This window comes from Amblyraja radiata, chromosome 5, assembly GCF_010909765.2.
Source record: "Amblyraja radiata isolate CabotCenter1 chromosome 5, sAmbRad1.1.pri, whole genome shotgun sequence".
Lineage (NCBI taxonomy): Eukaryota > Metazoa > Chordata > Chondrichthyes > Rajiformes > Rajidae > Amblyraja > Amblyraja radiata.
This window is the reverse complement of record NC_045960.1, coordinates 74,322,464-74,561,259: the sequence shown is the minus strand read 5'-3', so window position 1 is coordinate 74,561,259 and position 238,796 is coordinate 74,322,464. Positions and strand designations below refer to the sequence as shown.

General features: G+C 41.4%; 2 protein-coding genes across 10 annotated transcripts in view; one reads left to right on the top strand and one right to left on the bottom strand.

Moving 5' to 3' along the window:
* Positions 1-53,264: 53,264 nt before the first annotated feature.
* Positions 53,265-192,466, top strand: atad2b (ATPase family AAA domain containing 2B). Of its 4 annotated transcripts, none has more exons than XM_033021540.1 (28): positions 53,265-53,708; positions 94,817-94,983; positions 99,288-99,337; positions 100,974-101,127; positions 103,395-103,503; positions 107,722-107,863; positions 113,770-113,883; positions 114,177-114,252; positions 114,455-114,556; positions 118,785-118,896; positions 120,215-120,330; positions 121,975-122,149; positions 122,253-122,341; positions 124,591-124,750; positions 126,549-126,639; positions 129,548-129,859; positions 132,308-132,446; positions 141,810-141,996; positions 142,188-142,373; positions 143,664-143,799; positions 152,918-153,114; positions 155,458-155,617; positions 159,344-159,466; positions 169,678-169,794; positions 180,079-180,849; positions 183,758-183,876; positions 184,717-184,845; positions 190,539-192,466. In XM_033021540.1, exons 1-28 carry the CDS (start codon positions 53,601-53,603, stop codon positions 190,578-190,580), a joined length of 4,383 nt encoding a protein of 1,460 aa, XP_032877431.1. In that variant the 5' UTR covers positions 53,265-53,600; the 3' UTR covers positions 190,581-192,466. The 4 variants fall into 4 exon arrangements, with proteins under 4 accessions (XP_032877431.1, XP_032877432.1, XP_032877433.1 ...); XM_033021541.1 differs by having other exon boundaries at positions 53,322-53,708; positions 114,458-114,556; XM_033021542.1 differs by lacking the exons at positions 152,918-153,114; positions 155,458-155,617 and having other exon boundaries at positions 53,322-53,708.
* Positions 192,467-214,879: 22,413 nt separating this feature from the next.
* klhl29 (kelch like family member 29) overlaps positions 214,880-238,796 on the bottom strand; it is a 416,936-nt gene continuing 393,019 nt past the window's right edge. For all 6 annotated transcript variants that reach the window (XM_033021536.1, XM_033021537.1, XM_033021534.1 and 3 more), the window contains 2 exons: positions 236,322-236,466; positions 214,880-216,878 (listed from right to left, as the gene is read on the bottom strand). In XM_033021536.1, the coding sequence (XP_032877427.1) occupies positions 216,695-216,878; positions 236,322-236,466 (329 nt within the window). In that variant the 3' untranslated portion in view covers positions 214,880-216,694. The remainder of the gene's footprint in view (positions 216,879-236,321; positions 236,467-238,796) is intronic.

Here is a 238,796-nt window from a genome sequence, read left to right as displayed (position 1 = left end):
TAAAGGCCTTTGTAAACTTCTAATAATGTAATTTGTACATGGAGTGGGCATCGAATGAACTGTGCTCATTCATTTTCCTTTTCACCTTCGTGCCAAATCTCTAGGTGTTTTCAACCGAGAAATACAGCTAATTACAATTAAACTTATTGATACTTCCTCTTGGAATAATCTTCTTCAGGAACTTATTCTAATGTCCTTTAGATGGAAGTATGTGTGTGAGAGAAACAGATAGAGAGAGAGAGAGAGACAGACAGAAACAGACAGAGAGTGAGAGACAAGGAGTGACAGAGAGAGACAGAGATAGACAGAGAGAGAGAGAGAGTGAGAGAGACAGAGACAAAGAGAGAGAGAGACAGAGAATCAGCTCCAGAAGTCTGACTGACTTGCACATCATATTTGTTTGAATCCACTCCACATGTATTTGTCGCACTTCAAGCACACAAACCAGATAGTACTATTTAGCATGCAGGTGGCAATAATTCTGTTGATATTCCTTTGTGTTTACAAATGAATTAGTATTTTAGCATGCTGAGTTTGCAAGCGTGTCCCAGTCAAAATCAGCATCTTAGCCTTATTGGTTTTATGTGCAAGGTTGTGCCAATTTAACAAAGGTAAGGAATCCAGCAGGTATTCTTGCCTTTGACCGTTGGACAGTCTTGCGGGAATTCTTGGATTTGGTGATGGATTAATCATAGTTATGGAGCTATAGAGTCTGGAAACAGGCCCTTCGGCTCAACTCATCGATAACAACCAAGTTGCTTACCAAAGCTAGTCCCAATTGCCTGTGCCTTGCTCAAATCCTTCCAAACTTTGGTATCCATGCATATCCGTGTCTAAATGTATTTTAAATGTTATAATTGTACTGGCTTCCATCACTTCCTCTATACATACAACTCTTTGTGTGAAAAAGTTGCTCCTCAGGTCCCCCTTAAATCTTCCCTCCCATCTTACAAATATGCCTTTTGCTTTCCGAATCCCCTACCCCAGGGAAAATACTGGCCCCACCTGGCATCATTGCTGTTCCTCACCTACAGCAATGATTTGGACAAGAATGCACAAATTATGATTCGTAAGTTACAGCTGGGGTAAAGGAAAGAGCGTTCACATCGCTGCCCTGTTTTCACTAATCTTTCTACCACCACGCACAAGAAGCACAACAAGTGCATGACAGACAGCTCTGGCTAAACAACTTCTAATCTTGAGTGTGGACTTGATAAGAAGAAGAAGTTGCAGTTGACTCTACAATAGGTGGCATCGTAGAATTTAAGGTGAAGAGAACAACTCTGTTCTGCAAATCTTGCATTTGAGGTTTATGTAAATATCAAGAATGGTGTTAGGAAGTCGCACACCCCTGATGTAATACTTAAAATGAAATAAAGCATGGAGCAATTTTGAATGCCCTGAGTATGTTGTATTTTCAACAAGATAAATCCACAAACCAGAAAATGATAGTTAAACACACAATTTTCTGATTCAAAGATGGGAATTAATCTTTTTTTATTCAATGTGTCATTTGTTATTTGAACTTAGAAGAAACATAGAAAATAGGTGCAGGAGGAGGCCATTCGGCCCTTCGAGCCAACACCGCTCGAAGGGCCGAATAAATAAATACGGAGTGCTAAATTAAAGCGGTTTCATTGGACCAGCAACATGGTGATGTGGATAGCATTACATGTACCCTGGGCACCATCCTGAACTAACATTGGACAGGAAATTCTCAAAACTCTTAGTAGGCCAGGCATCATCTGTGGAAAAAGAAAGAAACCCCTATCAGGTTGAAGATCAATTGTCAGAACTTGATGTATTTCTCTCCTAACCAGCTCATTCACAGAGCACATTTACTACGCCAGACTCAGTTTGTACAGAATTTTGGATTATTTAAACAAAATTGGAGTAGGCCATTAGGCGCCCAAGCCTGCTCTACCATTCAGTAAGATTATGACTTTAGACTTTAGAGATACAGCATTGAAATAGGCCCTTTGGACCACTGGATCCATGCCGACCAGCGATGTTTCCATTCACCCTAGAGACAATTCACAATCCTACCAAAGTCAATTAACTTACAAACCTGTATGTCTTTGGAGTGTGGGAGGAAACCAGAGCATCCAGAGAAAACCCATGTGGACACGATGAGAACATAGTCAGTAGCCAGTACTCATAGTCAGGATAGAACCCAGGTCTCTGCTGCTGTAATGTACTAATCTAATACTGACTACTTCTCTGCTCAAACCCTATTGGCACTTTTTCATCGTGTTCAAAAATCTATCAATTTAAACCAATAACTGGGTATCCTCAGTTCTCCTAGATAGATTTCCAAAGATATACAAATCCTTCCATGAACAAATTTCTCCTCATCTCAGGCCAAAATAGGTGTTCCTTTATCCTGAGGAATTGGTACTGGTTATATATCTATCAGCATCAACAAATATATACCCTTCCACTCAATCAGAGAAACTTGAAAATAAATATAGAACATTTCATCCTCAACTTGAAAATATTAAGTCTGCTTCACTTTCTACAAATGCTGTCTGGCCCAGCATTTTATGTTTTAATCTCAGAAACTTCAAGAGTGTTTAAATTTCATATGTACCAGCAACAGAACTATTAAATTCTTACAAATAAAAATGTAATTAACTAGAATAAGTGGGACCCCATTGGGTCCCATGTTCACACAGGAGGGCTGGTCCCCCAACGCAATATTCCACCTCTCCACCAAATACCAGTATTGGTGGCCAGTGGGGGGGAGGGGGGGGGGGGTCGTCTTTCTGGAGCGCTAGTATGGGTGTTGTGGGCTGAAGGGACTAGTTTCCAGAGGGCTAGTATAGGCATTGTGGGACAAATGGATTCTTGGGGTGGCAGCTCAGTCATTCAAGCCTGATGTGTTGGCAGCTCACTCACGGCTGGTGGGCTGGCAGTTGTCTCACGGCTATTCCTTGAAATTCCATTTCAAGCAGGGTGTAAGTCCACCAAATTCAAATGCAGTTTCCTACCATTTCAAGTAGAGTGCAAGGCCACCAAATTCAAGTGCAGTTTCTTACCACTTCAAGCAGGGTGCAAGGCCACCAAATTCAGGTGCAGTTTCCTACCACTTCAAGCAGAGTGCAAGGCCACCAAATTCAAGTGCAGTTTCCTACCACTTCAAGCAGGGTGCAAGGCCACCAAATTCAAGTGCAATTTCATACCACAATTTCATACCACTTCAAGCAGGCTCAAGGCCACAAAATTCAAGTGCAGTTTCATACCACTTCAAGCAGGATGCAAGGCCACCAAATGCAAGTGCAGTTTCATACCACTTGATGCAGGGTGCAAGGCCACCAAATTCAAGTGCAGTTTCATACTACTTGAAGCAGGGTGCAAGGCCACCAAATTCAAGTGCAGTTTCATACCATTTCAAGCAGGGTGCAAGGCCACCAAATTCAAGTGCAGTTTCATACCGTTTCAAGCAGGGTGCAAGGACTCCAAATTCAAATGTAGTTTCATACCATTTCATGCACGGTGCATGGCCACCAAATTCAAATGCAGTTTCGTACCGTTCCATGCAGGGTGCAAGGCCAACACTTTCAAATGCAGTTTCATACCATTTCAAGCAGGGTGAAACCACCATAAAACCACCATAAAACCACCACAAAAACACCACACTCACAATTCAGTAGACTTTCAGTGTGTTCAGTTGATTCACAGCTCAGACAGAGTCGTAACCTCTCCCTCCCCCATCTTGCAGAGACTGAGCCACACCCACATTTCCGGGTTTATAATCCCTCCCTCTCCCACCAGAAGGGGCGTGGCCTTTGTGGCGTGATTGACAGGAGAGAGATTCTCAACACTTTTTAAACACTAATAACACTTATTTTTTCATTGATGGGAAGAATCCTCTGCACCTGATGAGCGGAGGGGGACTGAGTAAGATGGCCAAAAATCACAGCCGTAAGTGGTGGTGTTTTATCTAAAATCAATATACAGTGCAAACAGGAAGTTGTCAAATTTAGACTTTTAACCATTTGCCGTGCTTTATTTCAAACCAACCACCACCAACCATTTGCTGTGCTTTATTTCAAACCAACCATTTGCTGTGCTTTATTTCAAACCAATCACATTTTCATTTTCAAACCACATTAAGGGCACTCAAGGTCAGTAACACCATACTCACAGTTTAGTAGACATGTGTTAAGTGTTATTCACAGCTCAGGCTGAGAGATGTGACCCTCTCACTACCCCATCTTGTAGAGACTGACTGAGGCACTCAACACTTCCGGGTTTTATAGTCCCTGCAGAAGCAGCGTGGCCTTCAGGAGAGAGAATCTCAACATTTTTTAAACACTAATAATTCTTTTATTTTTAATCGATGGGAAATATCCTCTTGTCCTGCACAGCGGAGGGGGACTCTGAGTAAGATGGCCAAAAATCACAGCCGTAAGTGGCAGCATTTTTTCTAAAATCAATACACAGAACACCAGGAAGTGGTCAAGATCAAACTTTTAGTAATATAGATAACATAATAAATTAATAATCAGTAATACTAACTAGACCACTGTAGACAATAGACAATAAGTACAGGAGTAGGCCATTCGGCCCTTCGAGCCAGCACCGCCATTCACTGTGATCATGGCTGATCATCCACAATCAGTTCCCCGTTCCTGCCTTCTCCCCATATCCCTTGACTCCGCTATCTTTAAGAGCTCTATCTAACTCTCTCTTGAAAGCATCCAGAGAATTGGCCTCCACTGCCTTCTGAGGCAGATAATTCTACTGACTCACAACTCTCTGTGTGAAAATGTTTTTCCTCATCTCCGTTCTAAATGGCTTATCCCTTATTCTTAAACTGTGGCCCCTGATTCTGGACTCCCCCAACATCGGGAACATGTTTCCTGTCTCTAGTGTGTCCAAACACTTAATAATCTTATATGTTTCAATATGATATCCTCTCATCCTTCTAAATTCCAGAGTATACAAGCCCAGCCGCTCCATTCTATCAACATATGACAGTCCCGCCATCCCGGGAACTAACCTTGTGAACCTACGCTGCACTCCCTCAATAGCAAGAATGTCCTTTCTCAAATTTGGAGAGCAAAACTGCACACAATACTGCTGGTGTGGACTCACTAAGGCCCTGTGCAACTGCAGAAGGACCACTTTGCTCCTATACTCAACTCCTCTTGTTATGAAGGCCAACATACCATTCGCTTTCTTCACTGCCTGCTGCACCTGCATGCTTACTTTTAGTGACTGATGAACAAGGACCCCCAAATCTCATTGTACTTCCCCATTTCCCAACTTGACACCATTCAGATAATAATCTGCCTTCCTGTTTTTGCCACCAAAATGGATAACCTGACATTTATCCACATTAAACTGCATCTTCCCACTCACTCAAGCTGTCCAAGTCACCCTGCATCCTCGTAGCATCCTCCTCACAGTTCTCACTGTAACCCAGCTTTGTGTCATCTGCAAATTTGCTAATGTTACTTTTAATCCCTTCATCTAAATCATTAATGCATATTGTAAATAGCTGTGGTTCCAGCACCGAGCCTTGCGGTACCCCACTAGTCACTGCCTGCCATTCTGAAAGGGACCCGTTAATCCCCACTCTTTGTTTCCTGTCTGCCAACTAATTTTCTATCCATGCCAGTACCCTACCCCCAAAACCATGTGCTCTAATTATGCCCACTAATCTCCTATGTGGGACCTTATCAAATGATTTCTGAAAGTCCAGGTACACTATATCCACTGGTTCCATTTTCCTAGTTACATCCTCAAAAAATTCCAGAAGATTAGTCAAGCATGATTTCCCCTTCGTAAGTCCATGCTGACTCGGACCGATCTTGCTACTGATATCCAAATGTGCTGCTATTTCATCTTTTATAATTGACTCCAGCGTCTTCTCCACCACCGATGTCAGGCTAACTGGTCTACAATTCCCTGTTTTCTCTCTCCCGCCTTTCTCAAAAAGTGGGATACCCTCCAATCCACAGGAACTGATCCTGAATCTATAGAACATTGGAAAATGATCACCAATGCGTCCACAATTTCTAGAACCATTTCCTTAAGTACCCTAGGTTGCAGACCATCAGGCCCTGGGGATTTAAGCCCCTGTCCCACTTTCATGACCTAATTAGCGACCTCTGCTGAGTTTGCCCTTGACTCATACTTTCAGCATGGTCGCCATGAGGTTGTAGGAGGTCGAGAGGGGTCGTAGGAGGTCATAGACATAGTCGTAGGAGGTCGTAGGAGATCTTTTACTTTGGCGAGTCAACACGACTTTGACATTTTTTTCAACTCGTCTAGGGTCTTCTAAACTCGTGGATTAGTCGTCCAAGTGGACCAGGCCCTTTATCAGCCTTCCGGCCCATCAGTCTACCCAACACCATTTCCTGCCTAATGGGAATTTACTTCAGTTCCTCCGTCCCCCTAGATCCTTTGGCCTAATACATCATGGAGATTGTTTGTGTCTTCCCTAGTGAAGACGGATCCAAAGTGCCTGTTCAACTCGACTGACGTATGTCATTTTTCTCCCCATTTTGCCCTTTTAGTTATCTTCTGTTGCTCTTTAAAAGTTTCCCAATCCTCAAAGTCCCGCTCATCTTTGCTAGGTTATACTTCTTCTCTTTTATTTTTATTCTGTCCCTGACTTCCCTTGTCAGCCACGATCTACCCCTTACTCCCCTTGGAATCTTTCTTCCTCTTTGGAATAAACTGATCCTGCACCTTCTGTATTATTCCCAGAAATACCTGCCATTGTTGTTCCTCTGTCATCCCTGCTAGGGTATCTTTCCAGTCAACTTTGGTCACCTCCTCTCTCATGGCTCCATGGCCCTCTTTGTTCAACTGTAATACTGACACTTCTGATTTTCCCTTCTCCCTCTAAAATTGTGGATTAAAACTTATCATATTATGGTCTCTACCTAATGGCTCCTTTACCTCGAGTTCCCCTATCAAATCCAGTTCATTACACAACACTAAATCCAGTTCATTACACAACACTAAATCCAGAATTGCCTTCTTCCTGGTCAGCTCCAGTACAAGCTGATCATAAGAATCCATCACGGATGGACTCCACAAACTCCCTTTCTTGGGGAATATTATAAAACTGAATTCCATAATGCAACCAAAGCATGGTCATAGTTGCTGAGGTTGTGGTTAGTGTTTGTGCCCTATAGTTGCTTGGAAAAACCCATTCTTTAAACTGGAACTCATCTTTTGTAGGTTCTTTACCTTCTTACCAATGGAAGTATCAAGATGAGTGTGTGGCCAGGGTTGCCTGGGTTTTTGATGATAATAGCTGTCTTTTTGAGGTAGTGTCTAGTGTACATGTCTTCGATGGTTAGGTGGTCAGAAGCCACGATGGACCGGGCGGTGTCTACCACTTTCTGCAGCCTACTTCCTGGGCATTCAAGTTACCAAACTGTGCTGTGATGCAACCTGTCAATATGCTCTCTAGCATGCACCTGTAGAAGTTCGATAGAGTATTTGGCAACATTCCAAATCTCCTCTTCATTGCGGAGAACTTCATCTTCATTGGATACCCTTGGACTATCTTTGATTGGACTTTACCTTAATGCTTACCTTTACCTTGTTTAATGTATCTGTACACAGTGGATGGCACGATAGTAATCATGTATTGACTTTCCACTGACTGGTTAACACGCAACAAAACATTTCACTGTACCTCAGTACGTGACAATAAACTAAACTCCTCAATCTTCTCAGCAAGTTGATTAGTTTACACTGTATTACATCAATTTGCTGTGTCCAAAAACAGATCTTCACGTCCAGAAACTTAAAGCTGTTCACTCTCTCCTCCGCCATCCCGTTGATAAAGACAGGTCCATGAATCCCCAGCTTTCCCCTTCTGAAGTTGACAATCAGCTCCATGGACTTGCTAATGTTGAGAACAAGATTGTTGTTGTGGCACCATTCAGTCAGATTGTTAATCTCCCTCCTACACTCAGACTCATCATTGCCCCATTATTCACCCAACAACAGTGGTATGGCTCACAAATCTAAAGATGGCATTGGAGCTGTGAAAGTCTTGGGTATAGAGAAAGCAGAGCAGGGGACTGAGCACACTGAACTTTTGAGGGGTTAATGGTGTTGATCTTTGAGCTGTCGCCGATGAACAACAGCCTGACATACTTAACTAAGTGGTCCAGTGCAGAATGGAGAGTCAGTGAGATCAAACCCTCATGTTAATCTGTAGTGGGTCCAGATCCTTTCTAATTTCCAGGAGTTGATTTGCATCCTCCTCTGATATGCACCACAACCAACCTCTCAAAATCACCATGGACACATGTTTCAATGCCTCTGGTCAGTAGTTATTGAAAAATGTAATTTTGCTCTTCCTGCTCCATTATGGATGCCCTTTTAAAACCATATCTAACTCAATTACACCTTTCAAAAAGTAGCCGGTGGGGTTATGGTAAGCATCAACAGAAATGCTTACATAATCTTGATGGAAAATTGGTATTAAATTGAGTTGTGTTAAAATAGAGACCCCGACGATTTATTGTGATGCATTTGGAGCAGCATCTCTATGAACAGAATTGAGCCAGAAAAGGTAAGTATCTCTGTTCCAATAATAATAAGCATCATGTTGGGACTGAATGTTAAAATGAAAAAAACCCATGTTTTATCCAGAAGAATTGTAAGCGATAAATCAACTTTAATTCATTCTGACATAAAGACATTACTTCACTTTTCTAGATGTAAAATTGTTTGTTAATATCAGAAGGTCAACACAACAGTGCAGCCTGAAAGATTCTATAATTATATAGAAACATAGATTGCAATGGATGTCTTTTCTATTGACAGAATTAATATTACAAAATATTTTACTTTGGCATTAATAACCCAGGATACTGGTTTTATTACCCTTTCCCCCCCATAACCATTTGTTTAGCATGTCGGTAGCATCCAAATGTGTATTGTAAAACCATCCTCTCATAATTTCACAATGAAGTTTACCTTTGAAAATCAACTGCAAAAAAATGACTAACAAAAATTTAATAGTAATCTCTCTTGAGAAATGGTTCCAGAAGACACTGCAATATTATGAGTTTTCCCTGAGACAAATTACTTAAGAATTGATAATATTTGTCATCTCACTTATTTTAGCATTTAAAGATCTGTAAATGTAGGTAGAATTTTAAAGTTTATTCTTTCTTCTTAGCAACAATCATATATCAGAATAATCCGATAGGTCTTTAATTCTTCAGGAACTAAAACACACTCCACAATCCTTCCAGTCATAAATCTGTCTGCAGAATTTGTGCCATAGTACACCAAATGACCAATATAGTGCGTGGTTAACTACAGAATTGTTATCACTGAATTTTAAGTTAGCAGCTGGATATCATTAGTATCTTTCTGCAGAAATCTTATGGCAAGTCTGGCAAGAGTTTAGTGATTATATTTATTTTATACACAATTCAGCATAAGGAACATTTAGGAATGACATTCATGTAACATTTTAGAAAATGTGTGATTCCTGGATTGGATTACAAATATAACCGTCTCTTCCCTCAAATATTAATCGTACAGGCAGATGAGATCAGTTTAACTTGGCATCATGTTCGGCATGAACATTGTGGGCCGAAGGGGCATTACTGCTATGTATTCTTTGCCCAGAGAGAAAAAAAAATACATTGGTATTTCAACATTCATAGATTTTAAAAATTATTTTACAATCAATGGCATGCTTCTGAAATGTACTCATGTTTGGAAGCACGGCAGTAATTGCATAGAGCAAGGTCCCATAAATTGCAATGAAAAAAAATGAGGTAAACATTGTCTAGAATACAAAACTCCAATTTCCTTCCCCAGATAAGAGCTATGATTTTTGTTACATGCAACTAACAAGCTTCAATGTAACATGTACCCCAAGAGATAGAATGTTCCTCAATACTAAATCATAAGATCATAAATTAACCCCTTGTGTCTCAGAATGTGTTTGAATACACAACATTCTGACACACAGGCAAATATATTGCCAAGGCTGAAAACACATTGTAGGGTGTGCATTTTATTTTAGGAATAGAGGTTGAAAGGATCTGTGATTTGAAACTGAAGAATTTTGAGCAGCTGGATGCTTCCTCATTCACTTTCAGTTAGTTACTAGCTGTTATACATAGCTTCACTTGCACCATTATGCTGGCAATTATGATGTTTGCATTTATTTCCATGTAATAATAATAATAATAATAATAATTTGTTTATAGGGACAGTGCATATTAATGAACATTTGCATGTAAATATGCGAGATTGTAGCCAATCAGTAGCTAATTTCCGTCTCTAGTCCCAGGGAAAGGTAGGTGAAGTGTCTTGCCCAAGGACACAATGACAGTACACACTCCAAGCAGGATTCGAACCGGCCACCTTCAGGTTGCCAGCCGAACACTTAGCCCATTGTGCCATCTGTCGTCCAATGTAGTCAGGGTTTTGTAAACATTCCTTGTAAATTAAATAAAATCTAACCTAAATATATATTTACTCCATCATTAATAATTTTGGAGGGCTAAAATTCTATCATTTAACTCAAGTTACCCGTAAAAATACACAGAAAATAAAAAAATGTACACAGAAATTACATTTAATATAGTTCTCCTTCAGTAGGTCCAAAATTTCAATGTTGAACTAATTCAGAATTTACTACATATTTCAGATACATTTCTTACTTTTGTATCGTATAAAATGTATAGATTAAGTATCTTGAAATCAGGGAAAGCATTGAATTTTGAGATCAACGCCTATAGCCTTTAATGATTGTCTTTTTACCTTGTTTAATGCAAAATAAATTAAAGTTGATAAGTTGCTAAAATTGAAAAAGTAGATCGTATGTGATTGGTATCCAAGGGATAAAGACAATTTTCCAAAAAGCAATACCAGTCTTGTGGTCTCAATTATCTGTGATAGTAATGTTCTGAATGATATTGGTGGATTCAAAATCCTGAAGTTCCATCTTTTAGTTCAAGACTATGTGGTTGTACCTCAAATGGTGACGGAGAGTTTAAAAATTCAAAAGGAAAAAATGTATAGCCTCATCCATGTCTGCAACACTCTCAATAGATTTATATTAGAAACATAGAAAATAGTGCAGGAGGAGGCCATTCAGCCCTTCGAGCCGGCACCGCCATTCATTGTGATCATGGCTGATCGTCCCCAATCAATAACCCGTGCCTGCCTTCTCCCAACATCCCTTGATTCCACTAGCTCCTAGAGCTCTATCTAACTCTCTCTTAAATCCACCCAGTGACTTGGCCTCCACTGACGTCTGTGGCAGGGAATTCCACAAATTCACAACTCTCTGGGTGATGGCATTAGGTCCTTATTTATAGCCTGTATTGTGTCATATTTTTGGTGTTAAAGTTGCTCTTTCATGCAACCAATGATAATTCAATGGAGTCGAGTGACATTTGGGAAAACAGCATGCATCGGATTACAAAGTGATATACAATTTGACCCAAGTTTTCCATCTAAATCATTCCTCCTGATTCTTCGTGTTTCATTTCCTCATTTCTTAATTTGAGTAATTTCGAAACGAATGCTCTCGTGAATGGATCGCATATAATATCTGCCCACATATTGGCTTCAGTGCTATAATTTTGTTCGGCACGGACTTGAAGGGCCGAGATGGCCTGTTTTCAGTGCTGTAATTGTTATATGGTTATATGGTTATAATTTAACCTTTTTCCAAAACAGAGATGCTTTAATACAGCAATCAATTGAGTACCTTGAGAAATTACTGGAAGTGTTTGACGAAAATCTACAGCTAGTATTAATGTAACACCACCATTAATTTATTGTGTTCAAGATCTTGCTGGGAAAGAGATTGAACTTTTTTTTCACCTTCCATCACAGTGAGGAATGGGGAGGAGTCGCTGTGGTGGATGTTTATGTTAAAATGTATTAACCAATGTTACATGTTGGAGTCCCCACGGTTCTGAACTTTAACGCGAGTTTAAAAGCCAAATGTGCAGTACTCCCTTGTGTCAAGAGAGTTGAAGCACTGCTTGATTATGCCACAGTCAAGCCAATCAAGCTCTATCTAATTTTACCCAGAAGTAGATTAATAAGGAAGGTTTTTCATATTCCAGCAGATAAATTAAAAAATGATTTATTGGTCACTCGTAAGACATTTAGAACATAGAACAGTACAGAATACGAATAGACCCTTTAGCCCAGAATGACTGCGCCAAACATGATGCCAAGTTAAACTAATCTCTTTTGTCTACACTTGACAAAATCAAGTGTAGACAAATATCCTCCCATCTCTCCATACCCACATGCCTATCCAAAAGCCTCTTAAATGCTGCCAACGGCATAACCTAGGAGTGTCCTTAGGATGGAAATATCCCAGAAAAATGAGTCTGAATGTCTACCCTTATCTGTGCCTCTCATAATTTTAAATATCTCTATGAGGCTCCCATTAATCTGACATTCCAGAGAAAGCAATCCAAGTTTGTCCAACCTCTCCTTATAGCCAAAACCCACTAAACCAGGCAGCATCCTGGTAATCCTCTTCTGCACTCTTTCCAAATACTATGTGACTTTTTGATTCTTCAGCGTAATGCCACAGCTAATGAAGGGAAGTGTACCATATGCGTTCTTTATCACTCTATCCACCTGTGTTGCCCTTTGCAGGAAGCTATGGACTTGGAACCCAAGATCCCTCTGTATATTATTGCTGTTAATGTGCTGGACATTGATTGTATACCTTGTCCTCCCAAAATTGACCTCCCAAAGTATAACACCTCACATTTGCTCAGATTACACCACACCTGCCATTTCTTTGGTAAACCTGGTTCTTTGGATACATTTGTCCAACTGGTTTGAATTGCGGCTGGTCTCCTGCAGAAACAGTGCATACATTTTCAATTTCTCTTTGTGGTTTGGGGAGAGCAAAAGTACTTAGTCAGGTCCAACCAAATATATAGTACCTCAAAAATAGATCCGAAAACAATATCATAAATTTTTGATGGAAAAATTAAAATTAGCCCCTCTTTGGGGTGTTAGAAAAAAAAAGTGTAGTGCACATCCTTATGCCAAATCTAACTTCCATGCAAATGTTCAGATTTCTAGTTTGTTTTGTTACTGACCTATGCCCAGAATACTTGGGCATTGTATTTAGATTAGGTATTTAGAAACACAGTTTGGTTTTTGTTTCCATCGAGAATAAACAAATTGTCAAACAGCAAAATGAAAAGGCTTTAACAAAAGTTCTTTGCAAAATAAATCAGCATTTAAAATGAAAACCTCTTTATTTTATATTAACATTGTATTCTTGTGGTCTGTCCATGAATTCCAGAGTAAAGAACTATAATGCTTATGGGTCATTCATCTCTTTTCTTTTATCCGGGTGTTTGGAAAAGTATTCATTTTCTCAATTCCCAACAACATTGAGTTGCTTAAAGAATTTCTCCATTCAAACTATATCGAAATGTGAGCCACAATCCAGGACTTTAGTTGTGGACAAATATAGTCAGCATTTATAGTTCATTTATTTATATCCTTTGTTTTATTAAACTTATGAATAAATTAAACTAGAAAGAACACTGGATGAGACAAGTACATCCCCAAGCTTACAATGTGAAACTACAAAATTATTAATGTATGAAAATGCACAAGAGATAATTACCCCGACTGGAATATTCAAAGTCACTGGAGGAACTGAACTCCTCATCAAAAACCATTAGAACTGTAGACAATTGACAGCCACAGGCTAATAATTCTTAAACACCACATCAATGGAAATGACGTGGCAGATTCTGCAACAGAGCAGATCATATTCCTTACATTCTCTAATTCATTTATTTTCGAGATGTGATTTTGAACTCCACGACATCTCGAATGTCCTCATTTTTCAGGAAACGTTGCTTCTCCGCACCATCTTTGTCCAAGACCTCACCCACATCTCCTCTATATCTTACACTCTACTCTCAATGTAGTCACAGAGCAAATGGTCCATGCAGAAAGCAGAAAGGGGTGGGGAGAGAAAGTAAGTAATTAATTTATTAGCCAAGTATGTAAAAACATACTAGTAATTTGATTTGCCATGCAGTCATACCAAAAAAGCAACAAGACACACAACTACATACAAAATTACATAAACATCCACCACAGTGCACTGTGATGGAGGGCAACAGCGTATTATCTTCTTTCCTCCTTTTCATCCGCGTTCGGGGCACTCGAACCATCCGCAGTTAGGGCGATCAAAGCTCCCGCAGCCACTGATCGAAGCTCCTGCGATCGGGGCAGTCGAAGCTCCTGAGGTTGGAGCTCCCGACGTTGATCCCTAACCAAGGGACTGCGAGCTCCACGATGTTAAGTCCACAGGCTCCTGCGGTTGGAGCTCCCAAAGTTAATTCCTGACAAAGTGATAATCTTGGGGTATCTAAATCTAAATTTTATTAGTTATGACATCGGATGGAAGCTGCAAACCCAAATCTCGTTGCACTTATGTACAATGACAATAAAAGATATTATTATTATTATTATTAAGTGATCGCAAGCTCCACGATGTTAGGCCGCAGTGCGGACGGAGATACGATATAGAAAAAGTCGCATCTCTGTCGAGGAAAGAGATTAAAAAGTTTCTCCCACCCCCCACATAATACAAAACTAAAGATAAAGACATAAAACTAAAACATACATTTAACAACAGACTAAAAACAAAAGAAGAAAAGGAAGAGACAGACTGTTGGCGAGACTACCATCGTATGGCGCCACCCAGTGGAATTATGAAAGAATGATGGGTGTTGAATCACATCGCAGCTGTCAGAACTCTATCCCTTCCCTCTCTCTATTGTTTCAATTCCACTTGTCACTATCCCAGCCCCCCCCCCCCCCCACCCAGTGAGAATAAGGGTAGAGTTCTCTTAGTCTTTACCTTTCACCCCACCGATCCAGCACATCATTCTTCAACATTTCTCCCAACTACAACGAGATTCTAGCAACAGTCACATCTTCTCCTGCCCACGCCTTTCTGCTTTGCACAGGGACCACTCCCTCTACAACCCCCTGGCTTTCCCCTCCTTCAGCAGCTCTCTATTTTTGCACCAGATTCTAGTATCAAGTTTCTAATGCCTCCAGATTCTGTAACCTGCCACCCTTTTGTATATGTGTAAGAAGGAACTGCAGATGTTGATTTAAACCGAAGATAGACTCAAAAAGCTGGAGCAACTCAGCGGGACAGGCAGCATCTCTGGAGAGAAGGAATGGGTAACGTTTCGGGTCGAGTTCGGGTCTGAAGGATCAAAACCCGAAACGTCACCCATTCATTCTCTCCAGAGATGCTGCCTGTCCCACAGTTACTCCAGCTTTTTGTGTCTATCTACCCTTTTGTATATGTGCCTTTTTACAATACTGCACACAAAAATGTGACAAAGGGAGTCAAATTTCAAATTCCTTCAAAAATGTTGACAAGCACTTTCAAGCACATAGTATCAACAAAAAATATAAGAAAAGGTAGCATATTGATGGTGTTTCCAAAAATGGCATCAGAATACACAAATACATTTTGTGTAACGGTTTTCACATGGTGTCCACCAGTGACCTGGTTGGCACAGTAAGTGCATGTATTTCTTATTCTTTTCCATGTTTATGAATACCACATGGAACAATAAAATTGCAAACATTGTTTCCACTTCATTCACCTGATCATGTAGTAGAATATTGCATCCATCTGAGTGGACATCGCAATGCGCGTTACACATCATACACACAAAAGTACGTTGCAATGGGAACTCAAAGGTTTGGTGTCCCAGAAAACCAACGTTACATTATTAGTGAAAACCAAACATTTTCACCAATGTGATCTAAACGGTATATCACCTTATGGATTTGAGCTATATCGATGGCCGATGATTCATCAGGTTTGATTTGGGATGATTTTTTAGTACGTAAAATGTCTCCGTAACGGTCGTTGTGGAGCTTCCGGAAGCTGACACGAAGGAATGAAGTTAGCGACTTGGTCCGTACGAAAGGTAAACAAGAGACAGCGTGTTGCCAAATTGAAGATTGGCTCAGTTTCTTAGTTTTGATGACCAATTTATGTCCAAATTTTTTTTTTAATTGATTTAAAAAAGTCTGAAAATATATCATAAACGGCTGTTGTGTTTTTGACACCACGATATTTTTGATATATTAAATTGGAAAATAAGAAAAAATAATTAACTCGCCCAAAAATCGTTACTACCATAGGATACCTAGTTGGGTTTTTGAAAAGCATTAGAGGTTTGGAGCCTCCGTGGTTTAACTTACAGAGGTACTGTCCCCGATAATGGTCATTGTGACAATGGACACCTAGCACAACGACCGTTACGGGATCTTTGCTAGGCGGAAAACCAGACATGTTACTGTATTTTTCTCCTGGTGTTGAAGAAGATATTTCCCTAGATCATTATCAAAACGTATAAGGGGCCATATGAAGTTTATTTATGAATTAAATATTCAGTTTTTAGTTTTTTATGTCACATTTTTGGTGTCCAAAATGGTAGTAAAACGGTGAAGATTTGTCTGCTATGAAAAACGCTTTTGACTTTCGGTCTTGAAGTTATCCAAATTATATTTGTTATTTGAAAGGATTCACATGATGGGTAGATTTTTGTTAAGGACAGTGTAATTGTGTAAAAACTGAATAATAATCTTGTTCCTCAAAATCTCTCCGGTATTGTAAAAATACTCATATCTTCCACAATGCCTCAATATGTCTTAAGTGTGAAGGCCTTATCATTAATGCTTTGAATAAAATGCAATTTGTTTGTTTGCCAGTGATTTTATCAATGCAATCTACAACCACATTGTCTTTCCCCAACCAACTTGTGCACTCTCTATTATTCTTTCTAGATCTAGACAATAAGAAAAACCTTTGGATTTTCATCCATAGGTTCGGTAATTGCAGTGAACTCAGTGGAGAAGGCGGCAAGAGGTTTCTTGCTTATTATTATCATTTAAATCAAAGGTAACAAAGACGATTGAAGAAAGTAGGGCGGTGGATGTTGTATACATAGATCTTTGTAAGGCTCTTGATAAGGTACCTCATGGTAGGCTGAACCAGAAGATTAAAATGTAGGGCATTCATAATGACTTGGTCGTATGGATTCAGAGCTGGCTTATTCATAGAAGACATAGGTTGTTGTGTAATGTAGATATTCTGGCTGGAATAACCCATGGAGTTCTGCAGGGATCTGTGCTGGGACATCTGCTGTTGGGAATATATATTAATGGCTTCAGGGGCAGAAATCCTGGGGGGGGGGGGGGGACGGACCCTTCCATGTTTTCAGAGGTGGGGACGATCTCCCCCCACGTTTTGTGAAACATGTATTTTGCAATCAGTTCCCATCCGACCGCGCGCTGCGGAGTCGCGGCCGCATGCATGGTCAGCTAGCTCAGACTCTGAAAAGGATTAGACCACTATGCTGCCCACTTACATTTGCCTTTCCTTACAATCTTCGTAGACTCCACTTGTTCAATGGCCTCATTCAGTGTAACAACCTTTATATGATTCTACGAGTGTGCCGGAAGGAACTGCAGATGCTGGTATATACCAAAGAGAGACACAAAGTGCTACAGTAACTCAGATGGTGAGACAGCTTCTCTGGAGTTAAAGGATGGGTGATGTTTCGGGTCAGGACCCTTGTTTGAACAGGAGGAAACCTACATGTTCAGAGGGAGAATGGGCAAACTCCACACAGATGGCACCCAAAGTCAGGATTGAACACGGGTCTCTGGCGCTGTGAGGCAGCAGCTCTAGTGGTTGAAGTCTGAAGGAGGGTCCCGACCAGAAACTTCACCCATGATTTTTCTCCATATGATCCCATGACACTGGTGGCAAACTAACTTTCCAGAACCGGAATGGTACGTATATAATAATGTAGCAATTCGCGCTTTATAAAAGCTGTTCTCGATTGTTAGTAATCACATTCAATTTAACAGGTAATTTCCTTCAGCGATCCACAAGACAACAACACACCTGTTCACAACTAAACCAGAGGACAAACAGGTGATGAGTGCTACTGAAAATTATACCAACAATGATGGTTTCTTCATTGGTTTGTTAGCTTTCTTTCATATGTGCCATTTATTATATTTGCCATTATGTTTTAACTCTTGAAATGAAATAGCCATCTGGAGTCAATCACGATCAATAGTTTGCTACATTTGAGAAGGAAATCCACCTTAGGAAAAAGCTTCAATGCTTTTATCACAAAGCACCTGCATCTCGACTAGTGGGAGCTAAAGACTCGATGGGAAATTAAAGGGCCTGTCCCACTTACGCGATATTTTCGTCGACTGTCGGCACCCGTCACTGATTACCGTCCACAGGGCCCACGGCTGAAGCTACCGAAGCCTCGCGTGTGTGTGAGTGTGCGCATGCATGCGCGGCCACCAAGAAATTGTGTCCCCCGGTCCCCCCCATGTTTTGATAACGATTTCCGTGCCTGAATGACTTAGACGTAAATGTAGATGGGTTGGTGAGTAAGTTTGTTGATGGCACCAAAATTGGAGGTGTTGCAGACAGTGGGGAATGTTGTCAGAAGATACAACAGCTAGGTGTGAGGTGTTGCACTTTGGGAGGCTGAATGCAAGGAGTATACAGTTAATAGGAAGATCGTTAACAGCATTGACTGTATAGTCTTCCCATTAACTGTATAGTGGCAGCACAAGTGTCAGCACAAGTTGATAGAGTTCTTAGGAAGGCATATGGTATGCTTGCCTTTATTGCAAGGGGCACAAAATATAAGAGTCAGGAAATCATGATGGAGTTCTACAAGAGTTTGGTTAGGCCACATTTGGAGTATTGCATGCAGTTCTAGTCGCCCAATTACAGGAAAGATGTGGCACCTAGAACTGGGTTTGGTGAAGGTGCAGACGAGGGTTATCAGATGCTGTCTGGATTAGAGGGTTTCAGCTACAGGGAGAGGTTGGATAGATTTGGAATATTTTCTCTGGAGCGTTAGAAGTTGAGGGGAGACGATAAAAATATATAAAATTATGAGAGGCATAGATAGAATAGGCTGTCAGAACCATTTTCATAGAGCAGATTTGTATAATATTAGAGAGCATAGCTATAAAGCGAGAGGGGGAACGTTTAATAGAGATGTGTGGGGGACGTTTTTTTTACAGTGGGGGAGAGTAGTGGGGGCCTGAAATACACTACCAGGGATGGTGGTGGAGGGTGATACGACAGTGGCATTTTAGAGGTTTTTGAATTGGTACATGGAAATGCAAGGTATGCAGGAACATGGCTCATGTACTGTCAGATGAGATCAGTTTAACATGGCATCATGTTCAGCACAAACATTGTGGGCCAAAGGACCCGTTCCTGTGCTGTATTGTTAGATGTTCTATTCTCCATAAAGCATAAGATTCTGCAAAGTAGATATCATAGAAATTCAGCTCTGTGAAAGGCAAGCAACTGAGAAGATGCTCTTTGGAGTACAGATTGTTTACGGTTCAAAACCATGGAGGGTCTCAATAAGGAGAAACAGTTTCCAGCAGAACGAATATCAGTAACTGGAGAAGGCAGATTTACCCACATGTCCGAGGGATTTCTTGGCAACATGGGAGAAAAATATTTGCAAGGATTTTAATCGGCTCTGGCAAGCTATGCCTGAAAGGATGAAATCCTACTTCTGTTATAACTTTCATGGGGAATTGGACAAATTCTTCAAGGGGGCAAACAGTGCAGGGCTATGGAGGATGAGCAATTAAGTAGGACTAATTGGCTGGCTCTTTAAAATTACTGCTAGAGGCAAGGTCTCCCTACTGTGCTCTTTCTTCTCATTAATTTACTGATGAGCTTTGATGTACTTGATTACTCAAATACTGTAGGATTTGAGCAGTTTGTTCATGCAAAAAGTTATTATTTTACATTGGTAACACCAATATTCCTCAATAAGTGAATCTAAAAGCAAATGGTAGCCAGATTCTGAGAAAATTCTTTACAAACCTAAACAAATCATGGTGAGTTATAAGGGGTAAAAGGAGAAATCAGTTAAATTCCTAATCGTTCACTTCAGAGTGCCTACACATTTTTAAAATATAGCAGGGCTCGAAATTATTTTATTTATTATTTTAAAAAAATAATTATTTTTATTAGAAGCAATTGTACAAGAATAAAACATTCGGCATGTAAAATTATACAGTTATTGTCTGTCACTCTCCATCTCCGCCCATCATCCTTATCCGTGTCCGGGCCGCCGGTTTTCCGCTCGCTCCTCATCTGCCGGCACGGCCGGCCGCCTTGCACATGCTCACTTCCACGGCCTGCGCATCATCAGCCGTGGTTGTGCGCATGTGCCACCCTGCACATGCGCACTGCCACGGCAACTGGTCGGCGCCGGGCACCTTCTCCCTCCATTTGCATTGTGGGAGATCTGCCCGCCATTGCTGTCCGGTCGCTGCCTCACCGCGACATCTGAAAACCAACACAGAATCACTCCCTGGAGCTGGAGTAACTCTTACTTCTTGGTTTCCTGGTCCTCCAAAAATATTCCAATTGGAATTTAAACTGGAGTGGACCCACCACCACCAAACTTCAACTATGAAAAATAACAGCCTATTGCACTTTATCTGTTTATTTATTGTGTATATATATGTGGTCTATGGTATATAGACACACTGAACTTTTATCTCCTGTTCTGTATTATGTTTACATATTCTGTTGTGCTGCTGCAAACAAGAATTTAATTGTCCTATCTGGGACACATGACAATAAAACTCTCTTGACTTGGACTTAAGCAAAAAAGGCTTCTTGGAATTTAGTTTGCATTTAGTTTAAATTTAATTGCGTCTGGTCGGGTAACTATGGTAGGGTGAAGACTATTCCAAGCTTTAATTGTGCAGGGGAACTCCATGGAGCAGCCAGCAACTCTGGATAGAAGAAATTGGGTGACGTTTCGGGTAGAGACCCGTCTTTAGATTTCTTCTGGTTTTAAGCGTTTTTAGTTTAATTTAAAGATACAGCATGGAAACAGGCCCTTCGGCCCACTGAGTCCACGCCGACCGCCGATCACCCGTACACTAGTTCTATCCCACACATTAGTGACATAAGTCAAGAGGGTTTTATTCTCTCACGTCCCAGTTAGAACAATGAAATCCTTACTTGCAGCAGCACAACAGAATATGTAAACATTGTACTCTGTAAACAATGTTATAAGCGAGAAAACAACACAATGTATATTTATATATGAATATATAACAATATAAATATACATATATATGTGTGTGTGTATATATATACAATATATATACCCACACACTCACACACACACAATTTCCCTCCTAGGATTGATAAAGTTCTATCGTATAATATTGTTTGTGTAGGAAGGAACTGCAGATGCTGGTTTAAACTGAAGATAGACACAAAAAGCTGGAGTAACTCAACAGGTCAGACAGGATCTCTGGACAAAAGGAAAATATTACATTTTGGGTTGAGTCTGAAAAAAGTTCCTGCACACCTTTGGAATTTGGAAGAAAACAAGAGCACCCGGAGAAAACCCATGCGATCAATGGGAAAAGGAGCAAACTCCATACAGACAGCACCCATATTCAGGATCAATTCCGGGTCTCTACCACTTCCAGGCAGCAACTTTATGGCCAATGTACTGCCCCATAGTCTTGTACTGAATTAAAACATGCAGTAGCTGTAAAGGGGGACAAAGCGTCACTTAGAGATTTAAGACTGAAAATGGATAGTTTCTTTTTTTTTTGGTAACCAAAGTTATCAACGTATAATTTTTTGTGTGTTGGAAAACAAAATATAGTGGCACAGCTGGTGGACTTGCTGCCTCACACGCCAGAGATCTGTGTTCGATCCTGTCCTCGGGCACTGTCTGTGTTGAATTTGCACATTCTCCCTGCAAGCGTGTGGGCTTCCTCCCACATCCCAAAGATGCATTGGCTTTGTAGGTTAACTTGTCTCTGTAAAATTGCCCCTAAAGTGTAGGGAGTGGGTGAGGAAAGTGGGATAACAGAACTTGTGTGGATGGGTAGACAAAAATGTTGGAGAAACTCAGCGGGTGAGGCAGCATCTATGGAGCTAAGGAAATAGGCGACGTTTCAGGTCGAGACCCTTCTTCAGACTACAGTGGGCCTCACTCTGGCCATGGAGGAGGCCCAGGACAGAAAGGTCGGATTCGGAATGGGAGGGGGAGTTGAAGTGCTGAGCCACCGGGATATCAGGTTGGTTATTGCGAACCAAGCGGAGGTGTTGGGCGAAGCGATTGTCAAGCCTACGCTTGGTCTCACCAATGTAGAGCAGCTGACATCTCGAGCAGCGGATGCAATAGATGAGGTTGGAGGAGGTGCAGGTGAACCTCTGCCGCACCTGGAAAGACTGCTTGGGTCCCTGAATGGAGTCAAGGGGGGGGGGGAGGTAAAGCGACAAGTGTAGCATTTCCTGTGGTTGCAAGGGAAAGTGCCAGGAGAGGGGGGTGGTTTGGGTGGGAAGGGACGAATTGACCAGGGAGTTAAGGAGGTAGCGGAAAGCCGACAGGGGAGGAGATGGGAAGATGTGGCCAGTGGTGGGATCCCGTTGGTAGACAAAAAAGCTGGAGAAAATCAGCGGGTGAGGCCGCATCTAAAGGAATAGGTGACGTTTCTGGTCGAGACCCTTCTTCAGACCGATGTCGGGGGCGGGAAAAAGAAAGGAAGAGATGGAGACAGGAGGCTGTGGGAGAGCTGTGAATGAGAGGGGAAGGAGGGAGAAAGTAGGGACTACCTGAAATTGGAGAAGCAGATGTTCATACCGCTGGGGCGTTAACTACCCAAGCGAAATATGAGGCGCTGTTCCTCCAGTTTGCGGTAGGCCTCACTCTGGCCATGGAGGAGGCCCAGGACAGAAAGGTCGGATTTGGAATGGGAGGGGAAGTTGAAGTACTGAGCCACTGGGAGATCAGGTTGGTTATTGCGAACTGAGTGGAGCTGTTGTGCGAAGCGATCGCCAAGCCTGCGCTTGGTCTCTCCGAGGTTGATCATACGCTGAATAATCCACATTTTTGTTTGAAAGTGGAAAGAAATAAGAGAAATTGCATTAATTGCAATGTGTAATAATAGTTGAGATACTGTATATACTGTATGTCATTGTGGTATATATCATGTCTTGATTGGTGAATATATTTAGTTTGTGACTTGATTTGAAGCAGAAATAATATGTGAATGCTTCATTGAGCATAATTCCGACGTAACTATGCACTTCGTCCGAGCACATTATCGCACGCGTCATGCAAGCCGTCTTAAATGACCATCTAAAGTGTCATTTGGCAACCTAAAAATATGCCTCGGTTGCCCTGCTGGAAACAAAGAAAAAAAGGTAAGTGAGAGCCCTGTATCATGTCCTGTAATTCTTTCCACCTGTTACAGACAAAGCAAGGAGGCAGGTGTTCTATATTCTCCAGAACTTGTCGAGCGCTTATTAAATGACTATTTAAGGAACATTTTAAGATCTCTGAAAAGGTAACCACTCAAAAGATGTTGAGAAAAAAGGCAACTTTGATCTCTATTATTGTCGATTAAGTTTATGCAAGAACATCTACCTTTCATAAACTTTGTTTTCAAGAATGCAAGTACCTGTATATACATGTGGAGTCACGAACAGCTTTCCAAGAGTCATTTACTATTAGTTCACTTGTCAGGAACGTACTTCCAGTAAATTGGCATGTTAGAATTCCCTTCAGAAATTACCACAGCAAGGAAAATTCCCCTCCTTGCATCTTCAAGGAAAGTGAAAAAAAATTCTTACCAACTATTTAAGATTCCCTACACTGCATCCAACGGCTTCACATCAAACTGAAACAAAATACTTTTAGGCATTTTCCTTCTGGGACTGAGGTCTGGAGCCAGTCGACTTGACAATGTCATTAAGGATATGCTAACTGAAGTGGTACCAGTGTCATTCTTATGGCCAAGCATTGGAAGAGTTAGTTCCCAGAATAAGTGTTGCATGGAGGTTGTTGACCACATCACCCAGAGGTCGATGCATGAACAAACTGCTCAAATTCTATTAGAGTAATCATGAAAGACATTTAGGAGATCTTCCAAGCTTGTAGCTCTGTGATACCATTCAGAAGATGAGGAACAACAAGGCTGTGGGCTCAGCCAAGATTCTAAAGGAATGTGGAATCAACCTCCTGCACCACATCCATGCCCTAATATTAAAAATCTGGCAGAATGAAATTTTACCAATGGATCTCCCTGATTCTCTGAATATCACCATCCTTAAAACGAGGACAGGGCAGATTGAGGGAATTATAGGACATCTCAAGATTCAAGATTCAAGAGAGTTTATTGTCATGTGTCCCTGATAGGACAATGAAATTCTTGCTTTGCTTCAGCACAACAGAAAATAGTAGGCATGACTACAGAACAGATCAGTGTGTCCATATACCATTATATAAATATATACACATATGAATAAATAAACTGATAAAGTGCAAATAAACAGATAATGGGCTATTAATGTTCAGAGTTTTGTCCGAGCCAAGTTTAATAGCCTGATGGCTGTGGGGAAGTAAGTATTCCTGAACCTGGATGTTGCAGTCTTCAGGCTCCTGTACCTTCTACCTGAAGGTAGCGGGGAGATGAGTGTGTGGCCAGGATGGTGTGGGTCCTTGATGATACTGCCAGCCTTTTTGAGACAGCGACTGCGATAGATCCCCTCGATGGAAGGGAGGTCAGAGCCAATGATGGACTGGGCAGTGTTTACTACTTTTTGTAGTCTTTTCCGCTCCAGGGCGCTCGTTGCCGAACCAAGCCACGATGCAACCGGTCAGCATGCTCTCTACTGTGCACCTGTAGAAGTTAGAGAGAGTCCTCCTTGACAAACCGACTCTCCGTAATCTTCTCAGGAAGTAGAGGCGCTGATGTGCTTTCTTAATAATTGCATCAGTGTTCTCAGACCAGGAAAGATCTTCAGAGATGTGCACACCCAGGAATTTGAAGCTCTTGACCCTTTCAACCATTGACCCGTTGATATAAACGGGACTGTGGGATCCCATCTTACTCCTTCCAAAGTCCACAATCAGTTCCTTAGTTTTGCTGGTGTTGAGGGCCAGGTTATTGTGCTGGCACCATATGGACAGTTGCTCGATCTCTCTTCTATACTCTGACTCATCCCCATCAGAGCGATAGCCATCAGTGATATGTCCCACAACAGTGGTGTCATCAGGGAACTTGATGATGGAGTTCGCACTATGACTGGCTATGCAGTCATGAGTATAGAGTGAGTACAGCAGGGGGCTGAGCACGCAGCCTTGAGGTGCTCCCGTGCTGATTGTTATCGAGGCTGACACATTTCCACCAATACAAAAAGACTGTGGTCTATTTTTTTTTTTTTTTTAATATTTTATTTATTAAAAGTGAGTACAATGCATTGGTACAAAAACGATATTAACATATTACATTCTCTGTACAATTTCCCTTTTTTTTTTAAAGAGAGAAGTGAGAAAGGAGAGAAGAAAAAGAGGTTGTGAAAAGTGAAGAATAGATTAGTGAGCGTGGGTGAAAAACCAATAAAGAAAAAGTGAAAGAGAAGGAATAAGTGAAGAAGGAAAGCAGGAGGGAGATTATTCCATTGCCACAGTGAGATGATTTTTAAAAAAATATTCTAAATCATCTTTCACCCATACCTGAAACTGTTGGTTTTCATGATACTATGTCACCACATGAATCCAAGAAATCAATAAATGGGGACCAACTCCTTAAGAATAGGTCTTGTTTGTCTATTAGGAGGAGTCTCATTTCTTCCAAATGTGCTGTGTCCAGCATATTACTGATCCACATTTTAAATGTTGGTATATTAGCATTTTTCCAAAATTTAAGTATAAGTTTTTTTGCTATTATTAACCCATAATTGAAAAATGAGTTTTGGTGTGTATTTAATTTGTTCCCATCTCCACTTACTCCAAATATAATCATTTCAGTGTTAGGTTCCATTTTTGTCTTAAATAGCTTTGAGAATATATCAAATATATCACACCAAAATTTATAAAGTTTTGTACAAGAGACAAATGAGTGCGTAATATTGGCATTTTGAGAAAGACATTTATCACAAATGGGAGATATATTTGGATAAAATTTATTCAACCTAGTTTTGGAATAATATAATCTATGTAATATTTTAAATTGAATTAAGTTATGTCTAGCGTTGATCGAACATTTATGTATATGTATCAAATATTTTTCCCATGTTTCTTTTGAGATTTTTTATCATTAATTTTTTTCCCCAGTCTTCTCTAATTGCCTCTGTTGATGGTAATTCTATATTTAAAATACTGTTATACAAGTATGATATTAATTTTGTTGACTCCGCATTGATATTCATTACTTCTTCCAGTGGGTCTAAAATTATACTTTGGAATCTTGGTATATATTTCTTCATAAAGTCACATACCTGTAGGTATTTAAAATATTGATTGTTATTCAATTTAAATTTTGATTTTAGTTGTTGAAATGATAATAAATTTCCCAATTCATACAAATCACCTACCTATGGTCGACGAATGAGGAAGTCGAAGATCCAATTGCCGAGGGATGCGCAGAGACCCTGTTCTGCGAGTTTGGTATCCAGCTTGGAGGGGATGATTGTATTAAATGCCGAGCCGTAATCAATGAATAACAGCCTGACATATGAGTTTTTGTTGTCCAAGTGATCCAGAGCGGAGTGGAGAGCCAGCGAGATCGCATCCACCTTTGATCTGTTTTGGCGGTAAGCGAACTGCAGTGGGTCCAGGTTTTTGTCGAGGTGGGAGTTGATTTACGCCATGATCAACCTCTCAAAGCACTTCATCACTACAGTAGTTAGTGCCTCTGGTCGATAGTCATTGAGGCACGTCACCTTGCTCTTCTTGGGCACTGGTATAATTGATGCCCTTTTAAAGCAGTTGGGAACGTCAGACCTCAGAAGTGAGAGGTTGAAAATGTCCGTAAAAATTCCAGCCAGTTGGTCAGCACAATTGTTTAGAACACGACCGGGTATACCATCAGGTCCAGGCGCTTTTCGAGGGTTCACCCCTCTGAAGGATTTCCTGACGTCGGCCTCTGTGACTGAGACTGAAATACCATCACAGCGAATGGGGGCTCGGGAAGGCACATCAGTATTCTCCGTATCAAAACGTGCGTAAAACGCATTAAGCTCGTCAGGGAGTGATGTTTTGCTGACATTCGAGCTGCCTCCTGATTTCGCCTTGTAGGAGGTGATTGCATTCAGGCCCCGCCACAGCTGCCAAACATCTGTCTCATCCTCGTTTGGAGCAGAAGTCCCTTTTGGCCTTTTTGATGGCCTTACCAAGGTCGTATCTGGTCTTCATGTAGGCCACTGTATCATCAGACATGAATGCCCGGTGTCTGGTCTTCAGAAGAGTGAGGATCTCAAAGTTCATCCAAGGTTTCTGATTGGGAAAGACTCGGAAGGGTTTTGTAGGGATGCAGTCCTCCACACATTTCTTTATGAAGTCTATAACGATTGTGGCGTATTCGTTCAAGTCCATTGCTGAGTCCTTGAACATTGCCCAGTCTACAGACTCCAAACAGTCCTGGAGTTGTTCCTCTGTCCCCCCCCCCCCCCCCCCCCCCCCCCCCCCCGCCCGACCAGCTCTGTACTGTCCTCACCTCTGGGGGGTGCGTTCTTTAATTGCTGCCTGTAGGCAGGAAGAAGCAGCACCGCGGTATGGTCGGATTTACCGAAGTGAGGGCGAGGGATAGAACGATAGGCATTCTTGATGGAGGTGTAGCAGTGGTCGAGGGTGTTTGGTCCTCTGGTGCAGCAGGACGCATGTTGGTGGAAGTTAGGGAGTGATTTATTGAGGTTTGCCTTATTGAAGTCCCCAGCAATGGTGGTAAATGCCTCGGGGTAAGACGTCTGGTGTTTGTTGACCACCGCATGCAGCTCCTCCAGTGCCAGACGGACGTCTGCCTAGGGTGGGATGTAGACCGCGGTCAGGATGATGGAGGTGAATTCCCTTGGGATGTAGAAGAGACGGCACTTCACCGCCAGATGTTCGAGGTGTGGAGAGCAGGAGTTGGACAGGACTGCCACGTCTGAGCACCACGCAGAGTTGACCATAAGGCAAACGCCCCCTCCGCTCCATTTCCCAGATGCCATCTCTCTCCTGTCCGGAAAGATAATCGTTTGTGTTCTCTCCAACTGACTTCTACAATAGACAATAGACAATAGATAATAGGTGCAGGAGTAGGCCATTTGGCCCTTCGAGCCAGCACCGCCATTCAATGTGATCCTGGCTGATCATCCCCAATCAGTACCCCGTTCCTGCCTTCTCCCCATATACCCTGACTCCGCTATTTTTAAGAGCCCTATCTAGCTCTCTCTTGAAATTATCCAGAGAACCGGCCACCACCGCCCTCTGAGGCAGAGAATTCCACACACTCACCACTCTCCGTGAGAAAAAGTGTTTCCTCGTCTCCATTCTAAATGGCTTACTCCTTATTCCTAAACACGTTGTGTAGCCCCTGGTTCTGGACTCCCCCAACATCGGGAACATGTTTCATGCCTCTAGCGTGTCTAAGCCCTTAACAATCTTATATGTTTCAATGAGATAGCCTCTCATCCTTCTAAACTCCAGAGTGTACAAGCCCAGCCGTTCCATTCTCTCAGCATATGACAGTCCCGCCATCCCGGGAATTAACCTTGTAAACCTACGCTGCACTCCCTCAATAGCAAGAATGTCCTTCCTCAAATTAGGGGACCAAAACTGCACACAATACTCCAGGTTAAAATAAGCGATGCCTGTCTTTATGAATCTCTTCCTTTAACCAAACAGGATCTGACTGACGACCACTTCATCATTCAAAGCTACAAAGTGAAGTCCATCATTACGTCCCGCTTTGCTGAAACGATCTTTAGCACAAAGGTTCGCAACAGGGAAGCTACAGCGCAGAACGTGGAATTCAACCTAAGGATTCCCAAGGGAGCATACATCACCAATTTCACAATGTGAGTCTGGGCTGCAGGGTGGCTCAGCGGTAGAATTGCTGCCTCACAGCTCCAGTGACCCGGGTTCCATCCCGACTACGGGTGTTGTCTGCACGGAGTTTTTTACCTTCTTCCCCCGCGACCTGCGTGGGTTTCCTCCGGGCGCTCCGGCTTCCTCCCACGCTCCAAAGAGGTGCACGTTTGCAGGTTGTGCAATGAGGAACTGCAGATGAGGAAATGTTTAAGAAGGAACTGCAGATGCTGAACAAATCGAAAGTTGTCAAAAAAATGCTGGAGAACAGGCATAATATCCATGGCCTGACAGCTGTAATGGAAAGAGCAAGTCACTGTATATGGCCTTGATAGACCTCACCAAAACAAAGGTTGTCTCCAAACTTGCAAGCTCTCTGGCCGATTGTCAAAATTGGATGCCCTGCGAAATACATCAATGTGCTATGTTGGCTTCACAATCACATATCAGCTACCATTCTTGCAAACAATGGCAGCAAAGCAAGACCATTTAAGGTCGGAACTAGTGCCAAGCAAGGGTGCATTATAGCTTCCACTCTATTTGCCATCTTCATTGCAGGCATCCTTGATCTCACCAGGTAAAACTTGTACTCTGTGTCCAGATTACTTGCAGGGCACAAGGCAGCCTCTCCAACCTCAACAGATTCAAGGGCATCAGTAGGGTCTCCACCACTTCCATCATTGAGCTTTAATATATAGATGACAATGCCATTTTCCCCTCACCTGCAATGCATCCTTGATGCAGTTGCAAATACAAGCCTCTTGTTAACCCCTGAACCTGAAAAAGATCCTCCACCAACCAGCATCTGACAGCTTACCATCACCTTCAACAATATATATCAACAATTGCCACCTGGAAAATGTGGATCACTTTCCAAATCCTAGTAGCCATCCCTCCTCTAATGCAGACCTCAACGATGAAATACATTATCAACACAGCAGTACAAGCGGGGTTTTTGCTAGGCTTAGGATACTATGACTTCCAAGTGAGGACACAGCCACTGGTCAACAAAGCCATTCCTTTTCCCACCATGTTATATGGAGTAGTACTTCTGAACCATCAAAAGTATTCGAATTCTACGAGAGGCTCTTCCAGGCTATCCTGTGAATCATCGGGGAAGACTAATTAATATTTCAGTTCGGCATTCTAATCCATTTTTAAGGTTGATTCTGATGTTACCCTTGTAGTGTAATACATCATTATGCAAGAAGAGGCTAATATTGACTCTATCATTATCATCAAACATCAGCTCAGATGGACTGGCCATGTTGTCAAGGTGCCTGACTTCCACTTCTCAAAACAAATCCTCTACCCCCACCGACTGGCAAGGCAGTGGGCCCACGAAGGTCATAAAACACTACAAGGGTAACATCAGAATCAACCTTAAAAAGTGTTGCATCAGCCCCACCAACTGGGAAGACTTATTAGCACAGCACAGAGCAATTTGCATAATCAGTGTTCACAAAGTAGCTGCATTCCATTAAGGAGACTTCCGAGGCAAAAGCTACAAAACACAAGCAGCATCAACGAAAGGCGAGGCTTACCACCATGGTGGGTCAATCACATCCTACCAACAACACCACACATCCATAACCACACAGCAATAATGTCTGTGGCTCCAGCATCGGTCTATTCAGCCATGTGAAGACCCACAAAAAGGACCCACCAGGAGGACAATCATTCTCAGTGTTTAAGAAAGAACTGCAGATGCTGGAAAATCGAAGGTAGACAAAAGTGCTGGAGAAGTTGGACTGCCAAAACAGAGCCAGGAAACAGTAACGGTGCAGGAGAAACAGGCACAATGGGTGCAAGGGAGACTGGCACAACAGGTGCCACCGGAACAGCCAGCGGACGGCCCCTATGCCGGGGTTGAGACACCAACCATTGACATCCAGGTGGGCGGGCTTGAGGCGAGCGACCGAGACGATCTCCTCCTTGCCCCCGACATCCAACAGGAAAGTCGCGACGCCAGGGCGCAACACCCGGAAAGGACCCTCGTAAATCCACTGCGGAGGAATATGAACAGACAGTTCTTAAGGTCCGGCGGCACATACACTGGATTTGTCCCATGCCGCGAGATGGGAACAAGAGCCAGGCCACTCACTTTCTCCCAAAGACTCGTCAAAACGGCCAAGGCAGGCTCCGGCTACCCCCGAGCCGCAGGAAGGAAATCGCCAGGTACCCGCAACGGAGAGCCGTACACCAGCTCAGCGAACGACGTGTCCAGGTCTGCTTTAGGGGCCATACATATGCTGGTCGACCCAGTCCAGACCAGTGAGCCGCGCCTTCAGCGCCGATTTCACATGCCGGTGGAAATGTTCCACTAACCCGTTGGCCTGAGGTTGATAGGTGTGGTGCAACTGCGCTCTGTACAGCTGCGCCAGAGCCGCCCACAAAGCGGAAGTGAACTGGGCCCACCGGTCGGCGGAAATGTCCGTGGGCACCCCAAAACGAGCAATTCAATGGGCCGCGAGAGCCCAAGAACAAGACACGGTGGAGGTGTCAGTCAGCGGAATAGCCTCAGGCCACCTTGTAAAACGATCCACGACGGTGAGTAGATGTGTGGCACAGCAAGACGGCGGCAGTGGACCTACCAAATCCACGTGGATGTGCCGGAAACGGCCAGAGGGACCCACAAAATATTGTACCGGTGCCCGCACACGACGCTGGACCTTCGACGTCTGGCAGGGAATGCAGGGTCTGGTCCAAGCTGCGACCTGCTTACGGAGGCCCTGCCAGACGAATTTGTCCGCCACCAGCGCAGAAGTCGCCCAGATGGAAGGGTGGGCCAGGCCATGGATTGCGTCAAAGATCTGATGCCGCCAACCCATGGGGGCAAAAGGGCATGGTCTCCCGGTGGACACATCACAAAGGACCGACGCTCCTGTTGAGCCGAAAGGGACGTCGGCCAACCGCAACCTGGATTTGACCATCCTGTAACTGTCCATCTCGTCACCCATGCGCTGTGCCTTGGCAAGCCCCACATAATCCATGCCAGGGTCCACGGCCGCCTCAGCTGGGACAGAGCGTCGACAACCAGGTTGAGCTTACCGGCCACATGCTGAATGTCCGTGGTGAATTCAGAAACGAACGGCAGGTGCCGCTGCTGCCGGGCAGACCAGGGGTCGGACACCTTGGCCAAGGCAAACGTCAGGGGCTTGTGGTCAGTGAGAGCCGTGAAAGGCCTGCCCTCCAGAAAATACCAGAATTGCCAGACAGCCAGGTAAAGGGCGAGGAGCTCCCGGTCGAAGGCGCTGTAGCTGCGCTCTGGGGGTAGCAGATGATGGCTGAAAAAGGCCAGCAGCTGCCAGCGGTCGTTGATGAGCTGCTCGAGCACCCCTCCAACACCCACACCATGCGGGCAGTCGAGGGGGCGGCCCGCGGGTGCACCAGCATGGTGGCTTTGGCCAATGCTTCCTTTGCACCATTGAACGCAGCCACAGCCTCGGCGGTCCACATGAGGTCCCGTGGTTTACCGGCGAGGCACTGAAACAGAGGCGGCATGATCCTGGCAGTTGCCGGTATGAAGCGATGGTAAAGGTTCACCAATGCCGACAAACTCCTGCAGCCCCTTGACGGTGAGCGGCCGAGGGAACTGCCGAATGGCCTCCACATTGGTGGGTAGCGGTGTGGTGCCCTGCGAGGTGACATGATGCCCCAGGAAGGAAATGGAGGCCGAACTGGCACTTAGCGGGGTTGATTACCAGGCCATGGTCCTGGAGCCACTGGAACAGCGCGCGTAGGTGTGTGTAGCGTTCCTGTTGGGAGCGGCTGGCGACCAGGATATTGTGTAGGTAGATGAATATGAACTCTAACCCCCGACCCACCATGTCCATGAGCCATTGGAAAGTCTGCGCGGCATTCCTTAATCCAAACGGCATGCGCAGCCACTCGAAAAAGCCAAACGGGGTGATGGTGGCGGTCTTAGGCACATCATCAGGATGAACGGGAATCTGGTGGTAGCCGCGTGCCAGGTCCACCTTGGGGAAAAATGTGGCGCCTTCCAGATGGGCCGTGAAATCCTGGATATGTGGGACCGGGTAGCGGTCTGCGGTCGTAACGGCGTTCAAGCGCCAATAATCCCCGCACGGTCTCCACCCCCCAGATGCTTTAGGGACCATGTGCAATGGGGATGACCAGGGGCTATCAAAGTGCCGCACGATTCCCATGTCCTCCATCTGTCTGAACTCCTCTTTAGCAATCCGCAGCTTGTCAGGCGGGAGCCTGCGCTCCCGTGCATGCAATGGCGGGCCCGTGGTGGGAATATGGTGCACCAACCCGTGCTTAAGGGCGGTCGCAAGAAAACGGGGGTGAGAAGCCCCGGGAACTCGGCGAGCAGGGAGGCGTACGGGCCATCTCCATCAGCTACCGTGCTGAGCTGCGGGCTGGGAGGTGCTGCGGGGGTCGCGGGCCTGGGGCACACCGGCGAAACGGGGCGCCTGCCCCACACGTCCACCAGTAGCGAAAAGGCCCAGAGGAAATCAGCGGCCAGCAACGGATGTGCCGCGTCCACGACGCGACAGGAATATGGGCGGGAGTCAAAGATGAGGGAAAGAGTCCGCGTGCTGTACGTGCGTATGATGCTACTGTTGACGGCGGTCAGGACGGGGCCTCGCTTACCGGCATGGGTGTCCAGTCCAGTCGGGGGGAGGATGCTTATGACGGCCCCGTAGTCCTGCTGCTTGGCGAGCCACAGTTCATCTGCCCGTTCAGCGAGCTGCAGGGGGTCGGTGAAGTCCGACCTAGCGTGGACCAGGCGGATGTCATCGGGCATCTGCTCCAGGAAGGCCTGCTCGAACAGCAGGCAGCATCGGTGGCCGTCCATCAGAGCGAGTATGGCAGGCGGCACAATCGCAGCGGCTGAGCCCAAAAGTGCGGAGCAGCAGGCCTCGTACTTGCCAATTGCTGGAGGATCCTGCAGGTAGGGCAGCAATCGGGTGGCCATCTCTTGGCTGAGCACCCTGGCCACATAGAAATATCGGGTGGCGTCCGCGACGATATTTCGGAGGTGGAATTGGGCCTCAGTGGGTGAACCACACTTGAGGTTGCTTCACACAGAAAATGGGCAGTTTCAGTCCCACGGCGTTTTGCTGGGAAAGTTGGGCGTCGGGGTTAGCGGCGGCGGCTTGCATGATCGAAGTCCGAATAAACGATCGGACTGACGGGGTCACCACTTTGGCGAGTTGAGTCGATTAAGGTAAGATTCTTCATTTTGAACGACAATAAAGCGATTTACTCAAACGCGTTTAGAACAGCTAAAAATACGAAGCTCCTTCTAACATCACGGAGCTTGAATGAATGCTATACAAAAGCCCGCGAAAACACTTCCGCGATCACGTGACCACGCCAGCCAATAGCGAGGGTTTGTGATTCCCCAGGCCACCACTAGGGACCACTACAGTAGGCCATTTTGGACTGAGATGAGGAAAACGTTTTCAGTCAGAGTTGGGAATCTGTGGAATTCTCTGCCACAGAAGTCAGTGGAGGCTAATTCACTGGATGTATTCAAGAGAGAGTTAGATATAGCTCTTGGAGCTAACAGAATCAAGGGATATGGGGAAAAAGCAGGAACAAGGGTACTGATTCTGGATGATCAGCCATGATCATATTGAACGGTGGTGCTGGCTCGAATGGTCCAATGACCTACTCCTACACCTATTTTCTATGTATGTCTTTGTGCCTAAAGGGTAATATTTGACCTCTATGTAAAAGGGATTTCCTGTACAAAATTGACAGGAATTGCTGTTTAAAAAGTGATGGATAGTTTTCTATGGATATTTGGGTTTCAGGAAAATATTGATTTTGTTATATGAACAATGTTCTAGAATACAGTGTAATAAAAACTCATAATCCAAGTTTCTTGCAAGTCCTCTCAAACAAATTCCTGCCCCATTTCTCCAAACAACTTGTAGTAACTAAAGGTTCTTACCTGGCTATTTATTGTTTTCTCAATATTTTTTCTCTCTATCCCAGTCCTGTAAAAGGACCATCTGAATCTGAATACTACACCCAATTTTCTAAATGAGAGTTGAAGAAAAACTAATGTCGAGAAAGAATAGAATGTATTTTCCATTGTTAACATGTCTTAACATTACAGCTTAATCTTTATTTACTTTTGCAGTAGGTTTACAACACTGAGTTGTCGATGGTTAATGACTTGTCCTAAATAACATGAATGCCCAGTTAGCAACCTCGCCACTAACTTGATTTCCTTTCTGAAATGAGATGACTTGTTTTTTCTTGTCCACATGCTGACAAGCACAAGTCTAATAACAATAATTATGGGAGGAAAAAGTCCAATCCATTCGGTCATTAAATGCTGTTTAACTTTTTGTTTTGGGAAAATTCAGGGTACACAGTGTACTTTCTGCAGTTAATCTTTGCAAATTGCCGTTGATATTACTTTATTGTTGCCTCATGCTGGTTTGTAACAATAATTAAATCTTGCACAACTTCTCATTGCATTGTGAAATGCACATATTGAAATGACAAGAGAATGAGCTTTCTTTACATAGATCTGGTGAAACTTCATTTGGTGTCAAATGCTCATTGGGCAATGAACATGTATTCTTCCCTTAGCACTTATTTATTTTGCTCTTTCACTAGAATTCTAAAATAATTTTGTTGCTCTCAGAACTCAGTCACTCTTTTACACCCCCACCCCCTCTCTTATTTTCCTCTTAACCTGAGATATGCTCCTTTACCATTTCCCTCTCCTGCTACTATCCCCATGCTTCTCCCATCTTGAACCCCTTGCTCCTCACTCCCTCCTGCTCCCCCCCCCCTTCCCACACCCCAGTCCCACTTTTTCTCTGATTTCTCCATCTCTCCTGGCAAGTCCCACTCTGACATGTAGTCTGAACATTTTGCTCCTCAAATGCCGCCTAGCCAGCAGAGTTTCTCCAGCACTTTGTTCTCTGCTCAATTCATGGCAGATCTATGCAAAAACAACAGAAACGATTCTATAATTACTTCGTGGTTTGGCAATCAACAGTGTGCAACTCATTTTATTATATTTCAGGGTGGATTACTCAGCACTCATCACAGCTAAGAACTGCACACGCCCAGATGTTGCAAAGCCATCACTTATGAATGTGTTTTCTGATGCCTGCACCTGTTGTTGGAGAAACGCCTTTTCTGGTCAATACTGAAGAAGCTAATGCTAATGTAGATGAATGGATGAAAATTACAACTCCCCCAAAGATGGAGTTAAAAAAAAAAAAGAGCTATGATGAAAGCAATGCTTACACTAATATTTTGGCCTTAATAGTTTTGACAACCAAATGGGGAACCAACTCTTCCAATAATTGATCACGCGTAAGTACACTGGTACTCATCATCAGCAATGCTGAGTATGATTGTAGACAAAAGTGCTGGAGAAACTCAGCGGGTGCAGCAGCATCTATGGAGCGAAGGAAATAGGCAACATTTCGGGCCAAAACCCTTCTTCAGACTGATGTAGGGTGGGGGGGGAGGAAGAAAGGAGAAAGGAAGAGGAGGAGCCCGAGGGCTGAGGGAGAGCCGAGAAGGGGAGGAGACAGCAAGGGCTACCGGAAATTGGAGGTCAATGTTTATGCCGCTAGGGTGCAAACTGCCCAAGAGGTGCCCATATGATGTGCTGCTCCTCCAATTTCCGGTGGTGCTCACTCTGGCCATGGAGGAGGCCCAGTACAGAAAGGTCGGAATCGGAATGGCAGGGGGAGTTGAAGTGCTGAGCCACAGGGAGATCAGGTTGGCCAATGCGGACCGAGCGGAGGTGTTCGGCGAAACGATCGCCAAGCCTATGCTTGGTCTCACCGATGTAGATCAGCTGACATTTAGAGCAGCGGATGCAATAGATGAGGTTGGAGGAGATGCAGGTGAACCTCTGTCGCACCTGGAACGACTGCTTGGGTCCTTGAATCGACTCCATTCAAGGACCCAAGGGGTGGAGACACTTTTAAGAAGCCAGACAACTTTTAATAAAGTTTAGCGGGCATTTAACATTACTGGTTGGTTTTCCTTGGTTCTGAAAATTCCAATGAGCCAATTGAAATGCCCTGTCAGCAAAGGAGATTGCCTAAGGCTACCTCGACTGTCTATAACTATATGGCGACCCCACTACCACTGCACTACGAGTTCAAAAGAACCACGCCGACCAATTTTTACTTGCGGAAATTTTTTCAGGATGCTGAAAAATATTCCTCGACCAAACTGAGGCCACGAGTATGCGGGAACTTCTCTCGAGCATGAAGGAGAGTTACAGTGACCTCCTAGGACCACGTATTGATCATGCTGCGAGTTTGTGGTGAGTGCAAACTCTTCTAAACTCGCAAATTAGGTCGCCATAGTGGGACAGGCCCTTAAGGCCTGCAATGAACCGTGTATATATATATATTGTCAGTGTAGCAATACCGATGGCCCATTTCTTTTGCACTTTTGAGGACATAACTTTGATGTAGCATTTGGTGGTAAATGCTTCAGTTACAACTGTGAAAGTTCAGATATTCTCGAAAAACTGGGGAAAAATTGGTTCCTTGAAACAGGAATTTATTTTTCTCTTTCAGGACAACAGGATTGCCTTTCATGCTCCAATAGTGCCCTTGATTCTTGGCCCTTGGCCTGTAAGCCCACGTCCAGATGGTGCTTTCTAAAGGCACAGCTTCATGCCCTGAGCTGCTGGAAGTTGGCCTCATCAGCTATCTGCTGTCTCCCCCACTGAAAATCACAGCCTTCCATTGGATGCTGCAGATACTGAGGTAGCATTGTGTAGGAGGATCAGCATAGGCCAGGACTCCTGGTAGTTTGACATCAAAACAATCTGCAGGACATTTAATCTATTTTTGCATGCAATATGACATGATTTAATCTATTGACTTGACGTAAAATGTTTATATTGTGGAGCTTACTGCTGAATAGTGGCCAGATAAATAGGAAAATATGAAAAGAAATGTTGCAGCATTCAATAATAACGAGAGGAAGCTGTGGTTACAGATATTACACTTGATGAGCTTTTCACTAAGAATGTGAGCCTGGCTGAATTAGATTCTGTTTTCCCCTTCCTCATTCTCCTCTTCCCCCCACCTCTTGTACACTCACTTCTCAGTTGTTCACCATAGAGCTTGAAGCACGTGCTGTCATGTATCAGACCTACTTGGTTTACCAAATACTGCCGTGTTCCTTGGGAGCAATTTAGGCAGTAAAAGCATTGGTTCAGCATGCCTATAACATGGGAGCATGTGTATAATTTTGTAGATCAGCACATCTTTCATTACATGCTACCTGTGTCCTTTTGCGTATGTTGTGTGCTAGAGTATGGTCAATAGATAGCACCTCATCACCCAGTGAGCTCCCTTAGGTTTAGACCAAATGCAACTTCAGTACTTCAGGCTTTGTCATGCTGTAAAATATCATTGATTGCACACATCACTGCTGACAAGATATTTGCATTAATCATGATCTGATGCTTGTGGTCACACAAAATATAATCAGGACAGTCAGACGGGTCAGAGAACTAGGATGGGGGAGGCATGGAGAGAGGGGGAAAGAAAGGGTTACTTGAAGTTAGAGAAGTCACTATTCATACTGCTGGGTTGTAAGCTGCCCAAGCGAAATATGAGGAGCTGTTCCTCCAATTTGAGCTAGGCCTCACTCTGACAGTGGAGGAGGCCCAGGGCAGAAAGGTCAGTTTGGAAATGGGAGGGGAAGTTAAAATGTTTAGCAACTGGGAGATCATGTAGGTCTAGGTGGACAGAGCAGAGGTGTTCATCAAAACAATCGCAGAGCCTGCGCTTGGTCTCGCCGATATATAGAAGTCCACACCCAGAACAGCGGATACAGTAGAGAAGTTTCATGTGAATATCAGCCTCACCTGAAAGGACTGTCGAGGACTTTGGACGGAGTTGAGGGAGGAGGTATAGGGACAGGTGTTGCATCTACTGCTGTTGCATGGGGAAAGTACCAGGGGAGGGGGTGGTTTGGGTGGGAAGAGACAAGTCAACCAGGGGTTGCGGACGGAACGGTCTCTGCGGAAAGGGGAAGATATGACGTTGTGGAATCCCATTGGAGGTGGCAAAGATGTTGGGAGGATTATGTGCTGTATGTGATGGCTGATGGGGTGAAAGGTGAGGACTCGGGGGATTCCAAGAGTGGAGCAAGGAGACCTGTCTGAGGGCCTCATCTATGATGGCAGAGGGGAAACCCCGTTCCCTAAAGAATGAGGACATCTCTGATGTCCAGGTATGGAACACCTCATCTTGGGCACAGATGCGGCGTAGATGGAGGAATTTGGAATACGGGATAGAGTCTTTGCTGGAGGCAGGGTGGGAAGAAGTGTAGTCTAAAAAGCTGTGAGAGACAGTAGGTTTATAATAGATATCAGTCGTTAGTCTACCTCCTGTGAAGGTGACGAAGAGATCAAGAAAAGGTAGAGAAATGTCAGAGATGGTCCAAGTGATTTTGAGTGCAGGATGGAAATTAGTAGTGAAAATGAAAGCTGTGAGTTCGTCATGGGTGCAGGTGGTAGCCCCAATGCAATCGTCAATATAACAGAGTTCGGGGATAGGGCCAGTGTACGCCTTCTCCCTTCTCTCCCCCTCTCCCTCCCTCTCTCTCCCCCTTTCTCCCTCTCTCCCCCCTTTCCCCTCCTCTCCCCTCTCCCCACCCCGTCTCCCTCTCACCCCCTGTGTGTGTGGGGGTGGTTAGTGTGCGTGTGACGTTGGGGGAACCCGTTTTTTCCAGCTGTTGATGCCCGCTCTTCCAGCTGTTGACGCCCGTTATTTCCAGCTGTTGACGCCTGTTATTCCAGCTGTTGACACACGTTCACCGCCACATCTGCAGCCGATCCCCTCTCCCGCAAAATGACCATCCTCAAGCTCCACCGGCCGGTGCGTCGACATTTTATAACCTTGTGACTATAAACACATGTCATGTATATATAACAAACACCTCTAATTATTTCCCTGTACGAAATACAAGATGTGCCTTTTATTTTATAATTCTATTCTCTTTTAAAAAATATATATTTATTTTTATTGGAAGCAATTGTACAAAGATAAAACATTCGGCATCTAAAATTATACAATTATTGTACAGCTTCATTTTTAACCTTATAACCTAAACTATAAAAATGGGAAAAGAAAACAAAAAGTAAAAAGATAGATCGAAAAAGAACAAAAGATCCCTAAACTACCAAAGTAGTGAGGTAGAAAGATATAGAAATAAGAAAAAGGAAAAAGAAAGGTAGAGATATACCTTGCCCCTCCTCCCCCCCACCTCACCCAACCCAGCATCGAATTTAAATTTAAATTTGTATTGCACCATGCTATTGTTGTAAGAATTCGGTGAAGGGTGACCATGTCTTGAGAAATTGATCTGTTTTTTCCGCCAAGACAAGCCTGATGTTTTCCAAATGTAGTGTCTCGGACATGTTTGTGATCCACATCTTCACTGTAGGGACTGTTGTCTGTTTCCAAAATTTAAGAATTAATTTTTTCGCCGTTATTAGGCATTGTTAAAGAAACGTCTTTGAAACATCGTTAGCTCAGAACAGGCCTCTGACATACCTAGTGAGATCAATTTTATGTAGGGATTCAATTTTGTTTTAAGTATTTTGGTAAAGATATCAAAGATTCCCCTCCAGAAGTTTTGTAATTTTGTACAGGAAACAAAAGAATGAGTTATGGTTGTTTCTTGGAGGAGACATTTATCACAAATAGGAGAGACATTTGGGAAGATCTTATTCAAATTGTATTAGTGAGTGCATAACATTAAGAGAACAGTAATGTATATATAGAAGACTTTCCTCCCAACTATCCTTTGAAATTGTTAAACCCAATTCGTCTTCCCAAGCTCACCTAATTATTTCCGATGGTGGGATATGTAAATTTAAAAGGGTATTATAGAGGTACGATATTAACTTAATTGAATCCGACTTTCTATTCATGCATTCATCTAGTATATCTGGACCCATGGAGTGACAATCTTGCGTGTGTATTTTCAAGTCTCGTATTTGAAGATATCTGAAGTATTGACTACCTTACAAGTGAAATTTCAACTGTAATTCTTGAAACGAGAGAAAGGTCCCCATCTCATAAAGGTCTCCCAGCTTTTTAATTCCTAAGCTTTCCCATTGTACAAACGCCTTGTCTAAAGTAGACGGTTTAAATGAGGGATTATAGGTGATTGGTAAGAGGAGAGATGAATTTCTCACTTTAAGGGTTGGTTTCAACTGTTTCCAGATTCATAAGGTGTTATGGATTGTCGGATTTTTCTCATACGTTGATTTCTTCAGATGTATTGGAGAGAGAAGAATCGCGCCTATATTGAAAGGCAAACAATCTTCCCTCTCCATTTTTACCCAGTTTATTTGTTGGCATGTATCGTCCATCCAATAGATTAAATTTTTAATATTAGTTGCCCAGTAACAAAGAAGAAAATTAGGGAGAGCCAGTCCACCGATTTCTTTAGGTTTGCATAAATGTCATTTGTGAATTCTGTGAGTTTTATAATTCCAGATAAAGTTTGTAATCACAGTCGAGTTTTAAAAAAAAAGTTTTTAGGGAGGAAAATCGGTATTGATTGAAATGGGTACAGGAGCTGTGGAAGGAAAATCATCTTTATGGCATTTACTCTATAAGGGAAATCGGAAGTGCTTTCCAAAATTGAATAAGGGCACTTAATTTGGTGATTAATGGTGGGAAATTTGCTTGAAATAAGGAAGGATATTTTCTAGTCACGTAGACTCCAAGATATTTAAATTTTTCCGTAGCAATTCTAAACGGAAATTTTAGGAGGTGACGGGTCTTGAGGTTTTACAGGCATAATTTCACTGATCTTTCAATTTATTCTATAACCTGAAATTTAGTATATTTGGGATACTGACTTGGGAGTTGGTAATATATAATAGTACATCGTCTGCATATAACAAAATCTTATTCTTAGTCTATTTAGTATTATAGCCATGAATGCTCGGATCTACTCTTATACTTTCAGCTAAGGGTTCTATGGCAAAGGCAAATAACATTGGTGATAATGCACACCCTTGTCTATTGCCCCTGAATAATTAAAATTTAGGTGAGAGAGTTTGATTCGTCAGTATTCTGGCAGTCGGATTGTTATATAACAACTTTATCCATGAAATAAAATTTTCTCCTAGTTGGAATTTTTGCAATATTGTGAAGAGATATTCACATTCTACTTGGTCAAATGCTTTTTCTGCATCTAAGCAAATAATTGATAAGTCTTTGTTTATTGTTCTGTGTGAGTACATTATATTAAACAAGCGTCTCAAGTTATTGAACGAATATCTCTTGGGTATAAATCCAGTTGGATCAGTGTATTAATTTATTAACGTACTTACTTAGTCTTCTTGCCAGGGTTTTAGCTAATATTTTCTGATTTTTATTTAAACGAGCTATTGCTCTATATGATCCTGGCTCTTCAAGATTATTTTTTTTGGGTATCAGTGTAATAGTTGATTCGGCTAGTTTGTGGTAACATCTGTTCTTTAAGTGCGTGTATATAAAGGGCTTGTAAACGAGGAGAGATTATTTCATGAAATGTTTTATAAAATTCATTACTGAACCCATCTGAGCCTGGCGTTTTACCATTATTCAGTGATTTAATAGTCTCTTCAATTTCTTTTATTGTAATCTGCGCTCCTAGTTCTTCACGTTCCGCCGTATTGCGTGACGGAAGATTGCAATTGTCAAGGAAGTTTTTAATCTTTATAGTTTCTACTGAAGTTTTAGATGTGTATACATTTTGATACAATTGTAAAAAACTTTCATTGATATCTTTAGGGAGTGTAAGCAGCTCACCTTTTTCTGATTTAACTTTTTGAATGGTATGATCTTTTTCCATTTTTCTCAGCTGGCGAATAGAATTTTATAATTCTATTCTCAATGCACCTGTTAACCTTATTGCTAAATTCAAGTGTATTGGTTATAGACATTAGGTGCAGGGAGCCAGCACCGCCATTCAATGTGATCATGGCTGATCATCCCCAATCAGTACCAATCTCTATACTTATAAAACTCTGATCTTGTATGTGTATTTATGCAATGTTCGTGTGCGTTTCACATCTCCTCGAAAACACGACGCGCTAACGGTGACATTTTTACATATTCCGATAGAGGTTTACGCCGTGATGTCCTCGAGATTGGGCGGGGGTGGGGTAAAAGGAGCCAATGAATAATATTAATATATCAAGGGGGGTGGTTAGTGTGTGTGTGTGTGGGGGAGTGGTTAGTTTGTGTGTGGTCGCAGCCCCCCCCCGCAACCTCTCCACTCCCCTCCACCACCCTCCCCCCCTTCCCCATCCCTCCCTCCCCACTCTCTCCCCCCCTCTCTTTCCCCCTCCCCTTCCCCTCTGCCTGTCTCTCCCACTCTCATTCCCCCTCACCACCACCCCTGTGTGTGTGTGGGGGGGGGGGGGGGGTTTGTGTGTGTGTGTGGAGCCGCAGCATCCCCTCACAAACACGCGTTGGAGGAACAGACCCAACGGGTCTGCACTCGGTCTAGTAACTATTAAAACTCTGGTTGGTTTGTAACAGGTTCTATTTCGCGAAAATTCGTTTAAGGCACTTGTGGATTTACTCCTCCACCCTTTACCGTAACAGAGAAATTTTTACATATTCCTGTAGAGTTTTTCCTCCTCCACGTTTTGTTGTGAAAATTAGAAAAATTGGTTATTAATTTCCCCACTTTAAGTAAAAAACATCAAAAACAATTAAAATCAAACTGCTGCATGAGTCACAGTGCCATCTCACAGATGTCCAATCACAATGGATCTCATTTACATATGATATGACATGGAAACATAGAAAATAGATGCAGGAGTAGGCCATTCGGCCCTTCGAGCCTGCACCGCCATTCAATATAATGTTTTTTACCGCTGAACGAGTCAGTGTCATCTCACAGATGTCCAATCGCAATAGATCTCCATATAACCATATAACAATTACAGCACGGAAACAGGCCATCACGGCCCTACAAGTCCATGCTGAACACTTATTTTCCCCTAGTCCCATCTACCTGCACTCAGACCATAACCCTCCATTCCTTTCCCATCCATATACCTATCCAATTTATTTTTAAATGATAAAATCGAACCTGCCTCCACCACTTCCACTGGAAGCTCATTCCACACAGCTACCACTCTCTGAGTAAACAGGTTCCCCATCATGTTACCCCTAAACTTCTGACCCTTAATTCTGAAGTCATGTCCTCTTTTTTGAATCTTCCCTACTCTCAATGGGAAAAGCTTATCCACGTCAACTCTGTCTATTCCTCTCATCATTTTAAAGACCTATATCAAGTTCCCCCTTAACCTTCTGCGCTCGAAAGAATAAAGACCTAACTTATTCAACCTTTTGTCTGTAACTTAGTTGCTGAAACCCAGGCAACATTCTAGTAAATCTCCTCTGTACTCTCTCTCTATTTTGTTGACATCCTTCCTATAATTGGGCGACCAAAATTGTACACCATACTCCAGAATTGGTCTCACCAATGCCTTGTACAATTTTAACATTATATCCCAACTTCTATACTCAATGCTCTGATTTATAAAGGCTAGCACACCAAAAGCTTTCTTTACCACCCTATCTACATGAGATTCCACCTTCAGGGAACTATGCACAGTTATTCCTAGATCCCTCTGTTCTACTGCATTCCTCAATTCGCTACCATTTACCATGTACGTCCTATTTTGATTTGTCCTGCCAAGATGTAGCATCTCACACTTATCAGCATTAAACTCCATCTGCCATCTTTCAGCCCATTCTTCCAAATGGCCTAAATCTCTCTGTAGACTTTGGAAATCTACTTCATTATCATCTATCTCATTTACATATGACATCACAATGGGACAGCAGTGGGAGATTGCAACCCTCACGTGGTCTGGCGTGCACAATCAAATAAGATCAAATAGAGCAATTTGTCCTACCCCCCCCCCGTCTACCCCTCCCCCCTCTACCATCCTCCCTCTCTATCTGCCCCTCCCACTCCCCGCTCTATTCCCCCTCCCCCCCTCACCACTCTCTCCCCCTTGCCTCTCATCCCCCTCCCCGTCTCCTCTCTCTCTCCCCTGCTCCCACCCCTCCCATCCCTCACCCCCTCTCCCCCCTCTCTCCCCATCCATCTCCCCCTCCCTCTATTCCCCCTCTCTCCCAACCCCCTGCCCTCCCTCTGTCCTCCTCTCCCCTCTCCATCCTCCTCTACCCCCTTCCCTTCCCTCCCCTCTCTCCTCCTCCCCATCCCCCTCCTCATTCTCTCCCCCCATTTCCCTCACCACCCCTCTCCTCCTCTCCATTTCCCCCTCGACATTACCCACTCTCCTCACCCTCTCCCATCTATTCCCCCTCTCCCCTGTTCATCTCCACCCCCTCTCCCCTTTCATCCCATCTCCCCCCCCTCCCTCCCTCCACCCCTACTCACCCCCCCTCATCTCCCTTCCCCCTCTCTCCCCTCATGGTGGTTAGCGTGTGTGTGTTTTGGGGGGGTGGGGTGGTTAGTGTGTGTGTTTGGGGGTAGTGGTTAGTGTGTGTGTGTGTGTGTGTGTGTGTCCCTTCCCCCTCTCCCCTCCTCTCCTCCTCTCCTCCCTCCTGTCCATCTCCCCCTCTCCACCTCCCCTTCTCCATTTCCCCCTCCCTCCACCCCCATGGTCCCTGAATCAATTGTAGATTCATTCTTGGCAGCATAAGGAATCAATGTACTATTCTGCTTATCTACCTTTTCGGTGATTTGTTCTGTTTTAATTTAGTAGGTCTTGATATTGTTGCTAGTTAGGTGAGCTTGTAGGTTAATAGACCTCTGTAAATTGCCCCTAATGTATAGGAAGTGGATTACAATGTGGGATAGCATAGAGTTAGTGTGGATGTATGATCTTGGTTTCTTGATCTTCCAAAATATTCCAAATGGAATTTAAACTGGAGGTGGTGAAGGGAGGGCTTAAGCCAGAAAGGGTTTTTTTTTTATTAGAAGTACGGTAAATTACAATAACACACAACACATATATCTTAATACATTTTTTGTACCGCTTCATTTTTTTTTTTTTTTTAAAACTTTAAGAAAAAGATAGAAGTAAGGAAAGTAAAGAAGGTGCGCAAGAGTTGTGAAGTGCAAGAGAGTGTTGGGAAAAGAAAGCCCCTTAGAAAAGAAGTTAGAGAAGGAAGTAAAGTAAGAAAGTAGACCCTAGAAAAGAAAGAAAAAGAAAGTAAGGACAATCGCTCTATTATAACATTAAACTCCGCAGAAAGACTACCAACCAAGTCTGTTTTTGTTGTTTTATCTCCCAATGCCAGGTCCTGATACCATTTATTTATTTATTTATTTTTTAAATTACTATTGCACCTCATGCTTGTAATAGGTCCATAAACGTAGACCACGTCTTTTGGAATTGGTTTGCTTTATCTGCTAAGAGGAATCTCATCTCTTCCAGATGTAATGTTTCAAACATATTTGATATCCACATTTTTATTGTTGGTGTGGGCGCATTTTTCCAGAATTTAAGTATGAGCTTTTTTCCCATTATTAGCCCGTAATTGAGTAAATTCTTCTGATACACGTTTAATTCAGGGATACCTTCCGATATCCCAAAAATGATCCATTCTGGTTTTGGTACCAGTTTTATTTTAATTAATTTTGAAAAAATATCAAATATTCCATGCCAGAATTTTTGGATTTTTGTACAAAAAACAAAAGAGTGCGCTATGGTAGCTTCTTGACACAGACATTTATCACAGATTGGTGAAACATTAGGAAAGATTTTATTTAATTTAGTTTTTGAATAGTATAGTCTATGTAATGTTTTGAATTGGATAAGCGTATGTCGTACATTGATCGAGCATTTATGCACCTGTAGTAAATGTTTATCCCAGCTCTCTTTTGAAATTTTTATAGCTAATTCTTGTTCCCAATCTCTTCTAATTCCATCTGTTGTGGGTATTTCTATGTTTAAAATGATATTATATAAGTACGATATTAAGTTAGCTGATTCCGCCTTTGTCTTCATTGCTTCATCCAGTAAGTCGGAAGGCATATTATGATAGTCTTTTGTGTATTTTTTCAAATAATCACAAATTTGAAGATATTTAAAATATTGGTTATTTTTCAAATTATATTTCAGTTGTAGTTGTTGAAATGATAGTAATTTTCCCACTTCATACAGATCTTCGAGCATTTTGATTCCCATTCTTTCCCAATGTATAAATGATTTGTCTATGATTGATGGTTTAAACGATGGGTTATTGGCTATTGGTATTGAGAGATAGCCAGAAAGGGTTATTGGGAAGAAAGAGCTACTTTAAATTTAGTTGCATCTGGTTGGGTAACTATAGTTGGGTGGAGATTATTCCATGCTTTAACTGTGCGGGGGAAGAACAAATTGCTGTATACATCTGTCTTTGTAGCTGGGATCACAAATTAGATCGAATGCCCTAGTCTGCTCCAAATTGGTTTGGGTTTGGTGTAGGTCTTGTAGTCTATGTCGAGCTGACCATTTAACATTTTGTAAAAACAGGTCAAACGGTGAGCTTCACGTCTGTCTTGGAGAGGGTTCCACCCAAGAGAATTCAGAAGTTTGGTGACACTCGCTTCTCTCTCATAGGTGTTAGTAACAAAACGAGCTGCCTGTCTTTGGACACGTTCGATGGAAGAAATGTTTTTATTTGTGTATGGGTCCCATGCTGCCACTGCGTAGTCCAAATGAGGTCTAACGAGGGTGAAGTATAGCTTCTCCTTGACAGAAGTTGAACAATGATGAAAGTTGCGCCTCAGAAAGTTTAGGACACCTGTTGCTTTCACCGTTGCATGAGTCTGACCATTCCAACGCAGATCATTCTGCAATTTGATGCCAAGATACTTGGTTTGTTTGGATTCTTCAAGGGTGACACCAAGTATATTGTAAGATGTTTCGCCTGGATTCCTCTTTCTGGTGACATGCATAGTTTCACATTTGGAAGGGTTGAACTGCATGCCCCATTGTTGTGACCACTCAACCATAGTATCGAGATCCTTTTGGAGAGCATCTTCATCATCAGCTGACTTAATTGGACGGTACAGCAAACAATCATCAGCGAAAAGTCTGGTCGTACTTGCGACTTTTTCATGGATGTCATTTATGTAAAGCAAAAATAGGTGTGGGCCAAGTACTGTGCCCTGAGGTGTACCACTCAACACTGGATGCCAATTGGAGCTCTTTCCGTTCACACACACACACGCTGAAGACGTTTTGTCAGGAAACTGGAAATCCATCATTTCGTGTTGGAACGAATACCATAGAAGTCAAGCTTCCGAAGCAGTCTCTGGTGTGGGACGACATCAAATGCTTTAGAAAAGTCCAGCACAACTAAATCCGTGATGACGTTACTATCAAGGTGCTTGGCCAGGTCATTTGTCGTCAGAATAAGCTGAGACCCGCATGATCTATGCTTCCTAAATGCATGTTGGTTGTCAGCAAGAATGTTATGTTTGCTCACGTGTCGCATCAGATTACTATCAATTAAATGCTCCAGCAATTTGCAGCAAGTACTTGTTAATGAAACAGGACAATAATTCGCTGGGTTGGTGGTTGAACCCTTCTTAAAGAGAGGAGTGATGTTAGCCTTCCTCCAATCCAGTGGAACATCACCTGAGTCAAGCGATTGTTGGAAAATGAACTGCAAAACTGGAGCCAGTTCTTCGGCTGCGATCTTGAGGGCTTGATTCTGTATCTGATCTGGTCCAATTGCTTTTATGGTATTGATGTTGAGCAATAACTTCTTGACACCTTCAACCTCAATTTTAATTAACCTCGATGGTTAATGCTGTCTCAGTGGGACAAAGCACCTGTTTGAATGGATGCATAGTCCAGGTGACCATTTTGCAGATCACTGCACTCCTTGTGCAACAACCATCTCGAGATTCCAGTTGCATTTCATTTTAACTTTCCATCACATGCTCACACCGGCCTTTTGCTTTTTCCATTACTACAGAGAAGCAAAATGTAAATTGAAAGAATAACATCTTACATTATGTTGGGGTAGCTTACAACCCCAAAAGCTTTTGTCAGATTGTCCTTCTGTTTAGTTTAGTTTATTATTGTCACGTGAACCGAGGTCCTGCCCATGTTAGACTTCCCATGACACAATTACAATTGAGCCATTTACGGTATATAGATACATGATAAAGGAATAACGTTCAGTGCAAGGTAAAGCCAGCAGTCCGATCAAGGATAATCCAAGGGTCACCAAAGGGGTTAATAGTAGTTCAGCTCTGCTCTATGGTTGTGGTTGGATGATTCAGTTGCCCGATAACATTTGGGAAGAAACTGTCCCTGAATCTGGAGGAGTGCGTTTTCATGCTTCTATACCTTTTGCCTGATGGGAGAGGGGAAAGAGATAATCGCCAGGGTGTGACTCGTCCTCGATTATGCTGCTGGCCATGCCGAGGCAGTGTGAGGTATAAATAGAGTCAATAGATGGGAGGTTGGTTTGTGTAGGAAAGAACTGCAGATGCTGGTTTAAATCGAAGGTAGACACAAAATGCTGGATATTTAGCCCATTTAGATGGGATTTATATAGCGCCTTTCTAATACTCAAGGCGCTTAATAATATAAGACAATGGTGAGATTGCATTTAGAGTATTGTGTCCAGTACAGGGTACCATGTTATAGGAAAGATGTTGTCAAGCTGGAAAGGGTGCAGAGAGGATTTACAAGGATGTTGCCAGGACTCGAGGGCCTGAGCTGTAGGGAGAGATTGAGCAGGCTAGGACTATATTCCTTGGAGTGCAGTAGGATGAGGGGTGATCTTAGAGGTGTACAAAATCATGTGAGGAATAGATCAGGTAAACTTACAAAGTCTTTTGCCCAGAGTAGGGGAATAGAGAACCCTAAAGTTAAAGACTCTGAAGACCAAAACATTATACAAGACCCTGTACGTGTTTACTGGTGCTGCTAAACTCACTTTGTGTGTTTGTTTCCCCATCCTTAGTCAAAACAATCACATTCTCTTTTACCTCATACTTCATTACCATCTCTCTGCTTTTCAGCAGTAATACCCAAGCTTTTCCCCAATGTAACATTTAGAGATCTTCCATATTGCTGTTCTGTGAGGCAAGGATAAAGTTTCTAACCAAACATTCTTTATGGAATGCGAGTAATATTCAACTAATTGTAGCAGCTAATACAACAATGTATCTGAAGTTATACCATATGGTACACATAGTTATTTAAAAGTATGCATTCACACCCAGCGACAATCCCTTTTGATTACACAGCAATTAGCACTGGCTTTCCTGTACTCAATGTGCTACATAAACACAAGTCGTTATCTTGGGAATTTCAATTCAGAAGCAACTAGGTTCCCTGAAAGCACACATGGCTTGAAATAGTGCAGAAATAAATCAATGTGCCATCTTCAGATTCCTTCTAATAGCTGCCAACCACACCACCCAACCAATGTGATGGAGCTAAACAGGTTTGAATCAAAATGATTTTATTTTCAAAGCTGATATAGGGCCTGAAGAAGGGTCTCGACCCAAAACGTCACCTATTCCTTCTCTCCATAGATGCTGCCTCACCCGCTGAGTTTCTCCAGCATTTTTTGTCTACCTTCAATTTTTCCAGCACCTGCAGTTTTTTCTTAAATAGATTGAAAGCTGATGGGTGATTCCAAATCTCAAGAAATCTACCTTGATTGTGTTATTCATTTTTTTTAGTTTAGTTTGGAGATACAGCATGGAAACAGGCTCGTCAGCCCACAGACCATTGATCGCCTGTTCACACTGGTTCTTTGTTATCCCACTTTCTCATTCACTTCCTATGCACAAGGGACAATTTACAGAGGCCAACCTGCACGTCTTTGTTTAAGTCTCCGTTCAAGGATCCCTGTGATGGAGGCAGAGAAGCTCAAATCGTACTGAAACAAGTCAATTTCAATCAAATATCCAGTGGATACACCCACCCACAACTCTCACATGCACCCAGAAATGTTATTACAATTTCCCTCCATGTGTGATTGTAACAATTTGTTTTTCTAATACCTTCCAAAACACCTGATGCTCTCTTCACATCTTGTTCTAATTGTTGCCACCATTACAGATAAGTGTTTTGTCCGATCCACAGGGGCTATATTAGCATCAGTAATACAATTCTGCATGCTTTTAATATTACTTTCTCATCTAGTAGTGGTATTTCCTTTCTCTCTTTTTATAATGCTCTCTCTGTTCCATGTTATCTCCTGGGAAGGCAACAATGTTGTTTGTTTTCAAGAACATCTCTGTTTGTTGACATACGGAGTAAACAACTGCAATCTCTCACATGTTTTAATTTATCAATCTACCAAGTCCAATCCCTGTCATCATTTTTGCTTTATCTCTTGTACCTGGTTACTACATCCCGACACCAATATACAAAAGCAATGTTCACATGTTTTTCTAATTTGCTCTTTGATAAACCAAGTAACAAGGTTGGCATTTCTAACCAGATAGCTTGGACTGAAGGCAAACACCAATGAACCAACTGTAATGGTTGATATATCAAAGGATCAAAAGCCGTATCATATGGTCTACATTATCTTAATCAATCAATCAATATACCTGAATGGAGACTTCAGATGCTGGTTTCCAAAAGAAAAACAAAGTGCTGGAGTAACTCAGTGGGTCGGACAGAATTACTGGAGGCGACGTTTTGGGTCAGGACCCTTGTTCATACTGATTGTAAGAGGGAGGGTGAAGGAAAGAGGTAGCAGCAGGATTGGGCTAATTGGAAAGATTCTGCCGATAACACACCAGAGAATTAAAGTCTATGTAAAATCCTCCACATTCACTGGAAGAAGTGTTGATATCTTCTCATATATCAACCTATTGAGGCCTGTAAGAGACAAGAAGCACAAAGTGCTAGAAACTTGAGAAAAACACAACACGTGTGAGGAACTCAAACGCACAACTTCTAACAATGATTTCTCTGCAATGATTGTTTATTATTGGAACATAATCTCACTCAGTGCCGAGGGTTACCATCAGAGCAGAATTCACTCGACACACCTCTCAATCTGAAGAGGGACTTGACTAGAAAAGTAATCTGTCCATTCCCTCCACAGATGTTGCCTGGCCTGCTAAACTCTACCAGCACTTGTGTGTTTTGAAATTGAACCTGATTTACACTCAATTTGGCAAGCGATATAATTCTAAAATGAGACAAAAATGCTGGAGAAACAGCGGGTGAGGCAGCATCTATAGAGCGAAGGAATAGGTGACATTTCGGGTCGAGGCCCTTCTTCAGACTGAAGAAGGGTATCGACCCGAAACGTCCCCTATTCCTTCGCTTCATAGATGTTGCCTCACCCGCTGACTTTCTCCAGCATTTTTGTCTATTATTTCCAGCATCTGCAGTTCTTTCTTAAATAATTCTAAATTAGATACCCCCAAACAAGCACTTAGGCCTGGGCTCCGTCATGAGAAGAGATTAACACACAAACCACATAAAAATCTGAAGAAGGGTCTCAACCCAAAATGGCACCTATTCCTTTTCTCCAGAGATGCTGTCTAACCCACAGAGTTACTCCAGCTTTTTGTGTCTATCTTTGGTTTAAACCAGCATCTGCAGTTCCTTGCAAAAATATTTAAAGATGTGTTCAAAACATCATTGCAGAAATGCAACATCTCCATACTCTTCTGAGAATCTCCAGCCCATGTCTGTTTACGAGTGATATATTCGGGATGCTATTGGGAATCTCTGGGCCACACAGAATGGTTGCATAAGCTGCACATCACCTCATCAACCAACCACCACCTGCGCTCCCCACCTGCTCCATCTGTGTTAGAGTCTGCCGGTCCACATTGGCCTCATTAACCACTTCAAAACCTACAGACCAGAGTGAAAGCAAGTCATCCTTGATTCGAAGTTATCACATAACACAAATAAAGGAAGTGCCTTAATCAGCTCTATTCAAAACATTACGTAAATACAACAAAACAGAAAAAAAAACCTCACCAAGTTCTGTGGAAAGGGAAATGTTTCCCATCGAAAACCCTTCGTCAAAACTACGTGACCACAACTTGTAAATCAATTCCATCAAATTATTTCAGAAATGATTTACTTTTTCTGCCGAAAATATTATATTGTTATTTTCAATAAATAAATAATAAGCGAAGCGCCTCGTTGTTTCGTCAACGCGTCTCATCCGGTGTTTTAAATATGTAAACGGTTTTCCTCAAGCACGCAACTTAAATACAAGGATAATACTTTCACAGCTGGAATCTTTATTATTGGCACACAATCTTACTCAGTGTCGACAGTTACCGAGTTCACTCGCCTCTCCGTGCCGATGGTTGCCGATCGGAGCCGAGTTCACTCCTTCGTCGCTCAGTGACGAGCGCTGCCGATCTGACCACCCCCTTCCTCTCCCTCCCCCACAGCCGAAGATTGCCGACAGGAGCCGAGTTCATTCGATCACCTTCTCGGTCGGTGCCGAGTTTCGTCTCCGCTCACCATCTCCAGACTGAGGGTTCCCCCACCGGAGCCGATCTGGCTGTCCCTTTCCCCCTCCCCCCCAGAGCCGAGGGCTTCCGATCGGAGGGAGGGAGCCGCTCACCGCCCTGTGACTGACACAAGAGGAGAAATGGCGCCCAACGAGCCGTAGAGCCAGAGCGGCCGGGAGATAAGGGGGGTGGAGGAGGAGGAGGAAAATGGTGCGGACTCGGCGTAACTCGGTGCTCGATCCCGAGCTAATCGGTGGCCGAATCTCGTCCAGGACCCGTTCGACTCGCTCCTCGTCTCAACACGACGACAAGCGGGTAAGTTCGGGCTACCGGCGCTCGATGCCCCCTCCCTTCCTAGCAACCCCCGGCTCGGTGCCGCCTGGGGTTGAGGCGAGCCGGGGGCCGGAGACTGGGCCCGACGCCGACGCTCCTTTTGTTTGGTTTGAGCGAGCGCCGGCTGAGCGGCCGGTATTGCGGGACCGAGTGTGCTGGCGGAGACTGTATCTAACAGCTCCGTCTGCCCGTCTCTCTCCCTGTTTCTGTCGGTCTTGTGGGGAAAGTCTTTGTGTGTTTTGCTGTAAGTGGATTAGAGTCTGTCTGTAAGGGAGGGGGAAGGGACAGGCAGGCGCCATCACCGACCAGCTGCAGAATTACAAGCAATAATAAAACTTTAAAAAAATCCACTGCTTCACAGCCCAATCTTTTCCGATTTGTTAGAGACGTGTTTGTCAAATAAATGGCACGCGATCCCTTGTCAACACGGTGAACTCTCGAAATGATATTACTGTCTGTCATAGACTCATGAAACTAAAACGTGTCACCTCTCTTAAAGTTTGAATTAAGATCTGATGGTCTGGTCTAAAATTTGTGTAGGCTTTCGGTCCAAACGTTTCATCCAGATTCTTGGAAGATACATTTTACTACCGGGTCTCGAATGTGTATATCGTTCTAAATGAGAATATTTTAATAGATAAATAATTTTTCAATTTGGAAGCTCTAAAACGAACCTGGTGTTTTTAGGCTGAAACGGAACTGCATTAAGTTTATTTTTGGAAAGACAACCAGTACTATTTGAAGTGGGGGGGGGGGGAGTGGGGTGAAAAAGGACACAAAGTACCAAAGAATGCTTCCAATTCGAAACGTCACCAATCTTTGTTCTCCAGAGACGCTGCCTGACCCGCTGAGTTTCTCCAGCATTTTTGTGTACCTTCGATCTTCCAGCATCTGCAGTTCCTTCTTGAACACGAGTTTCTCTAGTACTTCATTTCCTTTGTTTGTAAACTACATTGGTAGTTCTTTGTTTCTATTATTTTGAAGTTATGTTGCTGGCTGGAGAGTGGATTATCTCAAAACATCTTGATATTATGAAGAATTATTTTACTAATGGCACGCAATCAATTTAATATTGTTTGGACTCCTTAAAATATAGTTCAGTGACAATGTCCTTAACATTCTCTACTAAAACGTTATCTTGTCCTTGGTTAAAAATACATGCTAAAATTTGATTCCTGTAAATATACAAAATTAATATTTTGTAATGCGTCTTAAATCCTGACTAATCACAATTAGATACTAGGAAGTCAAAAAATGTCATTACGAAAATTGGGAAGACAAAGGAAATAGTACCAGAAATTTAGGAAATAAGTAATGTAATAAAGTGGAGTCAATTGGCTTTATGAAAGAGGAATACAAATTTGAAAAATGTATTAAGATATCTGAGAATGTCTGAGAGTGGATATTTATTTGGATTTCAAGGTGACTCTTTGAAGTGTCATTTACAAAGTTACTGTACAAGCTAAGAGGTCTGGGCATTGGGGCTAATATTTTATTTTAGTTTTTCGGCCATAAGGTAAGTACGCCATATGGCCGATTGTGTCTGCACAGCTATTCACATCTTAGCTTTTCAAGAACATGTAAAGAAGATTTACTGACGAAAATATAGCAAGAGTTTGAGTAAATGGCTCATTTTATGGTTGGCCAATTGTAACCAGCGGGGTGTCATGGGGATCAATATTGGGGGCGCAACAGTTTACAACTTGTTTTAATGAATAGATGAAGGGGGTCAGTGTAATGTAGCCAAATTTGCTGCTGATCAAAGATAAGTGGAAAGGCAAGTCCTGAAGGTGATACATGAGGTCTATGAGGTCAGTGATTGGGCAAAAAATACAGCTGGAATAAAAATACAGCTGGAATATGATGTGACAATAAACTATAGGTGTAGGTATAGGCTATTCGGTCCTTCAAGCCTATACCGCCATTCAATGTGATCATGGCTGATCATCCACGATCAGTACCCTGTTCCTGCCTTTTCCCAATATCCCCTGACTCCGCTATCTTCAAGAGCCCTATCTAGCTCTCTCTTGAAAGTATCCAGAGAACCACCCTCTGAGGCAGAGAATTCCGCAGACTCACAACTCTCTGTGTGAAAAAGTGTTTCCTCGTCTCTGTTCTAAATGGCTTACCACTTATTCTTAAACTGTGGCCCCTGGTTCTGGACTCCCCCAACGTCGGCAACATGTTTCCTGCCTCTAGCGTGTCCAAACCCTTAATAATCTTACATGTTTCAATAAGAATCCCTCTCATCCTTCTAAATTCCAGAGTATACTAGCCCAGCCGCTCCATTCTCTCAGCATATGACAGTCCCTCCATTCCGGGAATTAACTTTGTGAACCTACGCTGCACTCCCTCAATAGCAAGAATATGTGGAGAAATGTGCCGTTATCTCACTTTGAGAGGAAGAATAGAAATGCAGAATATGGTTTAATTTGAGAGGCACTACAGAATGCTGTGATGTGGAGGGATCTTGGGCATCTCATATGTGAAAACCAGAATATTGGCCTGCCGTACGAACAAGCAATTGAGGATAGACACAAAATGCTGGAGTAACTCAGTGGGACAGACAGCATCTCTGGAGAGAATGAATGGGTGATGTTTTGGTTTGAGACCTTTCTTCAGACTGAGATCAGGGGAGAGGAATACTGGAGATATGGAAGGGTACAAAGAGAATGTAAAGTGTGAATTGAGGATGTTAGACTTGTTTGTTTGTTGCTCTTAAAGGGGAAGGAGTTCAGAAATAGGGAATGAAAATCAAAAGAATACAGATGCTGGAAATCTGAAATAAAACCAGATCAGGCACATCTGTGGGAAGAGAAACAGAGTTAACATTTCGGGTTGAAAATTATGGGTTTGGTTTCATACTAGGGGATCATCTATTAAGTGGGGAGATGAAGAAAGATTTCTCTTGAGAGTTGTGACTATGGATTCATCAGAGAGTTGTGGAGGGTAAATCAATGATTATATTCAAGGCTTAGATGAACATATTTTGATCTTTAGACAGTCAAAGTTTATGAAGAACATGGAGAAAGTGGAGCTGAGGCTAAAATTAGATTAAACGCAGTCTTATAAAAGACTAAGTGGTCATACAGCCTACTTGTATAGTTGCTAAAATTCTGAAATAAAATCAGAAAATGCAGGCAGCATCAATGGAGAGGGAAGCAGAGAATGCCAGATTGATGATCTCTTAATATGTAAGAAAGTTTCCTCTGATATCAATTTGATTTCTTGCTTATGTTTATTCCTTTTTTGTTTTTTTTCTCCCACATGATAGCTTTTTTGTAACCTTGAAAATGTTTGATAACTCCTCTTATTTTGTTTTTGAGATTGCAGAAACTCTGTCTATTCATTCTTTCATCACGGGTACATTTTCACAGTTCTAATTTTACTCTTGCAATTATCTTTTTCTTTCTAGTGTCTTGTAAAAAAAAATATTAAAATCAGAATCGACTCTAACCAGGGTGCATTTCAAGTTCCATCAGCCCCAGGTGTCTTCTTTTAATAATACAGTAAAACTCCCAAAATCTGCTACCCTTGAGACATTGGTAGCTCAGGACTGGCAGATTTTCTGGAATATTGGACGTCACCTCAATATTAACACCCAAACACGCACCTTTATTTGACTTTTCACATGTTCTGCAGCAGAAATAATTTTCAGCCCATTGAGTTTAAAGGGAACAGGAAATGTACAACTGCTCTGGACTATGGCTTTGGCTGCACACTGTGCTTGTACACTGGACCCTGGCTCACATTCTGGGTTAATCAGTGAGTCAGATGCTGGAGCATCAGGATATCGAAACAATTGGTTGCAGGATAATTGTAGTTTAACTATATTTTTAAGTTAATGAGCTCACTACTTACATTCCACATGGCATTTGAAGAGTCAATATAGTTTTAAACTATGTATTCCTCTTAGCCTCTTCTGCTTCAGTGAAAATTATCTCTTGACTTTCATCTTTTCTTCTAACTATAGATTACCATCCCTTGATCTTGTGACATAATGGTGTTTCTACAATGTGTACACAGCACTGACTGGCATAGCCAGTGTTCTGCAAATCACCATCAATACTTTAATGCATCCTCTAATTATAAAACCCCTTCTATGGCTTTATTTATCTGCCTGTGCATTTAAGGAATTATGTACAAGGACATAAAGTGCTAGAGTATGTCTAGTGGGTCGGGCAGCATCTTGGGAGAACACGGATAGGTTGGGACTGATTCAGTCTGAAGAAGGATCCCGACCAGAAAATGGCCAATCCATGTTCTCCAGAGATGTTGGCCGACCCGCTGAGTAACTCCAGTACATTGTGTCCTTTTACATAATTTTCTAAATTGGTTAGAATGTGTAAACCAACATCTGCAGTTCCTTGTTTCTACTATGGAATTGCATAGTTCATTTCCCAATTCTTTCACTTTCTTGAATAAGCGAGTTTGGTATTCCGACTATGCATGCCCAGGTCATAGGTCACTCGCTATAAACGTTCTCAGTAGCTGTGAATCTGCATGGGTGCAGACTTGCGTCTCGTCCGTTGTCGGGGTCAGGCCCAGGTCTCCGGCGCTGTGGGCGCTGTTGAGTTGCTGCTGGGTCGACGGTCCCTGTCCGGGGTGGCCCTGGGCTGGCGGCCCCGTTCTTGCAAGTGGCGTGGGGGGGGGGGGGGGGGGGGGGGGGGGGGCGCTGGCTCTGCTCCGGCTCCGGGGGGCCCGTTCCCTGGCGGGCCGGGGACCGTCGGCTGCGCCTCTGGCCTTGTCCAGTGGCTGTCGGTTGGCTCCCTCAGTGCTGGCGGAGGCCGAGCACCAGTCATCAGCCGCTGTCCTGTCGGTCTGGGGTTGACGGTTGGCCCGGCGGGGCAGGCGGAGTTGAGCTGGGGTTGCCGCTTTTCCGCGCTGGCTGTGAGCCTGTAGGCTGCCGCGCCTGGGGGCCCGGAGCAGCGGCCCCCACGCCCACAGCCAGCGCGGAAAAGCGGCAACCCCAGCTCAACTCCGCCTGCCCCGCCGGTCCGGGGCTGTCGGTTGGCCCGGCGGGACAGGCAGAGTTGAGCTGCGGTTGGCGCTTCTCCACGCTGGCAGCCCAATCTCGTTCCAACTCCCAAGGAATCCGCTCCCTGACGGGCATGGGACTGCCACCCGCATCCCCTGCCCCATCGAGTGGCCACTGGCCACCCTCCCCCCTGGTGCAGGCTGCAAGTCCGGGGCCGCCACCGCTACTGGCCTGCGCCCCAGCTGGGCATGCAGAGCGGAGTTTGAGCCAGCGCCTCCCCCCGTGCCGGCTGTGAATCCGTGGCCGCCACCGCTCCAGGCCTGCGCCCCGGCTGTCGGGCAACCCGACTGGACAGGCAGAGCTGAGCTGGAGCGAGCGCCTCCTCCCGCGCCGCCTGTAAGCCCAGGACCACCCCAGACTGGGACAGGGACGGCCCCGCAGCAACAACTCAGCAGCGCCGGAGACCCTGGCCCGACTCCGACCACGGATAAAGCGCAAGCCTGTACACAACGCAGCACCACAGCTGCCGAGAATGTTTATGGCGAGTGACCTATGAGCTGGGCATGCGCATTCGGAATATCAAACTCGCTCATTAATATCTAAGAGCAATGCAGCTAATAGCAATCTGACCTCTTCCCACAGCTCTGTATTTTTTTCCCCTTCAAATATTTACTCAGTTTCTTTAGGATGGCTGTAATTGAACCTGGCTGCACTATTCCCCTTGGCAGTGCATTTACGATTCTAACCATTAGATGTATTTTGTGAGGGGAATAAAGTTTTTCTCATATGTCACTTCTGGGTTATGTTTTTGCCATTCACTTTCTTTCATACTGTGTCTTTTGTTAACATTGACAGACGGGTCGAAAACCAGTTTCTCTTTATCTACACTGCGTAGACCTTGCACGATTTAAAATTTGTCCATCAGGTCCCCTTGCAATCTGCTCCAGCCTCTCTGCTCCAAGGAGTACAATTTACATTTTTTATATTTCAAGTTGCCCATATGCTTCTGCTAAGTGCTTATATCTTTTATGAAGCCCTTTTGGGAATTCTTCCCATCTAGTTTACATTGCATCTTCTTGGACATGAATGATTGGTAACGTATAATGAACGGTGATTGGTGACAGGGCCTCAATTTTACGATGTGTATCAATGATCAAATTACTGCAGATATTCTTACATGTAAAAATAAAGTCAAGTAGGTAAGTACTTAGGTTTACTAATAACAGTTCATAGACATTACTGGAGTGAATATATAGGTTATGTGTGTAGGCAAAGATTTGTTTCTTTATTTTTTTCATTTTAGCAGAATAAAGAAGCAAAGCTGACGGGATCTTATAGTTTATAGCCTGGGTGAATTCAATACAAAATTGGGGAAGATAGACACAAAATGCTAGAGTAACCCAGCAAGATAGGCAGCATCTCTGGAGAGCAGGAATTGGTGATGTTTTGGGTCGAGATCCTTCTTCAGGCTGAAAGTCACTGGGGAAGGGAAATGAGAGATATAAACGATGATGTAGAGAAATATAGAACAATAAATTAAAGATATGCAAAAAAGTAGCAATGATAAAAGAAACAGGGCAGTGTTTGCTAGGTAAGAACAAAAAGCGGGTGTGACTTGGGTTGGGGAGAGATGGAGAGAGAGGGAATGCAGGGGTTACTTGAAGTTAGAGAAATCAATATTCATACCCCTGGGTTGTAAGCTTCCCAAGCGAAATATGAGATGCTGTTCCTCCAATTTGCATTTAGCCTCACTGACAATGGAGGAGGCTTAGGACAGAAAGGTCAGTGTGGGAATGGGAAGGGGAATTCAAGTGTTTAGCAACCAGGACCAGGTAGGTCCAGGCGGATTGAGCGAAGGTGTTCAGCGAAACGATTGCCCAGCTTACTTTTGGTCTCGCCGATGTATGTCCACATCTTGAACAATGGATACAATAGATGAGGTTGGAGGAAGTGCAAGTGAACCTCTGCCTAACCTGAAATAAGTAACCCCTGCATCCCCTCTCTCTCCATCCTTCACCCACCCAAGTCACACAAGCTTTTCATTCTCACCTAGCGAACAGCCAACAATGCCCTGTTTCCTTTATCACTGTTACTTTTTGCATATCTTGCGAACACAAATACCCAGATTATTGATAGATAGATAAATATGCTTACAACCTTGCTTGAGTGCCAGGTGACAAAATACGTCCGGTCTGGAAATCGTTCATCTCTATCGCCATGGTATGAAATAACTTAAACTGAAGATTTCTGGTTTGACATAGGCCAATTAGCACGACCCATTGTCTTACATTCAGCTGATGCATAAGAGAACAGACATTACAGGGCAGTGTTTATATGCATATTACATTTGTTGGTTTGCATAACTGTCCGTTTAATTTCAAACAGATTACTGTTTTTGATGTATATTAGAACAGATATTCTGAAGACCGGTTCTTGTTTTGAATTAATGGCAGTTATATCGACACAATTATATAACTCCAAAATAATCCCAAACTACATTAAATACACGTGTTGCTTCGGTTCGGCTATTGCAAACCGTTTTTGTCAGCACATTCCAGGAAGGATGTAATTGCATTGGAGAGGATCTCATGAGGATGTTGTTAAGGCTGGTAAATTTTGGCAATGAGAAAGGATTGGTTTGCTTAGTTAGTTTAATTTGGCAGTCGGAAAACATAATTGCGTATATAATTGAGATGGCAAACTAACAAGAGTCTTGCTGTCTGACTATGCGCCCAATGAGATCTGACAAATTTGGGTCTGGTATATTTGATAAATAGGTTGGGGTCAGGTTATACAGTGTTTTGCCTTATTCAATATTTTATCCAGAGTGGTTTTCTGTTGTTACATATGTCCTATGTTGTTAATTGATTAAGGAATCATAGAAATTTGAATTGCAGAGGAAGGCTATTTGACTCCCCATGTATGTGCTGATTGGGAAGGAGCCCCCAATTTAATCCATATTCTGGGTGTTACTATTGACCAGAAACTCAACTGGATCAACCATAAACATATGATTCAGATTTTCAGATCTTCAGATTTTTATGTGCAAAACACCTCTGGATTGTAATATAGTACTCTTTGCTTGCCCAGAAATGCAACTTTAATGCAACTCAATATGGTCTACACTGTCCTGAAGAAAGCACTGTTTGATTGCCATATAATCCTCTACATTAAGACATTCTCCAGCATCAGTGCCTTGGTGGGGGAATGGGGCTGTTTTAACGTGATAACCTTGCAATTTTTATGATTTAACTGGACGAGGATAAAATAAGCATTGCACTTGTAAGTCTCGCATTATCTTAAATCACTGTTATGATGTCTGCGGATCAAATTCCTGGAACTGCCTATTTTATTGTGTGATTCTTAGTTTTGTTTTGTGTAACTTCACCACATTGACTACTGTATTTAAAGTGGAGGGCTGCAGTCTTTCAAGTTGAGGTGCACTTGCCCCAACCTAGTTGCACAATTGGGGATTGTCAGTAAATGCTAGTGTTGCCAATGCCACCTACACCAGTATATATTTAAAGTCTTTTGAGAAGAGAAGTAATTTCTACTTTGTGATGTTTTTTTAATTCTGTGAAGCTACTTGCATTTAATCTTGTTTACTTTTCTATGTTAAGGGCACTAATTAATTTTTTTTGCTGAAAGCAATTATCCTCTGGTTGTTGCTTTTTCCATGTCTGACCGCACCCAGTTTGCACTGCCTTGAAATTGATGAAACCTCCTGGTTATCTGCCCAAGACTTCATGTGAATGTGTTCAAAATGTACTGTGGGTTCCACTTGGCACTTTCTGGAGTGCTGTGTTATGCAGTACTTTTTAAAATATTTCAAAAAATAAACTTATTTCATAGTATAAATATGGATGAAAAAACTGTAATACACTCTAACTGTTCATAGTGTTTATACATTCAATATTGCCAGTCTTGTACCCAGTACCATTAGCACCTTTGTGTTTACACATCCCCACTGGACTCAGCCGCTCAATGTCAACAACAGAAGGACCCTGGACAGTAGTGTTCCCCCATGGAGCCTTCAAGTTGCCGGCATTGAGCTTTAGCATCTGTCAGCATATCCTTCTGCGGTCTGGAATGGGACAGTTTGCAGTAGTCCCCTACAGACATCTCGCTGTGCTGGAAGACCAACATGTTTCGGCTAGACCAAAGAGCGCCTTTCACCAAATCCTTCCAGCAGCATTTGATGTTCTCCTCTGAGTGTATCCTTCGGAATAGTCAGTAAATCAGAGAGTCAGCTGCTTGCATTTTTCTGTGGACCATCTTGGTAAATCCACAATCTGCAGAGAGGTGAGCAACCGTCTTCTCCATAGCAGCCATCTCGAGGGCAGTGTGTATTGAGAGTAAGACTCTCAGCTAGGATCTGATTGGGATGGAGCCCATCATTGCCATTCATGTGAGGTCTTGGTGATTTCTGGAGATGAAGTTTGACAATCTGGGCAATCTGCTGAGGGAGCCAGCCCACAGGATCCATGTTCTGCAGTGCCAGTAAGATTTTCCATTCTGACCACTGCTTAATGGGCTTGTGATCTAAGATGCCGGTCTGAATGACATTTTCCACAAAGAACAGTGTGGCAATGTCCAGCTAACTAGAGCATTGCACAACAGCAGTGTCAGTCCTATCCTTTGCAACACCAGAGACAGGTAGTATCTCAGTAGGTTGTGACACTTAGTGCCCACATACTTTGGATCCAAGCACATCCTGATGGAGCCACACACCATGGTGTCCATCACTTTTGCTTCTGTTGTCTATGGAGTTTTACATTGTGACCCGTTGGACCTGCTGCATTTTTGACTCCCAGGTGAACTGGAAGGCAGCCTGGTGATTACTTGTGAATGGGCCACATCTGTGGCAAGTACAGCAGCTTTGAGATGTCTCAAACCTGATGACCAATTTATTAACCAGTTATTGAGCGCTGCTCCCAATGAACCAATGTTCGTTTGACCCTGGCTATCCTTTCCATTCAATTTTTGTTGCATGCCTCTATTTCCCCCGAACAAGATCCCCAGCACCTTGGGTAGTCAGATCTGATGACAATGGAGATGGAGGATCGGTTAGGCCAGTTGCTGATGAGTATGATCTCGCTCTTCTTGCAGTTTACTCTGGCTCCTTAGTAATTTACTCTGGCTTACTAGTTGCAGGTGCTGATCAATCTGTGGATGTAACCTTAGATATGAGCAGAAGATAATGACGTTTTTCGTGTACTTTGATTGGAGTGCCCCCATTGCCTGGTAATGTCAACCCTCTTACTCTTGTGTCCTTCCCGATGGATTTAGCAAAAGGTTCTAAACAGCAGATAAACAAGACAGGGGAGACTGGGCAACCCAACCCTGTCTGACCCTAGACTTGATGGGGGAACCTATCCGTTCCCTACCCATTGATTTGGGCTGCACTACAGATATCTATGTAGAGTAATTGGATCCGGTACCTTTTTGTCTTTCCGATGCGCATTTTGGAGAGTGCATCCATCATGCACAGGTGTGATATCCTGTGGATGGCCACCTCCAAGCTGACTGGGCAGGTATCCACCCTTCTGCCCTGCATGTAGGTGATGGTATCTGAGCATGTCCCAAACCGGGATGGTGTTGGATCCTCAGACTATTAACTCTACATACATTGGTTCCTCTCCATATAGTGGAATGTTTATTTGTTTCTGTGACTTCACAACCCAAAGAACTGTTAGTTTAATCCAGGTAAGCAGTCCTTCTCAAGGAGCAGGTACAGGTGTGGGAAACAAATCAGTGAACAAGTCATAGCATGACTTCTCGGACTTGGTATACTTACTGAGAATATAAGGGAACTCGCATACAGTTGCTTTATATTATTTGCATTATATGGGCAGAATTGGTTATAATGCTATTTCTATCAGGAACTGGAAAACCACTTAAAGGTTACTTTGAAAACTGACAAGCAGAAAAACAGTTGAGGGAAAAGAAACTGTCTCCATGTAACCTCCCTGGACTAATCATACATAATCTCGTACGTTTCACCACAGTTGGCCAAGATATCTGTGCAATTATACTATTAAACTATGTAACATACAGCTTTTAGTATTTTTACCAGTAACAAAAATAAATTTGTAGTTATTGAGAGGACCTTTATTTTTGAAAATACTGCAGAGAAAGAACCTTGTTATAGAGAGGCTGAAACTCTAGCTCCTAACCCCTAACCCCTAGCTCCTAACCCCTTCTCCCCATTGACACAATTGTTTTTATAACACGATGCTTCTTAGGAATGCAACTGTTATACCTGTACTTTCATGATCCTCCTTGTCATTAATCCCTGAATTCAAAGCTGACCTGTCAACTGTCTATTTGTCATTTGCTGCTGTATGTGCAGATTTTTTTGATTTTTTTTGTGAATATTCTTAAAATGTTTAGAATTTAGAGTCAATGATGATGATCAGCGATTATGTTGCTTCGTCAAGATGGTGTAGAACATAGTGGTGAATCTGCAAGTAATGTCCTGGATAGCTTCTGACTGACCTGAGAGTTGTTGAATTTTGTCATACTTCTAATGTGCCTTGTAAATAATAAAAAGGCTTGGGGAGTGAGAGGATGGAAGTGACTTAATGCAGGATACCCAGCCTTCGACATGCTCTTGTAACAGTGATATTTAGATGCAAAATGCTGGACAGGACAGGCAGCATCTCTGGAGAGAAGGAATGGGTGATGTTTTGGGTCGAGACCTCTCTTCAGACTGATGTCAGGGGAGTGGGCGGGACAGAGAATGTAGTCGGAGGTGGCATTTAGATGATTGATTCAGTTGAGGTTTTGGCCAAATGACATTGACAGTGGTAGGACCATGGGATGATAATGCCATTGAATGTCAAGGATAGGCTGGAGATATTCATTGCATCTTTTTTGTGGGCCAATGTGACTAGGCACATTTCAACACCTGCCTGAATGGTCTGTGTGCGTGCTGGTAAAGAATTCTTCATTTATTGCGGAGGTGAGAATGACTTGAACATTGTGAACATTTCCACTTATGATGAAGTGTTTGTCATTGAAGTATTCATGATGGCCTAAGCCAAAACCAGAGGATAGAGACGTAGAAAAATACAGCACGGAAACAAGTTATTTCACGCACTGGGCCAATGCTGATAATCATCCATCCATTGACACTAATACTACATTAACCACATTTCTATTCTCCCCATATTCTCATCAATTTCCCTGGGATTATACCGCTCACCTGCACACCAGGGACAATTTATATCGTCCAATCACGTAACAACCTGCGTGTCTTTGAGATGTTGGAGGGAATCTGAGCACTTGGGGGAACTTCACACAATCACAGACGGAATGTGCAAAGTCTACATGGTATCTGAGGTCAGGGTGGAACTTGTGTCCCTGGCACTGTGAGCTAGCATTCTAGCAGCTGTGCCATTGTTTCATCCTGATAATTTGGGGCTGGCTCCCATTTGGCTCCCCATTAATCAGGACCATCTTGCTTTGTGTGAAATTTGAATGTTTCCCCGTTTTGGCAGGATTTCTTGATGGCATTTCAGTCAAATGCTGCTTGCAACGTCAAGTACAATTAGTTAATCTCTTCTTGAGATGTGAGACGATGAAGAAGGGAAATGAGGCTTGGGGAAAGTGGAGGAATCCTGGACATAAAAAAAACACAGATTTGATATGACAGGATGCATGGCAGTGGATGTAACCTTTTATTATGGGGAATGGATGATTTTTAGTTCTCCAAAATTTAACTAAACGTATGCAAATGCCCTTTGAAAAGTAGTAGGTTGGTGTGTTGGGGGTAATAGTAATGGGATGATGACAAAAATAATGTAACAATAAACAACGTTAAGTGTACAACATCCTAGTGAAGATATCTTTAATGTGCTGACATGAGGAATAGTTCTGTACTATTTTGATATCTTATGGGCAAGCTGGCTGCAATTGTGAATGAAAAATATCAGCTGCATTTACTGATATCAATTAACAGTTAAGCTTTGAGAACACAAATGCAAAATACTGTCACAAAAGCTTAAACATAGCTGCAGCAGCAACCCACTATTCAATTATTTAAAATCCCCACAAAGAGGCATTCTTCAATGAAGTCATTCATTTTCACTTAAAAATGTTGAGGCTTTCAGAAAAATGTTAATAGCATCAACAAAGGTTTTAATGAAAACTTTGCTATTTGCAATCAGAATTCTGTTTGGTTATTTCTTGTTTGTGGACTGTTCAACAGATTTTGGGTCCATTTGTTCCCATTATTTTGTTTTTCCATGAAAATGTATAGAAAAAATGGTAGGACCAGAAAAGTTTTCGAACTTCTTCTTACTCCTTTTGAACATGAACGATATTAATTGTATTATTTGAGTTACTTATTTGTTTGTTTTCCTTTGTGTTTTATTTTCTTTTTTTATTGCTTACAAGTTTATTTGTGTTTGTATTTTTTAACATGTTCAATAAATTAATAAAGTAAAAGTAAGTAAAAGAATCACCTGTGAGAATAGGACATTAGAGATCAGTCTTGTTGCAAAATACAGCAGTTATAATGATGACAAATAAACCTGTCATGGATATTTTTAGGGTGGAGATGGACAGATTCTTGATTAGTATGGGTATCACAGGTTATGGGGAGAAGACGAAAATGGGTTTGAGAGGGAAAGATGGATCAGCCGTGATTGAATGGTGAAATAGACTTGATGGGCTGAATGCCCTACAGGGCTCGTACAGTCCTTGAAAGTCCTTAAGTCCTGGAATTTGAAAAGGCCATGAAAATCTTTGGATTTATCATACGTCCTTGATAATTCACTTTTTATGATAAGTATTAATTCATGCAGAGTAATGTGGCATTTCAAGATTCAAGAAACATTTATTGTCACATGCACCAATTGGTATAGTGAAATTTGGGGTCACGATACAGCCATACGAATTAAAAAAAACCCACAGAACATGATAGTCTTTAACATAAACATCCCCACACAGCGGAATCAAAGTTTCCCATTGTGAGGGAAGGCACCAAAGTTCAGTCAACCTCCCCTTTGATGTTCTTTGATGTTCCGTGGTCGAGGCCTCCTGAGCCCCCCGCAGTCCCGTAACGGTGGCCTGATGTTCAGGCCCTCTCGCCGGGATGATGGAACTCCTACGTCGGAACGGAAAAACACCCTCAGCGGCTTGGACTTCCGAATCGGCCACTTCTTACCGGAGACTGCGGCTCCCGAAGTCCACAGGCCGAGCTGGGCCGAGATTCACGCTGGCGGCCCTCGGCAAAGGGATCCCAGGACTCCGCGATGTTGAAGCAGCAGGCTTAACACTCTGGAGCTTCAAAAGGCTGCCATCATGCGGGATCGTTATAATGTGTATTTTTATTAAAAGGCGGGAAGCATTGTTAGATATGTTTGCTAACAATGTTCCCTATAGGAGGGGAGGAGCATTAGCACCCAGCATAGTCAGGGCACGTGCTTTCTGCATCATGCAGGTTGTGGGCCTGGTGCCTGGAACTCTGGCCAGGGTCGGCGGAGTTACTGGTGGAGGCCTGTGGGGGGCTGGAGTAGAGGTACAGGTCGGCGACAGCAGCATCAGTATTTGTGGAGACAGTGAAGGTCAGCGACAGCGGCGGTGGCCCTGCCCGGGGAGATGGTGAGAGTCGGTGAAGGTCTCTCGAGGAGTGTTGGTGTCCGGTTTCCGGCAGGAAAGGCCGCGGCAGTTTTGGTGGTCCGCACCCGGGTTTGGCCAGGAAGATGGTGAAGGTCGGAGAGGCGGTGGATGGTGTTGCTGCTCCTCGTGGTGGTCGGGCAGGCTGCGCCGCGGTTCAGTGGTGGAGCTCGGGGCCTGCGAGCGGGCGGTCGACTCGAGGAGTGTCGGTGAAAGGACCAGTCTGGAGTAGGTGGGTATGTGAGTGGGTGGGGGAGTGAGTGTGTGTGAGCGTGAAGGCCCATAGTTGCGGGAGAGTCAGGGCGAGTTGGTGCCGGGCCACCTCCATAAAAAACATGATTACTGTCTTTTTCTTTACTTGCTTGATAATTATATTTCATGATAATAATTAGTGAGTGCAACCATGCAATATTTTGTCATATTATTAAATTAAATATTATGCTTTATTGTCCTAGCTATACACTGGGATGTAGTGATAGGCTATAAACTTGTTTGACCCTCTTGGGAGACTAGCTTGCCCCCCCCCTCCCCCAAGCAAAACTTGAAATTACACCCCTGGTTGACAGCTCCGGCACCTAAAAAATTAGCACTGCAACACTGCTCACAGACTCACCATGTATCATACAATAATGAAGAGTAAAATCTAAGCTTCAAGATCATGTAGGCGCTTCCAATAAATAGGGGGTGTGGCTTCAACTGTGGAGTTTTCTGGGGCACGTCTGTGTAGCTAGGTAGGACCACATGGCTAGCGTAACCATGATCACCATGTCCAACAGCTTGCGCAGATCTGCCAGTGAAAAGAGTGTTGAGCTGAAAAATGTGCAACAAAACATAGACGTCAAACTCACTGAAATAAAAATGTCTAAATAAGAAGAGCTTAAAAAATGAAATAAGTTTATTGGCCAAGTATGTACACATTCAAGGAATTTGCCTTGGTGCTCCGCTCGCAAGTAACAACACAACATACATTAACAATTAAGAATGACACATAAAACATTAAACATTAATAGTAAAACATTATAGTTTAAGCATGTGAATGAAATTTAAAAAAAAAACAGAGCACAAGGAGGTTACAGATTTGAGTAGAGCTACTGCTCATGGAAAAAAAACTGTTTTTATGTCTGGCTGTGGCAGCTTTGACAGTCCGGAGTCGTCTTCCAGAGGGAAGTGATTCAAAGAGTTGTGGCCAGGGTGAGAGAGGTCAGAGATGATATTGCCTGCTCGCTTCCTGGCCCTTGCAGTGAACAGTTCGTCAATGGAGGGAAGGTTTCAGCCAACAACCTTCTCAGCTGATTGAACGATTAGCTGCAGCCACCGGATGTTGTGCTTGGTGGCTGAGCCAAACCAGACCATGATGGAGAAGGTGAGGACAGACTCTACGATGGCAGTATAGAATTGGACCATCATTGCCTGTGGCAGATTGTGTTTCCTCAGCTGCCACAGGAAGTACATCCTCTGTTGGGCCTTTTTGTCTGTGGAGTCGATGATGGCCCCCCATTTCAGGTCCTTGGAGATGATGGCTCCAAGGAACTTAAAAGACTCCACAGATGTGACTGTGGTGTGGTTGATGGTGAGTGGGCTGAGGGGAGGGGGAGCCCTCCTAAAGTCTATTATCAATTCCATTGTCTTAAGAGCATTGAGCTCCAGGTTGTTACGAAGGCACCAGGAAGGCATCTGTGTCGCTTCCTGTCTAGGCAGATTCCTCCCCATCCTAATCAGGCTTGTGTCATCTGCAAACTTGAGAAGCTTGACAGAGGGGTCAGCGGAGGTGCAGTCGTTGGTGTAGAGAGAGTAAAGGAGAGGGGAGATTACGCAGTCTTGCGGTTTCCCAGCCTCTCATGCTGCTTCCTGTCTGTCAGGATGTTGGTGATCCACTGACAGAGGGGTTCAGGCACAGTCAACTTGGAGAGTTGGAGAGTTTGGAGTGTACTAGCTCTGGCACAATGGTGTTGAATACAGAGCTAAAATCAACAAACAAAATCCTTGCATAGGTCCCCTAGTTGCTGGAGGATGAATGGCAGGCCTAGGTTGACTGCGTCATCCACTGATCTATTGGCCCGGTATGCAGGCTGCAGAGGGTCCAGCCGGGGGATTGTGATATTTTTCAGCTGGGACAGCACAAGTCTTTCAAGGGTCTTCATGACAACAGAGGTCTGTGCGACAGACCTGTCGTCATTAAGACCAGTAATCCTTGTCCTTTTGGGTACAGGGACAATAGTGACTTTGAAGCAGGCAGGGACAGTACAGGTTTGTAGGGACTGATTGGAAACCAAAGGTTTCATGGTTTCAGATTGAATAACTAAGACTGGGGTCGGCAACTACGGGCCCACCCAAAATCATCCGGCCTGCAGGCATATTTTGTTTCAATTAGTTTTCGCGACCTGGGAACTGTCGCCAGTCCGGGGGACGCGAACAGATATGGGAACTGCAGCTAGTCCCAGGGACGCAAGCTGATCTGGGAACTGCAGCTCATCCCGGGGCACGCAGGCGACCTGGGCGCTACAGCCAGTCCCGGGGCAGGCGAGCCAACCTGGGAACTGTAGCCAGTCCCGGAGCACGCGAGGGACCTGGGAAATGCAGAAAACTAATTGAAAAACGTGAAAACTAATGCGAAAAACAACACCAAGTGTCACACCATGACGATGGATGTGGCCCGTCATCCGCTCACAAACATAGGTTCTGGCCCCTATGCAGAACAAGGTTGTGGACTCCTGAACTAAGAGATGAGAAAATTGTCCGTCAGTGCTCTATTGAAGTTCAAATATAGCTGTTAACCATCATGTGTGTTATTATTATGTAGTTTAGTGTCGTTCTGGGCAACCTGGATTGACTGATCACCTTCTCAGATTTCCCTGAAAAGCACTGTCTGTACATCAGAGCGCACATGTAACATAACAGAAAACATGGTCTCAACTCGAAATTCCAATGGGCATTTGGCAGTAATTCGAGCTATATCAATGGTTCATAACTTCGAAGGAACTTTGAGTTGAAAGTTGATTTTTCTGCTGTGTTCTTTGTACCAGAGGTCTGCAAAACATGATTTTCAATCAAATCTGGTGAACAGTCAACCTTCTTACTTACTTTTATTTGGTACAGAATCAAATCATTCAATACCAAACAATTTATATACGTCTCCGATAAACCATCAATGTTTGCTGGATTTTGGTCCTTGAAAACGGGATTTTTGGACCTTGAAAGTCGTAGAAAAGTCCTTCAAGTTCCAAGTGTAAGAACCCTGTTTTAAGCTTTGAGAACACAAATGCAAAATGCTGTCACAAAAGCTTAAACGTAGCTGCAGCAGCATTAATAATGGAATAGTGCAACCCACTTTTCAATTTTTTAAAATCCCCACAAAGAAGCATTCTTCGATGAAGCCATTCATTTTCACTTCAAAAATGTTGAGGTTTTCAGAAAAATATTAATGGCATTAACATTAACAAAGGTTTTAGTGAAAACTTTGTTATTAGCAATCAGAATCACCTGTGAGGAGGATAGGACATTAGAGATCAGTCTTGTCGCAAAATGCAGCAGTTTTAATGCTGACAAATAAACCTGTCATTGATATTTTTAGGAGATTGACAGATTCTTAATTAGTATGGGTGTCATGGGTTATGGGGAGAAGACAAGAGAATGGGATTGAGAGGGAAAGATGGATCAACCGTGATTGAACGGCGGAATAGACTTCATGGGCTGAATGGTCCAAAACTGCTTCTATAACTTGTGAACATATTTATTCATTGCATATTCACTGCTGTATTTGTGGTGAATCAAATCCAAATTTGAAATAATTTGTGAATGCTTCATTGAGCATAATTCTGACTGGTAACTACGCACTTCGTCCGAGCACATTATCGCACGCATCATGCAAGCCATCCTGAATGTCCACCTAAACTGTCATTTGGCAACCTAAAAAGCTGCCAAGGTTGCCCGGCTGGCAACAGGGAAAAAAAGTTAAGCGAGAGCCCTGTATTCCCCATAATAATTTCACCTTTTTCGGTCTTCAAGGGTCCAACTTTGGTCTTAACTAATTTTTTCCTCTTCACATACCTAAAGAAGCTTTTACTATCCTGCTTTATATTCTTGGCTAGCTTACCTTCGTACCTCATTTTTTTCTCCCCGTAATGTATTTTTGGTTATCTTCTGTTGTTCTTTAAACATTACCCAATCCTCTTGCTTCCCGCTCATCTTTGCTACGTTGTACTTCTTCGCTTTAATTTTTATACTGTCCCTGACGTCCCTTGTCAGCCATGGTCGTCCCTTTCTCCCCTTGGAATCTTTCTTCCTCATAGGAATGAACTGATCCTGCACCTTCTGTATTATTCCTAGAAACACCTGCCATTTTTGTTCCACTGTCATCCCTGCTAGTGTATCTTTCCAGTCAACTTTGGCCAGCTCCTCCCTCATGGCCCCATAGTCCCCTTTATTCAACTGCAACACTGACACCTCCGATCTACTTTTCTCCCTCTCCAATTGTAGATTAAACCCGACCATGTTATGGTCATTGCCTCCTAATGGCTCATTAACCTCGAGGTCCTTTATCAAATCCGGTTCATTGCATAACACTAAATCCAGAATTTCTTAGGGTCCAGTACCAACCTGATTTTCCCAGTCTACCTACATGTTGAAATCTCCCATAACAGACACGGCATTACTTTTACTACATGCCAATTTTAACTCCTGATTCAACTTGCGCCCTATGTCTAGGCGACTGTAACAATAAAGAACCATTGAAATGACTTGGATTGCTTGTTGCTCACCTGCCGCATGGAAAAGGTCAACAAGTACAAGCTTGATGGACATAAAGGGAAGGAAGTATGACCAATCGTTTTTGAGCTTGCTGAATATTATTTATTAATATAATTCCAGGCAATTGTCTTCCCCTGATTCATTTGTCAGTATGCACATGGATATTAACTGTTGATGAGAAGATTTTGTACTCAGCCTGACTATACCTTTCTTACTTGTTTGCAATTTCTAGGACAAATTGCTATGGTAATCCAGAGAGGCAGCCCTGAATATTTTTTTCGTTTTTCTTTTCTCTTCGTCCCTCCTCAATAGACGGTCCTGAAATTAGGTCCAGACTTTGAGTCCTTTTGTACAAACCAGCATCTGCAGCTCCTTCTAATTTTAAAGGAAACTAGACCAAGTGCAGACCTGTTGGGTCTGCTCCCCCAACACAATATTCTTGCACTCACCCGTTCTCCCAACGCAATGCGGGGGGCAGATGGGTGTGTGGGGATTGGGGAGTGTGGGCAGGGGCGGGGGGAAGGGGGGGGGGGGAGGAGGGGGAGGTGGAAGGGATAACTTCATGGCTTTGCAATTTTGGTCCTTCACTTGCTCAGAGCAAATTTCAGAACTATGTGCATTGAAGTCTCTATGGTTTCTGAGCTGTTGTCAGGAATGTGAAGTTGTAGAATGACCTTGAATAACTTTAGAAGCTGGTCTGTAAGTGGGATTGAATTCCTTTACCACGGTGTTGAGAGTTGGCTGTATTATTTTTAAAACATATTTGGTCTGCGATGGGAAGTGTGTGGGAGGGAGGGGTGTTGAGGAGGGAGCAAGGCGCTGTGCTGAGGCCGCAGGCGGTCGAGGACATGAGCGAGGCTGCGTGTGGGCGTGGACCCGAGCGAGGCGGCGGGCTGTGGGACTTCAGTGCGAATGGGCCAGACTGGCCAGGCAAGGGGGAGGATTTCCAGAACATTCCAGCGTGGCGGACATCCCCATTGCGAAAAATCAGTGGTTTATGAAGTTAAAACCGTTGGGAAGATGGAGAGGGCGGCGACCCCCTCCCCTTGCGGGGGCATTGTGACGTCACTCGAAGCTGTTTGAAGAATCTGTGAGTTGTTTGAAAGGCCGTATTTTTAAAAACTTTAATGACGAACAACTTAAAAAATTTAGCATGAAATGTGAAGTGAAGCAGTTTATTTGGGGTTAATGTGATTAATAATCGGTCCAAATTTCTGCGCTAATGCGTAGAATTTTGACGAAGGTAGAGAGACACATAGGCATAAACGCACACACATGTGCACATACATACAAGATGAGACTTTTAAAAAGTATACAGATATGGGAAACAGGGCCCCAGTTATTTTGAAGATGAAGTGCAGGAGACAGACCCCTGGTGAAATTAAAAGCAGCACTGGAGACGTCTTTGGTGCGTGGCCTAATCATTGCTCTGTTTTATGAGTGACCTTGCTGTTTCTTTATTCTGGAATTATTCTATAAAACCTGTTATTCCAGTCCTAAGCACCTATAACAGCTGGCTCTAAATAGATTGTGACATTTGGTTTGTTATTCACTGGTTCTATAGACGTACAGTGAAATTCTATTTTCACTGGCTTGACCATTTTCCACGGAAAGATGTGTATTTGTTTATTTGATGTGTATTTTTATCCTGTGGGTTCACAAAGCCTTAAGAGTTTTTTGATTTGCTTGATTACAGTACACATAAATAATCAAAGATCTATACAACAAAATAATTTATTTCACCTTCTTTGGCCTTGTTACTTTATTCAACCAAGGTTTTCTGACTGGTACTTCAAGGGAAGGAACTGAGGAACTGCATGCATTCATAGACATGGATATGGACACAGATAGTAAACGTTTAGAGGGATATGGGCCAAACGTGGGCAGGTGCGACCATGTAGACGGGGCATCTTGGCCGGCATGAGCAGGTTTGTCGGAAGGGCCTGTTTCTATGCTATATGACTCGATGACTCAACTCATGACAACCCTTGCTCAGATATCTGGCAGAGTTACTCCACCATTTTTTGCCTATCTCGAAAGCACCATTGAACCATTAGCTGCAATATCCCTGGATGATATATTTACCTCCCCTGCTGCCACCCACACCGCCTTTTTTTCTGTAGGTATTGTTGTTCATCAGCCTGTTTACCAACCTCTGAACAACATCTTGATACCCCCCTCATTCCCTCCCTCGCCCCTGAATACTCACCAACCTACCCTCCCATTATTGGAACATTACTTTGCAGCTGAAGAATGCCTGCAATGCACATCCCTTTAAAAACTGGCCTCGGATATCACGCCTATTAAACTAACTGCTAGTAATTGTAAGAACTTGTAAATTGCCAATGAGAAATGTTGTTGGCGCCGGAAATGTGGCACCACTTTGTGTACTGCCTCAGTGAAGTCTACTATTGCACTACCGTTGTTACATTTTGTACTTATCTATGATTGTGCGTATCTATAATCTATAATAATGAGCGCCTTGAGTATTAGAAAGGCGCTATATAAATCCCATCCATTATTATTATTATAATATGATTTTACTGGATTGTGTGCAAAACAAAGATTTTCACTGTACCTAGGTTCATGTGACAATAAATATCATCATCAGCAGCATTATCAACAGAAATCTTGGGCTGAAAGCAACAGTCAGCATCAGCATGACTTTCATGGAAAGCCTGCAATGTTCCTGGAGAAAAGGAATGGGTGACATTTCGGGTCGAGTCCCTTCTTCAGACAGTAAATATCTGAAGAATATATCTTGACCTGAAACGTCCCTTATTCCTTTTCTCCAGAGATGCTGCCCGAACCACTGAGTTACTTCAACATTTTGTGTCTTATCAACCAACATCTGCAGTTTCTTCCTAATTAAGCCTGCAATGTTGTTCTGTGAAACTTACGAATGAAAATCTTGTTCTTCATTCATGTTTCTTAAGTGATATTAGGATGACACACTACATTGTTTTAATTCCATTGAAAGGTAGAGAAGTAATATCGAGCCCAGCATTTGAAAGATAATATATTTTTAAATTGGAAACATAAATGTTTAAGAATATAGTCACATCTATTTTTTATTTAATTATTGCCAGTTAACTGTCCTGTTTTGAATTGTGACTGATGAATGATTTTGTGCTATTTAGTAATTATTCATATGGCATTTGTTATCTTTTTCTTCATTTCAATGATATTCTTGACAAATAATTACAGTAGTCACTTGAGCGTTGATCCTGAGGTTGTTGCGTCTGCTGATCTGCATTAACAAATATTCAGAGGGAATATTGCTTTCCATAGAAGTGATGGAACCCACGAGCTGGCAAGTGATAGGTTGATCTAGGTAAGGAGGGGTTGTTTGGCATATGAATCAGGTGGGGGAGATAAAGTTGGTGATAGTAACAAAAGTTGGAGTTTATAAGTGGAGAAGAGAAAAGATTGCCATTGCTGGAATCGGTTAAGAAAGAAATGTGGGGACTGAAATCTCGAACCAGAGGGTGGGATAGTCAGTAGAAGGAAACGGGGGTGGGCTGAGCAGAACTGCAGGAAATGGAGGAGACATAGGTGAGGGATCCATTCACAACAGTGTGAGGAGTCGGGTGGGGACCATGTTTCCTGAAGAAAGAGGACATCTCAAATGTTTCAAACTTGAGAGCAGATGCTGCAGAGTCGGAGAAACTGCGAGAAAGATTCCCCACCTCCCCTTGGTATTGTGCAGTTCTGTTCTTGACCCTCCCACCCACCACCCCTCTCTCCCGACAGAAGATGTATAGAGTTCCTCAGGTTCTAGCCTCTTGCCCCACCAGGTTATGAATGCAATAAATCATCAACAACAATATTTCTGCCAGCTTTAATGCGACCTCAGCACCAGTCACATCTTCCGTTCTCCACCTATTTCTGCTTTCTGCAAAGACCACTCTCTCTCTCTCTCTCTCTCTATCTCTCTCCCTATGACTCCTTGGTTCACTCAGCCCTCGCCTGGCACTTTCTCCTGCAACTGCAGGAGTTACAACACCTGTCCCCACACCTCCTTCCTTGCCTCCCTTTCAGGAACCATAATAGCCCTTCCAGGTGTGAGAAAATTACATGCACTTCCTCTAACCTCATCTATTGCATGTGGTTGTAGTAATATATTCTAGGTAAAATGTTTAGTGCACAGAAATTTGATTGGATATAACACTGAGGTAACACTGGTATTTAACCACGGGTTACAGTGTTGCAAAAGACTTCAATATGTTTTTATAAATTTAAAACTTATGCTCGTAGATCTGTAGATTAAAAAAAAACATTGTGCTTTTACTTGTTATCAATGAAGCAACATTTTGTCCTCCCCGATATTGTGCAACTCTGCAAAATATCACTTCAAGGGAACAACTTGAGCTCATAAACAAACAATACAAGGGTCTTGCATTTGAACAGCATCAACACTTTTTTCAAATGTCCAGCTGAGCATTTTACTAGTTTAGGCTTTCCTGGATATCTTCTTGATGTCAATAAGTATTTGAGCTGTGGAGCATAATAACCTAGATTTCAAAGTGTTGCCATTCTTTCATTATTTGATAGTCTTGCTCCTTGCTTAACTCAAGCCATCTATTCTGTTATTTGCAACTGCCAATATTATCCTTGTAATTATCTCATTTCCTTCCCTTTCATGTCTAGATGTGTTGTACATCATACTAGCTAGTTGCCAGCCCTGTTCCTTATTTCCATGTTTCAGAATTGCTGAACAGATCTTTTCAAATTTTCTAGAGTTTATCTCTTTTGATATAGTACATAGTGTACATTGCTGTGTCAACAGTTTATATTTATTTTTATCCAATGCCTCTCGCTGTATTTATGAGGCACTTTACCTTTTAACTTTACCTTTTAACAACAGACTTTTATTCTCCGAAGATAGACACAAAATGCTGGAGTAACTCAACGGGACAGGCAGCATCTCTGGATACTAGAAATGGATGGCGTTTCGGGTCGCGAACCTTCTTTGGGTCTCGACCCGAAACGTCACCCATTCCCTCAATCCAGAGATGCTGCCAGTCCCACTGAGTTACTCCAGCATTTTGTGTCTATCTTTGGTTTAAACCAGCATCTGCAATTCTTTCCGACGACTTTTATTCTCCAGCCTTTTCACTTTATGTACATTCCTTCCTTACTTTGCCTTTTGATTCCATAATGTCTAGTGATTATGTCTTGCATCCCTCCTCTTTATGATATTTTGAAGTCAAACTAATATTCTACTTGACCAGATCAGTATAATTGCAGCCTAATGGGCCTGTCCCACTTAGGCGATTTTTCAGGCGACTGTCAAGTTGTCGGCAGTCGCTTGAAAAATCGGCAACTAGAACGGCGACTGTCAGAGTGGAACACGCACACACAAACACATCGCAGGCGGGGGACAGGACATGCGGGGGAGCGCTGCCTGAATTTCACACTGTGCAAAGCCAAGGTGATACAGCCACACACCGCGATGAACAGGAAGGTGGGCGCTGTAATTAAGACAGCTAAAGCACAGTGTACGGTAAGTCCTTTAAAAGAAGGGGGGAGAGGGGGGAGAAGGTGTGGAGACAACAAGAAGTCAGACAACCTTTAAAAAGCCAGAGATATATGGCTGTGAAGTTCGGCGGACATTTAACATTTAACGGTTATCCTTGGTTCTGAAAACTACTACTTACGTTTTCTTTCCCCAATGAACGAATGAAATTCACCGGTCAGCACCGTCTACAACCGACAAGAACCTACGAGAACCTTCGTCCTCCTGTCAACCCACTAGGACCTCCTGGCAACCCACCTACTGCATGAGAATTCTCGCTACTCACCATGGCGGCTTCATTCTAGTCACCGCTAATTTTTCAACATGTTGAGAAATTCGCGGCGACCATAATGAGGCCGCGAGTGGTTCCCAGAGTGCGGGAACTCCTCACGACCATGAAGACGACTCACCGGCAACCACCCGCGAACATGTGGTGACTACATAGTCTCCTGCAATCGTCTAAAAAGTCACCTAAGTGGGACGTCTCCCGAAATTGAATTTTGAACATAACTCAATGAAGATTCCTTCTTGTCTAATACAGATACTTGTGCCACAGCAAACAGAACTCCTCTTCCTCTTATCACACTTAACTGCAGTGACTTGCACATTTTGCTTGTCTTGCAGTCAGAATGCACATGATTTGCACAATAATATTGGGATTATTAACCTTGATACCTGCATCTCATGCAGAATTACCCCAGTCAGGTAACAAATTATTTCAATTAATTGAGCAATAGTACTTTGAACATACAAAAGAAACCGAAGTATGCCACAAAAATGTTCTACTCAACGCTTCCGGTTATCCTGCGTAATATTCTTTTCCCTTTTGATAATCGAATTCTGCCGTAAAATATTCAAAGTTTCTGCTTCCATGGCTCTATGAGGAAGAAAGTTTGAAAGATTCACGATTCCCAAGCGTAAATTTTGTCTCGACGATGGTGACTTTATTTTTACATAGAAACCCCTGGTTCTAGATTCTTCTATTGGAGAAAATATCCTCCTCACATTTATCTTGTAAGGACTCCTCAGGATCTTGTATGTTTTGGTCTCTTGCTCTATTAAGCCCCAATGTATCTAAGCCAAGTCTGATGAACCTTTCTTCCTGAGAAGGCCTTCCCATTCAGGTTTCAGACTTGTAAACCTTCCTGATCTGATTCCAACACATTAACATCCTTTAAGCAAAGAGACTGATGGTACATCAGATGTTGACTCACCAATGCCTTATGTGATCTGCCCAACAATATAGCTCCTACTTTTATCAATATTGGTATTCGTGCTGCGTGACCAAATTGGCCTTGGCAATCTTTCAGCTGTGCATTCATTTAAACACTAATTTGCATATACATCTTTGTATCAGCAGTGTCATTACTTCATTTAGTATCTAGCTCTGCATTAACACTGCAGAACCTCTTTGCTGCTTGTACCATTGGTACCTACAGTGTACATGTGCCATATCAATTGGAGTTTTGTAATCATAAGAGTCTTTCATGCACTGTGACTGCCTCCTGGTATGATACAAAATTCAGCATTCCTTCACCCTGATTCAATGCAGCTTTGTCTCTAGTTCAATTAATCTGAGTCAAAACTTCTTGGGCTGCAAATATTTACTGTAGAAGTGTTTGCCCTGGATCTCACAGTGGAATGGCACAGAGGTACAGCTAGCAGGTGCAGTAATATTTAGTTCTTATAGAGTCATAGAGTGATACAGCGTAGAAACGGGCCCAACTTGCCCACACCGGCCAACATGTCCCAGCTACGGTAGTCCTAACTGCCTGCGTTTGGTCCATATCCCTCCAAACCTGTCCTATCCATGTACCTGTCTAACTTGCTTAAACTTTGGGATAGCCTTAACTATCTCCTCTGGCAGCTTGTTCCATACACCAGTCACACTATGTGTGAAAAAGTTCCTCAGATTCCAATGAAATATTTTCCCCTTCACCTTAAACCTATGTCCTCTGGTCTTTGATTCCCCTACTCTGGGCAAGAGATTCTGTGCATCTACCCGATCTATTCTTCTCATGATTATATACACCTCTATAAGATCACCCCTCATCCTCATGCGCTCCAAGGAATAGAGTCCCAGCCTACTCAACCTCTCTCTATAGATCAAACCCTCTAGTCCTGGCAACATCCTCGTATATCGTCTCTGTACCCTTTCCAGCTTGACAACATCTTTCCTATAATGTTACACAATAATTTTTGCCTATTTCCAAATCTTTTAAGTAACTCCCTAAACTGGTTTGCATGAATAGGTTTAATGACAGTAATTACATGACTGCCTGGTCTGGAATTAAAATTTAAACAAACAAGAATTAATTGAGTGTAGACAAAATTGCTGGAGAAATTCAGCGGGTGCGGCAGCAGCTATGGAGCGAAGGAAATAGGCAACGTTTCGGCACAAAACGCTTCTTCAGACTGATGTAGGGTGGGGGGGCGGGAAGAAGAAAGGAAGAGGAGTAGCCGGAGGGCTGAGGGAGAGCTGAGAAGGGGAGGAGACAGCAAGGGCTACCGGAAATTGGAGAAGCCAATGTTCAGGCCACCGGGATGCAGACTGCCCAAGTGAGGTGCTGCTCCTCCAGTTTCCGGTGGTGCTCACTCTGGCAATGGAGGAGGCCCAGGACAGAAAGGTCGGATTAGGAATGGGAGGGGTAGTTGAAGTGCTGAGCCACAGGGAGATCAGGTTGGTTAATGCGGACCGAGCGGAGGTGTTCGGCAAAACGATCGCCAAGCCTCTCGGATACCTCCTCCTACTTACCCCTGGACCACGACCCCACTGACGAGCACTTGGCCACTATCTCTAGCACCATCACTGACTTCTTCAACTCGGGCTCCCTGCCACCCCGAGCCTCCAACCTCATGGTTCCCCAGCCCCCGCACGACCCGATTTTACCTTCTCCCCAAAATCCACAAACCTAACTGTCCTGGTCGACCCATTGTCTCTGCCTGTTCGTGCCCTACCGAACTTATTTCCACGTACCTCGACTCTATCCTATGCTATAGTTAAATCCCTCCCGACCTATGTTCAAGACAACTCAGACACTCTCCGTCGTCTCTGGGCATTCCATTCTCTAGGCCCCCATCCCCTCATCTTCACCATGGACATTCAGTCACTCTACACCTCCATCCCCCACCAGGATGGTCTCAAAGCCCTCCGGTTCTTCCTCGACCAGAGAACCAACCAATACCCGTCCACTGATACTCTCCTCCGCCTAGCGGAACTGGTCCTTACCCTCAATAACTTTTCGTTTGACTCCTCCCATTTCCTCCAAACACAAGGCGTAGCTATGGGCACGCGCATGGGCCCCAGCCATGCCTGCCTCTATGTCGGGTACGTCGAACAATCCTTGTTCGAGACGTACCAGGGCCCCATCCCCGGCCTCTACCTCCGCTACATTGACGATTGCATTGGTGCTGCCCCCTGCACCCACATACAACTTACTAACTTCATCAACCGCCACTAACTTCCATCCGGCACTCAAATACACCTGGACCATTTCCGACACTTCCCTACCATTTCTTGACCTCACTATCCCCATCGCAGGTGATATAGATTTTTGACCGACTTCCACTATAAACCTACTGACTCCCATGGCTATCTAGACTACACTTCTTCCCACCCTGCTTCCTGTAAGGACGCCATCCCCTACTACCAATTCCTCCGTCAACGCCGCATCTGGTCCCAGGATGAGGTGTTCCACACCAGGGCATCGGAAATGTCCTCATTCTTCAGAGAACGGGGATTCCCTCCTCTACCATAGATGAGGCTCTCACCAGGGTCTCTTCAATACCCCGCAACACTGCTCTCTCTCCCCATCCCCCCACTCGGAACAAGGGCAGAGTCCCCCTAGTCCTCATCTTCCTCCTCACTAGTCGCCACATACAACAAATAGTCCTCCGTCATTTTCGCCACCTCCAACATGACCCCACCACTCGCCACATCTTCCCATCTCCCCCCCTGTCTTCTTTCCGCAAAGACCGCTCCCTCCGTAACTCCCTGGTCAATTCTTCCCTTCCCACCTGCACCACCCCTTCCCCGTGCACTTTCCCTTGCAACTGCAAGAGATGCTACACGTGTTGCTTTACCTCCCCCCTCGACTCCATTCAAGGACCCAAGCAGTCGTTCCAGGTGCGACAGAGGTTTATCTGCACCTCCTCCAACCTCATCTATTGCATCCGTTGCTCTAGATGTCAGCTGATCTACATCGGTGAGACCAAGCTTAGGCTTGGCGATCGTTTCGCTGAACACCTCTGCTCGGTCTGCATTAACCAACCTGATCTCCCTGTAGCTCAGCACTTCAACTCCCCCTCCCATTCCGAATCCGACCTTTCTGCCTCCTCCATTGCCAGAGTGAGCACCACTGGAAACTGGAGGAGCACCTCATGTTCCGCTTGGGCAGTCTGCATCCCAGTGGCCTGAACATTTACTTCTCCAATTTCCGGTAGCCCTTGCTGTCTCCTCCCCGCCTCAGCTCTCCCTCAGTCCTTTGGCTCCTCCTCTTCCTTTCTTCTTCCCGCCCCCAACCCACCCTACATCAGTCTGAAGAAGGGTTTTGGCCCGAAACGTTGCCTATTTCCTTCGCTCCAGAGATGCTGCCACACCCGCTGAGTCTCTCCAGCAATTTTGTCTACCGTCGATTTTCCAGCATCTGCAGTTCCTTCTCGAAGAATTAATTGAGTGCCTGATTGTTCCAACACATGCCACCCCACAAAACAAACAAAAGTTATTCCACAACTTCATCTAATTGGCACAGCCCAACAAAGCTATGACGCTCTCAGAGAAACTGTTAGCTCAAAAGAGGCTTGTCATATTAAACCTAAAGACAAGGTGGAAATAAACTTGCCATTTATAAAACAAATCTGTGTATATGGATAGAATGTGCTTATTTTACTTTATCATGAAAGCACTGTAAATTGTGCACAAAGGCATTTTCCCACAAAGTTATTTTGCCACAATGGTATGTTTGTGGATTTTTGTATCCTTCTGCAACTTTGTATTTGATTCTTGATATTATTGTACTTTGTACTCTCAGTATTAAGGAATTTGTTAAAGTTTTCAAACTTTTTTTGGTCTTGGAAAAGTTGAGACATTTATAGATATGGTGGAAATAAATGTAGTTGGATATATTTTTTAACTTATTTTATAATGTTATCACCTAGCACACAGCCATCAATGAACCAGTGTGGGCGTCACTTTTCCTTGATCATCGTTACCATATCTTTCATTTATAGACAATAGGCGCAGGAGTAGGCCATTCGGCCCTTCGAGCCAGCAATATAATCATGGCTGATCATCCCCAATCAGTACCCACGTTCCTGCCTTCTCCCCATATCCCCTGACTCCGCTATCTTAAGAGACCTATATAGCTCTCTCTTGAAAGTATCCAGAGAACCGACCTCCACCACCCTCTGAGGCAGAGAATTCCACAGACTCACAACTCTCTGTGTGAAAAAGTGTTTCCTCGTCTCCGTTCTAAACGGCTTACCCCTTATTCTTAAACTGTGGCCCCTGGTTCTGGACTCCCCCAACATCGGGAACATGTTTCCTGCCTCTCGTGTGTCCAAACCCTTAATAATCTTATATGTTTCAATAAGATTCCCTCTCATCCTTCTAAACTCCAGAGTATACAAGCCCAGCCGCTCCATTCTCTCAGCATATGACAGTCCCGCCATCCCAGGAATTAACCTTGTAAACCTACGCTGCACTCCCTCAATAGCAAAAATGTCCTTCCTCAAATTAGGGGACTAAAACTGCACACAATACTCCAGGTGTTGTCTCACTAGGGCCCTATACAACTGCAGAAGGAGCTCTTTGCTCCTATACTCAACTTCTCTTGTTATGAAGGCCAACATGCCATTCGTTTTCTTCACAGCCTGCTGTACCTGCGTGCTTACTTTCACTTTGTTCTATATCTCGTTTCCCTTTCCCCTGACTCTTGGACTGAAGAAGGGTCTCGATCCGAAACCTAATTCCTCTTTTCTCCTGAGATCCTGTGTTACTCCAGCTTTTTATGTCTATCTTTGGTTTAAACCAGCATCTGCAGTTCGTTGTTACCCAAATTCGTTGTGCTTAGGAATAAAACGGGGGCAGTCATTTTGGGGCTATACAGGGCTCCTAGCAGTCAGATAGAGGAGCAGAGATATAGATAAATTACAGAAATGCAATGAAAGGTAGGGTTATGGTAGTAGGGGATTTCAACTTCCCTAATATTAACTGGAATTGTGTCAATATAAAAGGCAAACAGACATTGAATTTATGAATTGTATAAGGGAGCTTTATATACGGTAGAGAGAGTACAGAACCTGATCTTGGGGAATGTAGCTGTGAAAGTGTTTGATGTGCAGTTTGGTGACAGTGACCATTAAGTTTCAAAGTAGCTAATGAAAATTGTTCTGTAAAATAAAATAGCGAATAGGTGTGTTTTCAATATCTGAACTTGGCACAGTAGTCTGGGAATACTTAAATGCAGGAGCATCTGTATCAGACAAGTGGAAATGATTTGGAAGTGAAATAATGAAAGTTCAGGGCCTACATGTTTCTGTGAGAGTGAAAGGTACAGAATGTAAGTTCAAAGAGCTCTAGGCATCACGGCATACAAAAGCTGCAAAAAGAAAAATAAAGAAACAGATAGCAGACGTAGAAAATTGAAAACAATGGCCCTTCAGGAATATAGTAAATTTAGGGACATAGTTGAAGAAGAAAATAGAGGGCAAAAAGTGTGGTATGAAATACCACAGGCAGACAAGATTAAGGAAAATCTGAAAGTATTTTCTAAGTATACCAGGGGAAGATGGTTACCAGAAAAGTAGTACGGCCTATTAGTGACCAAAATGGCAATCTCTGCATGGAGCCAGGAGACAGAGGTGAGGTCTTAAAATGAATACTTTTCATCACTGTACACTAAAGAGTAGGGCATTGCCATTAGGGAATGCAAGAAGCTGGTTACATTCCAGAGCATGTCAGTGGGCTGCAAGATGTATAAATGCCCAGGGATTCATGAGATGCATCCCAGTCTGCTATGGAAGGCAAGGGAGGCCCTAACAAAAAAAATATATAACCTAAAGAAGGGCATCTAGCTTGTGAGTCTAATATATGTGATAGGAAAGTTATTGGAAGAATTTTTGAGAGCTAGGAGTAATCTATGTATGGAAAGGCAGAGATTAATCAAATATATCAACGTGGAGTTTGTTATGGGGATATCAAGTTTGACCAATTTATTTGAGTTTTTGAAGAAGTAGCAACATTTATTGATTGGGGCAGTGCGGTTAATGTAATCTATATGGACTTCAGAAAGGCATGTGACAAGGGGTCCTACATCGGAAACTGGTCCAAAGGGTTGCTGCCCTGGTGATTCAAGGTGGTTGGCAAATTGAATCCATAAAGTTTGTGACAAGAGGAGGCAGATAGTGATGGTGGTTGTACTTGTTATGAGAAGCTTTTAATTAGGGCTTGGTTCAGGGGGATTAATTGTTCTGTGCATTAACAATGTTGATATGAATGCACAAGGTATGATTACAATCATACCAATGATACAGAAATTGGTGTTGATAATGAGGAAGATCATCTTTGGGTAAAGAATAATATTGGTCAGTAAATGAAAACCATAGAAACTACAGATACTGGGAATCTGTAACTAAAAAGCAGAAAATGCTAGAACAACTCAGCAGGTCATGTACTATTTGTGGAAAGAGATTCAGCATTTTAGGTCTGATCGTTTTCAGAACTGGGAAATGGAGGAAATAAAAACTAGTTTTAGGATGCATTGATGAGGGAGTGATGAATAGAATGAAGGGAAAACTTCTGATAGGATGAGATCAGATTGAATTCAGAGTCACATACAGTGGCTTGCAAAAGTATTCATACCCCTTGAACTTTTCCACATTTTGTCACGTTACAACCACAAACGTAAATGTATTTTATTGGGATTTTATGTGATAGACCAACACAAAGTGGTGCATAATTGTGAAGTGGAAGGAAAATGATACATGGTTTTCAAATTTTTTTACAAATAAAAAAAATTGAAAAGTGTGGCGTGCAAAAGTATTCAGCCCCCCTGAGTCAATACTTTGTAGAACCACCTTTCGCTGCAATTACAGCTGCAAGTCTTTTGGGGTATGTCTCTACCAGCTTTGCACATCTAGAGACTGAAATTTTTGCCCATTCTTCTTTGCAAAATAGCTCAAGCTCAGTCAGATTGGATGGAGATCGTCTGTGAACAGCAATTTTCAAGTCTTGCCAGAGATTCTCAATTGGATTTAGGTCTGGACTTTGACTGAGCCATTCTAACACATGAATATGCTTTGATCTAAACCATTCCATTGTAGCTCTGGCTGTATGTTTAGGGTCGTTGTCCTGCTGGAAGGTGAACCTCCGCCCCAGTATCAAGTATTTTGCAGACTCTTAACAGGTTTTCTTCCAAGATTGCTCTGTATTTGGCTCCATCCATCTTCCCATCAACTCTGACCAGCTTCCCTGTCCCTGCTGAAGAAAAGCATCCCCACAGCATGATGCTGCCACCACCATGTTTCACAGTGGGGATGGTGTGTTCAGGGTGATGTGCAGTGTTAGTTTTCCGCCATACATAGCGCTTTGCATTTAGGCCAAAAACTTCAATTTTGGTCTCATCTGACCAGAGCACCTTCCTCCACATGTTTGCTGTATCCCCCACATGGCTTGTGGCAAACTGCAAACGGGACTTCTTATGGCTTTTTTTCAACAATGGCTTTCTTCTTGCCACTCTTCCATAAAGGCCCGATTTGTGGAGTGCACGACTAATAGTTGTCCTGTGGACAGATTCTCCCACCTGAGCTGTGGATCTCTGCAGCTCCTCCAGAGTTACCATGGGCCTCTTGGCTGCTTCTCTCATCAATGCTCTCCTTGCCTGGCCTGTCAGTTTAGGTGGACGGCCATGTCTTGGTAGGTTTGCAGTTGCGCCATACTCTTTCCATTTTCGGATGATGGATTGAACAGTGCTCCGTGAGATGTTCAAAGCTTGGGATATTTTTTTATAACCTAACCCTTCTTTAAACTTCTCCACAACTTTATCCCTGACCTGTCTGGCGTGTTCCTTGGGCTTCATGATGCTGTTTGTTCACTAATGTTCTCTAACAAACCTCTGAAGCCTTCACAGAACAGCTGTATTTATACTGAGATTAGATTACACACAAGTGGACTCTATTTACTAATTAGGTGACTTCTGAAGGCAATTGGTTGCACTGGATTTTATTTAGGGGTATCAGAGTAAAGGGGGCTGATTACTTTTGCACGCCACACTTTTCAGTTTTTTATTTGTAAAAAAATTTGAAAACCATGTATCATTTTCCTTCCACTTCACAATTATGCGCCACTTTGTGTTGGTCTATCACATAAAATCCCAATAAAATACATTTACGTTTGTGGTTGTAACGTGACAAAATGTGGAAAAGTTCAAGGGGCATGAAAACTTTTGCAAGCCACTGTATGTGGAATGTCCCACCATTGAAGCAAATGCAATGGAGATTGAAAGACTGAGGACATGGAAGGGGGCTTAGTTACACCAGTACTTTTGTCCTTTTGCCTAGTTCATCACTGGTATTATATCCAATTTGTCCACAGATCCACACATCATAGCAGAACTAACTATTCTGGAGTGCAGTAAACATTGGTATGTGTTCATTTCTCATGACCAGGCAGATCATAGAATTATCATGGCACAGGAGTAGGTTATTTGCCATTTTGAATTTATGCCAGCTCATTCCACAGTAATATAGTCAATACCTATTCCTCGTTCTTTCCTCATGGCCATGCAAATTATTTTCTCTGAAGATTTGTCCAGTTCCTTTTGAAAGCTCTGATTGATTCTGACAGCAGTGAGTTCCAATTCTTAACCACTCTGCATTTAAAAAAAAGTACTCCATGATACCCATGGTAAACCATTCATGGAGGTAAGAGCCAGTAATAACAACTATAGATGTGAAGATAGACTGTGCAGCAAAAGGAAGTGGGTATTAGTTTGAATGTGTGTCTTCCTTCTGTTTAAATAAGTCACTTGGTAGGAGAGAGTAACGTTATTTTAAAAACTATAGTATAATGAAGTTATTAACTATAGTATAATGAAATATTGTCCATTTTTTATTTATTTATGAAAAAGCATAAAAACAATGTACGGGTGTCATTTCAAGCCCAAAAGCACACGAAGGCAACTTAGGAAATGGCAACATTTTTTGGTAGGTTACGATATTACACCAGAAATAATTAGTCATAGGTTAATACAGTGTGGAAACAGGCCCTTCGGCCCAACTCGCCCATCCCGGCCAACAATGTCCCAACTACCCTGGTCCCACTTGCCTGTGCTTGGTCCATAACCCTCCAAACCTGTCCAATCCATGTATTTGTCCAACTGATAGGATAGTCCCAGCCTCAACTTCCTTCTCTGGCAGCTTGTTCCATACACCCACCACCCTCTGTATGGAAAAAGTTACCTCTCGGATTCCTATTAAATCTTTTCCCCTTCACCTTGAACCTATGACCTCTGGTTCTCGATTTCCCTGCTCTGGGTAAAAGACTCTGTGCACCTACCCGATCTATTCCTCTCATGATTTTGTATACCTCTATAAGATCTCCCCTCATCCTCCTACGCTCCATGGAATAGAGACTCGGCCTACTCAACCTCTCCCTATAGCTCACACCCTCTTGCCCTGGCAACATCCTCGTAAATCTTTTCTGAATCCTTTCAAGCTTGACCATATCTTTCCTATAACATGGTGCCTAGAACTGAACACAATATTCTAAATGCGCTCTCACCAACGTCTTATACAACTGCAACATGACCTCCCAACTTCTATATTCAATACACTGATTGATGAAGGCCAAAGTGCCAAAAGCCTTTTTGACCACCTTATCTACCTGTGACTTGAGCTTCATGGAACCATGCACCTGTACTCCTAGATCCCTGTGCTCTTCAAAGCTACCCAGAGGCCTACTGTGTATGTCCTGCCCTTGTTCGACGTCCCAAAATGCAACACCTCACACGTCTCTGTATTCCATCAACCATTCCTCCGCCCACCTGGCCAATTGATCCAGATCCTGCTGCAATCCTTCACAACCATCTTCACTATCTGCAAAACCACTAACTTTTGTGTCATCAGAAAACTTGCTAATCTTGCCCTGTATGTTCTCATCCTATTTATTGATGTAGGTGACAAACAGTAACGGGCCCAGCACTCAACTCTGTGGCACACCACAAGTCACAGGCCTCCATTCTGAGAAGCAACCTTCTACCACCTTCTGTTTCCATCCATGGAGCCAATTTGCTATCCATTCAGCTATCTCTCCATGGATCCCATGAGATCTAACCTTCCAGAGCAGCTTACCATGCGGCACCTTGTCGAACACCTTACTAAAGTCCATGTACACAACTTCTACAGCTCTGCCATCATCAACCTTTTTGCTTATGTTTAAAAAAAAAAAATCAATCAGATTTGTGAGACATGACCTCCCACGTACAAAACCATGCTGACTGTCCCTAATCAGCCCTTGCCCATCCAAATGCCTGTATATCCTATCCCTTAGAATACTCTCCAGTAACTTGCCAACTACAGATGTTAAGCTCACTGGCCTATAGTTCCCAACATTTTTCCTGCAGGCCTTCTTGAAATTAGGCACAACATTTGCCACCCTCCAATCCTCTGGCACCTCTCCTGTATTTAAGGAGGACTCATAAATTTCAACCAGGGCTCCCGAAATTTCCTCTCTAGTTTCCCGCCATGTCCTCGGATATATCTGAACAGGTCCATTGGATATTTGTCTATCTTCAAACCCGACAGTACTTTTAGTACTTCCTCGTCGGTAACCCTGGCTGCTCTCATGACACTTCCAGTGATTGCTCCAATTTCCTCCGTCCTACTGTCTTTCTCCTCGGTAAATACAGAGGAGAAATACTCATCGAGGACCTTGCCCATCTCCTGTGGCTCCACACAGAGGTGACAATAAAAGCTTATTCCTGAGAGGTCCCACTCTCTCTCTCTCTCTCTCTCTCTAGTTACCCTTTTCCGCCTAATGTATTTACAATATCTTTTGGGATTGTCTTTTATGCTACCCGTCAGAGCTATCTCCTGCCCCTTTTTGCCCTTCTGATCTCCTTTATTAGTTTGCTTCTGAGTTCCCGAAACTCCTCCAGGGATGCACTTGATCCCAGCTGTCTATACTTGTCCCATGCATCCTTTTTATTCTTAACCAATGCCTCAATATCCCTTGTCAGCCAAGTTTCCTCACCTTTGCCTGCTTTGCCTTTCACTTAAATGGGGACGTACACATCCTGAGCTCTCTTTAGAACACTTTTAAAAACATCCAACTTGACCGATGTTCCTTTCCCCTCAAATAACCTGCTCCAGTCAACTTGAGCGATACCTTCTCTCATACCCTCATAGTTGGCCTTACCCCAGTTGAACAAGTGGATCCTCTCCATCCCTATCCATAACTATCTTAAACCTAATTGAACTATGGTCACGTTCCAAAACGCTCCTCCGCACATTTCATTAACTTGCCCTTCCCAATTTTCCAATATTAGATCCAGCGTTGCCCTTTCACGTGTGGGGGCCTCCACATACTGCTTAAGAAAACTCTCCTGAACACTTTTGAGTAATTGCTCCCCATCCAAGCCCTTCACGCTATGATTTTCCCAGTCTATATTAGGAAAGTTAATCCCCTACTACTACAACAACCTTAATTGACCTGTAATCTCCCGGCACATTTGCTCTTCTAATTCCCGTTGACTATACGGGGATCCGTAGTACATCCCCAACAAGGTGATCATCCCTATCTTGTTCCTCGGCTCCACCTCAGATACCCAGTTTGTACGCACCAGATTAAAAATAAAATATTGATAAACGCTGTTTCCATCATTCCCACTTCAGAATTAACGTTAAAATTTCAACTGCAATATCTCCTGACCAAATTTGTGATGTATATGACCGACTGTAGAAGTAAAACCTGGATAAATCCAACGTATAGTTGTGAATGTTGCTCATTAAATAACTACAGTACTGATACTCCATATTAAGAGCATTGATTTGCCGTTAAAATGAATTCTGTAATAAGATGTCAACTGTTGATTTGAGAATTAAGGGACAAAAATTTAGGGGCAACATGAGGGGGAACTTCTTTACTCAGAGAGTGGTAGCTGTGTGGAATGAGCTTACAGTGGAATGGTGAAGGCTGGTTCGTTTTTATCATTTAAAAATAAATTGGATAGGTATATCGACGGGAAAGAAATGGAGGGTTATGATCTGAGTGCAGGTAATAATAATAATAATAATGGATGGGATTTATATAGCGCCTTTCTAATACTCAAGGCGCTTTACATCGCATTATTCATTCACTCCTCAGTCACACTCGGTGGTGGTAAGCTACTTCTGTAGCCACAGCTGCCCTGGGGCAGACTGACGGAAGCGTGGCTGCCAATCTGCGCCTACGGCCCCTCCGACCACCACCAATCACTCACACACATTCACACACAGGCAAAGGTGGGTGAAGTGTGTTGCCCAAGGACACAACGACAGTATGCACTCCAAGCGGGATTCGAACCGGCTACCTTCCGGTTGCCAGCCGAATACCTAGCCCATTGTGCCATCTGGTAGATGGGACTAGGTGAGAGTAAGTGTTCGGCACGGACTAGAAGGGCCGAGATGGCCTGTTTCCGTGCTGTAATTGTTATATGGTTATATGTAGCAGTAACAATCGAACACTGCGGTTTTAATGTTTCACATGTTCACAATTTAATTAATCCATCTTTATGGACTAAAACAAATAATAACATTGAGAATTAAAATGCATTTGATTGCATTCCGTTATCAAACATAGTTAATGTTCGCTCTGAAGACATTTCCAGCACAATAGGGTCAGGGAGGGGGGGTGTGTGAATCAGTGCGGGGTGTATAGATGGCGGGGGGTTAAAAAGGCAACGGTGTGGAATGAATGGATTGAGGCAGGTGAATTAGTACGTTTTGGTTGGAGTAGGTAAAATTGTGAGGGGAGAGCACAGGGGATGTCAGTGATGTTGAATGGGGGGATCAGTCCGGGATGGATGGGGGGGGATCAGAACAGTTTGGATCGGAGGGTCTGTGCAGGATGAATGGGGGATCACTACAGGATGAATGAGGGGATCAGTATAGGGTGAATGGGGGATCAGTACGGGATGAATGAGGGGATCAGAACAGGATGAATGAGGGGATCAGTACAGGATGAATGAGGGGACAGCAAAAGATGAATAGGGAGATCACTACAGGATGGATGGGAGGATCGGTGCAGGGTAAATGGAGGGTGTGTCAGTACGGGATGAATTGGGGGATCAGTGCAGTATGAATGGGGAGAGGTGCAGGATGGATGGGAAGGGGGGTCAGTATAGGATGAATTGGGGGACCAGTGTAGGATGGATGGGGGGTGGGGTGGGGGGGGTGGAAGGAGAATCAATGCGAGGTGGGTAGGGTGATAAATAGATTTGGGGGGGGGGGGGGGATGTCCGTGAGGACTGAATAGAGGCGGGAATGGGGATCAGTGCGGGATGGAGAGGAGGGGTCTCAGGATAAGGGGGGGGTGGAGGGGGGCGTACAAGAGAGAGAGGGGGGGAAGTGGCAGAGGAGGTGGGGAAGAAGGAAGGTCAGCGCTCCTCGCACAACATTGCCCCGCTGCCTTGGCTGTTCCTGTCCAACGCCAAATGCCGCCGCCAAAGGGGGAGGCGGTTTGGATTCCTCGCCACCGCCTCCCCTCCTCCGCCAGACAACAGCAAGGTGTGGGGCCGAGCGGTGCAGCTCAAAGATCCAAGAGCTAAAGGAACTTTGGTGCAGCTGCTTCAGATGGCGGAAGGAGGCCTCCCCCTCCCTCCTCCCGGCCTCGGCGTGCAGAGGGATTGTTTTGAAAGCACCGTTAGCGGATTTGCAAGCAGCGGCCACTATCAGGACGGGCGGGTGCGGGAGGAGGAGGAGATGGAGCCGCTGTCGCGGCTGCTGCTGCCGCTGTTCGGGGCCCGTCATTCGCTCCGACCATTAGGCTTAACAGGCCTGTATTTACAGTTCTCCATTGTCTGAAGAAGGGTTTCGGCCCGAAACTTTGCCTATCTCCTTCGCTCCATATATGCTGCTGCACCCGCTGAGTTTCTCCAGCATTTTTGTCTACCTTTACAGTTCTCAAGCCTATTTTTCTGTTTGGTCATCATCGTGCACAAACCTGTTTTTCCTGAATCTTGGTTTGCTCCTGCAGTAATACTATTTACTTCAGTGGCTTTAATTGATGATGTGTATTTTTCATTTTTTAATTGTAATCTTTGCACCACAGCTCTGTATAACTTCTCCAAAGTTCTAACATTTCAAAATCTACTTATTGATGCCACCAGTGTTTGAAAAGTTTGATTTAAAACTGCTTGGATATTTCTGCTAAATTAAAAGTGTTAAAAAGATTGATAATATGCATGGTATTCTTATCAACGTTATTTCTTAATAATTTGAAATTTCCCACTTTTACAACTTCAATATTTGGACCTGTTGCTTCTGTGTGTCCAATATGAAACCAATGGAATAATACTTAAACAAAAGTAATAACAGAAAATACTCAAATATTCAGCAATTGTGAAACATTTCTGCAAGTGAAATAGGTAACCTTTAAGTTGGATGGCCTTTCATCAGAACTAGATATAAGTTGACATCTAAAATGAGCAAATAGATGGTTGGAACAATTAAAAGGAGAGGTACGTCAATTTTTGTGATGTGATCAATACTGGCACACAGTTGTCTGGAATTTAATTAGCTCCTGTAATATGTACACTATTTGAATTCCACTGCTATTTTGTTTAATTTCTGTTTTGTACTTGATCATTTAAATTACTTATTGTAATAATTAACTAATCATTTTACTTGATGTTCTTTTCAACAAACATTTCATATTTTGACCTTGCTTATTGATCATTGTACCTTCACAGCAAATTAATTTTACTTTCAATTAACAAATGCTGAATAGTAAGATTGGAAAGGAAATTTTAACTATGGAAAATGACAGGATCATTGCTGAGAGAAGATTTATGACGATTTTAATTTAAACTGTATTTGTACTGAAAGCATTCTCATTCCCTGCTATTTAATTTAAATATGTTGGCTGGGAGAGAGAAAAGCTTTGTTCAATATATAGCACAAAATTTGTTGTTAAATGTGTGGTCACTTTTTTAATAACAAAGTAAAATATATATTTTTTTTTTACAGCAAGATCCCGGTAATGATGAAACTAGTTTAAGTGATTGTCAGGCAGAACCACCAGCAAAGCTAAGGCGAAGGAATGCTGATCCAGTTTCTAGTGATATTTCAACTGAACGTAATTCCCTTAACAGTGGTCCAGCAGAAGAATGGTGCGGCACAACAAGGCAATCCAGGTGAGCTAAATTAGCAGCATCTTTGTACCCGTGCGTTTGTATGAAAGCGTTGTGTGACAAAGCTAATGTTGGTACATTACTATCTGCATTATGTTTATTGCCATTTTATAACACTGTAAAGGGAATAACATGAATAATGTTTAATGCAAAATAAAGCCAGTCCGATCAAATATAGACCGAGGGTCTCCAATGCGGTAGATGGTAGTTCAGCACTGCTTTCTAGTTGTTGGTAGGATGGTTCAGTTGCCTGCTAACAGCTGGGAAGAAGTGGGAACAGCTGTGTGAGGCGTTTTCCTTTCTCCGAGTAATGCTTTTCCTTGATTCATCAACCGGGTGCAAGACCATTTCACTTTTTGCCCCCTAAAAACTTGCATGATATTGAGTACTGAACTGGGAACGGATTTTCTCTCTTTGTCCCACAAAACTCAAATCCTATAGCAATTTTTTCCACTGTAATCATCCCTGGTATCTTGTTTATTAACTGTTTCATCAGAACCTTGAAATGCATGTATGTATCTGTTGTGTAGGAAACAGTCATGATTAAACATTTCATGTTTCTAATTCCTCGTATTCTTTTTATATTGCATTGCACGATAACTGTATATATTACTTCAAATTTTATGGAAACATCCAAACCAGAGTTTACATTTTACTTCACAAATTCTTTTTTTAAATTTAATTTATCTAGTAATAAGAAATTACTACTTTCTCAAACGCATTCTGTATGTATTTTCTTTTGCAAGCTTGAATCAGCCTCTCCACTAATTTGTTTGCATGATTTCAATTAAAAATAAACGCAGCTGTTAAAGTCTTGTCAGCACTTTGTCTCAGTTATAACCATAGCAACTGCACCTGAGACTTCTGTGATGTTGGTACAGGTGCACAACCTTTTATCCGAAAGCCTTGGGACCAGACACTTTTCGTAATTCAGAATTTGTCGGTCTTCGGAATGGAAATTTTTTAGCGTAGATTTTAAAGGCTGGCTCAGTGGTAGAGTGCTCGGCTCATATCCGCAAGGTCGCGAGTTTGTGCCTTGATCCCGGCAGTAAACTCGGTCGCGAGTTTGAGTCTTCAATGTAGTTTTTTCTTGCAGAATAAATGTTTGTATGAAATGCAGTATAGGAGAGGTTTACTGACTGGGTGGGCAGAACTTTGGAAGTGATTGCCCACCAGTCTAAAAAGCCGCTGTGTCTCCCTGTCCCTGGGGTAGCAGGGGGCGATCAAATAGCACAATACCCCCTCCCCCTCCAACTCCAGAGGAATCCGCTCCCCGATGGGCCGCTACGGCGACAAGTGGCAGTTTGCCCACAGCCCGAGCTGCGCCCCCTCATCCGCCACCCCAAGAACAAGACGTACCTTGCACACCATCAGCTTCTGCCCCTACGTGTTCCTCTGGAGTTGGAGCGGGGCTGGGCTGGAGTTGCTGCTGGCTGTAGGTCTCTGGGATCTCCGTGCTTGCAGTGGGCCTGGGGGTCGGTGTCCCGTTGGTCCTGACTTCTCCGGCCACCCCCATGGACAGGAGCTGAGACTGGGAACTGTACTGCCCTTGCCCCCTCCCTCTGCAACTGCAAACAACCCCACTCTCCTGCAAGGGCGGTACAGTTCCCGGAGGATGGCAGGTGGCCGGAGACGTCAGGACCAACAGGAACCCGCTCCCCGATGGGCCTCTACGACGCCCCGAGCTGCGCCCCGTCATCCGCAACCCAGGTTCCTCTGTAGTTGGAGCGGGGCTGGGCTGGGCTGCGGGTCTCTGGGATCTCCGTGCTTGCAGTGGGCCTGGGGGTCGGTGTCCCGATGAGGTGGCGCAGCTCGGGGAACGGCTTCTGGTGGTCCTGACGTCTCCGGCCAGTTTGCAGTTTTCCTCTGGAGTTGGAACGGGGCTGGGCTGCTGCTGGCTGTGGGTCTCTGGGATCTCCATGCTTGCGGTGGGCCTGGGGGTCGGTGTCCCGTTGGTCCTGCTGCAATCGCCTACGTGAAGACAGTGCAAAGCCCCCACGCCGGTGCAATGGGCGGGGAGCTGGAGAGGGGAGGGAAGGGGTCACACACATGGCCGGGAAGCAGAGGGGTGTAGGTGGGGTGAAACTGAAGGGAGCGAAAATCTGCTGCTGCCTGCCCCGCTGAGTTAAAAAGTTCCCACGCAAGACTCACGATACACTGTGTATCGTGAGTCTACCGTGGGAACTTTTTAACTCAGCGGGCAGGCAGCAGCATATTGTTAATTATTAACCCTCCCGCGCAATATAGCCTCACCTTCTCTTTTATGAATGGGGATTTAGTTCCCCTTTCTTCGAGGACCGACCGGAGGTTCCGCTGTCACCTCTGCGGGCCGCCCTTGGTGAACGTTTTCAAGGACCTTTCTTCAAGGACCGAAAAAATGGCCGCTATTCGGAGGTTTTCGTTATTTGGATCTTCGGATAAAAGGTTGTGCACCTGTATTGCAAAAAAAATATGAACTGTATATTAGTTCATAGAGCCTGATTGATTCATTTTGCTTAATTATGTATACGTTACCTGTTACCATTTACTACTGTAGACTTCCATGGATAACTACTGTGGCTCAGATGGTAACACTTGGTTCACTGAATTAGAATGATATAGAGACCCGGGCATCAAAATTTATACTAATTTCTCTGCGCACCCTTGGAAGTATATTCTTTTAGATGTTAAACCAAGTTCCTCTTATTTGTGGATACAAAAGATCATATGACTATATTTTGAGGAAGTGCAGGGGAATTAACCCACTCAGCCAAAGTTCTAAAACAGATGATCAAGTCATGATCATCCCCTTCCCAGCACTCCCACAGCCTATGGTCTCCGCCTCTTCCTTTCTTTTTCCCGCCCCCCCCCCCCCACATCAGTCTGAAGAAGGGTCTCGACCCGAAACGTCGCCTAATCCTTCGCTCCACAGATGCTGCCTCAACCGCTGAGTTTCTCCAGCACGCCCAACACCTCCGCTCAGTTCGCAATAACCAACCTGATCTCCCGGTGGCTCAGCACTTCAACTCCCCCTCCCATTTATAATCCAACCTTTCTGTCCTGAGATTGGATATCCTGAGGTTGTAAAAGGCATTATATAAAAGCAAGTTGTTTTTATGCAACCGTGCTACTTTAAATTGTTAATTATTTTAATATTAATAGACAATAGGTGCAGGAGTAGGCCATTCGCCCCTTCGAGTCAGCACCGTCATTCAATGTGATCATGGCTGATCATCACCAATCAGTATCCACGTTCTTGCCTTCTCCCCATATCTCCTGACCGCTATCTTTAAGTCCTATTGCACTTGCACTCAATGTTAGAACTAGTTCAAAAGCTGATATTGGTGCTCTCGTGTTTTACTCGTTAATAAAGTAAATGATTATGGAATCATTGAAGAAATAGACGAAAGGAACATCCTGGTAGAAAGTATCTGAAAAAAATCACCACATTTATCCCTGCTTCCATCACCCTACAATTATTTGATTTTGAATATACATAACAATTGTACCTCAAAATAACTGATGTGCAATAATATGTGAATTTTTTTTCCAATATCATGCTTGAAGTACTTTGTCAAATTTAGTTGAAATCATAATTTCATACATGTGTGCAATCATACAGCACAGAATCAGGCCATTCGGACCATCTCATCCATGCTGATCAAGATGCCCCATCTGAGCTAGTGCCATTTGCCTGCATTTGGATCTTTTTCCTACAAACCTTTCCTGGTCAAGTGTCTGTTAAATGCTGATATAGTACCTGCCTCAACTACCTCTTCTGGCAGGTACACAAAATTGCTGGGGAAACTCAGCGGGTGCAGCAGCATCTATGGAGCGAAGGAAATAGGTGACGTTTCGGGCCGAAACCCTTCTTCAGACTGAAGAAGGGTTTCGGCCCGAAACGTCGCCTATTTCCTTCGCTCCATAGATGCTGCTGCACCCGCTGAGTTTCCCCAGCAATTTTGTGTACCTTCGATATTCCAGCATCTGCAGTTCCCTTTTGAACACTACCTCTTCTGGCAACTTGTTGCATGAGTGAAAAGGTTGCCCCCCCCAGGTTTGTACTAAAGCTTGCCACTCTCACCTTAAACACATGTCCTCTCATTTTAATTCCACTACCATGGGTCTTTTACCCATTATATCATCCTTCAGAATCCTCTCAAGTAGCAAGCCAACTGCAGATGTTAGGCCCACGTCTATAGTTCCCACGCTTTTTCTTGCGGCCCTTAAATGGAGGCACAACATTAGTCACTCGCCAGCCATCGAGAACCTCTCCCATGTCCAAAACAGATGATAGTAATAGTTTTTGCTTTGTGCTTTTTTGCCAGGTTAACTACTCGTGCAGGTGCTTCAATGCAAAATGGGCATAGTACTTTGGGTAAGTTTACTTAATACAAAGAAATTCAATGTAATTGTTTACTTACATTTCCAAGGTCCCAGGTTTGTAGTTTAATTTGGAACCTTTGGCATGGAGAAACTGGTCAGGAAATAATAGTTTCCCCCAATATTCAAATGTTCTGTAGGAAACAGAATGCTGGTTAGGGCGATGCTTGCAGATTGGAAGCTTCTTTCCAATGATGGGTAAATTATGTTCCTGCTTTACCTGATAAAATTGCAAGTTGGAAAATGTTTTGAAAAGCAAAAATCTGCAGATGCTAGAAATTTGAAATTAAAATTAGAAAATGAGGGAAATATGAGAAATAATTTGTGGGACAGACGGGTGGGAGGGGGGGGGGGCGGAGCGGTGGGGGTTGATGAATGAATAGAACTGTGTTTGATATTTCTATTGTTTCTACTGTTATTGCGCCAATTAACTCCTATTTATGAACATACAAATTTAGAATAGGTCATTTGACCTCTATCAAAAGCTCTTTAAAAAATATTCAATACTCTGCTTCTATGGTCTTTAAGGAAATTAACAATCTTGTGAGAAGGAGCAATTCCCCTCATCCTAGTCTAAAATGGACAACAAGGTTGAGGTGAATTTTAAGTTGTGATCCTTAATTTCTGATTCTCCTCCTAGAAAACTATTCATAAAAATTTGATCAAGACCTCTCAAGTCCTTAAGTATTTCAAGAAGCCTCCCTTCACTTCTAAACTTCCGAAGATGCTTGCCTTGCTAACTTTTCTTTAGACAAACCATTTACTTAGTTATTTTTTACTGCTAAATCTTTATGAACAGGTTCCAATACATGAACACCCTTCCTTAAGAAAGGAAACCAATACTGTACTGTAGTGGAAAATTGAAAATCATTTGTGCCAAAACACCACATTCTTGAGTGATCAAGTTGATTTTATTGGTGACTAAAAGAGTTTTAATCAGGCTAGTGAAGGTGGACACCTTTTGAGTCATGGGGTGATACAGTGTGGAAACTGGACCTTCAACACCCTGTGTTTATGCCAAACATTAAGCACTCATTTTTAAACTGATCCTACCACTATCCATCTTACCCTCCTGAAGTTTTCATCAACACCCCCAAGAATATTCCACTCTTTTACACTGGGGGCAAATTACAGTATATAATTAACCTAACAATCTGAATAGTTTTTTGATATGGGAAGAAACCCATGCAGTCACATGGAGAATGTGTAAACTGCACACAGACAGTGCTGGAGATCCGAATTGAACTGGGATTGTTGGTGCTATGAGTATTAGTACATCTATTTGTGTAAAAGTTTTGTATGATAATTACAATCCAGATTTCACATTTCATATAAAATTATAGGAAATAAGATCAAGGTTGCTTGAATTTATTTTGCACAACAAGATGTGGTTACTTTTTTTTTGAGATAATGTGGAAAACCAAATTGTTTGGGTAAAAAAAATTGCAACAATTGACCTTTAAATTTATTTAGATTTGAGCAGTAGTCTTAAAGGTGACATAGCTAAATGGAACAACATTGCAGGTTACAATCTGTTCACATGGTCTATCAAAAAGCCTCTGTGTACATGTATGGTTACTTTTATATGAATCTAAATGGTAAAAGTGATAATCTATTGTCACCCCAAAAAGTTCTCAGAAATCCTGGAAGTCGACGTGAATCTCAAGAGGATGGGACCCATTCTCACATGAATGGCAATTCAGAAGTTAGAAGAAGTGGTCGTGCAAGGAGAAACAAATTTGAAACACTCAACCAAAGCCTTTTGTTTGATCAATTAGTGAACAGGTAAATACATTTTAGTGTTTTATATATGAGACAAGAACAGAAAACACTTCCAACTACTTCATGCTATGCCTTGCCATATTGATATATTAATGCTTGTGTCTGAAGGGATTTGGAATTCCTTTTGAAATATCCTGTTAAAATTATAGTGAAGTAAGATTGTGTTAGATCTTTAATTCTTGCTGAGTCTCCAAAACTATTCTGACAGCTGATTTTGTCACTAATATTTATCTTGAATGTAAATTATTAGTTTTAAACAGATGAGCCTTATCAGTAATTCCAGTCACTACTTTGCTTTCTTTGCCTTTTGGCCATTGTAAATATTGTTTGGAACTTTCTGTAAAAGTGTCAGTCTTTGGCATGGCAAATTGTTTTGCCCTACATTTTGGATTGAGTAATTTGCTTGATCACATCTGGCAATTGGCAATTTAACCAGTTTATTTATGTCTCAACTCTCCTCATGTCCTGTTTATCCTTTACTAGCAAACTTACATTGGCTTCAGGTTTAATTGCATTTTAGTTTGAAAGTTCTTGCCCTTAACTTCAGATCATTCCACAGTCCATGCTCTACTTTTTTCTGGAACTTTCTTTGAAATGTCTGTACTCTTATTCCAGCTTTTGATCAATTTTGGGTTTTAATGTCATTATTATTAGAAAGAGGCATGACTTCAGATAGAATCTAAATTCATCATTGTTTGACTGAAGTGAAACTGAACCAAGCTAATTTTGAATAGAAACATTTATTCTGGATCTGTGTACCTTCATTGTCATGTTTTAAATCAAAAGTGTATGTACCAAGTTCTTCTGTTTAATGGATGGGATTTATATAGCGCCTTTCTAATACTCAAGGCGCTTTACATCGCATTATTCATTCACTCCTCAGTCACACTCGGTGGTGGTAAGCTACTTCTGTAGCCACAGCTGCCCTGGGGCAGACTGACGGAAGCGTGGCTGCCAATCTGCGCCTACGGCCCCTCCGACCACCACCAATCACTCACACACATTCACACACAGGCAAAGGTGGGTGAAGTGTCTTGCCCAAGGACACAACGACAGTATGCACTCCAAGCGGGATTCGAACCGGCTACCTTCCGGTTGCCAGCCGAACACTTAGCCCATTGTGCCATCTGTCGTCCATGTTTAGATGATCGGGTTTGTATATTAGATTCTTCTTTAGCTTATTTGGTGAAATCTTTAATTTAGTTTTCTTCCCATATACAGGCTACCTCTAAAATATCTAATCATTAATTTTGTAGCACAAAGCTGTTTAAATATAAGAGCAAGGATGTCTTGCTGCAGTTGTACAGGGTCTTGGTGAGACCCCATGTGAGCCTTATCTGAGGAAGGTAGACAAAAATGCTGGAGAAACTCAGCGAGTGAGGCAGCATCTATGGAGCGAAGGAATAGGTAACGCATTTAGAGGAAGTTCAACAAATATTTGTTATACTGATTCTTGGGAAGGTAGGACCGTTGTATGGGGAGAAATTAGGTAGACTGGGTTTACATTCACTGGAGTACAGAAGAATGAGAGGGGATCTTGTAGAAACCTATAAAATCCTGTAGGGATAACTCAGATTAGATATGAGAGGATGTTCCCAATAATCACAGACACATTTTCAAGATATGAGGTATTCAATTTGAACCAAGTTCAGGAGAAATTTCTTTACCCAGAAGGTGGTGGAGGCCAAATCCATTGCTTTACACCATTACTTAATTGTATTATTTTTTTTTTAATGTTTCTGTGTTATCCTTTTTATTGGGTTTTAAAACTCACTAGTTTACTGAGAAACCAAAGTCAATTTCTCGTAGTAGCTTATTTGCTACCCTAAAGTACATTCCTAAAGTAGTTTCCATGGTAATGATGCCAGTTGAGACGTTGTTGAATTATCTTCCACAAATTACCCTGGTTCAATTAACTTGCTGACATTTGAGTAAAAAACCTGAATGCTTCCAGGAATGAAATTCAGTGATTACTTCTATTAATTTAGTAACATGTTTAAAGCTGTTTGGGTTCATGCTGTCTTGCCTGACCCTCTTAGGTTTTGATTTTGTAAATGATACAATGTCAACATTGAAGCATGTTAACTGCAGGATCCAAAATCTGAACTAGTATCTAACTTTGCCCAAGAAGTATTGGTACTCGAGACTTATTTGCTGTATGGTGTGGCTGAATCCCAGGCTATTGTGATAATTTTATTGTGTGCATAATAAAAATAATCACTTTTCAAAAATCATTAATTATTATTTAATTTTGTATTTCATTGATCTAGTACTGCAGAAGCTGTTTTGCAAGAAATGGACAACATCACAAGTAACATTAGGCAAAACAGAAGACCTGGGGAAGTTGAGCGTCTCAGAATGTGGACGGATACAGAGTTTGTGAGTGTTATTGTTGTTCATGAATTGGGAAACTGATTAGTCTGAAGACATGGCTCTCTATTAAAATCCACAAGCATCATTTAAAATGTTGACTAGTTTAATGTCTTTGAATACCTAAAACAGATGAGAGCAGAATGGAGATTGCTTTCTATCTATAAATACAGATCTCTATGAATGCATATATTGCTTTAAACTGATTTATTGTTCCTTTTAGGTTACAAGACCTTTTAGGTTAATTTTCAAGCTGATTTTGTTTGAATAAATGTGCAAGATTTTGTGTTATTTGAACTCCGAAAACAATGACACAAAATAATTTAAAAATTGCAGCAGTCTATGAACTGAAGAAAATCAAACTCAAATTTAAATGCCTCTTCAGCAAATTGGAAGGGTCATCTATCTTCCATTGTCTTAAAAATACAGAAAATTTGTAATACGAGAATTTTCCCGAACAGAGACAAGAGACAAGACGAGACATTTATTTGTCACGTACCAATTGGTACCGTGAAATGTGTGGTCACCATACAGCCATACGAATAAAAAAGAGCACAGAACACGATAGTCTTTAACATAGACATCCCCACACAGCGGAATCAAAGTTTCCCACTGTGAAGAAATGCATCAAAGTTCAGTCAACCTCCTCGGTTGTCCGCTGTTGTTCACCCATGGTCGGGGGGGGGCTCCCGATCCCCTCGTCGCCGCTACGGGCGGCCCGATGTTCAGGCATGCTCGCCGGATGATGGAACTCCGACGTCGGAACGGGAGAACATTCTCAGCGGCTTGGACTTCCGAATCGGCCACTTCCTACCGGAGACCACGGGTCCCGAAGTCCACAGGCCGAGCTGGGCAGAGATTCACGCTGGCGGCCCTCGCAAAGGAATCCCAGGACACCGCGATGTTGAAGTCAGCGCCGCCCGCGCTGGAAGCTCTGCAAACCACAGCTCCGCGATGTTGAAGTAGCAGGCCCAACACTCCGGAGCTTCAAACGGCGATCCAGGTAAGGCACCGCCCACTCCGCGGTGAATCCAGTGCTGCACCGCTGCTGAAGCTTTGGTCTGGTCTCCGGCAGGAAAGGCCGCGCCAATCCAGTTGGTAGGCCGCGAGGGGTGGGGGGGGGGGAACAGTCTGTGACCCATAGCGCTATGTTTAAAGCCCATTGGGCTGCAGCGGGTAGCGCTATATTTGGAACCCATGGCGCTGCAGCCGACATCTCTGTTTAAATTCCCACGCGTTAAGCCGACTGTTTAAACCTTTGCGCACCAAACCGGCAGCGTTGTGTGTATTACCTTTATGCGCCAAGTCTGTAGCGCAGTGTGGATTGATTTGCACGCCAAGTCTGTAGCGCTGTGTATTGCAGACTGTGTATCAGTCTGCGGCTGATAGTGCTTTGGTCCCGGGGTGGGGGGGGGGGCCTAGCTGGGATGCAGTCCCCTGCTATTTGTTATAGTTTGAATTTGGGAGCAGCGCTATTGGCCAGGACTAACCGGCGGCTATTTCAACACCTGATTTCTTAACTGTATAAATGCAGGCGCTGGTGAGCCAGAAGTTAGTTCAAGTTCATGTACGAGAGACGTTCACCGACGGGCTGAGTCACGATCAGCGCCGCAGATGAAGGCAGAAAGAGAGAGAGAGAGAGAGAGAGATAGAGACGTGTGCTGCTGTAATATGTACCCCGCGCATACCAAGACGTATTATTTTTGTTCTCTCTCTTGCCAATAAATGTGATGTGTTCATGTCCGAGAGGAGTTCACCGACGGGCTGAGTCGCGATCAGCGCCGCGGACGAAGGCAGAGAGAGGTGTGTGCTGCTGTATAACTGGACCCCGCGCTGACCGAGACAAGTATTATTTTTGTCCTCTTGCCAATAAAACTGATTTGCAAATAAACAGACGAGTGAGCCTTTTTCTGTTCTACTAGTCAGATCCTTGAACCTGTTCCCTTGTAATAATTGGCATAGTCGGCAGGATCTTATGAATAGAATAGAAAATGTTGGGTAAAAAGAAATAGCAAATGAGATGTGCTGATGTAGGCCAAGCACCCCCGCAACAAGCTGCAGCCGCTTGTCGCCTTGGTATCAATAGACAACATTTTAAAGGTCACACATCCTTTGTGAATTAATGTTATCCAGCTCGACGGGGACCACAGTTGGTCTGTACAGGAAGCAACGACAAAACAGTGAAGCCATGTGTCATTCGGAAGAAGGCTGCAATCCATATGTTTCAAAACACAGACCAAGTACTGACAGCAATGTTTAATGACACATGATCAGATTATCTCTGGTGGTATTGATGATGGCATTATGGTTTGGGACCTCCAACAAAACAAGTTAATTTCTAGCATGTGTGGTCATACAGACTCGGTGACTGGTTTGACCCTGAGTGGGGTAAAAGAGAACATCACCAACTTCGCTGACCATTGGGACAATCTTGTTGTCATTAATATTACGACGTTGTATGTGCGGATTGGCATCACGACCGCGTGGACTTTACTACAGCCTGTGGGCGGGATGTAACGAGGTTAACGCCTGCGGGCTGGATGTGACAGTAACCAGACTGTTCCAGGGGTGGAATGTTACACGAGAATTTTCCTGAACAGTCTGCGACCCATAACGCTATGTTTAAAGCCCTTAGCGCCATGGCTGGTAGTGCTATATTTAAACCCCACAGCGTTACAGCCGGTCGTGCCATATTTAGAACCCATCGTGCTGCAGTGGACTGCCCTTTGTTTCAATTCCCATGTGTTAAGCTGACAGTGCTCAGTTTAAACCTTTGCGCGCCAAACCGGCAGCGCTGTCTGAGAGAGACGTGTGCTGCTGTAAAATGGACCCTGCGCATACCAAGAAAAGTATTATTTTTGTTCTCTTGCCAATAAATCTGATGTGTTCATGTATGAGAGGGGTCACCGACAGGCTGAGTCTCGATCAGCACTACGGACGGTGGCAGAGAGAGAGAGAGAGAGAGAGAGGTGTGCTGCTGTAAAACTGGACCCCGCGCAGACAGAGACAAGTATTGTTTTTGTCCTCTCTTGCCAATAAAACTGATTTGCAACTAAACAGACGAGTGACCCTTTTTCTGTTCTGCTAGTCAGATCCTTCAACCTGTTCCCTTGTAACAGGATTTAACCAAACTTTTCTGTTGTGTTTGGAATTTCTGCTTTACACGTTCATTTTGTAATTGTATGCTAACCATGTGAAGATATCACATTGAATGTTATATGGCAAGTTGCAATATTTTCAACAAATAGTTAAAATCAAATTTTCATTGTTCTAATGATGCTTTAATATTAAATACACCATCTGATGTGTTAAACCGTATGAGGTTTGATTCTAGTTTGCTGAGTTAGTTCATTCAGCAGGGGATGTAGAAGGGATTGCAGTTGACTTTGTGTTGTTGGTGTCAAAGAAGAGAAAAATAATATTTACAATGAATAGAAAGATTCCCTCCTAAAAGTACACGTTGGGGAATTGCAAAACTGCATTCAGCTCTGTGGATCAATAGTTTGCTGATACTGAGCACGGAGCAGGGCCAAACCGAGAACAGACCATTTTACATGGCTGTGCATGACTGTGTCTTTGTCTCAGAATTAATGTTTCTTCTTTATTTATACCATTGCATAGATATATGCTGGTTTTTAATTGTAATTGAACCGATTGATCAAAATGCTGCCTCGATATACTTGATGTATTGTTACCTTAATATTGAATAAAAATGACTTTAACTAATTAAAACATTTCACCAAGAGCATATCAGAAATAGGTAGTTGGAAATGCAATAACTGAGTCGAAAAAAAATAATATTGGTGTGTTCAATGTTTTAAAGGTTTCTAGATAACTAGTCTGACTTGTCAACATTGTAATTGTAATAGTCATGATTCACACAATTTGTAGAGTTTTTGTTTATTAGACCAAGTGGGACCCGTTGGGTCCCGTTCCCTCAGCGAGCGGTCGTGGGGGGGGGCGGCCTGCGGAGACACACACGCACGCACACACGCACACGCACACGCACACACACACACACACACACACACACACACACACACACACACACACACACACACACAGTGTTATAGTCATAAGGATAATAGATGTGTGCTTATTCCAGCAGTCATTAATTTCCACTTGGCTATTGGGAGCTTGAAGTTTTTTCTCATTGGGCTATGTTGAGATCTGAAGTGTAATGGACTTCAATCTTTAATTTTGGATCAATGTGTTCTTTAATCATAGGAAAACATGGATATGTACTCTCGTGTGAAGAGGAAAAGAAAACCTTTAAGAAGAAATATGTATGGGACGCCTATTCATGCAGAGGAAACAAGTGAGGGAGATGAAGAGGAGGAAGAGGAAGAGGAAGAAGAAGGAAGTGAAGGTATACTTTACCTGTTTTCATTATGTTAATTTGATAGATTCCATTCTTTAAATCAAAATGATGTGAAAATCTCATTCTTTTCACTAATTGAATCACTATTCTCACTCGCATCCCAATTTTAAAAAATACCGCTCTGGTTGACATTCTAAGTGTCTTGGAATGCTAGAAAGGGTAAATAACTGATTTGCTCGTGATATAATAGAAAAAATAAAGGTTCTGCTCATTCAATTTTGTGTTACGGAAATGGAGCTGAGATTAGGAAACTGCGAGAATTACGCAAGGATTTGACTAAGTGGCAGAATATATACTTTGTTCCAATATATTGCATCAGCTGTATTTTGTTTGTGGTGAATTTTTAAAAAATATTTCTTTATTCAATTTTCTTGGTGACATAAGTATAATTTAATGCACTATTTATAATTTAGTGCAAGCATATCATGCGTTTGGGATAGGTTAGTACCACCCGTTCAAAGTGAAATAATTTTTTACATGAAACATGGTAGAGGAGCCCTATTACCAAAATAAACTGTATATTTCTCTTTTTATTTGCCTCGTTATTGAAAGGTTATAATTTAAAGTCTTGTGTATTGATAATTTGGGCCCAGTCCTTATATCATCATTATATGTATATTATAATTGCCTCAAATGTGCAGTTTTCACTCATTGCTAACAAGAAAAAACTTTCATTTTAATTTCTGTCGCAGTAAAATGACCAGTAGAATAATGTGATTATGATATTTTCTAATAGTAAATTTGTGCAATCACTTAGCAGTTCAGGTTGCATCTTGAGAGAGAAAAACATAGTTGAAATTTGGGATTTTTCTTTTTTCTTTCTATTTTCTGTTTTGATTTCAGACTTCCAGCATCTCTAATTTTTATGATTTTTATACTAGCATATGTCATCTTACTTGATGATAAACTTGATGAGATTTATTGATGATAATAATGTTCCTTGCCAAGATAAATTGTAATTGCTATAGCATTTTTAATAATGATTTGGCATCATATCTAGAACGTGATATCTGCTGCCTGGATGTCCATGCATGACCAAGGAAAAATTGAAATTGAGTTAAAATTGGAACATTTACAGCTTAGAAGATTGGTCATTTGGCCGGCAGTAGGATTAAAACATTTTTTATCCGATTTTTTCACCGAAGGTAGTAGCAAATATACCATTTTGAAAATGACCCCAGTAAAAAATTTACAAAGTCAAGGCCAATGTCTGGGAATTTCAACAATTTATCCGGAAGCACCATTCCATCATCTTCTAACTGTGCCTAACAAAAATGGATCTAGTGGCCTGGTACTCGCCATAATAACTATTGTCAAGAGGCAGTGGGTGACTCTTCAATAACACACACTTTGATTAGCATCCAAATCTGTAGAAAGTAAAATGTTTGATGTCCAATCAAGATACACCCAATGTGGTTTTCTTATCGAGTCCACACACAAGATTAGAAGTTGTTCAGCCGGAGCTGAACACACTTCTCGGCATCTGCATACAATGGTGTCTGTCTTATCGCTTCTTGTGCATGGTGGAGGAAAGATTGGTGGAAACAGGGCCGCAACGTGAATGCTCTTTCCTTGACCCCACCCAATGTGGTGATACCATGCATTGGCCCAAATCCGTTAAGCACTCTGAATATGCAGCCTTTGCTCAATCTTCTCCCAATGGCTCTCTTAAACGGATTTTAATCCTGAAATGTGCAGGACTCTTTTGTGATTTCCCAAGAGATTAAGTATTTTCATAACACTAAATTTAATTGCAGCCCCATGGTTGCAAATGACATGTGTACATTTGGATATATCAATGAGTCAGGAGCAATGGGCTTTTTGACCCATCAAGACAGCTCTGCCATTGAATAAAATCATGGCTAATCTGATTGTAACCTCGTCTCTTCATTCTTGTTTAACGGTGATAATCTTTCACCCTTTTCAATCAATCAATCAATCAACCTTTATTGTCATCTTGCAAAGCAACAGTTGTACAGTGCAAAATGAGAAGACGTTTCCCAGGGAATACCAGAGCATCGCACATGAAACTTAAAACATTTCACACATAATAACAGTAAAAACAATCCAGTCCCTGATGAAACAGTATAAATAGTTAAAAGCAGGTAACACAGCAACATTAAAATACAGTAAAAACAATCATTAAAATGTCCAGGGCAACTGATTTGAGTGGCCAGTGCCAGAGTTATTAAAATGTCAGTGCAAAGCCGCAGAATCAGGTGACTGCGAGTACAGAGTGACTGTTTAGCAGCCTCACAGCCTGTGGCAGGAAGCTGTTTAGCAGTCTGGTAGTCCGGGCTTTGATGCTACGGTATCTCTTGCCTGATGGCAGGAGATCCAGATGTGTGTGCTCCCCTCACTACCCTCTGCAGAGCCTTCCTGTCTGAGCAGTTGCAGTTGGAGTACCACGTATTTATGCAGTACGTGAGTACAGACTCCACCGTGCCCCTGCAGAAAGTCCTGAGGATGTTGGTGGGGAGTGAGGCCTGTTTGAGTTTCCTCAGGAAGTGCAGTCGCTGATGGGCCCGTTTGACAATCCCAGTGTTGTTCCTGGACCAGGTGAGACTGTCTGTGATTTGCACTCCGAGGAACTTTATGCTCTCCACTCTCCACTGTGGTGCCACTGATGTTGAGGGGTGTGTGTTTTGGCTGCACCCTCTTGAAGTCGACAATCATCTCCTTTGTTTTGTCGACATTTAATGCTAAATTGTTGTTGCCGCACCAGTCCACTAGTTGTTTTACTACCTCCCTGTACATTGATTCGTCATCTCCGCTGATGAGTCCCACCACTGTTGTGTCATCCGTGAATTTTATGATCTTATTGTCCCTGAATCTGGCAGCACAGTCATGTGTGAGCAGTGTGAACAACAGCGGGCTGAGCACACAGCCTTGAGGGGAGCCGGTGCTCAGCGTGATCGAGCCTGAAGTGTTCTTGCTAACACGGACTGACTGCGGTCTCTCTGTCCGAAAGTCCAAGATCCAGTGACACAGGGTGGTGTTGAGGCCCAGCAGGGTTAGTTTCTCCACAAGTCTCTGTGGGATGATGGTATTAAAAGCTGAGCTGAAGTCAATTTACAGGATTCTGGCGTAGGTGTTTTTGTTTTCCAGATGAGTGAGTACTGTGTTCAGCGTGGTAGAGATGGCATCTTCTGTAGGATGGTTGGGGTGATAGGCGAACTGGAGGGGGTCTAACGATGAGGGGAGGCTGGCAGTAATGTGAGGTTTCACCAGGCGTTCAAAGCACTTCATTATTATTGGGGTCAGGGCGACAGTCATTTAGGCAGGCAACAACTGGTTTATTTGCTATTGGGATTATTGTGGAAGTTTTGAGGCATGTGGGGACAATGGCTTGACTAAGGGAGATGTTGAAGATGTCTGTTAGCACATCTGTTAACTCCTCAGCACACCTCCTTGTACCCCGTCAGTGTTTGGATTCCCTTCCACATCCTCCTGGTGTCTCCTGTGTCACAGAGGTGTCCCTGGATTTTCCCTGCATAGGCACGTTTCGCTGCCCTGATTCCTTTTTCCAGTGCAGTCCTGGTAGATCGAAGAGCGGCTGTGTTACCGGCTCTGTAGGCTTCATCACGGGTCCTCAGCACCTCTGCTGTCATCCATGGCTTTTCATTTCCACGTGCAGCGAAGGTTTTAATGACAGTGACATCCTCGGTGCACTTAGCAATGTAGCTTGTTACAGTCTCTGCGTACTCCTCGATGTTGATGAGGTCATCATAGGATGCTGCTGTCCTGAACACATCCCAGTCAGTGTGCAGGAAGCAATCCTGCAGTGCTGAGGCTGCTCCCTCTGGCCAGACCCTGGTGTTAAAAACACTGTAGGCTGGTGTTAAAAACACTGAATTGTTGTCAGAGTGGCCCAGGTGAGGGTGTGGGGCTGCCTTATAGGCCTCTGGGGTGTTGGTGTAAACCAAGTCCAAGATGTTCTCTCCCCTGGTCTCAAAATCCACATATTGCTTGAATTTTGGGAGCACAGTCTTAAGGCTGGTGTGATTAAAATCCCTGGCCACCACAATAAAGCTGTCAGGATATTTGGTCTGGAACTCACTGACGGCGTCATGCAGAGCTCCCAGTGCTTCGTTGGCCTTAGAATTTGCATTAGCACTTGGAGCAACATATACAGCCACAACAAAAACAACGGAGAATTCCCTCGGCAGATAGAAAGGCCGACATTTCACGATGAGGAATTCTATCAGCGGAGAGCAATGTTTACCGGCTATCGTAGCGTTCACATACCAGTCCTTGCTTATGTACAAGCAGAGGCCTCCACCTCGGCTCTTACCAGAGCTAGCTGCCTCTCTGTCCGCACGGAACGATGTCATTCCCTCCAGCTGTATCGCCGAGTCCGGGATGTTACCGTGGAGCCATGATTCTGTGAAAACAAACACACAGCAGTCTCTTATATCCCTGTATGTTGTTTTGAGAAGACGCAGCTCGTCAAGTTTGTTGTCCAGGGAGCGGACATTAGAGAGGAGAAGCGAGGGCACTGCCGGTCGGGTGGGATTAGCTGTTAGCCTAGCGTGAATGCCTGCTCTTTTCCCCCATCTCCGCCTCGTGTAAGAGCCTGCTCTTTTACCCTGTCTCTGCCTCCTCTCACACCGCTTGCGTCTCCACCTCCTTCTCTCTCGCCTCTCTCGCCTCCTCTCTCCGGTCGTATTCGGCTCTGTGGCCGATATGTTTGGCTTCGCAGCCGGTAGTAGTAGTAGTAGTCCATAGCGGCGTATTTGCTCTATATCGCACCAAAACGCGCCCGTACTACCAACGTGGTTTGCCCTGATGTTTAGGAGCATGTTCCTGCAGTACATATATCTTGGATTGACTAGATCAAACACACAACACTCACTTTTTAATACTCCGACTATCTCCCGAAGGGCCGCTGCGACTGCACGCCGCCATCTTGGATTTTTTTTTTAATCACATATCAACTTTTGCCTTTAACAATTTCAAGGATTTTGCCTCCTTTGACCTTTAAGAAAGAATGTTTCTAATACTCGTAACCATCTGAGAGAAAAAAATGCCTTATCTTCATCTTAAATTGGTAATGTGTTTCATTTGAACACTGTCCCTAGCTATTCCCGCGGAAGGAAATATCTTCTCCCCGTCCATCCTCTCACGATCCTCTCTCGGGATCTTGTCTGTTTCGGTGACTCACTCTTCTAAACTCCATTTATCTGGCCTGTCCTACTTTCATCCTAAGTCATGTATCTGTACACTGTAAATGGCTCGATTGTAATCATGTATCGTCTTTCTGCTGACTGGATAGCATGCAACAAAAGCTTTTCACTGTACCTCGGTGCACGTGACAATAAGCCAAACTAAACTGAAACCGTCCACTTGTTCCATGTATTAGTCCAGTAAATCTACCTAATATAATTTTTTAAATTCTTATTTCTGTGTTTACTTTGCCTTGCAATAAACTTTGTTTGGCTTCCTTATTACTTGCTATACCAGTATGCAAACCTTCTGTGAATTATTTGCTGGGCCACCCAGATCCCGCTGCATTTCAAGCTCTCTATTCTATCACCCTTAAGGTAATATGTTTTTATAATTGTTCTTGTCAAAATGGACAATTTCACACTTTCCTACTCTCTATTCCCCCTTTCAGATCTTTGCAAACCATATTCCTTTGTAGAACCATTGTGTCTGTTTCATGAATCCTGATTACAGTTTATTTTTAATGATATCCATGATTAAACATGCGAATTAGAATTTAAAGTAGGAATTTATTGTGGTTAACCATATGCTCTTCCCTATTCTGTAGATTGAAATAAATAACATGATTAACATGCAAATAAATGACATTCAGTGATACCAATGGATGATTACATTTTCAATGTAATTGTTGTGACAACACCATGCACCCACATCTTCTTTTTCAATAGAATCTCAGGAGGAGGAGGAAGATGGAGATGAAGTAGAAGAGGCCGAAGAAATTGACAGACCGTATAACCTGAGACAGCGGAAAGCTGTACAAAGATACCAAGCCCCTGCAATAGGTAAAAGTGTGAAGTACTATTAATGGTCTATGATGAGGTGTTTATTTGAGGCATTTTGCATTTTCATTTTGGAACCTAGTTGATGTTAACAAAGACAGAGCTAATCAAAATTAATTAGAAATATCTAAAAGTTTCTTGAAAGGGCATGTTTATTTATAGAAGAATTATCCAGTAAATTCTGGAATTTTGCCTAAGCTTGCACCATGAACTGCTTTAAACACTTGTTTTAGTCTATATAGGCAAGTTTGCACCGGAGCTAATATTTGTTTAAATGTGGGAATTGATTTGTTCAGAGCCTGTTCATCGAAGACAAAGACAAAGCACACTATTTGATACTCTCAGATCTCCTGCAAGAAGAAGCCATATCAGGTAAAAATTATACAAAATGTATTGAATGTTTAAACTTTAAACAATTGATTCTTATCTTTTAAAGTTTTTGTAAGGAAAGCTGACGAATTTTTCAATTTTGTATTTAATAATGTAGATGAATTGGAGTATTTTCTGGGAATGTGTGAAAATGCAGTCAGATGAAACTAAATACATTAATTTGTACTTTTATTTGTTTCAAAAGAAGAAAAAAACATGCAATCCATAGTAGTGACACCACCTCATCATCTGATGAAGAACGTTTTGAAAGAAGAAAGTCCAAAAGCATGGCTAGGGCTAGAAACAGGTAAAATAAAGTAATGAAGATTGTATTTTTTTTTTTAAAACAGTAGGTATTTTTGTGTAAATTAAGTGATATAAAATGACAACTCAGTTAAATTGAAGTTGTATTGGATTATAACTCATCAGGTTTTATGCACACTGATTCCCCCACTGTGTTTTAAGTTTTTTTAAACACAATTTTTAATGGACAAGTTGTAATCCAAATCAGTTGTGCATTTTTTTCTAATAATGTAAAAGCTTGGTCAGTGAATATAAGTTTTCAGAAATGTTAGGTGATGTGGCATGTGAAATTACCAGAATTGAAAAATTTGAATTGCTACTTTAGTTGCTTTAGTTTGTGTGGCCGAACAATTCTTTGCTCACTGCCCAACTATAATTTTAATTGTAGTCAGGGGTGATGTAGTGGCACAGCAGTTAGTATTGCTATTTTGTAGCTCCAGGGACCCAGATTCAATTCTGACTTGAGATACTACCAGTACACAGTTTGCACCTGCCTTCCATGGCTGTGTGGCTTTCCTTTGAGTGCTCCAGTTTCTTGACATGCCTCAAAAACATTTTGGCAGAATTAGGGGTAATTATAGTGGCCAATTAGTGTGGATAGAGTAATGGCAAAAATAATTGAAGGGAGGTTGATGGGAATATGGGAGTGAGAATAAGTTGCAGGAGTACAGGTAAATATGGATGGGTTTGATGAGTCAAATGGGATTATTCCCTTGGAAACCGGAATGGATCCTAAAGGCCAAGAGACCATCTTCTTGAAGTAATGTCCCAATCTGAAATATCACCTATCCATGTCTTCCAGGGATGCTGCCTGACCTACTAAGTTACTCCAACACTTTGTGTTTCTTTTTGTAAATCAGCATCTGCAGTTTCTTGCATCTCCTGATCTCTTCCTGTGGAGTTGTTGATAAAATAAAGTGACACAGCAGAGTGACTGCAGGGCTCTCACTTAACTTTTTTTCCCTGTTGCCAGCCGCGCAACCATGGCAGCTTTTTAGGTTGCCAAATGACAGTTTAGGTGGTCATTTAAGTCGGTTTGCATAACGAGTGCGATAATGTGCTTGGACGAAGTGCGTAGTTCCCAGTCGGAATTATGCTCAATGAAGCATTCACATATTATTTCTGCTTCAAATAAAGTCACAAACTAAACATATTCACCAATCAAGATATGATATATCCCACAACGACATGCAGCAAAATTATAAGACAGTATCTCAACTCTTTTTACACATTGCAATGAATGCAATTTCAATTAGTTCTTTCCACTTCCAAACTAAAATGTGGTTGGATTATTCAGCGTATGATCAACCTGTGTCAATAAATCCTGGACCATGGTAACATATATACTTAACAATGCACACTACAGATTGATGCAAGCATGTTTTCTGTGAAGGACCGAAAATTACCATGACATGGCCATAGCATGGATCGTTATTGCTATTGGTACAGAAACACTCTCACTTCCCACATAATTTATCCACAACAAAATATACAGGTTGCAAGGAAATTTCTATAAGCATTTTATGATAATAGCTGTTAAAACCGACTATACCCATCTGACAGGTTAAACATTACACGAACTGACAAGAGATGGCCAAAGGACATAACTGCAGCAAATGTTCTTTTGGTAATATGTTTAAAGGTGTCAAAACGCCACATTACCGGATTATATGTACATGTTGTGAACAGCAATGAAGATACCAAGTTTGTACACACCATATTTAAAAAAAATTATTGATAAATGCTGTTTCCATCATTCCCACTTCAGAATTAACGTTAAAATTTCAACTGAAATATCTCCTGACCAAATTTGTGATGTATATGATCGACTGTAGAAGTAAAACCCGGATAAATCCAACGTATAGTTGTGAATGTTGCTCATTAAATAACTACAGCACTGAAACTCCATATTAAGAGCATTGTTTTGCCGTTAAAATGAATTCTGTAATAACGTGTCAACTGTTGATTTGAGAATTAAGGGACAAAAGTTTAAGGGCAACATGAGGGGGAACTTCTTTACTCATAGTGGTAGCTGTGTGGAATGAGCTTCCAGTGGAAGTGGTGAAGGCAGGTTCATTTTTATCATTTAAAAATAAATTGGATAGGTATATGGACGGGAAAGGAATGGAGGGTTATGGTCTGAGTGCAGGTAGATGGGACTAGGTGAGAGTAAGTGTTCGGCACGGACTAGATGGGCCGAGATGGCCTGTTTCCGTGCTGTAATTGTTATATGGTTATATGTAGCAGTGACAATCGAACACTGCGGTTTTAATGTTTCACGTGTTCACAATTTAATTAATACATCTTTATGGACTAAAACAAATAATAACATTGGGAATTAAAACACATCTGATTGCATTCCGTTATCAAACATAGTCAATGTTCGCTCTGAAGACATTTCCAGCACAATAGGGAGGGGGGTGTGTGAATCAGTGCGGGGTGGATAGATGGCGGGGGGTGGAGTTTAGAAGGCAGTCTGTGCGGAATGGATGGATTGAGGCAGGTGAATTAGTACGTGTTGGTTGGAGTAGGTAAAATTGTGAGGGGAGAGCACGGGGGATTTCAGTGGTGTTGAATGGGGGGGGGGGGGGGTTCAGTACGCTATGGATGGGGGTAGACAAAAGTGCTGGAGAAACTCAGCGGGTGAGGCAGCATCTATGGTGCGAAGGAAATAGGCAACGTTTCAGGTCGAGACCCTTCTTCAGACTGTTCCCCCCCATTCTTCTTGAATGGGAGGATCAGTACAGGATGGATGGGGGGAGGGGGAGATCAGCGTAGGATGAATGGGGGGGTGGGTCAGTACAGTGTGGATCAGAGAGTCTGTGCAGGATGAATGGGATATCACTACAGGATGAATGAGGGGAAGGTGCAGGGTAAATGGAGGGTGGATCAGTACGGGATGAATGCGTGGATTAGTACAGTATGGATGGGGGATCAGTACAGGATGGATGGAGGAGAAGTGCAGGATGGATGGGAAGGGCGATAAGTACAGGATGAATTGGGGGACCAGTGTAGGATGGATGGGGGGGTGGCAGGAGAATCAATGCGAGGTGGATAGGGTGATCAGCGCAGGATGAATAGATGGGGGGAGGGTAGATGGGGAGGGGAGCACAGGGGATGTCAGTGAGGACTGAATAGAGGCGGGAATGGGGATCAGTGTGGGATGGAGAGGAGGGGTCTCAGGATAAGGGGGGGGTGTACAAAGAGAGAGGGAGGGGGGGCGAGGTGGGGAGGAAGGAGGTCAGCGCTCCTCAGACAACATCGCCCCGCTGCCTTGGCCGTCCCTGTCCATCGCCAAACAGGGAGGCGGTTGGGATCTCCTTGCCACCGCCTCCCCTCCTCCACCAGCCAACAGAAAGGTGCGGGGCCGAGATCAGCGTAGGATGAATGGGGGGGGGGGGGGGGGGGGGGGTGTGTATAGGATCTATAGGATCTTTGGTGCAGCTGCTTCAGAAGGGTCGGAGCGAAAGACGGGCCCCGCAGAGCGGCAGCAGCAGCAGCGGCCGCGACAGCGGTTCCATCTCCTCCTCCCTGATACGCGGCCGCTGCTTGTAAATCCTCTAACGGCGCTTTCAAAACAAACCCTCCCGCACGCCGAGGCCTCCCTCACCCTCCCTCCTCCCGGCCTTGGCGTGCGGGAGGGTTTGTTTTTAAAGCGCCGTTAGCGGATTTACAAGCATCGGCAGCTAGCAGGGAGGAAGAGGAGATGGAGCCGCTGTCGCGGCCACTGCTGCTGCTGCTGTTTGGGACCCGTCATTCGCTCCGACCCTTCGTCACCCCGCATCTAATATCTTTGCCCCGCAATACAGCCGTCGCCGACACGAAACATCACGTTCCTTTTCTCCAGAGATGCTGCCTGACCTGCGGAGTTACTCCAGATTTTTGTGTCTATTTTCGGTACAAACCAGTATCTGCGTGCCAAGCCGGGCAAAATTACTCGCCGTTTAGGTTGCCCGGCGGTACTTTGGGCGGTCAGTGGCACCCGGGCAACCGCTAATTTCGAGCCCTGGACTGGTGTATTTAATGTAAATATGTATTGATTCTACAGGAATTCCTCCTCCTGAGCTGTATCGAACTATGCTATATTTGATGGGTGTTCGCATGTAATACACAAAACCAAATATTAAATTCTATTCAACATTTAGATGAGAACTATTGTGAAGTAAAACTGGAAATGTTTAGGTAGAATTTGGAAATTTGCAGCAAATTCGTAACCTATGTTTATTGAACAGGTGTCTTCCAATGAACGTTAGAACTGAAGATTTAACCAGTGAAATCCTTAGGGAACGTGTGAAAGTTGGGGCGAGCCTGGCTGATGTAGATCCAATGCACTTAGATGCATCAGTAAGTTTCTGTTTGTTTTTTTTTTAAACTGCACAGAACAGTGCAATAGTTTTTTTTTGTGGCATAACTGGATAATGTATGACCATTTCAAAGACCAAAATGGTTGATCAACATAAGAAAGTACAAGGCCATGACAGATTGCTGCCGCGTTCCAATCACTGTCTTCAATTATGCATTTATTCACATTTTTTGCATTTGGAATCCCTGTACAATTTAGTTGGATAGACATGCCACATTTTTACACTATCTCCTCCCATGCAATCAACATTTAAGCTCAAGTCTGTCCCTAGATTTTGGAATTTATAACCGCTTCTGAACCATTTTTAACATTCAATTTATTTATTCATCTAGACTACTTATCAGAAAAGGATTTTTGAAACAACTGTTAAGTTATAAATCTTCACTTTCACTGCTCTTTATCACACAGCCATTGTACTTTCCATGTTGGAGATTTGAGTGGAATTGTTTTCAGCAATCAGAACGTTATGTGGTGCATTTGTTTTAGCAATTGCCTTGTTTGTTTTTAATCCAACAAAATTAATATAATATTTTTATTGCAATAATAGTGCAATGTAAATGCACTTTTTTTTTGTTATTCCTCTAACTGTACATATGTGAATCGGTTATTTTTCCTGTGTGTTTGTCTACTGTCATTTCTCGCATTCTCTGAACTATCCACCTCTACCTTCAGGTTTCTCTTCTATGTTGTGACTGTTGGCCTCGAACTGAGTGGTGTCTTTTTCTTCATACTATTCCTTTCCTTGGACTCGTTGTCTGGGTTTTTGTTACTTTAAATGCCATTTGAGACTTACTTTCTCAATCCTTACAATGTTTAAACCTTGATGTCATTAGTTTTGTTTCTGTCCACACCCACAGATTCTTTACTATGTAAACAGAATCCTTGTCATGATTACTAATAGATTATTGATGCATTCATGACACTTTTTCAAGCAAACAACCACTTGTGGACTGTTGCATTGAGAGATGGTTCAGCCACTTTTGCACCTGAGTTGTATAATAGTTGATCAAACTTTTTACATAACTAATTTGATTTTAATTTTTATTATATAATGTGTTGATTTCAATTAACAATGCACTCTATCTATGAAGTCAATTTGGTGGTTTGCATCTGTAAAATAATTTAATACATATCAGGTAGCCAATATTTATTATTGGGTAGCTGCTAATTTTATTTCTGTTATTGTTATTGAGCCTGAACTCAAACATATTTTGCAATTTATCTTTTAGTGAAGTGGTGTATATCAGCCTTGTGAGGATCCATCATTGCTCATTTAATTTTTATGAACTGTCTTATTAGGTGCGGTTCGACAGTGTTGGAGGGTTAAGCCAGCATATTCAAGCGCTTAAGGAAATGGTTGTTTTTCCTTTACTTTATCCTGAAGTATTTGAACGATTCAAGATTCAACCGCCAAGGTAGTACTTTATAGAAACATAGAAAATAGGTGCAGGAGTAGGCCATTCGGCCCTTCGAGTCTGCATCGCCATTTGATATGATCATGGCTGATCATCCAACTCAGTATCCCATCCCTGCCTTCTCTCCATACCCCCTGATCCCTTTAGCCACAAGGGCCACATCTAACTCCCTCTTAAATATAGCCAATGAACTGGCCTCAACTACCTTCTGTGGCAGAGAATTCCACAGATTCACCACTCTCTGTGTAAAAAATGATTTCCTCATCTCGGTCCTAAAAGTCTTCCTTCTTATCCTTAAACTGTGATCCCTAGTTCTGGACTTCCCCAACATCGGGAATAATCTTTCTGCATCTAGCCTGTCCAACCCCTTAAGAATTTTGTAAGTTTCTATAAGATCCCCCCTCAGTCTTCTGAATTCCAACGTTATATGTTAGAAATGAATAAATCTTCGTTGTCACCTCTTCCACAGCCAATGATGGGCCACTACGGGCTCCATCCGTCCTTGGTCATCCGTTGCCGTCCCAGATTTATACTGACTTTTTGCTAACCATTTTAGCACCCATTCCCCTTCTCACTTCTGGCCTTGGCCTCCATTTCCAGAGTAAGGCCACATGCAAACTGCAGGAACAGTGCCTCATACATGCAAACTGCAGGAACAGTGCCTCATATTCCGTTTGGGTAGCTTACGGCCCAACAGTATGAACATTGAATTCTCCAATTTCAAGTAATACTACACCCTGCCCCCACCCTGTTGGCACACATTTATCCCACATCCCCCCCTCACCAGTCACCCTTCTCCTTTCCCCTCCTTCCTATGCTCCTCCCATCCACAAGTTCCCCAGTTCTATTTTATACACCCCCACTCTACCCCTCCATTATTCCCCACCCTGTCCCCTTCCACCCATCTGCCTCACTTTAGCTTTACATTTCATTTATCCTCTTTCTGTTTCCATGCTTTATCTCTAAACTAAACTAAACTTGCCAGGCTTTGGCCCATCCCAGTTGTGTTCTGTACACATCTGTAACTAGCCAGACATTGTCCTGCTCTCTACCAGTTTACTCCCCCCAATCAGTCTGAAGTGGGCCCCAAATCCAAGATGTTCTCTGTACATTCCCTTCACAAATGCTGCCTGTCCTGCTGAGATCCTCCAGCACTTATGTTTAAGAAAGAACTGCAGATGCTGGAAAAATCGAAGGTAGACAAAATTGCTGGAGAAACTCAGTGGGTGAGGCAGCATCTATGGAGTGAAGGAATAGGCGATGTTTCGGGTCGAGACTCTTCTGATGCAATAAATGAGGTTGGAGGAGGTGCAGGTGAACCTCTGCCTCACTTCTTTTATCCGCAACCCCTCTCTTCCCCCCCCCCCCCCCCCACACACACACACACACACACACACACACACACATTAATCTGAAGAAGGGTCTCGACCCGAAACTTCACCTATTCCTTCGCTCCATAGATGCTGCCTCACCCGCTGAGTTTCTCCGCCACTTATTGTTTTTCTCAAGATCCCAGCAACTGCAGCTTCTTGTATCTCAATAGGAAATGTTCACATTTGGGAATTTAAAGGTTATGCACATTAAATTAAGTTAAAGCATTATATTAAATCCATTTATAAATTCAGTTTTTGTTCAATGATGTAGGGGGTGTTTATTCTATGGACCTCCTGGAACTGGAAAAACCTTGGTGGCTAGAGCCCTGGCGAATGAATGTGGTGTGGGAGACAAGAAGGTTTCTTTTTTCATGCGGAAAGGTGCAGATTGTCTGAGCAAGTGGGTAGGAGAGTCTGAACGCCAACTCAGGCTGCTGTTTGATCAGGTAAATAAAAATTATGGCAACACATTTCCAATTGATACTGCATGCAAAATTCTCTGTTTTAAATATAATTTGTAGGTATATTTCAAAGTATGTTCTTTTGCAGGCTTACTTAATGCGACCATCCATTATTTTTTTTGATGAAATTGATGGCCTGGCGCCAGTTCGTTCTAGCAGACAAGATCAAATTCACAGGTAAGGAATTATGAATTCTGCTGCACCAACTTTGTATTCAGCCTTTAAACATTCTGGGGAGTGGGAGGACGGCAATAATTTGTTGGGCTTGCTTTATGTATGATCATGTTGAAATTTGTTACTGAATACATTTATAACATAGAAACATAGAAAATAAGTGCAGGAGTAGGCTAATCGGCCTTTCGAGCCACCATTCAATATGAACATGGCTGATCATCCAAAATCAGTACCCCGTTGCTACTTTCACCCCATATCCCTTGATTCCATTAGTCTTTAGAGCTATATCTAACGCTTGAAAACATCCAATGAATTGACCTCCACTGCCTTCTGTGGCAGAGAATTCCACAGATTATAATTGGTGATACTATTACCCCTTATTCTTAAACTATGACCCTGGTTCTGGACTCCCCCCAACATCGGGAACATTTTTCCTGCATCTAGCCTGTCCATTCCCTTAAGAATTTTATATGTTTCTATAAAATCTCCTCACATCCTTCTAAATTCCAGTGAATATAAGCCCAGTTGATCCATTCTTTCATCATATGTCAGTCCCGCCATCCCTCAATAGTCAGAATGTCCTTCCTCAAATTAGGAGACAAAAACTGCACATCATATATGTTGCTACTTCCAAACAATTTTTCCTCTACAGCGATAGAAAGATCAGGGAACCAATTTGTGAGGTCCATGTTGTTATTTTTTTCGGAGTGCCTTTTAATATTGAATTATTAGCTATTTTGTATTGAGCCAGCATTGAATAATGCAATGCTTTAAAATAATGAAATTCTCGTTTAACATGTACTGTTAAAATTTCATGTGCACATGAAAATTGAGAACATGAATTTAATGTTAATATTAACACAATTTCACTTCTGTTTTTGCTATTTTATGACTATTTTATAGAGAAGTGAGAAGTGTATGGGTGTGTTCATAAATCTATCATCTTTGCCAGTTAAAAATGTCAATTAAGTTAACTTCCTGTTTGAATACATTATTGCCTATGTGTAATAGTATCACCAATAGTATCACTGGATCTTCTGCATTGCTTGGTTTTAACTACATAAACATACCAAGAAAATGACAATTATACAATACATAGAGGTTAATTTGTGAACATTTCCAGCATGCTTTTCTTTCCACTTATTTTTCATACAAACGAAGAAATGTACATTTATTTTCCTCTTATTATTTAATCACTACAAAGCTTGAATTCAAATTTAAAAAAGATCTTTTGTGACACTTTGCTTCAGATTTTGGCAGTCCAAATCTACTATATTCACTGCATTAGCTTTGGCTAAGTGCTTGATCATTTAAACATTTCATTTGGTTGAATCGGATTTTTCTCTATAAATTTATTTTGGCAATGCAGCTATTTTCATTTCCCTTTTGTACCAGCCATGGTGAAAAATTATGTTGCTTACTGAAAGACTAATACGGCATATAATTTCCAATCAAAACACATGAGTCAGTACAGTATCATACAGGTTTCAAATTTTGCAATTGACAATCTAGACATGCTAAACTAACTGTCGAGAAGTGTTAACTTTAAATTATGAAATAGTTTTTCCTGTTCAGATTATAAGAGAGGGTGGGCATTGTGGCTGAGCTGTTAGAGTTGCTGCTTTTCACCACCAGTATCCTAATTTCAACCCTGACCTTGGGTGCCGTCAATGTGGATTTTACATATTCTCCCTGTGACCACGTAGGTTTTCTCCAGATCATCCAGTGAAATTTTTCCCTAATGAGTTAATGAGTGATAGAATCTGGGATACATTGATGGGATGTTTGAAGAATAAAATAGGATTGGTTAAAATGGGTGTTTGATGATGAACATGGACGCAGTGAGTCAATAGGCTTATTTTCATTCAGTATGATTTGACGTATGAGTTAGAACTATCATCTTTGCAGAAAGAGAAGTTTCCCATATAAATACTTAATTTACTTTCATCAAGCATCATGGTTGAAGGTTCCTTGTGGATTCATTTCAAAACATGATATGTTAGAAACTCTGGAGTTTCAGATAATGCCAATTGAGCAGTGTTACTTTGCTAATGTAACATTTATCTTTAGAATAAGCTTTTCTTCTTATGATCTCCAAAATTGGCTAACATGATCGCTCTATTCTCCCATTTATGGTTTACATCTAGTTTTTACGTTCAATGTTGTACCTGTACTTTACACATGTCTTCTGGTTTTTATTCTCACCATTTATCAGTGATGGTGGATTACTAATTTCTGTTTATTTGTTTCAGTTCTATCGTGTCAACATTGCTGGCACTGATGGATGGACTGGACAATAGAGGGGAAATTGTTATAATTGGTGCTACAAATAGACTTGATTCCATTGATCCTGCACTCAGGAGACCTGGTCGTTTTGATAGGGAATTTCTTTTTAATCTGCCTGATAAAAAGGTAAATGGGAAAATTCTTCCAAACGTATTTCTCCCGTTTGTAAAGCTTTTCTATCAGTAGTTTTTATGTGGCTCTTTTGTGATATTGGAGGTGGTAAGTTGCAATTTCTGAAGCTTTGTTTAGTCCCAAGCAATTTGAATGAAAGCATGAATTGGTCAAGTCTGTAGCAAATTACTGATAAGCATAACATTGTGACAGAATGTTATAAAGTCTTTTGACAATTCCCAGATTTCACTTTCATTTGACATTGAATGCTAAACTTAACTGCCCAACAGTGTTTTTATATAGAAATTCTTAACTGTTATGATTGTAGGGAAAGTATAATGCTGTCTTTTAATTAAAGGGAATACAGTTTTCTGCATTGGGTCAGGAGCTTCACATACATTTATAATATTGTGCACCACGATTGAAAAGTAGCTTTGGTTGTTCCTTGCCAAATCTCACTTTCATTTAGTTATTTAGTTTCTAATCGCCACAATCACAATTATTAGTATTGGAATGTTGGATTTATTAAAATCCTTTACATGTATAACTTTTTTTTCTCTCTTGTGTATGCATAATCTAGCTTCCTTTATATCGCAACTGTATTCCGGTCACAATGGATAAAGAGGTTTCTTTTGAATACCTTTTACTACATTTTGGTTTCTTCCTAAATGGAAATAATCTCTCCATGTTAACCTACAGTTTTTAGTGCAACTCTGGTCTAATACCCCAAATGTTGGTAATATTCTTGTTGATTTGTTAAAATTTCCAGTGGTTCAATCTGGGCTGGAATTTGGCACAACCAATTTGGTATTGTATGGCAGAATGCATTATATTGTATGCATTTGATTTCAGCTAATCATTCTGTCTTACACTTCTGGCTTTGCACATTACATTGGGGACATGGAGTGTGCACTTTTTATTATATGCAAGTGCATACAAACTCCTGCTCTGCTTTTAGGTTCGCCATCTTTATTATTATTTTTTTAACTATTTTAACTTGTTTTGCTTTAATTAATGTAAGCTCTTTCAACTATTCAGGGATATTTAAAATGCTGATGAATGGTTTTGACCCTAGAGAACTGTCAAAGTCCATGAGGTTAGTACTGGGTGATGGGCCCTGCATCCTTGCTTGAGGCTTGCTCGTCATTCACGGCATGCTCCATTTTGTGAAAAGGCCATTCAGAGGAGGCCTCCAGTAAGGCTCATCCCCTTAGATAAATCCGACCATGCAATTAGTGTGGGGGCCTAATGATTAGATTGAGAACCATACAACCCAATGGTTAAGCTGTGAATTCAAGTGCTTTATTTTTGTCTCTGTATAAAAATTTCTGTTTTCCTTTTCTACCCAACAAGTGATTCGCTTAATTATAAAATGTCATTTACATCATAATAACATAAAGCTGGTTAGAAATATTGATATTTCCTCCTCCATATGGCATATTGGTTATGTTTATATAACTCCAATGATTAATCTCCCAAAAGAATTTCAAAATTGTCAGTAACCAAGATTAATCTGACATTTTGAGAAACTGGGACAAAGGCAGAACTCCAGTCTACAAGATCTGGAGAGAGGCAGTTAGCTTGGTACTCTAGGGGGTGATGGGGATGCAGGAGCTTTGAATATTAATGATTAAATTAATGTGTATGACATAAAATCTTGAAGGTGTGTTATTGTTAGACTATTGATCAGCCTAACAAAAAGTCAGATTGATAACTACAATTTTTGGAAAGTGAATATTATTTTAAATAGTCCACTTATATTGTATATTTCTGTTTGAGGTGTTGTTACCCTACATTTAATTGTTTTTTATAGGCACGAAAGCACATATTTCAGATACATACCAGAGACTGGAATCCAAAACCTTTGCAAAGTTTTCTTGAAGAATTAGCTGAAAAGTGTGTAGGTGAGTAATACCATAACATTTGATGTTCATCGTTGAATGGTATATTTAATGTACAATAGAAAATATTTACTTGATAAAGTACACTGTTACCTTAACTGAATTAAAAATATATGTAGGTATGCGATTGATCCTGTTTCAATGGAAAAACCTTTGGTTTACATTGAACATGTAAATGCTTGCTCTTCAACGAGTTTTACTTCAAAATTATTGATCCTTTTAGATGCGTTAAAGTAAGTTAACATTTTATTTGATGTTTGGTTTACCTCCACTTTCTAAATTGGGCTTTATGTAAATAAGGATGTCTATTTTCTAATTCAGCACTTTCAACAGGAGCACAGGATAAAATGTTTTGGCAGCACAGGAAACCTTCGCAATAACAGACCATGTGGGGGTGGGGCTGGTGTCTGTTATTGCCAATTGTCCACTATAAATGAGTTTTGGGGGGTGCGAGTTCGCGGGAGGGATGAAATGTGGCATTGGTGGTGTTAAACAAGCGGGAATTCACAGGCCGGGGAGCAACAGAGCCCCCAGCCGCACATGTGGTGCTCCAGGTATGGGCCAAGTACTCACAGTGCCTTCATGCTGCTCGCTCTCTCCGCTCCCGCAACTGGAAGCAGGCCACATGATCCCAGATCATTGGGTAGTCTGGTGGAAGTGAGGGGCAGTGTAATCGGAGCCCTGGTCCGTTATAACCAAAATCGGCTATATACAAGTCTGTTATTGTGATGGTTTACTGTATCTATTATTATATAGAAACATAGAAAATAGGTGCAGGAGTAGGCCATTCGGCCCTTCGAGCCTGCACCGCCATTCAATATGATCATGGCTGATCATCCAACTCAGTATTCTGTACCTGCCTTCTCTCCATACCCCCTGATCCCTTTTGCCACAAGGGCCACATCTAACTCCCTCTTAAATATAGCCAATTAACTGGCCTCAACTACCTTCTGTGGCAGAGAGTTCCAGAGACTCACCACTCTCTGTGTGAAAAATGTTTTTCTCATCTCGGTCCTAAAGGATTTCCCCTTTATCCTTAAACTGTGACCCCTTGTCCTGGACTTCCCCAACACCGGGAACAATCTTCCTGCATCTAGCCTGTCCAATCGATTATTGACAGTTGTTTATGGACATTTTTAGTTGTGAGCTTTATGGTTGTACACAATTAATGAAACCCAAATTGTGTTCTAAAGTTGTGTGGTGTCCTCTCAGATCGTTGCAATTTCTATGCTGTAGGTACTCCATTCAGAAAATTTCAGGATGAAGATCATTAATAATGAAGGAAAGGGCCAGTTGCAAACACCATTATTCCATTTATAATGTAGGAAAAAGAGACCTAGTGCTGGAGTAACTCAGCAGGTCAAGCAGTATCTTCGGAGAATATGGATAGGTGTTTTGGGATATCTTTGATGGCAGCCTTAGAACATTGCTCTGCTCACCTGCAGTTAAACTGTTCCTACCTGCTCATCCAGTGGCATGGAAACAAAGCAATCTCATGCCATAATTTGATACTATCTGCAGCAAGCTTTGTAAAATCATGTTACGAATGATGTGCTATTTTTGGCGAACAAAGAACTGTATGTTCAAAGATTAAATGGACAAACAAGTCTTTTGGCCAGCGGTAACTGATGAAGCTGAAAGCTATGGCCGGCTATTGTTGTAAATCATTATTAAAGTAAGCAAGTGGCCATCAAGTCATATTTGGTTGACGAAATAATTCCATTGAAAAAGCACAATAGAAGAATTGCAAACTGGGTATATTTTACTTGACTGTAAACCATGTGATCAGCGGGATGCCATAATGTCCCTCAAATCACCAAAGATTTTCAAATTTGGGATTGTAAAGTGAAAGCATTTTATAAAGCTGAAGCCCAATGGCCATCCAACAAGCCTTTCAAAACATAATGAAAAAAAACTTTATTCTGAGGTAAGACAAAATAGAAAGCATGGGAAATGTTTAACAGTATATCTGTATTTGCAATTTGTAGTTGAGTTGATAATTCAAATCTTCAAATTACTTGAACAGTTTTTGGAGATTAACAGGTCAAGAGGGCATTTCCAGATTTTATTAAATTTGCTATACTTCTATTTTTCTTTTACCAAAAGGTCAAACCATTTGTTCCAGTCCTATTCTGAACTCTGTTTGTTTGTTCAAAAGTTATGTATTTATTGGTTTGAAATAATCTGACAGGGTTGAGTCCAGACGGGCTGCAGAGTGCAAGTATCGTGATTTATGAGTTCAAATGTTTGTGAAATGTTATACAGCTCGGAAACAGGCCCTTTGGTCCCAATCGTCCGTCCTGACCAGGTTTTATAACTAAGTTACTCCAATTTACCTGTATTTGGCCCATATCCCTCTGAGTCATTTAGAGCCACTTACCACTTGTTCATTTTGACCAAACATCACCATTGTATCCACCTCTACCCTTAGGAAAAAATGATTGTGATTATTAATTCTTCTATGCCCCTCGTGATTTTTGTTTACCTATATAAGATAACCCTCCGAAACTCCAGAGAAAAATGTTCCGGACTCTCCTTGTAGCTCAAGCCCTTGAGTCCTGGTGAATCTTTTCTGCACCCTTTCCAGCTTCATGACATTCTTCCGAGGTGATCAAAGCTGTACACAAAATTCTAAATGTTGAAGTCATAATGTCTTTTCACATATAATTTGTCTTAGTCAGAAGTATTCTTGTTCAAAATTATTGCATACTATTGGATATTTAGAAAATTATTAGATGAAAGGCTACTAAAGGTACCATATATTTTGAGCATGGATACATTATCCTCTAAATGAAATAGTATTTTGCATTCTATTTGACACATTTTACTTGAGTATTGAAGATTTGTTGTAAAATGGAGGAATTGCTATGATTGTGCTCTTTAATAAATGCATTTAATCATCTCCCCCCAGGGTACTGTGGGGCCGATATTAAAGCACTTTGCACTGAGGCCGCCTTGTTTGCCCTTCGTCGGCGTTATCCTCAGATTTATGCAACCAGTCAGAAGCTGCAGCTGGATGTCTCATCTATTGTTATAAGTGCACAGGACTTCTATCTAGCCATGCAGAATATTGTGCCTGCTTCACAACGAGCTGTAACCTCATCAGGAGAAGCACTATCGCACATTGTTAGGCCTCTGTTGGAAAATATCTTTAATGGAATTGTAATTGCTTTGTACAAAGTTTTTCCTCATGCTGAACCAACACCGAATGACAACAAAGATGGTATGTATTTATATTGAATTCTAGGCTACAATGCCCTCCATAATGTTTGGGACAAAGACTCCACAATTTGAGATTTGTAATAGAAAAAATCATGTGGTTAAAGTGCACATTGTCACATTTTAATAAAGGCCATTTTTATACATTTTGGTTTCACCATGTAGAAATTACAGCAGTGTTTATACATAGTCCCCCCCATTTCAGGGTACCATAATGTTTCGGACATAGCAATGTCATGTAAATTAAAGTAGTCATATTTAGTATTTTGTTGCATATCCTTTGCATGCAATGATTGCTTGAAGTCTGCGATTCATGGACATCACCAGTCGCTGGGTGTCTTCTCTGGTGATGCTCTGCCAGGCCTGTATTGTAGCCATCGTTAGCTTAAGCTTGTTTTGGGGGTTAGTCCCCTTCAGTTTTTTCTTCAGCATATAAAAGACATGCTCAATTGGGGTCAGGTCAGTTGATTGACTTGGCCACTAGAGAATTGACCTTTTTTAGCTTTGAAAAACTCCTTTGTTGCTTTAGCAGTATGTTTGGGATCATTGTCTTGCTGTAGAATGAACTGCCGGACAATGAGTTTTGACACATTTGTTTGAATTTGAGCAGATAGGATGTGTCTATACACTTCAGAATTCATTATGCTACCACCATCAGCAGTTGTATTATCAATGAAGATGAGTGAGCCAGTACCTTCAGGAGCCATACATGCCCAGGCCATAACACCCCCACCACCGTGTTTCACAAATGAGGTGGTATGCTTTGGATCTTGGGCAGTTCCTTCTCTCCTCTATACTTTGCTCTTGCCATCACTCTGATATGTTGATCTTCATCTCATCGGTCCACGACCTTTTTCCAGAGCTGTGGTTGCTCTTTTAAGTACTTCTTGGCAAACTGTAACCTGACCATCTATGTATAAACGCTGCTGTAATTTCTACATGGTGAAACCAAAATGTACAAAAATGGCCTTTATTAAAATCTAACAATGCGCACTTTAACCACATGTGATTACAAATCTCAAATTGTGGAGTACCGAGGCAAATAAATAAACAATGGGACTTTGTCCCAAACATTCTGGATGGCACTGTATATGTCTACTCTTTTAACTACTGTCACATGAAACCTGTGATTGGGTTGTTATTCAGACTGATGTCAGTTATATTGTACATACCTTCATAATGTTGATGATATTTGTATTTTTCTTTGCCATTAGGCTATTTTAATGTCAAGTTTTAATGGGGTGCTTCAAAGCCAAGTTAAAGAATATTCAATATTAATGTACAGGGATGACAATTTGCAAAGTTATAATCTTTTGGACATTAGTATTGGTGTTTTTGTTAAATCAAATTAATTTAACTGTTTTGATCTGTACGCACACACACGCACATTATTTTAAATAAATACATAAGATTATATCAGTGTCAGGGGTCAGTTTATTTCTAATGCACCTATCCTGTTGCAATTTCTGTAGAATGAGAAATAGGTAAAATTACATAATGTAGTGCATGATGGAATGCCTGAGGTGTTGGTGCTTTTCAACCTCATTGGAATTCAAAAAAAGCCATTATCGGGAATAAAAAATGGCACTAATTAGCTGAACAGAAAAACTGAAAATGACTGGAAATATTTTTATCCAAAAAGTAACATTACTGCATTATTTAAAATTGGTAATGTTCCTCTTTTAATATTTAATTTGTAAACTAAATATGTATAATTTTAATGTGTTGTAATGATTCCTATAATTATCAAATAATTGTTTGATTTGTTCTACAGGATACAGATTTGAAATCTGAAGATAGTATAATTACGATTTTCTGTCAGATTGATTGAACAGACATAGAAATAAATGTAGCTTTTAGTATCTTGCTTTAATTGAAGTGAGGATTTTCTTTAAGCAAACACAAATAGCAACCTTAAAGTGACTCAAAAAAACTTCTACACAATGTTATTTGCCATTTTTGGGACATTTAACATTTGTTCTTTTGTTTCAAAACTTGATAAACATTATTTTAAATAGTTTTCAAATATTTTAATTAGGGCTTGGCTTGAAGTGCTCAATTTGCCAACCTGTAATTACTTGCATTATATGATTTCACTAATTCAAACTGGTTACTTTTATAATTTAAAATATCTTTAAATTAATGATGAATAATTTTAGTTCATAATAAAAATGACCTTGCTGATTATATTAACTTATTTTGAATGATGAAAAGAGCTTTTTTTTGAATGTTCAAGATTTTAAGTAGCTGGTTGATTAGGAGTTTGGAAAGTAAATTATATTTTGGCATTCTTGTGGTATTAGTTGGGAAATTTGATATTTTGTAAACTGGTAAATTAGATTAGCATTTGATATATTCAAATATTTTGGATAGTTTTATGCCTACATTGTACTATATCAAATAGTTTTAACAGTTCATGCTCCATTGAATTATACTTAATTTTCTTTGTTAGATGCTATGAACCACATTCTGGAAGATTACATGCACAGTGATGATGAGTTTGAACCATCTATTTTTGACAATTCTTCATTGGGGTCACCAAAGAAACAACCACCAGCTATTAAACATAAGCCCTTTATGCACTTCTCCATGTGAGTATCTCTATACAAACACTGAAAGCAATACATTTGGTTTGCTCACTGGCTATTTAGTTCAATTAATAGTAAATATACACAAATAAAAAATTATGCTGTGAAAGGGCATGTTTCATTTTTGATGACTTCCTTGAAATATTTTGCAGCTAAGGATTCTGTGCATTGCAAGTTCATTTTCTGTTAGTCATTTTTATTTTAGAACACAGTGAGCGACATTCTCAAATATAAACAAACCGAACTCCAAATATTGCACGATTAAATAATACCAATTCGATGAACTGATATGTCATTGGAATAATGACATTGACCTGCAGCCCACTAAATGCCTTGAGGTACTTCAGTGTGTTCAAGACATGCACTATCTATTGACTTAGTGATTGAGAAAGTATACAGCGAATGAAAATAAAACTAGTTTAATTAAATCATCGTCATTTTCCAGAATGATTTGTTTTGAAAACTCCCTCATTACAGATTGATTGGAAACAAATGTGCTTAGAAATCCACTTGCGTTGTAGTTTTTTTCTCAATGTTATGTGATTAAAAAGTGATTGAGCCAGGAGTAACAATTTATTGTTTCATTACATGTATGCCATTCCAGCATTAACCTTTAGAGTGCACTGGAACTTCTCGGCAAGAGAATACTAGTTAGAAATGTCCGTGAATTTTTAGCTTATTAGTTAATAACTTGCGTCATCAGTACTATATTAGATTTGTTTTTAAATGCGGAATGATATGTGGAATGGGAATCTAATAATTCAGAGATTTATTTTTCCCCAGGTTCTATCCTATTTAGGTTGAAAGCTCGATTTTTGAGGGCTGGTTAAATCATGCATCTAGCCTTATCATGCATCTAGACATGCAGAAACATAATGATAATAATTTCTTTAAAAGGCCAATGCTTATTTTAATTGTTCAGAAATTAAAAATAATGAAACACTTTAAAGCACTGTTAAATTTAAATCAACTCAATTAAATCAAAAAGAAAGGACTTTACCACCTACTTAGCCGTTTCCCTGCAGCTGTTTCTATGAAAATGAATGTGTCCACTCAGCGAGCCAATTTTCCATGCAAGTGCTCAGAAATTTGTAGAGCGTGCACATCTGCTGCAGATTGGGCATCAACATGATGGGGCTTCCACACATTTGGGGTAAATAAAAGCTGGTAGTTCTGAGTGGAATTGCTGGTATTTGGATGCAAAATCAGAACCATTCCCTCTACTACATCTTTGATTTCTCCCGCCTCCCCCTCCCCCACATTTTTCACTCTTTTATTTTCCACAACTTTCCTTTGTCTACTCTGTCCTGCCATTGACAGTTTTACTACTAGTTTAGAATTCCCTGAAAACGCTCACATTTTTCTTAGTTTTTTCACTGCTAACACCTACTACTTCGGTTCCATATCAATTTATTTCTTCAATACCCTGGTATATTTCTCTGGATTAAAGGAATAATGTGAATACAAAATTTTATTGCTATATTTTAAAGTTAAGCCCAAAATATCTTCAAACGATTTTACTGTAAGTAATATACCATTAATAAATACATGCCTTGTGTTACTTTTTATCTATATACTTTCAAAACTGTGTGTGCGTGTGTGTGTGCGTTTGTGTATGTGTGTCATTTTGCCTTTGAAACGTATTTCCTCGAAAAACAGATGCAAAAACGCGGAGATTTTTACATATTTTGTTAGGGATTTAACTTATGATTTAAAAAATGAACTCCTCTCTAAATTCGGTAAATTATTTCCCCAGATTTTGAATAACGTTGTTCACAAAACTCACTTTTTAAATTATAATCGCCGCCTGCCAGCTGCTGATGTCACAATGCCCACATGCCCACCAATCAAGGCCCACTGCCTTCTGTCCCCCCCACCCCCCTGCCGCTGTGGATTAATGCAGCTGCTGTCAACGCGCATGCGCAATTTTCCACGTTCGCCCACCCATCCCCCCCCGTTCTTCAAAAGGCGCAGAAAGATCGAGAACGTTCTGCAGAACATAGATTCTACAGCTCAGCTCCGCTATAGGATCTTAGTTCTGCAGATCTCGGAGTCAGCGGCAACTCACGCGTGGAACCTGCTCCTCACCGCCCGTGCAGCTCGTGAAGCCCTGCCCCTCCCATCCCTTGCCCGTTCAATCCAGCTGTGGGTTTCCAGAGAGTCAGAAGCCGCTTCTGTCTCCGCATTTTTCAGCCCACTCCCCCCCCCCCCCCCTTCTCACCTCCTCCCCTCTCCTCCCTCCCTCTGTCCCATCTCCTCTCTACCTGTCACAGAGGACGACAGGGGGGAGAGAGGGGGAGGGGGGGAGAGGGGGAGAGAGAGGAGGAGGGGAGAGAGAGGGGGAGGGGGAGAGAGAGAGAGGGGGAGGAGAGATGGTTGAAGTTTGGATGGAGAGTGTTTATGTCGACTCTGTGGATTTTGTTGTGTTCTCGTTTTTTTTGGGGTTCGCAGATGCGTTTTTGTGTGGCCTTTTCCGTGTAATTCCTTCTCTCCTCTCCTCCCCTCTCTCTCTCTCTCCTCTCTCTCCTCCCTCTCTCCCCCTCTCTCTCCGCCCCTCCTCTCACCCCTCTCGTCTCCCCCCCTTCTCTCTCCCCCTCTCTTCTCCCGCCCATCTCTCTCCCCTCTCTGCTCCCTTCCCCTCCCTCTCGCTCCCCTCCCTCCCCCTCTCCCTCCACCTCTCTCTCCCCCTCCCCTCCCTGCCTCTCTCCCCTCCCCCCTGCGAGCCCCCCCTCCCTCGTCCCGCCCTCCCCCCCCCCCTCCCCCTCTCCTCCTCGCCCCCCGCCCTCCCCCTCGTCTCTCCCCACCCCCCCCTCCTCCCCTCGGGTCTCCCCCTCTCCTCGCGATCCCCCCCTTCGTCCCCCCTCATCTCACGCCTCGCGCCCCCCCCTCTTCCGTCTCTCCCCCCCCGTCTCTCCGCTCACTCCCCCTCTCCCCTCATGCCCTCTCTCCCCCTCCCCCTCTCTCTCCCCCTCCCTCTCCTTCCACAGACTCACAACTCTCTGTGAGAAAAAGTGTTTCCTCATCTCCGTTCTAAATGGCTTACCCCTTATTCTTAAACTGTGGCCCCTGGTTCTGGACTCCCTCAACATCGGGAACATGTTTCCTGCCTCTAGCGTGTCCAAACCCTTATATGTTTCAATAAATTCCAGAGTATACAAGCCCAGCTGCTCCATTCTTTCAACACATGATAGTCCCGCCATCCCGGGAATTAACCTTGTGAACATACGCTGCACTCCATCAATAGGAAGAATGTCCTTCCACAAATTTGGAGACCAAAACTGCACACAATACTCCAGGTGTGGTCTCACTAGGGCCCTATACAACTGCAGAAGGACCTCTTTGCTCCTATGCTCAACTCCTCTTGTAATAAAGGCCAACATGCCATTCACTTTCTTCATTGCCTGCTGTACCTGCATGCTTACTTTCAGTGACTGATGAACAAGGACCCCCAGATCCCATTGTACTTACCCTTTTCCTAACTTGACACCATTTAGATAATATTCTGCCATCCTGTTTTTGCACCAAAGTGGATAACCTCACATTTATGCACATTAAACTGCACCTGCCATGCATCTGCCCACTCACCCAACCTGTCCAAGTCACCTTGCATCCTCATAACATCCTTCTCACAGTTCACACTGCCACCCAGCTTTGTGTCATCTGCAAATTTGCTAATGTTACTTTTAATCCCCTCATTTAAATCATTAATATATATTGTAAATAGCTGCGGTCCCAGCACCGAGCCTTGCGGTACCCCACTAGTCACTGCCTGCCATTCTGAAAGGGACCCGTTCATCCCTATTCTTTGTTTCCTGTCTGCCAACCAATTTTCTATCCGTCAGCACCATACCCCCAATACCATGTGCTCTAATTTTGCCTACTAATCTCCTATGTGGAACCTTATCAAATGCTTTCTGAAAGTCCATCCACTGCCTCTCCCTTGTCCATTTTCCCCAGTTACATCCTCAAAAAGAAATTCCAGAAGATTAGTCAAGCATGATTTCCCCTTCGTAAATCCATGCTGACTCGGACCGATCCTGCTACTGCTATCCAAATGTGCCGCTATTTCATCTTTTATAATTGACTCCAGCATCTTCCCCACCACCGATGTCAGGCTAACTGGTCTATAATTCCCTGTTTTCTCTCTCCTGCCTTTCTTGAAAAGTGGGATAACATTAGCTACCCTCCAATCCACAGGAACTGATCCTGAATCTATAGAACATTGGAAAATGATCTCCAATGCGTCCACGATTTCTAGAGCCACTTCCTTAAGTACCCTGGGATGCAGACCATCAGGCCCTCGGGATTTATCAGCCTTCAGTCCCATCAGTCTACCCAACACCATTTCCTGCCTAATGTGAATTTCCTTCAGTTCCTCCGTCACCCTAAATTCTCTGGCCACTAGTACATCAGGGAGATTGTTTGTGTCCTCCTTAGTGAAGACGGATCCAAAGTACCTGTGCAACTCGTCTGCCATTTCCTTGTTCCCCATAATAAATTCGCCCTTTTCAGTCATCAAGGGTCCAATTTTGGTCTTAGCTATTTTTTTTGCAGTGTCTTTTAAATTAAAGTGGGATTCTTTTGATGTCCAGTCAATCTAGTTACCTGCAGTCAACATTGTTTAAAACTTCAAACAAAAAGCACATAATTGGTTGCTACAATGTTCAGGGCATACTATGTTTGTTAAACATGTGATATGAAAACAAATAAATGCTTAATAACTCAAATGCTTACTTTATTTTTCAACTAATCGAAAGCAGTGATTTCTTATTTTAACAATTGCAAGCTTAATGTTAATGAAAACTGAAATCAGGCCTTTATTTTTTGATGGTCTGGGTGTCTTGGAATCAACTGGAGCTATTTATTGTCTGAATTGAAAATAAGATTGTGTTTATAATAAACATTACCTGACCACTTTTTAAGCTTCCATTATAATAACATTTCCTGATTCGGAAACACTATGAACAAATAGATAATTTATTTGCAAGTAAAAGGGCAGAAATTCAGTATGACAAAGTGGAATATGAGCAAAATGTTAAAACTCTGTCCTGGATTTCAAATTGACACAGTTGAGTCGTGCATGTTCCATAATCATAGATTTTATATCTATTTAATGGAATTGTTTTGCATTGATTTAAAAATGAAAATGTCAATCAAAAGGTATATCTGTGGATGAGTCATATAGGAGTTGCTGACAGTGATTTACTTCATAACCAAATAATTCAGAGATTTGTAGATATATTGTGTTGCTTATTTTCCTTTAGAAACATCAAATGTTGCCACCTTCTGGAAGATTTAGGATTTGTAAGCTAAAATCAGTTAAAAAAATAAGATTATTGTAGCTGGTTCTTCACATTAGGCTGGATTTTACTGTATCCCCTGCTGCTTGAACTTGCACCTGCATTGCCCAGCAGCCTGTATTTGTCTTTGTATGTCTACTTCCATGTGGTAATTAATTGAAGATCTTATTCTTTCAGCTACTACGTCTGAAAGTGGTATTTTAGATTGAACTAATTCAACTATAAAATAACCTGCAGAGAATTTAATTAAAAACACTAAAATGATTAAACTGCTTAAAGAAAGAATACTCACCATATTATCTGTATACCACTTTTTTCCAACGGGGTTGTTTAGCATTTAAAATAAGGACTTCTGTCTATGTGCTAGTCAGCCCTGGTGTACAGCTGAGAACAGTGTGGCACGCTTGATCTCTCTCCACACCACGCTTGGTACTCTGTTGCTGGGTTTCATTTGGATTGTTTTGGATTTCCACAATGGGTAGAACATAAATCTGAAATGAACTGAACCATCGGGTTCATTATGGAATTGCTGTCTGTCCTCCTGATGATTTCAGTTATTTTTATTTGTGAAGATTCTGTTCCCTTCTGTTAGTACTAGAAGGCAGATCGATAAACCTAAAATTATGATGGAAAAATAAAAGCTTGGCATGCGCTCTCAGAATTTTACTTTCGACTGAAATACTGTTGCTTGATGCTCAAATCCATGGTCATTGGAACGTCTATGCCTTAAGATGGCCTCTTAATGACCCAAAATTTGAAATAATAAATTGAGCCATAGATAAATGGTCTTAACTACTGTGATATGTAGTTTGGCAGTGATAATATACCGTATTTCCCGGGAATGAAGACGCACCTGTGTCGAATTTAACTTGCTAAATTTTGAGAAAAGGATTGCGGGACAAGATCAAGGGTTTGGTTTAGTCCAGGGGTCGGCAACATCGCCTGTGTGCCCCGGGACTGGCTGCAGTTCCCAGATCCCTCGCATCCCCGGAACTGGCTTCAGTTCCCAGATCCCTCGCATCCCCGGGACTAGCTGCAGGCGGGCGGACCGTGGCTGGCTGGCGGGCGGACCGGCAGAAGGCGCTGAGGTGGCGGCTGGTTCGGCTGTCCGGTCCCGGCGGCCGCTCGCAGCCACCCGAGCTACTTCCCACTCCGGCAGCGGTGAGTGAGTGAGTTGCTTCTCAACGCACTTGTCCTCCCTGCAACTTTACCCCTGGCGGCTCAGCCATTTTGTGCAGCCCAGGCCGTGCTGACCCGGGCCAGACTCCCCACACGCTGTGAAAGGAAATTCCCCCCCCCTCCCCAACGGCGCTGTCCTTTTACAGCCGCTTCCCATCAGCTGCCAGCAATGAGGGATAGACTTGGCTATCCCTCAGTACAGCAACATCGTTCTTGATGTTGCTGTACTGGGGGGGGTAGCCAAGTCTATCTTTCTTGGCTAACAACCTAACCTTCGGCCTCCAAGAAGCAGGTAAATTTTCATGCCTTGTTTTTGGGTAAAAAATAGCATCTTTATTGCCGGGAAATACGGTAGCTATTATACTACTAGCGACATACTACTAATTATTGCTTATCATGTTATCATACCTAATTTTGCATTGTTATGAAACAGTTTGTACTTGTACCAGTAATATGGATGAGATATGTTGGGCAAAAAATGTATTTAAGCATATTGATGCTCAGATTTTCATTATCAAGCTATAAACAATTTAAGAGTTAAGTCCCTGTGATGATGTATTATCTTGGTTAAGGCTTGAAACACTTCTATTGGGGTATGTATCTTGGTCACTGTAACGTTTCAATACTTGTCTCTTTTGATTAGTTTAAAAATGTGATGGTGTTCCTTTCCATTCATCTGAAGCAATGGAGTTAGAATTGAGAAATAATTAAAATTTTCAGTCTGATCATCAGAGTATTGAGTATAGAAGGTGGGAGGTTATGTTGTGTTTATAAGTCGTTGGTGAGGCCGCATTCAGAGTATTGGGTTCAGTTCCTGGCACCATGTTATAGGAAAGATGTCAAGCTGGAAAGGGTGCAGAAAATATTTACAAGGATGTTGCCAGGACTCGTGGGCCTGAGCTATAGGGAGAGGTTGAACAGGCTAGGACTTTATTCCTGGGAGTGCAGGCGGATGAGGGGATGAACTTATAAAGTGTACAAAATCATGAGAAGAATAGAACAGGAAGACAGAGTCTCTTGCCCTAAGTAGGGGAATCGAGAACTGGAGGACATAGGATTACGGTGAGGAGGGGAAAGATTTAAAAGGATCCTGAAGGGAAACGTTTTCACACAGTGGGTGTATGGACTGAGCAGTTTATGTAAATGAGATCCCCTTGTGATGTCTGCTAACTGCCACTGCAACTTCAAGTTATTTTTCTCAAACTGGATTTTGTAAAGTTAAAATTGTGAATAACTTGTAAAATATAACATCAATCTGAACAAAACTTGATTTAAAAAATACACCACAGGACAAATATGAGTATGGTGGTCCAAAAATTATAGCGCTATCGTGTACCGCTTTGGCGTAGTTCCGGGAGCACATACGTACGCACGCAGACAGAATCCCAAACAGGATGATAGTTTTAATAGTATATACTAGACCAAGTGGGACCCGTTGGATACCTGTCACACAGGAGGTCTGGTCCCCCAATGCAACCCGTTCCCCCATCGCAATATTTCACCACTCACCCGTTCCCCCAAAGCAATATTCTACCACTCACCCATAGCCCCCAACTGTGCAGGGGCAGCTCATTTCCCCAGAACTCCCTCCCCCTCCTCTTCATCCTCCCTCTTTATAAACTTTAAAAAAATGCAGGCACTTGCTGCAAGGACTTTAAAAAAAAATCCAATTCCACTTCCCTTGCCTCTCCCAGCACTCCCTCCCCCTCTTGTTCAGCCTCCTTCTGCCAGGACTCAGTGTTCTGTTATTGCAACATTGTTGCAAATGAAATGCCACTGTGACATCATAGCTGTAACTGCAACTGCCACTGCAGTGTTCAAGTCATTCTTTCTGAAACTGGATTTTGTAGTTAAAAATGTGAATAACTTGTAAAATGTAACATCAATCTGAACAAAGCTTGATGAAAACACACCACAGGACAATTGTAAGTAAGGTGGTGCAAAAATTGTAGCGCTGTTGTGTACCGTTTTAGTGTAATTTCAGGATATCACACATGCAGACATCAAAACATGCAAGATCAGAGTTTTAGTAATATACTAGACCAAGTGGGACCCGTTGGGTCCCTGCCGCACAGGAGGTCTGTTCCCCCAACGCTACCTGTTCCCCCAACACAATAGTCCGCCACTCACCCGTCCCCCAACGCAATATTGGACCATTCACCCTTAGCCCCCCAAGGGAGGCCAGGTCCCCCAACACAACCCGTTCCCCAACGTAAGATTCCACCACTCATCCGTTCCCCCAGCTGCGGGAGGCGTGGCGCGAGCGTACTTGTGCTGGCCGCGGGGCTTTAGTCCACAGCGGCGGGGGGGGGGGGGTGGGGGCGGCGCCTGGAGGCAGGTGGGCCTGGATTTGTCGGCATGTGGGCATTGTGACGTCAACAGCTGGTGAGCGCCGTTTAGATTTTTAAAAATTGAGTTTTGTGAACAATTATATTCAAAATCTGGGGAAACAATTGACTTAGGAGTGGATTTCTGAACTCATAAGTAAAATCCCTACCGAAATGGTAAAAATCTCCGCGTTTTTGCGTCCTGTTTTCGAGGAGATACGTTTCACATGCAAAATAACACACACATCCACACACACACAGAGTTTTAAAAGTATAGAGATAGATAGATAGATAGATAGATAGATAGATAGATAGATAGATAGATAGATAGATAGATAGATAGATAGATAGATGTTTTAGTAGTATGTAGATGGATAGATAGATAGATGTTTTAGTAGTATGTAGATGGATAGATAGATGGATGTTTTAGTAATATATAGATAGATGGGCCAAACACAGGCAGATGGGACTAGTGTAGATGGGGCATGTTGGTTAGTGTGGATAATTGGGTCGAAGGGCCTTTTCCCACTCTGTATGACTGATTTTATTTCTTCTTGCAGGTCAGCACTTCACCAGCCAATATCGCATCGTCCTCGGTTACTTCTTTGTGGAAACAAAGGATCTGGTCAAAGTTCACATCTTGCTCCTGCTTTGCTCCATTCGCTTGAGAAATTCTCTGTACACAGACTAGATTTGCCAGCATTGTACTCTGTTAGTGCCAAAACGCCAGAGGAGTCATGTGCACAGGTGAGAATGATGGAAGAAAACCTATTCCATGTGATTCATATGTTGACCCTTCAATCTAAATGAAAACCTTAAATGCTTTTTTTTTTCTCTCTCTCTGCTTCCCTTTTATTCCTCTTTCTCCGGAGTCAATTATTCTCTCCCCCCTCCCACCCCTATCCCAATATTTTCCCTTGATTATTCATCCTATTTAGGTGTTCCGCGAGTCACGCCGAACAGTACCGAGCGTAGTTTATGTGCCTCACATTAGAGAGTGGTGGGATGCAATCAGTGATACAGTGAGAGCTACTTTCCTGACCCTGCTTCAGGACATACCACCATTTTCCCCAATTTTAATATTGGCTACCTCTGAAACAACATATGCTGAGCTACCAGATGAGGTAGGACATGAACTTCATCACACTACGTATTTTCATTGACTGTTGTATGATAAATATATGCAGATATGTGTTCAGAAGCCTTTATTAAATAATCGTAAGTAAAGAGATCCTTTGCCAGATGTTGCAGACAAAGATGGGTAAGACTATAAATGTATTTCCAGCATTGAATTATAGCTAATCCCGAGTGTCCAAATTTGATACTTTGTTGGTAGTACATTATTGATGTTGGAAGATGAGAATAAATACTACAGTTCGCACTCGATGAAATTTCTAGTTTCACAGTGACACAAAGACAAAATTTTCCAGTCAATAAACGTGCCACGAAATGTTGCACTGTGTTTTTTAATTTCCTACCAAAAACTCTTGAAGATTAAAGTTATTCAAAAAAGTAACATACGAAAGTATTAAGTGCTTAACACTTAAATCATTTCAAAAAGATAAATTGGCTAAGACTTGCCGTTGTCACCTACCGCCATTTACTTCTCATAAGCGTTTCCATTGTAATGTGCCAAATACAATGTGGCATTGGGTATTAGGACACGTTTTCTTAGCCTAATTACGAAGGTTTTCTGCAAGATTGCATTCCATGAGGAGCTCAACAAGGAAATGTAGGGGAATAACAAGTGAATATCTCAAAGCTTGGCATTTATGTATGGAAATTTAAAAAATGTAGCGCATTCTGGAACTTGTGGCATTGCACTACAAAAATTGGGCCCTTTTCGCAGTTTTTAAGTATTTCTTATTGATGTAAGTCAAAGCTGAAATTATTATTTATATTGTAATGCATTACAAAAGTAATTAGTGTTTTTCTAAAACATAAGTCATCAATATGTGCGCAGTACTTCTCAGTCATCGGACCCCATCGGATGCCCTGCAAGTTCTGAACATTGAAAAAAACAAGCATACTGAAATGTTGCTGTGAAGCTAAATTTTTCATAATATCCTAAATCCAAGATTGGAAATTGGCAAGATTACAATTTGTCCTTTCTGTTTGCACTACTGATTACCACTATCACAAATGTGCAAAGTAATGTCCTGACTCATGCCGTTTTCTTGGCTACTAAAATGAGCTAAACGGTTAAAGGACCGTCAAGTACATGAATTGCAAGTAAATTGTATGTCATAACAGTGAAAATTGTGCAATACATGAGCATGACTAAACATGCGTTACTTCTGTCTAAATGAAGATTTGTTTGTAATGTGCCATCCTATTATTAATATTGCAAAAATTTATGAACACATTTAAACCAAAAGTTTGCTATGAGAATCATTTTTCTTTTGAACATGTAGGTAAAATGCATTTTTGAAATCAGTTATGGGGAAGTTATAGACTTACAGAGACCTACTGAAGGAGAACGAACAGAATTCTTTGAAGATTTGATATTAAACCAAGCAGCAAAGCCTCCACCTAGGAGGAAAAAGTCTGGTAAGAGCTACTGGCAGAGGAAGACAAGTGATGTGTTTATCACGATGTTCAGATTACACGTGTTATAATATAATGTTAACAAAGCTAAATATTGTTTACACTGCAGCCATGGACTAAAATTGTTTTCATATTGTTCTTAATCAGATCATTACAATATTATTTTTATACCTTCACTGTTGTGCTGTCAACAAAAGCTAACCCAGTTTTGATTTGGCAAGTAAGTTTAAACTAGGATTTTGATCATTTAAAGGATGATAGCCCCTTGATACTTTGGGAAACAAGATCCATTAGCTCAACCTCAAGGAGCATTACATAGTTAACCACCAGAAGTAATTAGTATTTGACAATTATGGGAATTTGTTTGGGCACAAAATGGTTATTGTACCTGGCGAATAACTAATATAATGTTTTTGTATAAGCCTCTAGGGAATTAACAGTCTTAATCTGCAACAAGTAAGAATGTCATTGTTACATTTCATATCTATTTCTCATGATCTTTATTTCCATTCCTTAGTTCTTCTTTGGCCATTGAAACTGATTTCCAGTATTTTATTTTAAAAACGTGTAATTTCAGCTTGCATTAACTTTAACTTGTTACTGTATCTAAGCCTTTAGCATGGCAAATATGCACAAATTGTATTTCATATACTTTTCTGTCAAATATGACACTATTTATCATTTGTCTAGGTTGTTTTTATTTCATTCTCACCAAGCAAATAGGCATGATTGTCGAGAAGATGCATCCAAAATCTATATTCCTGTATTCCCCTCTGCCCACTTCCTTCAGCCTCAGCTGGCATTGCTGGAGTCATGATTACAAAATAACTTGACATCCGGCAAAGACATCCAGCTCCTTAAATCAACAACTTTTAGGCTGGCCCTGTGGCTTGCAGCAAAGTGTGACATTTAAAAAAGTAGCACCAAAAAGCACTCTGCACCCAACACATCCCCAGCCCATTCCCCAGAAAAAATGGTGGTAGACTTGAGAGTGATTTGTGAAGTAAATTCAAAACCAGAAAATCTTATTTGTTCCATATATTAGAGAGCCAAATAAAACCATCTTTCAAGAGGTTGGCTTGCAATAACAGCGGGTTCAAAATTACCCTTCATAGTTACCACACTGTTGCCAGTTAACATTGTCCAGCTTTATCTATTTTGCCAGTCTTGTACCCAAATTTGCATAGTTTCTGCTGTTGACAAACCTGAGGAGCAAAACCAATATTCCACGAACACAAAAGGGATCTAGTTGGGCAGAAAGTTGAATTGTTGGGCACGCATCTAGGAGTTTTCCCATACCAGAAATTCTATGCATTTACGTATTTTTGTGGAAATACCAATTTTCTGCTTTGATCCCAAATCAGATAACCTGAGCAGCCTTAGCAGGTGGTTTAGGTTTATTAATGTCACATGTACCGAGGTACAGTAAGAAGCTTTCCTATCAAATCAGATAATACAATACAATAATATAATCACGTCACACTACAGTAGGTAGACAAAGGGAAAAATAGAGTACAGAATATAGTTGTCAGTGTTGTAGCGCATTAGTTCCATAGGTAAAGTCCATTTTCTGCAGTGGATAGGAGGTGAAGTGGATAGTACACAAGTTTATGGAAGCACCCTTCAGAAGCCTGATAACAGAGGAGAAGAAGCTGTTCCTAAGTGGTGGTTCGACTTTTCAAACTTTTGAACTTTCTGCCCAATGGAAGCAGGGAGAAGAAGGAATGACCGGGGTGGAACACATCTTTGGTTATGTTGGCTGCTTTAATTGAGGCAGCATGACATCTAGATGGAGTCAGTAGTGGGAACTCTGGTCTGTGTAATGGACTAGGCTACATCCACATCTGCAATTTTTTACGGATTTGGGCAGAGCTATTCCCAAAGCAAGTGGGGATGCGATCCAATAGTATGCTTTCTGCTCTGCCTCTCTGATAACTATGCTTTTATATAACCATATACCAATTACAGCACGGAAACAGGCCATCTCGGCCCTTCTAGTCCGTGCTGAACATTTACTCTCACCTAGTCCCATCTACCTGCACTCAGACCATAACCCTCCATTCCTTTCCCGTCCATATACCTATCCAATTTATTTTTAAATTATAAAAACGAACCTGCCTCCACCACTTCCACTGGAAGCTCATTCCACACAGCTACCACTCTCTGAGTAAAGAAGTTCCCCCTCATGTTACCCCTAAACATTTGTCCCTTAATTCTCAAATCAAGCGTATTTTAGCGACCTCTGGGTGGTTTTGCCCAGATCAAAACTTTGTTAGCTTCTGTTGATAATACAATATGGTGTCAAAAAGATGCATGCTGCTTGTTTCTTTATCTGGCAGTTTTTAAACATTGTTCAGGTCAAGGAGCAATACGACAGAATATTTAAATACTGTAGCTAACTGGATGCTTTTGATGTGAAAGATGCTAAGTTTCATATTGACAATTAGTTATATTCAGTTTAATTCTGAAGGTTTGCAACTATCAAACTACAATGTGTACCTCTTTGGTTCTCCTTAATACCCAAAACTTTTATGTACAATTTATTATTTCTACCGATAAGACAATCAGCTTGTAAATCGTGGAGAGCCAACACCTATGGGAAGTAGAAACAAGGAATTGTAGATGCTGGTTTACAAAAAAAGGCACAAAGTGTTGAAGTAACTCAGGAAGAAGGGCCCGACCCAAAATGTCACCTATCCATGTTCTCCAGAGATGTTACCTGACCCACTGAGTTACTCCAGCACTTTGTACCTATGAGAAATGTTCAGAATACCATGCAGCAGATAGTTGTTGCAACCTAACACTCAATGGTGTTAGTAACATACATACTTATGATAAACTGATATAGTGGGGCATTATTCAGCATTTTGGTTTAAGCGGCTTTGTTGTTTATCTCAATATTAATTTGTAGCTATTCAGATAGAATTGTCATCTTTTAAAATATTTGCAAAGGAATGTTTGCAAAGGGACATTTCTCCCATCTTCCTCGTCGCAGGTGCATGAATAGTTGAATGTGCAGGAAGCACACTCAACCTTGAATCAGTTCCCAGTTCAAGTCCCCTTCTAATGACTTCAGCACAAAATCTAGGCTGGCACTCTTATATGCACTACATTGTCGGTCTTATTTTTGAGATCGTATGCCTAATTTACTAGTGACATAATGAATATGGCAGGGGATATATTCCTGATGTCCTTCCCAACATCTATCATTCAGTCAACATTTCTTTAATAGCCTACATCAGGGCTCGAAACTAACGGTTGCCCGGGTGCCAATGGCGACCTAAAATCCCGCCGGGCAACCTAAAAGCTGTGCCATTTTCCCCGGCTTGGCAAGCACCCGGGACTCCTATCGTTCAACTCTGAGCGGGGGCCCCACTCTCTATCACTCTCTCCGTCTCCACCCGCCATCCGTATCCGTGTCCGGGCCGCGGTTCTCTGTTCTCCACTCTCCGCCCGCTCCTCATCCGCCGGCACGGCCGGCCGCCTTGCACTTGCGCACTGCCTTGGCCTGCACATCCTCCCCCTGCACATGCGCACCACCACGGCCAGCACATCATCGGCCGCCCTGCAACTGGTTGGCGCCGGGCACTTTCTCCCTCCCTTTGCATTGTGGAAGATCTGGCCGCCATTGCTGTCCGGTCGCCGCGACCGCTGAAAACCAACGCAGAATCACTCCCTGGAGCTGGAGTACCTCCCTGGAGTAACTTTTGCTTCTTAGTTTCCTGGACCTCCAAAAATATTCCAAATGGAACTGGTGGATCCCAAACTCGGAAAAATAACAGTCTATTGCACTTTATCTGTTTCTTTATCGTGTATATATATGGTCTATGGTATATAGACACACTGAACCTTTATCTCCTGTTCTGTATTATGTTTACATCTGTTGTGCAGAACAAGCAAGAATTTCATTGTCCTATCTAGAACACATGGCAATAAAACCCTTGACCTGGACTTAAGCAAAAAAGGGTTCTTGGGAAAAAAGAGCCATCTTAAATTGCGTCTGGTTTGGTAACTATGGTAGGGTGAAGACTTAATTGTGCGGGGGAACTCCATGGAGCAGTCAGCAACTCTGGATAGAAGAAATTGGGTGACATTTCGGGTAGATGCCCTTCTTTAGATTTCCTCTGGTTTTAGTGTTTTTAGTTTAATTTAAAGATACAGCGTGGAAACAGGCCCTTCGGCCCACCGAATCCACACCGATCACACGTACAGTAGTTCTATCCCACACATTAGCGACGTAAGTCAAGAGTCAAGAATGTTTTATTCTCTCATGTCCCAGTTAGAACAATGAAATCCTTACTTGCAGCAGCACAACAGAATATATAAACATAGTACTCTGTAAACAATGTTATAAACGAGAAAACAAAACAGTGTATATTTATATATAAATATATAACTATATAAATATATATATGTGTGTGTGTGCGTATAATATATATACCCACCCACACAATTTCCCTCCTGGGATTAATAAAGTTCTATCGGATAGTATTGTGTGTGTCGGAAGGAACTGCAGATGCTGGTTTGAACTGAAGATAGACAGAAAAAGCTGGAGTAACTCAACGGGTCAGACAGAATCTCTGGACAAAAGGAAAATATTACATTTTGGGTTAGGTCTGAAAAAGATTCCTGCACACCTTTGGAATGTGGAAGGAAACAAGAGCACCCAAAAAAAACCCATCCGATCAAAGAGAAAAGGAACAAACTCCATACAGACAGCACCCATACTCAGGATCAATTCTGGGTCTTTGGCACTTTTAGGCAGCAACTTTATGGCCAATGTACTGCCCCATAGTCTTGTACTGAATTAAAACATGCAGTAGCTGTAAAGGGGGACATAGCGTCACTTAGAGATTAGGTGTCCTTGAGACTCTTGAAAGGCGCCCATAAATAAAATGTATTATTATTATTATTATTAAGACTGAAAATGGATAGTTTCTTTTTTTTTTGGTAACCAAAGTTATCAACATATAATTTTTTGTGTGTTGGAAAACAAAATATAGTGGCACAGCTGGTGGACTTGCTGCCTCACACGCCAGAGATCTGTGTTCGATCCTGTCCTCTGTGTTGAATTTGCACATTCTCCCTGCAAGCGTGTGGTCCTCCCACATCCCAAAGACGCATTGGTTTTGTAGGTTAACTTGTGTCTGTAAAATTGCCCCTAACGTGCAGGGAGTGGGTGAGGAAAGTGGATAACAGAACTTGTGTGAATGGGTAGACAAATATGCTGGAGAAACTCAGCGGGTGAGGCAGCATCTATGGAGCGCAGGAAATAGGCGACGTTTCGGGTCGAGAACCTTCTTCAGACTGATGTGAAGGTGGGGGGCCGAAAGAAGAAAGGAAGAGGTGGAGACAGTGGGCTGAGGGAGAGCTGGGAAGGGGAGGAGAAAGCAGGGACTACCTGAAATTGGAGAAGTCAATGTTCATACCGCTGGGGTGTAAACTGCCCAAGCGAAATATGAAGTGCTGCTCCTCCAATTTACAGTAGGCCTCACTCTGGCCATGGAGGAGGCCCAGGACAGAAATGTCTGATTCGGAATGGGAGGGGCAGTTGAAGTGCTGAGCCAACGGGAGATCAGGTTGATTATTGCGGACCGAGCGTAGGTGTTGGGCGAAGCGATCGCCAAGCCTACACTTGGTCTCACCGATGTAGAGCAGCTAACATCTCGAACAGCGGATGCAATAGATGAGGTTAGAGGAGGTGCAGGTGAACCTCTGCCGCACCTGGAAAGACTGCTTGGGTCCTTGAATGGAGTCAAGGGGGGAGGTAAAGCGACAAGTGTAGCATTTCCTGCGGATGCAAGGGAAAGTGCCAGGAGAGGGTGTGGTTTGGGTGGGAAGGGACGAATTGACCAGGGAGTTACGGAGGGAGCGGTCTCTGCGGAAAGCTGACAGGGGAGGAGATGGGAAGATGTGGCCAGTGGTGGGTGGGATCCCGTTGGTAGACAAAAAAGCTGGAGAAAATCAGCTGGAGAGGCAGCATCTATAGAGCGAAGGAATAGGCGACGTTTCGGGTTGAGACGCTTCTTCAGACCGATGTCAGGGGGGGGGACCGGAAAAAGAAAGGAAGAGGCGGAGACAGTAGGCTGTGGGAGAGCTGGGAATGGGAGGGGAAGGAGGGAGAAAGCAAGGACTACCTGTAATTGGAGAAGCCAATGTTCATACTGCTGGGGTGTAAACTACCCAAACGAAATATGAGGTGCTGTTCCTCCAATTTGCAGTGGGCCTCACTCTAGCCATGGAGGCCCAGGACAGAAAGGTCAGATTCGGAATGGGAGGGGGAGTTGAAGTACTGAGCCACCGGAAGATCAGGTTGTCTATTGCGAACTGAGTGGAGGTGTTTTGCGAAGCGATCGCCAAGCCTGCACTTGGTCTCACCGAGGTTGATCATATGCTGAATAATCCAACCACATTTTTGTTTGGAAGTGGAAAGAAATATTAGAAATTGCATTCATTGCAACGTGTAAAAAGAGTTGATATACTGTATATACTGTATTATAATTTTGCTGCATGTCATTGTGCTATATATCATGTCTTGATTGGTGAATATGTTTAGTTTGTGACTTGATTTGAAGCAGAAATAATATGTGAATGCTTCATTGAGCATAATTCCGACTGGTAACTACGCACTTCGTCCGAGCACATTATCGCACGCGTCATGCAAGCCTTCTTAAATGACCACCTAAACTGTCATTTGGCAACTTAAAAAGCTGCCTAGGTTGTCCGGCTGACAACAGATAAAAAAAGTTAAGTGAGAGTCCTGCTACATGATCATTATCACCTTTGACTGCAAGTGCCTGCTTGCAGACAAATTGAATGCGTTGTTTTTACAGTAACTGCACTTCAAAAATGATGCCATTAAGCTGGAAAGATTGCAGAGAAGATTTAGTTTAAATTAGTTTAGAGATACAGTACTAGGATTTTGCCAGGACTTGAGGCTCTGAGTAATAGGAATATGCTGGGCAGGGTAGGACTTTATTCTTTGGAACACAGGATACTGAAGAGTGATCTTACTGAGGTGCATAAAATGATGGTGGTTGGTATATAGAACGAGCTGCCAGATGAAGTAGTTGAGGCATGTAACGACAATTTCTAAAATTTTCAATGTCCAACTTTTAATTACCGTTGCTACTCGGGGATGTGGTGGAGATATAGTTTACGCACTAACAGATAGCAAAAGCGAATCTTCCAGTCGTTGTTTCTTGATTAATTGGTCTTTTATTGAAGTAACACAAAACAAAGAACTAATTCATAACTTTTCGTTCTTACTAACTGTTTCTTCCATGTGGCGTCTCGTGAACATGAACGTGATTGTGGTAAAACTGTTGTCCTCACCATCCCTCAAGGCAAACTAAAAAAACTCCCAATCTATGAGTCTGCGCTAGCCTCCTCAGATGTAGACACGCCCATCAATGTATGTAATCCCACCCACAAGCTAGGAAAAAGGTACAGAAATACTAACCTAAAGTAACTAACCTAAGCATAAATGCTTCCTACAAGGCAGGTATAATAATAAAAAAAACATTTGGACAGATACATGGATAGGAAAAATTATTGTCACATGTACCGAGATACAGTGAAAAACTTTTGTTGCATGTTAACTGGTTAGTGGAAAGACAATTCATGATAACGATCGAGCCATTCACTGTGTGCAGATGCATGATACATGAGAATAAGCCAGTAAGATACAAGATAAAGCCAGTAATGTCTGATCAAAAATAGTCTGAGGGTCTCCAATGAGGTAGATAATAGTTCAGGACTGCTCTCTAATTGCGGTAGGATGGTTCAGTTGCCTGATGAGCTGGGAAGAAAAGACCCTGAATCTGGAGGTGTGCATATTCACATTTCTATTCCTTTTGACTTTTCTTAATGAAGATGTGAAATGCAAGTGCAAGTTTCTTTCATTCTTGTTGTATATTTTCCACTGGATGATCACTTGTCAAGTGGGGTTTTAAAGGCAGAAGATGCTTTCAGAATGTTACCCATGGTTCAAATCTAGCAGCAGACCAAGCAATGTCCTAAAATTGGTGGCATCAAAGTAAGAAACAGCGAGCATTTCTCAGCATGCTCCAGCCACTTGCATCTCGCAAAATCCACAAAAACATCTCCCATGAGTAACCCAAACCTAATGCCAAGTAACTGACCACGACCAGTGAAAATTATAATGGTCTGAGTAAAGATCTAGGATGTTGTGCATTATGTTACAGTGTTCTCACTGCTGGTCCAGAATCTGGGATGATAAAACTGGCTACACCACCAGAATAGCCATTCCCGATATAAGATGCCAATATCAAAAAGGAAGAGACTCTAATCTGAAAACTGCAAAGGCTAATGACCTACCGGTTCAAAGGACAGCACAGTGGTGCAGCTGATAGAGCTGCTGCCTCACAGCGCCTGAGACCTTTGTTCAATTCCGACCTCGAGTGCTGTCTGTGTGGAGTTTGCATGTTCTCCCTGTGACCGCGTTGTATCTTCTGGGTGCTCAGGTTTCCTCCCACATCCCCAAAACTTCAGGTTTGTTGGTTAATTGTTTTTTGTAAATTTCTTCTTGTTTGTAAGCACTGGATGTGAAAGTTGAATAACATAGAACTAGTATGAATGGGTGATTGATGGTCGATGTGGACTCAGTAGGCCAAAGGACGTGTTTCCATGCTAAATCTCTCAACTAAACTAAACAACTTGCATTGTTGGATTATCACCAACACAATTGTTCAAAAATACAAGGGCAATGGCATTGCTGATTATGGAAACATAAAACAAATGTGTTTGTTCTAATGTCTATTTGATCTTGCTTTTATGAAATGCCATCTTGAATCAAGATATCAGAACCAAGATGATCATATTTTAAAATCCTACACAGTCTAACGGTATTAGTTGACAACCATAATCAACCAAGACTAAATTAATCAGGAACAATCTTTCTTCAAGCTCCGCAAAGAGTACTTTTTCCATAACCTTTCCATGAATAATATCAATAGGTCTGTAAACTGCAAATGAGGGATAAACTACACAGTGTCCTCCCAGATCAAAGAATTCCTAGGATTTTATCCTAATGTTTACATTTGAAATAAAACCTGAACAATTACATTGCACTTTTCTATGATTATATCTTTTTTCCCAGCTTTGTTTGCATTGGAAGTCCTCCCACCTGCAATGCCCCCTTCACCAAGACAACTATCAGAGGATGAAATAAAACGAATGGAAGAACAAGAGGAAAATACCTTTCGGGAACTTCGGCTATTTCTCAGGGATATTACCAAAAGACTTGCCACTGACAAACGATTTAATATCTTTAGTAAACCTGTGGATATTGAAGAGGTAAATTAATTGCAACTACAAATGAAACATTTTAAAAGCTGATTATAAGGAAAGTTTTGACCAGGGACCCTTTCAGTAATTCCCTCTATTCTGATTCCGTGAGCGTATCAGATTACAAATGCAATAAGGACAATGTAATGATGACCTATATGAAGCTAGATCTTTTCAGCTTTGATTCTGCTTTTGGCTAAATTGCATCCAGGAATGATACTAAGGTTGTGCCAAGGACGGGCTAAATTAAAAGGGAGACCATTGCAAGTTGAAGAAAATCATCTTAAGTTGAGTTAAAAATAAAGGTATAACCATGGGAAGAAAGGCAAGTACTTAGTCAATTGAAGTGAGTAAATCACAGAAGTAAAATTAATAGGGGAATAATTGGGAATAAAATGCTAGAAGGGAGTAGTAAATGTTGCAGAGGTGTAAAATTCATTTGTTGATCAAAACGTAAAATATAAAGTTTAGAGAGGGAACAAATACGTGGAGGTTTCTCAGTTTAAATGTACAGCCGATTGATTCAAGGTGAATTATCCAGTTGAAATGGCTGGGGTTATTGGATGTAAGTAGCATGCAAATCCAAGCTTTCTGCTGTGCCTTGGTAACGAGACAATAATAAACCTAAACAGAGATATAGGGGGGGGGGGAAACTGTTGCATGGTACCAAAGTTTAAAAAAAATCAACATGATTAGAATCAAAACCTTACATGTGTACACAAATTAGTGCAAGGAGAAAGGAAATGAAGAATATTGTGTTTAGGTTTTCATTGCGCCTCTCTACAGGTGACAATAATATAATAAGCCTAAACCCAGATACAATGAAAAGCTTTGCTTTGCATGCTATATAATTAGATCAGATAAAACTGTAGATAAGTACAATCATGTCAAAATCAAGTACAATAGGTAGAGCAAAGTGGAAGATACCGAGAATGTAATTGTCGGTATTGCAAAGCATCAGTTCCAAAGCAAAGTCCAACGTCTGCAATGGCATAGAGGTGAAATGCACGATACTCCAGCTTATGGAAGGACCATTCAGAAGCCTGATAACTGAGGGGGAGAAGCTGTTCCTGAACTGATGGTGCACGCTTCCAAGCTTCTCTGCCTTCTGCCCAATGGGAGCAGAGAGAAGGAATAACCAGGGTAGGACAAGTCTTTGATTATATTGGCTACTTTTCTGAGGCAGTGTGAAGTGTAGATGGAATCGATGGTGGGGTGTCTTGTCTGTATGATGGACTGGGCTACATCTACGACTCTGCAATGTCTTCTGATCTTGGGCAAAGCTATTCCCAAACCAAGCTTTGATGCAACCCAACAGTGTGCTTTCTATGATGCATCTATAGATGTTTGTAAGAGTCATTGGAGACATGTAGAATTTCTTCAGTCTCCTCGGGATGTAGAAGCACTGGTGTGCCTTCTTGGCTGTTGCATCAATATCTTTGGTCTCTGACAGATTACTGGTGGTGTTGCAGCTACTGAGAAGGTGCAGATTTAAAAAAAGTTTTAAGTTCTGCAATGGGCTAGATCAGGGGGTCAGAAATACATTTGTTAGCTTGTGGGTAGTCTGTCCAAGAATGATAACTGGAGAAGATGCTGATGAATCTGGGGTAGTTGCTTTCAAGCCTGATTGAAGAAAGAGATTGATGGAGTTTCTTAGTGTTAGCTGTTTTCCCCAGGTGGCATAAAGTATAGATAGATTCAATGGCTGAGAAGGCAGGCTGGTTTAGCTGAGGTAGTGGACATTAACGACTTTTTGAAATTTGTGGTGGTTTGGGTGGAGCAGTTATCAAATTAAGCTGTGATGCTTTCCGATAGGATCCTTAATTAGTGGAATATTAGGGATAGGAGTTGGTATAAACTAGAAACAAACAGAGGAAATAGAAAAGCGGGTAATTCTGCTATAACGCATGTTTCAATAACACAAGTTATAAGGAGAGTGATGACACAGGAATCAATATTTTATATTATGTGGCACAATTGATTATAACTATATTGATTTGAAAATAGAAAAAATTTAAGTTACGAGAAATTGACAACGAGGAAAAAAAAGCTTCTTGGATTTAAACTGCATAGAGGACAAAATAATCTGTTTCCATGTAACCTCTGGGAGTATTAAGACACCATATTCTTAAAAACACAATTGCAACTTTAACCATAGATGGCCATTGAAATCGACAAGCAATCACTTCTTTTGATACTTTTGCGAAGGTATTCTTTTAATCAATGTAACATACAGCCTTTAGTATTTTTAACTTGCAGTAGCGAAATTAAACTTGCTATTGAATAGATCTTTATTTTTGTGAATTCTACAGGAAAAATAACTGCTCTTTTTAAAATAAATCCAACTTATAGGTTTCCGACTATTTGGAAGTCATCATTCAACCAATGGATTTATCAACCATGATGATGAAAATTGATAACCACAAGTATGAAACAGTGAAGGATTTCCTGATAGATATTAACCTCATCTGTAGTAATGCTCTTGAATATAATCCTGATAAAGTTCCTGGAGGTAAGATGGGATTTAAGATACCAGAGTAGTGAGCTCTAGCCAACTAGCATACTAATTGTGACTTAACGAAATAAACAAAATTCCTGATTTAGGTCTCAAATCACACAACACTACAATAAGTAAATAAACATTATGTGCATATGTTGATCTGAAGTTGTTAATATAAAATCTACCAATCATCCATCAGAACACGGAAAATAAGGAGAGTACTGTGTTATCCTGCAACCTAGGTTCAAATTCATTGTACTGTAAGAATAGTGGTTTTCTGTATGTATGTTGAAAAGTGAAAGTTCATTTTTTCTTGAAGATTTGTAGTCTCAATACTCTGATGGTTTGCCATATTTGGTATGAAACTCAGACATGTTCAGGATGGCGGTGTGGAGAAGTGGAAAATGTATCGGGGATTGCACTTCTGAGTTTTGAATTTATGTAGGTTCATTAATGTCCGAAAAGTAGAGGGAGGCCTTATTTTTCAACGGGTCGCTAGGAGATTTTTGGTTGGAAGCTGCGTGGAAATGGGCCCCTCAGGCCAGTTCGTCTGCGGCAACTATCAAGCATCCATTTTTATACGAACCTTATCCTAACCCATTTTATTCTCCTCAAATTCTCATTACCCATCCACCCCACCTTCATCTCCCCATACTCTTGAACTTACTTGTACTCTAGAGGTAATTTTCAATGGCCAATTAATCTACATATTCACTGGAATTTGGCTTATATTCACTGGCATTTAGGATGAGAGGGGATCTTATAAACATATAACATTCTTAAGGGATAGGACAGGCTAGATGTAGGAAAAATGATCCCATTGTTGGGGGAGTCCAGAACCAGGAGTCACAGTTTAAGTAAGTGGTAGGCCATTTAGAACTGAGATGAGGAAAAACGTTTTTACCCAGAGAGTTGTGAATCTGGGGAAATCTGCCACAGAAGGCAGTGGAGGCTAATTCACTGGATGCTTTCCAGAGAGAGTTAGATATAGCTTTTGGAGCTAATGGAATCAAGGGATATGGGGAGAAATGAACGGGGTACTAATTTTGGATGATCAGCCACGATTGTATTGAATGGCGATGCTGGCTCGAAGGGCCGAATGGCCTACTCCTACACCTATTTTCTATGTTTCTACCAACCAGCGCATTTTTGGGATGTGGGAGGAAGCTGGAACACCCGGAGAAAGTCTACGCAGTCAATGTCAGAACATGCAAACTCCTCTTGTCGTCGTAACCTTTTGTAAATAAAAATCTAAAATGGAGGTTGTTAGATTACCTAGCACAAAATATGTTCCTTGAACACATACATTCACTTTAAAGTAGCCAAAGTAGATATTAAAAATCAATTACCCAATTTTAAATAGCCATTATTCTTTTGAAGGATATTTTGCATCTTTTGCTTATAAAAGCAAAATAGTTCAGATGCTGTAAACCTGAAATGAACCCAAAATGTGAGAAATGCTCAACAAGTTGGGCAGCATCTGTGGAGAGAAACATGTTATGACTCAGATTTTGCAAAAATAACATTATCAACGTTCACATTACTCCTTGTGACTGACAGCAACTTCACAACTTTTTATGGGTGGGCTTTTTCACGCCGCCCAACGTGATGCTTCTTTTACATCCTTAGGCCCTTCAACGCGCAGGGCCTTGATGCGGAGGATCCTACCAGCTTTTTCCCTCACAAGTTCCTGCTGAATGGATCATTTCAGGTAAGTTTGTATCTTTTATTGAACTCAGCAGTGCGTGGAACTGGTTCACTGCTGTGTAAATTCTAGCCAATTGTTTCAGGTGATGACCTTTCACCAGAAATGTTCTGATGAAAGATCATTGCTATGAAGCAGTAACTGCAGTCTCTCTCCACAAATGTTGCCAGCGGTATGTTGAGTATATTTGGCTTTATTTTACATTACACCAATTTTGCCCAATTTACTTCAACAGATTTCATTAAACCATCACCATTGGCACTTCTTCTTGAGCTAATAAGCAAGAACAGTTGATATTGCTAATATCCTATATCAAGTAACATTCATTGATTAATTCATAATACATTCAGTTACTGTGAGAAAAGATAATACGTTTAGCTTGTTTAAACTTGTGTGTAATAGTTAATTTGGAACCAGAATAGCTTACGACAAGATTCCACCCATGGTTTCATATCAGACTAATTATTTATGTAATCAAAATGTCGGGTTTATATGTCATAATGGTTGTATAAATATACTGTTCAAAGTAAGGTCATCTGTATATTTGATTTTGTGTGGTTGAATTTAATTCCTCTTCACCATCTGCCTCTTTCAAATTATATTTTCATCCCAGTCTACAATACATTACACTTCAACAGCATACGGCTACCAGTCTCTACAATACATTACACTTCAACAGAATACGGCTACAGGGTATCCAGAATATTTGTCATTGAGCATAAATCTATGTCAATAACTTGCCTAATAAAAGGCTATGGGAACGACTTAATTCAAATAAAGAATGTAAAAAAAAATACAATGTGCCGTAATAACACAGCGTGTCCGACAGCATCTGGAGAATATGGATAGGTGACGCTTTAGGTCTTAAAACTGATTGGGTGGGACGGTGGCTGGTTGAAGAAAGCTGGAATAAAGGAGGGATATGATAAAAACCTGGCAAGTAATAGGTGGATACAGGTGAGAGGGTGATTTGATAGGCAGATTGTTGCACAAAGGCCAGGGGTGAAAAGGCAAACTTCAAATTCCTCGGAGTCAATATCACCAACAACTTCTGGACCACACCTATCGAAACAACGACCAAGAAGGCACACCAACGCCTCTACTTCCTGAGAAGGTGTAGGAGGTTTAGCATATCCACTACAATTCTCACCAACTTCTACAGATGCACCATAGAAAGCATTTTATCAGGATGCATCACAGCTTGGTTTGGGAACAGCTCCATCGAGGACTGATTTAGAAAGATATCTAAAAAGAAATTGCAGCGAATTGTGGACGCAGCCCAGGCCATCACACCAACCAACCTCCCTTCTACTGACTCAATTTATGCCTCACGCTGCCTCGGCAAGGCCAGGAGCATAATCATGGACGAGTCGCACCCTGGCCACTCCCTCTTCTCCACTCACATCAGGCAAAAGGTATAGAAGTGTGAAAACGTACACCACCGGATTCAGGGACAGTTTCTTCACAAATGTTATCAGGCAACTGAATCATCTGACCTCAACCAAACAGCAGTGCTGAACTACCTCTTTGATGTCCCTCGGACTATCCTTGATTGGACTTTGCTGGCTTTACCTTGCACTAAACGCTATTTCCTTATCATGTATCTATACACTGTAAATGGATTGATTCTAATCATATAATGTCTTTCTGCTGACTGGTTAGCATGCAACAAAAGGCTTTTCACTGTACCTCGGTACACGTGCCAATAAACTAAACTGAACTCACAAGATGTGAGATGAAACGACTAGCTAGAGAACGAAATATAAGGGTCCAGGTGGGCCGCAGGGGGAGTGGGGTTGCGGGAGGAGGAACAGGGGGGTGGGGGTGGAGCTTTCATCCTTCCCCACCGTAATCAGTCTGAAAAGGATCCCGACCAAAGACATCATCTATCCATGTTTTCCAGAGATGTTGCCTGACCTACTGCTTTACTCCAGTGCTTTGTATCTTTTTTTGTAAACCAGCATCTACAGCTACTTATTTCTAAAGAATGGTTTATTTTGTGTGCACATAACTGCTTGGTGTTTTCTTTATAGATCGCATAATTCGGCATAGAGCCTGCACACTCAAAGATACAGCACATGCAATGATAGCTGCTGAGTTAGATCCTGAGTTTAATATACTCTGTGAAGATATCAAGGAATCCAGGAAAAAACGAAGTGAGTGGCTGCTGAAACAAATAGTATCTGCAATAAAGCAGAACGAATGATGCATTTGTTTTTTGCATGATGCTATCTTGCTTGAATGCTGCAACATACAGTGCCCTCCATAATGTTTGGGACAAAGACCCATCATTTATTTATTTGCCTCTGTACTCCACAATTTGAGATTTGTAATAGAAAAAAAATCACAAGTGGTTAAAGTGTACATTGTCAGATTTTATTCAAGGCCATTTTTATACATTTTGGTTTCACCATGTAGAAATTACAGCTGTGTTTATACATAGTCCTCCCATTTCAGGACACCATAATGTTTGGGACACACAAGGCTTCACAGGTGATTGTAATTGCTCAGGTGTGTTTATTTGCTTCCATACTGCAGGTATGAGAGAGCTCTCAGCACCTGGTCTTTCTTCCAGTCTTTCCATCACCTTTGACATATTTTATTGCTGTTTATCAACATGAGGACCAGTTGTGCCAATGAAAGTTAAATAAGCCATTATGAGACTGAGAAACAAGAATAAAACTATTAGATACATCAGCCAAACCTTAGGCTTACCAAAATCAACTGTTTGGAACATCATTAAGAAAGAGAGCACCGGTGAGCTTACTAATCGCAAAGGGACTGGCTGGCCAAGGAAGACCTCCACAGCTGATGACAGAAGAATTCTCTCTATAATAAAGAAAAATCCCCAAACACCTGTCCGACAGATCGGAAACACCCTTCAGGAGTCGGGTTTGGATTTGTCACTGTCCGCAGAAGACTTCATGAACAGAAATACAGAGGCTACACTGCAAGATGCATTCGACTGGTTAGCTGCAAAAATAGGATGGCTAGGCTACAGTTTGCCAAGAAGTACTTGAAAGAGCAACCACAGTTCTGGAAAAAGGGGGAGATGTGGACAGATGAGACGAAGGTACTGGCTCACTTATCTTCATTGATGATACAACTGCTGATGGTAGTAGCATAATGACTTCTGAAATGTATAGACACGTCCTATCTGCTCAAGTTCAAACAAATGCCCCAAAACTCATTGGCCGAAGGTTCATTCTACATCAAGACAATGATTCCAAACATACTGCTAAAGCAACAAAAGAGTTTTTCAAAGCTTAAAAATGGTCAATTCTTGAGTGGCCAAGTCAATCACCCAATCTGAACCCAATTGAGCATGCTTTTTATATGCTGAAGAGAAATTTGAAAGGGACTAGCCCCCAAAACAAGCATAAGCTAAAGATGGCTGCAATACAGGCCTGGCAGAGAATCACCAGAGAAAACACCCAGCAACTGGTGATGTCCATGAATCGCAGACTTCAAGCAGTCATTGCATGCAAAAGATATGTAACAAAATACTAAACCTGACTACTTTCATTTACATGACATTTCTATGTCCCAAACATTGTGGTGTCCTGAAATGGGGCGACTGCTTTAATTTAATTTAATTTAATTAAATTAACACTGCTGTAATTTCTACATGGTGAAACTAAAATGTATAAAAATGGCCTTTATTAAAATCTGACAATGTGCACTTTAACCACATGTGATTTTTTTTCTATTACAAATCTCAATTTGTGGAGTACAGAGGCAAATAAATAGATGACAGGTCTTTGTCCCAAACATTATGGAGGGCACTGTATATTTCCTCTAATGAACACACCACACAATTTGATGGGAGACCAGTGGGAGGGCTTTTGAACTCATTCGAATGATATCCTCGTGTTCTTAGAAAATGATCTGTATCATGCGTTTTCATAATATTAATCCTGTTTTTGCTATTGAAATCCATATTATAAATGGAAATGCGTACTTGCAGGGAACTTTTCTCTCAACCATGCTGACTAAGGCAAGGGAATTCTGATATTGAATTAACTATTTGACTTCTGCTACAGGTGAATTTTAACATCTGCCTTTTAACAGCCGTATCACTATAGTGAGTTCTGTAATTTTACAGGGCTCATATGGTCCTTGAAAGTCCTTGGATTTATCATAGATCCTTGTCCTTGAAAATTCACTTTTTGCGATGAAAGTATTAATTCATGCAGTAATGTGGCGTTTTTTTATCGTTAATAATGCGTATTTTTATTAAAAGTCAGGAGACATTGTAAGATATGTTTGCTAACGACATTCCCTATAGGAGGGAGGGGAGGAGCACTAGGACCCAGCAGAGTCAGACCACGTGCTGTCTGAAATATGGAGGTTGCGGGCTGGTGTAGAGCCTGGGGAACTCTGGTGAGGTGACAGCTCTGGCCCGCTGGTGGCTGGAGGAGAGACGATGGTCGACGGAGTGGGAATGTGTGTGGGAATGTGTATGTGTGAGAGTGTGTGTGTGTGATCACCGTCTTTATCTTTACTTGCTTGATTATTAATTTTCATGATAATCAGAGAGTGCAACCATGGAATATTTTGTCATATTATTAAATTAAGTATTATATGTTTTATTGTGCTAGTTATACACTGGGATGTAGTCATAGGCTATAATCTTGTTTGACCCTTTTGGAAGACTAGCTTGTTCCGCCCCCACCTCCCCCAAGCAAAACCTGAAATTACCGCCCCTGTTTCACAGCACCGGCACCTAAAATATTAGCACTGCAACACTGGGTAGCGCGGGAACTTACATGTCAGTTTGCCATAGGCTATCAAGTTGAGGGTTTCAATGAAATGTTGAAATAAAAAAAACAGTTCCCTCCTTCCCATTATTGTGGTTGCATAAAACTTTATGATTTTGTTGGTTAACCTTGATTGATGGCTACATGTTTTGTTTTAAATTTCTTCCATTTGTTTTAATTAAGTTCTTTTTTGAGTTAATTACATTTATAAAACTGACATTTCTTTATTTTTTCCTACGGCTTGCAAAAATTTTCCAAATGTATAATGTGGCCAAAAAATTGTCAAAAATTTCCTGCGTAAAGGATACCTCTCTAATTAAACAAACAAGGAACAGGTATCATGTTACGTGTAGGTGTGATATGAAATATTCTCAATATGACTTAAGTGTAAACAAGCAGGGGGTGTCATTTTAAGGTATGATTATCACAAATTTTCTGTGTAAATTAAGGTGACAGGCAAGTAAAATGTGTTATTTTAAGGTACAATTAAAAAATATATACTGTAAATTAAGGGTGAACAGGCAAGAAAACAGTGTCATTTCAAGGTACAATTATCAAAAAAAATCTGCATAAAAGTGGCGCTGCCCCCTTTTACCCCCGCCAGGGGCATTGCAGATTGGAACCCTACTAGGGGGCAATGCCCCCTGGACCCCCGTCTCTTACTATTTTTTCTTTTTTTTTTCCAGTCTCATGCCTGATGACTGCAGAGGTCAGTGCGACAGGCCTGTAGTCATTAAGACCAGTAATCCTTGTCTTTTTGGGTACAGGGACAATAGTGGAGACTTTGAAGCAGGCAGGGACAGTACTGGGTTGCAGGGACTGGTTGAAAAGCAAAGTTTTCCATTATCATAGTTTCAGATTGAACAACTAAGAGATGAGAAAATGGACCATCAGTCAAGTCAAGTCAAGTTTATTTGTCACATACACATACGAGATGTGCAGTGAAATGAAAGTGGCAATGCTCGCGGACTTTTGTGCAAAAGACAAACAACCAAGTACGAATATAGATAAGTTAACCATCGTGTGTGTAATTATTATGGAGTTTAGTGTCGTTCTGTACCTGGACTAATTGATTGACTGATCACCTCAGTGTCTGTACATCAGAGCACACAAGTAACACAACAGAAAACAAGATCTCAACTCCAAATTCCAATGGGCATTTGGCAGTAATTTGAGCTACATCAACGGTTCATAACTTTGAAAGAACTTTGAGTTGAAAGTTGATTTTTCTGCTGTGTTGATTGTACCAGAGGTGTGCAAAACATGATTTTCAATCAAATCTGAGATGATGACCAGCCAACCTTCTTACTTATTTTTATTTGGTACAGAATTAAATCATCCAATACCAAGCAATTATAAACAAGTCTCTGATAAGCCATCAATATTTGCTGGATTATGGTCCTTGAAAGTGGTATTTGAAAATTGGATTCCTTGAAAAGTCCTTGAATTTATACCTGATTTTATCATTCTGGAGTTTTTAAAGTTACTTTTAGATTTTTTAATTAATTGGTTGGTTCATTTCAAGAATAATTTACCTTCAGATTATTTCAAGGAATTATTGAAATAGATTATTCAAGAAGTTTGCAGAGATGTTTATCGCCTCTTCTCAAAATGCAGTATAAGATGCTGTACGTACGTATGCTTCCGCGATAGATCATTTCTACATGTGTATCATGTCCTACAGTTAAGAAAATAGTGAAAAACAATAATGAATACGTTGATTTTGAGAAGCTTAACACCTGTCCCTCAATTATACTTATTTGGAGGATGGTTTAGAAAAATGTATTACATCTGAAATTTAGTTTTAATGGTGGCCAGTGTTCAAGAACCATTAAATTATATTAGAGCGGAGTAAATTTATCACAAAGGATTAGGAATTTCAATTCTCTGCTACTGAGGTATTTCATACTTTGTTCTCGTTTCTTGTTGATATTTTTGCATTCGCCTCTCACAAAAAGATGTTTGTGACCAAATTCCCATTGGTGATTTAAGATGCAATATATTTCCCAAATCTCTCAGATTCCCAAATAACTATGCAGCAAAGTAAATTTTTGAGTTTAGTTGCTTTTAATGCAGAAACATGTGTGACCAGTTTTTACATATCTTGGGCAAATAAGCAACAATGAGGTGGCCATCAGATAATATTTCTTTAAATGTTTAGCAATATATTGGTTGATAATTATTGCTGTTCGTTTCACAAATCATCACGATTCACTCACATTGGGCCTCCTATTGCCTAAGCACAATGACGCAGCCCTTTAGAATTCGAACTTTGTATCCCCTACCACCCTTCACCCTGTGCCAGTCATACCTGCATTTAGGTCCCACACGCTGGAATTCTGAAATCTTTCATTCTGAATGAACATCATTCAGGTTGTTGAAAATCAATGAAAAGTTATCAACTCGACACCCTATTTTTTTACTCTACAGTGGCTTCCTGGTCTTCGGAGTATCTCACTATTTTCTGTTTTAATTCCATAAAATTGACTTTTTTCGATCAAAATTTGGTACACCTCCACAAAAATTGTATCCTTGGGCTTAATTTTCATTTTTGTTTTATCCCATTTACTGAAGACTATAAATCCAGATTATAGTCACAGAGTGATATAGTATGGAAACAGGCCATTCGGTCCAACTCGCCCACACCGGCCAACAATGTCCCAGCTACACAGGTGTAAAATGAGGGTAGAAGCAATAGGTAGCAAGGTGAAAAGTAAAAGCGGCAGGCAGACAAATCCAGGGCAAAAATCAAAAAGGGCCACTTTTCAACATAATTGTATAAGGGGTAAGAGTGTTGTAAAAAACAAACCTGAAGGCTTTGTGTCTCAATGCAAGGAGCATTCATAATAAGGTAGATGAGTTGAATGTGCAGGTAGTTATTAATGAATATGATATAGTTGGGATCACAGAGACATGGCTCCAGGGTGACCAAGGCTGGGAGCTGAACATCCAGGGATATTCAATATTCAGGAGGGGTAGACAGAAAGGAAAAGGAGGTGGGGTAGCGTTGCGGGTTAGAGAGGAGATTAACGCAATAGAAAGGAAGGACATTAGCTTGGAGGATGTGGAATCGATATGGGTAGAGCTGCGAAACACTAAGGGGCAGAAAACGCTAGTGGGAGTTGTGTACAGGCCACCTAACAGTAGTAGTGGAGTTGGGGATGGCATCAAACAGGAAATTAGAAATGCATGCAACAAAGGTAAAACAGTTATAATGGGTGACTTCAATCTACATATAGATTGGGTGAATCAAATTGGCAGGGGTGCTGAGGAAGAGGATTTTTTGTAATGTATGCGGGATAGTTTTCTAAACCAACATGTAGAGGAACCAACAAGAGAGCAGGCTATTCTAGACTGGGTATTGAGTAATGAGGAAGGGTTAGTTAGCAGTCTTGTTGTGCGTGGCCCCTTGGGCAAGAGTGACCATAATATGGTTGAGTTCTTCATTAGGATGGTGAGTGACATTGTTAATTCAGAAACAAGGGTCCTGAACTTAAAGAAAGGTGACTTTGAGGGTATGAGACGTGAATTGGCCACGATAGATAGGCAATTGATTCTTAAAGGTTTGACGGTAGATATGCAATGGAAGGCATTTAAAGACTGCATGGATGAACTACAACAATTGTTCATCCCAGTTTGGCAAAATAATAAATCAGGGAAGGTAGTGCATCCGTGAATAACAAGGGAATCAGGGATAGTATCAAAACAAAAGATGAAGCATACAAATTAGCCAGAAAAAGCAACCTACCAGGGGACTGGGAGAAATTCAGTCCAGCAGAGGAGGACAAAGGGCTTAATTAGGAAAGGGAAAATAGATTATGAAAGAAAACTGGCAGGGAACATAAAAACTGACTGCAAAAGTTTTTATAGATATGTGAAGAGGAAAAGATTAGTTAAAACAAATGTAGGTCCCTTGCAGTCAGAAACAGGCGAATTGATCATGGGGATCAAGGACATGACAGACCAATTGAATAACTACTTTGGTTCTGTCTTCACTAAGGAAGACATAAATAATCTGCCGGAAATAGCAAGGGACCAGGGGTTAAATGAGATGGAGGTACTGAGTGAAATCCAGGTTAGCCGGGAAGTGGTGTTAGGTAAATTGAATGGATTAAAGGCCGATAAATCTCCAGGGCCAGGTGTTGCATCCCAGAGTACTTAAGGAAGTAGCCGCAGAAATAGTGGATGCATTAGTGATAATTTTTCAAAACTCTTTAGATTCTGGAGTAGTTCCTGAGGATTGGAGGGAAGCTAATGTAACCCCACTTTTTAAAAAGGGAGGGAGAGAAAAAACGGGGAAAATACAGACCAGTTAGTCTAACAACGGTAGTGGGGAAAATGCTGGAGTCAGTTATTACAGATGGGATAGCAGCACATTTGGAAAGTGGTGAATTCATTGGACAAAGTCAGCATGGATTTATGAAAGGTAAATCATGTCTGACGAATCTTATAGAAATTTTCGAGGATGTAACTAGTAGAGTGGATAAGGGAGAACCAGTGGATGTGATATATCTGGACTTTCAGAAGGCTTTTGACAAGGTCCCGCATAAGAGATTAGTATGCAAACTTAATGCACACGGTATTGGGGGTTCAGTATTGATGTGGATGGAGAACGGGCTGTCAGACAGGAAGCAAAGAGTAGGAGTGAACGGGTCCTTTTCAGAATGGCAGGCAGTGACTAGTGGGGTACCGCAAGGCTCAGTGCTGGGACCCCAGCTATTTACAATATATATTAATGATTTGGATGAGGGAATTGAATGCAACATCTCCAAGTTTGCGGATGACACGAAGCTGGGGGGCAGTGTTAGCTGTGAGGCGGATGCTAGGAGGCTGCAAGGTGACTTGGATAGGTTGGGTGAGTGGGCAAATGCATGGCAGATGCAGTATAATGTGGATAAATGTTAGGTTATCCACTTTGGTGGCAAAAACAGGAAAGTAGACTATTATCTGAATGGTGGCCGATTAGGAAAAGGGGAGATGCAACGAGACCTGGGTGTCATGGTACACCAGTCATTGAAAGTAGGCATGCAGGTGCAGCAGGCAGTGAAGAAAGCGAATGGTATGTTAGCATTCATAGCAAAAGGATTTGAGTGTAAGAGCAGGGAGGTTCTACTGCAGTTGTACAGGGTCTTAGTGAGACCACACCTGGAGTATTGCGTACAGTTTTGGTCTCCTAATCTGAGGAAAGACATTCTTGCCATAGAGGGAGTACAGAGAAGGTTCACCAGACTGATTCCTGGGATGGCAGGACTTTCATATGAAGAAAGACTGGATAGACTCGGCTTGTACACGCTAGAATTTAGATTGAGGGGGTATCTTATAGAAACTTACAAAATTCTTAAGGAGTTGGACAGGCTAGATGCAGGAAGATTATTCCTGATGTTGGGGAAGTCCAGAACAAGGGGTCACAGTTTAAGGATAAGAGGGAAGTCTTTTAGGACCTAGATGAATCTGTGGAATTCTCTGCCACAGAAGGTAGTTGAGGCCAGTTCATTGGCTATATTTAAGAGGGAGTTAGATGTGGCCCTTGTGGCTAAGGGGATCAGGGGGTATGGACAGAAGGCAGGTATGGGATACTGAGTTGGATGATCAGCCATGATCATATTGAATGGCGGTACAGACTCGAAGGGCCGAATGGACTACTCCTGCACCTATTTTCTATGTTTCTACACTAGTCCCACTTGCCTGCGCTCGGTTCATTTACCTCCAAACCTGCCCTATCCATGTACCTGTCCAACTGTTTCTTAAACAATGGGATAGTCCCAGCCTCAACTACCTCATCTGGCAGCTTGTTCCATACACCCACCACCCTTTGTGTGAAAAGGTTACCCCTCGGATTCCTATGAAATCTTTTCACCTTGAACCTATGTCCTCTGCTCTTTGATTCCCCTATTCTGGGCAAAAGACTACCCGATCTATTCCTCTCATGATTTTGCATACTTCTATAAGTTCTCCCCTCATCCTCCTGCGCTCCATGGAATAGAAACCCAGCCTACTCAACCTCTCCCTATAGTCCTGGCAGCATCCTCGTAAATCTGTTCTGAACCCTTTCAAGCTTGACAATCGCTGCTATAAAAGGAACTGTTTAAAAAAAAATCTACTTTGGCCAGTAGATGCGCATATGTTTACAATAGCAAGAACAACTCATTTAACATTTTATTGTATTTGTTGAATGGCCTCAAATGAAACTTGCATCATACTATAAACTTAAGCTGGTGTAGAAGAATGGATGAAGTCATCCAGATCATTGGTTTATCAAATCATCACTTCTGCGACATTTCTCATCTGCCATTTAAAATTTTAATGTTCAATGTTCTTATTAACTCATTACAGAAGAGTTCCAAAAGCACTTCATAAAATATCAATGACTAAGAAACCATTCTTTCATGTCTTCACCTTTTCATCAGAGCTGATTATTAAACTGTTTTTTTCAGTTTTGATGAAGGACTGTCATTCTGTTTCTTTTGCCAGGGGTGTTCCACTGGATGTTACCCATTGGATTTTCTAATTCCCTCCTCCCAGCAGGATTTTGATATCATTGCTAATATCCTTATCTTGAGCTTTTTTGCAACTTTGATACCTGGTGTTAGCATTATTACATGGTATTAGATTTGCAAATTAGGGTGGTTTGTGACTTAGCCGGTAACCCACATGTGATGATTTTCTCATGGTTACTGAGCTCCATTAATTATAATCACTTCCTGGCTATGCTTTGCCCAACAATAATTAATGTTTTGATCACTGGTTCTGTAGATCCATGTATTAAATTTGCTCAACTGTTGGTATTTCCTTGACTCCCATTTCAGATCAAGAATTACTTTAAGCAGATTAGAAATTGGTCTGAAGAAGAGTCTTGGGCTGAAACATCACCCATTCCTTCTCTCCAGACATGCTGCCTGTCCCACTGAGTTGCTCCAGCTTTTTATGTCTATCTTAGAAATTGTTTACACTGGGTCCATTGCAGTTAATTTTGTGAGACCTTTATTAATGCAATTCAGTTATCCTCCATTTACAACTATACAAGTTATTTGCATTTAGATTTGTTTTTGCATGCTGTTGCTTTTTCTGTATCCTATTGAATCATATAGAAAATGGATTAATTTTCAACTCTTAATTTTCCACGATGAATTACACCTGCAGCATTTTCAATTTGTATTTTTTTCTCTGAACATTTACTTTCTCCTTCTAAGCTTTCAACTGATTTTATGTTTATGGATGTATGTATTTTAAAAGTTTGTTACTTCAAGCATTGTACTTTTTGCATACCCTCCTGTTGTTTTCAGATTTGATTGATAACATAATCACTTGTTGCTTCCAAATTTGAATTTAATTTACTATGCCTGTATTTTCTTCGACTAAATGGGCTGATCAGTCAGCACTCTCTGTAAAGAAACAATAATACGCTTAGGAATATACCTGGTTAGCTTTTATCTTGAAACACCTGTTATTCATTTAATATTTGGGTAACTTAAAATCTATTTTAATTGCTTTTGGTCGATAAATCAATATTATTTGAAAAAAGATGTTGGTGACCAACGATAATTTCTAGTAGTTTGGAGATGATCCTACCTAGCAAATTGTAAATTGTCCTTATTTATTGTGTGCAGATGTGGCACCAGCAACAAATCAAACAGATCACAGTTCAGAAGCAAAGAGAGATGCAGCTCAAGATTCATCTCGGAATTTAGAAGCGAGCACCACAAATGGGGAATGCAGGCATGCAAGTAAGTTCTAATACTGAGCATCCATTAGTAAATAGATCACATGCAAAATGTTTATATTTTATAATATATCAATTTGCTGTAATTAACTTTTGAACTAGTGTCAGAATTTGAAAACAATTTTGGAAACATTTTCTCATTTGGATGGAATAGTCCAGCATTTGCCCATTTTTAGGAGACAGATATTCTAGATTAAATTGATAATGTTGAATTCTTGAAAAAATGGTGTCAGAGATCTCTTCATATTTCAAAACACCTCAAATCTGAGTGAGTGAACAGTATGCATTTGACTTGCTCTGATTCTGTAGTTATGACTGCTTTACTCCTGGAAACACAAGACTGCAGATTCTAGACTCTGGAGTAGCAAACAATCTGATAGAGTAACTAGGTTGAGCAGCATCTGTGGGTGGAAAGGAGTGTTCGAAGAGTCAGGTCAAAATCTGGTATCTGATATACTAATTTTTAGTTAGTTGCTGCACGAGAGGAGTTACTTTGGATATCTCACCAACATTCCTTGCAAAATCTTTCTTGAATGTAATAGGGAGCGAAAATCATAATTAACACATTGGTGAGCCTCTTAGCTGCCTCTCCAACGCAGAGATATCTCTTTTCCTGAAAAGTATTGCATTAAAGGTAGGTTCTGCTTTTCATGCCACGCTAGCCAACTTAATAGATCTTCGATATCCAAAAGAATTGCTCCTCTACCTCCACAGGAATAACTCACAGCCACATATGATCTCACTGCAATTTCAACCCCACATGTCACAAGTTCACGTTATAAGAGTGGAATTCGGCCATTCGGCCTGTCGAGTCTACTGCGCCATTCAATCATGGCTGTTCTCTGCCTCCTAATCCCAATTTCCTGCCTTCTCCCCATAACCCTTGACACCGGTTCTAATCAACAATTTGTCTATATCTGCCTTAAAAATATCCACTGACTTGGCTTCCACAGCCCTCTGTGGCAATGAGTTCCACAGAATAACTACCCTCTGACTAAAGAAGTTTCAACTCACCTCCTTTCTAAAAGAGCGCCCTTTAATTCTGAGGCTATGACCTCTGGTCCATGACCCTCCCAACATTGGAAACATCCTTTCCACATCCACTCTATCTATGTAGCAATGTTACAAAATTTTGAGATTTTAAAAATCAAGTCTGTAATTTATCCCATCAGATAAAGCATAAAAATAAGTTTAATTTGACACCTAATTCACTTTCATATCTCAAGTATTTAAAAAGTTATGGCCATTTTCATACTGGGAAATGAGCATCTTGTTCCCTATTGATTTTCTATGGACATAACAAAAAAGCTGTGATCGTGAACAGTCAAAAGCCCATAACTTTCTTAAAAATTAAGAGAACTGAATGAAATTTTCAGTTATCATAGATTGAAGCATTCTGAAACAAATATAAAATAATCTTACTTGGATGACCTGAAATTAAAGCATATAATTAGTTAGTTACCTAATTGTAGCTAATTTCAGACTTCAATTACTAGATCTAAACATCTATCCATTTCTTAATAAATGATTAACATTTTTAAATAGCCTAAATGTCCAAATAATATTCACAAATAATTCACAATAAAACATGATTTTTAAATCTCATTTACATTAATTTATAGGCCAAATGGAAGGAATTTAGTGTTTAATTGCTGTAAATAAATGCCCATTTAAATCAGCTTTCCAGTGGGTCCCTGTGGAACGCGCTGGTTTAGAACGTTCACATTGCGGTAGATTTGTGCCTCAAATGCCGAGAAAAATACTGCGCGATATAATGGGGCCAAATTGAGCTACTCGCAATAGTAAACTTTGTATAACGGGATCTTTAGAAGCCCTTTTTAATGTAAAAATATACAACCTAACTTCTGCTATTTGCTTTATGAGACCCAGCGGTTGGTGACGGTCGCGGGTTTAAAGATTGATTTTTAAACTACTATAACTATTATTCAAGGCCTTTAAACCTAATAATAGCTTTTGCGACGGGGTCTTCCAGCGATTTTTCGTTAATAATTAACTAGGCTGAACATTTTCGATTGGAACAGCTTAGAGAAAATCGCGTTTTAAACCCGCCCCCTCTAAACGGCGCCAAAATCGCGCACACCCACAACGGAAGATTTTCAAGGACGCTTCAGGTAGGCTTTGCAACATACCTAATCTATGCCTTTCATTATTCTGTAAGTTTCAATGAGGTCCCCCCTCAAACTTCTAAAATCCAGCGAGTACAGGCTCAGTGCTGTCAAACACTCATCATATGCTGACCCACTCATTCCTGGAATCATACTTGTAAACCTCCTCTGGACCATCTCCAGAGCCAGCACATCCTTCCTCAGATATGGGGCCCAAATTTGCTCATAGTACTCCAGCGCCTTATGGAACCTCAGCATTACATCTCTGTTTTTGTATTCCAGTCCTCTTGATGACTTGAGCAATAATACTTATTATTTTATAAAACTCTGATCTTGGATGTGGATGTGTGTGTGTGTATTTATTTGTTTGTGTGTGATCACATCTACTCGAAGAAACGACGCGCTAATGAGAACATTTTTACATTTTCCGGTAGAGATTTACAACCTGGAGTCAAAAACAGCTTACCTGAAAGTTTTGAGCTTTATTTCTTGAGTTACTCATTTTTTTAGTTCTAATCCAAGTTTAGCGATCGCTTTTTCCCAACTAACCATTCTCTTAACCTCCTTATTCACCTTTCGTTCCTCTAAATATTTTCTCCATAACCCTATTAATTATTTTGCACCTTCGTTACTACTATGCTGCCAAATGATCTGTTCTATGCATATCATCCCTCTTACTGTTTTAATTCCCCCCCGGTGGCCATAGCTTATTTCCTAATTTCCTAATTTCATATTTAATGATCCTGATACATTTCTTAAATTCTCTGCCTTGTGAGGAAACTCATTACACATTAGTTGCAATGGGCTCTTTTCCTCTTCTGTTACATCTCTAGCTATATTATATCCTATGCTTCCGAACACCTGAAACAGAATTTTAAATCCTTCCTTTTGATCCCTAAATTTACCAAGCTCGCTCCTCGACAATGGCTAATGGTTCAATGCGATCGCAGCCTTGCAACTCGTTACTCCTTTGCTCCACCAATCCTACTCTCTTTTTCAAATTCTTCTGCTATCTCCCACAAGTCCACACCCTTTCAACCTTATAACTTCCTCAATCCCCAGTCACTCAAGAATCAGAGTACTCCAGGGAACAATCATGCACATCCAAACACAATCAAACACACTTCTGCACTCATTTAATCCTCAATCATAACATCCAAAAATGATCTTCTGACACGTATGTAACACAATCCATGAAAAGGATAACACGCTACCCATCACTATCAGGCACAACCACACTCCTAAATAAACCACAAACATTATTTTATCATAAATCACGCACTCTAAGAAATCTTCCTCGTGGCACAATCAATCAGCGGGAATACTCTTCCCCCGACGCAGCGATCGAAAGAGTACAACCTCTGATCGAACCACCCCGATTCAGATTCTCACAATACGATCTTAAACAAATACAAATATTTAACTCAAACACACTCTTACTTCAAGTTTCTAAATCCGTAAACGTGTGCATAAGCAGCATCACAAATGACGTTCTGCGGACTTAACACAATCTGAATCTTAACCGTTAATTCTTAATATACTCTAAGTTTATTTGCATACATAGAATATTTACAAAATCCAGATCCTATGACAATACGAAAAGCTAGATTTTTACAATTTACAAAATCATTTAAAGCACTAGCGCAAAGTTCAGGAACACTAAATCGCGATACTGCATCACGCTGTTATCACCCTCTGATACTGAAGATTTTCCCTTTCCTAGTTTACTCTTTGCTGAGGGGTATTATTCCGTAAATGACTACTTTTCCTCCCGAATGTTACTATCCCTCTGCTAAGACTGGACTTCTTTAGGGGGACCTCTATCCCTTCTCTCTAAATTCGACAGAATTAGGGGTACCCTTCGCTATTCGGATTACTTTTCATCAAGTAAACAGGTTCCCGTCTCTCAGGTACTCTTCGCTATCAGGTACTAATCAATAATCGACCAGAGGGTTACTATTCACTGTTGATCAGCCGCTATTCGGAATCAATCACGGATGTGCACCAACTCCGAAGTTCTATATACAGGAATTCGAATTCCACCTTACTGGCAGAACTTCAATATGAAATTCAGTATTTGAAAATTTGGCTTTGCAAATATAGACTCAAACTCGAACTCCTAAGTTTAGTGCGTATCTCTTCTACTACGTGTGGGCTCTCGAATCAAACTAAAATTGCCCAGTTGAATTCTTGAACAGACTGGAGTATTCTGGCCAATCTATACTCTGTCCATCCAAGCCCAGTACATTCTCGAGGTTCTTCGTCCGTCATTTCAGGGAGAGACTCTGATACCTTCACACAGACACTCCTCTCTACTGGGCACCGAGGATCCAGCACCTAGCCGCTTCGGTGTCCATTTTCAGAGCGCACCTTTTCAATTTGCGCTCCCAGCAAAGATCGGATTGAAGGCGAGACCTGTATTTTAATACCCCACCAATTTGGATACCAAGTCTAACCCTGGGCCACCCCTCGCCCTATGAAGCACATTTGATTCTCGTTAAAGCAGCTGCAGTCTGCTAACTACGACCAAAGCTTTGGGCCTCTAACTCAGGAAAGGGACTCTAACCCAACCCCAGCAGGGCCACTAACCCCACCCTGGTTTTATTGGCTCCTAACCCAAATGCGTGCTAACCACTCCCCCGTGTTTGCTAGACTCTGTTCTATTGATCTCGATTAGACGCTTTCCCAATGATCGATCCGCTCCGACTAACAAAGTGCCGAAAATCAATGCGAAAACCGCATCGTGGGCCCGATTTCTGCACTCCCGATCAAATCAGCTTAACACCCTTGATCGCAAACTTGTGTTTGGGCGTCTTTTGAGATCCCGTTCGAGCCCCCAATATAAATTGCTCTTTGCGAAGCTTCCCCCCAGTCTAGTTTCAGTAAAAACACTGAATCAAGCACGTGAAACAACTAATCTTTATTTTGACAAAAGCACATTACAGTTCAACTACTGTACCTATCCCACCGCGGGTTCGATCCTCATATCTGCTTGCTCAAGCCCTCTAGGCCTCGCTCAGACAGAGACACTCCAGAAAGTCACGCAGTCCCAATCGCTCTCCCAGAAGATCAACGCTGGACCTCGTGATAATGGACAGGGACCTCAAGGGGCCGAACCACATGAGGGTGGTCTTTTAATAACCCAATTACAGATATCAATTAGCTCTATACATAACAGACATTTCCCTAACCCAATAATACAACAGTTCAATACATTGTATTCAAACCGGACTTCGTAAGGAAGACAACGTAGAAACATTTACCCTGAACTGCAGGAAACCCAGACGAGGCTCAATACCTCATCCAATCAACACTCGGCAAAGTAGAACTCTGCAACATTTACAACTATTTACAAGGTGTATGTCTGGTTTGAAGCCATCCAATCCATTCTATGCGTTTTGTACCTAATTGACAGGATCTGCAAATGTTCTCATTCTTTGCTTGCAAATTGTATCTAAGCTCTAGACACACTGGCACCACTCTGCAGCTTGTCCCAGCTCTGCAGAAAGCAATTCCAAATTGACCAAATCTCCCAGCAGCCATGAAGCTTTTACCCCATTTTGAAGCCCTAGCCTCTCCAATTTGGTCAGGATTAACACTGCCACTGCAAGTTCAAATTATTTTTCTCAAACTGGATTTTGTAAAGTTCAAAATGTGAATAACTTGTAAAATATACCATCAATCTGAAGAAAACTTGATACACCACACCACAGGACAATGGCGAGTAAGTTGGTCCAAAATTGTAGCGCTATTGTGTACCGTTTTGGCGTATTTCAGGGCATGACTGACATGCAAACATGCAGACTCACAAACAAACAAGATGAGAGTTTTAGTTATATCTATATTACTAAAAGTAAGATCTTGACCGCTTTTGACTCACTGCGATGTGATTTCCGAGATAATGCCGCCACTTACGGCTGTCATTTTTGGTCACCTCGCTCAGAGCCCCCCCTCCGCTGGACTGGACCGGAGGATTTTTCCCATCGATGAAAAATCAGAGAGATATTAATGTTTTTTAAACAATCGCCATTCTCTCTGCTCCCCCTGCTGGTGGGAGGGGGGAGGGACTATAAAACCTGGAAGTGGTGTGCCTCACCCAGTCTCTGCAAGATGGAGGAAGCGAGAGGGTCACGTCTCTCTGAACTCTGAATTACGCTGAACACATGTCTACTCAACTGTGAGTGCCATTAATGTGGTTTGAAAATGAAAATATGGTTGGTTTGAAGTAAAAAGGCACTGCAAATGGTTGTTTGGGGGTTTTGGGTTGAAGTAAAAAGGCACTGCAAATGGTTGTTTGGGGGTTTTGGGTTGAAGTAAAAAGGCACTGCAAATGGTTTGTGGGGTTTTGGGTTGAAGTGAAAAGGCACTGCAAATGGTTGTTTGGGGGGTTTGGGTTGAAGTGAAAAGGCACTGCAAAGGGTTTGGGGGTTTTGGATTGAAGTGAAAAGGCACTGCAAAGGGTTGTTTGGGGGTTTTGAGTTGAAGTGAAAAGGCACTGCAGATGGTTGATTGGGGGTTTGTGTTGAAGTGAAAAGGCACTGCAGATAGTTGCTTGGGGGTTTGGGGTTGAAGTGAAAAGGCATTGCAAATGGTTGTCTAAATTTGACAACTTCCTGTTTGCACTATATTGATTTTAGATAAAACGCTACCACTTATGGCTGTGATTTTTGGCCATCTTACTCAGTCCCCCTCCGCTCATCAGGTGCAGAGGATTCTTCCCATCAATTAAAAATAAAAGTGTTATTAGTGTTTAAAAAAATGTTGAGAATTTCTCTCCTGTCAATCGCGCCATGAAGGCCACACCTTTTCTGGTGGGAGGGGGAGGGATTGTAAAACCCGGAAGTGTGGGTGTGGCTCAGTCTCTGCATGATGGGGGAGGGAGAGGTCATGACTCTGTCTGAGCTGTGAATCAACTCAACACACTGAATGTCTACTGAACTGTGAGTGTGGTGTTTTGTGTGGTTTTATGGTGGTTTCACCCTGCTTGAAAAGGTATGAAACTGCATTTGAATGTGGTGGCCTTGCACCCTGCATGAAATGGTATGAAACTGCATTTGAATTTGGTGGCCTTGCACCCTCCTTGAAATGGTATGAAACTGCACTTGAATTTGGTGGCCTTGCACCCTGCTTGAAGTGGTATGAAACTGCACTTGAATTTGGTGGCCTTGCACTCTGCTTGAAGTGGTTGGAAACTGCACTTGAATTTGGTGGCCTTGCACCCTGCTTGAAGTGGTAGGAAACTGAACCTGAATTTGGTGGCCTTGCACCCTGCTTGAAGTGGTATGAAACTGCACTTGAATTTTATGACCTTGCACCCTGCTCGAAGAGGTAAAAAACTGCACTTGAATTTGGTGGCCTTGCACCCTGCTTGAAATGGTAGGAAAATTGATTTGAATTTGGTGGCCTTGCACTCTGCTTGAAATGGAATTTCAAGGAATAAGCCGTGAGTCAACTGCCAGCCCACCAGCCGTGAGTGAGCTGCCAGCACATCAGGCTTGAGGGACTGAGCTGCCACCCCAAGAATCCATTTGGCCCACAATGTCCATGGAGACCAGTAGTCCCTGCAGCCAACAACACCCATACCAGCGCTCCAGAAAGCCCCCCCCACTGGCCACCAATATTGGAATTGGTGGAGAGGTGGAATATTGCGTCGGGGGACCAGCCCTCCCGTGTGAACATGGGACCCAACGGGTCCGACTTAGTCTAGTATATAGATATAGATAGATTGCCTTAAAATATATTTGAGTGGCGATGGAGTGGGAGAGGAGTTACTGGCAAATTTCAAGGAATGTTTCATGCAGCCTCATGTACAAGAAGAGAAAGGAATAAAGTGGTTTGAGCGAAAGCAGTAGAATGTCAGCAATATTATGTAGCTAAGGAGGGGAAAAAACAATGACTGAATTATAGAGCTTAAAAAGAATATAGAGCGAAAGTAGTCAGGGATGGGATAAATGGAGGAATAACTGAAAACAGTTGGAATGCTTTCAGAATAGTTCTATTCTTCAATTCTACCATCTAATTTTTCTTCACATGTTTTGGCTATCTTCCCTTCCTGGCTGCACCTTCCAATCTTCCAAACATATTTGATTTGGGCTTTCAATGTTGGCAGTGCTTAATCCATCGGCCTTTTGTACCGTTGGTACCAAAGGATGCCAGTTGATCATGCCAAATCTTGCTGGAAACATTTTTGTTGCACATTGTCGTCAATGTGTAAATCAGGGGATTTGCAGAAGCTAGTTCTTTGGTTTCTGTACATTTCTCAAAAATGCATTGTTATTCTTAGTCTTTCTGACTTAAAACAACATGTTGGATTTGCATGTTAATTGACTCACAGTTTAACTCACTGAAGGCAAATCCGATATTTGTGTATGTACTGATTAATGAAGTGATGGTTGTGATACAGTGCCAATCAACCTGTTCGATCCAAAAGAATGAAGTCATTTTCTTTTTTCCCTGCTTATTTTCTTTGCCATTTTAATGCCTCTCTTCCTACAATCTTTGTATTCCCTATTCCATTTCTATACAGAATATGACTTGAATTTGACTCCTTAGTTATTCTGCTTCTATTTCTATCCCTTAACCAATCCCTCATTGGTTGGGAAGATACTCCTCTGATCATGCCTTTCATTGAGCACCCAGATATTGTGGTGCCCGTGCCCTGTGATCAGTAGTTTCCACCTCAGTAGCTCAGCATGATCCAGTCATGATGCAAAATGCTTAGACATGCAGGATGCAGGCTGAATTAGAATAAACTCGGCATGCTGCAGTTCAGCAAGATCCAGCCATGAATTGTTCAAAGATTGCTCGAACAGAATCTATTCCACACTACCACCAAGTGGACAGAACTTGTAACGTTTTTAAGGAACTTTTTGTAAAAAGAGTAATGGGAAGTATTGTGCCACATAGTGGATTATCTGTGCCTCTAGAATTGAGCAATTCTGTAACTGGCACAAGCCACTTCAATTTTAAAATTGATCAGAGCTGCCTTCAGATATTGCAGGTCATATAATTAGCATGGAATCTGGCCCTTCAGCCACATGTTAAATCTAATTTAAAAAATGTAAACAGAAATTCTAATGATTTGTTAGTGATCATTATAGTGACAACCTGTCCACATATATTCATGGAGAGTTAAGTTTATTTACATTTAGAAATCTTCATTACTGGAAAAAAATTCTTAAACAGATTATACAATCTCTGATTGCATGAAAAAAAATCTTTCAAGAGCTTAGATGAGAAAGAAGATGAGAGTACAGTAAAGCTTTTGGTTAAAACTTAAAATGAAACATTGAGATGTACAGCACTGGGACAGACCCTTCAGGATGTCTGTGCCAAACACAATGCCAAGTTAATCTAATATCCTCTGCCCACATGTGATCCCTATCCCTCCATTCCCTGCATATTTATGTGCCTATCTAAAAACTTCTGAAATGCTACTATTCTATATACTTCCACCACCATCGCAAGCAGTGTAATCCAGGCACCCACCACACTCTGATTTTTTTTTTTTTTAAACTGCCCTGCACTTCTCACTTAAACTTTAGAGAACATAATTTCAAGAGCTACCATTCTAGCAATGTATACTGTTGTATTGCAATTATACAGCAGCTTAATTTGTGTTTTTGCAACTCTACACAATGCATAGTAACAAAGGACTTCTAATGAAGTAGGATTAGATACTTTTGCTCCCGAGGCTGTTATCTCAGTATTGAAGAAGGGGCCTAACCTAAAACATCACCTATCCATGTCCTCCAGAGATACTGCCTGACCTGCAGTTACTCCATCGGTTTGTGCTTTACTCAAAATACCAGCATCTGCATTTCATTGTATCTCCATCTTAATATTAATGGTCTTCTGTTATTCCTCGGTAAATCTTGAGCAGTGCGTAGGAGATCAAAAGATCTAAATGGTCATCTTGAGGCTGAATGATCCGAATTTTTTAGCTCAAAATAATGTTTAAAGCTATGATATAAGTTAGGAGTAAAAATTGTTGTTGTTAGTTGAAATTAATTCATTACAATTGTGATAAAATAATCCTGAAGGAACCCTATAGTCAGTTGTAAGTTGTGCTGTATTTCTGGGAAAAAACCCATATCAAATGTATAGCTGCAGTTTAGTTTGCCATTAAACAATGTTAATTATTGTGTAATGTTACCCAACAGTACACATTAAAAGGAAACCACGTCGTCGTTCAAAATGGGGTCGCGGTATTATTAGAAAGCCAAAAAAAGTGATCCACCTCAAGAAAGAAGATGATGATGTTAAAAATGGTGAACGTGATGGTGACCAAGGTGAAGAAAGTGAGCTAGCAGAGAATGGAGAACTGGAAGTTAGTACAGATTATCACGAGAATGGAGATCTCTCTTTGACCAATGATGAATCATCATGTGACATCATGGATGTTGGCCGGGTGGGAAATAAACTGGAAAATGGTGCAGTGGGGAAAAGGATTGGTAATCTTAAATCCACGATAAAAGATGAGTCTGCAAGCTATCAACTAGATGGGAATAATGTGTTTTCTGTAAGGAAAGCAAATGCTGCCCCAGGAGAACAGTGTGTACCTAATGATGGATGCACTCGTGGTAAGGGGCCAGTACCAACAGAGTGCGCATGGAGTGATGAATCTATGGCAAGTGCTGAAAGTGAACCTGTTCAAGAATGTTTAGTCCAAAGGACATGCGCAGCTGTTAATTGTGCACCTGGTACTGATTTGTCTGATGCACACCATGAACCAGGAAAGGACCATGAACCTACCAAGGAGTTAATGACCCAGCTTGTGCCAAACTCAAAGTTATCCATAGGGGAAAAAGACAAAAAACAAATGGTTGGAGATGGCGCACAAACTGTCATTGGTGCAACACAGGCAGCCATTGCAACAAAGTGTTCTCAGAGTGAAGATGTTGATCTTAAAGCACTAGGACCTGAAAAAGATGGTAATTTTATTTATTTACTTGTTGGTGCTTTTTATGTAGTGCACATTGGAATGAGTAAAATCACTGTAATATATCATTTTGTAAGTTCACTTTTACAATTGTCACTGGTAAAATATATCTATACTCTATATTTTCTACTTGAGATTAAGTTGGTATAAAGTTGTCAGCACATTATACCGTACTATCCATTAACATAAAGTGATTAATCAAAAAAAATGGGATGATGGATGGCAACCTGACTTGGTACAATTTCTTTTTTGTGATCCAAATTTAAACTGACAGTCAAGAAAGTTTATTCATTACAACAGTGCTTGATGAGTGGGTGTCACTAAATATTCGCTCTTATATGTTAGAACTGGAAAAGTCATGGTACGAGGGGTTTTTAAGGTCGGAACAAAAGCAAAAAGCAAAACATTTGTGCAACCTTGGATAGGAATAAAAGAACTTTAAATTATGAATTAAACACAATATTCATGATCAGAGAGTGCTAAGAGGAGAAATGGGGGGGGGGGGGGGGAGTTCCATTCGTCAGCACTGAATGTCTGAGAAATACATAATTTGACTGCTTCAACATTGGGGGGAAAAGGAAATTAATTGATATCAGCTCAAATAATTAAATTAATTATTGTAAAGCTTCATGATACAGTGCTGAAAGCATTATTATTAGAGCTATTACTAAAATCAGATTTTAAATTTGCAGATTTTTTTGTTTGTGATTTGTTCTGCAAAGTGAGTTGAGGATCAAGTTACTTCTTAGCGCTTAGCAATTTATTTTAACTTAACTGTTCAATATACAAAGAATTTCCTATTTTGTTCACTTATGATCTTTGTAATTGCCCTGTTCATTAATGCAAAAATAGCAGTGTATTTGTTATCTCTGGATCAATCCCCTCCTGCTTTGGATTAAAATGAAAACTTCTTTCCCTACTGCTAACATGCACAGGTCAATCTGCTCTACTTAAGATGCAAGACATGCATTGACAGATTTCTTCTTTTTAATAAGAATAAAAAATGGGAAACTCCTCTGATCTTACGAAATACAAATGTTGACAGGCCAATTCTTAATATTGCTAGAATTTGGACATGAGAAATTATAGATTCCTTCGGGCATACCAAACTATTTAATCAGAGCTATCATTTTACCCGATTAGTTCTCCTCAGGGCATAAGTTTGTTATGGCCACAGTGATGATCTGAATTATTGCTTTGTTAATCTCGCCCAGAGAACATCATTTGCAATTTCATGCATATTGTGCTACTGCTACAATTGGATCACACTGAGGGAAATTTTCATTTGACCAGCAAAATGTCAGATCTCTTATTGGAGTCATATAATATATACCTGATTCTCCATGGCTATGTTTGCAGTGGACACGAGGCAAGGGTGGGAGAAGGTGGTCAAAGTAGGTGGCTGGTTTGCATAAAAATTAACTCGTGCCTGTTCAAAATGTAAATAAATAGGTGCTGAGGCTAACTTGTTCAGCACTGCCTGGATTGTAGGAATGGCAGTTGAAGCAGTGAGAAGATTGCACTGGGACACTGATATCGATGGAGTACTTAGTATTTCAATGGAGTTGCTGCCAAATTGATGGTTGTCAAATTAAACCAAAGACATACAGGTTTGTAGGTTAATTGGATTGGTAAATGTAAAATTGTCCCTAGTGGGTGTAGGATAGTGTTTATGTGCGGGGATCGCTGGTCGGCGTGGACCCGGTGGGCCGAAGGTCCTGTTTCCGCACTGTATCTCTGAACTAAACTAAATGGGCTTAGGTAGGCACCTGCTAACCTTACAAGTAAGTCTCTAAATGCCAGTAGTTTCAGGAATAACAGCTGGTAGAATTTTGGAAGAACCACCTTATTGATTCCTCTTGCGATATCTAGTTAAAGTATTCAACTCAGTTTGCATGCCATTTTGAATGGCAAGTTCATCAACCTGGGTATGGGATGCTCTTTGTTTATGATTCAAAGAATAAACCACAATCTGGTTGAGATAATTAGCAACAACAATTCAATGGCCAGAGATTTCTCTTTGCAAATCTGTTTATAGATCAAGACCCCATTCAGTTTGTGAATGTTGCAATCAGGAGTCAAAAGACTGTGTTTTAGGTCTTTGGAGAAGTGGATTGATCCTTTGATCTAGGGATAATGAGTTGCATCTTCATTATTTTACAGATTGGATGTGGACGTCAGCCAAATTTTGAACAATAAAAGCAATTTGTCAATGTAGTTCACACAGGCACTGTTGTGTTTGAAGACGAGTATTGTTAAACTGTCGTTAATGAGTACCATTTGTTCAGCAGGTCATATTGATGCATATCTTGTGCAATATTTCTACCTAGTTTTTTTTTTATAGTGCAGTAATAATGGTGAGCTTGTTATTTTCCCAGCAAATTCTGCCACAATAAAAAAAAGTGATGTTAAAAGGGTAAGAATATATGCCAACATGGCATGTTAATTTCTGTGAGAAAAATAGCAAGCCTAACAGATCATTTATGAAATTGCAATGCCTTTGTTTCTTGAGACTTTTGAGAAATTATGCCACTTAATGTACAGCAGCTAAGTAACGCTAGAACATCTTTCTTTGGTTGTAAGGTGCTTGCCAATATACTGAGTTAATGAATGATGCTATGGAAATATAAATCTTTTATTATTCATTACACATCCAAAGCTTTTGAAAATGTATTAAAATGCTGTGGTTGGTTGTGACTACCTTTCGCAAATGACAATCAGGCCAAGTGAGTTGTGTAAAAATAAATTCCAGAATATAAGAATGTGTACATATTATGGCCTCTTTGTAAAAAGAGTGACAAATTTTAAAATGTGCCTTGTGAAAATGAAGGTACAGAATTATACGTTAGTTTCTCTCTGGTTATTGTGAATGAATGAATTTTACTGAAAACCTCCTTTAGTTTTGGGCAGGATGGAACCCAGTCATCCAGAACAAGGGGAACAGACGACCATTGTCCACGTGGAGCAGGACGTTCCAGAACCCATCCCTCCAGTGATTGTGGATCAAGCACGATTGAAGGTAAAAGGCAGAAGGACACCTCAAAAGCAAAACCATGCAGATGCTGCAAATCTAAAAGTCACAGATAATAGCACTTTGTTTGCTGTCTTTGCAAAAACAATTAAAGGGCTTAATGGTAAAATAAATTGAAAGAAGGATATTAATGAATGTTTCCTATTATTATGGGCAGCCCTTGCATCGATACCTATAGACATTGGAATGATACTCATCAATGATATTTCTTGGTGTGTATTTACACACAGATTTATATTTATGCATATCATATATATGTATATATTTGATATGTATAAATGTGGAAAGATATGCGTAAATAAGAAGGGGTTTATAATGTTTGTTTGCTCCTTCCAATCTGTATATTAGTTTCAGCTGAGATGCAAGTTAAATGGGTAAATAATTTATTTCAGGATAAGCCTTTCCTGATTTTCTGTTGGATTTGAAGTGATGGGCTTGGGTATCGATGAACTGCTATGTGGCAATGTCATTTGTGGTTTGCAGGAAATCCAGATAGCTTAACAATGCGGCACAGGGTTGCAGGTAGCTACTCCCTCACAGCGCCAGAGACCCAGCTTTGATTCTGACCTCAGGTGCTGTCTGTATGGAGTTTGCACATTCTCCCTGTGACTGCATGCATTTCCCACGGATGCTCTGGTTTCCTCCCACATCCCAAAGACCTGTGGGTTTGAAGATGAATTGACCTCTATATTGCACCTCGTATGCAGGGAGTGGATGCGCAAGTGGGATAACATAGAACTAGTGCGAACGGGTGATCGATGGTTGGCGTGGACTCGGGGCTAGTGCTGTATCTCTAAACAAAACTAAAATAATTTCCATCTTTTGCAGCATATTCTCCAGTTGGCCACTAAGATTAGCAATAACTTCATGGTTGATCAACTTGAAAAGCTTTATTCTTTGCTTAGTCAATGCATCTATCATCATCGCAAGGAGTATGACAAAACTCATTTAATTGAGGTAAGCTTTGACTTAAAACTCAATCTCATGTTTACTCAGTGGGAAATAATTCACATTTAAGACAACAGTAAAATATTTTATCTTGTTAGAAACACAATGCTGGTTTTATTCAGCTGCTGAGGCAGCATCTGAAAAAAGCACGTGTTTTCTCGACGATTCAACATCATTTCACAAATGCTGCCTGGCATGCATAGTGTTTCCAATATCCAGTGTTTTAATATATTTTAAGATTAATAATTACCTAATGTTTCTTTATTTTTCAAACCTAATAAACCTAATTACATGTTGACATAAAAATCTCCATTATACTAAAGATTTATACTTTCATATTATTTATATTAAATAATATTTTCTTAAATGTAAAAAATGTCTCTAACTGTCTAAACTTTGATACTTTAATTTCATATACTTGTTTGCGTGTTTAGTTGAACTGTTATTTTTCTCTTGGGTTTTAATTGGGAATAATTTAGGGTAATTAATTGTTCAGGCAGTTCATTAGAGGGAAGATGGCCATTGCATTTCAAAAGTATCAAGTTTATGAGATCAATTTTCTTTTCTGGTTGTGTTTCTGGGCACACTTATGAATACAATTCAATTCAGTGACTCATAAAATAATATTATTGTCATTATGTTGTAATGTACTATTTGAAGATGGCCTGTCAGCCATTATGTGCAATGTTAATAACATCTCCGAAAAATAAATACCATAACTTTAATGGAAAAATTTGGAATACCAAAAATTGTTCCATTGCCTATCAGGAAATATCTATTACAATTTCTTAAAGACTTGGTTGATTACTTTGCATGTGATAATTAAATTTATTAATATTCTGTTAATACTCCCATTTTTATAATGGTCATTAATATTGTCATGTAGAGGTAAACAATGTTTAGAATAATTTAGCTGGTTAAGGAAAGTAAACATTCAAGAGTATTGGGTTGGATAACTATCTATCTACTTATTAAAAGTGTATGCATGTGTGTCTTTTCCGTATTTGTTTTTCTACCTTCATCAAAATGCTATGCGCTCGTGCTAACATTTTTACATATTCTGACATTTTGACCCTCCATGCATTAATCAGGTTCACTTAAGATTCACACACAGATAGATACATTCCAGACAGATATATTTATAACAGAAGTCGGTGGTCATCTTGATCATGTTGTTTTGCGTAACAGTAGGAATATAATAGAGTTGTGAGATGTACAGGCTGTTTGACATTTGATTGTTTGATTAGTTCATAACAAAGACTTAGTTATCAAAGCAGTTTGTTTTTGTGTATAGAATCCAGAGATTAACAGAAAACGCTGGTGGGTGTTGTATACAGGCCACCTAACAGTAGTAGTGAAGTTGGAGATGGTATCAAACAGGAAATTAGAAATGCGTGCGACAAAGGCAAAACAGTTATAATGGGTGACTTCAATCTACATATAGATTGGGTGAATCAAATTGGCAGGGGTGCTGAGGAAGAGGATTTCTTGGAATGTATGCGGGATAGTTATCTAAATCAACATGTAGAGGAACCAACGAGAGAGCAGGCTATTTTAGACTGGGTATTGAGTAATGAGGAAGGGTTAGTTAGCAGTCTTGTTGTACGTGCCCCCTTGGGCAAGAGTGACCATAATATGGTTGAATTCTTCATTAGGATGGAGAGTGACATTGTTAATTCAGAAACAATGGTTCTGAACTTAAAGAAAGGTAACTTTGACGGTATGAGACGTGAATTGGCCAAGATTGACTGGCAATTAATTCTAAAAGGGTTGACGGTGGATATGCAATGGAAGACATTTAAAGACTGCATGGATGAACTACAAAAATTGTTCATCCCAGTTTGGCAAAAGAATAAATCAGGGAAGGTAGTGCATCCGTGGATAACAAGGGAAATCAGGGATAGTATCAAAGCGAAGGATGATGCGTACAAATTAGCCAGAAAAAGCAGCATACCAGAGGGCTGGGAGAAATTCAGAGACCAGCAGAGGAGGACAAAGGGCTTAATTAGGAAAGGAAAAATAGATTATGAAAGAAAACTGGCAGGGAACATAAAAACTGACTGCAAAAGTTTTTATAGATATGTGAAAAGAAAGAGATTAGTTAAAACAAATGTAGGTCCCTTGCAGTCAGAAACGGGTGAGTTGATCATGGGGAACAAGGATATGGCGGACCAATTGAATAACTACTTTGGTTCCGTCTTCACTAAGGAAGACATAAATAATCTGCCGGAAATAGCAGGGGACCGCGGGTCAAAGGAGTTGGAGGAATTGAGTGAAATCCAGGTTAGTCGGGAAGTGGTGTTGGGTAAATTGAATGGATTAAAGGCCGATAAATCCCCAGGGCCAGATAGGCTGCATCCCAGAGTACTTAATGCTCCAGAAATAGTGGATGCATTAGTAATAATCTTTCAAAACTCTTTCAATTCTGGAGTAGTTCCTGAGGATTGGCGGGTAGCAAACGTAACCCCACTTTCTAAGAAGGGAGGGAGAGAGAAAACGGGGAATTACAGACCAGTTAGTCTAACATCGGTAGTGGGGAAACTGCTAGAGTCAGTTATTAAAGATGGGATAGCAGCACATTTGGAAAGTGGTGAAATTATTGGACAAAGTCAGCATGGATTTACGAAAGGTAAATCATGTCTGACGAATCTTATAGAATTTTTCGAGGATGTAACTAGTAGCGTGGATAGGGGAAAACCAGTGGATGTGGTGTATCTAGACTTCCAGAAGGCTTTCGACAAGGTCCCACATAAGAGATTAGTATACAAACTTAAAGCACATGGCATTGGGGGTTCAGTATTGATGTGGATAGAGAACTGGCTGGCAAACAGGAAGCAAAGAGTAGGAGTAAACGGGTCCTTTTCACAATGGCGGGCAGTGACTAGTGGGGTACCGCAAGGCTCAGTGCTGGGACCCCAGCTATTTACAATATATATTAACGATCTGGATGAGGGAATTGAAGGCAATATCTCCAAGTTTGCGGATGACACTAAGTTGGGGGGCAGTGTTAGCTGTGAGGAGGATGCTAGGAGACTGCAATGTGACTTGGATAGGCTGGGTGAGTGGGCAAATGTTTGGCAGATGCAGTATAATGTGGATAAATGTGAGGTTATCCATTTTGGTGGCAAAAACAGGAAAGCAGACTATTATCTAAATGGTGGCCGATTAGGAAAAGGGGAGATGCATCGAGACCTGGGTGTCATGGTACACCAGTCATTGAAAGTAGGCATGCAGGTGCAGCAGGCAGTGAAGAAAGCAAATGGTATGTTAGCTTTCATAGCAAAAGGATTTGAGTATAGGAGCAGGGAGGTTCTACTGCAGTTGTACAGGGTCTTGGTGAGACCACACCTGGAGTATTGCGTACAGTTTTGGTCTCCAAATCTGAGGAAGGACATTATTGCCATAGAGGGAGTGCAGAGAAGGTTCACCAGACTGATTTCTGGAATGTCAGGACTGTCTTATGAAGAAAGACTGGATAGACTTGGCTTATACTCTCTAGGATTTAGGAGATTGAGAGGGGATCTTATAGAAACTTACAAAATTCTTAGGGGGTTTGACAGGCTAGATGCAGGAAGATTGTTCCCGATGTTGGGGAAGTCCAGGACAAGGGGTCACAGCTTAAGGATAAGGGGGAAATCCTTTAAAACCGAGATGAGAAAAACTTTTTTCACACAGAGAGTGGTGAATCTCTGGAACTCTCTGCTACAGAGGGTAGTTGAGGCCAGTTCATTGGCTATATTTAAGAGGGAGTTAGATGTGGCCCTTGTGGCTAAGGGGATCAGAGGGTATGGAGAGAAGGCAGGTACGGTGTACTGAGTTGGATGATCAGCCATGATCATATTGAATGACGGTGCAGGCTCGAAGGGCCGAATGGCCTACTCCTGCACCTAATTTCTATGTTTCTAACAGATACTGGATTCTTACATGAAAAAGCATAACAGCAGCTTATTTTGCCCCTCTTTAAGCTCCAGGATGAGCCTCCTGATTATTGGTCTTGGGAATATAGATCATCTAATTCAGATTTTTTTATAGCACTTCTTAAACGTGGGTTTTCACACATGCCAGGGACTCAGCTGACTTAATTAAAGATGGTAGGTAATCAAGTTTTTAAACAAAACATTTCATAGAATTTTCACACAGAAGTTTTGTATTTTTCCTATAAAATATCATAAATGCTGATATCTCCCACCCTTCCAATGAATATTTTAATCCTATGTAGTGCCACCAGCAATCTGACTCAGTTAGTTCAATGGTATTCATTGGCTTGTACAGGATATGTAAGTTTTATATCTTTTCTCCTCTTGCATTTTTAGAGTAATATATGAAAGCATTTGCATTGCTATTAGATAGAGTTATGTATCTTGCAACCCAGACAAACTTTTTTCAAAGATATTGTGTTTAAAATATTGCCTATATGCTTGTTTCCTTGCAGTATAAAGTTGAACTGCACCTCTGATTCAGTTCACACACAAAAAGGGGAATGTTTCTGGTTTGTGCAATTTGTATACTGCTTGAAAAGTTAGTATTAATAACTGTTTCCCAGAAAATGGAGAAGAACCTTGTTCAATTGTCAGATCAGGTTCTATTTCCAAATGTTGATTCTCTCAGCACCATATAATTACCAAATTTATTGTAGTTTCCCTTTGTTTAGCCAATTCTACAACTCAGTGGCTCTGGATCTAATTGTTGCTGTATGGACCTGAACAAATCTCTGTGAAAAGCCTGCTAGTACTTGGCCCCAATAGCTTTGGCAAGGAATTTAAAAACATGAGCAAGAAAAATCATTGTTAGTATCGTGACAAGATAAAGCCTTCACACATAAAAAGACTTTTGCTGGTTCCAGAAATCAAGTTTTTACAAATTCTAGGGTTAATTTTATTTTTTGGATGAAAGGTATTTTCCACTTTGCCAATTCCTCAGGGAAAATATGTCACACAACGAGCCCCATCTTCATGTACATGGTGTAGACTTTAATGTACTGTGAGGATGAGGTCAAACATCCGACATTGTGAGCTTCAGATGGTGCAGCAGGGCTTCTAATGGAATTTTAGATTCACTTCTGTGCTGACTGCTGGAAATCTGAAATGGAAAACATTGAAAATACATAGCAGTTCAGGCCATGTCTTTGGAGAGTACCTGACTTATTTTTCAAATAGGCTATTTTGTTGAAATGCTCTTAATCTCTGCACAAAATCCTGCCCGACATGCTGAATATTTCCAGCATTTTCTGGTTTTATTGCTTCTACATCTGTTAGTCCAAATGTTATTTGTGCAATAAGTTGCAGAGAGTCCTTGCTGATGATGATGCACCAATGGAAACGGGGCTTCAGCGAGTGAATAAAGAAACCTGCAGGGTATCACTTTAACCAATGAGATTTAATAATTGTAGAAATACAGGGGAAGTGCAATTTAAAGTGCAATAATTCCATGTGAATTTTGGTATGAGAAAAAGAAAGTGGTTGATACTTTAATGTATTTTAAAAATGAATCTCTATCATAGTCTTTATTAACAAATAAAGTTTTTCTATATTGGAAAGAATGATTGTTTCCTTTGTAATTTGTGACTGACTTCACTATTTACTTTACTGCAGGTTTCTTTGCCTCTTTACTGCAGGTTTCTTTGCCTGATCAAGCAGTGTCCTGGCATAGCTGTTGTGGAGTTCAAAAATTGTGTACTGATAATTTGTTTTTGATTGATTTAGGAAATGGAGAATCTATTAAAGACCTTTCATACATTCCTGTGAACCTTTGAAGAGGAACAGGTTCATCACATAAACTGCTTTCAAGGAAGCAGTCTTCTGAGCCATTCAGCAACATTCAGAGCCTTGGTCTTAATCTTTTTTTTGTGAATTGGTGCTATTGTCTCAGGTACCTGGAACAGACTAGCCTACAGAACCAAACTGGACTTCATTAAGATTACAGAGTAAAACCACTTGCCATCACTGTTGCACAGTCTGGTGCTATAAAATATAAAAGTGGTTCATATTATCTTTCTCACAACATTAATTTGCCATCAGTGAATGCAATGAAACAGAACTTCTTAATTTAAGAAACTGGATGGAGTGATTCAAATATTGTATTGATTTTTTGACAACATTTAGCTTAAGGTTTGCTTTTTTATTGATGGATTTTGGAATTTTGGATATTCATTTTGTGGTGGATTAAGCCCTTAAGCTTGCGTCATGATAAATAGCTGGAGTAACTGGATGCAATTTTCATAATTTTAAAGCCACTGACCGCTGTAATAGTGTTGTCTTTATTCCTGAATTGAAGTTGGCATTTTGTTTCCTTTTCTTTCCTATCACAGAATGTGACAGAATTTTACACACAATTGCAGGTCCAGAGTTACAAAAACCCACATCCACTACAGCCTCTTCAAAATTTAAGGTGCATTTAATAAAATATGCAAAACATGATAATTTTTACAAACAAACAGTAATCTTGGACTACTGCAGCTATATTGTTGAGCTACCTCAGCTTTTTCAGTCACACAGTTTACCAGTTACCATCAGTGTTTACTGAATACTGTAATAAGTGTGTGTGTGCTACAGTTTACTTTCTAAAGCTAAGGTACTTGATTATAAGATATTTTGCAATCCTCACTCAATTTGCAAATTTTTGCTTCAAGAAACTGCAGTAATCCAAAGTGCTCTTCAAAATTCCCATCTGAGCCTTCGACTCCCAACTTGAATAACTTTCAATAAAATTACTGCTTGGGACTATCTATTTAAAATGTAGAGAAATAAAAGTTTGTAGAAATTTAATAAGACATAGGAGCTTGCATAAATTTCATTAACATATGTTTTCACAGTGATGTTTTCCTTTCCTATTTATTGAAAAAGTATAATCGCAAGAAGGTATTTTACAATCTAAATTACATTAAACTTGCAGCAATTTTTTATGGAGCAGATTTGGGAAATTATTACGAACTGTATATTTGTTGAGAAACATAGCTAAATTTTGTAGCAAGTTTCTGATAAAAAGGGTTGAATAGGTCTCAGGAACTGCTGCGTCCTTACTGTTTTTGAAATGAATGCGTTTGTTCACTATTCCATTTGCAATTTAACGTCCTGTGCCAGTAGCAGCATTGGTAGCTTTTAATAAAATCCAGAAATGTTTTTATAAGTTACCAAATTTATTAACTTTTTTCGATCTCCCCATTCCCCTTTGGCATTGTTTTTTATTTTGATTCCTTTCATTAGAATATATTTTTCGTCATTCACGTTTGCTTTATTTCATGTTTCATAATCCCATCTCCACTGAATATGAGAATGCCAGGTCATGTAGATGAACATGGGATTCATCATAATATAAGCTTGAATTCCTTTGAAAAGCAGCATTGGCAGTTGTATTTGTACATTTATTTTCTTAGTCTTTGGTGTCTTGTTTTGGTTTCCTATAAAGGTGTGTCTATTTTTGTTTGAAATGCTTAGCTTTGCAACATTAACTATGCTATATATTGAATTCTATAGTTATTGAGCATTGTGTTAAAATGACTTTCCATTTCATATTAGTATGATAATAAGTTATTTAAATGTTTTGATTTTGAACTTTTGGAATTTGGAACACTTTTACTGTAATTTGTAAGCCAACTGCTGTGAAATACTTGAATAAAGATGAGAAGCAAGAACAGTGTTGTCTTTATTTGAATCAAATAACATAGAAGAACTTTATAATCCTAAAATGACATCATATCAGCTTTTTCAATGAATCTTGACATTTATTGAGCAAATCTTGAGCAAGATTGCTTTTCACCAGTCATAGAGTTATTGAATTGTGTATCTATGCTGTCAAATCACAGAATTTCGAATATGTTGCAGGATCAGTCAGCAGAATTATGTTTTTCTTATCTGAAAGAATAAGACTGTGGTTCCTGACCTTTCTAAAAAAAATTGCACAGATTTTGTGGTCTTCTATAGATTTGCAAATACCTTTCACCTAAGATGAAGCATACAAATTAGCCAGAAAAAGCAGCCTACCAGAGGACTGGGAGAAATTCAGAGTCCAACAGAGGAGGACAAAGGGCTTAATTAGGAAAGGGATAATAGATTATGAAAGAAAACTGGCAGGGAACATAAAAACTGACTGCAAAAGTTTTTATAGATATGTGAAAAGAAAAAGATTAGTTAAAACAAATGTAGGTCCCTTGCAGTCAGAAACAGATGAATTGATCATGGGGAACTTGGACATGGCAGACCAATTGAATAACTACTTTGGTTCTGTCTTCACTAACGAAGACATAAATAATATGCCGGAAATAGCAGGGGACCGGGGGTCAAATGAGATGGAGGAACTGAGTGAAATCCAGGTTAGTCGGGAAGTGGTGCTAGGTAATTTGAATGGATTAGGGGCCGATAGATCCTCAGGGCCAAATAGGCTGAATCCCAGAGTGCTTAAGGAAGTAGCCCCAGAAATAGTGGATGCATTAGTGATAATTTTTCAAAACTCTTTAGATTCTGGAGTAGTTCCTGAGGATTGGTGGGTAGCTAATGAAACCCCACTTGTTAAAAAGGGAGGGAGAGAGAAAACGGGGAATTACAGACCAGTTAGTCTAACATCGGTAGTGGGGAAAATGCTAGAATCAGTTATTAAAGATGGGATAGCAGCACATTTGGAAAGTGGTGAAATCATTGGACAAAGTCAGCATGGATTTATGAAAGGTAAATCATGTCTGACGAATCTTATAGAATTTTTCGAGGATGTAACTAGTAGAGTGGATGTGTTATATCTGGACTTTCAGAAGGCTTTCGACAAGGTCCCACATAAGAGATTAGTATACAAACTTAAAGCACACGGTATTGGGGGTTCAGTGTTGATGTGGATAGAGAACTGGCTGGCAGACAGGAAGCAAGGAGTAAACGAGTCCTTTTCAGAATGGCAGGCAGTGACTAGTGGGGTACCGCAAGGCTCAGTGCTGCGAACCCCAGCTATTTACAATATATATTAATGATTTGGACGAGGGAATTGAATGCAACATCTCCAAGTTTGCGGATGACACGAAGCTGGGGGGCAGTGTTAGCTGTGAGGAGGATGATAGGAGGCTGCTAGGTGACTTGGATAGGTTGGGTGAGTGGGCAAATGCATGGCAGATGCAGTATAATGTGGATAAATGTGAGGTTATCCACTTTGGTGGCTAGAACAGGAAAGTAGACTATTATCTGAATGGTGGCCGATTAGGAAAAGGGAAGATGCAACGAGACCTGGGTGTCATGGTACACCAGTCATTGAAAGTAGGCATGCAGGTGCAGCAGGCAGTGAAGACAGCCAATGGTATGTTAGCATTCATAGCAAAAGGATTTGAGTATAGGACCAGGGAGGTTCTACTGCAGTTGTACAGGACCTTGGTGAGACCACACCTGGAGTATTGTGTACAGTTTGGTCTCCTAATCTGAGGAAAGGACATTATTGCCATAGAGGGAGTGCAGAGAAGGTTCACCAGACTGATTTCTGGAATGTCAGGACTGTCTTATGAAGAAAGACTGGATAGACTTGGCTTATACTCTCTAGGATTTAGGAGATTGAGAGGGGATCTTATAGAAACTTACAAAATTCTTAAGGGGTTGGACAGGCTAGATGCAGGAAGATTGTTCCCGATGTTGGGGAAGTCCAGAACAAGGGGTCACAGTTTAAGGATAAAGGGGAAATCTTTTAGGACCGAGATGAGGAAAACATTTTCCACACAGAGAGTGGTGAATCTCTGGAATTCTCTGCCACAGAAGGTAGTTGAGGCCCGTTCATTGGCTATATTTAAGAGGGAGTTAGATGTGGCTAAAGGGATCAGGGGGTATGGAGAGAAGAAAGGTACAGGATACTGAGTTGGATGATCAGCCATGATCATATTGAATGGCGGTGCGGGCTCGATGGGCCGAATGGCCTACTCCTGCACCTATTTTCTATGTTTCTAGTGTATAAAGTTTAGGTAAATGTAAACCCCAAATGATGGATGCAACAATGCTTCACTGCTTTGTGAAATCACCAATTTTGGTATGCTCATGGCTATTCTGAACAACTGGGTAGGCAGTAAAGATAATTCTTGATTTCCCTGAGGTTTAAGAATATATGGAGTAAGAGAAAGAATATACCTTGTTTGTCTGCCTTTCAATAAAATTGTAGATATTCTTAGCATCCTAATTTCTTCTGGACAATTGGATATTATTCCTAATAATATTTCAACAAACTTCAGATACATTGTTTGTTAAGATGTTACATAGTTATCCAGTAAAATTTCCAGTAAACTTGGTATGTTTCAAGGGAGTACAGGAAACAACACAGAGAGTTTCAAGTGAACACAGGAACCGGGCGCCAGTGAGTTTCAAGAAAGCCGAGGAATCCGCAACCAGTGAGCAAAATATCATTTGGATTTCTGAACAATCAACAATTACTTAAGTTTTACTGTATTCAAACTGAGCACGTGTCACTTTCGGGACTATCCTTGACCATAAAACATGGACTATCCGTTTGCCTCCATAAATGATACCTGACCCACTGTGCTTCACCAACAGCTTGTTCTTTTGCTCGACAATTCCATGAAACCAGAATATTTGGTGACATGCTGTTAGTTAAAATAAACTATTTCAAATTATAATATTGATCTTCATTGTGGAACTGACATCACATCAGATAATGTTGGACCTTATGAAACGTGTTTTTATTTGTATTGGAAAAAAACATTGACTGTTTAGAATAGATTCAATTCTAAGTGCAACTGGGCTTTCATTCTAATGGTAGATTAGCACATTATTTAAATTGCTTATAGTGTCAATATATATCAAATTCCTGCGTTTGCTCATTGTGAATTTGCTGCATAGTGCTGATATAGATCTGGCTGGAAGATGGAAGCAAAGTGTGCTTACACAAACCTAACTGCTGTATTTGGTGCGTATCCACAGGTTTTATTCTAAATTTGCATGAACGTATTCAGATATATATAGTGTATGATGTCATTCTATAAATTTATAATTAACAATTAAAGAGGTGGGCACGGGAAGATGTTAATCGTGGTGGATCACTTTGAAGATGGCCAAAATGTTGATTACGTTGAAGGTGATGGAAATTAAATAGTGAGCAGGGAAAGGTCTCAGATTTTCTGACACCAAAAGAGAATCAGAATTGCACAATCATTCATCTGTTCAATTTTATAAAAAACAAATTGTACTCTGCTGCTGGAATTTACCTAATTGTTTTGTACTTTATATGTCCATGTTAATACACCATCTGCTTATCTTTGTCATGTGCTCTTTACATAAGTTAACTGTTAAATAGGTAGTTTAGCACCAGGATCTATTCTAAACGTAAAAGGAATTCCAGACGATAGAGTAATCATGTAGCGATCAACTGGCCACAATCTTCGTTGACAACTTCAATCTCTCACATCAACTGCCTTCTGTCCCCGTCTTTTCAGTCCGCCATCGTTCCAGTCTCCTTAGAAAAATAAAATAACCGGTCTCGATGGCTACTGCCCAGTGCCACTTCCAACGACCATAATAATGTGCTTTGAAAGAATTGTAAATGCCTACATTTGTGCCAGTCTTCAAGACAATCGAGACTCCTCCTGTTATTTGCATACAGTAAAATACCTTCTCATTTGCACTACATTCAGCCCTGGATCACGCTGACAGTATATGTGGATGCTATTTATTGACTACAATTCAGTCTACAACATTATAATATGGAATCTCATCCCTAAACCTTAGTTAAAATTGGCCAGAGCATTTCCTGAATTTTGACCCTCAACATTGGTGTCCCTCGAGGGTTGTATGCTATGTCCCTTGTCCTACTCCCTGCACACCAATGACAGCGTGGCCAAGTACAATATCGTCAATCTTTAAGTTCGCTGATGATGCCACTTCTACAGCCAGATCTACAATGATGAAGAACAATAAATTGAGAACCTTCTGTCATGGTGCAGGACAAAAAACTAGTCCTTAATATCAGCAAGATTAAATCATTGGTTGTTGATCTTGGAAGCATGGGAGGGGAGGGGATAGAAACACAACTCTGCCCCCCCCCCCCCCCCCCCCCCCCGCCGTCATCGACAGAGTTGCTGAACAGACGGTTGATGGTTTTAAGTTCTTAGGCATCCACATAACAGCCACCTAATCTAGCCCCTTCTCTGAGGTGAAGATCAAGAAAATATTTACTACTATAGGTGTCTGATAAGATTATAGCCTATTGGAGGATACTCAAACATTTTACACATGAGCTACAGAAGATATTCTGATGGGATGCTTGACAGCCTGGTATGGCAATTGCTCTGCTCAAAGAATGGTGAACACAGCCCAATCCTTGGGATTGTCATTTCCTTCAATTCAGTCCATATTCATGGTGGTGTCAGGATTATTTGAATTCTATTGAATAAAAAAAACAAATTAAAGTTTTGGGTATGTCCATTTTTTTAATGTACAAGATCCTTTATATATGAGGCATTATGCCTTTAACATAGATAAATGAATTCCAAAGCACATCCCATAATCTGAATATTCAATGTTATGTTTAACCAGAGAAATGATGTTACATGTGAAGAAAAACTAAGGAGAGTCTTAAAGTGGGAGGTGGTGAATTTTGGAAGATAATTCTGGAACCTGAATCCAAGATGTCTGAAGATGCAAACATTAATGGCATGGGAGGGATACACAATCTCATTCAATTGGGCTGGTACATTTTCCTTCTTTTCCAGTTCCATTGAAGTCCTTCGCCAAAAATATTAACTGCTTCTCTACACAGATGCTGTGTGACCTGCTGAGTGATTCCACCATTTTCTATTTGTATTTAAAAGTACATTTGTAAGGATGGATTAGGTTATAGAGGCAGGGAGGGCATTTGGTTATGAATGTTTGTTGAAGTCACATGATTTAATTTGTGTTTTGAGGCTGTTTTAGTGTCATGCTAAAAATTGGAGAAAGAAAGTCATGCAATTGGAAAACAAAGCAGCAAGTTCAAGAATTTTGAATGGAGATGGAAGTTGGAGAAATGGTTGCAAAGACGGAGTCTAGAGGGTTTTTTAAAGGGTCATAATAACAGTTCATAAGTGATAGGAGCAGAATTAAGTCAGTGGATATCTTTCAGCCAGAGATAGATAGATTCTTGATTAGTACAGGTGTCAGAGGTTATGTCGAGAAAGCAGGAGAATGGGGTTAAGTGGGAGAGATAGATCAACCATGATTGAATGGCGGAGTAGACTTGGTGGGCTGAATGGCCTAATTCTACTCCTATTCCTTATGACTTTAATTAGGCCATTCGGCCCATCAAGCCTACTCAACCATTCAATCACGGTTGATCTATCTCTGCTAACTCCACTGTCCTGCCTCCTCTCCATGACCCCTGGCACTCTTAAAATGATCTGATATTGTGACTGAAGAAAAGGATCTTTTCTGGGGAAGTTCAGTCTTTGGATTAAGTGGTAATAAAATAACAAAGGATTATTGGTCAACAGGAGCTCGGAATGAAGTGGCAAAAAGATGTAAGAAATGCATGAAAGTTGAAGCCTACAGTCGGGGTAGGCTGCTGTTGGTTGAGATCCAGTTGATAAGTTACAGTATATGAGCAGAATTAGGCATTCGGCTCATCAAGTGTACTCTGCCATTCAATCATGGGTTGATGTATCTTTCCCTCTCAATTTCATTCTCCTGCCTTCTCCCCATAACCCCTGACACCTGTTCTAATCAGGAATCTATCAATCTCTGCATTCCATTCACTGCCTCCACAGCCTTTTGTGCAATGAATTCCATCGATTCACCACCCTCTGACTAAAGAAATTCCTCCTCATCTTCCAAAAGGTATGTCCTTTTATTCTGAGACTCTGGTCCAAGACTCTCCCACTAATCCAGTCTATCCAGAGCTTCCACTATCCAGGTCTGGAGTTGGGGTGGCGGGGTCCAAGGCTAAAATCAGGGAGACAGGTAATAGACAGGAGTGTAGGACGAGCAAAGACGTGACTTTTAACTTTTGTAGTTTAATGAGTTATTGGATAACGAAAAGAAATCTACTGAGGTAGCTGAACTAAGTGAGAAAGTACTGAATCGTCCATATAAGGTGCCTGGTCACAAAGTTTAAAGTGATTATTATCTTTTTTTTTCTCCCTGCCTAAGCTAAGGCAGGGAGAGAGAGGCTCAATAATGATCCCAGATATGTCTGTTTATGTTTGTTTGGTTGGAGATAATCCAGAAAGGATCGGAGAGACTGAATAGAATGTGAGATTGTGAAGGTGTTGCTGAGAGAAAAGGAATTGGAGGTGATCTTATGAGCCTGAACAAATTGACAGCAGAAGATAGATTCAGGTGAATTTACTACCATCGTGAGGCAACGGATTAGTTGAGAACTTTTGTAAGATTGGATTTTGAAGTAGTGTAGAAATGTATATACTTTGAAGGAAACAAATTATGAATGTAAACCACCTGAATAAATCTGAAGATAGGCTTATAAGGTTTTGGGCTCGTCAAATCTCCAGTCCCTAATGTGTGGTTAGGCAGAACTCGCCACGGAGTCAAGGAGCTTCTGAAATGTGGATGTGTTTTTGATCTGAATTGTAAACTTTTATTTCACTTTCGGCAGATGCTGCCTGGCTTGCTGAGCTTTTCCAGGATTTTCTGTTTTCTTTCAGGTTTCCAGCACCAACAATAATTCTGATTCAGGATCGAGACTATGTACATTTTTGCAGGAGGTAAAGAGTAGGTAATGTTTCTCGCACCACATCTCCATGATGGGAGCATGCACAACTGAGAGGAAATCTTCACTGCGCTTGGAACAGCTCCATTTGAAGAATAACTGAATCAAAGGACGTTGTTTTTATTTGCTCGTGTTCTATGCAATAAGCGTTCACCTTTATGATAATATCTTATATATCAGAACGAGAGCTAGATTACAAAATCAGGGATGTAATGCTGAGGCTTTATAAGGCAGATGTCAGACTGCATTTGGAGTATTGTGAGCAGTTTTGGGCCCCATGTCTAAGGAAGGATGTGCTGGGTTTGGAGATAGTCCAAAGGAGGTTTACGAGAATGATATCAGGCCTGATTGGGTTAACATATGATGAGTGTTTGAAGGCACTGGACCTGTACTCGCTGCAGTTTGGAAGGATGAGGGGAGACTTTATTGAAACTCACCGAATAGTGAAAAACCTGGATAGAGTGAATGTGGAGAGGATGTTTCCACCAGTGCGAGAGTCTAGCAGAGACCATAGCCTCAAAATAAAAGGACATACCTTTAGAAAGGAGATGATATGGAATTTATTTAGTTAGAGGGTGGTGAATCTGAGGTGATGAATCTAGAATTCAATGCCATAGACAGCTGTAGAGGCTGTCAGTGGATATTTTTTAAGGCAGAGCTTGACTGATTCTTGATTACTAAGGGTGTCAAGGGTTATGGGATGATGGCAGGAGAATAGGGTTGAGAGGGAAAGATAGATCAGCCATGATTGAATGGCGGAGTAGACTTGATGGGCAAATGGCCTAATTCTTCTAGAACTTATGAACACCCGCCTATTGCTAATTAGGGAAAGCGAAGCATGTTTCTGTCAAGCTACACATTTTGTGTTAGCACTTGGGCACAGGATCAGAATACTTCAAGTGACTTATAGAAATAGCCTTGCATATGCATATGTTATTATTACAGGCAGTAAATATCTTTTTACTCCATTAACAAGTTAATAATGAGTAAATTAATTCTATCAAATTGTAATTCCATGACAATTAAAGCCATGTTCTTAAATGGAGAGAATGATTGATGCATTTTCTTTTAACATAGCGATATGTTTACTTGTGAACATTTAAAATAAAATGGGAAATGCTGGAAACAGTCAGCAGGTCAGGCAGCATCTGTGGAAAGAAAAATTGTTATTGTTTTTTGCTGAGGACCAGTAGAACTGGAAAAGAGGGAAAATGTTAATTTTCAGTAAGGAGAGTTGGTGGCGGAGGGATCTATAAAACAAAGGTAATATCTCTGATGTGGTGAGACCAAATGAACTGAAGCAGCCTTTAGTGGCACGTTACGCTGCTTTATGTGTTGCTAACAGCAAGTCTGTGGGATGTGCATACCAAGCTAGACTGTATTAATAGAAAAGTAATCGAGCAAAATTGATGAGAGACAACTGTTTAGTAATGATAATATGGATTGAATGAAAGTCACCTAAAATTGGAGAGTATGGTATTAAGTGTGGAAGTTTGCAGTGTACCCAGATGGAAGATGAGGTGCTGTTCCTATGTCCGGCATCATTGCAATGTAGGAGGCCCCATATCCACAAAGGAATGCGCAAAGGAATAGAAGTGGGAACTAAAGTAGTCTAATTTGACAAATACAGTCCATTCAAATTATTTTTTATTTTTTTAAATTTATTTATTAGAAGTAGACATATTATAAAATGTAGTTACATATTATAGTAAAAAAACTTTTCATATACATCAGTCATACATTATTAAAATTTTCCATTATCAATTATTTCTGCTTCTAATGTTTTTATTTTTTATAGAAAGAGGGAAAAAGAGAGGGTAGAAAGTTACAAATAAAAAAGAAAGCAAAAAAAAATACAACAGAAAAACAAGGGAGGTGGAATGGGTTACCTGTAATACATCAATGGAGATAGGTTCGTAGGTTATAAAGTATAGCTTTTCATCTATTCCTGAGTTCAAGTTTCAGCTGGGTCCTCGCGCTGTGCCAATCTATCCCTTCAGATAGTTAATGAATGGAGCCCAAATTTTATGGAAAAGATCTTGTTTGTCCATTAAGACAAGTCTAATTCTTTCTAAGTATAGGGTCTCCGACATTTCCGTAATCCACATTTTAATTGTGGGGGTTGTAGGGCCTTTCCAAAATTTTAATATTAATTTTTTTCCGGTTATTATACTGTAGTTGAGGAAATTTCTTTGGTTTGTTGTGAGTGTTAAGCTTTGTTCTGATATTCCAAGTATTATTAATTTTGTGTCTGGGTCCAGTTTTGTATTAATAACTTCTGAAGTTATTTCAAAAATATCAGTCCAGAAATGTTTAAGTTTTATACAGTTTGCAAACGTATGTGTTAAATTCTAATGCTGTACGAGTGAAACCAGGTTATGGGCCTGTACCACTTAGGTGACCTTTTAGGCGACTGCTGGAGACTATGCGGTCGCCACATGTTCACGGGGAGTTGCCGGGGAATCGCCTTCATGGTCGTGAGGAGTTCCCGCATTCTGGGAACTAGTCGCGGCCTCATTATGCTCGCTGCAAATTTTTCAACATGTTGAAAAATTAGCAGCGACTAGAATGAAGCCGCCATGGAGAGTAGCGAGAATTCTCGTGCCGTAGGTGGGTCGCCAGGAGGTCCTAGTGGGTTGCCAGGAGGTCGAAGGTTCTCATAGGTTGTAGCCGGTGCTGACCGGTGAATTTCATTGGCTCATTGGGGGAAAAAAAGGTAAGCAGTAGTTTTCAGAACCAAGGGTAACCGACCGGTAATGTTAAATGTCCGCCGAGCTTCACAGCCGTGTATCTCTGGCTTATTAAAAGTTTTCTCCACTCCTTCTCCCCCCTCTCCCGACACCCCTCTTTTAAAGGACTTACCATACACTGTGCTAGCCATCTTAATTACAGCGCCAACCTTCCTGTTCATCACGGTGTGTGTCTGTATCACCTTGGCTTTGAACCGTGTGAATTTTTTAGACAGCGCTCCCACCACTTGCCCTGTCCCCCGACTGCATAATGGGCTGGTGAAGGAAGTGATGTTTGGGTGTGTTCCACTCTGACAGTCGCCGTTCCAGTTGCCGGTTTTTCAGGCGACTGCCGGCAACTTGACAGTCGCTGGCAGTCCGCTGAAAAATCGCCCAAGTGGGACAGGGCCATTAGTTTCTGCAGTGAGCGAGCAGCTGAAACACATCGCGGGAGTTTTAAAAAGCAGCCGCTAGTGGTCGAGGAAGATCTTCTCTTGGAAGGCAGGCAGAAGCAGAGCAGCTGTTTCGGGAGTGTCTATGTTGAGGTGCAGTGCCATGATGGAAAGTGTTGAGGCTTTGGCTCGAGGGTTCAGCGAAGAGTCTGAGCAGAGGGTGATGGCAAGATAAGGTACGGTCTTTTTCTGTAACTTTCTTTAGTCCAAGTGCAGTTAGGATGGCAGTTAGACCTCTGATATGCTCCTACATGGTGTGGGAAGTCAGGGAAACGTTCAGTGTGCCTGAGGACTATTGCAGGAGGTGCATCCAGCTGCAGCTTCTCACTGACCGAGTGAGAACTGTGACTGCGGCTGTGGCTGGATGACTTTGGGATTGATTGTGAGGATGAGAGTGTCATGGGCACGAGTTTGTGTGATATAGGCCTTTATCCTGTATCTGTACTTTGTGGATTGTAATAATGCATAGTCTTTTTACTGACTGGATAACATGCAACAAAAAAGCTTTTCAGGCACCTCAATACACGTGTCAATAAATCTAACTAAACTAAAAATAAACTAGGGTATAGCTAGAAAGCAGATGGATAACCACCAAGAGAGAGAAAGATATTACGCAGAATGCAAAAATCCCCTTTGACCTTGCCCCTTGTAAACAATATACCGTTCTGTTGGAAGGGGCGGGTGACCATTCAGAGGAGAGCTGCAGTCAGGTCTGTATTAACAGGCCTGGCTGTGAAGCACAGCAGGGAAGGGTAAAGTTAATCAGAGATATAGTGGTGGGGAACTCAATATTAAGGTGGACAGACAGATTATGTGGCTGCAGATGGGACTCCTTAATGGTGTGTTGCCTCCCTGGTGCCAGAGTCCAAGATGTCTTGAAGCAATATTCTCAATGGTGAGGGTGAGCAGCCTGAAGTTGTTGTGCACATTGACATAAGGAAAGGGTTGTGGTCTTGTGGAGTGAATATAGGGAGTTATGGGCCTGTCCCACTTAGGCAACCTTTTAGGCGACTGCAAGAGACTATGCAGTCGCCACATGTTCGCGGGTGGTTGCCGGGTAGTCGCCTTCATGGTCATGAGGAGTTCCCGTATTCTGGTAACTAGTCGAGGCCTCATTATAGTTGCAGCAAATTTTTCAACATATTGAAAAATTAGCGGTGACCAGAATGAAGCCGCCATAGAGAGTAGCGAGAATTCTCGGCTGTAGGTGGGTTGCCAGGAGGTCGAAAGTTATAGTAGGTTTAGCCGGTGCTAACCGGTGAATTCCATTGGCACATTGGGAAACAAAAACGTAAGCAGTAGTTTTCAGAACCAAGGATAACAGACCGGTAATGTTAATGTCCGCCGAGCTTCATAGCTGTGTATCTCTGGCTTCTTAAAAGTTGTCTCCACTCCTTCTCACCTCTCTTCCCCCTCTTATAAAGGACTTACATAACCCTTCCCGTACACTGTGCTTTCACCACCTTAATTACAGTGCCAACATTCCTGTTCATCGCGGTGTGTGTGTGTGTATCACATTGGCTTTGCACCGTGTGAATTTCACTCAGACAGTGCTTCCCCCGCTTGCCCTGTCCCCTGCCTGCTGCTGAAGGAAGTGATATGTGTGTGTGTTCCACTCTGACAGTCGCTGTTCCAGCTGCCGGCAATCGCCTGAAAAATTGCCTAAGTGGGACAGGCCCATTAGGTAAAGGGTTAAAAAGCAGATCCTCAAGGGTAGTGTTCTCTGGATTAATCCTAGTGCTGAAATAGGCAGCTAGGACAGATGAATGCACAGACCAGGAGTTGATGCATGTTACTGCAATTCATGTTTTTGGACGATTGGGAACTCTTCTAGAGCTGAGGTAACCTGTATAGGAGAAACGGGTTGCACCAGAATAGGAGGGGGACCGATATTGTGGCGGGCAAGTTTGCAAGTGGCACTCACATGGGTTTAGGTTGGCAAGGGGATGCGATCTAATGCAGTAATGATGAGTAGTGTGAGAGGTTGGAAGCCGATATAGACATCGGTTAAGTAGACAGGACAGGCTGGTGTATGGCAGAGTGTAAGGAAAGATGGGAGGATTAAATTGCATTTATTTCAGTGCATGTGGTCTGACAAATAAGGCAGAAGAACTCAAGGCGTGGATAGATATGACTGGAACGTTATAGCCATTGCAGAAACCTAGCTTTGGGAGGAATGGCAGATGAATGTACTGGTGCTACAGGCAAGATAGAGGTGTGGATACAAGAGGAGAGGGATTTGCTTTATTGGTTAAGGAGAACATCATGTCATTAGTCTGAGATAACTGCTAATGCCCCTGTCCCACTTAGGAAACCTGAACGGAAACCTCTGGAGACTTTGCGCCCCACCCAAGGTTTCCGTGCGGTTCCCGGAGGTTTTTGTCAGTCACCCTAATGGTCGAAAGTGGTTTCCGCTTCTTCTATGTTCCGGCGATTATTTCAAAAAATTCAAAACCGGCCGCGACTAAAAATAGGTTGCTGTTTTAAATATCGGTAATTTTTTAGTCGAAGCCGGTTGTGATGCTAGTTGAAGGTGGTTGCCGGAGGTTGCAGGTAAGAACCGCATGGAAACCTTGGGTGAGGCGCAATGTCTCCAGAGGTTTCCGTTCAGGTTTCCCAAGTGGGACAGGGGCATAATAAGGGATCTTTCGGTGACGTTATATGGGTGGAGCTGAGAAATTAAAAAAAGGGGATGATCACCTTGATGGGATTGTAATGTATGGCCCAAATAGTCAATGGGAATTAGCGCAACACATATGCCAAGAGATTGCTGGCAGCTGCAAGGCTAAAAGGGTTGTTGTGGTGGGGAATGTTAACTTTCCTAATATAAACTGGGACTGATGTAGTGTCAAGGGCTTAGATGGAGTTGAATGTGTCATATGTGTTCAGGAAGGTTTCCTCAGGCAATGTGTAAAGGGTCCTACGAGAGGGCAAAAGCTTGAGCGAGCTACTCCTTGGAAATTAATTGGGCAGGACAAGTGACTGAAATGTCAGTGGGTGAGCATGTTGGGTTGCAGTTCTATGAGCTTTAAAATGGTTATGGATAAGGACAGGGCTGGTTCACTAGTTAAAGTTCTAAATTGGTGCAAGATCAACTTTTATGGTATTAGACAACACCATGCAAAGGCTGATTGGAGTAGGTCGTATGTGGGCAACGGGACATCCAGAATGAGGGATGCTTTTAATGATGGTGCGATTCAAGGTATGACTGTTCCTGTTAAAATTAAAGGTCAGGCAAGCTGGAGGCTTGTTCAGGAAAAAGGAAGTTGGCACGGTTCAGATATAGGCAGCTGGGACACAGTGTAACCTGGAGGAGTTAGGGGGTTGAGGAGCTAACTTCAGAGGGAAATCAGGAGGGCAAAAAGGGGGTATGAGATAGCTCTGGAAGATAAGATTAAGGAGAATCCAAAGAGATTTTACAGTATATTAAGGGAAATGGGCTAAGTTGGGATAGTATAGGGGCCCTCAGAACCCAAGTGGCCATCTATGCATGGAGCCTTAGGAAATGGTCGAATTACTCAAAGAATATTTATCTCCGGTTTTTATCACGGAGAAAGACATGAAGACCAAGGAACTTGGGAAACTTAATGCCAATGTCTTAATGGCCGTCTGTATTACAGTCAAGGAGGTGTTGGACATTCTAAAAGTTGTGAAGGTAGGTAAGTCTCTTGGGTCTGATCAGGTATATCCAAGGACATTGGGAAGCTGGAAAATAAATTACTGGAGCCCTGACTGAGATATATGAATCATCATTAGACATGGGTGGGGTACCGGAAGACTAGATGGTGGCAACTGTTGTGCCTCTTTTTAAGAAGGACTGCAAAGAGAAACACGAGAATTATAGATCAGTAGGCCTAATATTTCTGATAGTAAAACTATTGGATCAAATTACTCAATGAGGATTCTGAGAGAAGATATACCTGCGTTTGGAAATAATATGTTTCATTGGGAATAGTCAGGACGGTTTTGTGTATGTGAGATTGTTTCTCACAAATTTGATTTGAGTTTTTAAAGAAGTAATCAGGAAGGCGTTTGTGGGCAGGACTGAAGACATGGTCTATATGGACTTCCGCAAGATTTTTGATATGGTTCCATATGATAAGCTGCTCTGGTAGGTTAGATTGCATGGGATCCAGGATCAGCTAACTAACTGGATTCAGAATTGGCTTAATGGTAGAAGATTGAGGGTGATGGTAAAAGTTTGTTTTTTGGTCTGTTGGTATGTGGCTCAGGGGTGAATGCTGGGCCCACTGCTATTTGTCATATATATATATATATATATATATATCAACAATTTGTATAATAATGTGTAATTCAAGATTCATAAATTTGCAGATGTCTCCAAAATGGTGATATTGTAGATGAAGGTGGACAAATGAGCTGAGGAATAACAAATTTAGTTTAATTCAGGTATGGTTAATTCAAACCAGGGCAAAACCTTCACAGTGAACGTTAGGGCTCTGGGCAGTGTTGTAGAGAGATCTGGGAGTACAGGTACATATTTCCCTGAAAGTGTTGTTGTATGTAGACAGGGTGGTAATGAAGGCTTTTGGCCTACTGGCCTTCATCAGTCAAGGAAGTCAGTTTTGAAGTTGAGACGTTATGTTACAGATGTACAAGATGTTGATGAGGCCACACTTGGAGAATTATGTTCAATTTTGGTTACCCTTCTGCAGGTAAGGTGCCTTTAAGATGGAAAGAGTGCAGAGAAGATTTATAAGGATTTTGCCAGGACTTGAAGGCCTGGGCCCAAGGGAGAGATTGGGAAAGCCAGGACTTTATTCCTTGGAGAGCAGGAGACAAAGGGATGATATAAAAGAAGTGTATAAAATCACGAGGGGGATGGATTGAGTGAACAAGATTTGCCCAAGGTAAAGAAATGAAGAACTGAACAGCATAGGTTTAAGGTGAGAGGAGAAAGATTTAATAAGAACTTGAGGAGTAACTTTGTCACACTGGAGGTTGTGGGAATATGGAACCAGCTTGCAGATGAAGTAGTTGAGTCAGCTACAATAAAAACATTTAAAAGACATTCGGACAAGTACATAGATAGGAAAGGTTTCGAGAAATATGAGTTGAATGTGGGCAAATAGTACGAGCGTAGATAGGCATCTTGTTCGGCATGGATCATTTGGGCCAAAGAGCCTATGACTCCATGTATCTCCAATCCTAATGTAAGGTTCATAGAAATGGCCCTCCTGTTGATTTATGTGGTTATTGCTTGGGCAACTGTGTAATTAATCATTTACCGAAAAATCTGATTTTGTTCATAGTTAAATGCCTCCATAATTTCATCCATTTCTACGTCTATAATCTTATCTGGTCACCTAACATCCTTGGAACAAACTTTTATTCTGATTTTGACCTAATTTTGGCTAATCTCTAGACTTCAATCCCTCAGCATTTTAGATTTATAAGGATTTGCTTTAGAATTAGAATTAGAATTTCCTTTATTGTCATTCAGACCTTACGGTCTGAACGAAATTTCGTGCCTGCAGTCATACATACAATAATACAATAATAAACAACAATAAACACAAATTAACATCCACCACCAAATCTTAGGGCTGCAGTCTCTTCCCTCCTCTTCTCCCTCTGCGCTGAGGCGATACCCCACCGGGCGATGGCACAAACAGTCCCGCGGCTCACCGAACCCCGCAAACGGGCCGGCTCAAACACGGGGTGGTCGAAGCTGCCGCCCTCGAGTCCAGCGGACACAGCCGCCGGCCCGCGGCTGAACCCCGGACTCAGGTCACCGCCGCCAGAACGCCGTCCCAGCCACCGGAGCACCGTTCCAGCCCCGAGCCGGATCGCCCTCACGTGAGTGCCGTTCCTCCCTCGAGCTGGGCCGCCCCGATGGGAGCGCCGTTCCTCCCTCGAGCTGGGCCGCCCCGACGGGAGCGCCGTTCCACCCTCGGGCTGGGCCGCCCTGACGGGAGCGCCACAGCCCCTCACGGGAGAGTCTCAGCTCCGCGCCCGGCCGCCCTCACGGGAGCATCACAGCCCCTCACGGGAGCGCCGTTCCAGCCCCGAGCCGGACCGCCCTCACGGGAGCGAGCCCAGGGCAAGTCCTGACTGGCTCTGCCTCCGGAGTCTCGAGGTCGCCAGCTCCGCCATTAGGCCTCAGCGCAGACGGAGGCAGAGAAGGGGGATACGACAAAAAAGTCGCCTTCCCCCTAAGGGAGAGACAGCAAGCCCTGTTTCAACCCCCCACCCCCCCCCCCATAAACACAACCTAAAAACCAAAAACTTAACTAGACAAAACGAAAAAAACAACACAAAAAAGTAAAAACAAACGGACTGCAGGCGAGCCGCTGCTGCCATGGCAGCGCCGCCACTTTAGCTTATTTATGCCCTGTATGTATATATTTAAACTGTCATCAGTACTTTTCACCTCCTTTGCCCAACTTAATCTAACTTATTTTCAGAAGAAAGTCACAAAAGGAGAAAGGACAAAATCAAATTAAATTCGAGTACACTTCAGATTAAGAATGTCAATGCCCACATAAATTTAAATATAGATTTATGTGGGAAGGTGCAACTTGATAGGAGAAAGGAAGATGTTCACCTTTACAAATTAATAATCCAAATAGGCTAAAGTGAATCTGGAAAACAGACTTGGAAATCATTAAAACCAATGACAAATGTTAGCAAGACTTTTAAAAGAATAAAATAAAAGTTTTAGGTTCCATTTCTAGAGAAACAAAATTGAAAACTAGTTTTTACTAAAAATGTAGAAACAAGGAACTGCAGATGCTGGTTTACAAAAAAAGGCATAATCAGTGGAGTTAACCACTTTCACGACCTAATTCACGACCTCTGCCGAGTTTGCCCTTGACTCATACTCGCAGCATGGTCGCCACGGGGTCGTAGGTCATAGTAGGTCGTGATGTTAGTCGTAGGTACTCGTGGCATCAAGTAGGTTGCGCCGTTTTTTCTAGCCTGATAAAAAAAGTCCACGAGTGAAAAAAAAGGTCGGCATGGAAAAAAAATCGATACTTTTTACTCGTAGGTAGGTCGTGATGCTAGTCGTAGGTAGCCCTAGGTAGCCGGAGGCAGTCGAAGGTAATAGCTCCGGGGTGAAAAAAAGGTCAGTAGGAAAAAAAGGTTATTTAAACAGCAGAACGTCATCTCTGTTACTCCAAGGCATGTTCATTCATAGCTGGAGAGTTTTTTGGAGAGGAGACTTGTGTTTTAGAGATGGCAGCAGCGCAGGGGGAGGGCACAACCCTAAAAAAAAACGGCCATGCAGGTGTTGCCCACCCAGGAGGAGGAGTGGCAAGAGGTGATGCCACAGGAGGTGATAATGCAGGAGGAGGTAGCCCTGCATGAGAGACCCCTGGAGGAGGAGACCAGGGTGGTAGTATATGTCCCCACCACCACCCCCATCCTTCACTGCCTCATTTGAAGGCAGCAAAGCAGCCCTTTCTCCTGTGTCTGACACAGCATCAGAGGCAGATGCCCTATTGATGGTGAGGGAGGGCTGGAGGAAGGTTATGCCCTACACCTTCACCAGGCAGCAGGAGGGGGACCTTGAGGAATGGTTCCAGCAGAATGCCATCCTGTACGAAAAGAAAAATGAGAGGGACAGGGACAAGAATGGCATGCTTGCCATCCACTGCCCCACATGTGTGCTTAAAGTTCCATCTTTTGTCCATCTTTAACCCAGCGCCACTCTCCTCCAGTCATCTGGTGCACTGGGACAGTCCATCACATCATCTCCATTCGCCCATTGAGACCTCTTGTGCTTCCTCTTCACCCTTGCTTTTCCCATTCTGCCTTTCTTAAAAGACTGCTGAAGCAAAAGGGCAAACAGCAGTAAAACGTACATGGTCGAAGCCAGTCTTCAACATAGTCGAAGGAGGTCTTCTTCATAGTCATGGGAGGTCTTCAACATTATCGTGGGAGGGCTTCAACATAGTCGTAGGAGGCCGTAGACATAGCCGTAGGAGGTCGTGGAAGGTCATAGGAGGTCGTAGGTTACCGCGACCTTGATTTTTTTAAGGTCGTCAGAGGTCGCGAATTAGGTCGTGAAAGTGTGACTGGGGCTTTAAGAGCCTGTCCCACTTTCACAACCTAATTCACGACCTCTGCCGAGTTTGCCTTTGACTCATACTCACAGCATGATCATCACGAGGTCATAGGAGGTCGTAGGTAGGTCGTGATGCTAGTCGTAGGCACTTGTGGCATCAAGTAGGTCGGGGCATTTTTCTAGCCTGATGAAAAATGTCCACGAGTTAAAAAGGTCGTGAATTAGGTTGTGAAAGTGGGGCAGGCCCTTAATTCAGCAGGTCAGGCAGCATCTTTGGATCCTTACCAGTGTTCTTCAGAGATGCTGCCTGATCCGCTGAGATACTCCAGCACTTTGTGTCTTATTTTATTCAAAATTCTCACTAGCCTAGGCAGCAGCTGCAAAGAAAGAATTTGAGAGAGTGTTAGACCTTCATCAGAAATCATTTGAAATTTATGCATACCATGGCTGGAGCATATCTAGAATATCAATAATTCAAAAATGAGGCATGATTCATGATATATGTTCAAGATTGATACAAGAACTGAGATTATAGCTGTTGGTAACAATCTATAGCTGTTTTCTCTCAAGGAAAAAAGGACCATGAAGTCACCCAGGTAAGTCTTCAAAATTATTCAGAATGCCAACGGAGTCTTCTGAAGAAAAGATGTTTCCATTTGTGTGAAAAACCTCTTTGGCCATAATGTGGTTGGATTGTGGAACTTGCTACCACAGGGTGCATCTGAGTCAAAACACTATGCTTTTAGTAAGGACATTCAGGAGAGATGGATAAGAGAAAAGATTGATATCCTGAATTCAAGTGGATGTGAGGAGACTTATATAGAACATACATATCAACATTGACAGGCATTAATAGACCCAAATGATTTGTTTCTATGTTGTTAATAATATGTAATTTTATAGAAAACTTAAACACAATATCTAAATGAATATTTCACTTTATTGCATACAAAAAGGAAGTATATGGTATAATTTAAGTCATTTCTACTTAAATGCAAAAAAAAATCCTTTCTACAGACTTTTATCTAAAACATTCTTCTATTTATGTTAATACTGCAATTGAGGAAAAACATTTCAGATACACTGTTACTCTCTGATGTTCACTGTGTCATTGTGCTTTTTCACACCAAATGTTATATATTACTTTTGTAGGTCAAACAGATAACATTTTTTAGAATAATTCCGTCCATTTCTGATTGATTCCTTTCAATTGGGAAACATTTTGAATTGTTTCTAAAGAAACCACGAAAAGACGACTGTAGTGCAGCAATAGTAATATTCTTTAAGAGGGGCTGAGGTGGCAGAAACCTGGATTTGAAATTTGTCTTGTGCAGAATTAGATCTCCTAAAGAGCATCGGTTTTAAGCATTACTGGTTGAAAGTGATTCAGCGATTCCAAAATTACACTTCACACTTTACTCCGAAAAGATGATCAGGGACAGGGATTGGAAGGTTCAGCATTTTATGGTAGTGCAGGTTCTCCAATGACACAATGAGGACTTTTTTCAATTCTATGTTATTAATAATATTTGTTGGAAATTTATAATCGTCATGATGTTCAGTTTAGTGCGTGAAATACATCCTTAACAATAATGTAATGTACTGGATGACCCAGTGGCACAGCTGGAGAGTTGCTGCCCAGATTCGATTCTGTGTGTAGAATAGAGCTAGTGTATGGGTGATTGTTGGTCGGCACAGACTCCGTGGGCCGAAGGGCCTGTATCCACGCTGTACCTCTAAACTAAACTGAACTTCTGAGGCAAAAGGTTTTTTTTTCCATTTGATCTTATCATGCGTTTGCACAAAGGAAATTTTTTATTCTATTCAAGTTATAGTGCAGCCCAACTTACCTACTTTCTTATCATGTAGCATCTCTGAGCTCAATGTCATTTCACCATAAGTGGATGTTAAGAAAACTATACCTAATTTGTTTCTTGTGACATTTTCTCCTTGTCCTTTTGATTTTATTTCAAATAAATTCTATGCTCATCAAAATGTGAGACAACTTTCATGGGAAATTAACCCTTTTCATCTTCGGATGACAGTTTCAATAGCAATTTCAAGTTCATTTATATTCCATAACGGATGGAACTGACTTCAGAAGGAATTCTACTGCATAACTGTGAATTTATTTTTCAACTTTGTACCTGCCGTTCTGTCAATGTCTTCTTAAGTGAGATTGCACATTTATTGCTGAATATTGTTTGTTAAAAATACATTTTCTTTCATACCTCCATGACTGATATTTGGGAAGATCACAAATGGAATTTGTGGAACAATGTGGCAGGTAGGGCAACGTTTTTTTTTGTGGTGTGCACCATTCCATACCCCGGGGTTTAAAGAGACCCTATGGAAAACTTCACATTTAAAAATATTACCACGTTGCAAATGGTCAGTGCTCTGCAAGATTGGGCCTTTCAATGTACGTGCCTGCACATCCAAAAGTAAGTTGAATCTCTTTCCACTAAGAACTGCCCGGAAAATGCGAATGTGGAGCATTATAATGGTGCATTTTTGTGTGTGGGGTGGGAGGTGGAGATTACATATCATCAAGAGAAAAAGTAACTATCTTTGAGGTTCATCTATTTTTTTCCAATCTCTGCAAACCAAGTGAGCATACCAAAATTGGGCAGGTTTAAAAAAGCTGCAGTTTGGCATCTCTAAATATTAGCCGACATGTCAATCAGCAAAAATTATTATTGCACTCTGCTTCTTAATTTAGATGAGCAAAAATGTTTAGTAAATGCATGAACATTTCTGCATATTTTGGTTTTGTAGATTAAATGTGCCTCAATGATTCCTCCGGATGATTTTCATACAAAATGTTGGCAAAGATGTATGTAACCACAGTCAATGGATAACCTTTGGTCTTTGCAATGAATGTCTTTCGATAATTGTCATAACAAAAGTCCAGATGAAAGCTAAGTGCTAGAGGAACTCTGGGTCAGGCAGGATCTGTGGAGGAAAATCAACGATGTCTCACGATAGGGGCCTTCTTCTGAAGAATCTGAAGAATGGGCCCAACATGAAATGTCTATTTCGCTCCACAGATGCTGCCTGACCCACTGGGTTCCTCCAGCACTTTTCTTTTGCTCGGGATTCCAACATTTGCAGTTCTTTGTGTCGCTAGAGCTGCTTTTTGCCCGAGATTAGGATATATGATTCAGAATATTTCCATGAATTGTTGCGTTTTAGGAATTGGATTAGAAGTGGAGAAGAGGAAGGAAATTGATATACTTTGTTTTCACTGTCTTTGAGTGCATGGTCCTAATACAACTGGTATTTTTATATGATATTAGTTCAAGCTAATGTCATTTGTGATACTAGGATATCTGAGCTAAGAAGTTCCAATCTGAGTACTGATATGGCACCACAATCATGGAAATAGATGGTTATGAACTGCTTGTGCTTTGAATGCAAAACCTAAGTGATAATCTCTGAAGCCCTTGTATCACCTCACAAGAGCAAACACTGATATAAATGGAAGGATGTCAATGTTATACATAATTGGGATAGGCATTGTAGGTCAATTATTCTAAACTGTACCAAAATGGCGGAATATAAATGTGTATTTTAAGAAATAATTTAAAAAAATGAGTTTCAGTGGATTACATCAATTGATAAAGCAAATTCAGAATGAACAAATCTGTATGACATTCTTGTTTCATAAATGTGAAGAGACCCCCATCCTACATGCGGATGGGCTTTCCTTCAATACATTATTAATGTTTGCATTAAAGTGTCAACAGCAAATATTTTCTGGATCCAAGATGACAACAAGAAAGATCATCTACAGCTATAAATATCACTCCCAGCTCAGTTTGTAAAAGAGTAAGTAAACTTTTGAATTTGTCTATGGAATACAGGACATTTGGTATTGCTTAAATATAGTTTCATGACAATATGATGAGAGGGTGGTTCACTTAAAAAATCGTGAAACTCCAGGTCATACTCTTGCAGCATGTGGAAGGTATACAAGGAAGGGGACCTTATATTGCAGTGAAGTGGGGTTCTGTAACAAAACATTATTGATTTAAAGAAGAATTAGATTTTTTTCCAAGATGTTTGTCTCATTCGATATGTATTGCATGTTACCATTTTAATGTAATTTGTTTGCATATTAGTTGAACAGGGAATACTTTATATATGGGCCCAAAGCAACATGGTTAAAAAATACCCTAATAATTTATTAAATAAGATTACAATTGTCAGAAAATACTGTACATAGGTATATTTGGTCCACACATTGTAGTTCTATATATAACTGCTAACGAAAAATTGAGGCTTTATTTGAAAGTTTATTCTGAACTACTATACATGGTATATTAAATATTCATTGGGTTGAAAATCAGGATACTACTTAATATGTGACCGGATGGATCATTTTCATATGGTACAATTTGAAGAGCTGAAGCTGACATGTGTCACACTGGATTTATATAATAAACCTGAAAAAGGGTCTCGACCCGAAACGTCACCCATTCCTTCTCTCCAGAGATGCTGCCTGTCCCGCTGAGTTACTCCAGCATTTTGTGTCTATCTTCGATTTAAACCAGCATCTGCTGTTCTTTCCTACACATATATAATAAACCTCATTGGTACTGCATAGGTATACACATTATGTAGCGATCCTAAAATGCCACAGATTAGTATGGCATCCATCTTCATTAGATTTTATTACTCAATTCTATCAGCCACTCTGCCATTGATGATTTTGTTAAATCCTATGAGTTTCTTTTAATACCAGATATAAGTTTCTCATCAATTTCTTTCATCTGCTGTCCTCAACCTACCCCTTTCCCCACTATGCATGAAATGTAAGAAATTAGTAAGTGGTAATTCAATTTTAAATATTACGGGGACTTACGAGGATAATATATTTTATCTTTCTACAAAAAAACTATTAGAATATTTTTGAATTTTTAGTAAAATATCTCTCTAATGATCAGATACGTTTGTGTATCAGATTAAAATGGGTCATGTCAAAGTAAGAGAAAATGTCCCCAGCTGAATGGCACCTTTGCATTGGCCACTGTAAAAGTGATTTTGGAAACAAATACTAGGCCTCTGTATATTTACTCTAATACTGCATGTTTGCTCTATTTGATCTATGATATAAAGTAATATGGGAAACAAATCAATACAGCTCCAAATATAAACCTTATAGGTGCATCTTCTGATATCTAATGGCTTTAATCTCATGGTTTCTGCTTAATAACTATCTGAACAACAGTATCATGTATTTGCAATAGTTGTTTAAAACACCACCAGTGGGACCACTGATAATAAAACAATGTGGATCTAAAATTCTTCTTTCAAATATAGATTATTTCTAAAATCAATTTTTAAAATTTGACTACATTTGCAACTGAATATTTTGTGTAACTTAAGGAAACTGCCTTTTATCTTGATTTGCTTTTGTTTTTCCAATACTGGCTTGGAAACAGATTGCGTGACTTTGAGGGTAGCTTCACCTTCTGTTCGCTTCAGATATGCACGATGTATGGAAGTATCCAAGCTCCCTCTTGGTATAGTCCCTGAATACTATTGAATTTCTTGAAATCTTCAGCACATTTTCTGGGATTGCTTGAGCTCTGTGGGACCGTCGTTTGCTTTTGGTGAATTGTTTACATGCTGCTGCTCTGGTACTGCAGATGTTACACTCCACAAACCGATTTACCTTCTAAATGGCCATAACAATATAAAGGTAAACTGTTTGAAAGCAAAATTGATGATTGTTATAAAGCAGGCATTCTTACCTGAATTGCCTATTATCTAAAACAAGTGCCATGTCTTGTGACACTACTAGAAGTACCATAAGTTATACTATAATACATCCATAGGGTATTTTGCCCTATTCCACCTAATGGTGACTATGGATTCTACATTCAATGTAGACAGTAAAGAGCAACATATTCATTGTTTTAACGCACTGCAGCAGCAGAATGAAACAATTTAGGAACTGGTTTAGTCTCACAGTGTCAACCACTTTGAATGTATTTTTTGATGACTACACATCCATGCCTGAACACTGGGCAAGGCATGTTTGGCAGGAGTGTCCAGTTGTTACTGCAGGGATCATACGTTTCCATATTTCCTAATGCAGGTCCTTCACTGCTGACTATCCCTCCAGTAGCATAGATTTTCCCATCCAGGACTAAGGCACTGTAATATAAATAAGCAGTGTGAGTTAACTATTCAAGTAATCATCATAATTCTAAGTTTAAGATAAATGGGTACATTTTCAATTGCCACTTATATGTGTCTGACAATTTTTAATTTGCTGTTTACAAGCTTTATTCTTCAACATTGTAGACACAGTGTATGAATGGATACTTTTTCAATGGAATTGTTTTGAGAATTGTTATCCGGCAACAAAATCTGCTTGAAAATGTGAAGAAATAAAAAAAACAAGGGAGAGTTCAATTTCAATGATGTCAGCAGGGGAAGGTACACGTTGTCAATTAAAAGGTTATTTGATTAAAAGATAATATTTACCATGTAGTCACTAGATTGATATAAAAATCGAAAAGGTTCACTCATGACCTTAATTTGTTGCCTTAACTAATCTGGTATAGATTTTAGAAGATTAAAGAGTGCAGATGCTGAAATCTGGAACAAAGATCTATACGCTGGAAAAAATAAGCAGGTCAAGGAGCATCTGTAGAAGCAGAAGTCAATGTTTGGATTGAGATTCTGCGTCAAAACTCTGATCTTACTCTAGAAGCACAGCAATATGGATTACATAACTATTTATTCAATTGTAAAATATCCATTCGTACAGTTGATTTTTTTGAGAATCATCCTTCATTTGAAAACCCCGTGATCTTGAATATTCACCACAGACATTATGGGCCTAAGGGCTTGTTCCTGTGTTGTGTTGTTCTGTTCCATGAACTTCAACACGTAACCTATTTTTAAGCCACATTTCCCGAACAGCTCTGATGTCATTGTATGCACGTCTATCAGAACAAGCAAACTTTATATGTCTATTTTGTAACCTTTGTTGTTAACCTTTGTCTTATTGTATAAACTTTGCTGAATTATTTAAAACAAGTTCTCAGAAAAAGAACTCAATCTCACAATTGTCTTTGCTGATTTTGCCTCTCTCCTCTCTTGAAGGCATCGAGTTCCTCTGGGGACATGGTTTTGCGCGCCTCTCTCAAGTGATCAGATTCAGTGGTGAGTGCTGATATGTTCTTTGATTCCTCATGCTCTCATACGTTTGTACATGTTCTGGGATGACGATAAGAAGACTTTCCCTAGAGTTTTCCATGTCTGCAAGGCTCAGCTACAAACTAATTTCACTGTGCTGTTACAGGGACAGAAGGCTTGTATGACATATTGACAATTTGATACCTTCAATAGTTTCAGGCATGAGACAGATGTATCTGGGGACAGTTGTTCGAAAATCGTACAGTTAGCCTCCAGCACACATTTCACCTGGTAGTATTCTCAGTTCAGAGTCACAACTTCAAGCCCCACTATAGGGTTTTGGACACATTCATTAATGCATCAAGACATTGCTAAGGAGAGATATCATGTTACTTGAGATTCCTTATTTCTGAACAATATAAAATAAGGCCATCCACCCCACTGAGACTATGTCATTGGATTCTTATTATTCCACCCTGCACCCACCACATATTCTTGTAACTTATTAACATCAACTTGCCCCCGATGTTACCTTTCATTAATGCTAGGTGCATAGTGAGAGCGTGCAAACTCCACATAGACAACAATGCAGGTCAAACTTGAACCTGGGTGTTAGGAGCTGTGAAGTAAAAGTTCTATTGATTGCAATGGTGTAATCGTTCAGTTCTGTTGTTAAACTGGGGACCTATTTACACTTGGGTTTATTTAAAATATCTGCTGGCTCTACTCAAAGACCAGCTGAAAAATCCTGTGATAGATACAAAAAGCTGAAGTGTTTCAGTGGGTCAGACAGCATCTCTGGAGAAAAAGAGTAGAAATAGAAAAATCCTGGGTTTGGACTAACATTTATCCCTTGCTAAAGCCTGCAACATGTGATTTCATCATTTATCTCACTGCTAGCCATCCAGAAATTGGTCATTGTTATAAATACATTAAAAAACTTCAAAGTACTTAATTGACTGCAAAGCAATTCAGGATGTCATCGACTCATGAAAGGTGCTAGATACAGTGCCATAATGTTTGGGACAAAGAACCCATCATTTATTTATTTACCTCTGTACTCCACAATTTGAGATTTTTAATAGAAAAAAAATCACGTGGTTAAAGTGCACATTGTCAGATTTTAATAAAGGCAATTTTTTATACATTTTGGTTTCACCATGTAGAAATTACAGCAATGTTTATACATAGCCCCCCATTTCAGGGCACCATAATGTTTGGGACACAGCAATGTCATGTAATTGAAAGTAGTCATGTTTAATATTTTGTTGCATAAACTTTGCATGCAATGACTGCTTGAAGTCTATGATTCATGGGCATCACCAGTTGTTGGGTATCTTCCCTGGTATTGCAGCCATCTTTAGCTTATGCTTGTTTTGGGAGCTAGTCCCCTTCAGTTTTCTCTTCAGCATATAAAATGCATGCTCAATTGGGTTCAGATTGGTTAACTGACTTGGCCACTCAAGAATTTAACATTTTTTAGCGTTGAAAAACTCCCTTGTTGCTTTAGCAGTATGTTTGGAATCATTGTCTTGCTGTAGAATGAGCTGCCGGCCAATGAGTTTTTAGGCATTTGCTTGAACTTGAGCAGGATAGGATGTGTCTATACAGTTCAGAATTCATTATGCTACTACCATCAGCAGTTGTATCATCAATGAAGATAAGTGAGCCAGTACCTTCAGCAGCCATACGTGCCCAGGCCACCACCATGTTTCACAGATGAGGTGGTATGCTTTGGGTCGTGGGCAGTTCCTTCTCTCCTCCATACTTTGCTCTTGCAATCACTCTGATATAAATTAATCTTCATCTCATCTGTCCACAAGACCATTTTTCCAGAACTATGGTTGCTCTTTTAAGTACTTCTTGGCAAACTGTAACCTGGCCATCCTATTTTTGCAGCTAACCAGTGGTTTGCATCTTGCAGTGTAGCCTCTGTATTTCTGTTCATGAAGTCTTCTGCAGACAGTGGTCATTGACAAATCCACACTCCCGAATAGTGTTTCTGATCTGTCGGACAGGTGTTTGGGGATTTTTCTTTATTATGGAGATAATTATTCTGTCATCAGCTGCGGAGGTCTTCCTTGGCCTGCCAGTCCCTTTGCGATTAGTAAGCTCACCAGTGCTTTATTTCTTAATGATGTTCCAAACAGTTGATTTTGGTAAGCCTAAGGTTTGGCTGATGTCTCTAACAGTTTTATTCTTGTTTCTCAGTCTCATAATGGCTTCTTTGACTTTCATTGGCATAACTTTGGTCGTCATGTTGATAAAGAGGAATAAAAGTTTCCAAAGGTGATTGAAAGACTAGAGGAAAGACTAGGCGCTGAGAGCTCTCTTATACCTGCATTAAGGAGGCATTTAAACACACCTGAGCAATTCCAAACACCTGTGAAGCCATGTGTCTCAAACATTATGGTGCCCTGAAATGAGGGGACTATGTATAAACACAGTTGTAATTTCTACATGGTGAAACCAAAATGTATAAAAATACCCTTGAATAAAATCTGGCAATGTGCACTTTAACCACATGTGATTTTTTTCTATTACAAATCTCAAATTGTGGAGTACAGAGACAAATAAATAAAGGATTGGTTTTTGTCCCAAACATTATGGAGGGCACTGTCAATGCAAGTTCTTTCTTTATCTGCTTTAGTTCCTTAAACAGTAAATGATTTGCATAATTTAATGTGATAGATACATGGAAATATGCTTTGGGAAGTAACTAACAAATGCAAGCTCTGTTGCTCTGAGAACATTTCATAAAAAACTGGAGAAATTATTCATGAAATGAAGTACAATTTCCCATAAATTGAGAACAATATATGATAACTTGTACGTTCAAAATCACTTGAGTTCTGTTTTAAATTTTATTGACTTGTAACCATTTGTACACTTTGCATTGATCGCAATTAACTCTAAGGCAGACTAAGAAACCTATAATTACTGTCCAAATTATTTATGGCAAAATATTTTGCATAGAGCAGCAAGGTCATTTCCTGAAATCTTCTGTTTGCCAACCTCATAGTGACTGCATTTAAGCTAATTTGTACAATGAACTGCAAGCCTTTTTGTTGAAACAAATTGACCAAAACACTGTGCTCCTTTGCTGAGCTTTAAATGTCTTTCTGAGGAAAGCCAAGGCAGAAAAAGCTGGAAGCAATCAGCAGGTTAGGCAGCCTCCATGGAAAGAGAAGCAGAGTTAACATTTCAGATCAAAGACCCTTCAACAGAACCAGATTTAATCAAAGAATCCTTGACTGGAAACATTGACAGGGATAATCTGCTCTTCATTCTTGTGAATGTTGACCAATGATAGTGTTGGTCTTTAAAGTGGCCCTTGAATAGTTTGATCACTTTATTGGGACAAGCACACCATTAAGAATGATTGTGGATCAAAAAGGAGTGTGGATCACATTACACTGCAACTTAAATATCAATATGCTGCAATAGGAGAGAGTTAGGAGTCTGTCAGAAAATAAATTATTAAAACAAATGAAGAGGTGAAATTAATAGCTAAAACTTTGTTTGTAGTAAGAGCATAAGATAAAGGTGGCCAGGTAACCTGCACTACCATGCCTGATCTTGAACCCTACCATTTATCCCGCTTTATTCTTGCCTTCCTTGATTTCAAAAACAAATCCTTGCATTAGACCAGCGGTTCTTAACCTGGGGGTCGTTTGGGGTTTTTCCGGGGGTCATGAAGGGGTCATAAATAACATGTCCATTTGTTGAGCCCATTTTTAGGAACCTAACAAAGGTACATACCACTCACAGTATTTTGTTCGCGTATGTGCGTTCGTATACGCACACGAATTGTGTGTGGCCTGGATCATGTGCAATCGAGGCTCATGCTTGCCAACTGCCATGTGTTAGTGTTCGTGCAGGACCAAACTGTGAGAAGGCCTTACATTTACCCATTTTCACTATAATTTCATAATGGCACTTTAGTTCAGGTCACATAGAACAAATTTGTGTAATTCTCACAAATCACGGTCGTTTTGAGGCCACGAGTGTGTGCTACATTGAAGTTGTGAACCATGTCTGCCAAGAAGCCCACGTATAGTGATGCATTTCTCAAGTTCGGCTTCACAAGCATTGTTTAAAAATCCATGGTCAAGCCACAATGTGTTATCTGTGCCAAGGTTTTGAGCCACAAGAACATGAAGCCCAACAAACTAAAGATCCATTCGGAGTCTTGTCAGCGACCTGGCGGGGAAGGACGTGGACTATTTCAAACGAAAAGAAGCCGGACTCAAGGGTACCCCCATCGATTCAACGGGTCACTGCACTTGTCAAATTTAAGCAGTGCTGGAAGCTTCATACCAGATTGCTTATCGAATCGCACAGACTAAGAAACCTCACACCATCGGTGAAGAGCTTATCAAGCCATGCCTTCTCGAAGCAGCGAAGTTGGTGCTGGGGGAACAGCAGTCAAACAAGTTCAGGCAGATTTCCCTTTCTAATGACACAGTCAAAGTCGAATCTCGGATATGAGTGATGATATTCTGCTGCAAGTAGTGAGCGGTGTGAAGAGCAGTCCAGTGTATTCATTGCAACTGGACGAGTCAACAGATGTTGCCTCATGTTCCCAACTGCTGGTCTACGTTCATTACCTCGACGGAGAAACCATGAAGGAGGAGTACCTGTTCGCGGAGCCATTGGCCACCACCACTCGGGGAGATATGTTCAGAATGCTGGAAGCCTTCCTCATCAAACATGAGCTTGGCTGGGAACGACTTGTCGGGCTGTGTACAGATGGAACACCTTCCATGGTCAGATGCAGATCCGGCTTCAAAGCCTTCGTGAAGGATGTCGCTCAACATGTCTCCTTCATCTACTGCATGATACATCGCCATGCTTTAGCGATGAAGACTCTCCCTCCTGGTCTTCGAGAAGTGCTTTCAGATGTGGTTAAGATTGCGAACCACATTCGAGGGAACGCTACAAACTCAAGAATCTTCAAAGCAATGTGTGAAGAAATGATATTACACACAGAGGAGCACTGGCTTTTGCGTGGTAAAGTTCTCAATCGTGTGATTCAACTTCGAGAGGAAATAGCGCTGTTCTTGGAGAGAGGGTGTACCGAGAAGGAGAATCAGCTTCATGAAAAGATGCAGGATGAACTGTTCATGATGAAGGTTGCTTACTTGGCTGACTTCTTCGCCGAGGTGAATTCCTTGAAACTGTCACTTCAAGGAAACCTCCCAATGTTACACATGGCTCGTGACAAAGTGGCAGCGTTCAGGAGGAAGATTCACCTTCACCAGAGAACAGTCCAGGACGGTGATACAACTACCTTTCCTGAGATGATGACTCTCCTAGATGCTATGCCAGATTCTGAACGCCTCTTCCACAAGGAGATCTCAACCCACCTTCTGGCAATTAGTGAAGCCATCGAACATTACTTCCCCTGACTGCACGACCGTTCTCGTGATGAATGGATCGTCCAACCCTTTTCCGTTGAAGACGTTGCCATCAGCGATACTGATGTGGCTGCGAAGGTTGAATTTTACCGAATTCGTGAAGACACACAGCTCAAGAGTGACTTCATGGAACAAGCGCTCGCCACGCTTTGGCTGAAAGTGAAGGACTGTCCTGTTCTTTCGAAGAGGGCCCTGACCATATTGGTCCAGTCCCCCTCAATCTATCGCTGTGAGGCTGGATTCTCAACCATGGTAGCTCTGAAAACGAAGGCTCGCAATAGGCTTGTGATCGACGCTGACATGAGGTGCTGCCTGTCGAGCATTCGTCCTTGTTTTGATCGCCTGATGGCTCCGAAGCAATTTCAGCCATCCCATTGACTGAGTATTGGCAGACATCTTTTAATAAATCAGGCTGGTTTTTTTTCTTCAATTTTTGTTTCGGGGGTCACGGTACTGACCAAGAATGTCTGATGGGGTCGTGGGGCCAAAAAGGTTAAGAACCACTGCATTAGACACAAATCCCTTAATTCTGTGGATCATTTCTTGGCTAATTACTTTGCTTAAAATTATCTTGCCACAATCCAATTAAAATAGTTGTCAGTTTTCACTTCGAACAGAGCAATATCCTACAGCTAGATGTCACTGCTGAATTCAGTACAAAGGGGTGATGATTAAGTAAATGTCGTCAGTCAAGCATTCTCTTTTCTAAACCATACTCATGATTATATTATTGATTTAAAACCTAACCTAATTTCTAAAATGTTTCTGCACATGGGAAAATAAAGTAATTCTTTGTAGATACTGACCAATCCAGTTCATCGGGAGATTTCACTGACACATGCTTGTAGTAATTATATTCATGCAATGAAACGGTTTTAAAATATTTATTCTGTACGTATCTCCTTAACATATTGTTCTACTGTTGGTGGATTAGTATGCTAAATAATTTGAATAAAAATTAGGAATTTAGAAAAATCTGTATCTAATATGGGAGACTTTATATTTAACTTTGATTAATTTATGTTCATTATGGCCAGCAAATAAGATAAACTATATTTTCAACATTGCATGTAAAAACACTTCTAAGAATTTAAATAAAAATTGATATTCTGTGTTTCAGGATTTTAATGGGGGTGTGGACAGACAGGCTTTCTTTAAAACCTTTTCTGTAGCATAAGGCCCCACCTTTCACAGACACAAGGAAAAATCTACTAGAATGTAGAGTTCTTACCTTCAAATAAGTTTGACAAATACTTAGATGCAAAATATGCTTGATTTTTACATCAGGATTCTGACCTTTTAATTTTTGCTACAACCATGATGACCTTGCAGCGTTTTTGACCAATTTACCATTTTGCAAAGTTTCTGAACAATTTTAAGTCATGAACCTCATTAAACTGAGATTGTTTAAATCTATTTAAATTAATACTGTTGTGGTGAAAATCCTGTGATTCACAACACATTCTGAACATTCATCTGATCTGTAGTTATTCGTGGATGTAGTGTTATAACTGGAAATCTTCCTGTTGTAAAATTAGATGGTCTAATATAAATTTTGGAAAATTATGTCGACCTCTAAATTGACAAATTCTTGCTTGGATTTTGGGTACGACAGCAATGCATATCAAGAAATCATAAGACACTAAAAGAGCCAGGGAGCAAGAACACTGGACAATTAAAAAGTGTTAAGATTTATTATCTAGAGTATTTCTGATGCCAGATAAGTGTAAATAAGCCAAGGATCATGCTGTTATGAAATAGCAGTCAAATGATATAATTAGTTACTAATATTAAAATCAAGTCAGCACTGCTGAAAGTTAAAAGAGCACTCTTTTGTAAAATAAAAGTTTGTAAAACCTTTTTCCTTTTAGAGAGATGGATTTTATATATTATCAGCAAGTGCTGGGTTATTGCCTTTCAATACTATTCATATTCTCTTGCTACTGGAACACAAACATATAGGGTCGAATACCATGTTACTGGTCTGCTCCAAATTAAGCTATAATCAGCTATTTTAATTACTAATTCCCCTAATACATAATTTAAAAAACTGTCAATTTCAGTTATTGGACATTGTTGTCTTAGTACCTAGTTTTTTTTTGGGGGGGGGGGAGGGGAGGGAGTATGTATTTTCTGTGGAATGAAAACTATAATTTCATATGCAGCCACACGTCTCCTGAGATACTGAATGGGCAATGAGGTGTCCAGATGATGGGCAGTTGGTTGCATTGTGTTTCATGGGTTGGACATTGCAGATTTTATGCCTGTGGCTGATGTTTGCCAGAAATGCTTTTACAGTTGTTCTGCCAGGTCTTTGTGAGAGTTTGGAATGTTTATCATGCTTTGGGTGATTACAGGACAGAGAGGAGATGAGGGTGAGGGATCCATCTATGACAGCAGGAGGGAATTACATTTACTAAAGGAAGAGGACATCTCAGAGATCCTAGAATAGAAAGCATCATGTTGGGAGCAGATATTGTGGGGATGGGGGATAAAGTTAATGAAATCAACGAGTACAGGAGGCAGTCCCGATGCAGTTGTCAATGTAGAAGATTGAGGGGGGATCTTATAGAAATTTACAAAATTCTTAAGGGGTTGGACAGGCTAGATGCAGGAAGATTGTTCCCGATGTTGGGGAAGTCCAGAACAAGGGGTCACAGTTTAAGGATAAGGGGGAAATCTTTTAGGACCGAGACGAGGAAAACATTTTTCACACAGAGAGTGGTGAATCTCTGGAATTCTCTGCCACAGAAGGTAGTTGAGGCCAGTTCATTGGCTATATTTAAGAGGGAGTTAGATGTGGCCCTTGTGGCTAAAGGGATCAGGGGGTATGGAGAGAAGGCAGGTACAGGATACTGAGTTGGATGATCAGCCATGATCATGTTGAATGGCGGTGCAGGCTCGAAGGGCCGAATGGCCTACTCCTGCACCTATTTTCTATGTTTCTATGTAGTGGAGAAAATGTTGGGGCAAGGTGCCAGTGTACGTTTGAAACATGGATTATTCAATGTAACTAAGAAAAAGGCAGACATAGCTGGGGCCCATGCGAGTGCATATGGATACACCTTCAACTTGAAGAAAGTGGGGGAGTCAAAAGAGAAATTGTTGAGGGCATGGACACATTTCTGACATCTCGAAATGGAATGCATTGTGTTACCAGTCTTTCTGTCCATGAAAGCAGTCATTGAGCTTGGACATGTCTGTGAAAGAACTGAAGAAAGCAGAACCATCTTTGCTCAGGATGTGCAACATTGTAATTAACATTTACAATATTACACTTCCTGTGAAGGCAACAAGAAAACAACATTTAAAGAACATAACAATGCAGGAATAATAAAGCAGATTCCAGCAGGTTACATGGTCTTTCAGTTATCTTCACATATCTTGCATGCCAAATCCTCTCAAACTAGTATCTCATTAACTATGTATTCAAGTTAAACATCAACAACAGATGAAATGCACAAATCAATTCCAGGAAAACAAACAATACACCACCAAAATCAAGATGGGCCTTGGGTTGGGTGGTCATTAGTGATCTCCGGTACTTCAGGAAGAAACAGTAATGCAGTAATACTGGAAACTAATGTCAAATGGCTTCAATAACCTCTGAATCATGTGACCAATGTGTAATGTAAATCTCATGCATAGAAAAGGTATATCATATGCTGCGATCATTAAACCATCAAACATTGACACAAACACCAGAAACAGAGAAAACATCAATGTTAGATATTATTTGTTTATTTAAGAAAGAAGATTCTTTAAATGCAAAATAGGTAAATTCTTGCAGGACAGATGTCCTCAAAAGATAATTAATATTAAATATTTATAAAGATAATGGTTCAATTGTGCTGATTAAATTCATTGTGGATACATCTATGTTTTTTTTGTGCATGTTTTCTGTATGTTATTTTTGCCTCTCTCGCATTTGGGGACTTAATGTTATAGTTATGTGAAGAACACTAGCATTGAAGTCTACTGCAGACAAATGATATTACAAATAACATGCTGTGCTGGGAACAGTAATACAATTAGGATTGAAACAGAAAATAGATGAACTCACCCTGCCCATAAATATTACATTCAAGGCTTCCCACTTCAATGATGAATTTACATAAATGATGCAAGTCCCTTTCTCATGTGCACAGCTTTCTCTATATTATTATCACAAAATGGTGAAAAACTAAAATAATGCTATTTTTTAAATTATGTGAAGAATTATGCTGGAGTGACATCTACTATGCTCCTTAAAAATACTAGTTCACAGCATGATAGTGGTTGTATGAGGAAACTATTCCAGATTGCCCATTCTGTACTTAAAGGGGAAAATAGATCATAATTAAAGTTGAAATCAATAGTATTTATCAAGAAATGTAGAGTGAAACACTTTGTTTTGCCTGATATCCAATCAGATCAGATAATACCATATTTTAATACAATCAAGTCAAACTCAAGTACAATAGATAGAGCAAACGGAGAAGTTACAGTGCAGAATATAGTTCCCAGCAATGTAGCGTGCTATTTCACAAGATAATGTCCAATGTCTGCAATGGATTAGAGGTGAATCAGACAGTACCATAGCTTTTGCACTTTCTTATATTCGTACGGTTAGATTTCAGTAAAATGAAAACCACAAGGTAGACAAACATGCTGGAGAAACTCAGCGGGTGAGGCAGTATCTATGGAGCGAAGGAATAGGTGAAGTTTCGGGTCGAGCCTTCTTCAGATAATGAAAACCTCAAAGTTTATCCTTCTGAAATTTATACTATTGGCACGAAGCTAGGGGGAAGTGTTAGCTGTGAGGAGGATGCTAGGAGGCTGCAAGGTGACTTGGATAGGCTGGGTGAGCGGGCAAATGCATGGCAGATGCAGTATAATGTGGATAAATGTGAGGTTATCCACTTTGGTGGCAAAAACAGGAAAGTAGACTATTATCTGAATGGTGGCCAATTAGGAAAAGGGGAGATGCAACGAGACCTGGGTGTCATGGTACACCAGTCATTAAAAGTAGGCATGCAGGTGCAGCAGGCAGTGAAGAAAGCAAATGGTATGTTAGCATTCATAGCAAAATGATTTGAGTATAGGAGCAGGGATAGAAGGGTTTCGGCCCGAAACGTCGCCTATTTCCTTCGCTCCATAGATGCTGCTGCACCCGCTGAGTTTCCCCAGCAATTTTGTGTACCTTTGAGGTTCTACTGCAGTTGTACAGGGTCTTGGTGAGACCACACCTGGAGTATTGCATACAGTTTTGGTCTCCTAATCTGAGGAAAGACATTCTTGCCATAGAGGGAGTACAGAGAAGGTTCACCAGACTGATTCCTGGGATGTCAGGACTTTCACATGAAGAAAGACTGGATAGACTTGGCTTGTACTCGCTAGAATTTAGAAGATTGAGGGGGGGAATCTTATAGAAACTTACAAAATTCTTAAGGGGTTGGACAGGCTAGATGCAGGATGTTGGGGAAGTCCAGAACAAGGGGTCACAGTTTAAGGATAAGGGGGAAATCCTTTAGGACCGAGATAAGGAAAACATTTTTCACACAGAGAGTGGTGAATCTCTGGAATTCTCTGCCACAGAAGGTAGTTGAGGCCAGTTCATTGGCTATATTTAAGAGGGAGTTAGATGTGGCCCTTGTGGCTAAAGGGATCAGGGGGTATGGAGAGAAGACAGGTACAGGATACTGAGTTGGATGATCAGCCATGATCATATTGAATGGCGGTGCAGGCTCGAAGGGCCGGATGGCCAACTCCTGCACCTATTTTCTATGTTTCTATGTCACAATACAAAACCATTACAGTACTCAGATCTCCAGAGCAACATATAATATGTTTTTTTGCTTATTAATAAACACCTTTATCCTTCACCATTTGCCACTTTAGCAGATCAATCATATACAGTGTCATCCATAATGTTTGGGACAAAAATCCATCATTTATTTATTTGTCTGTACTTCACAATTTGAGGTTTGTAATAGAAAAAAAATCACATGTGGTTAAAGTGCACATTGTCAGATTTTATTAAAGACCATTTTTATACATTTTCGTTTCACCATGTAGAAATTATAGCAGTGTTTGTACATAGTCCCCCCATTTCAGGGCACCATAATGTTTGGAACACATGGCTTCACAGGCGTTTATAATTGCTCAGATGTGTTTAATTTCCTCCTTAATGCAAGTTTAAGAGAGCTCTCAGCACCTAGTCTTTCCTCCAGTCTTTCCATCACCTTTGGAAACTTTTATTGCTGTTTATCAACATGAGGACCAAAGTTGTGCCAATGAAAGTAAAATAAGCCATTATGAGACTGAGAAACAAGAATAAAACTGTTAGAGACATCAGCCAAACCTTAGGCTTACCAAAATCAACTGTTTTGAACATCATTAAGAAGAAAGAGTGCACTGGTGAGCTTATTAATCGCAAAGGGGCTGGCAGGTCAAGGAAGACCTCCACAGCTGATGACAGAGGAATTCTCTCTATAATAACGAAAAATCCCCAAACACCTGTCCGACAGGTTAGAAGCGATCTTCAGGAGTCAGGTGTGGATTTGTCAATGATCACTGTCCGCAGAAGACTTCATAAACTGAAATACAGAGGCTTCACTGCCAGATGCAAACCACTGGTTAGCTGCAAAAATAGGATGGCCAGGTTACAGCTGGCAGTTCACTCTACAGCAAGACAGTGATCCCAAACATACTGCTGAAGCAACAAAGGAGTTTTTCAAAGCTAAAAAATGGTCAATTCTTCAGTAGCCAAGTCACTTAACCAATTTGCACCCAATTGAGCATACCTTTTGAAGAGAAAACTGAAGAGGGCTAGCCCCCAAAACAAGCATAAGCTAAAGATGGCTGCAATACAGGCCTGGCAGAGCATCACCAGAGAAGACACCCAGCAACTGGTGATGTCCATGAATTGCAGACTTCAAGCATTCATTGCATGCAAAGGATATACAACAAAATACTAAACATGACTACTTTCATTTACATGAGATTGCTGTGTCCCAAACATTATGGTGCCCTGAAATGGGGGGACTATGTATAAACACTGCTGTAATTTCTACATGGTGAAACCAAAATTTATTTTAAAAATGGCCTTTATTAAAATCTGATAATGTGCATTTTAATCACATGTGATTTTTTTTTTTCTATTACAAATTTCAAATTGTGGAGTACAGATGCAAATAAATAAATGATGGGTCTTTGTCCCAAACATTATGAAGGGCACTGTATAAGATATGCTATTCAGCAGAATACTTGAGTTTAAAACTATACAACCATGGATTGAATCAGTCAGAAATATTGCAATAAAATTATTAATATTCTTTTGGCACAAGCAAAATACCTAACAGGAAAATGAAATAATGCTTTCCATCAGAAAGCAACTACTCAAATTATTTACATCTGTAAGTTTGACACGTTCGCATTTAATCATGTTTTTAACGTTATTACTTGGATGTGAGCGAACTAACATAGCTCACTGACATATAAGGCAACATGTTAAATACATATTAAGTCTTAAGCACTGCCAAATGTAATCTCTGGCATTGAAAGTTAACTTTCTGATAATGTGGAATCCCTTTTTAATTGTTTGTGTCTTTCATCCTGCTCTCTCTATTTTGCTTTCAATGCCAAATCAGAATATTTGGAATCTGTGCTGTCCATTAACACATTTTCAATCTGTTTGGTTAAGAGGATGCAAGGGGTCAGATCTTGCTAGCTCGGAGACCTGTCCATAATTGGCTGACACAGTCATCCCAGGCCTATATGGATGTATAGGGAAAAGCTCCAGCATCGTGGTCCTGAAGAAATGGAGGATCTCCAACAGATAAATAGAGAAATAGAGATGATCTGTCCCCAAAGAACCTTGACAGCAGCTTCATCAGCTTTCAATGCAACAGGGGTTTAACAGAATTTAACAAATCTTTAAAAGCAGCAAAATTAGCTTAAAACATTAAATTCTCTGTGATTTCATAATGATCATTTAAACTTATGGTAAATGGAGTTCCTATCCCATGTAAGGCTATGAGGTGGTGGGGAAGGGGGAGAAATCTAATGAACAGTCACCTCCACTCAAACTAGCATCCCGCTGATTGCTACAGACAATTTGTGTTATCTGAAGGTATTTTCCTCTCTCACTAAGTATCTCTGAAGCATGTAATAATAATAATAATGGATGGGATTTATATAGCGCCTTTCTAATACTCAAGGCGCTTTACATCGCATTATTCATTCACTCCTCAGTCACACTCGGTGGTGGTAAGCTACTTCTGTAGCCACAGCTGCCCTGGGGCAGACTGACGGAAGCGTGGCTGCCAATCTGCGCCTACGGCCCCTCCGACCACCACCAGTCACTCACACACATTCACACATGTAGAAACTGGCAAACATTTAACTAATTTAAAAAAAAAGATGCTTTAAGTTTTGCATTTATTTCATATAATTTAACTGATAAATTAGTTGGGAATAGTAACATTGAAGTACAAAAATGAACATACTTATGTTTTTCCCCACTGAATGGCAGTGAGCCCATACAAATGGATGGGACTGTGCTGAATGTGCCAGCCGTGGCTGGTGCAACACTGAGTGGTGAGGAGCATCTCCAGCACCTCAGGAACAATCCCTGGTAAGTCCAGGGAAAGAGTGAGGACACATCTCATATTTCCCCACTGCAGGAGGTATTTTGCCCATTAATTGCAGAAGGAAGCATTTCAATAATTTGCATGTTACTTACCAATCATAGACTGCAAGCAGATTCTACATGAAAATATGTTGAGAATAGAGCTTCTAATGGTTCTTAAATAATAGCATGAAAAGCAATGTTGAGGATGTCAGAATGATTTTTTTGAACCATATACAATGTTTTATTATACAAAACCAGCTTCAATAATTGGAGAAAAGCTACAGAAGATTAATGAAGTTTATTTGTATTAAAGTTACTATTCCTAAGGAGTACTGTAAAACAAAGGAATATAATTACCCTGCCTATTATAAGAAAATTTGTTTTAATTTCTATGCAAAATATTTTTTTTTAACTTTTTTACTTATTGCACATATGATAATAGGGTTCAGTTCCCTATTGGTATTGGAATGCATGCCAAAATACAGTGAAAAGCTATTGAATGCTATCCAATCAAATCAAATCATACCATACATGAGTACAATCAAACCGTAGTCAAGTACATCATCTAGTATAAAGAGAAACATACCAGTGCAGAGTACAGTGTTATGGCACTATAGCATTACAGTTACAAAGTAAAAGTCCAAGAACTGTAATATGGTAGGTTGGAAGATTGGGACTACACCCTAGCTTTGGGAGGACCATTCAGCAGTTTGATAACAGCAGGGAAGAATCCCAAATCTGGCGGTATGTGCTTTCAAGCTTTTGTATGTTTTGATGGCACAGGGAAGAAGAGGGAATGTTGAAGAATGATACAAAAAGCTGGAGTAACTCAGCGGGTCAGGCAGCATCTCTGGAGAAAAGGCACAGGAGACGTTTCAGGTTGAGACCCTTCTTCTTAGCTGCTTTCCCAAAGCAACGATAAGAGTAAATCCTCAAATGTCAGATTCTTTTATTTAAAATATCAAATTAGAAATTTGAAATATAAAAGGCTTGTCCCTCGAGCAGATACGTGAATAAAATTGAAAAAGATTGTTTTCACATGGTACAGTACAAATTTGAGAAGGCAAACAGGCTTTCTCACATTTACCCAAGTGTGGGTACAACAAAGGATCACCGGTTGATTCCTGGGATAACAGGAGTGTCCTCTGAGGAGATTGGGTAAAATGATCTTGATCACTCAAGATTAGAAAAATTAACATTAATCTAAACAAAATATATAAACCTCTTAAGTGCCTCAATATGTTAGATGTTTGAAAGGCTACTTTTCCTAGTGTGTTGAGAACCAATCATCAAAGTCTCAGTATGTGGGACTGAAGAGCCTGTCCTACTTGCGGATTTTTTTCGGCGACTGCCAGCATCATATCAGTGTCGCCAAAAGATTTTGAACATTTCAAAATCCAGCGGCGCCAAAATGTTGCGACACTTGAAAAAACAGCGCCCGTTATACGTCATCACGCTGCATCACCGCCGCATCGCATCACAATTTTTTTGGTGACCTGTTACGTCAGTCGATGATGCTGGCAGTCGCCGAAAAAAAATCGCCAAGTGGGACAGGCCCTTGACCCTGACTGATCTTGGAACAAAATGAAGAGCAATATCTTCACAGGTTTGGGTGCCATTTCATACTCTACCATAGAAGCTGGGCCATCTTCGTCCTTGAGTATATTTAATAATGACATAATTAGGTTTTGCAAAACTATTAAACTGTAGGACAGACAAATCTATGTGGGGTGGTAAATCAACCGTTATCAGACCGAGGAGCAGACTTGAGAGAATGTAATGCCACTAATATTCTTAATTATGTTTTTACTTTTAAATCACGATCCCACTGTAATTATTTATAATCATCTGTAGTCTTGGTACAGGATGAGTTGCCTTTTGCCTTCCACCCCCATAAAAAGCTAAAGGATTTGTGAACCTTGTTGGCAGAGCTGCCTAGATATTGATGACATTGTTGCACTGCCATGACAACAGCACCTGGGGTCAGACTCCACCATTATTTTAGAAGTGCAAATGCCTCGTTTCCAGTGAGTAGAAGCTCCTGCCACCTCACCAATTTTATTTTATTTGCTAATTGTACTTCTAAATATGGCTCGCCAAGTATTTTGCAAAATATATACCAACAAAATACAACTGCCTCACCAATCATACTGTAGTTGACAGTGGTTGGGTAATCATGTGTAGGACATGGAATATAATCCAAAATTCTGCGCAGCAGTTGAAGCAAAATTAATCACTGATTTATCCATTTCATTACGCTTTTGTCGCCTTCCTTACCATGCATAATTAACAACCTTGAGTCTCTATTTCTAAATACACTGCATTTATCAACAATAGCACAAAGCGGGACGCATCATAATGCTCACACAAAAAAACAACAGGTCAAAGTGGACCTGTCTGCTGACTGACAATGGTGACATCCCTGTTCCACCATCCCCAACCCTACACATCACAGAAGGCCAGAACCACATCAGCAACAAATTGCACAAAATTACCATCTCATCCCATCTGCAACGTTCAGTCTTTCAGAGAAACTCCCTTGGTTCCATCCACAGTTCATTGCTCCCCATCTATCAGTTCTGATGAAGGGCCTCTTGGGTGAAATCTTAACTGTTTCTCTTTCCACAGATGCTACCAGACCTGCTTAATGTTCCCAGAATTTTTAATATTCTATTTTTAAACCATATTGAATGAGTTTTTCCTATCCTACACGCATGTGGCGTCTGCATAATTGTCAGGTCCCATCATCTTTCCCTTAAAGAGCTCACGACACTGATCTAGAAGGTTAATGTTCTGGTAATTGTCCCTCAATAGCATTCCACCTCATCTGTGCAAAGACATTCCCTTCGCTCTCTAACACCTTTCCCCCACATACTCTTATACTGAAAACTAACTTGCATCTTTCTTTCCCAGATCTGATTAAGGGGCGGCATATCCAGTATGTTAAATGTTTCTCTTTCCACTGATCTGCTAGGTGTTTACAAACATTTTCTGTTTTTGGTTCAGATTTCCAGCAACTGTAGTTTTATTCTATTTTTCCAACCTAAGCTTGTGTTTCATTATCTGCTTGATGCTGACTCCAGCAATTCTCTAACTGCTACAGTTCTGGTATGTTGGCTGAGTGTGTTTGAGATAAAGACAGGATACATGCAAGCAATTCATGGGTAACGTCTCATGTTTCTTACATCTGCCTGCTGAGACAATTCTCTCTCCCAGTCGCCCAATAATGTGACCTCACTTAGAAAAATGTTGAGGATTGATAGAGAGGAAATGAGAGTACCTTGTCTCTAATGTATATTTACAGGCAATTTTTACATTCGTTTATTGTCACGTGTACTGAGGTACCGTAAAAAGTTTTTGTTGCGTGTTAACCAGTCAGCGGAAAGAAAATACATGATTACAATCAAGCCATCCACAGTGTACAGATACATGATAAAGGTAATAATGTGAATAACGTTTAGTGCAAGATAATGTCCGATCATAGATAGTCCAAGCATTTACAATGAGATAGTAATTTATGACTGCTCTCTAGTTGTTGGAAGGAGGTCTTAATATGCCTGTCGTAAAATCATCTTAAAAGTTATATAGGATATCCAACAAATAATAGCCTTTGGACAGGAACCAAAGAAAACTTTCATTACAAAGTCATAGAGCTACAATAAATCATCTGCATGTTAATTTGGAACAAGCTTTATGTCTGAAGGTTGTAACTTGACTTAGGTTGAAGGTTGCATTATTTTCTCTTACCTAGCAGTTGGCTCTGTTGTGGATGTCATTTATTAGTTCTTGCTAAGGATTTATGAAACTGGATCATCTGAGTGCGGGTAATAGTCAAACAAAAATAAGATTGGGATTATTTGTCAAAAGATTGAAGAGTTGTGAATTGCGATGGTAATGGTTTAGAAGGTAATGGGCCAAAGGATAGGTAAGGTTTAACGGGATATCGGACTACCTTCGATAGAGCTTAAAATTTGGGACTAAGCATTGGTTGGCATGAACGATTTAGGCCGAAAGGCCTGTTTCCTTGCTGTATGACTTCTATGTGCTTCATTTACCCTTTGGTGGGACTTTTAAAGAGAATGGCCTCTGTCACTTCTGCAACAGAAGCAACAAAGATTGGTAAATATTGGGACAATGTAATTTTTATAATACATTTTTCCTCATTAATCATGATTATTTGAAGTGGGATAGAGAGGCGAGGTAAAGGTCTTTGAAACAATTAGGTGCTACTTGAAATAATCAGATCGCCATGCTTTCTTCCTAAATGTTTATCTATGATACGGAATTTAAAGTAACAGTTTCAGTAGGGCTGACTTATATTCAAGTACTAAAACGGATAAAAGATGCTGTCGGTTTACTAGCTGAATAGCTTTACCCCTGTCAAGTAAGTAAAAAGACTGTTGTTTGATATACTCATACCTGCAGAATTGTCTGGAGTGATTCATGTTTGGCCCGGCTTTGATATTCCCTTTGTCAGGATCATATATGGTGGTTGCTCTGGCATAGGCACCTCCAAGAATAAAGACAAATCCATTGAGAGTGACTGCAGGAGCATACTTGTTATCTATTGATGGAACAAAATAAATTAAACACTTAAATTCATGTGGAACTTCATGTTAGTAATTCAGGAACAGCATTTAAAAAAAGAATCCAGCGCGAATAATTCTAAGAATTGCATTCATAATTCATGTTTGGTTTCCCAGTGCACTTAATGCCGATTTCTATTTAAGCCTTTTGAATTTTAGAAACTACATGTTCTACCAAATCAATGACAATGAAATTAATGTGGCAATAAGTCCATTGTAACAAAAATAATTATAAGACCTATTCCAATAAAAAGCTAGTAATAAATGAAAATGAATTATGAACGTCAAGTCACAGTAGTGTCTCATTGGTCTTTGAATTAGTAACCCATATTAAATTGTGGCTGATTCTCTTTGCCATAGGCACTCATAACAAACAGTTTAAGCAGGCCAGCAATTGATTATTGGCTTAAATACCAAACAGGATTCTCATAATCAAAGACCTATTACATACATATTTAAGAATACCTATCACATCAAACAAGTCTCAAGGGCCTCAGCTACAAGGAGAGATGGAGCAGATGAGAATTTTTTTCCTTGGAGTCTATGAGACTGAGGGGGATAGATAAGGTAAATGTGCAGTCTATTTCCTCAGGGTAGAGGAATCCAGAACTAGAGGGCATACATGTAAGGTTTTAGGAGAACGATTTAAAGGACAAATGGGTTGATAGGTAGATAGTTGGACAAAGGCCAGAGATATAAAAGCAGTAGGTGTGAGATGAAAGGATTGAAGAGTTGTGAACTGCGATAGGAAATGTTTAGAGTGTTATGAACCAAAGGATAATAAAGGTTTAATGGGATATGGTACTAGCATTGATAGAGTATCTCAGTTGGCATGGACGATTTAGGCCGAAAGGCCTGTTTCCCTGCTGTATGACTATGTGCTGCATCTGCACTTTGGAGGGACTTTAAAAGAAAATGGCCTCTGTCACTTCTGCAACCAAAGAAACAAAGATTGATAAATATTGAGACAATGTAATTTTTATAATAATTTTTTCCTCATTAATCATGTGCAAACCCAATCAAATAGAGTGAGAGATTTCTTGAAGTTCACCAATTCTGTAATGTGAAGTAGAATGGAAGAGGCATCTTGGGAATGTGCCCGTGAGGATTTTGTGGCCAATTTGAAACATAGGCTGATTGCTAGGGGGGGGTCTTATAGAAACATATAAAATTATAAAAGGACTGGGCAAGCTAGATGTAGGAAAAATGTACCCAATGTTGGGCGAGTCCAGAACCAAGGACCACAGTCTTAGAATAAAGGGGAGGCCATTTAAGACTGAGGTGAGAAAAAACCTTTTCACCCAGAGAGTTGTGAATTTGTGGAATTCCCTGCCACAGAGGGCAGTGGAGGCCAAATCACTGGATGGATTTAAGAGAGAGTTAGATCGAGCTCTAGGGGCTAGTGGAATCAAGGGATATGGGGAGAAGGCAGGCACGGGTTATTGATTGGGAACGATCAGTCATGATCACAATGAATGGCGGTGCTGGCCCAAAGGGCCGAATGGCCTCCTCCTGCACCTATTTTCTATGTTTCTATGTTTCTATGACCTGTATTAGGCGAGACACAAGAACATCAAGAAAATTGATCATCCTGCCTAGTGCTAACATCTTGGCAGTGGTGATACAGCACTCACCAGCCTCTGTTTAAAAAAAAATACTTGTCCCGCACATGCTTAAATTTTGCCCCTCTCTTTAAAGCTATGATCTCTAGTATTTATAGGCTTCTGGTCCTAGATGCTCCCACTCGTGGAAACATCCTCTCCACATCCACTATATCCAGGCCTTTCAATATTTGGTAAGTTTCAATGAGGTCCCCCCTCATTCTTCTAAACTCCAGCGAGTACAGGCCCAGTGCTGCTAAATGCTCATCATATGTTAACCCAGTCACAAACATTCACTCTTTCCACTAATATTGCACTGTGCTGATATAGTCTCTAAAATGTACTTCAGTCCCTAGCCAAGGCTAACTCCAAAACAGCCTCCAAAAAGCATGACCTCCACCACCATGGAGGGACATGGCAACACTAGCAATTGTAGGTTCCCCACCAAGTCAAAATCTGTTCATTATTCCATCATTGCCGGGGTTTGAATCTGGAAAATCTCCAAGCAACAACATTATGAGAATATCATCACCAGGACTGCAGAGATTCGAGTTGGTGCCTCACCACCACCTGCTCAAGGGTGATTTAGGGTTGGGACATATCCTGTAAATGAATAAAAGTAATACTTTGTCATTCAGTCTTAAATTACTTCCTCGATTCTCGGATCCAATCGCTAGATAACCATTTATGTTTTTGAGGTTCAATTT

What these genes read in the sequence shown, in the direction of transcription:
- atad2b (XM_033021540.1), top strand. Translation starts at nt 53,601, where the DNA reads ATGGTGCGGACTCGGCGTAACTCGGTGCTCGATCCCGAGCTAATCGGT. An exon ending in CAATGCACTTAGATGCATCA is followed by an intron (nt 118,897 to 120,214) that starts GTAAGTTTCTGT and finishes CTGTCTTATTAG; the next exon opens with GTGCGGTTCGACAGTGTTGG. An exon ending in ACCTAGGAGGAAAAAGTCTG is followed by an intron (nt 143,800 to 152,917) that starts GTAAGAGCTACT and finishes CTTTTTTCCCAG; the next exon opens with CTTTGTTTGCATTGGAAGTC.